We start from the raw sequence: 288,358 nt of genomic DNA, 5'->3' as shown, positions 1-288,358 counted from the left end.
AGTCTGCCATTGTTTGTCTGGTAAACTTTGTTGATGTCAAGATAAGTGTTAAATTGCCAACACTTTTCTTTGACCTGTGTGTATTATCTTGACAAATTACATATCCCGAGCCAATACCCTGGTGTTTCGAACGCCGTTTTGCAAAACAAGCCAAAACACAAACTGTGGTTTTCAACTTAAGGAGGGGAAGGAGGGTTGCCCCCCACAGAGACCGGTTGGCCCCTTATCGAGGCACTGCCACCCCTCCACCTGCTCCAGCGAGCCCTGCAGCTCCCCGCACCGGTGTGAATGGGCCCTGGACACGCACACCCCAGTGTTCTGGCCCTGGGTCCCCTATCCTTGTCTCCCCTCCCTGTCGATCACCACAGTCAGCAACTTGGCCCCCAGCCCCGCCCCTCCCTTTCCCCCTGCCCGCCCCTTTGCCTGACACTCGTGGGCCCCTCTCGCCCCCAGGCACTTCTCCCCAGCCCCCCGTGGCCCCAACGCGGCCTCGTAGGGAGGGGAGAGCGCTGGGACGCTTCCGGGACTTTGTTTGTTCCCTTGAGGATGAGGAACTTTGAAGGGGGGGAGGCAATGTAGCGACCCTGGGACATTTAAATAGTTTGTGTGTTACGTGTTGCATTGTATTTCGTTGTCCGTTATGCCAGTTGTTCTATGTGCATGTATTGTAATGTTCTTCTTGTCAATCAGTGTGGGGGCGAATCATTTGGTCAGCTGGGGGAGGGCCTTGGAAGAACAGGAGGGAGGGGGCTTGCACGTGAGTGAGACCGTGTTGGAGGTTGCCGGGGTAACTGGTGTTTGTTTTGTGCGGGATTTTCGCCGTTGATTGCGCGTTTCAGTGACCTTGTTTTGTTACATTAAAAGGTTCCTTCAAATACCTATGGCTGGACATCGTTATGTCACCGGCGAGGTCATTACAATATGTCAATGGTTGTGATAATATGTCCATGTTGTGATGGTTGTGGGCAAGCCCCAAGCCCCCAGGAACAGTGCATACTTCCGCAATCCACCAGTGCTCAGGCGGCCAAGCCTGGTATTGCAGCTGTTTAAGCGGGCTGTGGACGGGTCCCTCGATTCATAGAGCCCAGAAGTAGATATCTCCGTTCACTCCAATACAAGTGGGGAACAGGAATGTGTCTCCACAAAAAATGTCTGGATATCAATCAAAGGCTCATAATTATCTTTATGCCATGTACTTAAAACATGTACGTTTTTTCTTTTCAAAACGCCACCTCAAGCGTGGCAGCTGGAAGGAGTCGTAGTGAAAAAAATGTTGTTTCAACCTGGCATCCGAGAGGGCCTAGTTCAGTGCTCCGTTAACGTGCCAGATTTTTTGACTGGTTCAGCTGCTGCTATATAACTCTCACGGTCCTCTGCTTGCGATCATTGCGATTCACCATATATTGATCCATTTATTCAAAAGATCTAAAGACAAAGAACAGGTGATATAAAATATAGGAAGTAGATATTTAATATGACACGACTCTTCTCAATGCCGTGGAACGCTCTGTTCACTTGCATAGGCCCTCCGCAACGCCAGCGTCTTCGGTTACTAAGTGACGTCACCGTCTTTGGCTTACTATTTCCACAGCCCAAACCGTAAATGGTGCAGACGCCAATTGCATGACTAGATCCAGATCTCTTCGGACTACGCAGACGACAAAATCCAGACACGCCGGTCACTAGGTGGCGCTATACCAAGGGAAAACGCGTTTGGGGCTATAACTCCCACACCGAACCTCCCACAGTCAAAAACTTGTACCCACATATTCACTGGAGTCTGCTGCATCTTTTGGCCTAGGCCACGCCCATTTGCGTCTATGAATATTTTTCGCTAAATCGCGAAAACATTTCTTGACCAATCGACACCAAACTTTGCACACGACATCTTCAGACGCACTCGCAAAGAAATTATCGGACAGTTTTTTGATTCGATCTTTGACGACGAAACGGTAGCGTTTTGAATATTTGTTTATGAGCTAAATTAGACGTGGAAAATCAAAAATCCAAAGAAATCCAAAATTAGACATCGGAACGAGTCCAAATTGTACACACATGTTGGTGCTAACCTTAATGTCGTTCGATACAAATTTCGGAATATTTCGCCATTAGGGGGCGCCATAAACGAGGAAATTGTATATCTTCTACAAAATTTCGCCGCGAAAACGCTACACTGACTTCTCGCTACTCCTACCACAGTCAAATCCTTTGTATCCACAGGTTCAGGGTAGCGTTTTGAACACATGCTTCGCGTTGTGCCGGCGAAACGCACATTTCTTGTCGCGTTGTGCCGGCGAAATGCACACTTCTTGGACCCCTGCATAACTGCTTGCAGTTCTAGTTGTAATAACAATATTATGTTGCTGTATTTTCAGAAACCCCCACAGTTATTTGAGTTTTCTGCTTTCATGGGAGCCAGACAAGGGCGGAGTGGGGCACTTATAGCCACCGGGAGAATCCTCCCCGGTCCGGCCCTTCCCCCCCCCAACACAAGAAAATAAAAATGGCCACAGTTCGGCTCTGTGCGGAAAAGAATTGGCGCTCAGAGAATTGGTGCACTTCCTTACAAGACCGGTAACCATAACAACGCCGGTAAACAAAAGCACTTTGATTCTGGCCGTAGTGCTCCCCGCACTACAGCCATCCAGAGGCGCACAGAGCTTTTGGCCGTGATATTATCTATAAAATTATATTATACTATCATATATAGAACGTTATAAGACGCTGTCACCGAGTGTGAGAGGAGAGTTGACGGAGAAGATGGCGGTTGACCTAGTTTAATACCGGTGTAACGTGTTGACACGACTACTACTACATCCATTAAAAGAGAAAGATCAGTGAAGTCATTAATTCGTCTGAAATATACCAGCCAGCACATACACATTTGACTAGCAGCTTGTGCTAGCTCCCGCCTAGCAATAACGTCCATGGTGGAGCTCTGGCTAACTGTTTTTCTGTCAAACAACTCGTTAATGCCTGACTTCGGAATAAATCCGTTATTTTTAAGCACTTACATGCATCCCCCTCCAGCATCCGCCTCTTCTTTATTCTGGCCTTTTCAGCCCCTCCTTTCTCTTTTCTCTTCTTGCCTTCCATGAGTGCCAAAACAAGCAAATGCAGGCAACCACGAACTTGCTCGCCTTCTCTGTCTGACGCGTCTTTAGGGTCTTGCCATTAGACGTGGGGCCGCGCATATATTCCCCTACATTTCCAAAAATGGACTTGACCTGCAAGCTGTTTATTGGATAAACGCATTTATTGGATAAACGCATTTCCCAATCCCAGGAGTCTTTGCTCCATTCTACGTCAATTCAAGAACAAACAAATTAAAGTAAACTGTAATTCGTATTATTTATTTATGGCCATGAAAGTTCTGTAACGCCTGAGTAATGAAGAATTAAATGAAGTAAAAAAAAAAATATCAAAAAAAAAAACCATGACTGAGACATGGAGAGTAAGCAAGTGGTATAAATATTGGTTGGATGTTCACAAGATATATATTGTTTATTTCGGGGAATTTCACGGCGTCTTGACGGGAATAAATTATGCTCAGGGCCGGCTTGCAGACGCCTCGCGGCCGGTCCAAATGACTTCGCAGGCCGCTACACAATTATGGGCCGGTCCACCTGACCTCGCTGGCCGGCCGGCCGACCGGGAAATCTCCCGATCGTCCCGACGGCCACTCCGCCTCTGGAGCCAGACCTCTCTCTATGGGAGCTCAGCTCCCACTGGCTCCCACCTAACTCAAACCCTGCTTCCATGGTCGGTAAACAATGCGACTGCGATCGCTCAGACCTCTTGCTTATGATTATTATGGTAGACGATGCTGAACCCAAGAGCAGACAGAGACGATGTTGAAGGGATAAAAAGGGGTTTATTGAACAAGGTGGGAAGCAGGTAGTGGATGAGGGAGCCGGGGGAAGAGCGAGGTGGGCGAGCTGGAGTGAGTGATCCGGGTAACTGCAGGCAGAGGAACAAAAGTTAGATGTGGTCCAAAAACAACAAGCGACTTGAGAAAGAGAGCGAGGTAGCAAGTTACACAAGAGCCAGGCACGTATAGTTTCCACGGTAGTGCGTAGTACGATCTGGCGCCGACAGCAGGGAATCCAAGGGTTTATGAAGGGGGTTGATTGGGGATGAAGACCAGGTGAGCATGATTGTAGATGAGGGCCAGGTGTGAGGTGAGACAGACAGGAGGAGTGGCAGACCAGGAGGAGGAAAACACAGCAGACTGCTGACACCACAACAGTACCCTCCCCTCAAGGAACGCCTCTAGGCGGCCTAGGCCTCTCTGGGTGAGCCAGATGGAAGTCACGGATGAGGGAGGGGTCGAGGATGTGACCCCGCGAAACCCAGCTTCTTTCCTCTGGCCCATAACCCTCCCAATCCACGAGGTATTGATGCCCCCTGCCCCGGCGACGAATGTCCAGTAACCGCCGGACGGTGTAAGCTGGGTGATTGTCAATCAAACGGGGAGGAGGGGGGGGAACGGCCGGGAGGGAGAGGGAGCAGACGGAGACTGGCTTAAGGCGAGAGACATGGAAGGTGGGGTGTACGCGCATGGCTGGAGGCAGCTTGAGTGTGACAGCTGAGGGGTTGATGACCGAAACAATAGGGAAAGGGCCAACAAAACAAGGGGTTAACTTCTTGGACCCAGTCTGTAAGGGGAGATCCTTGGAGGACAACCACACCTGTTGACCCACCCGATAGGCAGGAGCAGGAGCCTGGTGGCGGTCGGCAATGCGCCGGTTCTGCTCAGCGGAGCGCAGCAGAGCGGAGCGTGCGTCCTTCCACATCTTGCGGCAACGGCGGAGATGGTGTTGAACCGAGGGGACGGAGATGTCATCCTCCTGGGCGGGAAACAAGGGTGGCTGGTACCCCAGGGAACATTCGAATGGGGACATGCCGGTGGCCGCACAGGCCATGGAATTGTGGGCATACTTGATCCAGGAGAGATGGTGGCTCCACGCAGAGGGGTTGCGCGCAGCCACACAACGAAGTGCGGTTCCTAGGTCCTGGTTAGCTCTCTCAGCCTGCCCATTAGTCTGTGGTTGGTATCCTGAAGACAGGCTGACAGAGGCTCCAAGCGCTCGGCAGAAGGCCTTCCAAACTTGGGAGATGAATTGGGGACCACGGTCGGAGACGAGGTCAGTGGGAATCCCGTGGAGGCGGACGACATGCTGCACAAGCAGCTGGGCAGTCTCGGTGGCAGTTGGGAGCTTGGGAAGGGCAATGAAGTGAACTGCCTTCGAAAATCTGTCAACAACAGTGAGTATTACAGTGTGGCCCTAAGAAGGAGGAAGACCAGTCACAAAGTCAAGGCCGATGTGAGACCAGGGCCGACCAGGAACAGGAAGGGGGCGTAACAGACCAGCAGGAGTTTGATGGGAAGACTTGGCCCGAGCACAAACCGTGCAGGCAAGCACGAACGCCCGGGTGTCAGCGTCCATCACTGGCCACCAAAAGTTCCTCTTCAGGAGGGACAGGGTGCGGACCACACCAGCATGACAGGCAAAGCGCGATGTGTGGCCCCACACCAGGACTTGGGAGCGAACCGCACTGGGGACGAAGAGACGGTTAGGATGACCGTTACCCGGATCTGGTTCAGTGACTTGGGCCTCCCGGATGAGGGACTCGATCTCCCAGGTGACGGCAGCGATCTTGAGGCAGGAAGGAGAGAGGATAGTGTCAGGGAGGGCCGGTGCGTTCTCAGTGTTGAACTGACGAGAGAGGGCGTCAGGTTTGACGTTACAGGAACCGGGACGGTAGGTGAGGGTGAAATTAAAGCGCCCAAAAAACAGGGACCATCGGGCTTGGCGGGAATTAAGGCGCTTCGCTGTCTGGATGTAGGACAAGTTCTTGTGGTCGGTCCAAACCACGAACGGTTGTTCTGCCCCCTCAAGCCAGTGTCGCCATTCCTCCAACGCCAGTTTCACAGCCAGCAGCTCTCTGTTACCCACATCATAGTTGCGCTCTGCAGGTACAAGCCGGCGAGAGAAAAACGCGCAGGGGTGAATCTTCTCGTCAGAGGCAGAGCGCTGGGACAGGACCGCCCCCACCCCCGTGTCAGACGCATCGACCTCCACGATGAATTGCCTGGAGGGGTCAGGTTGGACGAGAATGGGGGCAGACAAGAAAAGTCTTTTGAGGTCAGAAAAGGCAGTCTCCGCCCCAGGTGTCCAGGCAAATGGGAGGGCAGGAGAGGTGAGACGAGTGAGAGGGGCTGCAACCCTGCTGTAATTACGGATGAACCTCCGGTAGAAATTTGCAAACCCAAGAAACTGCTGCAGTTTCTTGCGAGAATTGGGAATGGTTGCGAGAAAAAATAAGTATGTCGTCTAAATAGACAAAAACTGAGCGGTTGAGAAAGTCCCGGAGGACGTCGTTTACAAGGTTCTGGAACACGGCAGGGGCATTAGTGAGACCGAAGGGCATGACAAGGTATTCAAAGTGGCCGAGGGGGGTGTTAAAAGCAGTCTTCCACTCATCCCCTTCACGGATACGCACCAGGTGGTAGGCATTGCGTAGGTCCAATTTCGAGAAGACTGTAGCGCCCTGCAGTGGCTCGAATGCGGAACTGATGAGGGGTAGGGCATACTTGTTCTTGATTGTGATGTTGTTGAGTCCCCTGAAGTCGATGCATGGACGAAGAGACTTGTCCTTCTTGGAGACAAAAAAGAAACCTGCACCAACAGGAGAAGAGGAGGGTCTTATGAGGCCGGCCGAAAGAGACTCTTTGATGTACTTCTCCATGGCCTCCCTCTCAGGACGGGACAAGTTATACAGGCGACTACTGGGCAAAGGGGCGCCGGGGAGGAGATCAATTGGGCAGTCATAGGGGCGATGAGGAGACAGGGTGAGCGCACGACACTTACTAAACACCTCTCCTAGGTCATGATAGGTTGGGGGAACCAAGGAGAGGTCGGGGAGTACCTGGGGCGAGGAAACATCTCCCTCTGCTGGAGACAGGGCAGATTGAAGGCAGGTGGAATGGTAGAAAGTGCTCCAACTCACCACCTTGCCAGAAGACCAGTCGAAATGGAGGTTGTGCCACTTGAGCCAGGGGTGACCCAGGACCAGGGGAGTAAGGGGAGACAGGATGACATGAAACTGAAGTGTTTCATGGTGATTACCAGAAGCAATTAATTCAAGGGGCTTAGTACGATGAGTAATAAGGGCCACGTGGCGGCCATCTAAGGCGTTAGCATTTAGGGGAGAGGGTAATTGTTCTAAAATGATGCCAACCTGAGATGCGAAACCGGCGTCAATGAAGTTTTCATCCGCTCCCGAGTCCACCAGGGCCGATACCGGGAAGGGACGTCCGAGGGACAGAAGAGTGGCATCCAGCAGAGAGCGTGAACAGAGAGGAACGGGGACGGAGGAGGCATGGCTCAGCAGGGCCCCGAGTCTCACTGCTGGGCCCTGTCTTTTGGCAGTGACGGACAGGTGGTGATGAGATGTCCGGGTAGTGCACAGTACAAACACACTCCGGTCCTAATCCGATGGAGCCGCTCAGCTTGGGGGAGACGAGTGCGCCCCAGCTGCATGGGCTCCTCTTCAGGCACAGCACGTGTCACAGGGGCAAAGCGGGTAGGTCTCGGGAAGTTTGGAGAACAGGGAGTAGAGAGTGCCGGGGGAACGGAACTCACTGTCCTCTCCCTACGCCGCTCGCGTAGGCGATTATCCAGCCGGATGGAAAAGGAGATAATTTCATCAAGAGTGTCAGCCTCCTCCCTAGTAGCCAGCTCGTCCTTGATGGACTCACTGAGACCGGAAAGAAAAAGCCCACGTAGTGCTTTGTCTAGCGACTTGAGAAAGAGAGCGAGGTAGCAAGTTACACAAGAGCCAAGCACGTAGTTACCACGGTAGTGCGTAGTACGATCTGGCGCAGACAGCAGGGAATCCAAGGGTTTATGAAGTGGGTTGATTGGGGATGAAGACCAGGTGAGCACTGAGCATGATTGTAGATGAGGGCCAGGTGTGAGGTGAGACAGACAGAAGGAGTGGCAGACCAGGAGGAGGAAAACTCAGCAGACTGCTGACACCACAACAATGATGCTACAATGCGAACAATGCTATGAACTAGGGCGTGGCTAGGCGCCCATGATGCGGAAGCATATCTCTCATTGATGTTGCCCTGCGCCATTGAGCAGTTTCACGCATCTCCCACCACATATAGGCTGGCCGTCAATAAACCTCGTATTATTGATCGAGCCAGCCCTTCATTACCTTTACAAAGGCAGCCTCGCCCGGCTTACCAGCCCCGCCCGCCTCCATCGCAGGCTGCGGCAAGCGCCCAGCAAAGGCCTCGGGCAGCGGGCTCATGGGGCGATGTCCCGCCCCACAAGCGCCGCCAGTCACAGTGTTATTCCTCCTCGCGTCCCAACGCTCAGGAGAGAGGAAGCTACACTCTTGTCAAAAGCTGAGCAGGCAGGGCATGCCTCTGCTAATGACACACACACCCAACCCTTTCGGGCAGAGCTCCCCATGGGCTGCGAGGAGGACTCCTCCCCTCGCAGCGGCGGCAGGGGCTCAAGCGTGGCTCGTTTCCATGACAGCCGCATCAAAACAAGAGGCTGCACAGCCGCTTTCAGAGCATTACTCAGAATGGCTGAACGCATGCACCCTGGCCAAATGAATGGACAGGATGATCAGCAAGGGTCACACCCTGCAGTTCACCTCCGTTCCACCACGATTCATGGGATCGTGGAAACAACGCTGTCATCCAAGGATCAAAAACAGGGGTCACTTTTGGTGGAGCTCCAGCAGCTTCTAGCGAAAAAAGTGATTTCCACAGCCCCGAAGGGGGAGGAAATGCAGGGATTCTATTCCCGTTCTTTCCTGGTACCCAAGAAAACAGGAGGGCTGAGACCGATTCTCGATCTAGCCCTATTCAACAAATGCATCGCGGAAAGGCCGTTTCACATGTTAACAATCAGACGAGTGTTACAGTGTGTAAAACCGGGCGACTGGTTCACCTCAATAGATTTGAAGGACGCCTACTTCCACGTCACAGTGATCCCACTACCAGCACAACCGTCTCCCGTTTGGCTATAGCCCCACTTACGTTTTCCAAGTGCGTGGAGGCGGCTCTCCGGCCGCTTCACGCAACAGGAATGAGAGTATCTGCTTTTGATGGCTCGCTCCAAGGAGGAAGCAGCTATTCAAACAAAAAAGCTGGTGATTTACCTGTCGAAAGTAGGCTTCGCCATAAATTGGAAGAAAAGCTCCCCCCTCCCCTCACAGAGTTTGATGTATTTGGGGGTAGAGCTGGATTCAGCTGTAATGAGAGCACGGCTCTCACAGCAGAGGATGGAGATGCTGTGGTCTCTCCTCCGCCGCTGTTCCCCGGGCAGCGTCGTGACAGCCCTCTCTGTCATGAGGCCGCTGGAGCTGCTTCACATGAGGAGGCTGCAGAGATGGTTTTCTCGCCTGCGCATCGACCCGGTGCGCCAACGGCTGCGCAAAGTGACCATTCCCCTATCAGTGGGCCCCGATTTGACCCACTGGGGCGATCCCCAAACTCTCGCGAGAGGGGGTGCGTGTGCACCCAGCATAACAGCTATGCTCAGCAGCTGTGCTGAGCGCACGCCCCCTTGGCGATCTATGTATGCTGTTGTCACCTTGTTGTCCGTGCAAATCATTACGTCTGCTCTCGGGGCCGCCGAAGGAACTCCCTTCGCGGCGGGACGCTTTCTCACAGGCAGGGGGAGAAATCATAGATTACCCAAAGATCGGCCAGCGCTTTTTGACCTGGCCGCTGAACGCGAGCGCCTAGAGGGTCTCGGCCTCTCCCAGGAGGTCGTACGGACCATCCAGGGTGCCAGAGCTGACTCCACCAGAGCGTGTTACTCGGCTAAATGGGCGGCTTTCAAGAAATGGTGCACGGAGAGGGGTTGTGATCCCATCTCCTGCCCTTTGCCGCTTGTGCTCTCTTTCCTCCAGACACTGATGGAAAGAGGGCTGGCCTTTAGCACAGTTAAGACGTACGCGGCTGCTGTTTCATCATGCCACGATGGCTTCGGAGAAAAAACTGTTTTTAATCACCCCTTAATGAAGCGCTTCCTAAAAGGTGTGAGGAGAGAGAGACCCGTGACGCGCTCTCTAACTCAACAATGGGACTTAACACTGGTGCTGCGCACACTGGTTAAAGCCCCATTTGAGCCTCTTGACCGGTTGCCCCTCAAGTTTGTGTCAGCCAAGACAGCTTTGCTGCTGGCCCTGACGTCAGCTAAGTGAGCGACCTGACTGCACTGTCTGTAGCCCTTTCTTGTCTTAGAATACAAGGGGATGGCAGTTCGGCCATATTACGCCCAAACCCGGCTTTTACATCTAAGTGCACTAGCTCGTTCAGATCGAGAGTAATAACCGTCAATGGTTTCTCTCTCCTTCCTCATCAATCTGAGGAGGAGGCAACAGCCATCTCTTGTGCCCCAAATATTCATGCTGAGAGCTCTTGTGTCTAATCAGACACATTAGAGCTGCTCGTGATGACGTGCCATTAGACGCATGACGTATGTTATGCTACGTCTGACGCATGATACTAGCGCGCATGTAGCTGTGTTTCTGGTACTGATCGGGACCAATGAGGCAAAGACTATATTGTGCTTCACCCTTTAACCCAATAGCGATAGCCTTAAAAGGCGAAGCCTATACGACATAGAACGATAGTTACGTATTGTAACTCTAGATTCTATGAGTATAGGCGCAGCCTTTTAAGTTTCGGCCTCATTGTCCTTTAAACAGCTGAAGAAAAGCTGTTTATTGGGAGCAGAACGTCCGCCGGCGCCCGCCTATATCTGCGAACTGCGGACGTGATTGTGGCCCGCGGACGTGATTGGTGGGCGGGGATTACACATTTTTCAGTGCTACGGCTCACGCCTAGGGATAACCTAATAGCGATAGCCTTAAAAGGCTGCGCCTATACTCAAAGAATCTAGAGTTACAATTTGTTTGGTTCACGTGACGTCACTGTAGCTTTGTGCCGCCATCTTGACGACCGATCCCACCCACTGTCCCACTGATTTCATTGGTAACTCAGCACCAACAACAACACCTACGACCACAATCAAACAATTAGGATGCGCTCTTATATTCTCTTTAGTGCAGGTAATGAAAGGTTCTGAAAGATGGCATGTCCATGTAGCTTACTAATGAATAAAATGCATACAAAAAACGTTGACATATGACCCACTCTGTTCTGCTCCATATACCCAATGTTGACGTCCTTCACCCATCCAGCCACAGCATATTGGTAGGCATCAGTAGGACCACAGGACTCAATGACTACAGACCCGTCGCCCTGACCTCTGTGGTCATGAAGTCATTTGAGCGCCTTGTGCTGCCCCACCTGAAAGCCATAACCGCCCACTCCTGGACCCCCTGCAGTTCGCCTACAGAGCCAACAGGTCTGTAGACGATGCAGTAAACATGGCTCTGCACTACACCCTCCAGCATCTGGACTCCCCAGGAACATATGCCAGAATCCTGTTTGTGGACTTCAGCTCTGCCTTTAATACGATCCTCCCAGCTCTGCTTCAGGTCAGGCTCTCCCAGCTCCACGTGCCCGATTCCACCTGCAGGTGGATCACAGACTTCCTGTCTGACAGGAAGCAGCGTGTGAAGCTGGGGAAACAATTATCGGAATCCCAGACCATCAGCACCGGATCCCCCCAAGGCTGTGTTCTTTCCCCTCTGCTCTTCTCCCTGTACACAAACAGCTGCACCTCCAGTCACCAGTCTGTCAAGCTCCTGAAGTTCGCGGACGACACCACACTCATTGGGCTCATCTCTGGCGGGGATGAGTCCGCCTACAGGTGGGAGATTGACCATCTGGTGACCTGGTGCAGCCAGAACAACCTGGAGCTTAACCCTTTAAAAACAGTGGAGATTATTGTGGATTACAGGAAGAACCCAGCCCCATCCACCCCCATCATCCTGTGTGGCTCCCCAGTCGACTCTGTGGAGTCCTGCCGCTTCCTGGGCACCATCATCACCCAGGACCTAAAATGGGAGTTCAACATCAGGTCCCTCACCAAAAAAGGCCAACAGAGGATGTTCTTCCTGCGCCAGCTGAAGAAATTCAACCTGCCAAAGACTATGATGGTGCACTTCTACACTGCAATCATTGAGTCCATCCTCACCTCATCCATCACTGTCTGGTACACTGCTGCTACGGCTAAGGACAAGAGCAGACTGCAGCGTATCATACGCTCTGCGGAGAAGGTGATTGGCTGCAACCTTCCAACCCTCCAGGACCTGCACAGCTCCAGGACTCTGAGGCGGGCACGCAAGATTATGGCCGACCCCTCCCATCCTGGTCACAGTTTATTTGGAACTCTCCCCTCTGGCAGGAGGCTGCGGTCCATCAGGACCAAAACCTCCCGCCACTTGAACAGTTTCTTCCCCTCTTCAGTTGGGTTCCTTAACAAGTCCCAGGACCACCACACCCACTGACTGACACTGACTCTGGCACTCATACCCATCACCAATATGTAAATTCTTATACATTGTATCTTAAATTCTTAAATTCTTGTATCTTTACTTTAGTTTTTAATTTATTTATTCTATTTGATCCTTTTTTAATTGATTGCTTAGGTTCCTGCTTGTTTATATGGTTTTATATATATATATATATATATATATATATATATATATATATATATATATATATATATATATATATATATCTCTTCTTCATTGTTCATTGTTATTGTCTTAATGTATGCACCTTGATCACCAAGCCAAATTCCTGGTTGGTGTAAAACCCTTCTTGGCAATTAAATCCTTTCTGATTCTGATTCTGATTCTGATCAGTGCTCTTGAACGCTTTCAAGATATCTCCACTGTATGGAGAGGGGTTGTGGACTAAATACATATATATGTCATGAAGATTGATTTGAGGCAAGCGTGAGGCCGATACTAATGGACTAAAAAAAAATAGGGGTAACATATAAGGATCGGAGCCTATAATCGATCAGATGAGCGGTGTGGGCGGCCATATTTGGCGAGATCGGTCGTGCAAATGGCTGCGTCCCTCACACCGCAGGACTGCAGAACTTTTATTTAACAATGTCACAGAACACACAGCGCACCGCACACCCAACCACCGGAAATGCAACTCTGGGTAACGGTTGCCGGCAACACTACACACAATAAACAACACACCACAACACACAACTACATTCAACCAAACACACAACCCAAACCCGTTAACCCCAACACCAAAAGGCAATAAGACCCGTTTTCCCCACCCGACATCACGAATACCCAGACTCCCTGTGGGTAGGAGTCGCCACAGTATCTAGTCGTTGAATTGTCAACTGTCAGCCACTGTAGAAACATGGCATTGTAAAATGACATCGGAGTCGGTGCATTCCCATGGTGGCGCATTCAGATCGAACATTGTTACCTGAGAGAACGTGAACTTGGAAGGCTAGCTTTCCTAGCCTAGCTTTTATGACTTCTAGTACTAGCGAAGGCTAACGCAATATCATGGAATTAACTTGAGATGTATATTGAACACTAGAAACCATCGCTACTGTACAAAAGGTATTCCACTCCCTGCCCGGTATTCCACACAGAAATTTGTAGTAGCCAAAGCATAGACTGTAGCTAAAGCCGGTATGTCGCTTACTGCAGTGTTATTGCTAGCTAACCGTTAACGTTAGCAATAGATGAGAACTAGCAGTTAACTGAGTTAATATCAAACATCGTAAAACAAGGAGATTTGTAGGTTTCTATGCACTTACAGCGCATTTTTGCCTGTTGAAAAAGGATCTTATATCGGTTCCAGCTTTTCTCTTAGACATTATGGATCCAGTTAAATACCCTTGCAACTTAGGCCTTTTTTTGTTGTTTGTATAATTTGTTAAATTATATTTAATGTCATCGCGAGGGGGAGGAGGGTGAACGTGTGCTGTCTGTACACAGCGTTATAATGGAGAAGTTTCAAGACAGACAGCCAAAATTGTCATTTTTATACAGAAAATAGCCGGTCCATTTGCTTCCTGTAAAAAGCATGTTTGTGACACTGGATAACGATATCGATACATCTTCTAGCCTGCATGGTGAGGGCCACAAAAGGTAAGAAATTGGTTTACGTAAACTTTGCTGCTGGTTTTGTTTGCTCGTGATGACCTGGCCAAAGGTTACCCACGGTCCTAAGCGATTGTGATCTGATTCATGTTGGTGCTCCAGCTAGTATGCATTGTAGGTTATATATAGATTGCAGCTAGTAGCAGCTACACACGGTGCGATTGCTATGCCAATGTGGTTATAGTCTTTTTGTCTGATTGAGATATGTGACGTTAGACTTGGAGCCTGGTAGGCCTATCCTGACATAAATATTGTAGGAGCCGCATTTGAGTTTTGTTTGTTTTCATAATTTACTTAATATTTCTCTCTTTTCGTAGCTACGTAATTGCTACCTCTACAGGTGGAGAGTGTGCAGAGTGTGCCGCTCAGTAAATTGGAGAGCATAGCGCATGAGCGGCAGAAGGCGTGCCGAGCATACAGTCTTTTGACCTCGGCCTGGATCCGCGATAGAGCTTGGCCTGCGAGAACGCTGAACTCTAAAGCAATTTGCAAACTTTATTTTGTACTTTATATTTCCTTTACAATAAATATCGACAAGCATTCAGCAACAACTCTTCTCTTGGACTTTTTTGGATCTGGGTCGCGAGTCTGACCCTGTGCCCGCTTTCTCCAGGTGGTTTGAAACAATTAATAGGAAAGGTTATTGGAAAACCAAAAGGATTGTTTTTGCCACTACATTTCGTCAAAAGACTAGCTGTGAATTCGAAAGGACCTGCTGCGAATTCACGAAGGACTCCCTTTTTTTGGATTTCTATTGAAGTTTTGTGTTGGAACTGCGCGAACCGAAGACAAAGGACGCGGCTTGAACGCGCAGCTGGCCAAACAAAGAAACACGTCGTTGGAGGTATGCGCTTTCAAAGCGAACATTTGTTTATTAAAGCATGGCCAAACAATTGAAAGCGGTGAAATGACGGCCGAACCCGAATGAATGAACTTCGATTTTTGGAAAGAATACGACCGTTTTCGATGTTTTTCTACGTTTTTTGAGAACTTTTGCATTTACTGCAATAAGAGGAATGTGTTTTGTGTTTTTTTGTGTTTTTTGGAACTGTATTGTTTGAGAATAATGGCCAATTCTGACGAAGAAGAAATGACACTGGCGAGTAACATGAGTGACTCTGTTGCGCAATTGCGCTCGTCTAGAGCGGGGAAAATGTCACATGTAACACGAAGAATGAACATTGTAAATGATTTAATGACTAGTCCGGAATATCTTTATGAAATTAAGCAGAACATGATTCAGTTTAATCAATTCCTTGAAGAATTGCATGCTTCCTATAGTGAAATGTTAGACGAGGAAGCAAGCAACGAAGACCACCAACAATGGTATCAGCCTAGATGCATACAGATAACTGCTTTTATTGCTAACGTTGAGAAATGGATTTCAGCGATAGAAAACCCAAGTTCCCATAGCACAGTTGAAGTTTCCTCTTCTGGCACACAAGTAGAAGAATCTCTTCCTCCTGAGTTACTTGAGAATGCAAATGCTGATGTTCAGGATATCGATGCACAATCATTTAGGTCACATACATCGTCTGCGTCATTGCGCATTAGTGCAGAGGCAGAGAAAGTAGCTTTAATAGTTAAAGCTGCAAAGCTGCAGGAAATGCATGCAATTGAGGAGCAGGAGCATATTCTAAGGAGGCAGAGAGAATCTTTAGAGTTGCATTCAGAAATTGAAGCTGCTACTGCTAAAATTAACTATTTGAAAGAAGTCGAAATGAAGAAACCTGTCCAGCCTGATGTTAAAGCTCATATGCCTGTGATAGGTGCAGAAGCAGATGAACTGAAGATGGAAGCATCAGTCACACATGTACCACTGGATGAAAAGCTTGACAGTTCACTTTATTTCCAGGACAGGACATCCCCAGTGGTTAGGACCAGGCCAGGTGTTCAGGTTCAATTTCCCCTTCTTAATTTAGGTCCAGATAGACATCACAGCAGACCTGTTGTCCAGCCCAGGGCCAGCAGTGATATCCAGCCACAACTACAGCGAACCTCAGTTCACAGCATTCCCCCTGTCATTCCCCAGTCACTGGCAAGTTCAATCCCAGTCTCTGAGCCCGCTGTGCCTCGTTGGCAAATTCCTACACCCAGTTCAGCACAGGAAAGTCATATGATAAGAGTTCTGGAGAATCAGAGTGAATTAACAAGAATTCTTGTGAAACAGCAACTTTTGTCTACACTACCACAAGGTAGCATTCCATTCTTTGATGGACAAGTTCTTGAATACAAATCATTCATTCACTCCTTTGAAAACATGATTGAAAGCAAAACTGATAACAATAAAGATAGATTGCAGTTTCTTATTCAATACACTAAAGGCCCAGCACAAAGGTTAGTCAAGAGCTGTGAGTACTTGTCTCTAGATAGAGGCTACCAGAGAGCAAAGGACTTACTAAAGGAAAACTTTGGAAACGAATACAAGATCACTTGTGCTTACTTGGAAAAAACCTTATCCTGGTCCCAAATAAAACCTGAGCATTCTAAACCACTGCAGGAGTATGCTTTGTTCCTTAGGAGCTGCTGCAACACCATGGAGGAAATGGAGTACATGGAGGAGCTGGACACGGTATCCAACATGAGAAGCATTGTGCTGAAGCTACCATACAAACTCCGGGAAAGATGGCGTAACAAGGCGTATGAACTGCAAGAACAGCGTGGTCATAGAGTAAGGATTTTAGATTTAGTCTGCTTTATTGAAAAACAAGCCAGGATAGCAGCTGATCCAGTCTTTGGTGATCTTCAAGATCATCCAGCAAGCAGAGGAAAGGCTAGATCCCCTGTCACACAGATCTCCAAGTCACCTAGCAGTAGTTTTGCCACTATTGCCCAAAGTGAGACAAAATTAAACCTTCCTTGCCCGTTCTGTAGCTCAAGGCACACATTAGACCTGTGTAAAGACTTTGTAAAGATAGCACACAGAGACAAGCTCAGTTTTATAAAGGCCAAAGGCATATGCTTTGGTTGTCTCTCCACAGGCCACATTAGCAGAGACTGCAAAAGGCGTCTCAGCTGTAAGACATGTAAGCAAGCTCACCCAAGTGTCCTTCATATTGAGGCAAAAGATAGTACCACCAAAAGGACAGAAAGACCCGCTGATGTGATAGGTAGTGCATCAGCAGAGTTATGTGGCCATATAGGGGCCGGAGACCAAGAGAGTGTGCTGTCCATTGTCCCAGTTCAGGTTAAGGCAGCAAAGGGCAGCGAAGTGTTACAGGTGTACGCTCTCCTGGACCCTGGATCCTCCGCCACGTTCTGCTCCGAAGACCTTATGTTTCGACTCCATCTGAAAGGTAGAAAAACACACATCCTTCTACGCACAATGAATCAAGAAAAATCTGTTCCAACTAATGTCGTATCCGGAATTGAAGTTTCAGCACTGTACAGCAATAACTTTTTACCTCTTCCTGATCTCTTCACTCAGAAGGAAATGCCAGTTACCACAAACAACATTCCCAAGCAGAAAGACTTAGCTCAATGGGAGTATCTAAGTCAAGTCAAGCTTCCCAGCATTAGGTCAAAAGTGGAGCTGTTGATAGGCACAAATGCTCCAAAATGCATTGAACCATGGGAGGTTGTTAACAGTCAAGGTGGGGGCCCCTATGCAGTTAGAACCTTATTGGGGTGGGATGTAAATGGGCCACTGAGAAGTGCCGATGGCAGTGCAGAGAGCGTGACTGTGAACAGGATATCAGTCGCAAATCTTGAGCAACTTCTGATCTCACAATACAATCAGGATTTCAGTGAGATAGCGTCTGAGGAGAAGACCGAAATGTCAGTTGAGGACAAAAGGTTTTTAGAGATAGCCAATGAGGCGGTCCTACAAGACGGACATTACCACCTCAAGTTGCCCTTTAGGAAAACTGAAGTCAGCATGCCCAACAATCGCCAGGTTGCAGAGCAGCGCCTCCAAGCTCTGAAAAGGAAAATGAAAAGGGATGAGGAATACAAGCAGTCATATGTAGCATTTCTCAATGACATATTTGAGAACAAGTATGCAGAGGAAGTCCCAGAGGAAAAACTCACACAGGCACCGGGAAAGGTATGGTACATACCACACCACGGGGTGTACCACCCCAAAAAGAGGAAGCTTCGAGTGGTGTTTGATTGTGCAGCTACGTACCAAGGCGTATCCCTCAACACAGAGCTGCTACAGGGTCCGGATCTGACCAATTCACTTGTCGGAGTCATTTGGAGATTCCGCAAAGAATCCATTGGCATTATGGCGGACATCAAGTCAATGTTTTATCAGGTTAGAGTAGAACAGTCAGGAAGGGACTACTTGCGCTTCCTGTGGTGGCCTCAAGGTGACACCAGTCAAGCCCCGAAAGAATACCGTATGCTTGTACACATATTCGGTGCTGTGTCCTCCCCCAGTTGTGCAAGTTTTGCATTGGGAAAAACTGCCGATGACCATGCAAGCTGTTTCCCCCCTCAAGTAGCTGAAACAATCCGGCACAACTTTTATGTGGATGATTGTGTGAAATCAATGGCCAAAGAGTCCGAAGCCATCCAGCTCGTAAAGGACCTCACTGCACTATGCAGCAAAGGGGGATTCCAGCTAACTCAATGGGTCAGCAATAGCAGAGCAGTTTTAGCATCTATCCCGAAAGAACATAGGGCCAAGGAAATCAAAACACTGGATCTTGACAAAGACAGCCTACCCACTGAAAGGGCCCTGGGACTGCAGTGGTGCGCGGACTCTGACAAATTCCAGTTTGACATCAATTTAAGCCAGAAGCCACATACCCGCAGAGGAATACTGTCTGTTGTGAGTTCCATTTTTGATCCCCTCGGCTTTCTTGCTCCTCTCATTCTCCCTGCCAAGCAGCTGCTACAGGAGCTCTGCCAGAAAGGCTTGGGATGGGACGAGCCATTGCCCCAAGCCATAGTGGACAGGTGGACAGGATGGACAAACAGTTTAGACAAAATAAAAAGCTTCAGTGTTGCACGTTGTCTGATACCCAAAGGCTATGGTACAACAAAACGTGCAAAACTACACCACTTTTCAGACGCCAGTGAGAGTGGCTATGGCTCAGTGAGCTACATCAGGCAGGCTAATGAGCAGGACACTGTACATGTCACTTTTCTCCAGGGAAAATCCAGAGTCCTTCCTTTGAAGAACATCACCGTTCCACGGCTGGAGCTGGCCGCTGCAGCATCGTTGGTAAAGGTGGACAAAATGCTAAGGGGAGAACTACATGTTGCCTTAAATCCCTCCACTTTTTGGACTGACAGCCAAACTGTACTGAAGTACATTAGAAGTGATACTGCAAGATTTAAGACGTATGTAGCGAACAGGGTATCGCTTATTCGGGACAACTCAGACCCGTCTCAATGGAGATACGTAAAAGGAAAGGACAACCCTGCCGATGATTCCTCAAGAGGATTGAGTGCAGGCAAATTCATGGAGCAGAGGAGGTGGATGCATGCCCCAGAGTTCCTATGGAAGCCTGAGGAAAGCTGGCCAGAGGTGGAGACATTGGGCTCAGTGTTACAGGATGATCCAGAGGTCAGGAGAAGCACTGCTGTGTTTACAGCAGTGGTGGACACTGAAACACCCACAGACCAGCTTATTTCATACTTCTCAAATTGGATGAAGTTGCTTAAGGCGGTGGCATGGTACCTCAAGCTGAAAAAATCCTTGATGTTGAGAGTCAAAGAAAAGGACTTTCCCTCATATCAAGTCACCACACGCTCTCACAGCCAAAAGGTGAGCCCAAAACTTAAGGTTTTCAGCACCAAACCCAGTGGACAGTTACTCACAGTGGAAGATCTCTCACAGGCAGAAAGATCAGTTATCTCTTATGTTCAGAGGCAAGCATTCCCAGCCGAAATTAGAACACTGCAAATGACCCCACCTCAAGTGAAAAGGAGCAGCAAGATCTGTAGGCTCGATCCTGTGCTAGATGAAGGCATCTTAAGAGTAGGTGGCCGGCTGCATAAATCTGCTATGCCTGTTGAAACAAAACACCCCTGCATCTTACCTAAAGACTCACACATTTCAATTCTTCTTTTAAGACACATTCATGAATGCTGCGGTCACAGTGGTAGGAACCACATGCTTTCAGAGCTCCGCAAGAAATATTGGATTAGTAAGGCAAACTCAGTAGCAAGAAAGGTGCTTTCCAGATGCGTTGTGTGTCGACGTGCAAGGGGCAAAGTTGGTGAGCAGAAGATGGCAGATTTGCCAGCAGAACGAATCCTACCTGACCTACCTCCCTTTACCAATGTCGGATTGGACTACTTTGGCCCGATTGAGGTAAGGCGAGGGAGAAGCACCATCAAGAGGTATGGAGTTCTTTTTACATGTATGTCTAGTAGAGCTATACATTTGGAAGTGGCTTTCTCATTAGACACAGACTCATGCATTCATGCTCTGAGAAGATTTGTTTGCAGAAGGGGTCAAGTTAAACACATCAGATCTGACAACGGAACAAACCTGGTGGGTGCTCAGGTGGAGCTCAAGAAGGCTCTGATGACGCTGAACGAGACGAAGATCCAAGATGCCCTGCTTCCTGATGGAATCCAGTGGAGTTTCAACCCCCCAGCTGCATCGCACCATGGTGGAGTCTGGGAAAGGCTTATAAGATCTGTTCGTCACGTGCTGAACTCTACGCTCCATCAACAGTCCATCGATGATGAAGGCCTTCAAACTCTGTTCTGTGAGGTAGAGGCTATCTTAAACAACCGTCCTCTCTCCACAGTGTCCTCAGACCCATACGACCTAGAGCCACTGACACCAAACCACATCCTCCTGTTGAAAACCCAGCCCATTCTGCCCCCTGGAACCTTCCTGAAATCCGACCTTTACGCCAGACGCCGCTGGAAACAGGTCCAGTACATGGCGGACCTCTTCTGGCATAGATGGTCCAAAGAATATCTTCTTCTGCTTCAAGAGAGGCAAAAATGGACTGCGGTAAAGAAGAACCTGAACGTTGGAGACCTTGTCCTGGTGGTTGACCCCAATGCTCCTAGAGGATCGTGGCCGTTGGGACGAGTGCTAGAGACCAAGCCTGATGGAAAGGGGCTGGTCCGGTCCGTGAAGCTCAAGACACAGACTTCAGTCCTTGATAGGCCCATTACCAAGCTGTGCCGAATTCTGGAGTCTGAAGAGTGTCCAGTGCCTCCTAAAGACCACCATTAGGGGACGTAATGTATATATATATACATATTTTTCTGTAATATGAGATATTGATTTTTGGCTCCTTTTTTGTAATTATTTTTCATTGATTCTATAGAGAACAATTAGGGGCCGGTGTGTAGGAGCCGCATTTGAGTTTTGTTTGTTTTCATAATTTACTTAATATTTCTCTCTTTTCGTAGCTACGTAATTGCTCCCTCTACAGGTGGAGAGTGTGCAGAGTGTGCCGCTCAGTAAATTGGAGAGCATAGCGCATGAGCGGCAGAAGGCGTGCCGAGCATAGTCTTTTGACCTCGGCCTGGATCCGCGATAGAGCTTGGCCTGCGAGAACGCTGAACTCTAAAGCAATTTGCAAACTTTATTTTGTACTTTATATTTCCTTTACAATAAATATCGACAAGCATTCAGCAACAACTCTTCTCTTGGACTTTTTTGGATCTGGGTCGCGAGTCTGACCCTGTGCCCGCTTTCTCCAGGTGGTTTGAAACAATTAATAGGAAAGGTTATTGGAAAACCAAAAGGATTGTTTTTGCCACCACAAATATGTTCTCGCATAACCTGTGTGATTGTTCTAAACTGTAGGGGATTTTATTTGTGGGCAATTTGCTTATGATGTTGTAAAGAGTGAAGTCTACATTGGTCCTTCGCGAGTGTTTACTGGTGGTCAGGATTTGGCAGATGCAATTCTCCTCTGGGCGATTTTTTTTTTTCTTCTTTTAATGCAGCATAACATGCTACCAGCAGCCCTTGCTCGTCTTCAAAAGGCTGATGCTCAGTACCATCGTTTTTTATTTGTGCTATCTGGATTTTACACTCTTTGAGAGCAGCGGATTAACTGAATACTAGTTTGGAGATATTAATGGACTTTTGCAGTATTTTTTCTTTCTTTGTTTGCCCTACTTTGCTTGATTTTTTAACTGGACATTTTGTCACCATGTCGGCTGATGAAAGTGAAGCTGCGCTGCAGGCTCCTCCATCACGACAACGGCAAGATGCTACATGGACAGGTGCTGTCAATCTAGCCACACATGCTGTCTCCAGTGCCCTGAAAATTGATCTTCCACCTGCTTTTAAAGGAGATGGGACTGAATCATTTACAAGTTGGTCTCGATGCTTAGAAGTGGCAGTGCAGGCTATGAATTCAACTGTTACGGATCTGCCTACAGTGCTGGCCTACGTCCTCCCTATCAGCCTAGCAGATGCTGCATTTCTGTATTGGGACAGCCTTCCTCCTTCGACCCAGGGGGACTATGATTCAGTAAAGGAGAAACTCCATGCCATTCATCCAGACACATGTAAATGCTCGACCTCGTAAACCAGATGAAAGTTTAGATGGGTATAGTGCAATCACTTGTCTTGTACCGTCTGAAAGCCTTTCCCAACTATGACCACAATGCACTAGAGGGTGAACATTTATGCCGCTTTTTTGCTGGTGGTTCTTGAAGAAAGTGGTTCAATCCGGATTACTTTTAACTCACTTTTTTTGTTCAAGTATTTCGGTATGGTAACTATGAAGCAAAAGGAGGGGAATTGTATTTAACATGCGTGGAGAGACATAGCGCAGAGCTATCTTCTAGCCCCGGGCTACCAATGGGGCTGCCTGTGTCTAACCTGGGCCCCGTTTCCCGAAAGCGTCGTTAGCCTAAGTGGATCGTGAAGTGCGTCGTAAGGGCATCGTAGAGTTTTCACACCGTTTCCCGAAAGCATCGTTGGTAACGAACGACGTGAAAACGCTCGTAACTAACGAGTACTCCAGGGGTACTCGTAGGTACTCGTAGGACGCTAAGGGCATCGTTAGCCTACTATAGCCTCAGTGGCATCACCATCGGACAATCCGTGTATTGGATGCGTTTTATTAAAACGCATTGCGCCTTTATGTTCTTAGTTTGGTGATTAATAAAGATTATTAATTAATTTATTAATAAAGATGTTAAAATGGCCAAAATAAAACGGGACAGTCCAGAAAATGTTTGCGCAGGCAGGGCACTCAAAATGTGTGAGAGAAAGTAGGGGGATTTGTGCAGACTGTGACATAGGCTACTCATAAAACATAGCCTAAAATAACCCAAAAAATTAAAAATTAAACAAAATAATGAATGAAAGAAATGAAAGAAAAATTAAAGTCAAAAGGAGCAGGCAAAAGGCTGGGATATGGTGGGGATTGGTCACGTTGACGGGGATGTTTAGTGACATGGGGAGGGGGGGGGGGGGGGTTAAAAAAAAGCCGGTTCACCCAACACCACCCCAGCCTTGGCTGCAATGTTGTGCAACATTGCTGTCACGCAGATCACAGCGCACGACTTGGCTGGCGCAAACTGGAGCCTTCCGCCGGACTTGTGGAGGCATCGGAAGCGCAACTTCCACATCGGACCTAGTGATGCCAGTGAGCGTAGTCATTCTCTCTGCTATTTCTCCCCACTTCTTAATTTTTTGCTTGTTGGTGTGGGCACCTTTGAAGCGGTCAAATAATAAGCCTTTGTTGGCCTCCACCTCCTCCAGCAGAATGTTAAGCTCTTCTGCCTTAAACAAAGACCTCCTCTTTCTCCCTTTGTCTGCCATTTTCTAGAGGCCTTACCCTTTTTCCGGAGGGTCTTTTATAGCCAATCAAATGATCAATCACGGAAACTTTATGCTGAATCAGATTAAGTCGGCTCTCTTTGCTGCGCAAAGCATGTTTCAGAAATCAGCCCATTAAAGGTCCCATGACATGAAAATCTCAATTTATGAGGTTTTCTAACATAAATATGAGTTCCCCTAGCCTGCCTATGGTCCCCCAGTGGCTAAAACTTGCGTTTGGTGTAAAACGCACTAGCTGTTCTGCTCGCCTTTGAAAAAATGGAGACTCAAGCACGCTGATTTGGAATGTCTGTATTCATGACGTCACCAAGAATCTCAGCTCCTCCCCTTACTCTGCCTGGCCCGCCCAGAGACGTTGGCCCGCCAATGAGGCCCTCCAACGTCTGGAGGCGCACACAGCTTTTGGCCGTGATAATATGTATTAAATGATATAGATTTCTATGTATTATATGATATTATTTAGATATAGCGCTCCAGGACTGTAACGCAAGTGTGTTGTACACTTCCTTATTATTTGGATAACCGTTCTGCTTTTGGTGTTATATGGCGCATAACACGTCAGACTCTCGTCTCTGGTATTTCTACAACGAGACTCGTATTGGGGGTTATCTCAGCCATGGTTGAGAAGGAATTGGGGAAAGGAACTTTTGCTTTGACTCGCTGAAGTACATGAACTGCGACTTGCCGCCGGTTGCCGCGAGGCACCATCGCCCGGCAGCGGGCAGCCGGCAGCAGGCAGCGCGCGGTTCAGTCGACTTCAGGTTGATGTGAAAGTGGAAGAACCAGAGACGTCGCAGAACCCAACAAAGTCGTTTGTGATTAATAATATCGTCTGGAGGCGCACACAGCTTTTGGCCGTGATAATGTGTATTAAATGATACAGATTTCTATGTATTATATGATATTATTTAGATATAGAGCTCCAGGACTGTAACGCAAGTGTTGTACACTTCCTCGTCGGACTCTCGTCTCTGGTATTTCTACAACGAGACTCGTATTGGGGGTTATCTCAGCCAAGGTTGAGAATGAATTGGGGGGAAGGAACTTTGGCTTTGACTCCCTCAAACACATGAACCACGACATGGAGGAGAAAGGGATTGTTGGCGGCGAATGTCTCCCGCTTGAGCCCCGCTGAGGGACCACCGCCGGATAATATATATTATATGATATATCAATGTAGGCTATATGATAATATTTAGATATAGAGCTCCAGGACTCCCGTGTGTTCTAGAATATTTACAGAACACGGCTAAAGGCTGTGTGCGCCTCGCCATTGCGATACATCCACTGTAAACAGAGCGCATGGTACCGTGGCTTAGTGTTGGCTCGTTCGTTCGCGAACCGGTTCGAATGACCGAGTCTTTAAGACGAACGAACTGAACCGGTTCGTCTCCCTCGTTCGTTCGGTCGTCTCGTTCACCATTCGATTCACTGGAAACTCGACTGAACGAACAAACGAGTTTCCGGTAGCACTAACTCCCCTGAGTCTGACTGACTCAGCTGAGAACCGTGCAATGGCGTGCATTCCATGATGCGATTCACTGTTACCGGAAACTAGGCTGAATCGCGAACGACTCCTCCACGTTCAGTCGAGTTTCCGGTGAATCGATTCACCGGAAACTCAACTGAACGTGGAGGAGTCGTTCACGAATCGTATGTTCGTTCAGCATGCTTTCCGGTAGCGGTAAATCGCATCATGGAATGGACCCCATTGCATGGTTCTCAGCTGAGTCAGTCAGACTCAGGGGAGTTAGTGCTACCGGAAACTCGACTGAACGAACGAACGAAGGAACGATTCGCGAAGGACTCCTCGTGGCGAACTGAATCACGCAAACTGGGTCACGGAAACGAATCATTGAATCCACCACTACCGTGGTTGCAAGCTGCTCAGGGCCACACCCCCACCCTCCTCCTTGACCCGCCTCGCTCCTCCTCATTTGCATTATAGCTACAGACACCAAAACAGCGCATTTGGGGGAAGCTCAATGTGCGACTGGCTCGGAGTGGCTGTAACTCTTCACCATGGCTGAATTTCGGGAACGTCTTTGAATACTGTGTTAGTTGCCCACTAATACCAATATTAAAGAATACATAAAATAGCATGTCATGGGACCTTTAAGATAAATGTAGTTGTCACACAAGCTATTTTTAGTTTTTTGTCATATGGAATTATTTCAGGGGGGAAAAATGCCGTGAAACGCACAGTGCATTCAGGATTAGGACTGATATATGTCGGCTTAAGCCTATTCAATTGTGTTTTAATGTCTTCAGTATTCATATAATTGCAGTCTATTTTTTTCGTAGGCTACTCTGCTGTTGTCCTTGATTGGGAGATATTTTAACCCTTTTTAACACAATTTTCCTGCGACATTCCTGCGTCTCCCCCTCCTACGGAGCCCATTTCAGCACCGCGCAGTGAAATAGGCGTTCATGTCAACAGGAGTCTCGAGAAACGAGGCCCTGATCTGACTCCCACTCCGCATTTGTATCAAGTAGGCGTGGCCAATGTGACGTATTGGCTCCGGCTTCTGCGTCTGTCTTAAAGGCCCACTATGCAAGATCGGGCATTTCTTCGCTGTTTTCTTGGTTTGGCACGCACATTACTCTACACAGCGCCCCCTACAGCTTCGTAGTAGATATTTTACAACATAGATAGATATTTTACAACACAACGTCGTAACAATTGGTTGACGTCCAGACGTCATTCCAGACAATGATGGGGCTCCACCATCAGCAACCATTCAACCTGAACAGGCAGATGTATCACCCGTCTCCTATGCAGTACTACCCAGAGGTTCATCAATCCCTCTATCATCATCCTCCTCCTCCTCCTCCTCTACAGGGTTACGCAGCATAACATCCCCTCCCCTGCCAGACCCCGAAGGGATTGTAGGACGGCCATCTCCTCTCCCAATATCCACCACCTTCCTGCTAAACGTCCAGGGAATGGACCCGGGGATCAAAAACCAACGCTGGAAGATCAAGTCTCTTCAGGAGAACGTTGCATCCAGCACGCTGCATACCCCCTTCTTCATCCTCACAGAGACCCATCTGAAGCCCTACCATCTCGAAGCCGAGACCGGAATCCCTGGTTATACCACGTTCCGGGCTGATCGGGACAAACGTGCCCGAGGTGGAGTAGCCATCTATCTTCACAACACCATACCTGCTGATATGGTGAAAGTTTACTCCAACTCCTACTGTGAAGTCGCACTGATCTACAACGCGAACTCCAACTTCTTGCTTGTCGGAGTGTACCGTCCCCCACTAGCACCGTTGGACATGTTCGACGACTGCTTGTGCGTTATACAAGACTTCATCAACGGTATAACAGGTGTACCCGAGCTGTACATCGCTGGAGACTTCAATCTCCCATTCATCGACTGGTCGACCAGGTCTATCAAGCCTACCTCCAGTATCCTAGCCTCTGACAGGAACTCTGGTTTAGTAATACTAGAGTTTATGTCCTCCAACTTCCTTGAGCAGCTAGTAGATGAGCCGACCCGGAAGGACCTGAACATCCTTGACCTCATCTTCTCCAACACTGACATGATTCATGGCATGTCAGTCTCAAAGGCCGAGAAGTCAGATCACGACATAGTGAGCTGTACTCTCCTCCATCCGCAGTTCCTGCTGAAGCAACCAGCCAAACTGCAGTATGCTCCTACTTCAGCTTTTGACGATATCAACTCCAACTCTGCTGACTGGGACTCCATCAACAATGCACTTCTTGCTGTAGACTGGTCTACAGTCGTCAATCCAACGACACCACAAGATGTTGCTTGGGACATGTTTGAAGGTATCATCGTCCAAGTTTGCAAGAAGCATGCTCCTTCACACAACCACAACCGCCAAGCCGCCGCATCCTCATCCTCTTCAAAGATCCCCAAGTCCCGAAGAGCTCTCCTCCGTAAAAAGAAGCGCCTCAACGCTAGGATCAACTCTATCAAGTACAGATTCGCAGGCCCTGCTCCTCCACGAAACGTCACCAAGCTTCAAAAACTTAATGACGAGAGAGCTGCCATTGAGCTGCTTCTGAAAGCAGACATCAAGCAGCAACGCCTGGGAGACGAATTAGCTGCCATCAGCAAAATAAAGACCAACCCCAAGGCCTTTTACTCCTTTGCAAAGAAGTCAAAGTCTCCTGTCTCCTCTGTTGGCCCCCTACTGGACAGTGACGACCAGCTCCAGTCAGATCCCGTTAGAATGGGCAGTATATTGCAGGAGCAATATGCAAAGGCATTTAGCAACCCCGAAAAAGCTAACCTCGCTGAGGTTCGTGTATCCAAGCTTGTCGCCCAGTCAGAGTTGATAACGGATATTGACTTTGACGAGCACGATGTCCTTGATGCTATCAAAGCAATGGGCCGCTACTCAGCTGCTGGCCCGGATAAGTTCCCAGCCCTCATCCTCAAGGAATGTGGAACCGTGCTAGCCCCAGTAGTCACTCAGCTCTGAAGATCATCACTCAACTCTGGAGAAATAGCGACAAAGTTCAAGAGTCAAAGCGTGATTCCTCTGTTCAAAAAGGGAAAAAGATCGGTAGCTGCCAACTATCGACCTGTCTCCCTAACATCTCATCTCATCAAGATGTTCGAACGGGTCTTCCGTGCTAAGTTGGTTGATTTTATTGAATCCAAGGATATCATCAATCAAGATCAGCATGGCTTCCGAGCTGGAAGAAGCTGCCTGACCCAACTCCTTCACCATGTTGAGGACATCATGTGTGATTTGAATGCTGACGAGAACGCTGACATCCTCTATCTGGATTTCAGTAAAGCATTTGACAAAGTCGATCATGCTATTCTGCTAAAAAAACGTAGTCTCTACGGCATCCAGGGAAAAGTACACCAGTGGCTCTCCAGCTTCCTACACGGCAGAACGCAGGACGTTGTTATTGATGGTGTGGAATCCAACATCATCAGGGTTTTGAGTGGGGTCCCACAGGGCACTGTGTTGGGTCCACTACTTTTTATTTTGTACATTAATGACTTGTTCTCAGTTGTTAAACACAGCAAAGTAAAAGTTTTTGCTGACGATTCTAAGCTGCACAAGAATATCAGCTCCCCGTCAGACTGCCAGCTTCTCCAAGAAGATCTGCATGCGGTAGTTCGTTGGGCTAACAGCAACAACATGGAACTATACGAAAAAAAGTTCCAACTTTTACAACACGGTAAAAAACAGGATCTGAAGCACCCCTACCTTTTACCATCTGGGAAACCAATATCCTCAGACAACGTTGTAAAAGACCTTGGTGTGTACATCGACAAGGATCTCCGATGGCGCCAGCACATTTCCAAAAAGTCAACCGAAGCCTCTGGCAAAGCTGGCTGGGTATTGAGGACCTTTTCAGTCAGAGACAGAGTCACTATGATGTTGCTCTACAAAACATACGTTCGCTCCATCATCGAATACTGCTGTGTTCTCTGGTCTCCCCACCTGCTCTGCGATATAATCATGGTTGAGTCTATCCAACGCTCATTCACTGCCAAAATAGCGGGCTACACAAACCTCAGCTACTGGGATCGACTCAAGCAGCTCGACCTCTACTCCCTGCAGCGCTGCCATGAGAGATACATCGTGATTCTCGTCTGGAAGATCTACCACGAAGTGATCCCCAACAATGTTAACATCGTCTTCCAACATTCACAAAGGCGAGGTGTTACATGTTTGCGACCTCTCGGCAGCTCCAAGTACAGCAGCATCAATACAATGAGATTCCATTCCTTCTCATCTACTCTGCACTGTACAATGCTGTACCACCAGACATCAAGTCGATCCCAACCCTTGAGAAGTTTAAGGCAGCACTTGATAGCTTTCTCCATTCTGTTCCCGACACTCCTCCTACCCCTGGCTACACTGGGGCAAACGGAAACTCTCTGTTGGAGTGGGCTGGTAGCAAGAGTCAATAATTGCTATCTAATTGCTATCTACTATTACGGGAACGTTGGCGGTGGAGATACTCGAGATATCTTGGCCTGAGCGATCCAGCTCGAAGCCAACCCAAGGAACCCAAGGAAGGAGTAGGCTACCTGGCAGGCCAAACTCCTCGCCGATCTCTTTCCAAGCCTGGTTGGTTTTGTTTTTATCTCCAGTGTTTCCCCCACGTTCACGCGCCGCTGCTGAATTTTCTCCGCCGCTGCAATAAAAATCCTTCTCCTAATTCTTTTTTTTTTTTAGGTAGCTCCTTTTAGAAAATGTACAGCGCGTAACGTCAATTGCGCAGCACGCGGCACATCGTCACGTAACCAACATCAAAGAAGAAAAATACACAGCGAGTGTGGCAGTTTTTGGCAGTAGGCTACCCTACACGGTTGCAAAGTTACATTGATTCTAGCAGTAGCGAGTGAAGCGGAAGATCGAAGAAAGAAGGAAAGAGAGAGACGGACAGAGAGAGAGAGAGACAGAGAGAGAAAGTAAGTTGCTAAAATGTGTCGCTATATGACCACCAGTGTTAAAAACCCTCTGAGCCCAATCATTTTATTGTATCTATAAACCGCAACCTCCGTGCCGTTTTTCCTCTAGTATTGTGTGTGTGTGTGTAGGCATATGTGTGTGTGTGCGTGTTGTCGCTCTTTTTGGGATCACATAGCCTTTACAGGAGCTTATATCCAGTCAGGAATTTATAGCCTAGGTATTTTCGGGAACTTTGAAAAATGAATCCATACTGTTAGATCCGATGTTGTTCTTTATTGCCATATAAAATCCGTTTTCATCGCGTATTTTAGTTAGGGATTTATGCTAATCGCCTGTAAGCATGTGGTCATTAGCATAAATGCAGGGAAAAAACCTAAGGACATTTAAGTGTCTTATGTAAAAAAACAGTTATGCTTTGGGCATAGCAACCATGATTAGTGTTTAAGCATTAGGCAAAAATCTGTAAATAAATTGTGCAAATTATATTTGCGTTGTGGCATTTTTTGTTTAAATATTAGTATACAAAAATATAAAAATCTGTAAATGATCTACGTGGCAAAAATCTGGACAACGTCCGAATTTGTTCGGCCCATTTCTTGTCAGGTAAGTGACATGTTTTTATGTTGCATTATTGACTTAATATCTGATTAGGATCATATTTAATAGCCTGCTACAGTAGCAACACAGTTCTTAAAATGTAGAGCTACAATGTGCTGTATTTCTCATTGTATTCCAGGTAAAAGGTCTGACCTTTATCAAAAGGATGACCCAGATTGGGTGCCATCTGTCGGAATGACAGGTCAGCAAAGGTCTCCTGAAAAAGCTGGGACATCATCACGCTACAGCCGTCGTGGGAATAGAACCCAGCAGAGACTGAGAGAAGCTGCTGCTGATGCTGCTGCTGGTGCTGGAGTTGCTGCAGAGACTGATGATTCTGAGACTGATGACCCTACTACAAGTGGTTATATCAGCAGCAATTTGTGCAGCACAGAGACTCAAAGTGAATTGACTGGTGATTTAATTGAGGGTTAGGTTGATTAAAGACATTATTGCATTACTTACTTTGGCCTTCGCAACACATCTGTCGTCGATGACTTGGTATTGAATCTCCCTCACCCATCCACACACCATCTGGTTATAGGCCTCCAAACTTTTGTACGCTTTAAGGTCTTCCGCTGTGTATGGGCTTGGCGAGAAAACCAGGTAGTTGACGATGTCAGGATAACAAACAGACGGAAGACTCTCCGGGTCGTCATTGATCCAAGACGAGGGAGCCAACTCGTAGGGATCTGCACCACCAATCAAATCTAACTTCCTCAAATATCGTGCTTTTTCGCCCGGTCCAAGTCCTTCCCTGTATGCCTTTGCATCTATAACGCCTTTTGACAAGCTTTTCTTGGGTTTATGACCTTTATCCATCGCAGCGTTTTCGTTTATCCAACGCAGAGTTTACATGCATTACAGCGCAGTGTTTACATCGAGTGCCTCCAACATGGCCGCGCATCCGGGTTACTGCCCAAGACGTGACGTCGGTGAAAACCCTCTATAGATTGTCTCATTACACGCTAAATGATATAATTATAGCCTAATTATATATATAGCCTATATAGATATATAGGCAATATAGGCAGTAGTTTTGGGACATATTGGGCATATGTCCCGTTTTTCCAGCCTAACGTGATTAAATGTAGCCAAATCGGGCTGAAAATGTGCCCAATCTGGCAACACGGACGGCTTATCTTAACGGCCAAGATGATTCCGAGGGATGTTTTGTTTTTAGAAGAAAACTATCCAATCCCGGAATGGTCTATGTTCAAAATGAAAGATCATTACAGGCTCTTTAATTTAAGCCATAAAAAACCTTTTGCACTTAAATGCAATTATTGGCACTTTATTATTTGTATTAAAAATGGATTGTTTTTGTTTTAAATATCCGGTAGAGCAAAGAAATAAAATGATGAAATTATAATAAAGTTGATGTGAGTTGATGTGAATGTAAGAGGTTGTGTTAAATGGTCATATGATATCGTCTCATATCGATCGCATGCCCCTGAATCAAAATCGTATCGCGGCAGACTTTTGATATCTGCAAATATCGTATCGTTGTCCAATGAATCAATATCATATCGTGTCGTGATGAAACCAGAGATTTACACCCCCAAAAAACACTAAATGAATGTTGTATTTTCCTGCTGCATCAGACGAGCAGTTGTATTACAGCTTCCAGGGAAAACCTTGCTTGGTGGTGTGTAACCAGGAGCAAGTCTGTAATGCCTTAAAGGAGTGCCATGACAATCTTGGCAGTGGGGGTCATCCAGGGAGACGCCGAACAACAGAAAAAGTATTGGCGTCCTACCATTGGAAAACACTGAGGGAGGATGTAAAAAAATGGGTGAGTGTTATTAGTACTGAAGGAAATGTTAATTAATTTGATGGAACGGTTCCAGATTGATGGGTAAGACAAATGTTAAGCTTGCTGGTAGTTCTACCATGAGGACTCAAAATCACGCGCGGCTGGCCGCCAATCACCAATCACCAGCTACCAATCACCTGCCTACACCTGCTCTATAAAGAGTAGTCTAACATGTTTTTGCTGCTCAGGTCTTCGTTCGATGCATGCTGCTGCTTTACTGTGCTTCTGATTATCTTGCATTTCTCGTCGCTTAGTTGCTACGTCGGTTAATACACACCAAGAGGTCATAACTTTGGATTTGTGCTGGTCGGCCTACTACTTCTGGTCCGGGCAAGTGAGCGCAGAAAGCCGTTCATTTCGGTCCCCGGTATCCTCAACAACACCACCAACAAGTTCCCAACACGGACATCCGCCTGGTTCTACAAACCCTCGCCGAGTTGGTGCAAAGCATTGGCGCCAGGATGGACGCCGTCGAACCACCATGCGGAACTCCCGGACGGGTCCAGGCCCCCAACCCGCTGTCGTCAGTCGCCACGGCGCCTTTCTACTTCCAGCAACCATCAGGCTCGGCTTCCTCCGCCTTCACAGGCTACGCACCTGGCACGTGCCCTGCTACCATGGCTACTGCAGTCCCCGCGTTAGCCCCCGCAGCGTATTCTCTCTCACAGCTCTACCAATCCAGCTTCAGGATGCGGCTCCCTCGGTCGGGTTAGGGTGTTTCTTCCAAGGGCAGTGGTTTGCTGAGATGGCCAGTCGAAGCTGGCACGTTTGCCCTCGGGTCAGAGTCGTCTGCGCTGTTCGAGCTTTACCCTATCGTAGCAGCTAGCGTTCTGTGGGGCAAAGCATGGCGGCGTTAACGTATAACCATGTTTTGCGATAACAAAGCAGCGTCAAAACAGCTGGGAAGGTGGTCTTCCACAGCATACGGATTTTACATCCGGTTGAATTCGGTGAGTTCGTTGCACACGTCGGTGTGGTACAACACAGAACTCTACGTTCGCAATCAAAGGTTCATAATTATCTTTATACCGTGTACTAAATAATGTGTACGTTTTCTCTTCATAACGCCACCTCAAGCGTTTTATTAGCCGTTTTCTGTTATTACTTTTTGCTGGAGAAGGAGGGTCGGGCAGCTGAAAGGAGTCGTAGCGAGACATGTTGTTTCGGCCTGGCATTCGAGAGGGCCTAGTGCACTGTTCGGTTAACTTCTTGTGTCTGAGGTTTTTCCCTTCACTTTAACATGAATGAAGTTTATGGGTTTTAGGCACTGTGGTAACTGAATATCACTAAGGTTTTTATTGACGAAGGGACTTTTAGATGGTTCAGCTGCTGCTCACTAACTCTCACGTTCCTCTGCTCGCGATGCGATTCACATATCGATCAATTTATTGATTTATTTATATATAAAAGATCCAAAGACAAAGAACAGGTACATTATGGTATCATTTTATATTATTATTTATAGTCTTATTGTTAATGGCTTCAGTCGCGTTGGTATTTAATTTTTCATTTGCTCGTTTATGTATGACAGTTAACAATGTTGGTGTATTACAATTATTTACGCGTGTAGGCCACTCCAACTCTCGATATTTCAAATAGATTAGTGTGCTCTCTCAGAGCTGGGAGATTTCATCCTTATTTTAACATATTACTCGAGACGGTGTTTCTCACAGCGTTCTCGGGTTCATGCGTTCTCGGGTTCACGCGTTCATGCGTCCATGCATACACGTCTCCTGCTCAGACTTTTCCCCTACACGGGGTATTTCATTTTCCATTTGCTTGTTTAGCTATGTATGACAGTTAACAATTTTGGTGTATTACAATTATTTATGTGTGTTGGCCACTCCAACTCGCACTCGATGTTTTGAATAGATTAGTGTGCTCTCTCAGAGCTGGGAGATTTCATCCTTATTTTAACATATTACTCGAGTCAGTGTTTCTCACAGCGTTCTACGGGTTCATGCGTTCTACGGGTTCATGCGTTCTACGGGTTCATGCGTTCTACGGGTTCATGCGTTCTACGGGTCATGCGTTCTACGGGTTTACGCATTCTACGGGTTTACGCGTTCTACGGGTTTACGCGTTCTTGGGTTTATGCGTTCTTGCGTTCATGCGCAAATGCGTACACGTCTCCTACTCAGACTTTTTCCCCTACACGGGGCCTGACTTTCGCCGATGTTGCCTTCTCTTTCTTGCAAGGCATTTTTCCATCTAAAAGCGATAGCCTAGGAGCAGCTGTTACTATTATCATTTCAAGAATCAACAACTCCCTGTCCTTACGCTTCCATGTTCCTTTATCTCAAGCTTCGGCAACGCACGTCCCCGAATCACCTGTTTATTTGCGGCCTGCCAATGCCTAAAGGGTGGTTCAGAGTCCATCCCGCGACGGTGGTAGAAGGGTGCGGCCTACCATCTCCCCTCTACACTGGCCACACCTCCCGGATTGGAGCGGCAACCACAGCCGCTGAACAAGGGTTGCCGGTCGCGTCTATCAAACGGCTGGGAAGGCGGTCTTCCACAGCTTACGAATCCTACATCCGGTTGAATTCATGGTTCTTCCTTCAAGCGCACACAATGCTCTAACGTCGGTTAAGGCAGGTTCATCACGTTTGCTACTACAGCTGTTTTTGGCGACCTGTTTCCCTTCTAGTTTTAGTCTTAGTGTCAAGGTGTCATTTTTGTTTTTATTAGTTTAGTCACGTTCATACTCTTTCCAGTGATATCGAAATTCCGTTTAGGTATTATCAAAGATACAAGTGCGTAGATTTGTTAAATAAGGTAAACGGTCGAAAATTGACGTAGTTATGTCTCAACAGTTGAAGTTACAGTTGGACAAAATAACGTTATTAGTTTATCGCCTAGTTTAGGTCAACGGAAATGAAGACATTTTAGCAGTCTTATTTTGTAAAACACTTTCAGTCTTGTTTGTATTCGCCAACAACATTGCACTACGTATTTAATTATAGTTATTGTCATATGACCAGCATTGTTCTCACGCGATAAAGGTTCGTTGATGACGACATTTAGGCATAATTTTCGGTGTCAAAAGCAACGCTATTTGCAACTACTGGTGGTGGTGGTTATCAGGTACTAAACTCATAAAGCAAAATTTGGCTATATAACTCAAGGTTAACCTGCAGCAACCCCGGCAAGTTTGACCACGTCGGTGGATCATCTAGAAAACACTCTTGAGTTCGGTGTCACGTTGGTGGCATATCATGGAAAAATAAAACTCAAGGTTCGCAGCGGCGACCCCGGTGAGTGCGTTGGCCAAAGCGCAGCGGTAACAACTCGGGCACTCGTAACTATGACCACGTCGGTGGCACGTTATCTATTACTCATGGTTGACTGCAGTAACCCCGGTGAGTGCGTTGACCATGTCAACGCACAATTGGGGCACAACTCAGGCACTCGTGAGTTTGTTGCACACGTCGGTACGGTACAACACAGTACTCAACGTCCTACATCCGGTCGAGTTCAAGGTTCTTTCTTCAAGCGCACACAATGCTCTCCAACGTCGGTTAAGACAGGTTTTACATGTTTGCAACCATAGCTGTTTTTGGCGGCCTGTTCCTTTCTAGTGTTAGTCTAGTCTTGTGTCAAGCTGTCATTTTAGTTTTTATTAGTTTTAGTTACATTCATACTCTTTCCAGTGTTATCGTAATTCCATTTAGATATTATCGAAGTTACAAGTGCGTAGTTTTGTTAAATAAGGTAAACGGTTGAAAATTGATGTTATGTCTGGAACAGTTGAAGTTCCAGTTGAACAAAATAACGTTATAAGTCTTTATCGCCTAGTTTAGGTCAACGAAAATGAAGACATTTTAGCAGTCTTATTTTCGTAAAACACTTTTTAGTCTTGTTTTATTCGCCAACTATATTGTACTATGCATTTAATCACAGCTATTGTCACACGCCCAGCATCCACGTTGCGTCCAGTCTCGTTTTTCTCACGCGATAAAGGTTTGTTGATGACGACTCTTAGTCATAATTTTCATTGCCAAAAGCAACACTATTCACAACTACCGGCGGTGGTGGTTATCGGTTACTAAATTCATAAAGCAAAATTCGGTTTCATAACTCAGGTTAACCTGCAGCAACCCCGGCGAGTGTGACCACGTCGGTGGATCATCTAGAAAACACTCTTGAGTTCGCTGTCACGTCAGTGGCGTAACAGGAAAATAAAACTCAAGGTTGCAGTGGCAACCCCGGTGAGTGCGTGACCACGTCGGTGGCACATCAAGGGCACTCGTGAGTATGACCACGTCGGTGGCACGTTATCTAGTACTCATGGTTTGACTGCAGTAACCCCGGTGAGTGCGTTGCCCACGTCGGTGGGAACAACTCAAGCACTCGTGAGTTCGTTGCGCACGTCGGTGCGGTACAACACAGAACTCTACGTTCGTTGCAGCAAATCCGGTGAGTGCGTTGCCCACGTCGGTGGGAACAACTCAAGCACTCGTGAGTTCGTTGCGCACGTCGGTGCGGTACAACACAGAACTCCACGTTCGCTGCAGCAACCCTGGTAGTGCGTTGACCACGTCGGTGGGCACTACTCAGGCACATGCAAATTTAATTACCACGTCGGTGGCATAATATCAAAAGCTCAAGTGCAGGGCACTCGGAGTTCATTGACCACGTCGGTGTTTAACACGGAAGTTCACAATATTTGCTGCAGCAACACCGGTGAGTGCGTGACCACGTCGGTGGCACAGCAAGGGCACTCGTGATTTCGTTGACCACGTCGGTGTTCAACACGGAAGTTCACAATATTTGCTGCAGCAACACCGGTGAGTGCGTGACCACGTCGGTGGCACATCAAGGGCACTCGTGAGTTCGTTGACCACATCGGTGGTTCAACGCGAAAGCACTCGTGGCTCGCTGCGTAACAGCTGCAGAGTGCTCTAGATTTCAATTGATCTCGCTGATGGTATTTTTAAGCTCAATTGCTTTTACGTGATTCATCGATCCCGCTGACGGTTTTTAAGCTTATCGTTTTACGGGATTTATGATTGACTCTTAATATGTTGTATATTGGGTATGCCTTTTATTATCTTCCAGAAGCAGTATAGATCCTTGTCCACTTCTTCTACGGCGGGTATGTATGCTCTCATTACCCCCTTTCGCTATTCTATTTTTGGGGTCGGCTCCGCCCCTGCCAGTCCCGGCAGGACATGCCGAGTTATCACCTATTTCCGGCGTAGGCCTTCGTCCTCTCTTTTGGGGAAGGCTCCGCCCCTGCTAGTCCTGGCAGGATACGCCGAGTCCGCACGTCACCCTGGATCAGTGACGGGGCTCATGCCAAAGATTTACCATGCAAAATATTCCCATGTCGTTATTTAAATAAATCCTGTTCATACTTATCGGTGATCGAGTCTTTATGGGAGAAATGTTAAGCTTGCTGGTAGTTCTACCATGAGGACTCAAAATCACGCGCGGCTGGCCACCAATCACCAGCTACCAATCACCTGCCTACACCTGCTCTATAAAGAGTAGTCTAACATGTTTTTGCTGCTCAGGTCTTCGTTCGACGCACCTCCATCCACCCCACCACCACCAGGTCGGCCTCAGTCTACTTGTCCAGGGGAAGGCTCCGCCCCTGCTAGTCCTGGCAGGATACGCCGAGTCCGCACGTCACCCTGGATCAGTGACGGGGCTCATGCCAAAGATTTACCATGCAAAATATTCCCATGTCGTTATTTAAATAAATCCTGTTCATACTTATCGGTGATCGAGTCTTTATGGGAGAACTTTAAATGTAACTTCCTACACAAAATTAGTTATACATTAGTTAAACTTTTTTTTTTCTGTCACTGTCACTCGAACGCCACGGACAGAGGTTTGCATACTGGACAAATGAGGCCACAGCATTGCTCCAAGGATCACTGCAGCCGATCTACAGGATCCCGAAGACCAGAAAAAGGGATCATGAGGTAAGCATGATGTTGATGGCAGAGGACACCCATTGTCATGCTCCTTTTTTGTTATAGACTCATTAATGCAATTCAGGTTTCTTATTCTTGCATGTCTATATTGATGCATAAATAATTTTCCTTCAAAGGTTCAGTTTGAAAAGGCCGACAGGTGCTTCATATTGGAGGTAATCTTTCTTTTTTTTTTTAACTAGAACCTGTACACCTAAACATCAGGGGAATGTGTTAATAAGCTTGATTTTTCCTGACCTATATTTTACAGATGCCAAGATCTGTGCTTGATGAAATCCTCAAAGAGGTGGTGCTCCAGGAAGGAGATACTGTCTACCTGACATTGGCTCTGGTGTGTACCACATTCAGAGACATTGTGTCCACCAATTATTTGAGAAGACGGGCACATTTTCAGTGGCTTGACAGTTAGTTATTTAAGCAGTGGTATGCAATACTTAAAGGGATAGTTCACGGGTGGGAATATGAAGGTTTTATGAATTAAATAATTCAATGTATTATAAATGTGAAAAAAATATTGAAATTGGTTCATCCTAGCCTGAAAAAAGGCAGAAAGAGTGTTTTCATGGTCTCTCTGGCTCAAAGTGAGAAAACCTCCAACTACCACAGTGCATTGCGCTCGCTGCCCCGCCCACCTGTTTCCGTTTAAAAGGGGGAAGGACCCATGCGAGCAAACAAACTTTATTCACAAAGTTATTCACGAACCGTCGTTGACTAGTTTTGACTCGTTTTTCCAAAAGCAATCATGCCCAGTGGTTGTTTGGTACCCGGTTGCACCGAAAAGTCGAGGTTGGGACAGAGTGTACGTTTTCACGGTTTGCCAGTGAAAGACGCTCAGCGTTGCAAACTGGCTGCGGGCGATAAACAACCCCAGAGTTGGAGAAGACACCGGGATGGAAATGCTAAAAGGAAAAACGATATGCAGTCTCCATTTCAAACTGGAGGATTTTGATGGAAGACTTTTCGGCAAGATAAGGTCCGCACTCAAACCAACTGCTGTTCCGTCCGTCTTCGCTGTGGGCCCGTTCCCAGATGACGAACAGGCCGGGGCTTCTAATGCACCTCCCGCAGCGAAACGCAGTCGCCTACAGGTAAGACTGTCGTAATATTCTACTATATTTCTGTGCTGCTACTAGTGAGCACTTCAGTTTACTGCTAGAGCTCACTAGCAGTGAAAAGGGTCCTATGTTCCCCGTGCCGTTTGCGACTCCCGGAGCTCTTAGTATATAATATAATTTGTATAATAATATCACGGCCAAAAGCTCTGCGCATCCGGTTGGCCGTAGCGCGGGGAGCTCTCGTAGGGATTGGGCTTCTCGGGGTTTGTTTACCGGCGTATGAAAAGACTGCGTCAGGTTCTCCGACGTCTCCCTCTTCCACAAAAGGTAAACACATGCAATGGTAGTTTTCTCGGCCCGTATTTGGCAGTAATGGTGGAAAAACGAACATATCGGGGAACATAGGACCCTTTTTGGGAAAAGCGGTCCTTTGTTCCCCAGTCTCATACAAAGAGGGGAACATAGGACCCGGGGAACATAGGACCCGGGATCATAGATGCGCTCCCTCGGCTGCTACCCGGGTCTCTGTGTGCTTAGCTTAGCATACTGTCGATTTCGCTATGGACGCCCGTTGCCTTGCGCTAGGTATGTACTGTTGTGCCCACTGCACAACAAATTGCTGGCATGAGTTACCACTGAAATCAATGGGTCAGTGGGTGAGATCGGTCGTCAAGATGGTGGCGCAAAGCTACAGTGACGTCACGTGACCCAAACGAATAGCAGCTATCGGGGCAAATTGCTAAAATAGTTCAAAAACAAAGTAAAGCAGGAAAAAAGCCTTTTCAGTGAGTGATCTAATCTAAAATTATACTAGAAAGCAAATGCATATTGAGCAGTTTTATTCTTGTCCCTACATTAAATTTTTGTGTGTGTGGTACCAAAAACATGACAAACTAAATGCCTGTCATTACAGAACGCTGCTAGTGGTCATGGCGCATTGACTCTCTCTGCATCCTCCAACCCGCTGAAGACCTTCCCTTTGACATCCACACCAGTGAAAACCTTTCCCTCGGACCAAGGACTATCGGTAAGATTCTGAAAAGGCTACTTAACAAATGATCTAAATCAAATATTTTGCCACTATATTACTCACACAAGATAACACTTTCTAACTTTCAACTAATCATTCTAAAGGAATAATATTTATATAATTGGTCAGCTTTACAAATAAAAATAAACCTCTTCTTTGTTTTGCAGACATCGTGCCCCGACACACCTGGGACCCTTGATTCAAGTTTTAGCACTGTGGGTGAAGCAGACGAAAACTATCAGCCAAACACAACTGTCACCCCCACGTCAACGTCTTCATCAGAAGATGAAGGCATCAATGACTGGCATGGAAAGAAGATCATTGTGAATGAGTCCTGCTTGATGTCACTTTTCAAATTTTGCCAGATGTGCGGCAAGCCTCTGTCATCAAAAACTGTCTTTGACTGTGGGGCGCAAAGGAAGGTGACGTGGACATGTCTTGCTGGACATTCCGGGACATGGACATCATCGCCTGAAGTGAGGGGAATGGCAGAGGTGAACCTCCTCGCAGCGGCAGCTGTTCAGTTCAGGGGTGGCACGTACACTGAACTGTCAGACTGGTGCAAGACCATGAATGTCCAAATGATCGCCAAGACTACATTTTATGAGATGCAGAAGGCTTACTTGCACCCTGCCATTGAAGACCTATATCAACAACAGAGAAAAGAAATCATGGCCAGAGTGTACCTAGAACAGGAGGATGGGAAGAAGCTACACTTGTCAGGGGATGGCCGGTGTGACACCCCAGGTTTCAGTGCCAAGTACTGCCATTACACCCTCATGTTGGACGACACCAAGGAGATTATTCACACAGAACTGCTGCAGGTAAATAAAAGATTAACACTGGAAAAAATAAAAATATGCTATTATTGCTGCTGTGAAAATTATTATTCAATTCAAGTAACTATTCAACTTTATTTTCTAGTCTACAGAAGCCGGCAGCTCTGTTGCCATGGAACCACTCGGTTTCAAAAGGGGCATGAAGGAGATCATGGGTGAAGGCTTAGATATTGAAGTGATGACCACGGACCGCTCAACATCGATACGTAAGATCATGAGGGAAGAATTCCCCAATGTTCAGCATGAGTTTGACATCTGGCATACAGCGAAAGGTATGTATTTTTTGCCTTCTCTGTACACACACAACGAAACATAATCCTCCCCCATTCTCCAGCCCTCCCCATTCACAAATCATGTCCAGAGCTTTGCAGCACAGTGATTTATATATTGCAGATAAAAGGATGGGATTTGGCTGTACTTTACAAAAAAATTCAACAAATGTTGTTGTGAGGGGACCGAACTTATGTTACATTTATTCTTTCAGGTTTGAGGAAGAAGATAGAGGAAAGGAGCAATTAAAGGGAACGAAATTCTTGCTGCATGGAGCAGGTCAGTGTTGGTTTGTAAAGTGCCAAGCTTTTCATTGTTTTGTAAGTTTCTAAATTACTAATTCTCTTTTCTTTCATAGGTCAATCATAAACCACCTGTGGTTTACCTGTGCAACAAGCAAGGGTGATACAGAGGTAAGGAATCAAAGGCTTTGTTCATCTGTTATTTAGAGACCAAAAATAGTATATACCGTATTTTCCGCACTATAAGGCGCACCGGAGTATAAGCCGCAGAATCGCAAAATGGGAAAAAAGGCGCGGCTTATAGTCCGAAAATTACGGGTAATTGTAGTCTTATAATTGTAAATAATACTTGTTTCATACAGATACTGAAATGCAGATGGCAGTCCATTCTACACCACGTGTGTAATGAGCATGAATGGACGGAGGATGATGGACAAACAAACCGGTGTGGACATCATCCTCTAACAGCCCAGGAGCAAAGCAAGCGCCAATGGATGAAGAGGGAGTCTTCAGCGTTTGAAAATCTCGACTCGCTGGTAAATGACAAAAGGCTTTTGAAAGACCTGGAACAGATGGCCCTGTTCAAACACACTGGTGAGTTTATAATAGTTCTCCTTATAAGCTTGAATACTTTACAAAATCACTCCGTAATGATCATGTTTTCATTCTCATATTCTTTTCCCTTTTTTATTTTATTGCATACAGGGCCGCTGGAGATCTTTCACAGTGCAATGCTCAAGTACCTCCCAAAAAGGCAGGGATTCTCTTTCCAGGGAATGAGAGAAAGGGGTCATCTTGCATGTTTGGAGCACAATGAAAACATTGTCAAAAGAAAGCAGGCCACAACCATGACAGGTGTGTAGTAAGAGTGGCTCAATGAAGAATCAAGAATATAATTTTCACAGCTTACACGGTTTGCAGATTTAGCTGAATAATTCAGGTATTTCATTTGAAAAAAGTACAGCATCTCAAATGTTGCCTTTATAGTCTTATCTATAATTATTTTTAATTTATTTTGCAGGACAACCACGCTTCAACCAAGTGTTTTGCAGGAGATCCAAGCAGTGGGTCGTGAAGCAGATTTTTATTCCACACACCACCCAGTTCATTGAGACACTTGTCACAAGTGTCATAACCAGAAGACGAAACCCAACGATTCTATATAAGGTTTCAACATCCTCACTTGCCCTGCCCCAGCCTGCGCTGCCACCTAACATTGCACCAGTGCCAAAACCACCAAAGGAGGCGGCAGTGGCTGAATTAAAAAGGCGCTTCTGAGAGGGACATCTGACCTATTTTATCTATTTAAACGTATCTTTTATAAAACATTTGTTTTCAATCTTATCTTTGTAAATATTGGATCATTTTCCTTTGTGAATAAATTCTTATTGTTTTTACTACCTAACCTTGGACTCCTGTATAAACCCATGTTCACCATAACAAACTTCACTGCAATAATTATTTAAATTTCTGTCATTACATTTTTTTCCATATGGTTAAAACTACAATTTGGTATAAATCACGAAGTTGCAAAGTAGGTAAGAAATATTGTGTTGCAAAAACACTGTCTTACCCTTAGCGTTACTGTGAGGGACCGGCGTGGTCGCCCCACGTATCTGGGATACGCGCAACTGGGTATCGCGAGTGTGGGCAAAAATGAGGGCAATGGACTGACGACTAAGAAAAGTGAAGTTTTAATCTCTCCAAACATTCACAAAAACAGAGCAACGTTCAAAAATGAAAAGGAAATGACTGCATCAGTCAGCAAACCAAACTAAGATAACATAAAATAGCATACCATAACATACGTTTCTCGTACTGGCCTCACTCCAAGCCAGCAACACCTTCAGCCCCAAACACCAAATGAAAAGGCCCTTAAATAGGGAAATGGTAATTGGACCAATCACGGCCATATGGGCCAGACCATTAGCTGGGGGAACATTTACCTAAAGCTAACATTACTATACTGCCCCCTACCGGGACGGAAGACTAACTTCCACCAGCCCAATCTAATATATATACACACACACACACACACACACACACACACACACACACACACACACACACACACACACACACACACACACACACACACACACACACTATAATAATAATAATAAAAACTCTAATGCGAGACAGTGAGAAGGGGGAGGATTTCACCTTCTCACATTTCCCACCACCTCTGGAGTTTCGCCAACAGGATGGCGAGACAAAAAGTCTGCCTCAGTATTCTGCCTTCCCGCTCGGTACTGCACCCTGAAACGCAATGGTTGCAGTGCCAAGAACCAGCGGGTGATGCGAGCATTCGAGTCCTTCATGCTACCCAGCCACTGTGAGGCGCGGTGATCCACAACGAAGGGGTCACGCCCCCTGTCTCCCCCTTAGCAGCCTCTTACACAATCACAGAAAGGCCGCTTTACCAAGGGGATCAGTGGCATGACCCATGTTCATCGCCACATAGATGCTGCGTGCTTTGCCGGCGAGGTAGGGTACTATAAAGACGGCCCAATCCTCTCTTGGCCAGCCAAAGCCATTGCTAACCTCACAAATGTCCTGAGGTACTGCTCAAATGTCGTCATCCTCTTCCAGCCTGGGAATGGCCGCCCTGGGCCAGGTCACAGGCGCTACTGGTGCAGTTGCTGGTCCAGGTGCTGGTGCATGTGCCAATGCCGGAGCTGGTGCTGGATCTGGTGCAGGTGAAGACCTCCGGTCAGCCTCGACATCCTCCTTGAGTTGGTTCAGCTGCATATGGACACTCCTCCAGTGCTGCTCCTGCTTGGACGCCTCCCGCTCCAAGATCCTACGCACCGCGGCAAGGTCAGACCCCTCAAGCGGGTATCCGCCGGATGCCTGGTCCTCTCCATGGCCGTCTTCCTCCTCGATCTGCAGTAGAACTCCTCGGGACAGCGTCTGCTCCATTCGTCGCCAGATTCGGCCTCGTCCTCGCTGTCCACCGAGTCCTCGTCTTCCCCCTCGTCTCTCCAGTTCCTCAGAAGCGTCGAAAAAAAAGATCCCACCACTGCCACCAAATGTGAGGGACCGGCGTGGTCGCCCCACGTATCTGGGATACGCGCAACTGGGTATCGCGAGTGTGGGCAAAAATGAGGGCAATGGACTGACGACTAAGAAAAGTGAAGTTTTAATCTCTCCAAACATTCACAAAAACAGAGCAACGTTCAAAAATGAAAAGGAAATGACTGCATCAGTCAGCAAACCAAACTAAGATAACATAAAATAGCATACCATAACATACGTTTCTCGTACTGGCCTCACTCCAAGCCAGCACCACCTTCAGCCCCAAACACCAAATGAAAAGGTCCTTAAATAGGGAAATGGTAATTGGACCAATCACGGCCATATGGGCCAGACCATTAGCTGGGGGAACATTTACCTAAAGCTAACATTACTATACTGCCCCCTACCGGGACGGAAGACTATCTTCCACCAGCCCAATCTAATATACACACACACACACACACACACACACACACACACACACTATAATAATAATAATAATAATAATAATAAAAACTCTAATGCGAGACAGTGAGAAGGGGGAGGATTTCACCTTCTCACAGTTACCCTAACCTTAACCCCAGTAACATTTCTTCATCATAAACTACAAGTTACGCAAATTGGCATACAAACATCCAGTCCAATGTGAAAGAAAAAAGCTAGCTTCATTAAGGAATCAAACCCCTTATCCCCGCGTTAATGAGCAGTTCTCTGACCACTAACCCATCAGGTCTTAGTACATGCGATTCAAGAGTTAACCACTTGACAATCTTTAAACTTCGGTTGCCTAGAATTTGTAAAGACAGTGATGTGTGTACATTGTGCGAGTATCCGTCACTCGCGATGTGTGTGCAGTCCAAAATGAAAGAAAAAACCTTGCATCACTAGGGAATCGAACCCCCAATAATCAGTTGGTCGTTGGTAACTGTAAACAAAGAGATCGCATTTTGTTTAGCTGCTAACTAACAAACGGGTTTATGCGTTCACTGAACAAAGATTATGGAAATAAAAGACCACTTTTCCATCAGAAAAATCATCAGAACCGTTATTACCAACCCATAGACACTAAAGCCAAAACGTTTCTCACATGCACACCCATCGCGAGTGACGGCTATGCGCACACATGCACACCCATAGCGAGTGACGTAGGACGTAAAGTCCCGCCCAGGTCGAAGTGGCGTCGATTTAGAGAGTCCCTAGACGGAGCATCGAATGCTACCGCCTACTGGCGCTGACGAGACGCGGGGCCGCCATCTTGGAGTGGTAATCCGCTCCACTCAGTATAATCCGTTTGGCTGGAGCAATGAACTGTCAGCGCATTTAATTAGTCATACCTCACTGAATACCACTGATTTTCATGCGTTTTTTTGTCATAAGTGTAGCTATGATAAAGGCCACATGGTTTGGCGTGTTTTATTATTCAATACCAATTATACCAATAGTACGGTAATGTTAAATCTTGCTTGTGAAAAGTAATCCCCCGATTCCTATTGTGGATGGTCCGCCGATTTGAGCAGGAACACGCTGAACAACTGCCCGGCATCCTGTTTCTGCTGCTGTTGCTGCTCCCGGTTGACCACTCCAAGATGGCGCCCGTATTTCTCGCATCCCAGCAGCCAATGCTCCGTCTATGCTATAAGATGTCTATGCCTACACCGTCTTGACCGAGAAAAGGCAGAAAGTGACTTTTTGGCGCTTGTGGATTGAAGACAACTCCCACCATGCGCAGCTTCGCTGGCTACTCCCGCTGATCTAGATCTCCGCCTATCAGACACCTCGCTGTTCCATCTACCAAGCTGATACCGCAAGACTGCTTGAAAATCATTTCACGCAACATTTTTAGTGAAGAGTATTAGTTGGTGAACTCAGTGAATTGTACTTTACTTAGTTTTATCAACAGCCTCTGTCAGGCGCGTCGTTAGACCTGGGCATTCGGGGCTATAGCCCCGGATCTTTTGGGATCAGCCCCGGATCTCTGCCGTAAAAAACAAAACAAAAACGTATGTATATATATATAATAATATATATAATAATAGCTGCTTTCATACACATAAGTCCTGGCTGCTCTTCTGAATATATGCTGCATCGTTGCAGCAACATTGAAGATGATCGCGTTGAGTTCTGCGGTCTGTCCTGCCACTGTGCTGTCCGCGTCAAACCAAAACAAACCTGAGTGACAGCGGCCGCACTTATCCCTCCTGCGAATTTACGTAATATCCCTCCCCTTGCAATGCCGGTGCTGGCACTGGCCGCGGGAGCAAGATGTTATTCAAATAAAAATGCATCAATCATTGTTTTATTCTTTCATTACACAATTTCTTCAATTCTTATAAATAAAAAAATAATATAAATAGGCCTACATAAATAAATCTAGCCAACTTGGTGTCGCTTAACAAATTCTTGTGTTGTGAAGGGAAAAACGGTCTGTCTAGTTACTGGACCAGATGAAATGAGACGGAGAGGTAATAAAGTCTGTCGGCACGAGGACCTTGGATTTATTAAGTAAAGTGGCAACGGTTATACAGAGTCATAAGCGTGAGAAATCGAATATGTCTAAGTCCCTAATCAGCGCTGATGGTTCGTCCGGAGCTTCGCCTCCGTGGAAGGTCTGCTTCAGAAGAAGGTGAAGAGTCTCAGTGTGATACAGTCTTATGCTGTATCTCCTCGTGATGAGGTGTGTGTGTTTGAGATGTGTGTGGTTCTGTGTGTTTTACTTGACCTTGGCTCCCAGGCACTAGTGTATGCATGTATATCTTCTTGTGTTCCTCCTCACGGGGGAGAGCTTCAGAGCATCTCCTGTTGTGGCCCTCCCGTTCTTGAGGATGACTGGTGCATTGTCTGAGTGTCTACCATCTGCCGGGAGGAGAAATGGGGCCCTGGCTCCGGCCCTGACCTGACTATATTCTCATGTATGTGTTATGTGTTAAAAGTTGACTATATTATAAGGTGACTGCCATGTGATGTGCTCATTAAGCTAGGGTAGGAGTTAGCTATATTTATAATGTACATGTGATGTACTCAGCAGGTTATTTTGCCCAACAGTTGCTATGGCAACACCCTGGCGCCCGCCACTTCTCAGAGGTCTTCTCAGGTCAAGTACAGTTATAAATTATCGTTGATAAGAGATGGATATAAGAAAATTCTTTGGGAAGAAAAGGGCAGAGCAAGAACAAGCGGTGGAGAGTGTGGCATCATCTCCCGCAACCCCTGATGAGAACACTTCGATCAGCTCAGGTTTGTGAAAAGCAGCCAGTCGATAGCTTAATTTTGATTGATTAATGCTGGTCTGGTGTTACTACCTAGTAGCTAGCATAGTAGCGGCGCCTGTCTTGTCTCTCTAGTGGTCGTTCATTCTAAAACACTACAATCTTTTGAGAAGCAAATGGTTGCAGCCTCTATAGGCTTACTGTGGCGCTGATGTGAGTACTGTATGCATGCAATACTACTACTCATAGTAATAATCGGAGAGGGTTGAGAAACAGTGGGTTGACAATCCATTCTAGCTTGGTACCTCATTTTGAAAATCCCCAAAAAATAAACTACACATAGTAGTTCTTTCAATTTTTTATAAATTGCTTTGGAGGTTTTCAATCTAACATCCCACTGGTTTGATTTTACCTAAGAGAAAAATGTTTATTTTTTAAAGCATCCACAGCAGCCTTAATAATGAGATTATGAGACAATGAGAATGAAGCGGCAACAGTGTGACTATGCAGAGTGAGAGAGATGGCTTCAATGGATGACCAGGGATTGGTGGTGGCGTTACCCAGGAAGGGCGGCTGTAGTTAACTGCAAGCAACAGAACATGAATAGTGAAGTGGAGGAAGGAGTCGAAATGAGACTTCATTAACAGATTCATGTACAGCTCAGATTTATATGGAGATAAGCTTCTTACACAACTTGCATACAGCATAAGCAAGTAACAGAAACAGTCTGTGAAGATAATTTTTTCCTTATTTAAATTAAGCTTCAGTGATCTAAAGCAACACAACGTATTGTAACATTCACAACCACATTCATTGTATCATTCAACACACGCCTGCTTGAGATCAAGAGGCAGAGTTTTAAGAATCAGAAAGAAGAAAAAGAAAGACCTGCACACATTCTTAAATTTCCCACAAATCCTAACATTTCAATCACTTAGGATCTTCCTTAAAATCACAGAGCAAAGGAGATCCTGATGGAAATGTTGTGAAATTAAGATTTGTGGGAGGTTTTTAGAATGTGTGCAGGTCTTTCTTTTGTTTCCCTCTGATTAGTTTTCTTTACCAGGCAAGCACCTGGGTGTGTGCATCTTGCACTTAACTGTATGGATGAATTAGGCAGAAACACGATGATTGGAAGGCCAAATTGAATTATCCGGCAAAGTGTCCATCTATCTAGAGCACATTACATGTACATTTTCACCTTTGTACGTTTTCACTTACGGGGAGTGTCGTCCTCAAGCGGCCATCAGTGTCATATTGACCTTCATGGTTCAAAGACGAGGCACCTGGTTAGAAAGACAAGAGAACAACATGCACTGATCACTGAGCACTGGTCGTCTAATTTAAAATACTCATTCATTGCACAGACACTTACCATTGACTGTCTTGGTCCAAAAATCCTGTTTGTTGGACCTGTCGTCATTTTTCTTGTTCTCACATGGTCACCTCCGACATCCTCACCAAAATGTGTATTTTGCACAGCTAGTGGTGCATATTTTCTGGGTCAAAAGGTTACCTGACATGGCTCCTCTACCTTTAGAAGTGCTACTTTCACAGCATAGACTGTCCGAGTGTCAGCTTCTAAAACAAGAAAATGAAGGTGATTAGATTAGACATAGAATAAAAAATATTTAAGAAAGTTTAATAGTATATAAATGGAGGAGAGGTGCTTACTTTTGTTGCATCATGGATGAGCCAGAGAGGAGAGATGAGGGAAGGACAGGAGAGGGCACATTAGGAAGTCCAGACACAGGTCCGAAGCAGGTGAAAGACATCAACTTCATGCATCTACCTATTTTGGACTCCAGAAGAGGTCGTTCCAAAAGATCTGGTACGAATCATTCAAATGGCTTGAATATTCTGTAGCCAAAAATGCTGCCTTCTGTTTTTGCTGTCGGGTGTTCAGCAAACCGGAGAAGAGGGCAAATAAAGATGGCCTGGCCAACACTGGCTATTGTAATTGGAAGAGGGCTCTTGATGCTTTTAGGGAACATGAGCAGACGGCTCTGCACAAGGCTTCCATGATGGCCTGGATAGGTTACAAGGCAACCAAGGTTCATGGGGATGTGACCGAGCAAATAGTTGCTGCTAGTGCAGCGGAGATCACAGAAAGAAGAATATATCTCCATCGTGTTGTTTCTGTGATGCTCTTCTTGGCCAAGCAAGGCATTGCATTCAGGGGGCACTGCGAGGGTGAGGGCAGCTCCAACCAAGGAAACTTCCTTTAATGCGTTCAGCTGTTGTCCAAATTTGATCCCTTCCTCCAACAGTATAGTGCTCCTGCTAATGCCACCTACAGTATCTTTCACCTTCCTCCCAAAATTACTTTATTAAGTGTTACTCGTCACTGCTCGCATCAAGGATAAGGGATGAGGTGAGGGAAGCTAAAATGTTCTCCATCATGGCTGATGAGGCCAAGGATGGAAACACTGAGCAGCTTGCTGTTTGTGTCCGTTACGTCTTTCAGGAATGCATAAGGGAGCGATTCCTTTGTTTGAGAAGACTGGGAGGGTATGACGCGGAAAGCATAACAAATGCCCTTGAGGAGGTCCTGGGATCACATGGCAGCGACGGTCTCAAAGTTGTGGCCCAGTCATATGATGGCGCAGCGGTGATGAGCGGGTCAGTGCGAGGCGTGCAAACTCGTTTCCGTGAAAAACATCCTGAGGCCATCTACGTGCACTGCTATGCACATGAACTTGGTGAACTTGGTGCTCTGTCATACTTGCAAGGCTATTCCGGAAGCAAGCTTTTTTTTTGACATGCTGGAAAGCCTGTATTCCTGTTTCAGCACCTCGATCATAAGCCATGATCAGTTGGTGGCTGTGCAGAAAGAGCTGAACATTGAGCGCCCTTTTGAGGAATTTCCCTGCAGTAATTACGAGTCTGCAGATGCTGAATACACCGATAGCAGTGGGGCTTCTCTGTAAATTGTCCAAAAGGACAACGGTATATATACTGGTGGTTTTCCAAAGGCTTTTGGGTATCACGGAGGGTTTCCACAGGTTCCTGCAGGGGACATCCATTGACCTGGCAAGGGCAGTCCAATTCAAGAGTGCCATCCACGACACCTTGGTCAGTCAAAGAACTGAACAGGTGGCTGAGGAACTCTATGAGGTCACAAAGCAGCTCTGCTCTGACCACAACCTTCCCGAGCCCTCTCCTGCTCCAAGGAGAAAGCAGAGGAGAATGGATGATTTTGTTGTGGAGGCGTCTACTGGGTCGGGCTCTGACCTGCTTAACGACTCAGAGTGTCTGAAGCAGGGGCTTTTCTTCCCGTGCATTGATCGGATGATCAATGAACTGGGCCACCGGTTTTCCACTGTTGCGGGAGAGCTAATGGATGGAATCCAGGCATGCCACCCAGCCTCCAAATCCTTCCTCGGTTTGCATTCACTGAAGAAACTGGCTACACACTACCACATACAGCTGGTCCCAGAAGAGGTCTTGGTGGCAAAGAGCTTCCTGAGCAGGAAGGATCCAGATTCCATCCCGGACATCCTCAGTGTCTTCAAGCTCCTGGACTCTATGATGTACCCGTCAATGAGGGCCATCTTGCAGGTGGCACTGACTATCCCTGTCAGCAGTTGCAGCTGTGAGCGGTCCTTTAGTGCTCTACGCCGACTTCATACGTGGCTTAGGTCAACTATGGGCCAGGAGAGGCTCAACGAATTGGCAGTACTGTCAATAGGAAGAGTGTTGGTTGGAGATATCAATGAGGATGAGGTCATTGATGAATTTGCAAGGCTCAAATCAAGACGGCACACACTGATTCTCCCTCCTACAGCTAAATAGTGGTAAAATGAAATGTTATTTGTTTGTTAAGTTGTAGGGGCAATGATAAAGCAGTTTGTTAATGCTACACTTTTGTATACATTATTTTTATATATTATGTTCGCATTTCCTAATGCTCCACTAGCTCGTTCTTTTTTCTTACCCTGCAATGGTTCAATAAACTGTTGTTTATTGTTCAATCTAATGTTTAAATGCAAATTGGAGAACCGTTTCTGCTAAGCACTTTGCCATCAATGTGCAAGTTTTAAATAAATGCATATGGAGTTGGCAATCCCATGGTGCCTGTTTTTACTTTCTGGTGACTATTCCACAGTTACAAGTCTAGTAGCACATGTCTTTACAAAACATTTCAGATTTAAATTGAAGGAATACAGGTCACACAGCTACCAATTTATTTCAATATTCAATCCACACATTTAAATAGATGGAATATGTACATTTAGCCTCTCTTCATTTGGTAGCTCTCCAGACATTTAGCCTAATGCTATCACCATTCTCTGGTTTCACGCAAGTGTTTACCTCCTGGTTACAGGTCGCGCGATAGCGCATATCATTTCATGCAAGCGAGTGTTTACTTCCTGGTTACAGGTCGCGCGATAGCACATCATCTCATGCAAGCGAGTGTTTACTTCCTGGTTACAGGTCGCGCAATAGCACATATCATCTCATGCGATCTTAAAGGTCCCATGACATGCTATTTTATGTATTCTTTAATATAGGTATTAGTGGACAACTAACACAGTATTCAAAGACGTTCCCGAAATTCAGCCGTGGTGCAGAGTTACAGCCACTCCGAGCCAGTCGCACATTGAGCTTCCCCCAAATGCGCTGTTTTGGTGTCTGTAGCTATAATGCAAATGAGGAGGAGCGAGGCGGGTCAAGGAGGAGGGTGGGGGTGTGGCCCTGAGCAGCTTGCAGCCACGGTACCATGCGCTCTGTTTACAGTGGATGTATTGCAATGGCGAGGCGCACGCAGCCTTTAGCCGTGTTCTGTAAATATTCCAGAACACACGGGAGTCCTGGTGCTCTATACCTAAATATTATCATATAGCCTACATAGATATCTATATCATATAATATATATTATCACTGCCAAAAGCTGTGTGAGCCGATATTATGAATCTCAAACGACCGCGTTAGGTTCTCCGACGGTCCTGGCTCTTCCACGTCCATATCAATGTGAAGTAGACTGAACCCAGAAGCGAATTGAGCGACCAAATCGCCGGAAGTCATTCACTTTCTATGGGCAAGAGCGACCAAAGCGACCAACGCTACCAGCGGCCAAAGTTGAGCGACCAGAGCGTCCAAAAAAAGTTGAAAACTGTTGAACTTTATGCAAATTACTATGACGCGTTTCAGCGGCAAAACATTGACAGCCAATCGGAATGTAGACGCTCTTCGCTTGCGTGGATCCCAGGGAACACCGGCAGGCACTTTGGTTCCTACATACCTTTATTCACTCACTGTACAAAATGTCGGCTGAATTATTAATCGCGGCTGTAACTGGGCACCCGGTGTTGTACGACCCAACCCTTTTTCACTTCAGAGATCGCAACGCCAAGGCTCTGGCGTCACGCGTGGTTGGTTGGTCTGGTGAGTGAGTCAATGAAACGTTTGAGATTATTGTAAAATAGGCGCCATACATGCCAGCTAACCGAGATCCTAGCATACTAATCTTCCTTGCTCAGAACGGGTCGATATCGTTTTCAAATATCGAAAATACATACATACATACATACGTTGTGCAAAGGTATAATACGTTGGGCAAAGGAATAATGCACGCGTAATAATGCAAATTAATAATGACCAATAATGACCAAACCAATTTCTAACCAACCAATTGCGTGTAGCATGCTTTAAACAAAACAAAAAAAGTTTTTGAAATCGTCACATAAACAAACTAATCGACAAGACGAGGGATAAATGACAAGGGATATATCTCTTGTCTTTTATCCCTCTATTCCCCACTATTCACGGAGCCTGAGGTGAATAATTGTTAATTAAATAGTCTAGATAGATAGATAGCCTAGTCAAGTCTTTATTGATACCAAACGACACAAATCGTCGGGAATTCATTTAGGTGATTCGGCTCACACAGGACAGTAGCCTACAAGACCACACAGAACAAGTCTGACTGGACATACACAATACCTCATATTAAAACTAGACACGCGTTGATAGATAGATAGCCAGATAGGCCTAGATAGATAGATATGTTCCATTATTTGCCTTGTGGAGCCAGCCAGTCCTGTGCACGTATGCAAATTAGCCATGTGCGCCAATGTCTATTTGTTTTGAGTGCGACGAATGAGTGCAGATCATGATTTGCAGATGCAGATCAGTGAAACATATTTTAACGAGCCTACATGACCACGCAACGTTTTTTTGTTCTCGGTTGCAATTACATTTTAGGAGTTTTTTTATATATATATATTGGAGGGGAATCACTGTCCTACTTGCTGTCGAAGCACTTTATCCAACAAGCAAAACTGTCTCTGCAATATGGCCAAAGTGTTTGGGAGTTCAGTTCACTCTTTGATATGGCCGTCTGTACTAAAAGCATACGGCTCCTTTAAATGCGTCTGCAAAATTGAATTGTACGTCATGAGCGACTTGAGCGACCAAAGCGAACAGAAATATTGGCAGCGAAACTTTACGAGCGACCAAAGCGTGCTTCTGGTGTGGACCTACGGTAACTTCCTATATACTTCCACGCAAAAATCATCATATCGCGTCATCTTAAACAGGAAGTATCGGAGATGGATACGGATCTCCCTAGTCTCTCCAGAAAATAAGGGAATGATGCACGGCCATTCAAAAATATGAGTGGGTTTCTAACGATACAAAGCTTAATGGAAATGGGTGACGTTTCCCTTTAAAGATGCTTCCTTCTGTGGCTGGAGTAGTTATTGCAGCTTGTATGTTGGGTCTTGCTCCCCTTGTGGCTATGTATAGTAGTTACAGCTTATGCATTCGATCCTGCTCCCATGTGGCTATGTGGGAGTAATGCAGCTTATGTGCTTAAAATACGTAACAATCCCTCCTTGGTCATCTCAGATGACCATTCTAAGCAACAATATATTAAATATTAAGCTGAATTATGTCACAGCAACCAAAAACATTTCCAGAAGCCCTGGAATTGTATTATTTCCATATAGTCCACAATCATGCATCAACATTTAATTATTTTTTTTAATATATATTTGCAACATGTGCTTACAAATTATAATTACATGTCTCCAATCTTAAAACACCACTTTCAGAAACTCATTCAAAAACATGCACTGTGAGAAATGTAAAATAACAAGAATATATGAGAATGTTGGAACCATCCACATCAATATCTTTAAGACATGTACAGCTTTGCAAAACCATGTGAAGGCGATGCATACAGGCCACTTGCAACCATATTTTAAATATTTTCTTGTCTATTACTCACGACATAGGTTTAAAAACGATTCATTGATCCCATTTCAGAACACTGCTTTCAGTAACTCATTTAAACATAGCCTATTTGCATTGGGAGGAAATGCCCAAAACAGAATAAAGTGCAAAAGAAATCTGTAGTAGTGACTATGCTGCTGCATTGTGCGTAAAAATGTTAAATTGTCAAGAATATATTTTTTAATATACATAAGTGTGCCACAGATTATGTTGCCACGTGCCTGTGTTGGCACGTGTGCCTAGGGTTGCCGACCCCTGGTCTACATTAAGTGTTTGAACAGCACTTAAGCCCAGTGTATCTGCAGTCCATTAAGACCTAGTGAGCAATAGATTGGTGTTACAGGATGTTAACCTTCAGGTCAATTAAACACATCAGCAGGCTTCAATTGACCCAAATAACCCTTCTAATGAGAAGCCATTATTTAACACAAACCTACAGTTGTACAGTTTATAAAAAAGATGTCCCGACCAGGTCAATTTAGGGAAAGACCCGCGAAGTGGACTATTAGGGAAAGACCGACGAAGTGGACTATTAGGTTGTTTTGCTGGTTCATCAGGTTGAATAATTACGTATATATATATATATATATATATATATATATATATATATATATATATATATATATTTATTTGACAGACACCCGTACAGACAGACACCCATATCCCTCCACACACATTAATCTTAATTCCTTCATTCCAATTAAACATTTGCACATCAATTGACAACACGTCCATCTAGACGCCCCAGCAACCTCCTCATCTTATGTTATGTCCCTCCAGTGGATCACATAGAAGAGACCATTTCCACTTCTCTATTCATTAGATGCTAATGACCGCTGTGTGTGTACGAGTACTGTATGTCCTTGTCACTGCGTGTGTGTGTGTGTATGTGTGTATGTGTGTATGTTTGTGTGTGTGTGTGTGTGTGTGTGTGTGTGTGTGCCCGTGTGTTTGTGCGTGTTTATTTGTGTGCTTATTCATGCATGTGGGTGTCTGTTCCAGTGTGTGTGAGCATCGACCGCCTGTTTTCCAAACACAGCTGAAAGCTAAGCATATGCATCAGGACAACAAAGATTGGGCACACACACACAGACACACACAGACACACACACACACACACACACACACACACACACACACACACACACACACACACACACACACACACACACACACACACACACACACACACACACACACACACACACACACACATAGGGAGCAGGCAGATTGCAGTTGAGTAGAGGGGAGAGATGTTCTCCCAAAACTCTGGAAGCGGTCGCAGTAAGTACTTTACTCTCCACAATGTACGAGTTATCTCCAAGCTAGGAATAATAAAGAGTCAGATATTACTGTAAAGAGGAGTTTTGAATTATATCATTTTGGCAACAGCGAATGTCTATACTTTTTTTTATAGTTTTTTGAAGATAATATTTGCATTGTTATATTATAATAATAATTATTGAACTGTTGCGTGTAATACCATTGTGTTAGATTGTAATAGCAATATAATGTACGTGCATGTGCTTTGAGTGTGTGTGGTTGTGTGTCTTTGTGTGGGTGGTAGTAAACCTAAATTCATCTACTTGAGCTGATTTTATAGGTTGTGAACTGCTTAAGGAGAAAACTGTTCTTTCTGGTTCATTTTGGTAGGTTGAAAGCTTGAATATTACATAATATGCCGTCATTGTGAATATTTTAGATATTAAAATGACATGCTAAAAAGTGTAACTTGAATATAGTGAGGCTCAAGCATTTTGTCCCCATGCCCGGCCATTAGTCATCACCCAAAAATAAATGACGTGTTCCCAGGACCGCACAATTTAATCTGTGGAGAAATGTCTACATGTGGCTAATAGTGTTACCTTTACAACTTTTAACTTTTTTTATCTACTATTACTAATACTACAACTAGCCTACTACTACAACTACTGTTGATATTGCTAATATCCCTCATATTAAGAGTAGTAGTAGTGGTAGTAGCAGTTGTAGTATGCATACCTTTCTGTTATCTTTTCAACTTTTAACTAACAATTACTAATATTACTATTACTAATACTGTCAATAATATCACTAATATTAACAATACAACTACCACAAGGATAACTATAGTTTATGAATTGGCACATGTCTTATATTAAATATATGGAATGTGTATAATGAATTCATACAGCCAGTGTTACCTGTGCTTAACGGTCCACTACCACTTGGTAGCTTGATCTATCTATCCTATCTTTGTGTGCACACTCCCATTGCTGATGTCACTAGAGGGTATATTGTGGAATGGCTTGTTTTGGCTAATCAACATCACACATGGTGTTGAAATAGGGGACCTCTAGGATATATAACCAGGGGACAGGTCTCTGACACAGTCTCTCCTGGATACCCTGCTTGAATTCAGGGTTCATCTGCGCAAACAATGGGTAACTTATGGACAAAGAGCCATGGCTCCTTACATGGCTGTGTTGAGGATCATGAAAGCCTCCATACGATCAGACGCTATCTGGGCCCTCGGCAGCCAGATAACTGATCCCAGTACAAAGCTGGGTCGGCTGAGTCTTTTCATGTCACTTTCATTCATTGAGTGGAGGACAGCTTCAGCGCTACAAAGTGCCCAGCTCCATTGATAGACTTAAGAGGACAATGCTGAGCTGCGATGGCTAGGACACCGCAGACCCCCCAGCCTTAAGAGAAGCCATGGGTAGGGAGAGAGGAGTGATGAAGAGGCAGGGGGTTGAATTTCAGACACTAAGACAAACGAAGATCACAGGTAGTTAAAGCAGGGGTGTGTTCACCTCACAGCACAACACAACCAAAGGTATATCTTTTCTCGATACATGAGAAAGAGATGCACCTTTGTGTTTGCATGTGATAACAACCCGACACTCGAAGCTTTCCGACCAGTAAAGTACCCTCCCTCCCCAGATGCTCCAGGCTGTTCCCATGGATGAGGCCCCCTAGGAGCTCCACTGTAAGATGCATGGCCCGGCCCACGTCCCCCTGTGGGTGCTCAGCGGTCTACTCAACCTCTGGCCCCTGGTCCGCTCTCAGCTAGGTGAGTCCCCCCTGAACTAGGTGGTCCAGGCTGCAGGTCCATGAGGGGGGGACGCAGTCGGTGACAACTTGAGTTGTTGGTCGAAGTTGTCTTCATTAAAATACAACAACGGAATGCATGCTTTTATTTGAAACACTAAAGTGTTTAGGGTCTTGTTGAATGCACCTCTTAACATTTTGTGATTAAAATCAACCCATGTAGCTCCAAAGTGAAAGTTGCCATGCAATATAAAGAAAGATGATTGTAATTTATCTGTATACTTAAACATTAAAAAATGTACTCCTGCTTGCTGAATAGTGTTTGCATGTTGTTGTTTGTAGTTTGTTGTGATGTTGTTGTCACTTGTGTACTACGCATGGCAGATGCTTTATTGACTATGTTGTTTCATCTGTGAATCCTGCGCTGCATGCTAATTTCTACACCTCATGTATAATGGGACCAATAGCTTGATGGTGGTTACCTAGCAACATGAGGCTTCATGTAGAGGTGTGATTGATGTTCGTGCTACCGAATTTTGGGCCACATGATGTTACGTAAAAATAACCATCTGCATTTCAACTGGATGGGCTGTGGTTGGAGTGAATTGTATATACGTATACATTAGTTTAATGCATCAGTATATATTCCACTAATGCATTTCAAAATATTTGTAAAAATATTTATTAACGATTACAATGATTTTTTTGTATTTTTTTGTCTACCCTTTATGCAGTGTTTTCCACCAAACCACAGCATGCTGTGGGTTTACTGGGAGCGCCCCTCACCTTGGACTGTGTAGTGTATGAACTTGGCCAGCAGAGAGCGCTGTTGGTGCTGTGGGAGAAATCCGACGACGGAGCGAAGAGTGCCCTGGTGCCCGCTGCCTCCGACCCCGGAGGAGGAGCAATTCAGCTCCTCAACGGATCCCTGTTCTTCCCCCTGCTGAGAAAGAGTTACCTGGGGAACTATGTGTGCAGTGCCGCTGCCGGAGCCCATCGCATTAATGCCACTGTACGAGTGGAAATGGCCGGTCTGTCATTTTGCCATAAAGGGAGAAAGTCTTATAATCGATTGTTTAAATGTTTTTTCGAGCTAAATTAGATGTCTTATTTCAGGTCTGGGTAGAGTGTTCTACAGCCCCAGGAACCAGACAGTCAGGGAAGGAGAGGCGGTGTTCCTCCAGTGTGTGTCGGGGGAAAGCTCGCCGGCCGCATTCATCTCCTGGTTGAAAGATGGGGAGTTGGTCAAAAGAGGCAAACAGATTCAAGTTAGTTGTCTAGACCCGGTGTTTGTGTGTGTGTGTGTATTTTCGCTCGTTTCCGTTGCACAATCAATTAACTTAAATACAGGTTAAAAACATAATGTTTTTTGCATCATACACAAAATGTATAATATTTTTATTGTTGTTATTGTTAATGGCTAGTAATTTATATTTATTAGCCGACATTAATCACCCGACATGGGGAAATATTTGTTGTTTGCTTTTCAAGGTGACAACAACAGATATTATATAATATCTAATATTTATTATTATTAGTGCTGTCAAGCGCTTAAAATATTTAATCGCGATTAATCGCATTAATGCCATAGCTAACTCACGATTAATTTTTTTCTATGCTAAATATCCCTTGATTTCTTTGTCCCATTGATTTTTCTCATTTTAATGCTCTTATCAACATGGAGAAGTGCATCGGCTTGCCCTGTGCAAACATTGGCATATACTGATCAAAACAAAAGCCTTTAGTGCAATTAAACGATGAACATACAAACATACTGCCTTTAACATAGCAGTCAGGCTATTGCTTCTTTGTTTTGAGCCAAAGAAAAAAATAAATTAAAATAAATTAAATAAATAAATAAGTTATTGCGTTAATCGCGCAATAAAAAATTTAACGCGTTAAAATTGGTTTGCGTTAACGCCGTCAATAACGAGTTTAACTGACAGCACTAATTATTATATTATTATATATTTTCCTCCATGCCTGGGGTTTTGCTTTGGCCACACCCTTTACTTTAGTGGATCAATCAGATGAACATTGAAGGCCTATGGTGACACAGACATGGTGAAGGGTTGGGCAACCCCTGCTTTATTGTTAACACAGAGAACGTTTCATAGCTACTGGAGTAATGTGCAGCGGGTCTATTTATTTTGCCTCACAGTGGCCTTTTTCTTGTAGATAGTTGTATTTGTCTTGCGTACACACACACACACACACACACACACACACACACACACACACACACACACACACACACACACACACACACACACACACACACACACACACACACACACACACACACACCGTTTTAGTGAGATACAATGTCTTCTTTCTATATTGTAAGACAAAATTCATATTTCAACATCCCATAAGCCATGTCCCACCAAAATACTCTTGGACGTTGGACCTTGATAAGCATTGTGCCAGACTATCCTGCACCCACCACGCACACATGATAAGGGGTCCTTGTTTAACTTTTACTTGATTCAGTAAAAGCTGAAGGCCACGTGGCACACTACTATACAGGTCAAGTCTGTCATTGTATTTGTATAGCCTGTGACCTTTAATCTCTAGGACCAAATCCTGAGAAGGAACACAGAAGAGGGATAGTTTGGACAGCAATAGGTAACATAACATAATTATTGCTATAATACACAACAAGCACAGTTTGAGAGAAAGGATGAGGCTGGTAGCGTCATGTCGGATGGCCATGTGTCTAGGCAATCACCTCTCAGCTAGGGGCCCTAAAGGCTGTCCAATGCACTAAGACAAATGCCCAGAGGAGGCCTTCACATGATGATGATGATGATGATTATGACGAGTCAACGATGTCCTCCTGGGTCTGTTCAGGGTCAGTACGGAGGTGGACACCAGAAAAAGACTTCCGGCACCCTTCATCTCCCCAACGTCACTCGAGACGATGGGGGTGTTTATGACTGCGTCACTTCCAACCCTCTCCTCAACGTTACCCGGTGCAGCGTGGCGGCGACTCTCACGGTGCTCGGTGAGTCAGCCGGGGTCGCCTCACTTGTTTATTCTGTAATCTGTTTTTTTATCTTCATTTGCTGGACGTATGCTCGTAGGATGGGTGGCACACAGGGCATGTCAGCTTCACACCAGTGTGTCTGTACTGACTCATCCTGTCCCTGAGGTCGTCACACTAATAAGCAGGTTGAAGGGTTTTGCAGGTTCAAGATTCAGCATGTTTTTATTTTCCTAATGCAACTTAGTACAGTGGAATAATTTTTTTCATGCATGCCAAAAAAACTGAGAATATATGAAATACAAAAAAGAATACAACATCTAAAATGTAACTGGACTAAATATTAATGTGTGCTTTTGTAGCTGTTGCACAAAACTTCTAGTAAATTTGGAAAACTTTGCAAAAAGATGAGAGGTTATGGCAGCTGTACCACCAATATTTGAATGATTCCTATTATTACATTTAATCTGAAGAACATATATGAAAGACTCCCTCTTTTGGCCATCGATCAGTGACAGATCAGTGGACCTGCCCAGATACCCATGGGCAATGTGCGCTCACCTGGGGCCTGTTTACCATTCCCTCCAAGGTGCACCTACAGGACTGCAGATTACCCAGGGTCCCACCTCCATCACCGTCGCCAAGGGAACAGAGGCTGTGATGCGTTGCATTGTGAAAGGGTATCCAGTTCCCATGGTGCAATGGTTCAAAGATGACTGTCTCCTGACCAATCACACAGCCTCGCTGCGCTGGCAGGACAATGGCCAGCTGCTCACATTCAGGTCACACACGTTGTAGACACTAAACTGTTTGTTATGACTGGGCTCTTCTATTCCCATCTTTTGCTGTTTGACATGATGTTTGATGATGTCCATACAACAAACGAATACAGATAACTACGAAGCAAGCAGCAACTATGTCTTCGAGCCAGGTTATCCTGATATCTTTTTTAAATTTATTGTGTTAGCAATGAAACTAAAAACTAAATAGGTTTCCACTTAACTAAATATTACTTTAGACGTCGTGGCCTCTCAAGAAATTTTCCCGCCATTGATCAGCACAGACCAGATTCAATAGGAGGGATCCCTGGGTCGATGGACGGATTGCATTTATTTAAAAGACTAAGTATATAAAATATATTTGAACATTTGATCACAAGGGGAACCGTGCAGCGAAAGGGGTAGTTTCTTAGAATGAGCTTTAAAGAAACTACACTTCAACAGTTGATCTTAATGATACTTATATCAGGTGGATCAGGTAAAGCAGATAAAGGGCCAACATGACAAATACGACAAATACGTTTTTATGGTAGTAGAAGAGTTGAGCTCAGGAAAACTATTTAAAGCTATGTTCAGTAAATTCCATTATGTTAGTTTTAGTTTAAGATGTGGCTTGTGAACTGTCAATAGGCAGGGTCTTTAGAACTGTCTCAGATAGTCAATGAAGATTATGTTTATACAACGTAATGCTTGCATGTTTTAACGGCAGGTTGAGTTATACGGTGTGTTTGTAGGAGCTTTAAGGAGGAGCTGGAGGTGAAACCACATATTCCTTCCTATTGCAAGCTTTACACCATTTTTCATTACTTCTTCACAATCTTATATTCCTTGAAATATATTTATATCGGTCCTCACAGCATCACCCTTCTACTACTACAGAGTTCAAGTTGTTTCATAAGGAAAACTATAACTGGTCTCTCTCATTGGTCTCTCTCTCTCTCTCTCTGTGTTGGAATGTTTGTGTGCATGCGTGTTTGTTTTGGCTCGTTGCAGGAATGTGTCTGAGGAGGACGAGGCCTCCTACCATTGTGAAGCCTCCACCCAGCAGGAAGCCCTCCGCTCCCAGCCTGCCCTGCTCCTCCTGGCCGGTAACACACTCCCCCTAGACCAGAGAGCCTAGCAGAGAAACAAACATACAACAACATGAACCAATTCAGAGGAATACCTGATTAACCTGATCCATCTGATATAAGTGTCATTAAGATCAACTGTTGAAGTTTAGTTTCTTTAAAGCTCATTCTAAGAAACTACACCTTTCGCTGCACACTTCTGCTAATATTTAGTTAAGTTGAACCCAATTTAGTTTTTAGTTACATTGGAAACAAAATAAATGAAAAAATATATCAGGATAACCTGGCTCGATGACATAGTTGCTGCTTGCTTCGTAGTTATCTGTTGTCGTTTGTCAAACATAATGCCAAACAGCCAAAGCTCTGTGGTGCCAACTCTGCCCACCAGAGGCCGATAGTGTGTAGTCTCTCTTTAAGAAGATCTCAGTGAAGAGGAATTGAGACCTTCAAGTTTGTTGCACCACCCAACCCTAAACACTCCCATGATGTGACATACAGTTCAGGGTTTATTGGTTTCTGAGAATGTGTTTTAATCTGAGAGCTGACCAGGGGCGATTCTAGGTTCTGACTTTTGGGGGGGCTCAACCCCAGGAAGCCACAGAGGTATATGAAGTATATAAAGTCCTGTCCAAGATTTTTTTATTCCACAACCTTTATTTTATTAGATACTATGCTGTTGTATGTCTAAGCCAAAAGCTGGCAGTGTCAGCTAAATAATGCAGTTCTGAATCAATAAAGTGATGAAAGGAAAAAAGACTATTTGGATGAAGGAATAATCAATGGATGTGAACTGTAATAACAAATTTGAGGTATATTAAATTTCCTTTATGTAAATTTCACTCAAAAATGACCATATTTCCCCCTTTTTTTTACTGAAACACATTGGTACAACATGTACGAGATTAATAATATGAGAAACATACCACTATTTCGGGAGCAATAAACTACGTTGTCTCACTTTCAGGGACCCATACATTTTTATAAAACTTCTGATGCAAAAAAATCTTGTTCTGATGCAAAAAAAAAAAGGGGTGCTAATTTTCAGTTAAAACAAAACCGCTGGCATTATTTTATTAGCTGTGGGCGTTCTCATTGCCTTAACAATGTGAGCTAATCAACAAGTACAACATGTTCTAGACCAGTGGCTCTCAATTATTTTCTGTCATTCCCACCCTAGGTGAAAGATATTTTTTCGCGCCCTCCCAGTAACCCTAACCCTAACCCTAACCCTAACCCTACTATTGAGAACCTGCTAATATTTATTTAGATTAATAAAATTAGCGGAGATGAAATCTGCAACAACTTAAAACAATTTCCAAATTCAGTTTATTAACTCAATTTGTGATATTTAAACAAGACTGCTAAGTCTGTGTGAATCTCAAAACAGAGAAACAAGAGCCAATTATTGCGTTATTTCTGGAAGAAAGTGGTCCAATCCTTGGTCGCTTTTAATTATTTGTTATTTGTTGTTATTTGTTAAAGTAGGCATGTTTCGGTATGGTAACTATGAAGTTTAAGGGAGGGAATTGTATCTAACGCGTGTGAGGGACAATATGGTGAGCTTCAAGCCCCGGGCTTAAGCCCGGTTCTCTCCGCGGTTACCTATAGTCTCTGTCTTCTCCAACTCAAACACGCGCATTTTCCCGTCAAGTGGGCGTGGCCTATGTGACGTAATGGCTCCGCCCCTGTCTAAAGGTGCTGCTGGAGTAGTTATTGCATCTTAAGTGTTTGATCCTGCTTCCTAGTGGCTATGTGAGGGTAATGCAGCTTGTGTGCTCGATCCTGCTTCCTAATGGCTATGTTGGAGCAGCTTATGTACTTAAAATACGTAACAATCCCTCCTTGGCCATCTCAGATGGCCATAAAATAAGATTTGTAAGTCATAAGCACCATTTACCGAGAACATAGTCAAAGTAGGAAAATCATCAACACCACCGACCGAAGTGGACCCAAGGCTCGTCCCTCCTTGTCAAGGGCTCGGCTCACATAGAGAGGTTACTTTCACATCATGGGAGCCTCCTTCAGGCGTTCAATCGTCGTCGTGTCAGCAACAGGAAACCTGTAAACAACTGTCTCAAAGAAAATCAACAGTCCCATTATCAATGCAGTGATACCGAAATAATGGGTTGCACTCGCAACCAAGCAACACTACACAATAACAAACATAACCTGGTATGGTTGTTTAAAAATGTGTTATTCAAGTAAATCCGGGATATTGATCATCTTATATACAGGCGCTACTACTAGAATAGTATAGGTGTTGACTATTTTACATATTACAGCTGGATAGGGTCGGGCCCCTCAGGTTATGTCTCGTCCACTTTCACCGGATCATATCTGATCCCCATGTAAGCCAGAATGGCACTTGGCGCTTCTGTAGCGCCCACTGCTGTGGTGATCAGCCGATGCAGTAGCCCTCGTGCGCAGGGAATACAACGGCAGCCGGCTACAATTAACACGGTTACTGCCATTATTCCCACGACGGGCACTGACTGGATCATGCCTTTCCACCTCCCAAACATATTCTCCATCCATCCTGTGAAAGGGTCAATAATGCCGGAGTTCTCTGCCAATTCGAATCTGAGGGATTGTAATCATGCCAGCGCCCTGGCCACCAACCCATCCGGAGCTGTGTTATTGGGGATAAAAGTACAACATGTTGTGCCTATCATCGCATACACCCCTCCTTGCTCTGTCAATAACATATCCATATCTTATATATTCCTTTAACCTTATTCGTGGAAAACTGTACGAACTGTTGCTGATTATGATATATGTAATTTATCCAAACAATATTTTTTTCTAATGGTGGACAACCAAAACAGAACCGATTCAAATCCTGCCGTTATTTGATTTCCTCATGTGACTGTTACTCCTTGCTCGGCGGACGTAGTTTGTAGGCTCCGGGTGTGTCTGCATCTGGCTCTGGAACTTTGTGTTTCTATCTACAGCAGTTGGTTGTTCAAAAACATATTTCCTTTAAATCTATTTTTAATTGTTCTAATGGAAGTCCCTTATGGGACCCTTGAAATGTAAGTGAAAGCATGAATCTAACTAAGCATTACGTGCAAAGTTAGCTGTGTCATTCTATTAGCTTGCACAGATTTTGAATTTTTGCTTTGAGTGTCCCATTCCATATTCTGAGCTGATTTCAACCTTGGCATGACAGTTCTATTTTAAATGTTTTATTTACAGTATCCACCTTGATTTATTTAATTTCACACTACATCCCTCCTTGCGCATTGCTTCAGCCATGCGCATTGAATGACAACCAAACCTAACAACGCTGTAGTGCAACCAAGTTGAAGTTCCTTTCCTTAATCATCTGTATATAAACCGATCTATTGTGAAGAGAAATCAAGACCAGTATATACAAAACCAAAGGTCGATATTGGTGGGCCTATGCAGCCGTCTTGAGACCACGCTGTTCTCAAATGCAGTAAACCGTAAATGATACATGAGTCAGTATACCTATGTGCCGCAACTTATCAGAGTTAAAAAATATCATACTATGAAACGCTGACATTGTATCAAAGCGTTACAGTAGTAGCAGTGGCATTTGAAAGGTGAACCCACTACTTCTGAATCTAAATTGAGAACCTAGCATATAGGTTCCCTTCCCAGCAGATGTATGTTAAAATTTGCATGTTCAATATCACTTCTGTGTTAACGTATCTTATAATAACAATTACCTTCATTATACTACCCGATTATCCTACACTAACTATGTATATTGGATGACCTAATCTTCATTTATTCTACCTATTGCTCGCATTTGATGTTGTCCACACTTTGATTCACTCCTGTGTACATCGCATACCACAGCAAACGTGCATACGCCTTATTCTCTGCACAACATCCTATTGCGCTACCTTTTGCATACCACATCAAACTTGCATATGTCTTAGCAAAGTAAGGTAAAGTAAAACCCAGTTTTATCTTTACTTATTTATAGCTCTACATGTCCCGGACACGTCCATTACTATTTCCAAAACAGTTTTTTTAGCTACGCAGGTCCCAGACGGCCAGACCTAACTATACCATTACATGAACAGTATTTATTATTATAATGATCTAGTTTTTTGTTGGTCGACATCAAATCGATACATTAATTCAACCTTGTAATCCTGACTTACTTGATTTCTCCCCGTGTGAGCCCATGATTGCCAACTCTCCCGGAGCCTCCCCATGAGCTCCACCGTCACCACTCCAGAACCCGCAGGAACGATTAGTCAATTGACGTGTGGCTCGGAGGCTCCTAAGGAGTGCCACAATCCTACGTCTGACACCAAGTCTATGGGGGGGATTTTGAGCCAGGTCAATCAAAACTGTCTAAACTAGGTAGAATAAAGAGTCATCCAAACTCACAATAATTATGCACATCTGGGTATTAAATATATGGTGATATTCTATAAACAAAACAAAAACTGAACCTAAAAGAAAAATTCAGAAGTTATTGGTTGAAACTAGGGCCTGACCGATATTGATTTTTGAGTGCCGATGCCGATTATTTTCAGAGAAAAATTGCGATTACGATTTAATCGGCCGATTAAAAACAAAACAAAAAAAAGCATATAAAACATAGTTTTTGATACCTTAAATATACTTTAAACACTTTTGATGAACATGGGAATTGAATGCAGAACCTTTGAGTGTTTTAGAATACATTTACAGACAAAAATGAGTGTAATGTAAAATAAATAAATAACTCCCAATGTGCTGCACTCGTGAGCAGTGACTAACACGTGCGCGCTGAGCAGTATGGTCTCACCGTTAGAGCCTACAGTATAACAAATTAACATGGCCTGGGACCTAAAGAAAAACAGGCACAACATGCTCAAACAACACGTCTTGTGTACATTGGTGAGGTGAGTGCGCAGCTGCCTGAGCGAGCGTGCTTTCATGTTGTACGGTAAAATTCAATCTCCTCTTTTTTACTCCAGCTAAAGTTGTTATTTAGCAAGGCGAGTAGGAGCGCACTCTGCAGGATACTAAGCGCAATAACATTTCTAAAAAAAAAAAAAAGGCAAAAAAGCTATAATCGGCCGATTAAATCGGCAGGCCGATGAATCGGTCGGGCCCTAGTTGAAACAAATGTTATTGTAAGTCAATTATAATAAAGTATTTCCAAATGATCCTATAGTTTCATCTGAAGTATGCTTTCAATATCCCCTCGTGTATGTAACTGTCGAGTAACCAACATTATCTTGGTGGCTCTGACACACACGAGAGGACATTCACACATGGTATATTTATCCTCCATTTGTTTTTATTTTACACTTTTACTAATTTTTATTTTCTTTTATCTTTTATCTTTATACACACATTCATAAGAAAAGTACGAACGAAGATGCATCATAACATGCATCAACAGACAATAAAACAGGCATATTATTCAATAATCTGAGGTCTCAGATGGGATTTCTCCCTGCGGGTCCCTTCATTCTCTAAAAGGTCCGCAGAGAAGTCCGCTGAGTGGCCAGGAGTTCTTACACACTTAGAATGGGTTGTTGAGGGCAGTTGTTGTCTCCCAACAAACCAAAAGCCTTTGTTAACCAGATATTAATCTATTGATTGAAGTTTCTTCAGAGGTTAAGAAGGTGGTTGAGGCTATTCCTTAACACCCTTTGCTTCTCTACGCTCCCCAGGGGGTCAAGTAAAACAGGCCCAAACCAACACAAGATAACCAAGGAACAGATTGACCACTAACCTCAAAGGTTTACATTTTAAACGACCCTGCAGAATAACAGGGTGACAAGACCACATGGGAAGATACAAACATACAAAACCTAAATTCGTAACATTAACAAAATATCATAATATTCGCAAAAAATGTATTGTATATTTTTATTTTCATTGTATCTTTTATCTTTATACACACATTCGTAAGAAAAGTACGAACGAAGATGCATCATAACATCAACAGACAATAAAACAGGCATATTATTCAATAATCTGAGGTACAAACATACAAAACCTAAATTCGTAACATTAACAAAATATCATAATATTCGCAAAACATGTATTGTAATTGAACTACAGCAGTTGATGGTTATTCTATCCTTGTGCACCGGTTAAAACCATGTGCATCATTTATTAATTAAACATATTATTTTAGCAGTTGAACCCCGTGTCTATTTGAACCATCCTGGTTCTCTAATATCAATGTGCATGACACAACCAGTGTCTATTGCACTCCTGTCTTGCTACATAAAACGCATGAAAACAGACAGAAGGGCCCAGCAACCTGGAAAAACATAATGTCTGTGAGTGTTAGGCATTCGTTCCTGCTTATACTGCCATTTCGAGCAGAGAGAGAGAGTATTAAGATCAATGCACAGAAGTAAAATGAGTGTTGGGCAACCTGTAGTGCTTGTGTTGCCAATTCCTGAAGAGAAAAGAGAATATTTGTAGTGATGTAAACAATTAAAATGATGAATGCTGGACATCCATCACTGCTCGGGTTGCAAGGGCCTGAAGAGAAAAGAGAATAAATTTAGTACAAATGCAAACATTTATAGGTCGTTTAAACTATTAATTTTGGTGAATCAAAAAACGGTGATTACAACCTACACAAATACTTGCGTGTTCTGCCGATATCAACTAGGGACTGGCTCCCCGTATTTCAGCACCCAGACACACACAGACCCTCAAATATACTAAATTTACATTCTGGTTCCAACACATGGCCAGCAGCTGGTTGTAGGGCTGGGCGATTTTTTCGGTTTCAACGATTAATTTGCACTTTTACTTTGCTACGGTTTGTGAAATGGCTGAACCGAAAAATCGCGATTTAAAAACAGTGCTAGACTCTTCAGATTTGTTTTGCTTTAAGGGACTCCGTAGTAGCCTCCTCTCTCACTTTCCAGAACGCGCGCAAAACTCAGCCAACTACAATCACATTCACCGCGCCCCCGACAGACGTAGGGGAGAGCCGGGTCGATTGAAACACTTTTCAGTTAAACGTCTTTTTCAAAGATGACTTTACGTATACAAATAATTTGTGATCAACAACTCACATGTGTGTTCTCTTAGTTACAACTGTAAGTTAATATATATGTTGGATGATCGAGCTGTTTTTTTACTTTGACGTAAGTCGACATCTCTTTCAAACACCCCGCCTAGTTGGAACGTTTGAAAGACATGCTGGACGAATGAAACGAATTGTTTTTATGCAACCATAGTCGTATTATTATGGCATGAAACAAAAACACAACTATATATTACAAAAAAACTACCGCAGGAAGGATTTTATTTAGCGCTCTCGAAAACAGGTTTGGGGGATAACATTTGAACCGTGGGACGTCATTACACCATGGACATATTATAGAAAGGACAGCCCATTCATTCCTATGAAAGTGCTCAATGGTGCAGGGGAACATCAAGGAGCGATTTGCTTCCGCATCATGGCAGCCTAGCCACGCCCTAGTTCATGACGTACCGGATGCAGAAATATAGAACGCATGCCCATCCCCCCACTCCGGTCCAACAACAATATAAAATGATACCGTAATGCACCCGTTCTTTGTCTTTGGATCTTTTGAATAAATGGATCAATACATGATGAATCACAATGATCGCAAGCAGGGGACCGTGACAGTTATTGAGCAGCAGATGAACCAGTCCAAAAATCACACATTAACGGAGCACTGAACTAGGCCCTCTCGGATGCCATTTGTTTCACTACGACTCTTTTCAGCTCTACACCCCTCTTCCCCAGCAGATAACGGCTAATAAAACGCTTGAGGGGGCGTTTTGAAAAGAAAAAACGTAAATTTTTTAGAACATGGCATGAAGGTAATTATGAGCCTTTGATTGATATCCACACATTTTTTGCGGTAACACATTCCAACTCCCCACTTGTATTGGAGTGAACGAGGATATCTACTTCCGGACTACACTAACGCAGGGTAAAGATGTAGAGTTTTTAACGCGGTTTGCGCCGGGAACGGATTGTCCGTGACCGTAATCGATCCATTTCTTTATTATGATGATGTTGAATTATATGCGCGATTTCGGTTTTGCCGGGCGGAATATTATATTTATTTATTTATTATAAAATCCGCCATCAAATAGCTTAACCTCACGCCTATACCGTCCAAGCAAATTTTAGAGAATAAATGACTGAAACTGTTTTGTTTGCTAACGCGTCTTCACTCGGATAAGGTGGAAACTTGCCGGTATTTCCTGTTTACATTGTTAGCTGTCAATGATTGGCTTGAAATTATCTAAACGTCATTAAAAGCGACACTGGTACAATGTATGCACTACTAGTAACGTTACAACTTAAGTTATGGTGGTGCAACCAAAATTTAGAACACCTTTAGTTTGACACTAGCTGCGTCGAGCGTAGGGTTAAGGCAGACTTTACACCCGAACTTATGATCGGCTTTACGTTCTGCTGGTGCAACCGACTGCAGGTGTTTAGGGTGGAAGGGAGCAAGGGGAAGAGAGAACAATAGGAAAAAATAACTTCAATTTAATTAACAATAGAAAGGCGTGTGGCCTCCTTCTTTCAACAATATGAATAAGGAAGTGAGGGGAAGAGAGTACAGAAGGTACAGACTAGGTATGTAGGGGTGGTCCTCTGCAAGTTGCGTTGAGATAGAACCGTGAATAGTTCTCTTCTCAACGCGCAGGGAGGTGTTAAGTTTGGGGGGGGGGGGGGGGGGGGGGGTTGCTACATAGACTACCAAGAACTACAAATATGGCGGCGGGCAAAACTACAAACGTATCAATCGATAACAGAAACTTCTCTGAGTTCTATCTGTCCGGCTGAAATCGGTGGTACCTTATGGCATAAGGCTACCACTTAATTGCCTTATGCAATTAACGCAATTTGCGCTCTCAGTAAACTCTGTCTCTGCGCTGTGTGTACATTTATATATACACAGATAGCCCTATGAGATCCTTGGATGAAAAGGGGAACTACAAACAGAAGTTATCGTTCGTAAAAATAGCCACAGAGAGAGAGAGGTGTCGTGGGAGAGGTGGGGGGGGGTTGGATTTACGAGGAGAGGGGGGAGAGGTGGGGTGGGGGGGGGGTTCTCGGGTGTTGGGGGCCTGGAGGGGGGGCGGTGGGGACTTTACGAGCGTTGGGGGTCAGGGGGGACTCGTACCTTAATAATTCATCGTCTTTAATAACAAAATACCAAAAGACTTGAATGTAAAATGTAAGCATGCAGTCTAGGGTGGTATTAGCGGATCGGCGGATAAGATAGTATCCACTCCGAACGTCCGCTATGGAGTTACTGCTTAGGGACACAGACCGTGCCGGCCTCAGGAAAGGTCAGAAGAATGGGAGAAGTGAAAGATAGTAAGGATTGGAACTCTCGTTAATATACTATTTTGGCCCGATCTATACAGAGACCCAGGGGTTGACACTAACGGTTGCCCGCTTGCCCGGGGCAAGTAAAAAATATGTTTGGGCAAGTTGAGATTTTTTCTGGTTGCCCGAACGGGCAAGTGGATTTTGGGTGGATGTTAATATAAAAGCTATTTATTAAAATGTTTTTAAAAACTGCAGAACAACCTTTTGTTCCTCAAAACCACACAAAATAGAAGTATTTGCAATTGATCAGCGCGCTGTCTTCTCTTCTCTCGGAAAGCGAGTTAACAGACACGCATCGCTTCAGTGTGAATATAGCCCCGCCTTCTGTCACTCACTCGCAGTGCGGTCTCTGGCAGTGATTCGCTAAAGGTTAGCCAACACAGCTAGCATCTCAAGTGCAGCAACTCTCCGCGAACGGTTTAGGTAGAAGTTAAATGGATTAGTGATGGAGGAGTGCAGTTTGGAAGTACTTTGGATTGAGGCAAATTATCAAGGAAAGTCAAGAACACGGTTTTGGGTTTCATAACTGTGCACATGCACACAGCAATAGCGATCTTTTTCACGAAATTGGACCCTCACAAACTACTGTATATATTACATGAAAGCTGAGCCTCCACTTATTCCAACAGTCCAAACCATATCATTCTGTGACTAAAACTCGCAAATAACAACTTAAGAAGAAACGTCCCCTTTTCTTTTAACAACCAAAAATGAAGTATTACCTTTGTGATTTTTGTCCACAAAGTTGATTCTGATCGAATAAAACCACCATAAATAGATTATCCAGTATCTGGGCCAAATTTTGCAACTTAACATGGTGTTTTCAATCAATGAATAAGAGAAGGTTTCTTACGAAATAGGTACATTGCCTTCAATCAGAAAACATATTCTTCAGCGCAATCTAGTGGCCATATATTTATTTACGAGTGTTTGGCTTGGTGCATTCGATTGCCCTGAACTTTAAATAGAGGTGTCAAGTGTCAAAATTGTAAGATATCTACCTTTATTTGTGTCTCATAGTAAGACAGCGCTCCCAACTGATAACGACCAACTGATACTGATAATTATTTCAGGTGGAAATGTTATCTTCCACTTATGCTGTGTTCCATGGCTTTATTCACTTTAACCAAGTATTATCCCCATTGAATATTTCACTTGCACAACAATCTTTCTTTTGGCCAAAGATGACATTATCGCCCTTGCAGTTGTGGAGATATAATCTATTTACTTTGGGTATGTTCTTTCCTGGAAAAAACTTTTCCCCTGATATCAAAAATGGTATAGAATATCGATCTTTTTCCAGGAATAGTGTTGAAGTTAGAAAATCCAGTATCGTGACTGACAAACCTACTAGAAACGCGATTGTGTTTATTCAGTTAGAGCTACAAGAAACTTGAAAGTTAAAAAGACATATCTTTGCTACTACCTCTGACATTTAGTTATGTACATTTGCATAAAATCATGCAGGTCTACATATAACTTGGCGATAGCTTCAATAGGTTGGAACGGTGGACTAAAATCACTTCATGGCACGATGTGACTAAATTACCTTGCTCATCTTTTACCTGGGGGATAAGACGAGATGCAGCCTGCCACATTAATTGGTGAGCAAGTAAACAACTACATTTATCCCCATATTAACAGGAAGTCCCACAAGTTTTTAGTAGAAGTTGCGCTGCGTTTTTCGTAATTAGATTGTTCAGTTTTGCTTGCAACTCTATCCGTTTCTTATGTTACTCAGCATTGGGGGATTCTGAATAGAGCTGGTCAAGTTTATGCATAGAGTCAGTTTGAGACTTCCTTAGATTGTTCCCTTTAGGTAAACGCCACATATGAAATAATACGCCCCCTGAGGTAAGCTTTGAGCGGTTCCCAAAATAGTTAAGATGAAGTGTCCTCCATTTTATTTGTGCTGATATATATACCTATGCTGGTTGCCAGACAATGAAAAAAAAGTCTTCATCTGACACTGCTTTATATTCAGAGCAAAATAAATAGCTAGAACCACAGGGGGGTGATCAGAGATAATGATGGTTGAGTACTTAGTCAACAGATTTAATTGAGAGAATAAATGAGCTGTCAACGAAAGGAATTCTATACGCGAAAAAAAAAATAATTTGGTCTGGTAGTGTCCTCCGGTCACTTCGTGATCGTGGCAACATTTGGGTTACAATAAAGAGTGAATACAGTTCTTCTCAGAGTTTATATCTTCTTTTAATTATAACCAACAGGTTTGGTTCGAACCAAACAAGGCAGGTGGGACCTCCCAGAATCAGTTTGTGAGTGTACAAGTTTGGGAGGGAGGAAAGAAGCTTATTTAACAGACTCTGAACAGCCTGTTACATTACTATCAAAAGCCTCTGTATGGCTAGTGGATGACTGCCGACGCAGAGAAGAGGTGGAGTTGATTTGACACACAACAGACAGGGCACATTACACATGGGCAGGGGAAAAGAACGCTGGCATCCCCCTTTTCCAGACTTCCAGCGAGAGAGCCAAAGTAATAGAATACTAGTGAGCGTATAGTGTAGTAATAGTACAAAGTATAATATAAATGAAAATAATAAAATGCATGCATGATTATAAATTAAATACTTGAAAGATTGTTTTTTATATTTTTGAAGCAGACCTCCTCAAAAACTGAAACAAATTGTTTGTGCTCCACAGAACGAAATGTTAACCAATGCATTTTGAATGGGAGCGTTTCTCAGACAATTTTCGTGCTCCACAGAAAAAGAGAGAGAGGGAGGGAGAGGGAGAGAGAGGCTTCAGAATGGGTTTGCGCAGATAGTACAGGCAGCCTGTCCTCCTAGAAAATACGACCGCATAGGTCGTTTGTACCGCCCCAAATTACGACCCACTGGAGCGTATCAAAATGTAGCGCCTCTAGCAGTCATGCAAATAACGACATTCTGAAGTCTCGGGGCCGCTCGTGGACACTCGTGGTTGCTCGGGACGCGCCTAGCTAACCCTCTCCCGGTATCACGCCAAGGCGTAAAATAGATACGTCTGTCCACATCGCAAGGCGTGTTCAGGGTCACGCTTTGCCTGACCAAAGCGTCACCCTGAACACGCGTCCTTCTCCATTCGAAATGAATGGGGGAATAGCACCAACAGCGATACGTTCTCCTAGCATTGTTACATTGTTAGAAATTGTTACGTAGCCATATTAATCGTTATTATCTGAATGGGAAATGCAATATTTTAGGACAGATACACCATTAAACGTGTTTCTAATGACATTTCTAGCGAGAAATGTATATTTTCCTTGCATAATCTTCAGTCAGGGAATGTGTATGATCTTTATTAATCTTTATTATCTGAATGGGAAATGCAATATTTTAGGATCGATTCACCGTTAAACGTGTTTCTAATAACATTTCTAGCGAGAAATATACTTTTTACTTGCATAATCTTCAGTCAGTGATTGTGTCTGATCTTTAGTTTTATAGTTATTAGGAAGATTTAATCGGCTCGCTCGCATGTTTCAACGACGTCAGGTTGCTAGGGACGCTGCTTTCGCTAAACTAGCAGCTCACGTGTTTCCTGCGTTTGTGTTATTGAACCGTTACTTTATGTAACTTTTAATGATATTGTAATAACCACAGGCGAGGTATTGAGCGAAGTAAGCTTGATAGCAGGTTTATTGGATTCCACAATCGGACAGGCAGGCACAGCTCCACCGGAAAACTACAACAACCAAAACTCCCGCCCGGAAGGAAACCCCCGGAACCCCCTCTCTGAAGGCCCGCCCCTTCCTCCCAAACCCTGTGACGCAACAATATCATCTTGTTAGAAACCCGTTTATCTGAGAGCCAACCCAGTCGCCAAAAGCATACGTTGACAGTGTACGTTTTCGTGAACATTGGATTTCAACATAAAATAGCGTGCTAAGCACACACACACACACGCACACACACACACACACACACACACACACACACACAATGCATTTCGCTGCTAAAACAACAACTTGGGCTGCTTCTAGGACATTTTGGGTGGATTTTTAACGGTATGTGGGCAGGACGTTTTTTGCAGGCAGGACCTGGCAACCCTGCGCTGTTGCCCGTGTGAAATGTGCAGAAATGCTCCGGAGCAGATCTGGATCCACCATGGCCAAAATAATTGTCATGAATAGCATGAATAGATTCATGCCAGCATGACATTCTAGCAAATGGTAACATGTATTTTACATGGTACACCTAGGTCTAGGACATGATCTCGGTGTAGCAAGAGGGCGAGCTTGATCTCATTGGACTCAGCTTAACGTGTAGATGCTAAATAACATGTAATTTGTCAAAAATCTCCATCGTGAAGCAAATCTATAGCTGGTCATTATTGATAAAGGCCCCCAAAATCGACAGCTAATTACTACCCCGAAACATATTCAAATATGATCATGTGTGGCACTGTTGCAATCGCCTCGAAACGTAGATGTCAAAGGACACCTTGTTTGCCCCGTTACGCCACCGGGAAGATATTTTCATACTTCTAATGGATTGATTCATGTTTTAACGTTCTCGGAGTGAGACTTTAAACGGCTGCAGCAGAAGTGTTGAGACGAAAGATGATATCAAGACATTTATAGAATATTCCCATTCACATTATGATTCTTCGTCATAACATCCGACCAAACATCCTTTACAGTCACCGAGCGAGGATTATGAAAGTCCAGGCCCCCCCTTCCTGCACTCGGGGTCCGACTGGGCCAAGTTTCGATGCGGGGGTCCCAGTTAGGCCTTAGAATAAGCTATTCAAATTTCAGGGCGGTAGGACGTTCCTATCTCAAAAACTGTTTTTCCACCACATTCTGAACCATTAGGTCTTGCAGGTAACACTTCTAAGGGGCTTTGTCCAAATGACAGTCCATTTGGGAAAACTTTTTTTCTCTAAGGGCTAGAACTCCAAATCTCGGATATGTGGTTCTCGGGGCCCCGGGAAATTAGTGTAAACATTTTAGCCTCCCTAGCTATCTCGAAAAGGCCGGAAAAGGGGTGTGACCTCCAACAGTACAGTAAATGTACATAAGACAGAGGTTAGTTTCTAGTCCCCATTTTTTGTGGGATGGAGGTGTACATTTGTGGCTTAAGGTGTGTAGACACAGCTGGCCTGTGGCCACGTTTTTGAAGTCTGGGGTCAAAAGGTCAAAAGGAGCTGGCACCACGCCGCTTATGAGATAACAAAAAGTTAATGTGTGTTTCTCTCGTAACTTTTTGTCATTATTAAAGAGAAGCCTGATTCTCAAATATGCGTGTTGGATGGCTAGGGTGTAGGTCTGGGAAGAACCTCAGGCCACAATCTTGCAAGCGAGCTGCTGGGTGCAGGTGCAACGAGATGGAGCACTTGCTGAGTCATTTCCTGTAGGGCTAGAGCCACAGGTTGAAGCGTATGCGTCCTTTGAGACCCCCTTTGATATATAAGAGACCTCAAAGTAGGCCTACAGCTTACTCAAATGTTGTCGACCTGCAGTCACCTATTGCATCACTTCCTTTAGGGCTTCGGCCTCCTAATTGATCATTGTAGTATAATTGAATGCCCTCTTTTATATATGATACCTCCACCACTGGGACGTGGCAACAATTCTCCAAATCCATATGGGGAGGGGGGGGTGATGCTTGTGGACAGTAGGGTTGTACACTAGACATAAATAGGAAGCAAACTCAGGAGAAGGAATGACCTCTCACAAATATATATTTAATAAATTGTTTCAAATAACCCTGCCTCGTTAAATCATTGAGCTTGGTGTTTTGCTTTCAAAAATAGGTTACAGAAGAAGTCTAAACTGCAGAAAATAAAAACATCCAAGCTGCCTTTTAAGGATACCTTGGAATATCTGTCTATTTTTTTAACCATCGGACCCTAGTTTACGACAAAAACAACACAATGGACGGCAGCTCCTTTGCCGCGTGGTTTTTAGAGCCATGTAAGGATTAGAGGGGCTGGTCGATAGCAACCACCATAGCAACCATGACTGTCAAGTGACTGGATGCAACCCCGTTGAAAAAAATAGAATACCACCCTACACACTGAGGAGAATAATGATATTTAAATTATTATGACCATGAAGTCTTTATTTGCATGGGTTTACATTTCGTTCTGTGTAGCATGGAAAAATCGGAGAAACACTCCCATTCAGAATGCATTGGTTTACATTTCGTTCTTTGGAGCACAGTTATTTTTATTTATTTATTTATTTTCAGTTTTTGTGGAGGTGCTTCAAAGATGCTAATTTTTCTGCAATAATCCAAAATCCAATGGAAAAACCCGTTGGCTTTTTGTCAAGGGAAACCCAAGTCGACGCTCACTTCCGGGTTTGCCAACATACGTCATCCCTCCACCACCCTATACTGTAAAAACACATGTTCAAGTTGAATGATAATGCATGAATCTATTCATGCTATTCATGACAATTATTTTGGCCATGGTGGATCCAGATCTGCTCCGGAGCATTTCTGCACCTCGGGCAACAGCGCATGGTTGCCAGGTCCTGCCTGCAAAAAACGTCCTGCCCACATACCGTTCAAAATCCACCCAAAATGTCCTAGAAGCAGCCCAAGTTGTTGTTTTAGCAGCGAAATGCATTGTGTGTGTGTGTGTGTGTGTGTGTGTGTGTGTGTGTGTGTGTGTGTGTGTTAGCGTGCGTGCGTGTGTGTGTGTGTGTGTGTGTGTGCGTGCGTATGTGTGCTTAGCACGCTATTTTATGTTGAAATGCAACGTAATCCAGTGTTCACGAAAACGTACACTGTCAACGTATGCTTTTGGCGACTGGGTTGGCTCTCAGATAAACGGGTTTCTAACAAGATGATATTGTTGCGTCACAGGGTTTGGGAGGAAGGGGCGGGCCTTCTGAGAGGGGGTTCCGGGGGTTTCCTTCCGGGCGGGAGTTTTGGTTGTTGTAGGCTTCCGGTGGAGCTGCGCCTGCCTGTCCGATTGTGGAATCCAATAAACCTGCTATCAAGCTTACTTCGCTCAATACCTCGCCTGTGGTTATTACAATATCATTAAAAGTTACATAAAGTAACGGTTTAATAACACAAACGCAGGAAACACGTGAGCTGCTAGTTTAGCGAAAGCAGCGTCCCTAGCAACCTGACGTCGTTGAAACATGCGAGCGAGCCGATTAAATCTTCCTAATAACTATAAAACTAAAGATCAGACACAATCACTGACTGAAGATTATGCAAGTAAAAAGTATATTTCTCGCTAGAAATGTTATTAGAAACACGTTTAACGGTGAATCGATCCTAAAATATTGCATTTCCCATTCAGATAATAAAGATTAATAAAGATCATACACATTCACTGACTGAAGATTATGCAAGGAAAATGTACATTTCTCGCTAGAAATGTCATTAGAAACACGTTTAATGGTGTATCTGTCCTAAAATATTGCATTTCCCATTCAGATAATAACGATTAATATGGCTACGTAACAATTTCACCAAATGCTAGGAGAACGTATCGCTGTTGGTGCTATTCCCCCATTCATTTCGAATGGAGAAGGACGCGTGTTCAGGGTGACGCTTTGGTCAGGCAAAGCGTGACCCTGAACACGCCTTGCGATGTGGACAGACGTATCTATTTTACGCCTTGGCGTGATACCGGGTATGTAATGACAGTATAATAAAGTGTATGGGCGTTGTCCTTATACCGGGTTGTATCCTTATATCCTTATAGCCTACTCATCAAATGAATAGATTTAGCAAAAAATGAGTTATTTTTTCCAACCGTTGATTTGAGTTTTGATCTTAAATCATTTACACCTGAATAAAATGGCTAAAACCCTAAATGCACAGAGCAAAAACATATATGTGGCATACATACCTCCCGCGACCTGTAGAGGCGCTCGTTTTTGATACGCTCCAGTGGGTCGTAATCCGTGGCAGTACAAACGACCTATACGGTCGTAAAATTTTGCGGACTTGTTGAGTACAGGTCACCCTCTAGTTATGTGTCAAAACAACAAATGCATCAAAGGGTTATTGTAGTGTACAGTATTAGGGATACTCAGATTTTTGTGGTTACCGCCGATATATTACTCATAGACCACTGTTTGATTTAAAAAGCAAAGACAGAAGTGAGGCTGCGCTGTCTCCACACAGACAACACAGCGATATCATCATGAGCAGTTTCAACTGGAGAGAAAGTGAAATCCGCGAGCTGCTGATCATGTGAGAGAAGGTGATGCATTCACATTAAAGGTCCGTCACACATCTAGGTAGTCACGCCCGTCTGTGATGTAATAAGGGACAGATTTCCAAAACAGCTTGTAACGGCTAATCAACCCACACCTGGTGGCATGTCATGGGACCTTTAAAGAAAGTCGTTGAAAGATGGTGCGATGTATGAGAGAGACGCAGAGGAACTGTCCTTATGAGGCTTTTGTCTGGATAAAAAAACAAGTGGTCAGAAAAATAAAGAATAGGTTTTGCACTTGTAAATAGTTAATTGCGTTTGCAGCCTACACTCAGACGTGAACTCGTTCTTGCATGAGGGTGTCTTCATTCATAAAAAAATTAAAACATTAGGGAGTATGCAAATTGTTCGAAAGAGATCTAGACTCCGCAGCCCCTTCTTCTCCAGTGAACCAAGAAAGCCTGTGCCATGATGAACGGGGGATTTTACCCCCTCGGTTTTACACAGGAAACTTGAGATTAGACGGCAGCTTGTCGCCGGCCGTGACAAGCTGCGACCAAACCGGCTTGGCAGTGTAAAAAGGCCTATACATCATCCTACCTAACAATAAAGGCAGGATCTCGACCAAGCTCTCATAATCGGGTCAGCATAGCTGTGTGTCAATGCCCAGCCTGCGTTTGAATGATGAATGAATGAAACGCTGCAGTTTTAATGTTTACACAAAATATTCTAGACTAGAGAGTGCGTGCCAATCAATGAAACATTATGCGGAATCAGATAAAGTCAGCACATTAAGATAAATATGGTTGTCACACAAGCTATTTTAGATTTTTGTAATATGAAACTATTTCAGGGGGGAATATGCAGTGAAAATTCATGGGAGGAGGAGTTTCGGGAAACTCAAAATAAATTTACGAAGATTCGCAAGATCCTTCGTGAGAATGACCGTTCGAAAGTGGATCAATCTTTATCGGGAAACGGGGCCCTGGCTTCATATGGTCAATATATATAATAAAAGTACCGTGAGGATAATGGTGTGATCCAGATGCCTCGGACATCAGCCTTCCGAGTTGCACTTAGAAAATTGGAGTACTTATAGCGTTCCCGTTCGTCTTTGGGATTATGTCATAAAATTGGCTAGTCGCTGTTTATGTTAGCTATATTAGCCTCTTTAGCAAACCAGCTCAAAAACATTAACTTATTTGGTAGCTTTTCAGGGTATAAGATAAATTGAAACAAGAGTGAGGCAATTCCACTTAACTCAAATACTTTTAAGCATGATCTCATGGATACCCCCTTTATCTGGAAAACAAATGGAATGAAATATTTAGGAATTAACATTGTCTCTCCTATTACAAAAATCTTCAGCCTTAACGGCCCTGGCATTTTCCAGTCCATTAAAGAGGACATCAGTAGATGGACGGCCATACCCCTTTCTCTATGGGGTAGAGCAGAAACGTTGAAAATGAATGTTCTCCCAAGGCTCTCTCATATCATCTCCTCTATTCCTTTTAAATTCCCACCAAAATGGTTTAAGGATATTAAATCATTTTTTACCCAGTTCTTTTGGAATAATAAAAAACCCAGAATTGGGTACAACAAATTAATTATCCCGAGATCAATGGGAGGCTTGGGAGTTCCGGATATATTTCAGTATTATTTGTCTTTTAATGCAAAGTACCCCTTATCGTGGGCCTATAATAATGACTTTCCGATAGGTAGTTGGCAATGGTTGGAGCAATCTGTCATGCCTGAAAATGGAAACATAACCCTGGCATCAATGTGGTACTGCCCAAAACCACCATCCTTACTGAATAACATTATAATTCAGTTTTCATGCTCTATTGTAAAACAACTGCACAGGAGACTAGGCATTGAGGGGCTCTCTCTACCATCTTGCCCTATTTGGGGTAACCCTATCCTCTCTGCTGGAGGACGTACCCTAAGGAATAATATCTGGCAGAGGGCGGGTATAATGTCAGTTGGACAGATATACAAAGACCATACCCTTCCATTTCAACAACTTAAAAATCAATATGGTCTTTTACATTCATCATTTCTTACCTATGGCCAACTGGCAGCGGTTATTAGTAAGAAATGTAAAGACGGAGCCACACCTGCTTCATGTCCGGAAGTAGACCAGCGTCTAAAACAAGCAAGTCTATCCTCAGGGGTGGTCTCTAGTATTTATGGTTTGTTATCTAAGACTGCCCCTAGTGCCTACTCTCCTGTCCAGCTGGCCTGGGCGCATGATTTGAATATTTCTTTGTCTGCGTCTGAATGGAAATCTGTTTGGAATTCGGCTTTGTACTCCTCGAAATGTGTGAGACTACGAATCATACAATTCAAAATTCTTAATAGGGCATACATCACCCCTGTCACACAAGCCAAGATGGACAAAAAACATCAAGCTCTATGCTGGCATGAGTGTGGCAAGCGAGGCACATTATTACACCTGCTATGGGAATGCCCAGCTGTTAAAACACTCTGGTTGGATGTAATATCATTTTTGTCAGAGTCTTTACATGTAAACATTCCAGTTGGTCCCAACATATGCTTACTGGGCCTTAAGCCAGAAAATGTTGTGGGGAGGGCTGCTGTCCAGAGCTGGACATTGGGCTGTTTGGCCACAAAAAGACTCATCCTTCTAAATTGGAAGGAGCGCAAAACGGATTGCTTTAGTAAGGAAACATGGCTTAGGGGATATAAGGACTTGATGTGCATGGAGCGCGCAGCTTCTATGCTGGAGAATTAATAGTCACTATCATATTTCTGTTCAAAGTAATGTCTATGTATCTTAAGGTGTCCTCCTTGCACCCTTCCCCCATCCCTTGTTGTGTTCTGTCAAATGTCTGTTGTTATTGTTCTCGTACATGTCTGTAGATATTTGTGTCATTGTGTTATTATGTTTAAATAAAGAGAAAAAAAAAAAAAAAACAGCTCAAAAACAAACAACACAACTTTAAATTTTTATTTCACGCACAGCAAGACCGTGCAATGCATAAATTGGTGACCGGATTAAAGTAGCAATGAAATCAAATGTGTAAGAGAAATTAAAAATCGACATTAAAATGAACAACTCGGTACAAATACAAAGAAAAATATAGCTGCGAGCAGCAATGTTGGGATCAAGCAGAATAGGACTCCATAAAGTAATTTTGCTGGACAGACGTAATCGATCAGGTGGCTATATGATGACCGTCTCAGTGGTTTCACCTACAATGAAAGCTATTGGCAAATGGTCATCAAAATGAAAATACATTGAAGTCGCTTTCTTTGGCATCATCAGGATAGGGTCATAAGACTATGAGCCAAGTTTGGTTTGGATACATGAAAGCCTTGAGCTCACTTCCGGTTTGACGTCCCCCTGAGGTCAAAGGTCACCAAAAGGTTTGGGTGTCCCCAGAATGATGTCATGAGTCTGTACAAAGTTTGGCTATGATATGTTAACCTCTTAAGCTTGAGGGTCCCCATATTTGGGGACCCTCAATCACTCTCGCAGCAAAAGGCATACAACACTGCCCTTATTGTGTAGAAATAGTCATACTGCACATCAAATTAAACATGAGAAACTCCGCTACAAGCACATATAATCATTTTTATGCACACCAAACACAACTCAAACGCCAAGCATATTAAAATCAAATATCAAAATCTGAATAGCGTCAGAAAGTCAACCCACTCTCCACATTTCCATTGCTACCGCACCGATCATATGTCATCTCAAATGAAAGCTGAGACCATGACGAGTTCGACAGTACCACTGTCAAGGCCATACAATAAAAACTCAGTGAACCAGCAGCCAAAGAATACAAAGGTATGCAACCACTTATTTACAGCGACTAACATGAATTCTGTCTTACCTTTGCGATTTTTTGATGAAAAGTTGTACTTGAGAGCAATAAACTCCGGTTTTAGTACGTCCAGAGCTACCTCCGGTAGTGGCCTCTTTACGCACGCATTCTGACGAGTTCTGAGAAAAATTAAAAATCAAAAGAAAAATCGAAAACTGTTAAATGTATGTGATGATCACAGATAATGACATAAAAGTGAAATATATAGTTCAGTACATCAAAAACTTCAATTGGCAAAGATGGTGCCAAAATGTGCCAAAATGACCAATTTAGAGAGTCCGCCTAAATAGTCATTACCAAAACCTCTGTAATTTTGCTCTGCTTAACTTTATGATGATCAAACTTTGCAGAGATAATGTTCACACCTTGTGCTATGATTTGATTTCGAGTTTTAGCTGCATCAGTATCATTTCAAAGACATATTCATAGAAGAAGTGTGATTTTTTGTTGGGCGGAAAGGAAGTCATTCATGCTTGTGTGCCAACTTAATTTACTCTGAGCCAGTGACATAAATACAGATACTTACAAATCTGAACACATTTCACAAGTGTTCCCTTTTTTGTTTGGTTTGGCATAGTTATAATGGCGCTCAACGGCGTATTTATGCGTTTTGATGTAAACGACAACTTTTTTGAAAACGATGTGTGCACAATGTTATTTTTGAAAACGGAGGGGGGGGAATACTCTTTTCTATAAATACCCTGCTACGTATAAACGTGGCCTCAAAGTTGTCCTGAGGGCAGAAACGTTTTTGATTGGTTCAACCTGACAACCAATCACAAGACAGGAGAGAATTGTGGAGGCGGGGCTGCCGAATTTCAATCTCAACAACGGAACAAGCCACCATTTAAATCCACCGTCATTAAGTTTGGAGCAAGGTGAGCAATCTTCTGGGAAATGGAGCATAGTATGTAAAGCTATGTGTGATTACATATGTGCTAGCTTAAATGTGTGATTCATGTTAAGATAGCTGAGCACATTTTCTGGGAAATGGAGCATAGTATGTGCAGCTATGTGTGATTACAAATTTTCTGTGAAATGGAGCATAGTATGTGCAGCTATGTGTGATTACATGTGTGCTAGCATAAATGTGTGATACATGTTAAGATAGCTGAGCACATGTGTTCTAGCTTAAATGTGTGATACATGTTAAGATAGAGCTAGACTGCTAGTAAAGCTAATGAAGCTTTACTGTACTTATATTCAAAAACAATGGTTATTTAGCGTATGGGTAACCCTAAGCAAACCCTAAACCTAATCATTATTTGTCTTGGGGCAGTTTAGTCTCTTCTGGTCCTAGGGCTGAGTGGCCTAAATCATTATTTGTCTGGGGGCCGTTTCTCCTGGTCCCAGGGCTGAAGTAACATTCTCCTGCCCTCAGGGCTGAGTGGCCTAAATCGTTCTTTGTCTGGGTGCAGTTTAGTCTCTTCTGGTCCCAGGGCTGAAGGAACATTCTCCTGCCCTCAGGGCTCAGTGGCCTAAATCATTATTTGTCTGGGGGCAGTTGTGTCTCTTCTGGTCCCAGGGCTGAAGTAACATTCTCCTGCCCTCAGGGCTGAGTGGCCTGAATCATTATTTGTCTGGGTGCAGTTTAGTCTCTTCTGGTCCCAGGGCTGAAGTAACATTCTCCTGTCCTCAGGGCTGAGTGGCCTAAATCAGGGGTCCCCAACCTTTTCAGCACCAAGGACCGGTTTGATTCTCCAAAAGATGTCACGGACCGGCGGGGCGGGCCCGCCAGAGGTTGCCAATTTGTTGATATTTTCATATAGTGTTGAGCATGCATTAATTTAAAACAACTAGTTTCAGTTTTTTTTGAACAGTGAAGGTAACAAACTGAAAAAATAATGTGAACTTGAACAAGTGAAAAATGAACAACTATGAACATAAATATATTGAACTAAACTTGAAGTAACATCTATCAAGTGTAAACATGCACAACACAAAATGTCAGTAAGGGAACTTAACACAGAATAGGTTACAATTCATTTTAATCAGTGGGAGCCCTGTGCTTGTTTCCCTGCAACAAGAAGGTTCCATCAGGGGGTGATGGAAGACAGTGACACCCTTAGCGTGTTTGAAATGTCAAATCGATTGCGCAATTTTGTTTTAGTTGCAGTCATTGCCGAAAACCCGGCCTCGCATAGGTACGTGGTGGGAAATGGAAGCAACGTTTTCAGCGCTTTTACGGATATCTCGGGATACTCTGCTTTGGTTTTGATCCAAAAACCCGCCAGAGAGGTTTGCTCAAACACACTTTTAAGACCACCAACATCATTAGCTATTTTGATCTTCCTCCTGTACTGACTGAAGTGATTCGGGACATTGACAAATGGGTTGCGGATCCACTCATTCGTTCGCGTGGATCTTTGGAGGATGGGAAGTAACGTTCAAATTCATTTGAAAGCGCAACAAGGCGCCTCAGCTGCGAGAGAATGGGCCCTGCCTCAGTCTCTCCCAAATTCCCCACTAATGTTTGGAACATATCGAATACTCCCCTGTCCACTAGGGCTGGCCCGAATTATTCGAATATTCGAATACTCGTTCGGAAAATTAGTATTCGAAGCTTAAATCAGTATTCGGAGCTTCGTTTTTTTTTTTTTTCACGTACTTGACGTTACCAGAGCAAGGGAGGCAAACTATAAGCGTCAGCGGCACCAAGCAGAGAAGCGAGAGAGGTGGAGGAAGAATAGATATTTTGTTTCCCTTTACTTTATAACACCACATTAGCGGGATCTCTGGAGGAAAAGTAATACTTAAAACCTTAGCTTAGTTGTTTGTTTACGTTCGCTGTACAGCGCCGCGCCAATCAACTGTGACTGGCTTGCTGCAGAGTGTGAGCGTCTTGGGAATACCCGGTCAATATAATGGATATAATATGGACACATAAGACAATCAATATTCGGTTTTGTTTTGGTATTCGATTTGTTATGGATTTATTGTACATATTCCCTGAAAAGATGCACGTTCCAGGATGAATTGAAAAGCTCCCGTAAGGGCTGAGATGGCAGAGAACAGCTGATTTGGAACGGAGCAACAGCTGTTCGCTTTCACAGGGAAAAACTAAGGAACTTCAACCTACTTAGGCCTACTAATTAACGTTCAAAAGCTATTCAATCTTCAACAAAATATGCAGATAATGTCAAAATCGGTTCCAGGGAGTATATAGGGATTATTAATGTTGTTTTTGATGGTGTTTTTTTCTGGAACGAGTATTCGAATATTCGCTCGGAAAAACCAACGAGTATTCGAAGCCTGAAAAAAGGCATTCGGGCCAGCCCTACTGTCCACTCGTCGTCCCCACAAATCAAGCTATCTGCCAGTTTAAAGACAGTCGTCATTCTCCCCTGGAGTGTCAGGTTGAGCTGAGCTCATAGTGTGACACTACTGTTGAACTGAACAAGTGAAGTGAGCTTAGTTCACGCGCGTAGCCGCTGAAGCCAATACGTGTTAAGGACGGGACAGACAGACAGTTGTGCCTGAGGAAAGAAGTTAAGACCTTGCCAAAAATGCAAACATGTTATATGCAATCTAACAACTGTATGTATACTTATGGCATGTAAAAGAGTGACAGTATTGCATAGTAAATTGAGTTTATTAAGTGTGCATGCATTTTGCATTAATTTAAAAAAAAATAAAAAATATATATATATATATATATATATGTAACGTGCGCGTTTGGCTGAACCCAAGTGCACAGGCTGGCGACGAGCGTGGAACAGAGTCAATAGTTTATTTCGTAGACAGGCGAGTAGTCAGACAAGCAGGGATCAGGAACCAACGGGGTAGTCAGACAGGCGGGGATCAGGAACCGGCAGGGGAGTCAGACAGGCGAGGATCAGGAACCAGAAGGAGAGTCAGACAGGCAGGGATCAGGAACCGGCAGGAGAGTCAGACAGGCAGGGATCAGGAACCAACGGGGTAGTCAGACAGGCAGGGATCAGGAACCGGCGGGGGAGTCAGACAGGCGAGGATCAGGAACCAGAAGGAGAGTCAGACAGGCAGGGATCAGGAACCGGCAGGAGAGTCAGACAGGCAGGGATCAGGAACCAGAAGGAGAGTCAGACAGGCAGGGATCAGGAACCGGGGGAATAGTCAGACAGGCAGGGGTCAGAGAGCAGACAGGAGCGGTGGTAGGTCAGGAGTAGAATCGCGGGAAAGCACTGTGAAACACAAGAGACAATCTGGCAGGGAATGTTTGGGAGGAGAGGACTGAAATAGGGGAAACACAGGTGAAGGTGGTTGGGTTAATTGGGAGTGATCAGGGTGGCAGGCAGGTGAATGAGAAAACCAGGGGCGGATCATGACATATATATATATATATATTAGAGCTGTCAGTTAAACGCGTTATTAACGGCGTTAACGCAAACCAAATTTAACGGCGTTAAAAATTTTATCGCACGATTAACGTAATTTTTTTATTAAAAAAAAAAATATTTTTTTTTTTTTTTTGGCTCAAAACAAAGAAGCAGTAGCCTGACTGCTATGTTCAAATGACATTTGTTCAAAGCAGTCGTTTATTTGCACTATAGGCTCTTTTTTTGTATCGTCCTGTTTTGATCAGTATATGCTAATGTTGTTATCAATAGAAAATCATTTGCACAAGGCAAGCCGATGCACTTCATCATGTTGATAAGAGAATTAAAATGAGAAGAATTATGGGACAAAAAAATCAAGGGATATTTAGCATAGAAAAAGAATTTGCGATTAATCGCGATTAATAATAGTTAACTATGACATTAATGCGATTAATCACGATTAAATATTTTAATCGCTTGACAGCTCTAATATATATATACATGTTTGTTTTTTTCTATTCATGTCGTAGCCTACTAACCTACGGCCCGGTTAGGAATGTCCCGGTGGTTGGGGACCGCTGGCCTAAATCATTATTTGTCTGGGGGCAGTTTAGTCTCTCCTGGTCCCAGGGATGAAGTAACATTCTCCTGCCCTCAGGGCTGAGTGGCCTGAATCATTATTTGTCTGGGTGCAGTTTAGTCTCTTCTGGTCCCAGGGCTGAAGTAACATTCTCCTGCCCTCAGGGCTGAGTGGCCTAAATCATTATTTGTCTGGGGGCAGTTTAGTCTCTCCTGGTCCCAGGGATGAAGTAACATTCTCCTGCCCTCAGGGCTGAGTGGCCTAAATCATTATTTGTCTGGGGGCAGACAAACATTTTAATACTTTAATTTTATAAAGACAGATTTGTCATTGAAATGTATCATTAAGGTTCCTCTCAACATTTTTCCAAATGTAATTATGCTATTGTATTTTTGCAGAGTAATGTGTTACGCTGGCTGATATCGGCTAAATGGCCTGCAAATTCCTTTCAGTCAGCCGAATCACCACGTAATGTTTAGAGGGGGAGAATGGGGAAAAAAATGAAACCATACTTGCTGATAATTGCAGGTATTTGTTATGTACCAGGGCCCAGTTTCCCGAAAGCATCGTTGAGTTGGAGTCCTCCTGGTAGAACTTCATCCACTTCATCCAGTCATCAACTGCAGTATACTGTAGATTAAAAAAAAGATAACATATACAAGATACAAGGGTATTAAATACTAGAACAGAACCATGATACTGAGGTCAAATAACAGGGAAAGACAAAAGATAAAAAAAATAATGATTTAGGCCTGCTTTCAGTTTTGGGCCATGAACAGGCGCACCCTGCCCTCTTTGTTCAAGGTGGAGGTAAGAGTTATGGCAGTCCCTGCATCAAGTGCACCTGTTGAACGTGTGTTCAGCCATGGTGGGGTGATAATGTGACCCCATCATTAAGAACTCAGTGACAAAGTACTGTCAAAAAGGAGGCAGCAAGATTGCTACCAGCTTTCAGGCTTGTGTATTACTATTTCCCCTTCCTACAGTATGTGTATGTGATATTACTTTTGAAATATTCTTTTTTTTCATGTCTGAACTGTTCTCGTATACAGCCACCTAGAGGTTCTATTTGATTCTGTTTATAGGTTGGAGGTAATGATCATAAAAACCTTTTCAAACTATTCACATAATGGTTTTGGAATGTTTTGAATAGTTTGAGTTATTGTTATTGTTAAGACATTGGCATTGTTAATGTTGAAACAAAACTCAACTTATGAACCACTCTCTACCGATTTTTAAATGTGGAAACTGGGTTAAATCATCATATTTTTGTATGACTTGACTTGTGACTGGCTTGATCTGAGCAATGACTTGACTTGTGACTTGCTTGATTCTCACCACAGTGACTTGGGACTTGCTTGAGACTTGAAGGTTATGACTTGAGGCTTGCTTGTGACTTGCACATGAGTGACTTACCCCCACCTCTGCTAAACTGCCCCCAGACAAATAATGATTTATGCCACTCAGCCCTGAGGGCAGGAGAATGTTCCCTCAGCCCTGGGAACAGAGGAGACTAAACTGCCCCCAGACAAATAATGATTCAGGCCACTCAGCCCTGAGGGCAGGAGAATGTTACTTCAGCGCTGGGACCAGAAGGGACTAAACTGCCCCCAGACAAATAATGATTCAGGCCACTCAGCCCTGAGGGCAGGAGAATGTTACTTCAGCCCTGGGACCAGAAGAGACTAAACTGCCCCCAGACAAATAATGATTTGGGTTAGGGTTAGCCTAGGGGTACCCTAACCCCTTAATAAACATTGTTTTTGAATGTATCACACATTTAAGCTAGCACACATGTGCGGAGCTATCTTAACATGGATCATACATTTAAGCTAGGACACACGTATCACACATAGCTGCACATACTATGCTCCATTTCACAGAAAATGGCTCACCTTGCTCCAAACTTAATGACGATGGACTCAAATGGTGGCTCCTTCCGTTGTTCAGTTTGAAATCCGGAAGTCCCGCCTCCACAATTATCTCCTGTCTTGCGATTGGTTGTCATATTGAACCAATCAAAAACCTTCCTACCCTCAGGACAACTTTGAGTTAAAGGGGTAGTTCGGAATTTTGGACATAGGGCCTGATTCCCAAGTTAGCCGTGGTGTTCTTTATCATTGGAGACAGATTTCAATACATTTCATTCAGTCCTACTAGTTGCAGAGTTTGCTCGTGCTAGGCTAGCGCACGGCAACGGGCAATACTAGCCTGCTAATAAAACAGTCTTACCCACTCCACAGTACACCCGAGGCAAATCAACTATAACGCCAGGCGGTCGATGTAAATGTCTGTGTTGATAGAATAATGTTAGAAATAAAACTAACCTTGGATTGCATTGCATTTTGAATGACTTGCTGTGTCTCAGCAGCAGTGTTATATTGGTATATCTGGTAGTAGGCTACGGCAGCGGCGGACTGATACCTAGGTTAAATTCCGCTGCTGCTGAGAAAGTAGTCCCTCAAAATGCAATGATTCATGCGATGCATGGTTAGTTTTATTTCTAACATTATTCTATCAACACAGATATTTACATCTATAGTCTGGCGTTATAATTGATTTACCTCGGGTGTACTGTGGAGTGGGTAAGACTGTTTCATTAGCAGGCTAGCATTGCCCGTTGCTGTGCGCTAGCCTAGCACGAGCGAACTCTGCAACTAGAAGGACTGAATGAAATGTGTTGAAAACTGTCTCCAATGATAAAGAACACCAAGGCTAACTTGGGAATCAGGCCCCATGTCCAAAATTCCGAACTACCCCTTTAAGAAAATTCCCACGAGCGCTGAGAACAGGCTTACTTCCTGTTTGACGACTATGCAGTCAAGTTTGATTGGATGTCACGGCCAAACGGTTTTGAATTTGAAAAAGCTGTTCGACAAATTTGTTCAGCTTTGTCTGAAGATCATGTATGGCAAGTTTGATGAAGGTTGGACATAATTTGTGGCCTGTGGATATGTAATATTGAATTTGACAACTTTCAACCTGGCGGGCAAATTCTGATGTTGCCATAATTTACTAGCTATATGGGGAGGTCTGATAGTATCACGAGACATTGAAAATAAGTTAGACATGTACTCATGTGAAGAGAGAGGAGTTAAAACACATCTTCATTAATTACAGCGCCCCCTAGAGGTCAAAGATCACCAATTTCAATGCGTGTCCCCATGATGATGTCATGGGTCGATGTACCAAGTTTGGTTATTATATGTCAAAGGTTACTTAAGCTTACTTCCTGTTTGGCGTCGTCGCGGTCGAATTTGATTGGCTGTAGCCGCCAAACGGTTTTGATTTCAAAAATCTATTCTGTTTTTCGTCAAGCATGGCCTGTAGATCATCTGTGCCTAGTTGAGAGAAGATTGGACAACATTTGTGGTAGGAGATACATTTTGAAGGTTTTTGACATAAACCAAGATTGCGTAAAATCCATCATGGCGCAAAAAGACGACATAGGCTGTGTCTCAATTAAGGGAGGCCATTTTGAAGGCTCCTTCAAATGCGGCCGACAAATGCAGCCTTCTTTTCCCGGATTTGAAGGATCCACCGGATGGAACATTCACGGCCCAACGTATCCCAAGATTCATTGCGCATTGGATTTTTTCAGAAATGGCGTCAGAGAGAGCGGAAGCGGCAGTTGCAGCAAATTACATATTCATTGACAAAACTATGTTAAAACATTTTTTTATATTAAAATAAAGTTGGGACTATTTTAAATATGTAACTATATTGTCAAAGTTCAATTTCATTAACACGAGCCATATAACGTTAACTAATTAACGTTATATTTTATATAATTATTATAAAACCAAATCAGAATCAGAATCAGAAAACTTTATTGATCCCCGGGGGGAATTTTTTTCCGTACAAATAGAAATTACAAGCATAGAAGATAAGATTATAAAAAATAGAAAATTATAAATAAAATTAAAGTAAGAATAAAGTAAGAAGTGAAAGTGGATATCTCTAAGTGGGTTATATAAGACGGCTCCATATTTCTCCTCCGCCGTCTGGTTTGAACCGCAGCTGTCAGGGTTGCTAGGTTACAGGAGCGGCGCGTCATCACGCAAGGTAAAGGGTGTTAACGGCTTGTTACGCAAACTTGAAATGCTCCGTAGGGCAGACCGTCTCATTTAAAAATGTTCATTCAGCCTTCGGTCCGGCGTTCACGGTCTACGAAGGCAACACCTTAATAGACCGCATCCTTCGAAGGATGCGTCCCCTGAATAGAGACACAGCCATGGGGTGCGTTGACCTCGGCTTGGACCAAGGATTCCATTGATACCATGTTTGTAAATATTGGATGAATGGGTCAAAAGTTATAAACATGAATGCATGTCCAACTTTGACCTGTTGGTGGCACTAGAGCTCATGGGCTAGCGACCACAAATTAGCTGTGAGCTCCCTGGGGACTGTCCTGAATCAATGTGTTAAATTTCACAACTTCTGACCATGGCGTGCTATGGGCTGCCTCAGACTCCCATGGAAAGATATTAATAATAGGAAAACGTACAAAAACAATGCTTGACCCCCAATAAACTCTCGGTCTACTCTCAGAATCCCGAGAGATGAAGACAAAAAGGAGGCGTGCCTCCGTGAAATGCCGCAAGAAAGCTGGGAGATTTCCCCACTTCCAACTCGGAAGGCTGGTGTCCGAGGCATCTGGATCACACCATAATACCACCTGTTGCCTGCCGTGACTTGATGCTAATCAGAGCTATAGCTAAACGACGATAACCTTAACCAGCACCATCCCACGTTACAACCGTTCACTCTAATACAAGCGGGGAACAGAAATGTGTCTCCGCAAACATTTTCTGGATATCAATCAAAGGCTAATAATTATCTTTAGACCATGTACTAATAAAATGAAAAATTTCTGGAGAGGGAGGGGTGGGCAGCTGAAAGGAGTCGTATTGAAACAAGTTTTGTGAGCTCAGTGCACGGCTCTGTTAACTTCTCGTGTCGGAGGTTTTTCCTTTTAATTAAAATGAAGGACGTTGATGGTTTTTAGGCACTGTGGTGACTTTTTATCATTTAAAGTCGCCGAGGGATTTGTAGACTCAGCTGTCGGACACGTGCATTCAATAACTCTCACGTTCCTCTGCTTGCCATCATTGTGATTCAACATTTATTGATACATTTTTTTAAAAGATCCAAAGCCAAAGAACGGGTGCATTAGGGTATCATGGTCAAAAACTGTTTGCTCATCCCCAGCCTCACAATCACTTCCACCTGTGCTGATGAGCTCTACTAACCTCTGGTGGGTGCCATGCCGTTTGCGCTACCCAGGGTGGTAGCGCAAATGGCTGTAACAGGCACGGCGTATTGATCACCTGAATGATTATGGGAGACCTACGTAATATTTATATTATTGTTAATAGTCGAATATAAACATTTCAGTTGTCTTGGTATTTAATTTTAATTTGCTTGTTTAGGTATGTATGACAACAATGTTGGTGTATTACAATTCATTATGTCATTGGCTACTCCAACTTTGTTGCTGGTTGATCTGTAACCATTTGTTTTTACATAAATGATTGATTGCATTTTTCGTTAATAGTAAACAAAAACAAAAGTAAACAAAAGGAATCGGTTTCTTAAGCAATAACATTGAACTCATCATCTCATCTCACCTTCATCCGCTTATCCGGGGTCGGGTCGCGGGGGGAGCAGCTCAAGCAGGGGGCCCCAGATTTCCCTTTCCCGGGCCACATTGACCAGCTCTGACGGGGGGATCCCGAGGCGTTCCCAGGCCAGTGTTGAGATATAATCTCTCCACCTAGTCCTGGGTCTTCCCCGAGGTCTCCTCCCCACTTACCAGATGCCCGAACCACCTCAGCTGACTCCTTTCTAAGTAAAGGAGCAGTAGCTCTAATCCGCGTTCCTCACGGATGGCTGAGCTTCTCACCCTATCCCTAAGGGAACGCCAGCCACCCTTCTGAGAAACCTCATCTCGGCCGCTTGTACCCGCAATCTCGTCCTTTCGGTCATCACCTAACCCTCATGACCATAGGTGAGGATAGGAACGAAGATCGACCGGTAGATCGAGAGCTTTGCCTCGCGGCTCAGCTCTCTTTTCGTAACAACGGTGCGGTAAAGCGAACGCAATACCGCTCCCACTGCTCCGATTCTCCGGCCAATCTCACGCTCCATCGTACCCTCACTCGAGAACAAGACCCCGAGGTACTTGAACTCCTTCACTTGGGCTAAGGACTCATTTCCTACCCGGAGTAAACAATCCACCGGTTTCCTGCTAAGAGTCATGGCCTCAGATTTAGCGGTGCTGATCCTCATCCCAGCCGCTTCACACTCGGCCGCCAGCCGATCCAGTGAGTGCTGAAGGTCACAGGCCGATGATCCAATGAGGACCACATCATCTGCAAAAAGCAGTGACGAGATCCCCAGACCACTGAACTGCAAGCCCTCCCCACCACGACTCTGCCTCGATATCCTGTCCATGTATATCACAATCAGGATTGGTGACAAGGCGCAGCCCTGGCGGAGACCAGCACCCACTGAGAACGAAACTGACTGGCTGCCGAGGAGGCGAACACAGCTCTCGCTTTGGGAGTACAGAGATCGGATGGCCCCGAGGAGAGACCCCCTTACCCCATACTCCCGCAGCACCTCCCACAGTTTCTCCCGGGGGACCCGGTCATACGCCTACAATACACATGTAGACCGGATGGGCATACTCCCAGGTCCCCTCCAGGATCCTTGCGAGAGTGAATAGCTGGTCCGTAGTTCCACGTCCGGGGCGAAAACCGCATTGTTCCTCTTCAATCTGAGGTTTGACGATCGGCCGAACCCTCCTTTCCAGCACCTTGGAGTAGACTTTACCAGGGAGGCTGAGAAGTGTGATACCCCGGAAATTGGCACACACTCTCTGGTCCCCCTTTTTGAACTTTGGAACCACCACCCCGGTTTGCCACTCCTTTGGCACTGTACCCGACTCCCACGCAATGTTGAATAGGCGTGTCAACCAACCCCTCAACACCCAGAGCCATTAGCATTTCTGGCTGGATCTCATCAATCCCTGTGGCTTTGCCACTGCGGAGATGTTTGACTACCTCAGTGACCTCCACCAGGGAAATTGACGACGAAACACCATCAACCTCGAGCTCTGCCTCCAACAAAGAGGGCGTGTTATTCGGATTCAGGAGTTCCTCAAAGCGTTCCTTCCAACGTCCGACGACCTCCTCAGTTGAGGTAAACAGAGTCCCATCCTTACTGTACACAGCTTGGATGGTTCCCTGTTTCCCCCTCCTGAGGTGCCGGATAGTCTTCCAGAAACACTTTGGTGCTGACTGAAAGTCCTTCTCCTCCGAACTTCTCCCACACCCGCTGCTTAGCCTCCGACACGGCAGCAGCTGCAGCCCTTCGAGCCTGTCGGTACGCTGGAACCGAGTCAGGAGTCCTCCAGGATATCATATCCCGGAAGGCCTCCTTCTTCAATCGGACGGCTTCCCTGACCACCGGTGTCCACCACGGTGTCCGAGGGTTACCGCCCCTTGAGGTGCCTAAGACCCTGAGGCCACAGCTAGCCGCCGCAGCTTCAGCAATGGAGGCTTTGAACACCGCCCACTCCGGCTCAATGCCCCCAACCTCCACAGGAATTCAAGAAAAAAATGCCGGAGGTGTGAGTTGAAGATACCTAGGACGGGGGCCTCCTCCAGACGTTCCCAATTCACCCGCACTACTCGTTTGGGCTTACCAGGTCCATCCGGAAATTTCCCCCATTCCCTGATCCAACTAACCACCAGATGGTGGTCGGTTGACAGTTCCGCCCCTCTCTGGTCCCTGTACTGTGGAAGACATCCTGCCTGGTACCTGTACCGAAGAAGGCGCGTCCCAGCATCCTCAACGACTACAGACCGGTGGCACTGACGTCTCACCTGATGAAGTCCCTGGAGAGGCTGGTCCTGTCACTTCTTCGGCCCTTGGCTAGCTCATCATTGGACCCTCTTCAGTTTGCTTACCAGCCGAGACTAGTTGTGGAGGACGCCATCATCTTCCTGCTCCACCGTGCCTGCGCCCACCTGGACAGTCCGGGAAGCACTGTGAGAATCCTGTTCTTGGACTTCTCCAGTGCGTTCAACACCATCCGGCCTGCTCTGCTGGGGAGTAAGCTGACGGCAATGCAGGTGGACCCTCCCCTGGTTTCCTGGATTACGGACTATTTGACAGGTCGACCGCAGTATGTCGGACTGCAGGACGGTGTGTCTGATACTGTGGCCAGCAGCACTGGGGCTCCTCATTGAACTGTTCTTTCCCCCTTTCTGCTCTCCCTGTATACCTCAGACTTTCAGTTCCTCTCTGAGTCCTGCCACCTGCAGAAGTTTGCGGACGACTCTGCAATTGTTGGCTGTGTTAGTGAGGGGAAGGAGGAGGAGTACAGGAGCGTTGTGGACTCCTTTATCGAGTGGTGTGCAACTAACCATCTGCTTATCAACCCCACCAAGACTAAGGAGCTGGTGGTGGATTTCCGCAGGATGAAATCTGCCCCTACACCCATCTATCAACGGTGTGGATGTCATCCAGGATTACAAATACCTTGGAGTATTCCTGGATAACAAACTGGACTGGGCCAAGAACACAAGGCTGTTTTCAAGGAGGGCCAGAGTCGACTCTATTTCTTGACGAAGCTCCGGTCATTCAATGTATGTAACATCATGCTGAGGATGTTCTACCAGTCGATGATAGCCAGTGCCATCTTTTTTGCAGTTGTGTGCTGGGGCAGCAGGCTGAGGGCAGCAGATGCCAGGAAGATCAGTAGGATCATCAGGAAGGCTGGCTCCATCCTGGGGGTCCAGCTGGACTCTTTGGTGGTGGTGTCTGAGAGGAGGATGCTGTGTATACTACACAATATCCTGGTCAACAATGCTCACCCTCTCCACCAGGTGCTGACCTCGAGCAGAAGCACCTTCAGCAACAGACTCATCCTCCCCCGGTGTAACACAGAACACCAGAGGAAGTATTTTCTTCCTGTGGCCATCAGACTGTTTAATGCATCTACCTCCGGCTGCAGAAGGGACCGTGGAGACACTATGCCCTGAGACCAATGTCACTTTATTATTTATGTATTTATTTATTTTTACCCAATTTATTTATTTATATATTTATTTATTTTTACCCAATTTTCAATTAATCACTTTAGTTAATTTATGCTGCCAACAATTGCTGCTATAATATTTATCACTTTACCACTTTTACCACTAATACCACTTTTATCCAATCGCTCCTTTTCACTTATTTAGTTTGTACTTATTTTATTTCCATCTATTTGATCTATTTTGACTCTAACCCTGTGTTACTTTCCCACCTTTGTATTGTAACTGTTGCACAGTAATTTCCCTAGGGATAAATAAAGCATCTTGAATCTTGAATCTTAACCCGAGTGTCCAAAACATGCGGCCTCAGATCAGATGACAGGATCACGAAATCGATCATCGATCTTGGGCCTAGGGTAATCTGGTACCAGGTACACTTATGAGCACCCTTATGTTCGAACATGGTGTTCGTTATGGATAATCCATGACTAGCAGTCCAATAACAATCGACCGCTCGGGTTTAGATCAGGGAGGCCGTTCCTCCCCACCACGCCTCTCCAGGTGTCTCCATCGTTGCCCACGTGGGCGTTGAAGTCTCCCAGCAGAACTACGGAGTCCCCTACTGGAGCCCCATACAGGACTCAATTCAGCGCACCCGACCCCAACGGGTCTTCCCACAGGTGGTGGGCCCATGGGATGAAGAGAGGGGGGGGTGCCACGTAGTTTGTTCGGGCTGTGCCCGAACAAACTACCGGGCTCCGTGGCAAACCCGGCCACCAGGCGCTCGCCATCAAGCCCTCCGTCTGGGCCTGTGTAATTTAAACATCACGTATAGAGAATCATCGGGGGTGTTAGTAAGTTATACTTCCATGGTCGGCAAACAATGCTACGCTCGCTCAGACCTCTCGCTTAAAATGAATATTTCTACATCCGGAACGTCATGGAACGTACACTGCGTCATGCCCTAGGGCGTGGCTAGGCTCCCATTTTGTGGAAGAAAGTCTATACTTGATGTTGCCCTGTACCAATGAGCAGTTTTCGTAGGAATGAATGGGCGCCATGTTTTAATACGCTGACCATTTCTTTATAGGTCAATGGTCTTATCGCATTTACATCAAATGAAACCGTCAATGTGTGTGGGGCTCAAGCTGGCAATTTACCTTGAGCAGTGTAAACGTGCGGACCAGGCAAGGGAAAAGGCGTGCATAAGACGGGCATATTTGACAGCAGGCGCGTGCCGTCCAAATGGCAGGTGGGGCAGCGAATTCCCTGCAAAAGTCACATTAACTATCTATAGTTTCTGTAGGCTTTCCGACTATTTTTGGTCTGTTGATATCAAATTGATGGTGGCGATTCTAGTTGAGTTTAACGTGTCATGCAATCTGGGGCAGCGGAGCTCAACGACCGCGATCCTCCGTATGTTCTAGGTCGTATAGGCTTCGCCTTTAAGGCTATCGCTATTCGGTTCTCCCTAGGCGTGAGCCGTAGCACTGAAAAATGTGTAATCCCCGCCCACCAACAGCGTGGGTCTCAATCACGTCCGCGGGCCTCATTTACGTCCGCAGTTCGCAGATATACGCAGGCGCCGGCGGACGTTCGGCTCCCATTTTCTTCATGTTCCTAGCCTACTGAATGGATACGAACATGGACTCCAGGACGGTCAGCATCTGCAAGTCATGTAACACGGGTTACATCTTGCTTCATGACGGCCATGAAGTGTGCGAGGGCTGCCTGGGGCTTGAGCATGCTCTCTTGGCGCTCTCGCCGCTCTGCCTGTGTCAGCATTGTGAGACGCTGTCGATGGAATGCCGACAGCGCAGGGCCGACACTGCCGCCGCCATCGCTGAAGGTGCCGACGACTTCACCGTCCCGCTCGACGATGCCCTCTCCCTCCTCGCGAACTCGGAGTCGGACGACTCCGACCTCGGCGAGGAGGGGGCGTCTCCCCCGGCTTCCCCTCTCCGGATGGAGGGGTCGGAGCCCGGGCAGCAGCATTGCCCGTCTCTGCCACCACCTCACTTCCAGTGGTTGGAGCTTTGGTGGCAGAGCTTCCGGGCATTATCGCCAGGGCAGCCGCAAACCTCGGCCTTGCGGTGCCCATGCCTCAGGCCCCCCGACGCCCGAACCAGCTGCATGGAATCCGGGGGCTCGAGGCCGCGATACGCCCCGCCCGTCTCGACCCGATCTGGCCGATGTTTCTCGCCATCAGACCATACTTCAGTGGGGCTGCGGCGGAGCCCGGGAAGCTCGGAGCCCCGGTGAAAACGTTCATCCAGGTCACGAAGACGGAGGGTCTGACAGACGTCCGACGACCTCCTCAGTTGAGGTAAACAGAGTCCCATCCTTACTGTACACAGCTTGGATGGTTCCCTGTTTCCCCCTCCTGAGGTGCCGGATAGTCTTCCAGAAACACTTTGGTGCTGACTGAAAGTCCTTCTCCTCCGAACTTCTCCCACACCCGCTGCTTAGCCTCCGACACGGCAGCAGCTGCAGCCCTTCGAGCCTGTCGGTACGCTGGAACCGAGTCAGGAGTCCTCCAGGATATCATATCCCGGAAGGCCTCCGACCCGATCTGGCCGATGGATGCTGTGTATACTACACAACATCCTGGTCAACAATGCTCACCCTCTCCACCAGGTGCTGACCTCGAGCAGAAGCACCTTCAGCAACAGACTCATCCTCCCCCGGTGTAACACAGAACACCAGAGGAAGTATTTTCTTCCTGTGGCCATCAGACTGTTTAATGCATCTACCTCCGGCTGCAGAAGGGACCGTGGAGACACTATGCCCTGAGACCAATGTCACTTTATTATTTATGTATTTATTTATTTTTACCCAATTTATTTATTTATATATTTATTTATTTTTACCCAATTTTCAATTAATCACTTTAGTTAATTTATGCTGCCAACAATTGCTGCTATAATATTTATCACTTTACCACTTTTACCACTAATACCACTTTTATCCAATCGCTCCTTTTCACTTATTTAGTTTGTACTTATTTTATTTCCATCTATTTGATCTATTTTGACTCTAACCCTGTGTTACTTTCCCACCTTTGTATTGTAACTGTTGCACAGTAATTTCCCTAGGGATAAATAAAGCATCTTGAATCTTGAATCTTAACCCGAGTGTCCAAAACATGCGGCCTCAGATCAGATGACAGGATCACGAAATCGATCATCGATCTTGGGCCTAGGGTAATCTGGTACCAGGTACACTTATGAGCACCCTTATGTTCGAACATGGTGTTCGTTATGGATAATCCATGACTAGCAGTCCAATAACAATCGACCGCTCGGGTTTAGATCAGGGAGGCCGTTCCTCCCCACCACGCCTCTCCAGGTGTCTCCATCGTTGCCCACGTGGGCGTTGAAGTCTCCCAGCAGAACTACGGAGTCCCCTACTGGAGCCCCATACAGGACTCAATTCAGCGCACCCGACCCCAACGGGTCTTCCCACAGGTGGTGGGCCCATGGGATGAAGAGAGGGGGGGGTGCCACGTAGTTTGTTCGGGCTGTGCCCGAACAAACTACCGGGCTCCGTGGCAAACCCGGCCACCAGGCGCTCGCCATCAAGCCCTCCGTCTGGGCCTGTGTAATTTAAACATCACGTATAGAGAATCATCGGGGGTGTTAGTAAGTTATACTTCCATGGTCGGCAAACAATGCTACGCTCGCTCAGACCTCTCGCTTAAAATGAATATTTCTACATCCGGAACGTCATGGAACGTACACTGCGTCATGCCCTAGGGCGTGGCTAGGCTCCCATTTTGTGGAAGAAAGTCTATACTTGATGTTGCCCTGTACCAATGAGCAGTTTTCGTAGGAATGAATGGGCGCCATGTTTTAATACGCTGACCATTTCTTTATAGGTCAATGGTCTTATCGCATTTACATCAAATGAAACCGTCAATGTGTGTGGGGCTCAAGCTGGCAATTTACCTTGAGCAGTGTAAACGTGCGGACCAGGCAAGGGAAAAGGCGTGCATAAGACGGGCATATTTGACAGCAGGCGCGTGCCGTCCAAATGGCAGGTGGGGCAGCGAATTCCCTGCAAAAGTCACATTAACTATCTATAGTTTCTGTAGGCTTTCCGACTATTTTTGGTCTGTTGATATCAAATTGATGGTGGCGATTCTAGTTGAGTTTAACGTGTCATGCAATCTGGGGCAGCGGAGCTCAACGACCGCGATCCTCCGTATGTTCTAGGTCGTATAGGCTTCGCCTTTAAGGCTATCGCTATTCGGTTCTCCCTAGGCGTGAGCCGTAGCACTGAAAAATGTGTAATCCCCGCCCACCAACAGCGTGGGTCTCAATCACGTCCGCGGGCCTCATTTACGTCCGCAGTTCGCAGATATACGCAGGCGCCGGCGGACGTTCGGCTCCCATTTTCTTCATGTTCCTAGCCTACTGAATGGATACGAACATGGACTCCAGGACGGTCAGCATCTGCAAGTCATGTAACACGGGTTACATCTTGCTTCATGACGGCCATGAAGTGTGCGAGGGCTGCCTGGGGCTTGAGCATGCTCTCTTGGCGCTCTCGCCGCTCTGCCTGTGTCAGCATTGTGAGACGCTGTCGATGGAATGCCGACAGCGCAGGGCCGACACTGCCGCCGCCATCGCTGAAGGTGCCGACGACTTCACCGTCCCGCTCGACGATGCCCTCTCCCTCCTCGCGAACTCGGAGTCGGACGACTCCGACCTCGGCGAGGAGGGGGCGTCTCCCCCGGCTTCCCCTCTCCGGATGGAGGGGTCGGAGCCCGGGCAGCAGCATTGCCCGTCTCTGCCACCACCTCACTTCCAGTGGTTGGAGCTTTGGTGGCAGAGCTTCCGGGCATTATCGCCAGGGCAGCCGCAAACCTCGGCCTTGCGGTGCCCATGCCTCAGGCCCCCCGACGCCCGAACCAGCTGCATGGAATCCGGGGGCTCGAGGCCGCGATACGCCCCGCCCGTCTCGACCCGATCTGGCCGATGTTTCTCGCCATCAGACCATACTTCAGTGGGGCTGCGGCGGAGCCCGGGAAGCTCGGAGCCCCGGTGAAAACGTTCATCCAGGTCACGAAGACGGAGGGTCTGACAGACCGGGGTTACAGGGCGGTACCGCCGCTGGATCCCGCTCTGTGCGCTGTCTTTGGAGTGAAGCTGGGGCTCGCCGGCTGCCGCCCAACTCCCATAAACCAGCTGACGACCAGGCTCACGGACAGGGCGCATCAGTGCATGATGCAGCAGGAGGCTGTCATGAACATCATCGCCCTGCTGGCACATGACATCTCCACCATGGCGGCCGACCCTCATCGTCTGGCCGAACGGGCAGTCGACGTGGCCAAAACTGCCGGCGTCATCCTCTGCCTCTGCTCCACCGGTGCGGTAACAGCGGCCCGGATGGCGGCATGGCAGAACCTCATCCAGAGGAACCCGTGGTTGCAGCAGACCCCAGGCATCCCTGAGCCGATGAGGCGGCAGTTGTTGGAGTGTCCCATCAGCCCGGATGGGCTGTTCGGGCCCCGCATGTCGTCTATGGTGGACGAGATGCAGGCTGCGTCCGAGGAAGGAGAGAAGTTCTGGAGACACGTCTCCCCCTCCGCCTCAACCCGGGCGCCAGCGCTCCGCCCCGGGGTTGAGACTATCAGAGCTCACTCGACCAGAGGAATGTCGTCCTCTGTCGCTCTGCAAAGAGGGACCTATGGAGGATATCTGCACAGCATCCTCCTGGGCTTCCCCATGCTCTTTTATTAGGTTCTAGTGGGGTCCCTTGACCCCCGGGGGTCCGCCGCGCGTTGCCAGGGGGTCCGTGAAGAGCTTGTTGTTACAACATAAACATACCGGTATTTATGGAAAAAATGCTGGGCCTGTCGTCATTACTCCCGTCGGCGTAACGTTAAACCAATGACCACTCGGCTTTTACATTACGTCAAACTCCCTCAGGCTTTACCTTCACATCTCGCACCTAAATAACTAAATAAAAGCCAATTAAACAGGCGCATTGTGTTCAGCTCTCCCCCTGCTTTAAATTTCGGCTAATAGTAACTCTGTTAACATTGCGTCAACCTGTCAACGCATGCTCGAGTCTGAAAACTTTTAAGTTGCCTACTGAGGAGAATCCACGATGGATAAATATTTAAAAAGGCCTAATACTGATAATCCTAAACAAAGCGGAAAAGTGAGGAGGTACGATGAAAACAACATTGCCTTTGGATTTATTGAGAACAGTTGTGGGAAGCCGATATGCGTTGTGTGAGGAAAAGTGAAGAATATATCCATCAACGATCAAAACTCACTAATTTGGCCACAACGTCTGAGAGGGCACAGAAGGCTTCATTTTTAGTGGCTCAGCAGATAGCAAAATGCAAGAAGCCTCATACCATCGCACAAGAGCTGATCCTCCCAGCAGCAGTGGGTATGTTTGAGATAATGCTCGGGACAGAGGCAGCAAATAAATTAAAAAGCATACCCCTCTCCGATGACACCGTGAAGCGGAGGATCGATGACCTGTCGGGTGATATCTTATCGCAGCTTCTGGAGAGACTTCGTTGCAGTGAGGTGCAATTTTCCATACAGTTGGACGAATCAACTGATGTGGCTAGCGCAGCACAGCTGATCACTCTTGTTCGCTACCTGTGGGATGGAGCCATTCTGGAGGACTTCTTGTTCTGCAAAGAGGTCCCTGGCAGGACAACCGGCGAGGAGGTATTCAAGATCCTGAACAAGTTTTTTGAGTTCCATGAGATGAGTTGGGAAAAATGTGTGGCTGTTTGCACTGATGGAGCTGCAGCAATGACGGGCCGAAAGAGCGGCGTTGTCGCTCGGATAAAGGCAGTAAATCCCAAAGTGAAATCTGTGCACCGTATGCTGCACCGGCAAGCGCTCGCCTCCAAAGGTATGGAACCAGATCTGCACTTTGTGTTGAGTACAGCTGTAACTGCAGTTTATTTTGTTAAGTCGAGGGCATTGCAGTCACGTTTGTTTGGCCAACTTTGTCGGGAGATGGATGCGGGCCATGACACACTGCTTTACCATTCTGAAGTAAGGTGGCTCTCTCGTGGGAAGGTGCTTCAGCGGGTATTCGAGCTACGCAGCGAGATGTCAGAGTTTCTGAGGAATGAAAAGCCCGACCTCGCAGAGTTTTTTTCCGACCCTGAGTATGTTGCCAAATTGGCATATCTTGTCGATGTATTCATCATTCTCAATAGCCTCAACCTCTCCATCCAGGGACGCTATTCATCCATCCTTGACGTTAGCGACAAAATAACTGCTTTTATGAGGAAAACTGAGCTATGGAGAAGAAGACTCCAAGATGGAGTGACCGACATGTTCCCGCAACTCACGGATTATCTTCACGCAAACAACCTGTCAGTTGCTGCAGTGAAAGAGGTAGCCACCTCTCACCTCACTGCACTCAGCAAGCACTTCAAATCGTACTTCGCGGACGTGAATACTGATGCTTGGGACTGGGTGCGAGATCCCTTTGCGCCAGGAGTAACATGTAGCGGCCTCACTAGCAAAGCAGAGGATGAGTTGGTGGACTTATCTTGTGATCGGACTCTGAAGGCCCGATTCCAGCAGGTGAGCCATGTAGACTTTTGGCCCTCCCTCTCACGTGAGTATCCTGAGCTCACAGCACAGGCCATGCAGGTATTGCTACCATTTCCTACTACCTACTTATGCGAGTCATCGTTCTCAACTTTGACTGCAATGAAGACAAAGTACAGAGCTCGTCTCCATGTAGAGAGTGATCTTAGAGTCTGTTTATCGTCCATCACGCCAAGACTGGACAAACTATGTAGTGAGAGACAGGCACACCCATCTCATTAGTGACACATTAATCTTAATATGGGGTGCCTATTGATCTCTCTTGCTGTTTAAGAGTATGCATTATTGTCACCTTATATCAGTGCTTTTGTATTGTCTGTTAACACTTCTTGATTTGATTAATCAAAGAGTTGATGTTGCACTTGTTACATTGTGTTCCACTGTGTTTCTCCAGTTAATTGTATCTCCTCTCTCTCTCTCTCTCTCTCTCTCTCTCTCTCTCTCTCTCTCTCTCTCTCTCTCTCTCTCTCTCTCTCTCTCTCAAAGTTAAAAAGTTTGATTCTCTCTGTACCTGTTACTGCATCAGTACATTTTCATTGTCTTTAATCACTTTACTTATCAAAAAGCCTTTGCACTATTGTTGCAGTTCATTTTTATTTGTTCAATATATATATTGTCTGTTACATCAATGTTTTTTGCACTGACCGTTGTCACTTTCATTCATTGTTATTTGCTGTGATGAATTACCAAATGGCCCAACTATTTGTGTGTATGTGGGCGAAACTTTTATACACACATTTATAAAAAAAATATTATAATTTATGCCAAAATACAATAAAATGCTTATTTAACACTATTGTGGTATTAGCACTGAATGGTTGAAGCATAAAAGAGTTCAAAAGCATCTAACAGAAAAAATAGACCTGAGCCTATATGATTACATTTGTGTTGCGGTTATGAGGGGGTCCTTGAAATAAATTCTGCCCTATGGGGGGGTCCCCGGCCCCATATAGTTTGAGAACCCCTGCTCTATGACACACTCAGTTCTAGGTGCTTTGTCAGAGTGAGTGTGATTGTGCGTGACTATTCCCCTCACATATTAAACAATATGAGGTGAAGTCAAATCTTCATGCTGAGAGCTCTTTTGTCTTATCAGACACATTAAAACTGCTCGTTGATGACGTGCCGTTAGATGCATGACGTATGTTATGCTACGTCTGACGCATGATACTAGCTCGTATGTAGCTGTGTTTCTTCTTGTACTGATCAGGACCAATGAGGCATAGACTATATCGTGCTTCGCCCTTTAACCCAATAGCGATAGCCTTAAAAGGCAAAGCCTATACGACATAGAACGATAGTTACGTATTGTAACTCTAGATTCTATGAGTATAGGCGCAGCCTTTTAAGTGTCGGCCTCATTGTCCTTTAAATAGCTGAAGAAAAGCTGTTTATTGGGAGCTGAACGTTCGCCGGCGCCCGCGTATATCTGTTGTTTCATTTACGAACTGCGGATGTAAATGAGGCACGCGGACGTGATTGAGGCCCACGCTGTTGGCGGGCGGGGATTACACATTTTTCAGTGCTACGGCTCACCCCTAGGGATAACCCAATAGCGATAGCCTTAAAAGGCTGCCCCGATACTCATAGAATGTAGAGTTACAATACGTAAGTTACTTTCGTTTCTCGCATAACCCTGCAGGCTGCAATAAGAATTGCAATCCGCGCTATAAGACGCCCATATGGTCGTAAAGTAGTCTGCCCCATGGTCATATTCTAGGACTGTTGTTATTTAAAATCGAATTACTCCGCCTGTATATTTTGGCATTGAAGACTATTTATTTATTTATTTCAGCAGGTATTAAAATTGTATACCTGATTTCATACCTGATTTAAACAGTTATTGAGAAATATCTGATTTCAAAAGTGTTGTTATTGAGAGATATGCACACATCGTCGGGCCAAGTTCCAAATCGAAGGTTTGCTTGATTGATGACTTTTCATGTAGGCCTATTTGCAATGCACTCGCTAAGCCTGTTGTTAAAATAAAATATTGGAGAAATAACTTCCCTATAAGGGACATCATATGACGAGTGTTGCGGATGGCACTTCAAAAGCGTGCAGTTACATTAGGCTATTAGTTTATTTTTAATTCTTACTCACAATTAGTTCAGTTAACAGGTTTTAATGTAGCTCAAAATATACATGTTAAAAATATATATAAATTGTGGATGAGGTCATACGCCAGTAGTTTCTGCCCCACCGAAATGAAGGGGCATCGCACGCTGCTGTTTGACAGTGTAAAAACGGCAGCAACATCTCTACCAAAGTCCCTCCCCTGGAACCGGGGAGCCGCCTAATAGCATTTACATCACAATGAAATAGCCAATATGTGTAAAGTAGCCAATACGGTATATTACCTTGGTTAGTGTAAACATGCGGACCATGCCTGGAAAAAGGCGTGCATAAGACGGGCATATTTGGCAGTGTCAAAATGTTTTCTGATCCAATCTTCCCCTAAGATCTGTCCACTCCACCTCAACTGTACCAGGGGGTACAGTTGACAATCAAAAAATGTTCTATCTTCCTTCCAGGAATGGACTGGAGGTTTGTCCAGCAGCCCAGAAACAAGACAGTGAAGGAAGGGGATAACGTTACTCTGGTCTGCCGGGCTCCCAGGAGCCGCCCCCCCGCCCGAGTGTCCTGGGTGAAGGAAGGCAGGCCCCTAGGGCCACAGGCCCCCCTCACCACATCCCCTGCTGGAGATCTTCTCCTCCACAGGTTTGGTTGGATCTAGGGGGGGTGCCCACTGAATGGGTGTAGAGTGTGTGTACCCCTGTGTACTACACTCCAGAGTCTATTTAAATTGTTGTTCTTGTTATTTGCTCTCCTAGAGTGCTGAAGGACGATGCCGGGACGTACTTCTGCAGGGCCTCCAATCAGCAGCTCAACCGATCTGTCACATCGAAAAGAGTAACCCTCACAGTTCTGGGTATGCCATCGTCAACATACAAACCACATACAGTACATAGAGGTAATAAGTCATAGCCTGAAGTCATTCGTTCAAATGTAAATGCTTCATAGAGAGAAAGAGAGAGCGAGTGGGTGGGAAAGGGAAGACGGACATAGAGAGAGAGAGATAGAGGGGAGAGGAAGAGGAAGGGAGAGAGAGGGGAATAGAGAGTGAGAGAGGAAGAGAGTATTACAGAACTGCTTTAATGCATTACATTGACTTTTACTTTGAATTGAAGACAATGAGATCACAGTCTAACCTATCTAATGGGTGGATCAACAGTCTGTGTTCCTCTCCGCAGCGCCCCCTACGGTGAGTTTGCGGCCCCAGTGGATGACATTGCCCCCGGGGGGGTCTCTGCGGCTGCAGTGCGATGTGGGGGGTCTCCCTCCTCCCTCCATCAGGTGGTACAAGAGAGGTCCGTCCACGAAGACCGGGGGGAAAGTCACCATGGGGTATGTGTGCAGTTCCTCTCACAGGACAATTTAACGTTCATTTTATGAGTGCCATGGAAATATAACAACAAAATGTTGAATCCAAAACAGCAACTGCCCCACACAGCTGCTGATAAATAAAACTTTATTTTTCAATCTTCATCAATTCAAAATCAAATCTTCAACGTTAAAATCAATATGCACAATTCAGATGCAAAATTCAATGTATACATTTCAACTCAAATATTTTAAACGTCCCCAAATTCAACATGCAAAATTCAGCTACAAAATTCAATGCATGAAATTGAAATCGATCCTAGATACTAGATCACGTCAAGCAAGGAGAGCAAGCGGGAATAAGAGCATCACTTGTGGGATACCCGTCCGACTCTGATGCGGGAAGGCATGTGCAAAGCAGGTTTTAGCCATGTCCAACGGCAGCAGGCCACCGGCAGTGATGATGCGTCTTTCTTTCTTGATACAAACTACAAAGATACAAACTAATGTTCTTCTTTGGTTTTATTCTTTATCCTTTATTATTCTCTACAAACTTTGGGACCTATCTCCTTCCTCAATTAATCCCCTAGATTTTTTAATATTCAGATAAGCTTGGAATCGTGCGCCTCTTTTCCGATTTATTTATATTTTAAACTTTTTAAGATATTCTACTTTTAAATATTGTTTTTTACAATGGAAATGGGGGGATGGCGGAGCCGTCCGCCCATTCTGACAAAACTACTTCAGACTTCGTAACTTAGTCAATTATTCAAACGTTGAACGAATCAACACACTTTCAGTGTGTTCTTTTGAGGTTTGTGTGTGTGTGAGAGATAGTTGAGAGGTTCCTTGTATAGGCCTACCACATAACGTCATAGTTAATAATCAGGTTGCGTTTAGGTGCGTATTCGTGTAATTGCCATTGTCGTGGTTAAAACCCATGGTCTAATACTCAAGATACGACTGGTTGAGAAGGGATAGGGTTTAATGATCAAGACTTTTATTGTAACTGCACAGAGTCACAACAGAACCTGAGTTGGTTTGCAAAGAACTGGCCCATGCGGCTCGGGCTCTGTGAGGTAGCCCCGAAATCGGTGACTTCCTTGACCAATCACAATGCTCTAACCTACGGGCCCTTCCCGTTCTACATTAACATTTATCTTCCCGCCCATGGTGCCCAGAATACATTCTATGCAGTAATTCAAGCATTACGTAGCTACATATTAAACATTATAGTTACATGAAGTAACATATTACACATCACAGTTATATGAAGTGAGGTCTCCTTACTTAAAATCATTTCATCACCATGTTTATTAACCTGATTTTAAATTGGCATGACTTATCATATGTATTAAAGAGATGAGCCCTGTAAAAGCAATATTAATTTAAACCGTAAAACATGCATTTGTAATAGTTAACAATTCAACTTTATTTGTCTGCGGCATATCTGATTTTAACCGAGGTATGGATAAGTTAACTTAACTTCTAAGGCCCTGTCCACACTTGCCCGGGTAAACATAAAAACACACATTTGCAATGAAAACGATCTCCGTCCACACTATCGATTTCATATTGTTTATGGAATGTTTTGCATCGACGTTCCACACTGAAATGATTTTGATAAACAGCTGTCGTCATGGTTACGCGATTCCAGCAAGCCTTTCTGTTTAGATTACAGGTGCGCAATCAGCTGTGATAGTTGCAGTTGATCAGCTGGCTAATCATTTTCACTCACAAGCAAAAATATGGCGTCGGAGGTTCATCAGAATGCAGGTTGACAGGTTGACAGGTTTATCTGTTGACAAAGGAAGGCCAGGTAATATCAATACAGTGTTAAACATTTGGCTCCATTGTAACTATATTTACCTTATATTCTCATAAACTTTATACTTAAAGTCAACCTTACTTATGCTTATTATTCAAGTGAACTGAGAAATAGACTGACGTCATTGACCACAGAGGGATATCTGTCTGAGTGATCACCGGTCAACCCAGTACCCTCTGAGGTGTTATGAATGACAAAGGGACAGGGCCCGGAACAGGCCCCTCCCCCCCTGCTGACGCGCTTCTCTCTCTACCAATATTCCAACAATTTGGCTGAGAAGCCTCCAATATTTTACATTTACATTTACATTTAGGGCATTTAGCAGACGCTTTTATCCAAAGCGACTTACAATAAGTAGGCTACATTTGTCCCAAGCAGTGAAACAATATATCGCTGTCAGTACAGTAAGGATTATCATAGAACCATGTGCAAGTACTAACAATCGCTAGGCTAACCCATTCCCTGTGTACAGCAGTGATATCAGCTACTCTAAATGCTACACAATTAAGTACTATAAATTAGTGCTTACAATAAGTGTGTACATGAAGTGCCAGGACGTACAACATACAATGGTGGCCGGAAGAGGGTGGCTATGCAGAGTAGAGGTGAACTCTGAACAGGTGAGTTTTGAGTCTTTTGCGGAAGCTGGTGAGCGACTCTGCGATCCTGACATCGGCAGGGAGCTCGTTCCACCACTGAGGTCCCAAAACAGAGAAAAGTTGTGACTTTGCTGACCAACCTTTGCTTGCTCTTAGCGATGGCGGGACCCCCGCACCGAAACTTGGCCCGGTCGGACCCCGAGGGCAGGACTGCTAGGGCCTAACTGGGACCCCCGCACCGAAACTTGGCCCGGTTGGACCCCGAGGGCAGGCCCCCCCTTCCCTCGGGGTCCGACCGGGCCAAGTTTCGGTGTGGGGGTCCCAGTTAGGCCCTAGAATAAGGTATTCAAATTTCAGGGCGGTAGGACCTTCCTAACTCAAAAACTGTTTTTCCACCACATTCTGAACAACTAGGTCTTGCAGGCAACACTTCTGAGGGGCTTTGTCCAAATAACAGTCCATTTGGGAAAACCTTTTGTCTCTAAGGGCTAGAACTCCAAATCTCGGATATGTCATTCTCGGGACCCCGGGAAATGTGTGTCAACATTTTAGCATCCCTAGCTAACTCGAAAAGGACAGAAAAGGGTCCTGACCTCCAACAGTAGAGTAAATGTACTTAAGACAGAGGTTAGTTTCTAGTCCCCATTTTTTGTTGGATGGAGGTGTACATTTTTGGCTTAAGGTGTGCAGACGCAGCTGGTCTGTGGCCACGTCTTTGAATTGTAGGGTCAAAAGGTCAAAAGGAGCCGGCACCATGCCGCTTATGAGATAACAAAAAGTTAATGTGTGTTTCTCTCATAACTTTTTGGCATTATTAAAGAGAGGCCTGAATCTCAGATATATGCATGTTGGATGGCTAGGATGTAGGTCTGGGAAGAACTTCAGGCCAAAATTTTCCAAGCGAGCCGCTGGGTGAGGTGCAACGAGATGGAGCACTTGCTGAGTCATTTCCTGTAGGGCTGGAGCCACAGGTTGATGCGTATGCGTCCTTTGAGACCCCCTTTGATATATAAGAGACCCCAGTCACCTATTGCATCACTTCCTTTAGGGCTTTGGCCTTCTAATTGATCATTGTAGTATAATTGAATGCCCTCTTTCATATATATGATACCACCACCACTGGGACGTGGCAACAATTCTCCAAATCCATATGGGGAGGGGGGGGGGGTGCTTGTGGAGAGTAGGGGTGTACACTAGACATGAATAGGAAGCAAACTCAGAAGGAGGACTGACCTCTCACACATATTTAATTCATTGTTTCAAATAACCCTGCCTCTTTCAATCAATGAGCTTGGTGTTTTGCTTTCAAAAATAGGTGATAGAAGAAATCTAAACTGCAGAAAATAAAAACAATCCAAAGTGCCTTTTAAGGATACCTTGGAATATCTGTCTATTTTTTAACCATCGGACCGTAGTTTACGACAAAAACAACACAATTGACGGCAGCTCCTTTGCCGCGTGGTTTTTAGAGCCATGTAAGGATTAGAGGGGGTGGTCGAAAGCAACCACCATAGCAACCATGACAGTCAAGTGACGTGGATGCAGCCTGTCACATGCTGGCTCTAGCATGAACATGAAATGGGGGAGACCACGCCGTTTGTAATAATAAAGAATTTATTAAAGTAAGATAATTTTACAGAGAATGAAATTTATTAAAGATAAAGAAGTGTGGTGTAAATCAGTTAAGTGTAAGTAACCCAAAAGTGTCAAGCAAAGTCAGTCTATGTGTAACCAAACAAAGGACAACGAAAACCAACACGCCGGGAGGAGGGAGCGCCCTTGACTGTCGCGACTGCAGGCTTTTAACCTGCTGCCAAACCCGGCACACCTGAACTGCATCACCTATTAAGAGAGAGGGAAAACAGGCAAACCAAACAGCCAGGGTGGAGTCAAAGCAAAGGGTGGAGTCAAAGCAAAGGGTGGAGTCAAAGACTCACCAGGGTCGTCACATCCCCCCCCTTAAGACAGAAGCCCACCCAAGTGGGATTCTGCACTTATGGTATCAAAAATAACAAACCCCAAAACACATAAGCCCTACCAATCCCCTCAACCAACACCAGTTACATCAACACTCCTACCGGGTCAACCAGAAACCCCCCCTAAACACACACTCACCACTCCTCACGCTCACCAGTCACCCAACCTCCTTACCCACAGCAATTCCGGGCCCTGAAAAAGTAATCTAAGAGGGACAGGGGCATAGAGACAAGAGAGAAGAGAAATTAGTGAAGGTATGCACACAATCACTTATTGCACCCCATCCGGGGCGCGAGACAACGCATCCGCCATTACATTGTCCACGCCTTTAATGTGGCGAATTTGTAGATCGTAGGGTTGTAAAAACAACGCCCAACGCATCAGGCGCTGATTTGGATTCTGTAATTGGTGCAGAAAAGTCAATGGATTGTGATCCGAAAAGACAACCACAGGAACAACCCCTCCACCTACATACACATTGAAGTGCTGCAGAGCCCACACAAGGGCCAGCGCCTCTTTTTCAATCGTTGAGTAATTCAACTGATGTTGATTGAACTTTTTTGAAAAATAAGACACTGGACGATCGACTTCCTGATCATCTGTTTGTAAAAGCACTGCGCCAGCCCCGACCTGGCTGGCATCCACCTGGATTTTAAACGGACGGTCAAGCCGGGGTGCCGCCAGGACCGGTGCAGTGCTAAGCAACAATTTTACATTCTCAAAAGCCCCTTGGCACTCATCAGTCCAGACAAACTGAGCTTTCCCTTTTAACAAATTTGTGAGGGGTGCAACCACTGTTGAAAAATTAAAACAGAAACTTCGATAATATCCCACCATGCCTAAGAAGCGCATCAACTCCTTTTTTGTTACAGGCGGTGGAAAATTGTCTATTGCCATTACCTTGGCCCGCACTGGCCGTACCTCTCCTTGTCCTACCACCTTCCCCAGATAGGTCACTGTAGCCTTCGCAAATTCACATTTCGCTAAATTGACCGTTAGGTTAGCTGCCTGGAGCCTCTCAAACAACGCCGCCAATCGTGACAAATGTAAGGCCCAGGTATCACCCACTGTCACAACATCGTCCAGATAAACTGCACACCCCTCCAGCCCAGACGTTACATAATTCATAAGACGCTGGAAGCTAGAGGGCGCATTTCGCAAACCAAAACTCATCACATTGTATGTGTATAAGCCAGACGGAGTGACAAAAGCAGATACCTCCTGTGCGCGCGCTGTTAGCTAGATCTGATAATACCCTTTAAGAAGATCTAATTTTGTAACGTACTTCGCAGCCCCCACGCGGTCTATACAGTCCTCTAACCGAGGAAGTGGAAAAGAGTCAGGCTTAGTTACCGTATTGACCTTGCGGTAATCGGTGCAGAATCTAAAGGTGTTGTCGGGTTTTGCTACCAGCAAGCACGGTGACGCCCAACTGGAGTACGACGGTTTTGCCAGCCCATTATCGATCAAATACTGGACCTCAGTCTCCAGAACTTTCTGTTTGGCTGGTGGGACGCGGTAGAAACGCTGCCTAATTGGCGCAGCATCCCCGATGTCTATGTCGTGCTCCATCACATTGGTGCACGTTGGAACATCAGAAAATAAAGACGAAAAAGATAAAATCAATGATTTTAGCTCATTCCTCTGCTTCTCAGACATATGACCCAACAGGCCATCAAGATTGTCTAGCATTTCTGAATTTTTTAGACGTGGCAATAACACACAGTCATCAGGGGCACCTTCATCTTCCCCATCAGCTGCCACCATAGGAGAAGACGACACTGCACCCCCGACTGCCAGCGCAGCAGACCCCACGTTATCCCCAGTCATGTCACTCCTGGATGATGGAGAATAATATGGTTTTAACAAATTGACGTGACAAAGCTGAGAAGACTTCCTACGATTTGGTGTTGCTATTACATAGTCTTGTTCCGTGACTTGGCGAACAATATCATACGGGCCAGAAAATTTTGCACGAAACGGTGAGCCCGGGATTGGCAACAACGCCAATACCTGATCCCCCGGACAAAACAGTCTACTCTCTGCTCGTCGATCAAAAATGTCCTTCATGCGAGACTGAGCATTTGCCATGTTCTTCTTTGCGCACCGCCCGGCCAAGAATAACCTGCGGCGGAACCCATGCACGTAATCAATAAGATTAACCGGCGGATCTGACTCCTGCAAGCCATCCTTTAACACGGACAATGGACCGCGAACCTTGTGTGCAAAGACCAACTCATTTGGGCTAAAACCCAAACTGTCCTGTGACACTTCCCGTGCTGCTAACAGCAACCACGGGAGGCCTTCTTCCCAATCTCGCTGTAGCTCTGAACAATATGCACGCAGCAAAGCCTTTAAGGTCGAGTGAAATCGCTCGAGAGCACCTTGGCTTTGAGGATGGTATGCGCTACTCGTTTTATGCTTCACTCGAAGCTGTGTCAAAACCTCCGCAAAAATTTTCGAGGTGAAATTGCTGCCACGATCCGATTGGATTACTTGGGGAATACCAAATACTGAAATAAACTGAGAAAGAGCTTTAACAATGGACTTCGTATTAATACTCCTCATCGGAAAGGCCGCCGGATATCTCGTAGTTTGGCACATTACGGTCAACAAATGCATTGAACCAGACTTCGATGGAGGCAGTGGACCCACACAATCTATCAATAGACGTTCGAATGGCTGACCCACTGCTGGAATTGGATGTAGGGGCGCTGGCTTGATAGACTGATTCGGCTTACCAACGATTTGACAAGTATGACATGTTTTGACAAACGCTGCCACGTCACGCTTCAATCGAGGCCAATAGAAATGCTGTAGTAGCCGATCATACGTCTTACTCACCCCGAAATGTCCAGCCCCCTCACCGTGTGCTGTCTGCAACACTTGTTCCCTGTACTTCATTGGCACAACAATTTGCAATAAAGTTTCAATTAGATCATCCTTAAAAAACACGAACTTACGCACAAGCAACCCTTCATGCTTAAAATATCCGCTGTCTGCGCTTTTCAGCTTTTCCCCTGTCAAAGCCCCATCCCGTAATTCCATTAACCCATCATCCTCTTCCTGAGCCCGAATAAACTCATCACGATCTAAAGCTGATGGCAAATTTGGTATTTGTGGACATACATGTTTTTTTCCACTCGAACCCTCCACGGCCTGTGCACGACTGTTTGCCCGTGTCACCGCGCAAGCAGTGAACACTTCAGGAAATTCTGCAGCGCACTCGTCTTGTTCCACAAACCTGGTCGGATCGGCTGTCACTACCGGTAATGCTGGCCCACTCGGCCAGACACGATCCCTTGCCAATACGTTCCCCAAAATGACATGCACTCCTGGTACAGGCAACGCAGGACGCACGCCTACAATTACTTCACCCTGCACAAGCTCAGAACTAAGTTCGATCTTGTGGAGGGGAACAGACATGGTATGCATTCCCATTCCTCTAATTAGGACAACAGTCCCAGTGCTTGTCTGAGCCGAGAATGGCAAAACGGACTCCAACACAAACGTTTCGGTAGCACCCGTATCTCGCAGAATCTTTACTGGCTTTTTATCAAAGCTACCCACAAATGAAATAAAACCATCCGTAATAAATGGGTCATAGCCTTCACCCACGTCCCCCACAGCAGACTCCGAAAAACACGGGCCTTCTACGGGATGGTCAGGCACCTCACAGCCTTTACCTCCTTCAGAAGCCGTGCCCTCTGGTTGGTCTCCGTTCACCTGAGAAATCTTCCGGTTAAACTGGTGGACAGGTGCTGCGCAGCCCTGCCCCTTCGCGGAGTTCGGTCTGCTGAAGTTGGACTTATTTCTATTTTTACTCAGAAGCGAAGGACAATTTATCTTCCAGTGACCACGTTCAAGGCAATAACTACACTTCTCAGGGTCAGTTTTATTTCGATTTGAGAAATCTTGTTTAGCCGCAGGCCCACTATTGTACCCATTTGTCCGACGGTCATCTCGAGTGTGATTAACATGCCTATTCTGGACATAGTCCTTACTTCTACCCTTATGAGTCAACGCATATTCGTCCGAGAGAATGGCAGCCTCTGCGGCCGTTTTAACCTTGTGCTCATTGATAAACGTAGCAAGAAGTTCTGGGACAATGTTCTTGAACTGCTCCAAGACTACCAAATCACCTAATTGTTCAAATGTTTCTACATTAACAGCTGAACACCAGCGAACAAAATAACTAACCAGATCTCTGGCAACCTCAGAGTATGTTTGTCTGTCAGCCTTCCTCCAGTTTCTAAATCGCTGCCTGTAAAACTCTGGCACCTGTTCATAAACCCTCAACACAGCGTTTTTGACAGACTGGTATGATTTTCGCTCGGTCACTGATAACGCAACGTAGGCGTCCTGAGCGCGCCCCGAAAGAACTGTTTGGAGAAGCAAGGTGCGCTCCAAATCACTCCAATCTCGCTCTTCCGCAATTCCCTCAAATAGAGAGAAAAAAATGTCAGGGTCTCGGTCATTAAATTTGGGTAAAAACTTTAACATACTTGAGATGTTTCCCCCTATGCCAGAACCAGAATCCTCATTAACAGTATCCCGCATCTTTCCCTCTGCCACCAATCTTAACCTTTCTCTCTGCAGCTCACTTTCCCTTTCTTCCTGTCTTTCCTGTCGTTTCATTTTTTCCATTTCTAGCTCTATATCTAAACGCTTCTGTTCTAAAACACTTTCAAGACGTTTTAGTTCCATTTCGCGATCTTTCTCACGTTGATGTTCACGTTCTGCTGCCTCAAACCGCTTTTGCTCCATCTGTAATTTTAAAAGCTGCATCTGTTGCTCAAAACTAACCGCATTTTTATCAGAAATGAACACTTCATCTGAGCCATTTGGATTAGTCCCACTTGGAATCACCTCCATAATGGACCTCTCTACTAACACAGATCTAACCCGATTTTTTAGGACCTCTTTTTTAAGATCTCTCGGCAGATCAGTCAATTGATAATGTTCAGCCACTTTCCTTAACTGTTCCTTTGTGAACTTATCAAACAGTGACTCAGATGGAGACGCATAAAATTTATCCAAATCCATTTTATACTATGAATGTTGTTGACTAGCAAGCGCTCGGATGGATATTGTGACAATTCTTTTATTGGTCTCTAAAATTGGTAATACGATAGACTAGGCTATTACTCGACAGTGTATAGCGCAGCCGGCAAATTAAATACAGGTGTAGCAAACCATTTGCCCCCAGACTAGAGCAGCCCCGCATCTAACTTCAGACCACGGCCCTAGCTCTTTCCTAGCTGGTCTTCAGTGTGCCCTCATGCAATTGAGTTGCAAGCAACCCCAGCGCGTTCGACACACCAAAAATAACAAACACAAAAATAAAAAAACAAAACAACAAACAGTGGTACGCGCTCTATTCCTAGCGAGGGTTCACGTGTGCTCCGGTAGACTCTAATCTACCACCCCCCCACAGTTACCACTACACCTGCACCCAATTCGCCTACCTGCAACGCAACCGTCAGAACCCGCAGGTAGCCTCCCAAATGGCACTCCTCCTCCTCGGCAAATCAACCAAAGCAAACCACTATCAAACCAAATTAACAACGAAATCTCAATGAACACCAAAACACTAAATTATCATTTACCAAATACAAGTTAGCGTGTGTCTCCCCCTTTTCTGATAATTTGACTGCACAGGCAATTTATTCCTGTCAGTACAATCCACAAGCCAATTCAACCCTACAGCCAAGTCAAAGCATACTTACAATTCAGTTGCCTTACCAAATTTTGGAAAATTTATCCCGGAGGAGCCCCCATATGTCACATGCTGGCTCTAGCATGAACATGAAATGGGGGAGACCACGCCGTTTGTAATAATAAAGAATTTATTAAAGTAAGATAATTTTACAGAGAATGAAATTTATTAAAGATAAAGAAGTGTGGTGTAAATCAGTTAAGTGTAAGTAACCCAAAAGTGTCAAGCAAAGTCAGTCTATGTGTAACCAAACAAAGGACAACGAAAACCAACACGCCGGGAGGAGGGAGCGCCCTTGACTGTCGCGACTGCAGGCTTTTAACCTGCTGCCAAACCCGGCACACCTGAACTGCATCACCTATTAAGAGAGAGGGAAAACAGGCAAACCAAACAGCCAGGGTGGAGTCAAAGCAAAGGGTGGAGTCAAAGCAAAGGGTGGAGTCAAAGACTCACCAGGGTCGTCACAAGCCCCATTGGAAAAAAATTGAATACATACCCTACACACTCAGGAGATTAATTATATTTAAATGATTATGACCATGGAGCCTTTATTTGCATGGGTTTACATTTCGTTCTGTGTAGCATGGAAAAATCGGAGAAACACTCCCACTCAGAATGCATTGGTTTACATTTCGTTCTTTGGAGCACGGTTATTTTTATTTATTTATTTATTTTCAGTTTTGAGGAGGTGCTTCAAAAATGCAAAATCTTCGGCAATAATCCAAAATCCAATGGAAAAACTTGTTGGCTTTTTGTCAAGGGAACCTAGGGCGATGCTCACTTCCGGGTTGGCCAACATCCGTCATCCCTCCACCGTTGATACTTTAAAAACACATGTTCAAGTTGAATGATAATGCATGAATTTATTCTTTATTCTGCCATAGTATTTATTGAAAGGGTTTGGGGGGGTGGGGGGGCATACAAGTCTTTTGGCCATGGATCCAGATCGGTTTCGGAGCATTTCAGCCCCTCGGGCAACAGCGCCAGGTCCTGCTAAAAACGTCCTGCCCACATACCGTTGAAAATCCACCCAAAATGTCCTAGAAGCAGCCCAAATAAAATGATATTCCATTTTGGCCAATGTTAAGAAAGTAATAATATTTGAGGGAACTTTTTCTTCTATTATTTTTGTTGTTTGAGCAGCGAAATGCATTGTGTGTGTGTGTGTGTGTGTGTGTGTGTGTGTGTGTGTGTGTGTGTGTGTGTGTGTGTGTGTGTGTGTGTGTGTGTGTGTGTGTGTGTGTGTGTGTGTGTGTGTGTGTGTTTTTCCACGGCCAAACCCCACCCATCCTCTGGTGTCTAATAGTTCTGACTGAGTTTTCATAAAGATTATACAATACATACTGTAGGTATAACGCGCTATTTTATGTTGAAATGCAACGTAATCCAGTGTTCACGAAAACGTACACTGTCAACATATGCTTTTGGCGACTCGGTTGGCTCTCATATATATGTGTTTCTAACAAGATGATATCATTAAAGGTTACATAAAGTAATGGTTCAATAACAGAACCGCAGAAAACACGTGAGTTGCTAGTTTAGCAAAAGCAGCGTCCCTAGTAACCTGACGTCGTTGAAACATGCGAGTGAGCCGATAAAATCGTCCTAATAACTGTAAAACTAAAGATCAAACACAATCACTGACTGAAGTTTATGCAAGTAAAAAGTATATTGCTCGCTAGAAATGTCATTAGAAACACGTTTAATGGTGAATCAGTCCTAAAATATTGCATGCCCCATTCAGATAAAGATTAATCAAGATCATACACATTCACTTACTGAGATTATCAAGGAAAAAGTATAGTTCTCGCTAGAAATGTCATTAGAAACACATTTAATGGTGTATCTGTCCAAAGATATTGCATTTCCCATTCAGATAATAAAGATTAATATAGGCTACGTAACAATTTCACCAAATGCTGGGAGAACGTCTTGCCCCCTGTTGGTGCTATTCCTCCATTCATTTAGATGAGTGGAAGAAAGCGTCTACTCCTCACGCTTTGGTCAGGCAAAGCGTGACACTGAACACGTCTTGCGAGATGGACCAACGTATCTATTTCTCTCTCTCTCTCTCTCTCTCTCTCTCTCTCTCTCTCTCTCTCTCTCTCTCTCTCTCTCTCTCTCTCTCTCTCTCTCTCTCTCACACTCTCACACTCTCTCTCTCTCTTAAACGTCCGTGGTCATTTCACAGATTCCTGTGAGACCAGGTTGCTATTTCCAGTTCACGCCTAACTTTGACCAGGAAGTGACCTCTCCATCCATTTTCTTTTAGACATTTCAATTTTAACAGCAGAACCATGAACTACACTGCATTCAGTTTATCATTAACTTATTTATTATAATATAATAAACATAATAAAATAACAGTTAGAAATCAAATGATAATTGTACTCTTACTTCCGGTGTTGCCATAGTAACACATTGCCGTATTTCGAGCGGTAGCTACACTCCCACCAAATTACCTTCAATAACACAAAAGGAGATGTGAAATACATTTACACTCTTCATTAATGGTAATTTCCAAGCTCTGGTCTGTTATTTCCCATAACATTTGAAAATGAACCATTTGACCATAATCACCATTTTCCACAACAAACAATTCAACAACACAGATAATCAATATAATTCAACTCCCAACACTTAGGAATACTCATTTGAAAATGAACCACAGTATAACGACTACCTTTAACTTAGAAAGAATACATTTAATCAATATCTGACCTTTCTCCCCTTATTCACTACTCTTCACTAGAACTACTAACTTCTGAATAGGTCTTTGAACGATGAAAGAGTGCTTGAGACATTCACCCCTTTGTCCAAACTTCCGTTCTCCAACTTGCACTGTCACTCTCCGTACCAGTCCATCATCGTCCTCATGTGCTTCGACAACCTTGGCAAGTTTCCATTCATTGCGAGGGACGTCCTCCTCCTTGATGATCACAATGTCACCCACATCCACGTTACGCCTTGGCGCATGCCATCGCTGACGCAGAATAATATTTGACAGGTATTCCTTCCTCCATCTGTGCCAAAATTGCTCGGACAGATAATGGACCCTTCTCCACTGTTTTTCAGCATGCAGGTCTTCCTTGAGAAACTTTCCTGGCGGAGGAAGTGGTTTTCGATGATTTACAATGGCCATAGCCTCGTAAAAGAATGTTCTTAAAGATGCAGCGTCCAACCTTCCAGCGCTGTTGACAAGGACTGTGCTCAGTACACTCCTCCTTGAGTGTGGTGTATTCATCTGGAAGTCGCATTGATTATCTGATAGGTATGCAGGCACTCTTTCCTTATTGAGTTCTTTCAGAGCCTTTGCCATTTCATTCTTCGCTCCCACAAAGTTAGTGCCCTGGGCCCAGTTTCCCGATAACGATGGATCTTCGCTCGTACGATCATTCTCACGATGGATCTTTCGAACCATCGTTAATTTCTTTGGAGCGTTTCCCGAAACTCCTCTTAACATGAACACGCATTCGCTGCACTCACGACGTTCGTAGGATTGTACCTGTCCACTGACATGGTGCTGAAACGGGCCATGACGCAGGGGGAGACGCAGGAATGTCGCAGGAAAATGGGATTAAAAAGGGTTAAAATATCTCCCCATCAAGGCCAACCGCAGAGCAGCCTACGAAAAGAATAGAGTGCATAATATGAATACTAAAGATATTAAAACACAATTGGTTAGGCCTAGGCCAACATATATATCAGTCCTAATCCTGAACGCACTGTGCATACATTTATTCACGGCATTTCCTCCCCTGAAATAATTCCATATTACAAAAATCCAAAATAGCCTGTGTGACAACTACATTTATCTTAATGTGCTGATTTCTGAAACATACTTTGCGCAGCAAGAGAGCCGACTTTATCTGATTCCGCATAAGGTTTTATTGATTGGCTCTCTAGCACTATAGAATATTTGTAGACATTAAAAATGTAACGTTCCATTTATTCATTATCATTCAAACACGGCTATTGCTGACCCGATTAGGAGAGCTTGGTCTAGATCCTGCCCATATTGTTGGGCAGGATGAAGTAGGCTATAGGCAGGGTTCAAGTCATGATTCCATCTCTGTGGGGGTCTCTTAAAGTTGTTGACGGCGGGAGGAGACCACCGGCCTTGCACTGAATTTTGACGGGGGGGGGATATAGAACGTAAATAAAGACTATTATGAAAGGCTATGTCTTTGGCTGCTGATCAACACACTACGTATGGTAACAAATAAATTGTATTTTTTCATTTGGCAAGTAGCCGCTCATTATCGAAAATATAAGCCCCTTCAGGTTGAAGCACCTCCGTTTCGCGTCGGTGTCCAGTTTGCCCTGTCTGGGCTTATTTTCCCGATAATGACCGGCGTTCTATTATCCCACTTAAAGTCAATATTACTCTGCATGTGGAAGGGAAAATAGCTTTATTTGTAATTACAATATTATGCTGCTGTATTTTCAGAGACCCCCACAGATATTTGAGGTTGCTGCTTTCATGGGAGCCAGACCTCTCTCAATGGGAGCTCAGCTCCCACTTGCTCCCACCTAACTCGAAACCTGGCTATAGGTCTTTTTACAGTGCCGAGCCGGTTCGGTCGCAGCTTGGCACGTCCGGCGATTTCACCTTCTTATCTCAAGTTTCCTGTGAAAACCGAGGGGGTCAAATCCCCCGTTCGTCACGGCGCTGGGTTTCTTGGTTCACTGGGGAAGGCGGGGCTGTGCAAGGAGTCTCTGACATCTTTAGAATAATTAGCATTATTGCATACTCATATACCACAGCCTCACCGAAGCGCCTGCAGTGCTTAATGCAAACAATCGCAACAAAAACGCCTGCAGAAATTCTCTGACACCCGCTGGTCTCAGCATGATGCATGTCTAGTAGACTCTTCTGTCATTGATCAATGTGAGGGCATTTTAACCACGATGGTTGAATTAAAATCAGAGGGAGACAGCAAGTGCAGCTCGAAAGTGACCTCCCACACAAGAGCAATGGAATCATTGATTTTATATATGCCTTGTGACGTGGTGTTTGATCGCTACATTTCGGCTGCGCATGTATTTTTGGAATTTCTAATTGCTGCAATAAATTATGTTGTTGTTGACTTCTAACATGTCTCTATCTTTGCTGTTTAAATCTAACAGTAGTCTTTGAGTAATATATCGGCGGTAACCACTGTTTTTGGTTGTGGAATGGCTCAAGCTGGGCATTCTGTGGTATTGGATGTGTTTTAATAAAACGCATCCAATACTAGGAATGTCCGCTGGTGACGCCACTGAGGCTATAGTAGGCTAACGATACTCTTAGCGTCCTACGAGGAGTCCTCGTTAGCTACGAGTGTTTTCCACAAAGTTCCAGGGCAGTTCTTTACGACCCTGCTTGGTCGTAAAAAAACATGAAACCTTTGCGCATCATTGTTGATGTAGCCGAGAACCACTTGAGAATCAGTCCAATAATATTCTTCATCGATCCTGAGCTCTAGCTCCTCCCTCAACATGTTGCTCACTGCTGCTGAGGTTACTGCAGCAGTTAGCTCCAACCTCGGTATGGTGACTATTTTGGTTGGCGCTGCTCTCGCTTTGCCCATGACCAAGGAGCAATGCACCTTATCATTGTTCAACAGCCTGATGTAAGAGCACTGGCCATACCCTTGACTGCCCGCATCAGAAAAATGATGCAGTTCAGCTCTGGACCTCACCAAAGCCGTCAGCTGTGAAGCATCTTGGTAACTCGATCCTCTCAAGGTTTTCCAAATCCTTTACCCGTCTCCCACCTTACTTTCAAAGCCTTCGGCAGTGATTCGTCCCATCACGTACCTCTCTGACACATCTCCTGCAGTACTATTTTACCCTCAAGGATGAATGGCGCTAAAAAACCTAAAGGGTCGTATAGAGATGCCACGATTGAAAGAATCCCTCGTCGTGTAGCTGGCTTCTCATCGAGTGTCACCTTAAAGGAGAAGCTGTCGCTTTCAATGTTCCATCTTAAACCAAGCACTCTTTGCACTGGTAATTCATCATGGTTTAGATCGACATTTTTCACCTCTACAGCGCGTTCTTCAATGTTGATGGATCCAGTACCTCTCGGTTATTGGAAAGGAATTTGTGAAGGTGCAACCCTCCCTTGGCACACAGAGCTTGAGCTTCCCTTACTAACTCAATTGCCTCATCAACTGATTTCACGCTTATGAGGCCATCATCAATGTAGAAATGCTTCCTGATGAAGCTAGCTGCAGAGGGGCATTCTTTCTCATTTTGACTGGCAAGGTGTTTCATGCCATAATTGGCGCAGCCAGGGGAAGAAGATGCTCCAAACAGGTGCACCTTCATGCGGTGCTCTGTGGGTTCTGAGTTTGTGTCCCTATTTTCCCACCAGAGAAATCGCAAATAGTCTCTGCCTTCTTTGCTGACATGAAACCTGTGGAACATTTTTTCCACATCGAAAATGACTGCAATGGGATGTTTAAGGAAGCGACACAGTACAGCTGTGAGACCATTTGTAAGGTTGGGTCCTGTTAGCAGATGATCATTTAAGGTTAGGTGAGGACGTACTTTAAAGGGAAGAGGCATCTCCAGGTGGCCAAGCTCGTTTTGCAGGATTCCTCCCTTTAAGATCTGCAGGAAGCAAATACCTTCTTGAGATATGCTTTTGTCGTCTGATTTGGTGTCTGCAAAATCGGACTCAAGAGCATTAATGATAGAAGATGGCGTTAAAGGTGGTAGCTCTCTTACAGATACCCGATGACAAAGTCCAGTCACATCTTTAGCATTCACACACTGTGGCACGCTTCCCACAATGCTCTAACCGAGGTCGGTTTTGATGGCGTAGGGCTCGTAGTCACCACCAGACCTTTCTTGGTATTAGCGCTCTGGAGCAGTCATAGCCAATCAATAATCCCACACCACAGTCCATTAATGGGGGTATCTCCTCGGCCATGTTGACAAGGTGTTTCCATTTTTGGGCTGTTTGACAAGTGGGGATATGTGTGCGTTCAAGAGGAATGAAGTCTCTCGTGTGGGCTGGAGGTAAGCTGCTGGAAATGTTTTAGGAGAGACCTCTGACTTTGAGATCACATACTCTTTGACTCTTCACAACTGAATCTTTCCCCATCATGGTGGAGAGCTTCAGCTTCACAGGTTCCATCGCTGCCTGAAGCTTTTCACACACCTCTTGATCCACAAATGTGTGACTGCTTTGAGTGTCCAGTAGGGCATATGCTAGGGTTTCATTGTTGGGAGCGTTAGGTGCTGAAATCCATACTGGCATGATCATAGATGTGCTCCCACCTTCTCCATTCACGCAGCATGATAATGAGGATGTACTTTCCTGAACTGCATTTCGCCTTGAGTCTGCTGAGAAACGATCTTCATGCAGAGGTGTTGGGTGATTCTTTCTGCATCTGTCATATGGCTCTGTTTCTACAGTCTTTGAGCTGTGACCTTTTCTTAGACATGCAAAACACCGTTTATTTCCGTGCATGCATTTTTTCTCTTCTTCTATAGACATTTGGGTTAGCTTTCTGCATCTATGTATGGATACAAAATAAAATACACTTTGTCATGTTTGAGTTTTGAAGTGGTGTGCTCCATTTCTTTGATTTCTCCGTGTCTCTCAACTGGATTTCACCAAGGTCTGGTTTGGATGTGAAGCTTGATAGAACTGGAGCTTTCATATTTGTGGCAAACGTGTTTGCTTTTGAGCGCTTCACCTCTCTTACTGGTGTCTCTGTGGAGTGCCTTAAAGCATGTGAGGATGACACTGGATTACATGCAATACGTGCCTCTTTAGCGATGTATGAAGCAAACTCATTAAAGCTTGGATAGTCTTGGCCTCGATCCAGCTGCTCCGTGACGTAGCGGTTCCACCTGGACGTCACCCATTCGGGAAGCTTGGCCAGCATTTTCTGGTTCTCCTCGCAGTCATTCAGAACTTGTAGGCCCTTTATATGAGACATGGCATGAGACATGTTTGCAGGAAATCACTGAATTCTCTCAGTTTGACGAACTCTTTTCCACCAATCCTTGGCCACGTATTTAGTTTCTCTCTGAAAGCTTGTTGCACTACAAAGGAATGACCATATCTTGCTTTCAACCTATCCTATGCTTGTTGATAGGCTTCCTCATCTTTCCTGTAGAAGCTGCCTTCTAGAAAGGATTTAGCCTCCCCTGCTATGTACCTTTGCAGGCAGACAGAACAGCCTGTCTGCAGGGTTGGAGCATCGTCTCTCTATAAGAGCCTCAAAGCTTGTGCTCCATTCTATGAACTTCGGAGGATCACCTGAGAATACGGTAGGTTCTGGGGTTGGAAGGCGAGTGAGAGCTAATGATTCCTGTAATGCCTGGTCTAAGGATGACTCATTTTTTACAGCTTGCCGTTCTTGACTTGAGAGGCAGTGAGTGAATGACTTTGCATCATCAACTTTGCTGCATACAGGACTGCATGATCCATCCTTTCCTTTAGTTTATTCTTCAGTGTAAACATTCAGCTTTGCTTGAATAACATCAATGTCTCTCTGATTTTCAAGTTTTTTCAACTGCCGACGTTGAGCTTCAATAGCAGCTTCCATGTCAATTTCAGCTCTCTTTGCAGCCAGCTGAGCTGCTGTTTCAGCCCTCTTAGCCGAAATGCTAGGTGATTCTGAGTGATGCTCTGAATGGTGGCAGCTGCGTGCAGTAACTCGGGAGGCTTCGGATCCATATATGGACCTAGCATATTCATTATCAAGTAGCATGTGTAAGCTTGATCTCTCTACCTAAGCATCAAACTCACCTCCTCCTTTAGTGATTTACACTCTCATCAATTGCAGTAAGTCTGTGGTCACAGCTGCGCATGCATCAACTTTTCTCAGAATTTCTTGCCTTGGTGCGACTCCGATGGCATCATACAGCTCCTTTAAAGGCCCACTATGCAACTTCGGGCATTTCTTCACTGTTTTCTTGGTTTTGGCACGCACATTTCTCTACACAGCGCCCCCTACAGCTTCGTAGTAGATATTTTACAACACTGTCGTAACAACTCGTTGACGACCCTTCCCCATGCACTTCTACGCAAGCCATGTGCATTTGTTTTCAAAGAAGCCGGCGAATGCGTGGAGCCATGTCCGAAGTAGATGTTCATAAAGTGTAGGCAAGGTTATACATTTTTTAAATGGTGTATTTGTATTGCAATAAACATATATCCATCCTTTTTTATAGTTGACGGGGAGAATTTATATCCTAGATTATAATTGTTTTATCTTAGGTTGAACAGAACAATCAGTGTAAGAGTGTTGGCCAACATAATAATCTAAATAAACAAGAACCTGGATTCGGGGATTCAGTCTGCATCTGCGGGACGAGACAGACGAACAGCAAAACACCCATGGAAACAAAGGTGTTTATATGGTTGCAACCAAGCAAGCTAGAAACATACAGGGCTCACAACATAACGGTCGAGAAAACAATTTTTACAGGGCTCACAACAAAATGGTTGAGCAAACACATTTGTACAGAGACTATCAATATCAAGAATACCACGAAGACAAAGTTCACCCAAGGGTACTTTCAATTTCAAAAGCAACACGGCCAAGTCGGCGTCTTATTTGCAGTCTTCTTTTTCTTTCAGTTCACGCTATTCCTGAAAAGCTTGCCCAACGTTTACTCGTGTCTGGCCTCTCTGTCGGTCAGTCTCCCTTTTCTCTTCTTCTGTTCCTCCGACATTGGGTTTCTCTGTCTCTTTTTAGTCGGCTGATCTATGATGAATGTAACAATCCCTTAGTTACTTGTGTTTATATCGAGCCGGTTCCGTGTTTGGGGGTCTGTGCCGTAAAGCAATTCGTTACTTCGCGAGACCCGAGACTCCCGCGAGAGTGGGCGGCGGGTCGCCGGCAGAAACATATTCCTATTCTCCGCCAAGATGCGCAATGGGGAGTCGAAACAACCAACAATCGAACAAAAATGTATAATAGAACCATCGCAATGACTCTTAGCCTGTTATATTAAGGTAAATCAAGCCAAAAAAGTTGCATAGTTCCCCTTTCACTCGTGTCTGATCTCTTTTCTGGTCCATTCTTCTTTTGTTCCACCAACAGTCGCCTCTTGGGTCCCTTATCAGTCGATTGATCCATGATGAATGCAACAATTGCCTCGCAACTGGCTGTTTATATCTAGCCGGTGCCATGTTTGGGTGTGTGTCTGTGCCGTAAAGGATTTTCGAAACTACAATCTGACTACATTTTCGAGGCGCGATTGGATACTTCCGCTACGTCACATCCGGATTGTGTCGGTCCGAACAGAGCAAGTTGCATATGCGCTTTTTCCTTGGAGAGGTGACATGGGGCAATGACGCCCACCAAACGACCCAGAAATGGTTGCAGAACCATCAGAATAACTCTCAACCAGCATAATTAATGTAATTTTGGCTAAAAAAAGTTGCATAGTGGCCTTTAACTCTGAGCCAGCTTCTCAGCTTCATCCATCATGTCATACATGTCGCTTTCAGAGCAGTCTTGCTTCAACCTTGTGCGAATGTCACTTACATTATTTCTCCAATTCTCATACGTTGCTTTAAATTTCTTCTCCCTTTTGAATTAACTCTTGTTCTTTCAGTTCTTACATTTTAGGTGTTAATCGTCTTTCACAATAGGATTTCCTAATTTTTCCTTCATCTAGCTCCCCTGCATCTTGCCCTTGTGACATGACAGACTGATTATCACCATTTTTAGACATTTGAACCTTCTAGAATTAGCATATGGAGAAAGCAAGGTAAGTATGGTAAGTTATGATGACCGTAATTAGCATTGATTAACCAAATAACACATAATACATAATGACAGCCTTAATACCTAATCAGCACTTGAGATTAACTTTCTCAATTTATGCAATTTAGCAAAACAACAAAAAATTGCAGTTTTCAGAGCATTCAATATACATATATTATAATTCCTTCTTCTTTTTTTTTTATGTTCAGAATCCCCTTTAATGTCTTATTTGTTATGATTAAAACCGTAACATTCTATCTATCAACTTCCTGAGGCATATCAATTGCACTTTCTGACCTGTGGACCACGTTGGAGCCTGAAGCTGCTCCACGGAGTGTCCACATAGACCAGTAGATTGCTGGAGGACGTAAAGCAAGCTTGTTGCAGGATGAAAGCAACGCCGCTCTTTGTATCTCCTAGCCGGTAGCTTGTTGCAGGATGAAAGCACCGCTGCTCGTTGTAGCTTTTTAGTCTAAAGTTGAGCAGAAAATTGCCAACAGAACAGCTCAGCATTTCTTTATTTTATCTCAAATGTATTGAAACTTGATCACATTAGCTAATTGTTTAACTCACTTTATTTGTTTCCAAACATTTTAAAATTTTTAAATAGTGTGCATGTTTACATTGTTGCGCTCTCGTTACCACTGCCCCGCGGCGGTGGTGCCACGCGGAGGTGGTGCCCCGCGGCCATTGTGCCTTGCGGTGGTGGTGCCTCAGCAGCAGGGAGTGGGCAGTGGGCAGCGGGGCTCCGGCTGGAGACAATCGCGGGCAACAATCCCTTTCTCCTCCATGTTGCAGTTCATGTACTTCAGGGAGTCAAAGCGAAAGTTCCTTGCCCCCAATTCCTTCTCAACAATGGCTGAGATAACCCCCACTACGAGTCTCGTTGTGGAAATACCAGAGACGTCAGAGAACCCAACGTGTTATGCGGCATAACACCAACAGCAGAACGGTTATCCAAATAACACAGAAGTGTAGGCCTACAACACTTGTGTTACAGTGTGAGTATTCACACACACACACACACACACACACACACACATACATGTGGCGCTCGCACAGTCGTAGCTCATTGCTAATTTGAGAGAGAGAGAATTTGGCGGGCCAAATTCTCTCTCTCTCAAATTCAAAATCGGAGCGTCTGAGCTTTCATTTTTCAAAGGCGGAGCAGGATACCTAGTGCTCGTTTTACACCTAGCGCCCATTTCTAGCTACTGAGGGACCATAGGCAGTCTAGGGGAAGTCATATTAATGTTAGAAAACCTCATAAAGCGAATATTTCATGCCATGGGACCTTTAAACGATTTATCGATTAAATAGCATATTGAAAAGGAACTAGAAAATGCATTTCCTGCAGAAAATGCATTGTGTTGTAGAGCAAGGCAAGATTGAAAATATGTTTGAATAAAGCCACATATATTAAGGCGTAAAGAAATGTTAAATGGCTTAAAGCTATACTGTACGATGTGAGAGAGCTAGCATGATTTGAAATTAGCTTCTCTTCGGAGTTCCGTTTAACTCCTCCCCTCGTGCACAATGTAAACATGTGTGGTACTCTCAAAACTGTTTATTTTATTTATATTAGCAAAAGGTAATTTTCTTTAAATGCAAGGGCTTGAAACGATTTTTATAAATGTATGAGACCAGTACATTAATTTATTCCTCATAATTTATGTTGAGAGGAACTTAAAATGTAAGCAGCACCCAGGTGGAACTGTTGACACTTAAAGGTGCCATGACATGCTATTTTATGGATGCTTTAATATAGGTATTAGTGGGCCACTAACACAGTATTCAAAGACGTTCCCTAAATTCAGCCGTGGTGCAGTTACAGCTACTCCGAGCCAGTCACACATTGAATTTCCCCCAAATGCGCAGTTTTGGTGTCTGTAGCTATAATGCAAATGAGGAGGAGCGAGGCGGGTCAAGGAGGAGGGTGGGGGTGTGGCCCTGGGCAGCTTGCTGCCACGGTACCATGCGCTTTGTTTACAGTGGAGGTATCGCAATGGCGAGGCCCACACAGCCTTAAGACGTGTTCTTTAAATATTCTAGAACACAGGAGTCCTGGAGCTCTATATCAAAATAATATCATATACATAGATATCTATATCATATAATATATATTATCACAGCCAAAAGCTGTCTGAGCCGATATTATGAATCTCAATCGACCGTGTTGGGTTCTCCGACGTTCCTGGTTCTTCCGCGTCCACATCAATCTGAAGTAGACTGAACCGCGACATGGAGGAGAAAGGGATTGTTGCCGGGCAGCGCTTAGGCACCTCCACCTCCTGCAGCGCCGAGGCGGCGGTCCCTCGGCAGCGGGAAGCGGGGCTCAAGCAGGAGACATTCGCGGCCAACAATCCCTTCTCCTCCATGTCGTGGTTCATGTTCTTGAGGGAGTCAAAGCCAAAGTTCCTTTCCCCCAATTCATTCTCAACCATGGCTGAGATAACCCCCACTATACGAGTCTCGTTGTAGAAATACCAGGCACGAGAGTCCGACGTGTTATGCGCCATAACACCAAAAGCAGAACGGTTATCCAAATAACAAGGAAGTGTACAACACCTGCGTAACAGTCCCGGAGATCTATATCTAAATAATATCATATAATACATAGATATCTATATCATATAATACATATAAAGCTGTGTGCGCCTCCAGACGATATTATGAATCACAAACGACTTGGTCGGGTTCTCCGACGTCTCTGGTTCTTCCACTTTCACATCAATCTGAAGTAGACTAAACCGCGCGCTGCCTGCTGCAGGCTGCCCGCTGCCGGGCGGTGGTGCTTCGCGGCGGTGGTGCCTCGCGGCAACCGCGGCATGTCGCAGTTCATGTACTTCAGGGAGTCAAAGCCAAAGTTCCCTCTGGGCGGGCCAGGCAGAGTAAGGGGAGGAGCTTAGATGCTTAGTTAGGCCCTAGAATAAGGTATTCAAATTTCGGGGCGGGAGGACCTTCCTGTCTCAAAAACTGTTTTTCCACCACATTCTGAACCATGGTCTTGCAGGAAACACTTCTGAGGGGCTTTGTCCAAATGACAGTCCATTTGGGAAAACTTTTTTTCTCTAAGGGCTAGAACTCCAAATCTCGGATATGTTGTTCTCGGGGCCCCGAGATCCCTTGCTATCTCGAAAAGGCCGGAAAAGGGGCGTGACCTCCAACAGTACATTAAATGTACATAAGACAGAGGTTAGTTTCTAGTCCCCATTTTTTGTGGGATGGAGGTGTACATTTGTGGCTTAAGGTGTGTAGACACAGCTGGCCTGTGGCCACGTTTTTGAAGTCTGGGTTCAAAAGGTCAAAAGGAGCCGGCACCACGCCGCTTATGTGATAACAAAAAGTTAATGTGTGTTTCTCTCATAACTTTTTGTCATTATTAAAGAGAGGCCTGATTCTCAGATATGCATGTTGGATGGCTAGGGTGTAGGTCTGGGAAGAACTTCAGGCCAAAATCTTGCAAGCAAGCCGCTGGATGAGGTGCAACGAGATGGAGCACTTGTTGAGTCATTTCCTGTAGGGCTGGAGCCACAGGTTGAAGCGTATGCGTCCTTTGAGACCCCTTTTGATATATAAGAGACCCCAAGGTACAGCTTACTTAAAGGTTCTCGACTCAGTCACCTATTGCATCACTTCCTTTAGGGCTTCGGCCTCCTAATTGATCATTGTAGTATAATTGAATGCCCTCTTTCATATATATGATACCTCCACCAGTTGGACGTAGCAACAATTCTCCAAATCCATATGGAGGGGGATGCTTGTGGACAGTAGGGGTGTACCCTTGACATAAATAGGAAGCAAACTCAGGAGAAGGAATGACCTCCTACAAATATTTAATAAATTGTTTCAAATAACCCTGCCCCGTTGAATCAATGAGCTTGGTGTTTTGCTTTCAAAAATAGGTTATAGAAGAAGTCTAAACTGCAGAAAATAAAAAACATCCAAGCTGCCTTTTAAGGATACCTTGGAATATCTGTCTATTTTTTAACCATCGGATCCTAGTTTACGACAAAAACAACACAATTGACGGCAGCTCCTTTGCCGCGTAGTTTTTAGAGCCATGAAAGGATTAGAGGGGGCGGTCGAAAGCAACCACCATAGCAACCATGACGGTCAAGTGGCTGGATGCAGCCCCGTTGAAAAAAATAGAATACCACCCTAAACAATCAGGAGATTAATGATATTTAAATTATTATGACCATGAAGTCTTTATTTGAATGGGTTTACATTTTGTTCTGTGTAGCATGGAAAAATCAGAAAAACACTCCCATTCAGAATGTATTGGTTTACATTTCGTTCTTTGGAGCATGGTTATTTTTATTTATTTATTTATTTTCAGTTTTTGGGGAGGTGCTTCAAAGATGCTAATTTTTCTGCAATAATCCAAAATCCAATGGAAAAACCTGTTGGCTTTTTGTCAAGGGAACCCAGGGCGACGCTCACTTCAGGGTTGGTCATCCCTCCACCACTCTATACTGTAAAAACACATGTTCAAGTTGAATGATAATGCATGAATTTATTCTTCATTCTGCCATAGTATTTATTTAAGGGGGGGGGGGGCATACTAGTCTTTTGGCCATGGTGGATCCAGATTTGGAGCATTTCACCACCTGTTGTTGTTTTAGCAGCCAAATGCAGTGTGTGTGTGTGTGTGTGTGTGTGTGTGTGTGTGTGTGTGTGTGTGTGTGTGTGTGTGTGTGTGTGTGTGTGTGTGTGTGTATAACACGCTATTTTATGTTGTGGCAACCCGGTACTCGATTGGGCCGGGTTCCACGGATAAATGACACATTTGTGTGCGGGACAAGCCATCCAAGGCATTTATTACATACAACTTAAATCAAACACGAAGTAAACGCGGTCTCTAGGGCCTCCGTGGGCCTCTAGGCTCTCTCGGACCAGAGCGCTACCTTCTTCCTTGCTCCCGTGCCGTGCTGTCAGTCCACCTGCTCCTTTTAAAGAGTCTCCCTGGCTGTCCAGCCAGGTGTCTCTCATACCGCTGATTGGGGTTCGGCAGGTGCTCTCCATCGCCGGCTGGTGGGTGACGGTGGTATCGGCCATCCCGGACCAACCCTCGGGCTGGTCCGGGCCGAGGTTTACGTGGCTGGATGCCACAATGTCGAAATGCGACGTAATCCAGTGTTTACGAAAACGTACACTGTCAACGTTTGCTTTTGGCGACTGGGTTGGCTCTCAGATAAACGTGTTTCTAACAAGATGATATCATCAAAAGTTACATAAAGTAACGGTTTAATAACACAAACGCAGGAAACACGTGAGCTGCTAGTTTAGCAAAAGCAGCGTCCCTAGCAACCTGACGTCGAGCGAGCCGATAAAATCTTCCTAATAATACAGGCTATAAGTAATAATAACATCACTAAACCTAGCCAGTATAAAGAAAACATAAGAAAACAATCCCGTACAAAAAGAAAACCCTGTTGCAGGCCTGTTGATGTATAGTAGTCTTCTTCGCTCCTCCGAGCCAGAGAGAACACGGTAGGCTACTCACACGTCCAGGTGAACGGCAACGGGCATCCTTGAATGTCCGTGGAAAGACCAGTATGGGGAAAGTCCGCGGAAGTCTGTCGAAAGGACAAAGGCGCTCCTCACTGCCTTATCGCTTGATTCCTCTTCGCCAGAGGAAGGTGAGCCAACCCTCGTGGTCACACCCACTATCTGGTGCGGCGGTCCACGGGAAAATCCCTTGTAGTAGCGTCGCTAGCTGCGCTGGTTAGCAGGCCACTACTGTTCAGCTACTTGTGTTAATTAACTGACCGGGTCGTTAATATGGACTATTCCGGTGGAGCTTTCAGTAAAGTTCGTGTTGAACTTTATCTTGAATCTTCAGAGCTGCTGATATGTCATCAACAGACTGTACTCCATCGAAAAACATGTGCTCCATCCAACGAACGTCTTTCCTTTTTCTTCCCAACTCCAGCACGTCTTCCCTCTCCTCTAATTTCCCGCCTTCTCCACATTCACCCACAAACACAATCACGCCCCCTCCTGGCTGGATGACCATATCACAGTTCAATTAAGCAAAGGATATATACAACATTTACAATACATAAAATAACATTTACAAAGTTTGCAACCATTACACAAACGTCAAAAAACATTATGAAAAATAATAAACTTATATAATGTTGTTTATTCTTCTGAATAATTAGAACCCGAATCCCAACTTGGTTACACAAGGCTTGCCTATTTCTCCAAGCCACAGTGCTTGTGGCTTTCAGTTGTTCGCCTAAGGCAGATAAAGCATCATCCGTGTAGTTAATAAACCTTTGTTGATTGTAATAAATGGAATTGATCCATTCCGTATTTTTAGCGATTACGATTACTGGCCCAAATCCTGCTGCTATTTCACTTCGTGCTTTGAATTTTTCGGGTATGCCTCTGGGTTGTCCTATTTTGTCAATTTTTATGTTCTCGTATGGTTCGTATGCTCTTTTCCGCCTATTTAGGTTAGAACTTTTTAAGTTACCGACAGCGCCTTCTAGTGATAGTAATATTGCAATTTCCGTAACCACTTGCACTCTTGCGCTTCTACCTCTCCACACTTTAGGAAGTGTGGTACGAAGGATTTTATTGCCGCAGATCCAAAAATGATCCGCCACCACTCTGTCCTGACTTAAAGGGGTAGTTCGGAATTTTGGACATAGGGCCTGATTCCCAAGTGAGCTTTGGTATTCTTTATCACTGGAGACAGTTTTCAACACATTTCATTCAGTCCTTCTAGTTGCAGAGTTCGCTCGTGCTAGGCTAGCGCACGTCAACGGGCAATGCTAGCCTGCTATTAAAAACAGTGTTACCCACTCCACAGTACACCCGAGGTAAATCAATTATAACGAGAGACTATACATTTAAATGTCTGTTTATAGAATAATGTTAGAAATAAAACCAACCTTGCATTGCATTGCATTTTGATGGAATTGCTGGGTCTCAGCAGCAGTGTTATATTCCTGGTAGTAGGCTACGGCAGCGGCGGACTGATACCTAGGTTACCGGCTCTAGTTTTTTTACCTGCCGCTGTCATTGCTACAAACGCAGAGTACAGTGAACGAAGGAATTATATTAGCGTATTCAATTAACAAGATATGGCCACGTTTGGAGGACTTAGCGATGCATCTGCTTTTGAAGACGATTATGGGGAATTTGTTGTATCCAACGAACCGTACATGTACGAGCTAGTGTTTTGATGTCCTAGCCAGCAGCAACAAGCCACAGTTGAGTCCTTTCTGGATCTCGCACTGGAAATTGGTGGAAACTTTGTGGTGCCCATCTGTAGCGCTTATTTAGACAATTTCTAAAAGCACACTGAACCACGATGTTGCCTAGTCGTTCAATTGCGCTTCTGTCCCACGCTTCTCTGTTTACCTTCTTCGGTCGTGATTCGGTTACAAACCTAACCGGCGCATGGTAAAATTCCGCTTCTGCTGAGAAAGTAGTCCCTCGATGATTCATGCGATGCAAGGTTAGATTTATTTCTAACATTATTCTATCAACACAGACATTTAAATCTATAGTCTGGTGTTATAATTGATTTACCCCGGGTGTACTGTGGAGTGGGTAAGACTGTTTTTAATAGCAGGCTAGCATTGCCCGTTGCCGTGCGCTAGCCTAGCAGGAGCGAACTCTGCAACTAGAAGGACTGAATGAAATGTGTCGAAAACTGTCTCCAGTGATAAAGAATACCAATGCTCACTTGGGAATCAGGCCCTATGTCCAAAGTTCCGAACTACCCCTTTAAGAATACACATTCATGCCACGTGGTTAACATATATGCTTTTTTAGCTATTTGCTCTGGGTCTTGTGGATGCTGATCACCTTTAATGACAGGTGGTCGTTCTCGTAGTAGTTTCCGGTTGATATCGTGTCTTGTGATATTCCATATTATACCACATAGTTCCTCTGGGAGATGGCCTACATTTCTGACACCCTTGCTTTCTTCATCGTTTTGGTAACATTCTAATCCCTCCTCTATATTGAAATCTGTTCCTTTTGGCACCGTCACTATTTTTTCTGATAGAGTTTTGTCCATGTCTAGACATCTTCTCATAATTTTGTTCAGAGGACTTCCGTCCCGACTTTTTTCATAATAAATGTTGAAGACACTTGATCCTAAGTAAAATAAACATTGCATTGAACACACACCGTACTACAATTTTCTTGCTCAGTGAACTGTTGTCTCCACTCTTCTCTACATAATTCCCAACTAAATTTAGTATTTATTACGTACAATGCTTTCTGACGATTGCTACTACATAAATAACAATTGTCTACCTCTATCTGTTTTCAATTGAACTCAATGTGACGATGACGATCTTAAGATTTCAGCTGTAATGGTTTCGGATCTGGGAGTTGGTATTGCGATCCCATTTATCATAATTTCATAATTGACCATTGATATTGCAGTTGCCAGTGTTTCTATATTATTCTCTTTTGATATCGTTGTTGGGGTCACCTCTACTTTGGTTAGCATTGTTGTCTGTATTATTTTATTTTGAGCAGTAGCCGCTGTACCATTTGTTGCTAGTGTGTTTATTTGTTCACTTATGATTGTTGCTTCTTCTCTAGTGGGAGTTACATTAGTGATTGCTGGTATTGCTGTTTCTTCTTTTATATAGGTTACATTAGTGATTGCTGGTATTGTTGTTTCTTTCTAATAGAAGCAACGTTAGTGATTGAAGGTTGTGCTAAATCCCTGACGTCAGAAGTTCCATTAATCTCGCCTGCATCTAGAGTTGAATTTAGTTTATTAGCGGTTGCAAGTGAATCTTTCCCATTGTCTCTAACTGGAGCCTGATCTACTTTACCGGTGGCTGCAGTTGTATTCACTTTGTTATTATCCGAAGATTTTCCTGAATTACTTTGTTTGAATTCAACAACCTTACCCGGTTGATTTTTGTTTGCACAAGGAGCTTCTGCTTCTAGCGTTAAGTTAAATGTTCTTTCTGACACTACTGTATGAAGCAAATATTCCTTCATACGTAATTTATACTCGCTGTTGTAGTCCCATGTCTTTTGTGACTTTGCTGTCGGACACCATTTCATTGGTTTTGGCTGAATATGCAAATCACACTGACTTTTCCTCTGAGGTAGTTGATACATCCGGTGGAAAATTAATGCACATGATGATTGTTTACCTGACATGACAGTAATCACAAATTCATTAAATTGGTTTTGCGATGGTATCTGAGCATATAAGACTATTCTATCTTCCTTGTTAACTATTCCTGAATGTGTCAGGGCTGGATTGTTCTGTGTCTCTCTTACGCTTCCTTCAGTACCAGCCCCTGATTCCTGGCCGTTCCAGGTCTGCATTGTCTCCATAGTTTCATCATTCCTCGGGATCTGTCCTTGAGCCAGCGGAATCTGGCCCAACCTGTAGAGGATCAGGAGCAGGCTCGCCATTTTCAGCATCATCGTGTGGCTGTTACTCCTGGCTCGACTGGATCTGGTCCCGGGGTAGTTGGTCAGCCCCAGGCGTGTCTGCATCTGGCTCCTCCTCAGGCTCCTCCTCATGCTCATCCCTGGTTTTGGGTTGAGCGGCTTTTGTGCAGTGGTTGAGGTGATACCACGTGGTACTTCCTTCCACCTGGACGGCTGTTGGTGTTGCGTAAACTAAAACCAATCTATTGGGAAGGGAAATCGAAGACAGTATATCCAAAACCAAAGGTTGATACAGGTGGGTTTAACATCAGCCGCCTTGAACCCACGCTGTTCCCAAAGTCATGCACTAAACCGAAAACATTTCATGCGTTAGTAGGCCTTTATACCACAAAGTTTAAACAGAATAAAACGCGACATGCCCCGTTCCAAGACCACCACCTCTGCTGCCAGAGCTGACATATCTGACTCCTGTTCCCCCTCCACCTTTCAACAGCCGGCTCTTCCTGTGATGGTTGCAGTTCGTCACTTCATGATCAAGTGCTCACAGTGACCCTGCCAAGTAATCGTGACTGTGCCTGTTTTGGGTTGTCCCGGGCTTCAAGGTGGGATCTTAAGTTAAACCCCAATCCATTCGGAATAAGTGTATACATGTCGATTAAAATGGACTACACCACCTCTTCTATTCGGCATAGAATTATATGCCGAACAGATAATTGTATTCCGAATGAGGCGTATATCTGGGGCCGTATTCACAAAGGATCTTAGGGCTAAAAGTAGGCCCTAACTGGCGAATTTAGGAGTAACTCCTAAAAAGAATGGGCGTGTCACTCTTAAATTTAGGACTCCTAACTTTTTTCACTTAGAGCAATTCACAAAGTATTTTAGGCCTAAAAGTAGCACCTAAGTCTCGGAGAGCTTAAAAGTCCTCAAGAGGACTCCTAACTCAGTAAGACCCATTCACAAAGAATCGTAAAATGCTTGCGAGACGAAATATTAGGGTATTAAACTTGTTGTGGAGTAGTGCGCGATGCATTAACATCCCCGACTAACATGAATAATCCGATTAGTCCCGAAATAAAATGTTTGGCCACACTACGTTATTTAGCAACAGGGGAAATGCAACTTTGCAATGCCGACGATTTAAAAATATCGCAACCATCAGTCAGCCGTGCCATAAACTTTCCTTTGGACATTCAACAATTACACAGGATCAAAGCCAACTTCATGGCATAGGACTAAGCGTAATCTGCGTAATAACTTACATGTTATACTTTAATGTTGTGGAGAGAGGAATTGGGCAGATGAAACGTCGGTTTCATGTCCTCCACGGCGAAATACGCCTTACCCCAGAGAGGGCAAGCACAGTAATCACTGTATGTGCTATTCTACACAACCTCTGCAAGCGGAGGAACATTCCACAGCCAGACGATGATGATGATGATGATGGCGATCAACATGACAAGGAATTTGGCCGTGTGGTACCGAGTGGACAGGCATTTAGGGATCACTTTGAAAACACATTTTAGGTAAACACCTTGGCACAAATCAGTCAACACTTAGGTAGTTCATAACATTTATTTTCTTTTAAATTGTACGTATTTTTATTGTTTGCTTTCTCTCTCTCTTGAACGTGCAGGCTACAACGTCATTATCGTGGTCTGCACAAAATTGTCATCATGCGTGTATTCTGCTAACTGCACTATAACTACTTAATAGGAATTCATTTCTAGCCTAGGCTATTTCCTTGATTTTCGGTGATTCAGTGGGCTCGTCTGAACAACCAATCACCGAACTGACCGCTTCTAAACTCGTGCACGAGAATTGACGTAATCCATAGCAACGGCGCGTCACTCTTAGTTCACTCTTTGTGATTTATCCTTAGTAAGAGTAGGTCTCAGCGGCTTTGTGAATAACTTTTAAGAAAAAACTCCTACGTAAAATGTTTTAGCGCGAGTTAGGAGCACTCCTAGCGGTAAGATAAATTGCTTTGTGAATACGGCCCCTGATCATTTTCTATTCCGCATAGAAATCTATGCGGATCAGATGTGTCCAGGTAAACGCGGTTAATCAATCCCCACCCATAAGGTAGTATAGATTGCAAAGTGGAGGGATGGAGACAGAGTCTTCAGTCCCATTTGCCCATGCAGCCAAGTGCATGCGTAATGGGTACAGGGCAACTACAACAACAACAACTACTTCAACCTGTTTGTGTGAGGGGGCGTATGATGGGGTGAATCTAAAGGTAATTTATTTGGGTTAAAAATATCATATTATCAATTGTTAACATTTTATAACAGTGTTGCAGCAGGAGTAATGGCATTGGAAAGTTAAACCCACTACTTCTGAAAGTAAATCGAGAACCTAGCATGTAGGATCCCTTCCCAGCAGATGTAGCGTCAATCCACCTATTGTCCTTAACTAGGGAGATGTAAAATAAAATAAAAATTACAATATAAAAATTTGCATTTTGAATATTAGGTGACTCACTTCTATGTTAAACGTTACTCATTATCACAATACCCTTCATAATTCTACCAGATTGTCCTACACTAACTATTTAAATTGGAAGATCTATTCTTCTTTTATTCTACCTGATAATTGCATTTGATGTGTTCCACGATATGATTCACTACTATGTACCCAACATGTCTCTCTGTGTTGTCCTTATCTAGTTTTCCGTTGGTCAACATCGAATCGATACATTATTTCCATTTTCTAATTAACCTCATTGTTTTATCTGAAGTACGCTTTTAGTACCCCCTCGTTTATTCCATCACTCTAAGTAGGAGAGGATTCTCCCCTACCTCGGTGGTCCTGACACACACACGAGAACAGGCTCACACACACACCCTTTTTTTTTAACTTATTTATTTTAAATGACATTTGTCATTGTGGATAACATGAATTAGAAATTTGGACAACATTTTACACGAGAACAGGCTTGTGTAACACACACACGAGAACAGGCCCACACACACACCCTTTTTTTTTTCTTTTTACTTATTTATTTTAAATGACATTTGTAATTGTGGATAACATGAATTAGAAATTTGGACAACATTTTATTGTACTTATTTGGTCTAATTTTAAGTATTGCTGAGTTTTTTTTCTAGATTATAAGATCACTTTTTAATAAAATGTCTGTTATTATCGTAACACCTAAGGAAATATTTTATTTGTGTTGTCATTTTGGTACTTGGACCTCGTCTGGTCTGTTGTACTGTGCCTATCCACGTGCTCCCGCAGAGTCCTCTGGGTTGGGTCACTCTCCTCTTTTGATGAGTGCAACTGTATACCCTAGCGCCATTAAACCCCTCGACTTCTGTGGATGTGTGATGTGCAGACAACTTTTAATGCTAATTGTTCATGTTACGGAGTCTAGATAATTATTCCTAAGTCCTCTGATCACCATGTACCTCTACTCCTCCCATACAGAGCTCTCCGCTGATTTACTACCTCTGGGTCGGTCCGCATCCGTCCTTTTTCGTTCTTTACATTCCTCTCCCTTCTCCAAACACTTTCTCCCTCTGGACCAACCCGTGTTTCACCAGTACTCTGTGTACCAAGATCTACTGATCCATACCACATGGCGCTACGACGCGTTGGAGAGTCTCCAAGGTTGCCGCGAAATACAGAACCAAAGAGTCACCGATCCCAGTGTCCCAGTGTGCAAAACAGGGGTCATTAATGGGCCACAGGTTATATTCATACACCCAAGCACACAAATAATCTATTCAGTACAGTGCAAATTCATCCTCTCTCTCTCTCTCTCTCTCTCTCTCTCTCTCTCTCTCTCTCTCTCTCTCTCTCTCGCATACACCTTGAAAATAAGAATTCTCAGAATTCTTTTGGTGAATTTTCCTGCCATGGGGAGGTGAGAAGCATATTTTGAACCAAGTGTAAGTTTCTCCAGTGTCGGCCACCATTGGCGTGCCTCTGTCATTTATCAGAACCTGCAGTATTGGATCCTCATCAGCCTGTTTTGTGATTGCTACAAGCTGACCCTCCCCCTGTAAATTCTCTGGGCACCCCTAGTATCCCTGTCCCATAAAGGGACCCGTCTGTCCCTGGTGGCTGTTGCCCTGTCCTTGCTGTGGTGGAAAAGGGTTAATTAAACAATTTCTCTTAGTACGTCCTTCCTGGTTGCACCCATAACATATTGAAGGACCTCTGCGTTATCCTTGGGATCCCTGTTTTTGATTATTTTTTATACTGTCCTTGGGGTCCCTTATACTGATTCTGCCTATTTCCATTTGTGGGGTTCCCATAATTATGGATGAGTACATGTGTGACAGGTGGAGTAGGTGACCATTGGCTCTGAGGCTGTTGTACTGGGGGAGAGAATGCCTGTTGTCCATCAACTGGAATAGGATAACTTCCTGATGACGTGTCGGGTGCTCTTCTCTCCTCATGCGTTCTATGCTTCTCATGTAACTCAAGTGCTAGGAGGCTTTGTAATTCTTTACTGCAGACAGGCCCCTCTGTCCCTGGATCCACACTCAAACTCTCTCCCTCATTTGTATTACTCTTTTTTTTTCTGCCTCCTCTGACTCCTTGTTCTCTTCTGTGTGTTTCTTCCTCTCCTTTTCTTTCCTGGAGAAGGCCCTTTGCAAATTTGATCATTAGCATTTTTCCCATTTCGTCCCTGTGCTCATTATTATTAGAACTAGTTTCAGAATTGTTACACTCTTCCCTTACTTTCCCAATCTCTTCATAACAGTCCAAGTGTATGAGTGTGCCCCTCCTTCCCTGTATGTTACAATTCTTCTCTTCTTCAGTAGTGCTCGCCCTCTCTCTCCCTCCTCTTGGAACAAAGCTAGTACTAAATTTTCCCTGTCCCTCTTCTCTAAGGCCTTTTTTCCACTTCTGTTAGCTTTGTAGTTCCTTGTTACTACTTTCCATGTCCCTACACATTATTGGATCAAAAGTCCCTCCCATGGGCCATATTGTACCTGTTTTAGCTGTCCTTTTTTCCCTTTTCTCAGAGATCCTTGTTATCTCATCTGAGCAATGGATTGATTCTGCTCAAAATCTCTACTGCTGTTGGTGTCATATTCAATTTTTGGTGAAACTTTAACTATATATTAATCCAATTTATTTGAGTTTATTCTACTCGTTAGTTTGAATGTTCTATTATATCTCTAAGGCTTCAGATGCGCACTCCTCCCGTGCGCGGCTATCTCTCTCTCTGCCTCCCTGCCGATTGGAATGTGGGTCCCGGCTATATTTAGCCCTACACTGCTCGTGCCCTTTTCCTGCTTCTCTTGCTTTCTGCTCGTCCCTATTTCTGCTCGTCCCCCTCCGGTTGCAGTTAGAGTCAGCGCGGTAGTCTTTAATCAATTGTTGATTAAGCAATATAATATTGTTGATTAATCACATTGCTGAATCGAAGAAGGTTCAAACATTTATTCATCACTTCACTACAAACAAATTGACTATTCTCTGTCCGTCTAATTTATTTATGACAGAATAAACTAAAAGAAAACGGGCCGTACTAGTCTCCGAGGTAACTTAATCCTATCACGGCTTGAATACAGAAAGAAACCGATTTATGCAAATCTTTATAGCGTATCGAAAATTGCCGAATTTTTGGTACAAGATGCTGAGTGGAACTAGTCATTAACTCGTCTTTAATTACAAATAAAAGGTTGACAGAGCGTTGACACTGGCCTTTTGCTTAAAAACATGAACGGTCGGATATATATCAATCAAACAGAATTTCAAACAAGAAACCTATTATTTCGCAGTGCCAAGATCAGAATTACAAACTAACTATCTCAGTTTATCCAAGAGCTACATCTCAATCGGTCCATGATCAGCACATTAAACTCATTCAAACGGCACATTAAACAACAAGCCTATCCCTTCAAAATAATGGTTGAACACATACAGTAACTACTCGACCAGATCAAGAACAAAGTCAAGTCAAGCGGTACCCCAAACAAGAAACTTATCTATTCAAAAGTGCGAGAAGCCTGCTTTCCCAAAATGCCAAGATCGGAATTAGAAATTCACCATCAATTGATGCAGGATCTGCAGTTCAACCGCTCCAAGACTAGAATTGAAAATTCACTAGTCGGCATCCCAAGGAAGTCCCTCTCAAATAAAAACTTCTGAATTCATCCACAACACTGAATTCCAACTGACAACTCAACTCCAATTAGGATACTGTCAGAAAATTCCTACAGGTCTGTTTCCTTCGACCTGCGGGCCCGCTCGCCCCGTCCTTAGTAGAACTTCCACTAATTTGTTCTTCCACAAGACAGTCACAGGACTTACAGTAGGTCTACTTAACCAAAATACCAATAACAACAACTCGTATCAATTCAGAGCCACAAAGCGTCTTAGTTATTTAAAGCCACAGAGCGCTCATGGCTTATGTGCACGCGCACGTCAATCTCTCCCGGAGGTCCCCTATTTCTCTCTCTCTCTTTATCTATAATTTTGGTTTGTTTAATTGAAGAGACACTTTACCTGCTGCCAAGCGTTCAGACGGGACAGGAACAGATCAAACAACCATATTAATTAATGGTAAGCCAACTTACCGGGAATTTGATGAGCTCTGGGGTTGTGTGATCCGCTCGTGCCCCGTCCTGCAGCCCTGCAGCTGGCGAGTCCCTATTTTTCTATCCTGTTTGTGACGCTAATTATGTGGTAGAAACTATGCCCGAGTTCTCTAACACTTCGACTTACTGAGAGATAGCAAAAGAAATCGAGGAGTCCGGAGCAAGTATTGACCGAGACTTTACTGTTCCCTCCTGCATAGTTTTACTTGTCCACATCCCCTGCCATCCAGTGGTCAAACGACTCTTTTTGTTTTTAAGATTTGATAAGTAGATTGGCGAACACAGAGCTTGCGTGTTGTTCACGGATGTCACAAGCTCTGTGTTCGACAATCTACCTATCGAGTCTTAAAAAACAAGATGGCGTCGACGGGTTAACTACTGATGGTATTGTGTGCATAAAATGTCCTTTTTAATAAACAATCTGTACACTTACAAAGTTATCATGCCTTGCTTTATATGTTAAGACCCTTATTATACTGTCAAAGAAGAGTGGGGCTACTTCTAGCCTTTTAAGTGGTTGAAAATAACGATTTAGTTTTTACCATAACACATGCCCCCATCGTTCCAAGTTTATAGCGTTTTGGTAGAATCGGCTAAAAACAGCCAACTTAAGAATGCGTCTATACTCGCTTTTTTCCTCCCAAAAGAACATTCCAACTCGTTATCATACTAAACATATCCCAGATCCATTTTACACTGGATTTGTCCTTTAAAATGACACCAATATATGGTAGAAAAGCTACTCATAGACTTTTGAATAATTCTCTAATTAAAGCTTCACCTCTGATTTGTCCCATTCAAGTTTTCCACTAGACCATTTGTCTGTGGATGATATGGAGCAAAGAGACTCCTCTCAACGTTTAAAGATGTGCATATGTTGGAGTACAGCTGTTTCAAAAACATAAGGGGCCCTATCTTGCATCCGGCGCAAGTGACTTAGTCACTGGCGCATGTGTCGTTGCTAGTTTACAACTGGCGCAGAGCGTTCTTTTCCCACCACCGCCACTCGCCGGTAAATTAGGGATTGATCATGCGCCCCAAGGGGCGGTTCGGCAGAAGGAGGAGGCGTGTTCTGGCGCAAACGGTATTTTGCCGTTTCTGAATACCATTGCGCTACTGACCTGGTTTAAAGTCAGTGGCGGGTTGTTCAGATGCTATTTTAGGGCGCATGCATACATGCGCATGCGATGCATACGGATTGCTTGTGCACCTCGCGCATACACTTTGCTTCTCCCATCTACCTAGCCGCACATTCTTGGTAAATTATTTGGGAAAGAACAGCTGATGCATCGGTAATAAGTTGTACTTTTAAATCAATGCATCTGCAAACACCGTACAGCAAACACATATTTTCTTGACATCGTGTAGGCCTACATGCCCATAACTTTTAGGATTGATGAGTATTTGATCGTGAAAAACATTGTTTTACCGCGAGTGAGTGTTAAAAAGAATGAATGAATGCGGGCGCGCGTGTGTGCTCTGTTTAAACACACGCAAACTAAACGCGTAACGCATAATACAATCAATGGCAATGTCTATTACCGCGGGGACACATGCATATTAGGATAGCATACAATACTGATAAGAAACAATGTTTATAATGTATTGCGTATATCATTAAATAGAACCACAGTCACCGCATATCATATGTTATATCATATACGTTTTCTTTGCCGACATTTATTTGAGGACTCAGTATTTCTGAAGTTGTGGAAGAAAACCCCTTATTCCATGTGTGAATTAGGCCATATTATTTGGCAATAAACTGAGCCATTTGCAGTTTGAAATTCATGTGCATCTGTCTCATCGGAGACTGCAGACGCGCTGTCAAAATATCAACTCGTCCGATTCAAATGCGCTCATGGCTCTTAAAGGGGATGGGAGCTGGCACTCTCATTGGTTTGTTGGACGTTACGCCCAAACCACACCTACGGGTAACTAGGCTGCTTCAGACCAACCCTTTTGACACTTGCGCCGCGACGCAAGTGTCATTTATCCGCCTGTAAAATAGCGACAGCGCCGTAGAACCGCCCACAAAGCTACTTGCGCTTTGCGCTTCCCACTTGCGTTTCAGAACGTTAAAATAGGGCCCAAGGAGTACATTTAGCAACAGATCTGTTTTGCATTGCACAGAATCCAGTAGCGCGCGGTTATCGAAAATTTCAGTGGGGCCGAAACTACTATCTACTACCACACCCACAATTAGTTTTTGTAACGTGTATATATTGTATATACATATATATATATTAGTGCTGTGAGTTAAACGCGTTATTAACGACGTTAACGCAAACCAATTTTAACAAAGTTTATTTTTTGCGATTATATTGTGCGATTAACGCTCTTTTGGCTTAGCAAACGTTATAGTTTTTCACCTGCTCTCTAGCATCAACTTGTCACGTTAGAAACACTACAACACCATACCGGATCTAGCAACACCGGAAACAAAACAACAAGCACGCCTCACAAACTCGTTGGGGCAAGCAAGGTCACGGAGTGGGTGAAAAACTCCTTAAAAGTGTGTGTGTGTTTGTGTGTCACTCTGTTTGAGCCTGCACGAGAGTTCAATGTTGTCATTAGCTGTTACGTCTTTCTGACCACTCGCAGTTCAAGGCCCACCTGGGCTGTACCACTTTGGGAGGGGCCGCTCAGTTACTCCCCTCTTGACTAAATCGACTTGGTTGCGACATTGACAGTTTGTTAGTGTTGCGGCTGTGTTGAGTGAGTGAGAGGTTGCGGGACATTGCTGCAAATAACTTTTATAAAAGCAATATTGCTATCCCGCAGTAATCAGCCCGAGAGCCCCGAAACATTAACGGCACACCGGAAATTCTCCTGACCTTCCCGATTACCACTCCGCCCCTGTGTATGCGTGTGCGTGTGTGTGTGTGTGTGTGTGTGTGTGGGCGATATTCGATAGCCTGGTAATGTGTATAGGCCTACGTATGGTAGAAATATTCATGCTGGTTTAAATAATAAATGTTAGTATTTCCCATCTTTGCTGAGCAAGAGTTTTGCTCGAAAGTTCAGTGATTGAAACAAATAAAAGCCTGGGCTATTGACGTTTTACGGTACGCCTACCACCGTCATACACCTACCCGATGTCAAGTGGACCGGGTTGAATTCACTGCGGGTCTCTCTTCTTATATCCATCTTACCAAATATATTTTATTACTGTTCTTCTCAAAACTCTGATCTCACTAAAAGACTAGCAACACGAAATCAAGGGATGTTTTATTGACATTAATCGAGATTAAATATTTGAATCGCTTGACAGCACTAATATATATATATATATATATTAGAGCTGTCAAGCGATTCAAATATTCAATCGTGATTAAATGCATTAATGTCATAGTTAACTCGCGATTAATCGCGATTAATCGCAAATTAGTTTTCTATGCTAAATATCCCTTGATTTCTTTGTCCCATTAATTCTTCTCATTTTAATTCTCTTATCAACATGGTGAAGTGCATCGGCTTGCCTTGTGCAAATGATTTTTTATTGATAACAACATTGGCATATGCTGATCACAACAGAACGATACAAAAAAAGAGCCTATAGTGCAATTAAACGACTGCTTTGAACAAATGTCATTTGAACATAGCAGTCAGGCTACTGCTTCTTTGTTTTGAGCCAAAGAAAATAAATAAAAACATAAATAAAATAAAATACATTTAATAAAAGATTTGCGTTAATCGCGCGATTAAAAAATTGACGCCGTTAATAACGCGTTTAACTGACAGCTCTAATATATATGCTTCACATCAATCACACCCTTGGTCCATATATCCACTTGTCCTGTGCACACACTTGCTCGAAAAAGTAGACACGGGAAACAAAACACAGCGCTTTTCTGCGCACTTCCATGTCGTTTATATAAGATAGATAATACATTGTATCACCTATTGAAACAAGGTTGTTGTCCCTATCCTGCAAGAAACATGTACTTTATTCTGATTAGCTATCAAGTTAGAGCTGGCGATCAGGGAATTATTTTTGAGGTAGGCCTAGTGTTACCATGGCTGACCATCCAGTAAGAAACGGGCGGAGCACCTCCAAATAACATACTTTTGCTCCTGGGATATACCTGGGACAGTATCCATCTTTTTTGTAATTGAATAGCTCAGTATACATGTGATGGTCCATTTTCCTCAGGATGAACATACATTCATGTGACAAACGTCGCTTCCCAAAACATTCATGCATCCTTGCAACCTGAATTTATCCACTTTGTGCCCTTGGGAATGTGTTAGGTTACGCCCTCGCTCCAATTATATTGCCTCAATCAGACAAATAGACAAGAGCAGAGTAATTTCTTTATTAGTTCCAAAGAATCGCACATGATTTATATGATTTTAAAAGAACTAAGCAGCACAGAATGCCTTTTCATTCGTGAATTCACCCAAATCAATAATCCATTCACCAAACAATTAACAAGATATTGTTTCCTGAAAGCTGAGGTAGGCCTACCCATTATCTATTATCTGTTGGAAGACATGCCCGTAAAATAAGCTATAAGCCTACGTGATTGTGATTGTGATGATCGGCAAGTTAAACTGTTAGCTTAACTGCATAGACACAATAACAATTCAACAACAAAGCATGGTATTTATTTATTCAAAATTATAAACAAATCAACAGATTCAGGCGTGACCTCAGATCTGATCAATTACAAATAACTATTTTACATAAAAAACAATGACTAACAACACCGAATTAAATAACAGAAGATCAAAACAATAGGGAAATCTTGTTTTCGGGTGCAATCTCACGCAGCTCGTCAATCATTTTGTACCACTTCGCTTTCCGTAGAACCAGTTGTTCTGGGTTGGTCCTTTGGGCGGTGTCAGTTAACATGGCGTTTCAAGGGGGAACAGGAATTCCAATTGGGAACCAATCTGAACATTTAAAAATTGGAATGGAGTCTCTAGGTGCAAAATTGAGGGAAATTTGAGATAGGTCCCAATTTTTGTAGAGAATAATAAAGAAAGAAAGAAAGAATAAAACCTAAGAACAACAATAGTTGAGCGTGCATACAGCACTCACCTAACTAAAAATAATGCAAATATTTCTAGATATTATGATGTGAAGGTGATTCCTGAGCTAAATATGCTAGTGTATTTCCATGGACATTTCCCTACATCAGACCAGGTTATACAGGTACATACTGTATGTGTGCACAGTATGAACTGTTTCACACACGTAGGAGCCCTCAACTGTGTGACTCTGATAAACTGACCATGTGTCACCTCCCAAAGGTGTTCTTCTGACAGTAGCTTGTGTACAAAAGGCCCACGGTTTCACCACATGGGATGTTGTGGTTCTGATTTGTGTCACTGAGTTGAAATTAATATCCTTCAACCCCGTCTCTTCAGAGAGGAAGGTAGTGGATATATTGACACACGGCCTTGGGTGTGTGATCGCTGCCCGCTTTTTTGTACCAACATAGACAGAGAAACAGCAGCCTGTACATCCTGTCTGTGAGGAACTACGACGAGGGAGTGTACACGTGTGAAGCCACCAACATCCTGGGTCAAGACCGCCAAACTGCCACAATAAGGGTCACCGGTAACTATCCTGTTGCACTTACACACAGTGTGCTGGAACAATATCTATTGCAACACGGCAGTTTTGATTTTGTGTCATTTATACCTGGGGCCTTCAGACTCTTAGACTTTAGGACTGTGAGTGACGCTGAGCTCCTGCTGGCTCCATGCTTCTCCCGCTTCCTCCACCAGTGATGCCCGTCATCGTGGGCTTTTCTGGGCAGGTGAGCAGCCGGCTGGGGGCCCCTGTGGAGCTGCCCTGCAGAGCGGTGGGGGTCCTGCCCATCACGTACACTTGGACCAGAGACAACACAACGGACCCCCACACATCAACCACCACCACCACCATCACAGACGGTGAGGAGGGGCCCAACACAAACTGGTTTTCAAATAGTCCATTCCTAACGTGATAGAGCTTATAAAACCTCCATATAGAATTGGTCTATAGAAGTTAAGATTAATGCTTACTGTAAACCCCGAGCAAATCTGAGCAAAAAATTTAACAAGAAGTCATGATATTTTGTAGATGATAATAAAATTCCAGAAAGTGACTAAATGAGGCGTAAATCCTGAGTGACAGATGGAGCTCTGAGGATGTCTGCTGTGCGGTGGACCGACGCAGGTGACTACTACTGTAGGGCAGAGAACCAGGCCGGGAGCGACCGGATACACACTGTCCTCCTTATCACAGGTATCTAAGATAGCACCACAGACACATGCACACACGCACACACACACACACACACACACACACACACACACACACACACACACACACACACACACACACACACACACACACATATACGCACACACGCACACACTTACTCACTCACCATTGGCTTTCATTGTCATCCTTATTGTTTGTGTATATTCAGAAATGTGTTGGTTCACTTATGCCGCTTTTCCACTGCATGGTACCAGCTCGACACGGCTCGACTCGACTCGACTCAGCTCGCATTTTTTGCGTTTCCACCGCGAAAACATGGTATCTGGTACCTGAAGTGGCTGCTTTTTCTAGTACCGCCTCGCTCTAGGTTCCAAGCGGCTGAGCCGATGCTAAAAGGTGACGTCGGCAGACGGCCGGCCACTGATTGGCCAGAGAGTGTGACGAAGTCACGAGAGCGACATGGCAACCATGCTGGTAACAGCCATAGCAGCGCCACAGCCAACATATTCCACTTCTTCAACTTCTTCAACATGCCAGCTAATAATAGTAATGTTATCGAAGTCCTCCATTGTTGTTATGTGGGTTCTGTCCATGTGTGGGTTGCGTAGGTGTTGTTTGCGTCGCGTACAAAAATACGTCACGGCCCTTTCGCGCAGCCGATCCCGCCCACGTCCAGGAGGTACTATTTGCGGTGGAAAACGACCCGTGCTGCTATCGTGTCGAGTCGTGTCGAGTCGAGTCGAGCTACATGTGCGGTGGAAAAGCGTCATTGTACTGCCTTACCACAAACCCGTTTGCAATCCTTAGCCAGCCGTCTCTTGTCAGCACTTGCACATTGAATACCTTGTTCTTTCTCTCACCTGTTTGTAAGATGAGAACCGCGGGGGTGACACCCGAGAGCAGAGGAGAATGAGTTGGTCTGCTGTAAGTAGGAAGGATCTTTTGAGAAGGTTCATGTGTTCCTTTGCTTTTCCAGTAAAATTATTGATTATTCATTTATTCATCTTGAAGAAGACCCCTTTCTTTGTTTCTTTAGAGGACAAATACTAACAAGGAACTCCCAGCTGTCCAAATCAAAGGTTCAATTCTTAAAAATCACTCTAGGATCAACCATGGCTCACATTCAGGTATGTTCACTTGTAAAACCGCACCTGTAGATTGTCCTTTGTTTGACAATATATACGCTGACTTTTCTCTCTCTTTGACTCAGTGATGTACACGGAACCCATCACCCACAGGACAGACTTAACTTTTACATCACTAAAAGAGGCTCTATTCAGAGAACTACACCCGCCAGGGTCACCTGACTACCTGCACCTGCTGGCCCTGCCTGAGGACCAGGCAACCCAGCCTGAGACCCAGCCAACCCAGCCTGACATCCTGCCAGCAAAGCCTGACACCCATCCAGCCCAGACTGACACCCAGCCAGCCCAGCTTGACCGCCTGCCAGCCCAGCTTTCACCCAACAGTCAGATACTGCAACCTCCCCCTTCAACCGTAGACCCCCATACCCTTGACCAAATGGGTCCCCCGCCACATGTTTCATCTCCGTATTCTGAGTCCTACATTCTCAATAGCCCAGCACCAGGACACAAGGACACTGGGACACCAGCGCACCGGGACACCGGCACTCCAGGACACCAGGACACCGGGCTCCTAGTGACCACCAGCCAAACCCTTCCTCACCACTCCTTCGCTCATTATCATTTAACCAAGATATCCACCGCTAGGCAACTCCAGAACGTTGCTGGCGAGACGTCGGCGAAGCAGAGTGGCGAAGATGAGGAAGTATCCCTCTATCACATGGATCCACCGGCACCGCCAGAGAGGATGGGAGCCAGCCTCATATCCTTCCCTAAGTCGGTGTTTCCTCTCACTAGGTCTTCAGACTCGACAGAGCCCACTACAGCGTTTGTCACCAATAGAGATAATCTGCCGCCCCCAGTGAACCGCCTCGGTCAAGATGCAGTTGCTTTGTCCTCTGCATTGCATGTGACACTCCAAACCTCTGGCCAGTCATTGACTCCAAGGACCCACTCAGGAGCCCAGCTTAATCATCCTCCTACCAAGGGGTCCCTCGTGGTGTCACACCTCGCTCAAGACCCACATGGGAGTCCTGGAGATTTGGCACAGGCCGCCCTCGCTAACCATGGCTTGAAAGCAACGCAAAATCCTTCTAGAGGACAGTCCACCCTATGCTCCTTCACGCAGTCAGCCCCTGAGCTGCCCCCTACATCAGTCCATGACAAACCCCAAACCACTCCCTTGCCTCCAGCTCCTCCACCCATCCGAGGATCCTCTTGGACCCCCTACAACGGTCTGTCTCCCACAGGTCCAGTGCCTTCAGCACAACAGCAGACTCCACTTCCCTCAATCCGACCGCATGGCCCTTTTCATGCCCCTCATTCTGTGTCCTCCATCGCCACCACCACCTGCACCACCACCACCACTACCACCACCACCACCACCACCCCAACCAACATTAACATCAACAGCACACCAAACAGAACCACCATCACAAACGCCACCAACCCAACCACCATCACCATCACCACCACTAGAGCCTCCATCACCAGCAACACCCCCCAAACCATCATAACCAGCCCTCCCTCCAGATCCACCATAACCAGCCCTCCCTCCAGAACCACTAGCACAATCACCACAACCAGCACCTCATCCAAGACCGCCTCCACCAGCACAAGCACCCGCACCAGCACCCCCACCAGCACCACCACCACCCCAATCACCCCCAGCCCCACCACCCCCATTACCCCCAGCAGAACCAACAGCACCACCGCCACCGCCATCACCCCCAGTACCACCAGCCCCACCACCCCCAGCACCACCCCCAACAGCATCACCACCCACATTAACCCCAGCACCAGTACCGACCCCCACACCACCAGCACTCCCAGCCCCACCATCCCAAGCGCCACCCCCACCAGCACCCTTATTACCCCCAGATCCACCACCAGCACCACCAGCCCCATTACCCCCAGCACCACCCCCAGGACCACCAGGGATGATCATTTAACCAGCCCTTCCAGAAGGTCAGTCCCTGAGGGTCTGACTCCCAGTCCACAAACCGTGCCTGATGGCAAACGTTTAAACACGAGTCAGGCTGTTGAGCCAGCTCTGACCTCTGGGGCCACCAGTAAGCCCCGTCCTACTGTTGGACTGAAGACCAACACCTCCCAGTCACCCATGACCAGCGATGACCCCCGGTAAGAGCAAAACCAGCGAACCTTCTGATAAAATACTACTGATTATATTTTAATTGGGCTTTTCCCTCAATTAACTCTGGCAGGGTTAATTGGTCTAACCCTGCCAGACCAATTTGCAAACGCACATTAGTCTGAAACCTTTCGGTACATTTTCAATTTACAAGGTGTGTTTTCAACACGCTCAGACCAAAGTGTTTTTTTCAAATATATATATATGTGTGTGTGTGTGTGTGTGTGTGTGTGTGTGTGTGTGTGTGTGTGTGTGTGTGTGTGTGTGTGTGTGTGTGTGTGTGTGTGTTTTTATCACAGAGGGACACAGAAGTCTTCTTCATGGCTGCCAGGGCTGGAAAAACATGACGTCCCCATCGTGGTTGGAGTGGGCGTGTCTCTAGCCTTCATCTTCATCACAATGGCTTTCTATTCGCTGTTTCAGAGCAGTGATCCTCTGCCAATCATTCGAGCAGGTCTGGATACGCTAAGCCCTGCACCCAGCATCCCTATGTCCCAATTGGCCTTTTCCTCTAGTGACAATCTCATAAAGCTAGCCTTACAAAAGGCTCGCTGGGAGGGGAACTGAATGTGGAATTTGCAATCTCACGAAGAAGAATGTCTGGAATTTGATACTTACAGGTTGTGTTGTACTTGTCTCAGATATTGCTTTGTCAAATTCGTCAAAAAAACTGTATTTCTTCTGCTTGTCGTTGTTGTTCTTGTCCTTCTTCTTCTTCTTCTACTCTTCTCCTTGTCCTAGGGACCGTGGCGCTAACTGATGCACAACAAAGAGGTAATAGTGAGTCAAACATTGTGAGGAACCAATGGGGTCAGGAATCTTACATTTGTCAACTTTGAGCCAACAATATATTTCACAATGTCTGAGAGATCAGCTTAAGCCACAAAAGATACCACTTTTTCGGCGCATGCGCTGTCACTTCCTATGCAAGGTCAGGATGGTATGGTAGTTACTAGAAATTAAGCTGAAATACTTAGGAGGAGGGGACAAATTAGGCTCCCCCCTGGGAATTACCTGACGTAAACAGTTCACAAGAAATCTGAAATAAGTAGGAGGGACCAGAGCTGACCGGATGCTGTCTGATAATACAACCACCGAGTGAGCATTTCAAACCAAGATGGCCACACGGTGAATAAGAACCATGATCAGGAGGTTCTTGATAGACATGGCCAGCGTGTCTCTAACGGGATGCTGTCCTCCACAGCTCAGAGGAACGTGGGCGTCCCCATCAGACATGCGGAACAACAGGCCGCTGGTAAAACATACGACAACAGGTGATTATCAAATTATAAGTGTGCTGAGTGTATTCTTTTTAATAATATTATAATTTCAGGGTGTAATAATTGTTCAGCACAAATCAAAATTAAACGGGCATTTGTAATACATAGATATTACTGCTTAAATAATAATAATTAGAATCATAATGTGGTACCTATCAAGCTCCACAGGTAGAATAAGGCCTGAACACTACCAGGGTTAGGGGTTTCATTCCCACCCATGCTCAGAAGTGTATTCTTCATGGTATTGTATGATGCTCTGGGTGAGAGTGTAAATGTCATGTATATTCATATAACTAAACAAACTATTCAAATTCTAAAGGGTGCTCATATTAAAAGGAGCACTGTGTGTTTGCCCATGTGTGTGTGTGTGTGGGTGTGTGGGTGTGGGTGTGTGTGTGTTCAGAGCATTTGCGGATGACGAGTGTGTAGCAGTGATTGATCAGAGCCCTAATACGTCGGACACCCGCGCCCGGCCGCTGGGGCCCGGTCTGGTCATGGTTCAGATGGAGCCCCCACCTGAAGACCTGAGAGAGGAAGACCTGAGAGAGAACCACCAGCGTTCCCTAATGGAGGACAATGCTGTCCCCATGGAGACGTTTCCTCTTTGTGCTCTCCTGGACTCACAGGTCAGAGAGATCACTACGATATGCAGACCATCAAGACCAGGACAACATCTAGCCCCATGTATATTTTATGCACATTTTCTGTGTGTGTGCTTTTCTCTTTTTCACATTCTATATTAAAATATATATTCTATAAAATTATCATATATTATAGATATTTTTAGGCGTCAAAATAAATGACCAAAAACATGGGATTACCCCCTCCCTCCCTCCCAGGTGGAGGAGGACAAGGCCTTCAGCCTGCCTCCACCCAGCGCACGGCTCCGGTGTGTGGAAGACTGGGTCAGCAGCTGCCTCCACCCGGTCTGCCAGGAGCCTCCGACCCGACCCCCTTCTCTGACTCCACCCTCCTCTCTGCTTCCACCCTCCTCCCTGCCTCCTCCTCTGTCCTCCCTCGCCTCCCACTCAACCTCCCCCACCCTCTCTCTCTGCCCCTCCTCCCCCTCCTCCCTGGCCACTGTACGGGAGGAGAGGCTCCACTCCTCGCTGACCCTCCAGACGCCGGCCGAGCCCACCTCCACCTCCTCCCATGCCTCCACCACCTCCACCCTTCCTGTCCACCACAGCCTCAGCGTCTCCCACACAGTGAGCTCCCCGCTCCTCGTCTCCCATCATGTCTCGCTGGGCTCAACCACCACCGTCACTGTGGATGTCACCTTCCATCCTAGCGCCGCCACTGCCATGGCGATTTCAACCAGCACTCACATCAATTCGCGCGTCACCAACACCCCCACAGCAGCGGGTCCTCTGTTTAACTTCCCATTGGCAAACAGTCAAGAGAGCGACCAATCAGCTTCGAGAATGCCGCACTGCAAGTAGCGAGATCTTACTAGTAATGGATTCAATGATAATTTTCCTTGATTCAGTTTGCGTCGGTCAGTTCGCCAAGAAGAGTTGTTCAGAATCGTTCGTTCGTTCAGTCGAGTTTCCGGTAGCGGTGAATCGAAACATGGAATTTACGGTTCTCAGCTGAGTCAGTCAGATTCAGCTCCTCCCTCGTTCTCATTCTCAAACGATCGTGGAAGTCGGTCATCAATCAATATCACAACTTTAACCAAACGCAGCCGGATGGGGGGGTGTAGTTGATTATTAGATGTTTAACATATCAGCAAGATAATAGATTTGATTTAGCAATGATGTTGGGCGTCCCGGTGGAGAACGAACCATGAAAGATCAAGACAGATTGACGAGACATTCAAATATTTGATTAATCTGGCATGACACAGAAAGTACAAAGACAGCATGCATTTATCATTTCACTGACATTGAATCGTATTATCGTACGCTCGCTCACTAAGCCTCTTCCCTCTTCACCACTCACAGTCAGTGAATGAACAGTGAGTCAGCGTGTCAGCGACTAGTAGGTCTGGGAGGAGTCGAGTCTGAGAACAAACAAGACGAACGAAAGAGAGGAATCAGTTCAGTTCGAACTGATTCTTCTCAGCGTTTTTCAACTCTTTCAACGTTTTAAACTATGACGCTTTTTCTGCTTTTTTTTTTACAATGTAAGTAACTGCTCAGTTACGATTAAGACATCCGTCTGCCCAGTAACGATTGAGACATCGTAACTAAATACATTTTCATCCGTTCACCTTCATTCAAACCATTTAACCTACACAATTGTATCTTTCTATAATATTAAAACAGAATTTCGATAAAATGTGTACTTTATTCAGAATCACAGTTTAAGTTTCATATCGGCTTTCAGTTGGTCTCATTGGTTTACGCTGAGGTTAGAGCGCGGAGGACGTGCAGGCATTGTTGCTAGATTGGGCGGTTTACCATCTGCGGCATTTTAGCAAGCACACTCTCGCAGTTGTTAGGATGAAACGCATTCTAGTTGTACATATTATCCGATCAATTCATATTCACTGTACAAAAACTAATGTTGATATTTTAGGCCGATAAGAAAACATATTGGAAGATCATTACGTCAATGTATCAGTCAACTTGTAAAAGTATATTTCATAGACAGTGTACTTTAAATAGCCTCTCTTTATTCTCAGCACACTGAGACAATGTTTAACATTGACATATATGTGTTTGAGTATCTTTATTATTTTAATAGTGACCATAATCAAAGGGATATCAATGTTGGTATAACTTGTAGGTCTATTACAAATGTCACTGTTGACAAAAATGTATATTTACAATATTGTGTGAAAAGTGAATAACATTTGGCCAGTAATGTGTATAGTATTGTATTAAAGATGCCAAGAATAGATACTATTGCTCTTGTTTCAAAAATTCTTGCAACAAGCTAGTGACTGTTAACTAATTCCTCAAACCAAATGAAGTTCAATTGGCTATAACATGAAGTTATACATTATCTGTTTTCAGCATGTGCATTTAACATTAGTAACTTAAACCATGCCCGCCTCTCTCAAAAGTGTTAATCACACTAATAAAATAAAATGATTGATCACAAATGTTTTCTATATGTTTTCAAGCGGAGATTGGGAAAGGAGAACTGAAGACCAAAAAACCAAAAGCATTTAAGAAGATTACATTACTGTTATTTAAACTACATTTAAATAAGACGGTTGGTTAACAATATGAATATGTTTAAGTCGCAATGTAAAAAATACTACTCAGAAACAGACTGTCTGCTCTAACTGGCAGGGTGGTGTGAACTAGTCAACCCGGTATCACACGATTTCGTGCTCATGCGCACAAACGTTAATCTGTGCGCATCGTGTCCCAGATCACGATTTTCCAAATTTTTTAGTACTGCACAGAACGAAATGTAAACCAATGCATTCTGAATGGGAGCGTTCTCCAACAATTAACGTCGTTTTTGAGGAGGTCTGCTTAAAAATCAGAAATGTTGACATATATATAACTAGATAATAATATATACAGATATATAACTAGAGGGTGCACTGTACTATCTGCGCTCACCCCTTCTGAAGCTTCTCTCTCTCTCGCTCTCTCTCTCTGTCCCTCCCTTTCTCTCTTTCTCTCTCTCGTTTCGTTTTGTGGAGCACGTCAATTGTCGGTGAACGCTCCCATTCAGAATGCATTGGTTAACATTTCGTTCTGTGGAGCACTAAAAAAGTCGGACAATCGTAATCTGGGACACGATTCAATAGATTAATAACGTTTGTGCGCATGAGCACGAAATCGCGTGATACCGGGTTTGCAACCCAACCAGCGTAGCTCTGCTGGGTGGGTGGTCTGAACTAGCGTCGTTCTTTAGGCTGGATGGTGTGAACTAGCGTAGCTCAGCTGGCTGGGTGGTGTAAACAAGCGTATCTCTACTGTCTGGGTGGTGTGAACTAGTGTAGCTCTGCTGGGGTGGTGTGAACTAGCGTAGCTCTGCTGAATGGGTGGCGTGTGAACTAGCGTAGCTCTGCTGTCTGGGTCCGTGGGAGTGTTTCTGGGAATGGGAGTATGATTCTTGAAAACAATAAGAGTGGAAAGGGCTGGCCGGCATTTTTTATTGATAGAATATATCAGTTAAAGGATGATATTTTTATTGATAAAATTAATGGAAAAAAAAATCGATCAGCATTGACTATGTTGCTAGCAGGGTTATTTTACGTTACCAGCCAGTTGTAATGTTAGAAATGTGACTTCAAAGAAAATGTTCCAAATCATAACTAAATTAAACTAAATTAACTAAACATAATTAAAGCTACAAGCAGCATTTAACGCGGGGCCAAGGCTAACACAGACCATTAAGACTGACTCAGACCATTAAGACCCTGACGCAGATCATAAAGCCCCTGACGCAGACCATTAAGATCATTCTTTTTTAATACTAATGCTGGAATAGTCTCAGCTTTGATCAGGTGATGCGCAAACAAACTTTCATGATCATACGTCAAAAGGATGAGGAGTTAAGTGTCTTTGAAGTATTAAAATGATTGCTGTAGCACCTCCTATAGTCCTGTATGGATGAAGTGATAGCCTGCTTAACCTTGACCTATGTTTCTTCAAGTACTTCAAGTAAATGCATAAATTCTTTTTTATTAAATTTGATTGGGGCAAGTATCGAAGGCAGGTATGATAAATCCAAATGAAACAAATACATGTATTTCGTTTTCAGTACAAGACAATCCTCCCCACCCATACATTATAAAAAAACTTAAAAGTTCCAAATAATTTAGCATCTCAGTTAAATAAATCCTCTCACAAATAATAAAACAAACTACAAAAATAACTACAAAAACCCAACCAATCAAAGCTCTGTGCTGGGGTCCCGGGGTCTGTGGTCCTCCTCGCTGCGAGGGACGTGGAAGGACACGTAGGGACACCAGCGGCTGTTTAGACACACAAGCCTCTCCAACGTGGCAGAGTTAACGATGTCGAAGCCCGCCGCGCCCCCGAACGTGCTCGGCTTCCAGTACACCGGCGAGCAGATGGGGTTCCCCAGGAGACCCTTGAGGGAGAACGGGGCCCCCATCTCCACCATGCTCTCGCCGAAGATGGCGCTGTCGCGCGTCCGCTCCAGCAGCAGGCCCGGGTAGAACTCCAGCGCGTCGATGTCCCCGTACAGCTCCTCCAGCTGCCTCGCCATCTCCTTGTCATCTGTGGGGTCAGTTTGGTTTATCAAGAAGCCCTTCGTCACAGTGGCAGCCTCTAACAGCAGCAACAAGGAGCTCACACTTTCTTTGGATCTTCCGTTCTTCGTATCAACATCGATGAATCAAATTTCCACCTACGTTATTTCTAAATACAACAGCAATGTTCCGGCAATACTGCAGAATAGAATAAGTATGTCTATGTAGAATGAAGGAACATTTCTGCACCCCCAGTCTTGGCCAGAAAGGTGTTTTTGTATGTATTTTTGCACATAGTGCATACTTCTGAAAAAAAAGGAACATCAATAATGCTTACCGGTGAATTCATAGAAAGAAGCGTATGGCTTGAGTTCAAACTTTTTGCGGTACTCGTTAAACGGTTGCACACGCAGCGCTCTGGACTCCTTGATGACCAGCTCCACTACCTCTTGGAGCCGAGCATGGACATTCCAACCGCCCCCTATCTGAAACACAGAAACTCATGGTTACACAGGAATACACATCATATGAAACACATGGGGATTCAACTCAGCATTTATCACATTGATATCACAATCGAGAAGCATTGACTCAAAATAAAATAATGAATAACGTACTCTCAAAAATAATAAACACAATATTGAATATAATACTGAATAATATACTGAAAAGTCTGCTGAATATAATTCTGACTAAGATACTGAATAAAATAATTCATAATATACTGATTAATATACGGAATATAATAATTAATAATATACAGAATTTATACTGAATATAATTCAGAATGATGTACTGATTATTATACTGGTACCTGTCCGGCCTGCTGTCTTGCGAAGGAATCCACCAGCTTCTCAACCCCAAAGTGTAGAAGAACGGATGTGTTGAACAGGAAGTCGGGGTAGGTGATGTCCTGTCCATCCACCAGGAAGCTGTCAGGCATGAGAGGGTGCCAGTGGTACAGGTGGTTGAATTCCAGCGAGATGCGGTTGCTGTACTGGAACTGGTCGTTGAAGATGAGGGTCGGGTCAAACTTGAGCTTCAGCAGGTAGCCGCTGAGCTGCTGAACGTACTCCTCGATCACGATGCGAATCGTCTCGCCTGGGGCGCACACACACACACACACACACACACACACACACACACACACACACACACACACACACACACACACACACACACAAACCACATTTCACAAATGTCATGAAGTTACATTTCACAACGTGTGACAGTCAATAAAGCTTTTTTCAGCTTGGACAGAGCCCAATACAAAAGCAGTAAACGCAGAACCCAATGTTACACTGTGAGGTTGCAATAACGGAGACTGACCTAATGTCAGAGAGTACTCCATTTATCAACGACGATGAAAATAGCACATTGCCGACAATCACATGACTCATTGACGGAGCAGTGCCAGATGTAACATTTCTCTTCCCTCACAGAACTTATGGTGCGTTCACATTGCTTGGGGAATTATGGGGAAAACATTTTTGCGACGTCGGAAAGTTCTCGTGAACGACATCAGGAAGTGTGTATTTAGTCCTGCAGCCCTGCAGGACTGCCATTTCCAGGTGATCCATCGGCCAGGACGAGCTCAAGCCAATGCAGACGCACAATCCCGGAGGAACGCTTGCCTGGGACAAACCAGAGGAACCCCCGGCTTACTGCTGAGGGTGGGGGTGTGTGGCAACCCCTAGCCGTCGGGCTTGGACGAACCGCGCCAGCACCCTGAACAACAGCGCCCAATCCGCGGACAGGTAGTCCAAGGGAGATACATACGGTTCAACGTGGCTGCGCTAGATCGCTCGTCAAGCAGACCCGGGCACTCATGGGCATTTGGATCACCTGGGGGAGGGAGATGGGATAGAAGTCCTAAGGACCGGGCATGTGGCAGACTGGGAGGATGCCGAATTTGAGACAGTCGCGGTAAGGGATGAACGCACCATATCGTGTTAACGCCGGAACGCTTCCCCACAGGACTGAGCGGGAGAAGCCGGGAGCGATATCCACGCCGACCTCAACGGCGGAACGGGTCCAGAGATGCCTCACCCTTTTCCCCCAGTGTGGAAGAAACCTAAGTTACTTTATGATTACCCTTTTTTTTGTGAGCTGCACGTAAGAAAACCATTGAACTGCAACCCTGCCGCCGACGACCGGGGTTGCCACAATATATATGTGTATATGCGTATATATATATATATATATATATATATATATATATATATATATATATATATGTGTGTCTGTGTGTCTATATATTCAACCCTCACTGTCTCTGTGTTATCGTTATATATTCACCCCTCACTGTCTCTGTGTTATCTTTATATATTCACCCCTCACTGTCTCTGTGTTATCGTTCTATATTCACCCCTCACTGTCTCTGTGTTAACTTTATTTATTACACGGGTCTTTTCAACGTTCCGTTCACTTGCATGGGCACTTCCGGCGGTCAATTATTTTTGGATAATTCATTGGCAACGGATGAATAATGACCGCTGTCAAGGTAAACAAAAGGACTTTTTGCCTTTGGTATCACTCCGCAGGTAGTCCGGTAACTTGTCAATGTAATAAGCGGGAAATGTATCAACCCAAGCGCTGTCGGTTGCTAAGCGACGACGTCAACGCCTTGGGCGGACTATTTCTCTGCTGATCAACACTATGAATGCTGGTAACAAATACATTGTAAATAAATTGTTTCGTTTTGGGAAGTAGCCGTGTAATAAGCGGGATAATGTATAGAACTTCGCCGGTCATTGTCGAAAAATAAGCCCCTTCATGGGGGCTTATTTTTTCGATAATGACCGGCGTTCTATACATTATCCCTTACATATTCACCCCTCACGGTCTCTGTGTTATCGTTATATATTCCCCCTCACCGTCTGTGTGATATCATTATATATTCACCCCCTCACTGTCTCTTTGATATCGTTAAGCACCCCTCACTTTCTCTGTGTTATCGTTAGATGTTCACCCCTCACTTTCTCTGTGTTATCGTTAGATGTTCACCCCTCACTGTCTCTGTGATATCGTTATATATTCACCCCCCATTGTCTCTTTGTTATCGTTATAATGCCTTGACTTGCACTGGTTACATTTTCTGCCGTACCACACAGGTGAATTTAGGGTTAACTTATTTTATGTGGGCAGAATGAAGAAGGTGCGTACCGATGATGATGAGTCTGGTGGTCTGGAAGAGCTGCTCGTCTCCCCAGGTGGGGTGCACCTCCTTCAGCACGTCACACACCCGGTTGTGCTCCCGCAGCCACAGAGTGGAGTACAGGGTGAGGCCGGGCAGCAGGCCGAACACTTCCTGGCCCAGGGCCAGGCGCTGGCTGGGGGGCACGCTACTGGGGTAGCTCATGGCCACCGGGACCTCCTGGGTGGTCGGGGGAAACATCTCCCCATAGATCAACTGAACGGGAAGTTTTTTTGAGTTAAAATTAGCCTAGGCAATATGTAGAAACCATCAAGAGTGAGAAAAAATATCCCACCCCTGGCTTCAGGCCTCCCTCTAAAGCCATTCCCCCAAAACACGTGACTAGCTCGCTAGCTTTAGCGATAGGTCTGCACGATGCACACATTAGTGCATGTATTTTATCTATTTTAACGTGTTTTAACTGATTTTACTGATTTGTACTTTCTACCGAGACACAATTATTTCCTATATCCTATTGTTATTGTTTTTGTTTTTTAACTGTGAAGCGCTTTGTGACCCTGGTCTGTGAAAGGCGCTGTACAAATAAAGCTTACTTACTTACTTACTTACTTACTATTTGGGATTTAAAAACATTTATTTTTATAACATTTATATAACTTGTTGGATTAATAAAATAGAAAATTCCTTGGATGAATCAGCACTCGCACTCACATCGCTTTGTTTCCCCTGATTGATAATCTGATGAAACAAGTTTTGCTGTTCCTGACCACCATTCCACATTGTTTTTATTACCTTGAATCTATCTATCCGCACACATTCAGGGCTTGAACATTTAGAGTAAATGTTCTAGCCCTGTTTATTCGGTTATAAGCCAACATGTATAATGTTCCTAATGAAGTTCTCCATGAACATACATACTCATCTCTGTTCTGGCATGTTTTAACCTGATTCAGCATGTTGACTAACTCACATTCGGAGCCACACACTTGACCAGCTATGTTCTACTGGTCTGAATGACATCTCTGTAACTGGTTCAGTCTCTGGTGTCTTTGATCATAAATTAATTGAAAGCACTTGCCATACCATACCATCCTCCCCCCCCCCCCCCCCCTCCTCCTCTGAGAAAATATCTATAACCTACCGGGACCTTAGGTCCATTGACCACACCCTCTTCACTGCCTCCATACAGGCATTACCTCTGTCTGACCTACAGGATGAGCTCTCCTCACCTGATAACTTGGTCACCAAATATAATGCCACTCTCTCCAGACTCCTTGAGGATATAGCCCCGATCAAGAATGGGCTTGCACCTGCCACCTGCTCATGCCCCTTTACACCCCAAGAAGGCGACAGGCCGCTGTCTTGAGCGCCTGTATAAGAATACTAGCCTTACCATTCACTCATTGCTATACACAAAACACATCCTTGAGTACAGGGATGCCCTAAATGCTGCCCGTGCTAGGTACTTTTCCTCACTTATCAACTGCCTTAAGTCTAGGTCCAAGTCACTTTTCAGAACAGTTAATAAACTCCTCAAACCTCCTGTCGCTGCCTGCCCAAAAACACTTGAGCATTGCCAGGCTTTCCTCGATTTCTTCGAAGACAAACTTGATGTAATCTACAATTCTTTTCATCCTTCAGCTGAAACTCTCTCTTTATATTCACCTCCTCTGGGCTCTAAATTTGCCCATTTCACACTGGGTGATTCTTTCACTATCATAAATATCCTCACTAAATCGAACCCCTCCTGTCAGCTCGACCCTGCCCCCACCTCCTTACTCAAGGCATGCACCAAGGCAATCTGTGAACAATTGAAAATACTGGTTTACTCTAGCCTCAGCTCTGGTGTTGTACCCCTGCTCTTAGAATGGCTGCAGTTACCCCCATTTTAAAGAAGCTCAACTCAGATCCCACTTCCTTGTCCAACTACCATCCTATTTCAAACCTCCCCTTTCTGGCCAAATTACTGGAAAAAGTGGCTGCTTTACAACTTCAGTCCTTTCTCACAGACAATACATTTTATGAGAACTTCCAATCTGGTTTCCGTAAACATCACAGCACAGAGACTGCACTCCTTCGTGTTGTAAACGACCTGCTCCGGTCTGTTGATAATGGTTCCCCAAACGTTCTAATCCTTCTGGATTGACGCGCTGCATTTGAGACAGTCAACCATAATGTGCTCATCAACCGTCTGTCAAATCTTGGTATCTCAGCCCTCCACTGGTTCCGGTCCTACCTCTCCACCAGACAACAGTTTGTAACTCTGGGCCCTCACAAGTCTTCCACATCCCCTGTCACTCGTGGTGTCCCTCAGGGTTCTGTTCTTGGGCCTCTCCTCTTCCTCATATAGATCCTTCCCCTTGGCCAAATCATCCAATGACATGGCCTTCAATTCCATTGCTACGCTGATGACATCCAACTATACCTCATTACAGTCTCCTTCACTGATCCTCTTCCCAGCTCACCTACTGACTGCCTACCTAACATTAAGCTCTGGATGCACGATAACTTTCTCAAACTCAACACAAATAAAACAGAAATCCTCCTCATCAATCCCAAATCTCAACGGTCCAAATCAAATAGTGTTTGGACATTGATGGAACAGTAGTACAATCTGATTCCGTTGTCAGAAACCTTGGCATACTTATTGACCCCTCACTCAGTTTCAATCCCAATTAAATCCCTCACTAAGACTGCATTCTTCCACCTCTGTACCAGGGGCGGATGGTGTATAGGGGCGATTTGGGCGACACACTACCAGTGCAGGGAGAAAGAAGATTTTTTTTCTAACAAATTCTATCACATCAAAAGTAGTTTTCAGTGTTCTAGACATATTATCTGTCATTGTCCAATCAGAATCGTCAGATTCAAGTCGTGTTTGAAATGGTCCTGCCTCTCTGGGCGAATTCATTGACGTGGAAAATCGCCCAAAGATGCTCCCATTGACTGTCATGTTAAAACTTTTTTTTTCGGAAAATGAGCCTTCAATGCATTTTCAATGGGGATTTGGGACTCTCCCTAACGTGCTTGCATTATACATAACTGAGCAAAGAGCGCGAAGGGATATCTTTGATCAAGTCACTTGCTAATTTCAACATGGCTGCTAATGTGTGCAATTCCGTTGCGTCTCTGAAAGAAGTTCCTTTTAGTCGACGATCCAATTCAGGTAAATTGGCATTAAAACAATCAGGACCTCCAAGGCCAAAATTAATAAAAAAGCGGTCACACGTCGACATTCTGTACCAGAAGCTCCAGAAGAAGGACATTGATGAAGTCTTCATCAAAGGGCCCTCGAGAGCTTCACAAGCAGTGTGCAGACCATTAGGTAAGATAAAATTAATATTATTTGATCCTTCTCAAAGCAAAACTTTGTTATGAGAACATATGCATGAAAGGAGACTGTATTTGTTTTCTTTTTTTATAATATATGGTATTTTTTATAAAATATTGCCAGTGGTGTAATCTAGCTTGCTGTACTCTGTGCTGGACATCCTGGTTAGGCGAGGCACAATGGATAGCTTAAAAAACAGTGTTTAACACTAACACTATGCATCCTTGCCCATTTTAAGTGGGTATACTCATCATGCCTTCAGTGTGTCTTGAACAACCACACATAAAAGGTTGCCCATATTATATTGATATTTTATCGTATTTGTCTAAATGCATACTTGACTGTAGATAGATTTATGAGTGAAGTTACCAACATAATAGATATAAAACAGTGTTTAACACTAACATTATGCATTCCTGCCCATTTTAAGTGGGTATGCTGACATCTTTTTACTGGATAAAGTGTGAACATGTGCATCACGTATACTACAGTACTGTACACAGCCTAACAAACACATTATTTGTTTGTTTGCATTCAGAGACTCTGACCAGCTGCAAGAGCCATCAGGAACCAACAGACCAAGGACGGCTTTGACAGAAGAGGCGAAGCAGAGGCTGTCTGAAGAGGTCTGCGACGTCATCCTGGCTCACATCAAAGCGATGTGGTTCTCTTTCACTGGCCACCTTGTGAGTGCTACCTTAGCACAAGGAAATATGTTTGAAAGGTACTGCCATTAATTTTCTGCTGATGCTCTGAATGCCACTGTGAAGGCATATCCCACGCTGAACAAGGCAAAGCTCAAGACGGGACTGTCTCTAATCTATGAGAATCCTGAATTCAAGGCCTGCTGTGGTGCACTGGCACTCATGAGCTACAACCTCCAGGAGACATTCTCTGGAGGTTAACTACACCTATGACAACAGCTGAAGCTGAGAGATGTTTCTCAACTGCGAAATTCAATGGGCCAGGAACGTCTGAATGCACTGGCCATGCTCTCCATGGAGAGGGAACTAGTCCTCAACATGCGTGATTTCAATGAGAAAGTCATTAACCGCTTTGCTGCACTGAAATAGAGACTAGCAAAGTTTCAGTACAAGTAATGTAGTCTCTCTCTCTGTTTCTCTCTGTCTCTCTTTGTCGCCCCCTTCCCCTGGGTTACAGCGGCCATCACAACCCCCCCACCCCCCCTTCCCGTGAGGATGGACACTGGGTTACAGCGGCCCTCAAAACCCCACACCACCCACTCCTTTCAAGTGTATATTGTATATAGTTCTCTGCAAACCTATGGTGGCATCATGCCTTCAGTGTGTATATTGTATATAGTTCTCTGCAAACCTATGGTGGCATCATGCCTTCAGTGTGCATATTGTATGTAGTTCTCTGCAAACCTATGGTGGCATCATGCCTTCAGTGTGTATATTGTATATAGTTCTCTGCAAACCTATGGTGGCATCATGCCTTCAGTGTGCATATTGTATGTCATTCTCTGCAAACCTAGGGTGGCATCATGCCTTCAGTGTGTTTATTGTATATAGTTCTCTGCAAACCTATGGTGGCATCAAGCCTTCAGTGTGTCTTGAACAACCACACATAAAAGGTTGCACATATTATATTGATATTTTATCGTATTTGTCTAAATGCATACTTGACTAGATCGATTTTTAAGTGGAGTTACCAACACAATAGATTGGCCGTAACACACTCACCCCTTTTAGAATCTCACTCACTCACTCACTCTCTCACAAACACACATACAGATAGAGACAGAGAGAGAATGTTAACTTGTGTATAATTCCCAATTATTATTGATGTATTTGCACTTTTAATCTTGCTGAATTCTACAAGGCAAATAAATTAAGTTAAAACTTAGTTAAATTAAGTTAAAAAGATAGTTTGGTTTACAAACGTTCAACCCCCCCTAAAATAAAAATCACCAGCCGCCACCGTCTGTAACATAGCCTGCATTTGGCCCTTCCCTCTCTACCTATGATGCACCAACGCTGGTTTACTCCATAGGTACCTCAAGTTTAGACTACTGCAACTGCCTCTTCATCGGCCTACCAACTAAATCACTTCAAAGATTGCAATATATTCAAAATTCAGCAGCCAGCGATCTGCTCACATCACCCCTATTCTAGCTCAGCTAAACTGTTTACCGGTTCTTTCCCGAATCAAATTCAAAATTCTTCTCACCTTCAAAGCCCTCCATAACTGTTCTCCTCCTTACCTCTCTGACCTTCTGACCCCTTATACTCCATCTCGCTCACTCAGATCATCTGACCACAATCTCCTCTCCGTCCTCCGCAGACTTTCTACCCTGGGTGGCAGGTCTTTCAGCGCCATGGCCCCCAAACTCTGGAACTCCCTTCCTCAATCCCTCTGTGACTGTCCCTCCTTCCCTCTCTTTAAAGCTGATCTCAAGACCTTTCTGTTCCAAGAACACTTCAGCTCTTCTACCAACCCTGCATACACCCTCTGTATATATTATTTATTTTTATTTTATCTTTATTTGTGGTGCTGTCTTGTTCTGTCTGTGCTCATGACTCTGTAAAGCGACCTTGAGTATGACAAAGGCTCTATATAAAATCAACTTTTTATTATTATTATTATACCATGAAAGTGCATGTATATCTTGCTTTTCAAGACACCCAAAGCACTCTGTGTAAGTGTGTGTGTTTGTGTGTGGCTGTATGTGTGTGGGTGTGGTGAGGGTGGGGAGGGCTGACATTTAAAATAAGGTCTTGTGAGAATACACAAGACATCAATCTCATTAGAACACAGAAAACATTGGAACATGTTGGGCCCCGTCTCCAACAACCCTTGTGAATAGTTCTAAAGATGTTTCTCAACGTATCCTGTAGCCTTCAGGTCTAGCCAGGCAGAGCACCTGATATCTCAGCTTCCCGTCCTGGTGCAGGCGGAGCTGCAGCTGTCGCTCCAGGTTGTCTCCGTAGATGTGGCCCGCGTCCACCTGGTCCCCAAGATAGAGATAGCATGAGGACCTCTGTATAAATATACATCCATCCTATCTTGGATTTGAAACAGAACTAAGGCCATTCAAGTGAAAGACTATTATTGTACATCCGATGAAGTTACACAAACACCGTATTCTGTGTGATTCTATTGAAATTAGCCTACTGTAAAGATTATTATGTACTTGTACAAATGTCCAAATGTTATCCTTTTTACTCTAGATTGGTCTTTTCATATCTGAGGAATGCTGACACCTGCAATAAGATTCCTTTAACTTAAAATAAATAATTCTGATTCTAAACCTTTTCCAACTCAAATGAAAACTTGCTGAGGTCAAGATCCTCCTAAAGACAGAGTGAGAGGCACCGCGTGGGAGAAGCCCCGGGGGAATGCAGGGCCCCGTGGGAGAGGGCCCTACCCCATGGGAGAGGGCCCTTGTGAAGGCTGGGCCCATCCGGTGGTGGGTCTTGAAGAACTGGTGGGTGAAGTGTTGGGCGAAGAAGGCGAACATCAGATTGGCTCCCTGAGGGTCCGGTCTGAACTTCTTTCTTATCAGGAAGCGCGTCACCAGGTCTCTGGGGTCCGGGAGCACGGCTTTACCTGATAGAGAAAAACACAACGGTTGTAAAACAAGAACCAAAGTTTGGTGCAGATTGTTGTTAAAGACAAGGGCAAGCAGTGAATTTACCCTTGGTGCCCATGGGCATGGGGCAGTCCTCGGGCACAGGGGGTAGTATGCGGGTGTAGTAACTGAGGTTGTAGTATGACTCCCAGCTCAGGTATCCATACTTGGAGTTGAAGGTTGGCGGACTGGGAATGAAGTTGGATCTGACTTTTGGAGGATAGATGAAAATGTTGATAATTTCTGATGATGACTTATCTGTGATCTAATGTATTCTTTAATATCCGATATCCGTGTCTTCACGTCTCTTTCCCTTAATGACACCATAAGAGTGAGGGAGGGATTCCAGGAGATTGGACAGACTACCACACTTTGAGCCCTACTTTCCATAATGCTGTCATGTCTATATATATATATATATATATCAGTGGAGGCTTCTCCATTGAGGAGAGGGAGGAAGATCCTCCCTAACATTGTTGAGAATAAAAAATGTAGATTGCCCAGACTATTGTAATGAATTAATGTGACTACTTTATTGCCTTTGAATATATAATGTTCGTTTCCCTGGGTAAAGGGACATTAGCACCCCCTATCGCCTATCGTCAATTATTTCAGGGAGGAACGTCCTCCCTTTGCCTCCGTTCACTCCCATTCATTTCCCCGAAAGTACTGGCGGCCGGTGGATAACATGGGTTTCAATGGGAGAGAGGAGGAAAATCCTCCTCTGAGTGGGTGGGACCTTAAGGGGTCTGATTCGCGCAAAAATCTATCCGTCTGCGCTATGAACCAATAAGCAGGATCCCTGGATGTTGAGCAGTGTTGCCAGATTGGTCAGATTTCCCACCCAATTGTGCTACTTTTAACCATGTTAGGCTGGAAAAATGATCATTGGGCGGGAAATCTGTCCAATCTGGCAACGCTGTCGATAACAAACCCGTTCTGCATTGCCGCGGTGCTCACTGCAGACGCAGAGCAAGTGAAATCTGCGATAGCGAGATCCGAAATGCACAATGGAAACATTGGAAACGGAGGACATTGTTAATGTCTTGTTACAAAAATCATTCCATTCATTCACTTACAGTGCTAAGTTAGCGACCAAAGAAAGAGGTAGACCACTTCCCAAAATCAAGGTCACAAGAAGTAATGGCAACGTCAGTGTTGTGAGTGGCACATGGTTTGCTAGGTACGCATGGCTTACTGGTAGCATTACCGTTCTTGTTGTTCTTTTACTAGTTTGTTACTCTGACCGCTCTGTTTGATATTGTGGAAAGGGTGTTAGTGAATGATTCAGAGCATGATGTATTTTAAATGGCATCACTTTGGTTCTTGAGTCTTTTCTTAAAACAATTGTTACTGAAAATAAACATAGCTAATAACTACAGTCAGTGAGGGCAAAAATAGGCCCAATGATAGGCCCAGATTTTTTTATTTACTTTTACAAATCAATAGTAGGCCTGATTTGACTAATATGCTTTGCATCCTTTCCTTCTCAAATTACAGTGATGCCACTGGTGGCTTTGTATACATTTTATTCACATAACTCCCTCCCTGCTATTTTGTAGTTCACCAAAACACCCTGAAACAACTTGAGTCTCACATTCTTATGCCACCATACACCAACAGTGCAAGCAGGCCAATGGCAACCAAGCGCGCAGTCCTTCCTCCCTCACTTTAAAAACCACCAGCCGCCACTGATATATATATCTAGAGATATAGAGAGAGAGAGAGAGAGAGAGAGAGAGAGAGAGAGAGAGAGAGAGAGAGAGAGAGAGAGAGAGAGAGAGAGAGAGAGAGAGAGATATATAGAGAGATATATATTCGTGTTACTGGGATAATGTTTCCGTTGTAACCCTACTAGTATGCATTCATATTAATTTTATTAATTTACTCATGCTTTGGGTTTGTATAAAGGTTTCTTCTGTTTTCTTACCAAACAGGAATCAGAAATGGGCCTTTAGTCCTATAGTGGTTGGTCTTTTATAAATCTATCATTCTTATCTTAATTTTGCATCTGAAACCAGAGAGAGAGGGAGGTTTCTCAGCATCAGGTTACATCCTCTGCACTGGTGGAATGCGTTTTGCCCCCAGGTTTGGGAAGGGTCATTACAGGACATGCAATACACTGTCAAATACTTGATACATTTCACAGGCAACTTGGAAGATATGAGTGCAGAATAACCCACCGGTATAGTGTGCCTGTTTGAAGAATTATAGGTGCATCGTGTGAAAACCGGCTGTAGTTGTGGGGGATAGTACATATGGTACCACTAACTACTTCCTATTCTGAGGACTATCTCCTATTAGCAATGAAGCAATGACCTATTTATCGTGCCAATTGAGAATGGACCCAAGAGGGGTATTTTGCGTAGATGTTGAGGTTGGCTGTGGACCAGGGCCCTCGTCTGAGCTATGACCCCTGATAACTGCAACCGGCAAAGGAAAGGAGATGCATAAGAACATGTTTGGGTAGGTGCTCCCAGAGGATACGCAGGCTGAGATAGTACAATGACCCACTACTGAACAGTGGAAGGATGAGCTCATTTCGGAGAATAAGGGGTGTCCATGCCAAGTTATGGCGAGCTATACAGACGTTGCCAACATGGAAGTCCCGCCCCCCTATTGGGAGGACAAAATGTACCCTCTTTGACTTCTTGTCAGGTTATATGAAACTACATTTAAGGCCTTCACCTTTAACAACTGACTATAAGAAAGACAGGAGTATATGTTTCTTCATTCTGTGCATTGTTTAGTTGAATTTTCTCTTTTTGTATAGATTTTTTTTGCAATAGCAGATTATGTGACTTCTCCCTCAGCGAATTTAAGAGTTAGCAATTCTCGTACCGTAATGTTGGCTCATAAATAAAGGTCTTCTTATCAATTTCGTGCTGGTTGCTCTGAGCTACGACATCACCACAACAGTGTTTACTTGGATCAAGCACATATGTAAGGATTTATAATATACATAAATATATTTTCAAACTTGTATTATAAACATGGGTTAGCATGACCTTGATAACAAGAAAGATGTACATTTGTATATTCTTACATTGGATATGGACGTGTTATGACAGTGTTAATGACAGATAACTGTCTTTAGGATATGAGTGTAGGCAGGTGCACAGTACCTTGTGTGAGAACCTATGACCAACACCCAGCCCCTGATTGGTCTCTTCCTCCCCATGATGAAAATGGTCTGCACGTCTTACACAATGCTAGCATGACCTCCCCGAAACCCTGCACTGCAGAGGCAACCCGCAACTATCTGTCCTGCTCCCACGTCTGCGCAAATTTAGACCAAGATCGGCTTAGCCTTCTGTAAATATGGCCACTCTAAATATTTACTGGCTTGAGCATAACAGACTGAATGGTAGGGGACTCGAGCTACAAGCATGTCATCTTGATTTATCTCGTCCAACAAAGCTCCACCGTTTGTGGTTAAAAAGAAGAGCAATGTTTAAAAGGACATTCACAGTTATTAAAGACTCTTAAAGACTAATAAAGATCTGAAACACATGAGCATGGTAAACATCAAAGTCGGACACAGTGTTTCTGAACTTCCTAACGTGTCACTTCCTATCTGTATTATGTGCATAATGTATGATTATTGTGAAACATAAAACAATGTTTACAACATACCAGTGAGGACCACCCTCATGAGGATGTTGCGCAGGAAGCTGCTGTTGATCACATCCCACAGCCAGTGGAAGTGTGTGAGGAGGTAGTGGACGGTGTCTGGACTGGGCTTGAGCAGATGGTGAATTCTTGTCCAGAACTCAGCTACACAACCCAACAAGAGAAGGATAAAACACACACAGTTTTAAAAAGCTTAGTTAAAAAGTTAAAAAGCTATCTCGAAGACTGGTGGGCGACAAGAAATATATACATATTTTCTTTTCCCGATGATCATGCATTATAACTTCAGTTGGTTCTCATCCGAATTCGGCCACAGGATCCAGGCAAGCAAGGTTATTACAAGGTTATTTTTACCTTGATTTAACGTTTTTCATCTCTGTTTGTCATATGAAAATACAAACAACTGTACTGGTACCTAGTGAGAGAATTTGCCATCTTTTCTATCATACTAATTTGATGGTTGAACATTGTCGATAGGGGAAATCTTATCCATACTTCTTCCTTCTGCTCTTTTGTGAGCCAACTGTGGTCTGGAAAGCACTCGGGTTCTGTTGGTTGTTGTTGGCATCCGTCGTGACATTATGAGAAGATATTCCATTCCAGTTTTCACCATTCCCTCTATGGGACATCCCTGTAGAAACTGTCTCCCACTCTGTGTTCTACTGGACTTCAGTTACATAAATTACATTATTTCCAACTGTCAATTTTACTGGTTGGTTTGATCCAAACGAAATGATCCGAATAGCTGCGCAAACGCATGCAACACACTACAGGGCTGAAAAAGGAAGTAGCTAAGACATGTTTGGACATGTTTCAACATTCGACCCCCACTGTCACAAACAAAAGAGTCGTGGTTATCTCGACCATGCAGAATGCTTGACATTAGAACAAATGAGAAGGAAATCTGGGTGGTATCAGTAGAAAACACACCAAAATAAACTGCCCATCCTCCCTCCTACGTACAATACATGCAGGTTTCCATAGTAGGCCTACTTCGGGTGAAGCGTGAATCTGCACTGTTGATAAGCAAGCCTTTCTATGTATCAGCAGCTGCTCATACATTCTCTGCCTGCGGCTTCATCCAGCCTGGTTATGTGCCCTAGAGCAGAGACAGGAAATGGAAGCATAGTTTGGACACACTCACGAACAGTGCAGTTGTCCCCATGGAAGCCGGTGCGAGTGCAGTCACACTCAAAGCGCTCTGTGCCAAATCGCACACATGTTCCAGAGTTTTCACAGGGATAATTACAACATGGATTCACTGCGGAAAATAGGGAAAGACATCATTATGGGACGCAATTAATGATTTTGAATGATTATCACGAATGAATGAATGAATGTGATCATTAATAGTCGAAGCAGGACAACATGAACACTACCGATTACATAGTAAATATGTGAAGCACAAATGAAGTATGGCTACACAAATACTACATGTAACTGACAAGATTCTATAAATGAAACACAATGCAAGTACATTAATAGAATAATATCTGTAAATACACTTTAGAAGTTGCTGAAAATGTTAAAGCAAGAAAACTTGGAATGCCTAGAATATGATTTAGGTCAAAAGCGATCAAAGCTGTAGCTTAGTAAATGCATACATGAAAAAATAATTATATGGCATAAGAATATAGTTTTCCCAAAGCACAAAAAGCTACTTCACATACAATGTTAATAAATGTCTGTATCTATACAGTGCTTTTATGCAAATAATGTGGAAACTCAATCGCCACAATCCCTGTCATATCATAATTTATGGACAGAAATATGATGCAAGTTCATGACGGTACGGACTTTAATGTAAAGCTTGACCACATCTCATTCCCTTCCACTATGGCCTTTGGATTCCCTGTGATTGGACAAGAATGAGAGCTGAGGGGCGGGCGGAGGTGTTACCGTGCAGCTGGAGGGGATATGAATTATTGGTTTTATGAATGAGTGGTTTCAAACAGACACTATAATCACCTCTAATTGGAGGGTGACGCACATACTAACCCTTAAAATCATGTTCGAACATTGATCTTGAGTGAGTGAGTGAGTGAGTGAGTGAGTGAGTGAGTGAGTGAGTGAGTGAGTGAGTGAGTGAGTGAGTGAGTGAGTGAGTGAGTGAGTGTGTGTGTGTGTGTGTGTGTGTGTGTGTGTGGGGGGGGGGGGGGGGGGGGGGGAATAGCCTTGGCCACACGGTTGGGCTAAAATCACCCTTTGCCATGCGCATGCGCGCGCATTCCCGGCCATCCGTGTACTTCAGGCATTGCCGGGCATTAGTGTTCTTTGAATTCAATTGAAAGGGATTATTGTATTTTATATATTCTATATAGCCTATTTGTTTTGTTATATGTCATGAAGTCCAATAAGATACATTATGTACAAAGTTCTTAGTTGTGGCGTCATATAGTTAGAGATGAGTTAAATGGAGAAAACAGTGTGGCAACAGTGGCCGAAGAGGTAGCAAAGCTATCAATGAAATCAAGAGGTTAGTTCGATTCCCTCTATTGTCAGACTTACGCTTTTGTCAGATTGTAACGCTTTTATGATCGCAATGTTTTTAGTCAGCCAGCAAGACCTCCTGTATCATAATGTTTCAAATTAAGTGCGTTTTTAGTCAGCCAGCCAGGCCTCCCGTATCATAGAGTTTCAAATTCAGTGCCTCCCTGATATTCTGAGGACAAATATTTTTGGATTAATAGAACAATTTTCTGTGTGCATGTACTGATAATTGTAGCCGGGTGCAAATATCATTCACTTCTAAATTGCACCAGGGTTCAAATTGCACCATATCTATAGGCCTATGAGGGGAAAAACGGTCTGTCTAGTTACTGGACCAGATAAAATGAGACGGAGAGGTAATAAAGTCTGTCGGCACGAGGACCTTGGATTTATGAAGATTTCAGAAGAAGATCAAGAGTCCCTGTGTGATACAGTTTTATGCTGTATCCTCCTCTCGATGAGGTGTGTGCGTTTGAGGTGTGTGTGGTTCTGTGTGTTTTTGCTTGACCTTGGCTCCCAGGCCCTGGGAGAGCTTCGAAATGTCTCCTGTGTGATAAATTAAAACGGGGGAGCGCCCCCCCGAAGTGTCTCCTGTGTGATAATTGAATGTGGCTCTCACGTTCTTGAGGATGACTGGTGCATTGTCTGAGTGTCTACCATTTGCCTGCTTGGGAAATGGGGCCTTGGCTCTGGCCTTGACCTGACTATATTATCATGTTTGTGTTATGTGTTAAAAGTTGACTATATTGTAATGTGACTGCCATGTGATGTGCTCATCAGGCTAGGGTAGGAGTTAGCTTTATTTGTAATGTACATGTGATGTACTCAGCAGGTTATTTTTCCCAACACCTACTAGGAATAAAATCGTTTATTCCTAGATATGTCTACCAATAGACATCATTTACCCTTTTAATCTAATTAGGATATGGCCTTTAATCGTTTACTGGCATTGTTAGGGAGTAACGGAATACATACCTACCGGCGTGACGTATTCAGAATTCAAATTATAGCTGTATTATAACTGTATTCCGTTACAGTTACAGTTAAAATTGTTGGTATGCCTATTTAGAATACAGTTACATTGTGGAAATCAATGGATTACATGACGATACTTCTGTTTCAGCAGTTTATTCGTGCTTTCACACCAACAGCATTTAGTGCGCACTAAACGAGTTTGGTCCCTTGGTACGTTTGAGTTGGTGTGAATGCAACCACCTCACTTCGATGCGAACCATTTCAGAAGACCGAGACTTCCCTGAACAGCTGGTCTCGGTTCGCCTCCAAACGAACCCTGGTCTCGGTTCGCTTCCAAACGAACCCTGGTACGGTTCGCTTGAGATGTGAAAGCGAACGCACCTCGGTCCGATCCAGTTATACAAAGCATATGCCTCTTTGGACGTAACAGGCACCCGCTCAGCCGCGCACATTATGGGAATTATTGTTTGATTAGCGGTAACTCCAAGACTACAGCAAATTGTTGGACCGTCGGGGAATTTGGACAGACACCCACATAAAGCGTATGCTGGAAAACACACATAAAAATGCCGATGCATTTAACACATTCAGCACCAGGATGAGGCCCTTTCGTCCTCTCTCTCTCTCTCTCTCTCTCTCTCTCTCTCTCTCTCTCTCTCTCTCTCTCTCTCTCTCTCTCTCTCTCTCTCTCTCTCTCTCTCTCTCTCTCTCTCTCTCTCTCTCTCTCTCTCTCTCTCTCTCTCTCTCTCTCTCTCTCTCTCTCTCTCTCTCTCTCTCTCTCTCTCTCTCTCTCTCTCTCTCTCTCTCTCTCTTTGATGCAATAGCAAATATCTTTCGCATGAACATACCCTTATAGGCTTTGTTCCACTACAGCAAATTATATGAAATAGTGCACTTCCAGGTAAACTTGGGCCTAACACATTCAGCCAGTTTAAACAGAAGAACACACCATAATAGCCCTGTTTAGTAAGCAGGATTTGACTCCTACACTTATAAAATGCAATTCAATATGGAAGTAATCCAAGTATTCAGAATACAATACTCGGATTGAGTGATGGCACGGAATACAATACATATTACATTTTTGGAAATTTATTCTGTATTCTTTAACTGGATACATTTTAAAAGTATCATTCCCAACACTGTTCATTAGTAAATGCATAGATGAAAAAAACGCTTACCCATAGTTGCTCCGGTGAATAAAGACATGTCCAGCAGCAGCAGGAGAAGAAAAAAAGCAAACGTAGACTTGACACCAGCTGCAAGGCAGGGAGAGGGAGGGGTTGAGGACGGAGGTAATCAATAATATAATTAAAACGATTCAGATGAACAAACTCACTTGTCTTAGCTCCAAGCGAAGCATCTGCTGCCCTGGCGCTCATCATGTCAGGAGTAAAAATCCTTCAATGAGCTAAAACATGGATGCAGGCCTGAGGTGGATCGGAGAGACAACTGAGAACATGCACAGTGTGTGTGCGGTGACGTCCCTCCCCTCTTTAAGTGGGATGTGTTTCTGAGCGTTTTCTCAGAGATATTGGTCAGCGTTTGCCGAGCTAAAGCCGATTTTAATAAATTCAGCACAATTGAATGCCACGGATCAATTGCCAAGAAAGCGAAATAAGCGAAAATAAATAAAGGAAAAAAATAAGACATTTGTATTATATCGATATATGCCACAATTCGCATTGCAATTCGCAAAAGCAATTTCAAGTCCTCTAGCTCTACCTGGTGGTTGAAGATGGAAAGACATGTGCTGTGTGCCTATGTGACCCAAGGAGTAACCCCTGACTGCAGCTCGCAGATCAAGGAGGAGCTAAATGTGGGCGGGCTTAAACGTTTAACTCCGCCCACATTTAAGGAAAATTCCGCGCAGTATCATACGTTCTCCCGCTTTCGAGCGGAGGAGCTAAATGTGGGCGGGCTTAAACGTTTAAGCCAGCCCACATTTAAGGAAAATTCCGCGCAGTATCATGGACCAGACGGAAATACGTTCTCCCGTTTCTGTCTTTGGTTTATTTGACTTAGCTAATATAATTGTGTACGAGTGTACAAAATAATATGTGTCTAAACTAAAAAAGACATTTGAAATGACAAGTTAAAAGTAGGAATGTCTAAGTCTATCAAATGCATGAACCCTTTTCCATATTACCGGTAAGTCATTGTGCTGTGCTGTGCTGTATTGATGTTTGAGAATGTGCTGCCGGATCTCCGCCACCAGATGGCGCCTGAGAGGATAAAACCATGGGTTAAACGTTTAGACCCGCCTACATTTAGCTCCTCCGCTCGAAAGCGGGAGAACGTATGATACTGCGCGGAATTTTCCTTAAATGTGGGCGGAGTTAAACGTTTAAGCCCGCCCACATTTAGCTCCTTCTCAATCTGCGGGCTGCAGTCAGGGGCACTTGGAGTAAAGCCCAAACCCCCAGGTACTACATACTTCTGCAATCCACCGGTGCTCAGAGGCCAAGCCCGGTATTGCAGTTGTTTAAGCGGGCTGTGGACGGGTCTCTCGATTCAAGGGGCCCAGAAGTAGATATCTCCGTTCACTCCAATACAAGTGGGGAACAGGAATGGGTCCCAGCAAAAAAATACTGGATATCAATCAAAGGCTCATAATTATCATTATGCCATGTAGGCTAATAAAAAAATGTAAGTTTTCTCTTTTCAAAACGCCACCACAAGCGTATTATTAGCCGTTTTATGTTATTATTTTTGCTGGAGAAGGAGGGATGGGCAGCTGAAAGGAGTCGTAGTGAAACAAAATTCGTTTCGGCCCGGTGTGGGTGTCGATTAGTCTCGCAAAGCCCGACCAAACTACAGCAAGTAGAATGTCAGAATAGTAGTGAGCAGAATAATAGTAGTGTCGGATTGACTCGGCTGTCCGATCGACTCGGGGTCCTAGATGCGCAATAATGACTGACGCACTTCCTGTAAACGCTGTCTTTTAAATGCGCATGTGCGTTTCATTCATTCCCATGTTATTCCCAAGTATTAACAATCTCCTTTTGATTATTCTAATCTATGAATAATAATCGAATGTACAAATTATTGTTGCCTATACTTCTAATCTATGAATAATAATCTAATGTACAAATTATTGTTGCCTATACTTGGGTTATACATAAAAAAAGAATCGGTTAACTACATTCACTGAACGGGGCGATCCACTATATTTCCAGCGCTCCCAACACAGTCAAAACAGCGATCCACAGGCAGACACTTCCGTTCTCCTCCTTCAGAATAACGCCTCGTGCCCACTACCTCCGTCCGTTGACTGATCCCCATTGACTTTGAATGGGGACGTCCGTTCCGTTGGAGCCTTCGGCTCCGTCAAAAAGTTGAAAAATGTTCAACTTTTTCGGCAGCGACGGATCCGTCATCCAATCAGATCGCGTATGCAAATTTAAGCACTGTGACGCGACTCGGGCTCTGACGATACTTGAAAGCGGGAAAGCGGGTCTTCTTGCATCGCAACAAGCAGGAAGAAGCGGGAAGAACCCGGCGAAGCGATTTGATTGGCTGACGGATGCCTCTGCAAAGACTACTCCCCCATCCGTCAGCCACGCCATCCCACGTCCGTTGACTGACGGTGCAGTGGGCATGTAGGGTAACGCCCCGTGCCCACTACCTCCTTCAAAGAAAGTGGACATTTAAGATGTCAATTGGTGGATTATTTTTTAACATAAACAGCTCGTATAGAAGAGTCGTGGCTTCAAACAGTAACGTATATTTGAGAAAGGCATGCTTTATCACGTTTTTATTAAGTTTGTTTGCATTCTATACAAAGTGAATGGAGCGCTGTGCAAAGTGAGTGGAGCGCTGTGGCACTTTTTATTTTTTTCCCCTATGATGGCCACCATAGAATGAGGCGTGTTTCGCCGGTGGGTGTGTTTGACATATGGCATATGGCTCCGGCTGCAGATGGGACTCTCTAAATCGACGCCACTTCGACCTGGGCGGGACTTTACGTCCTACGTCACTCGCTATGGGTGTGCATGTGTGCGCGTAGCCGTCACTCGCGATGGGTGTGCATGTGAGAAAGGTTTGGCTTTTAGTGTCTATGGGTTGGTAATAACGGTTCTGATGATTTTTCTGATGGAAAAGTGGTCTTTTATTTCCATAATCTTTGTTCAGTGAACGCATAAACCCGTTTGTTAGTTAGCAGTTAAACAAAATGCGATCTCTTTGTTTACAGTTATCAACGACCAACTGATGATTGGAGCATTGGGGGTTCGATTCCCTAGTGATGCAAGGTTTTTTCTTTCATTTTGGACTGCACACACATCGCGAGTGACGGATAGTCGCACAATGTACACACATCACTGTCTTTACAATTTCTAGGCAACCGAAGTTTAAAGATTGTCAAGTGGTTAACTTTTGAATCGCATGTACTAAGACCTGATGGGTTAGTGGTCAGAGAACAACTCTTTAACGCGGGGATAAGGGGTTCGATTCCTTAATGAAGCCAGCTTTATTCTTTCATATTGGACTGGATGTTTGTATGCCATTTTGCGTAACTTGTAGTTTATGATGAAGAAATGTTACTGGGGTTAAGGTTAGGGTAACGGTAAGACACAAAGTGTTTTTGCAACACAATATTTCTTACAATAACAAAGTCCAAAGTTTTGATGACTCCAGTAGGAAACTTAAAGCCCATGGTGCAGGTTAACCGGAAGTTTTGATTAATGGGTACATAAAGCACTCAAAGTATGTATATAAAGTTAGAAATGTCTCTAAAATGGTGTTAAAGTCCAGTTTTTGTAGTTTTTGGTAAGCAACGGTTATTTTTTATGCTATTTGGCGATGACGTCACGTAAGGTAGACGCATACTAGAACTAGCATTATGGCGGACGGGGATGAGGTGGCAAGACCCACTGTCAACATTTATGATGGCCCACAGCCATATAATTTCGAACCGGTTAGGCGTATGAGGGGAAATGAGGAAATACCGAGAGCCGATGGCCGTCAAAGACAAATAAATGCAAGGTCAGAGGAGAATGAGTGGAGAGTTGGTGAAGTGTCCTGGTGAGTTGCTACCATTTAGAAACGCAGCAAGGAGCGCTGGAGCTAGTAGTCTATGAACAGCAGTGCATACAATAACTTATTTTTTTTTACTGTCAGTGAATAGCATCGAATGAAAGTCAACGTTTTCTTTATATCTAGTGGTGACAGTGATTATGTCATTGGCTCAGATAAGTACCCTAAACTTAGTCAGAAGATCCAGAAATAGAAGGCATATTATGCCTTCTATTTCTTCTAAATATGGGCTAGCTTGACAGTCCCACCTGTGAACCCCTAGTGTTTATTCTAAGTTTATTCTTTTACCTTTCTCCGGTGAAAATGTTGTTTGCAAACGTAGCCGACGCCGAGTAGGCTGGTTATGTCTTCAGTGTGATTATTTTTGATAGTGCTAACTCGTTTTCCTCGTGATTGATTGTCATTGAAACTGTCAGGGTACCGCTTACCGGGAGAGAGCAGTAAGCGTGTCTGTGTCGCTGTGTTTGGCAGGTGTCTGTGTGGGCGGTGTCGTCCCATGGAAACTGTGGTGGAGAGCTTGTGTTGTAGGGAGGTGAGCGCGTTTTGGTCGCTGGTCGAGGAGCTCACCCCGCGGCCAGAAGATGTAATGTGCCTAACGCAGCATCCTGGATTTGAGGCATGCTGCCTGAATCCGTTTGTGCTAAAAATAGCATACACACACTTCAGGCAGGATCATGGTCACCTTCAAGCCAGCACGCACGAGTATGTTCATGGTTTACGTTAACTTTACAAATCTTTTTACACTGAGTCATTTGAACCAACAGTTATAGGTGACAGGAGGTGTGTTGCATACACAATAAACATGCATAAGAAACAGGCTTAAAATTACGTTTCCAACCTACTTACAGAGTTTTAAACTTAAGAATCTTTCCTACTTATCCCTAGGCAATACCGGTACACTGCGTACAGGCAAGCTATACGCTGGGCTTATGGCGTTTTAGGGAGGAGTATAAGGAAGCCTCTACCCTCTTGTGTGGTTTCAACCATCAGACAGCAATTCCAGAATGGTGACCAGACCTATCAGGGCTTTCAATGGCCTTGTTTGGATGAAAATGAATAAAAATAGTTATGCTTATTCTGTTGTGATCATTCAATTGCCCTTAAAATGTTATAAAGTACACAGAACACATGCATTTTGGATAAAAAAAAGTTGATTGGCATTGCTTGTAATGGTTACTGAACAAAGACACAGGTTGGAATTAAATAAAAAAAATGGTTAGGCACAAAACATACAAGGAACACTGATGAAGGGCTAGACCCGCAATGTTTAATTCTAATTCTAATTAATTCTGCAATAGTGTAGTCATACCCGAGGGTCAGTTGATGGTTCTCTTTCTCTCACACACACACACACTATTTCATGCATGCATACATGCAGTGATACATGCAAAAGCACATCAAGCAGACACACAGTGAGCCCAGACAACACCGCACACAGAGGTTGACAAGGCACAGGTAAAATGATTACCAAATTATTTTGAATTACATACAAAGAAATTTCATGCAAATAATAACAACTAAATCATTGGACTTGTCCGTGGAAAAAAATAATAATGTGAAATTAGGTTTTCTTGAAGCATGACTGCCGGGCTAGGTAGAGGCTGATGGCCTCCTCCTTAGGAATCTGTTCGAAGGATTTGGCGATGGGGGCGGGTGCATCGGAGGACAAATTGGCGCCAACCTCTCGAAGAACAGTGGTGAATTGGCGGGTGAATTGGCGTAGCTCTCCCGAAGGGCCTTCATTAATGATGTTGCATAACCTGCAGACATAATAATAATAATATTAATAATAATAATATTACTTTATAAAGATCATTGTCACTGTTCACTCGTGCGCCATCTCAAAATATGATAGAACTGCCTGACACTGCTTACCGTAGGCTGCCTCTTTGATGGGACGCACCACATGGGCACCTTTTCTGAAGCGCGGATACCGCACGCAGTACTTCTCCGTCCCGTCACTTCTCCGTGCTGTCTCGCGATTGGCATTGTGATTATAATGCAGCGCCGCTGAGAGAAGCCTACAAAATAACACATTTGAGAAAACCTTTGAAACTTGGTGTATGACAAAATACTACAATAGGCACGTTAATAGGTACTATTATTCCTAAAAAGGCATAATAATTGGCAGTGTTATTCCATTGGATAGCACTGACCTGCTATACATCCCAAGGTATGAAAACCCTGTGTGCTTGGGCGCGAAGTGCAAGATGAGGGAGTGGTAAGCCTCAAGGGAGAAAGTCTGGTGCTGTGGAGACAGCTGACGAACATCTTTCAGTAAGGCAGCCCTCATCATTATGTTCTCCAACTTGACTGCTGCCAATGAGCCTGAAAAGACCAATACAGGTAGGCAGGGAGGCAGACAGACACACAGACGGAAAACGTACAAATAGACAGGAAGATGGATACAGATAGAATTCCTTTTTGAAATGGAAACACATGAAATTGTCCTGCATAGGAATTATAGCAAACATAAACAGTAAACAGAATGTTATGAGATTGCCAGGGAATGAAAAAATAATTTCATCACAAAGGTCACATGTCAAAGCATCCAGACAATTACTCAAAGACAGCAACTAAAACAAAACTATGTAGAGCGTGCATAATACCAGTACTGTACCTGGGTCCAGCCACTCTTTGTTGCGCTGATCTTCGTCTAGAGGGCCATGGGCACAACTGGAGAAGGCAGGGGTGTCATGGTCATGGATGTCCTGGATGTGGTTCACTAAACTTCTCCATTTGGCCTCCATGACCGCTGGGTTGCCATCTGGGGTTGAGGCTGCAGTCCAATAGAGGTGATTCACTATAGCTGGCCTCCACAACTGTAGTTGGTCACACTCTTTGGATGCTGCATCCAATGCCTTCCCCAGACCTGTTTTAGAACAAATGGTATTAATTGATATGCACTAACAAAAACTGCTTCAAGGTTCCAACAATGGATACATACTTTTGGCAATGTGCCACACGTCAAAATAATGCTGTGTCCCTTCAGGGATCAGCTCCTGTCTCACCCATTTGGCAACCTAAGGAGAAAAAAACCACAAACATCCAGCTTCAGTGCAATTCAGATATTTACATTTTATACTGCATTTTTATTGTAAATACCTGGCGATGTCGGTCCGTGATCAGCGTTGCCAAATGCAGGTCGTTTCCCCTCAGCAGGCCAACACTGCGCTTGAGCCCTTCAAGCTCACACCATGAGCTGTTGGGGACCTCTGAGCTCTGCAACATGACATAACAGTGTAAGTGTAGAATGCTGGTGGTGTTGAAGGAGGCGTTAATGAACCGAAGCGTTGCTGGTCCAGGCATTATGATACACTACTCTAGTTAGGCAATACACAATAAAGCTCTATGCATGGTTGTACTAGTGGAAAGATGTTAAGATACAATCCTTTTACCAAATTGCAGAGTTCATTTCTTTGTCTAATAACATCAGGTTTACCTGAACAAGCTGAACATCCACCACCTTGTTCACTCTGTCCTCTATCAGAGAGTATGACCCATACTTTGCGCAGTGCCCAGGAGAATCTGACCTGGAATTAATTACAATTTATGTTTCAAGTTTTTAAAACCATGGTCTGTAAAGACAATCCACCATGTCAACTGCAAATGCCAACTAAAGCCACCCTACATGATAACAAATAACAATCAAAACGTGGAACTGGTCTAGCTCTCACACTGGTTTACCTGCAGTCACCAGCAAGAACTAGCCCGCCATCCATTGCCCGTAGGTCACTAAAATTCTTGGCTTGATCATTCTGCCAGGCCTGAACGATTATAGGGATGGTGTAGCGGCGCTGATGGCGAAAGAAACTGCTCGCACTGATGCACTGCAGGCCAAACAGGGTCAACATTCTTAGTGTCTGTGTGGCCAAACATCCAGTAAAATGAATGGCCCCACTTAACAGGAGGTTGCAGGTTGGCATGTTCCTGTGGAGCATTGGCTGGTTTTGCCAGAAACGGTGGTAGCCACATGATGCACAGACCTAGATATGTAAGAAAATAAAATAAAACATTGTAATCAACAGTATATCAGGATTCAATATAGAGTAAGTACTGTACATTACTGGTCAAAGGTTTCATATTTTCAATGAAACACACATGAACCAATACAGTATAACACTCAAATATGATGGCATCACAAACCAGCAGACTTAAGCCAGCCTGGTACATACATTGTAAATTAACTGGCAAGACAGTCAGAGCTATCAGATTGTAATTAGATATTCAGATTTTCTAATCAGATGGCCACGTAAACAAATCTGCATAAACAAAACTGTACCTGCTTGATCTTAACAAAAGTTCCTTCCTGCTGCACGATGCTACTATCCGACCTCTCACAACAGGCCGGACAGATGGCAAAAAGGCCCATCAGCTCCTCTTGGCAAACAATGAATTTGTCAATGCAACTACAACAACAAAAAATGAGGGGGAGGGGGGCGGTGTCATTCAAACTAACAAAGCATTGAGCATTCAATATGGTCTATGTTGGTTTTAGATTATCTCACTTGTGGTGGGGGTCACACGTGTAAGGTGGCTCCTCATCAAACAATTCCTCCTCATCCATCGGCTCTTCGGGCACCCACGACAAGTCACTGATGACAGTGGCATTATCATCATCATCGTCATCAACTGTCTGTTCAGGACTAGCGAGGGGAGTGGAGGTTTGTGGGCTGATTGAAGTCTGTGTGCCCACGCTAACCATCTTGGGCTTCAGGTTAACCTGCACAGCTGTGGCAGAGGCAGTAAACATACCCAAACATATGACAATCATGGCAAATCTAAGCGGCTATGTTTTGGTGTAGGCTATGTATTCATTTCATCAATGTGTATGGAAATGTCCTATTTGCAATGTTTTAGACATAATATGTAACCCTTAAAATACCAAAGATTTACCGTGAGACCATCGGGGGGGCTTCAAATAACATTGTGTCCCAGCGTCAGAAGTGGAGGAGGGCAAGGGCTGATCCCCAGTATCGACACCCTCCACAGTGTCTACACTGTGCACGGTCTCCTGCTGTGAGGCGTCTGTCAACATCTTACGAAAACAAATATAAAAAAGTATATTAGTATAAAGTATAGTATATATAAGTATATAAAAAAGAAATGCAAGGGTGTAGTGGTGAAATAAGAGGTGGGTAAACTATGAATACTTCATTCAGTGATTCGCAACCAATGGTAGTACATTTACTGTATTGGGAGGTAGCTAAACTCTGAAGTGAGAAGTGGATAAACTCTGTTTCTCAAATTTCAGAGGTGGGTAAACTGCGTTTACTTGCGTTTAGAGTCCACTACAGCCCTGACGACACGGTCACGGTCAAATACAGTATATGTGAAAGAGAACCGTAGCAGTCTAGCACTAACACAAAACGCAAACACACTTTTGTGAAAGCCGCTTGATGATGACGATCACTGATCCAAACACTAGCCATGAAGCTTTCATGACGATATGGACATTTACTTCAGGGCAATTTTGTTTTGGCTCATATTCGTGAATCACGAAATATGCTCTTCTAATGTCAGACTGATCATGCTTGTAGAGGAGGCTGTGTCAAAGGGAACACGGTATGCAAAATACACAGAGCTAGCTAACGCGCAGCTTGTAATTAGCAGCTATAGCATGATGCTTACCGTGGCAATCTCTCGCTTGCGGCAGACGGTGTCTCTCGACCTCGGGACAGGGCAGGCAGAGTGGTTTGCATGCACAGACGGCACGGCGGTAGGAATTAACTTCGCCGTCCTCTTACTCTTTAAACCAAGTGAGACCATCTTGGCATCCCCTGAGTGGTAATCCTCCTCCTTGAAATGCGCGCTGCATATTCTGGAGTACGCGGTAACAGAGCTAGCTGAAAAATCTGCCCGCCTAAACTTGACAAATTGCACCCAGCTTCGGAGAATCCCTTTGTCCTTGGGGAAGCAATGGACCCTATGTCCACTTTTGCTGGAGTTGTTGCACCCGCCACAAATACAGTAGAAAACCATGTTATCTACTTATATATCTACTCTCTCTCTCTCTATCTATATATATGTTATGCTATGCTATGCTATCCCTCACTATCTATCTATGCTATGTTATGCTATGCTATCCCTCACTATCTATCGATGTTATGCTATTCTATCTATCTATCTATCTATCTATCTATCGATGTTATGCTATTCTATCTATCTATCTATCTATCTAGGCTATCTCTATTTATGTATTTACTTATATAATCTGACACTGTCACTCTCACTAGCGGCTTCGGCTGTCGTCCAAAAGCGGAGTACCTTACGTGACGTCATGCAATGCATTGTGGGAGAAATAAGAATCATCGCTAACCTGTGGCTAATAACCACTAATATATCACATACTTTTCCTAATATTTATATTTTGTGATACCCTACAACATCAAATACAATGGATAATTGTTTAAATGTTTATTACCAACTAGAAAATTGCCAGAAAAGAAGAAAATAGAAACCTGCACCATGCCCTTTAAGTTACCTAGAGAAATGCGTGTGTGCTCACAAAACATCAACAAGTCAGCAGTGTGGTACAGGGTGATCATTTCTGATATACAGTACAAAAGCTGAAACTATTAGCCAGGAGTGGGAAAGATGCAGACGCAGACGTGAGAAGCAATAAGACACACCAACACACAGTTGTCTGTTGCAAAATGGTTCAGAGTTTAATATAAATAGTTAGGGTTAGCTGGTATGGCGTTATCTGGTATGGCTATAGTCTAATGTTAGCTTAGTTGGTGTTGTTTCGTCATGTTAATCGCTAGAAATAGTAAGTCATTTGTAGAAATATAGCCTATCATCACAGACTGTAGGAATGTCACCCACCCTCCATCGCGTACGACACTGACGCTCGTAATCCTGTAGTGCAAAGGGGGTTCGTGCACAGATCCCTGAGACAAACGGCTACGCCCACACATGCACACCCATAGCGAGTGACGTAGGACGTAAAGTCCCGCCCAGGTCGAAGTGGGGTCGATTTAGAGAGTCCCGGCTGCAGATAGACCGGCATTCGAGAGGATCTAGTGCACAGCTCCGTTAAAGGTTGGGTAGGTGATTTGCGAAACGCCAGCAGATTTTGAAAATACACAACTCAAATGGTCCTACCCCCTCTCCTTCAACGCTGACTCTGACTCCACCCATTCCAAGTACCTGGACGCGCAATCATGCACGAGCGCGAACAGAGATGCGCGAGAGCGAGCCAGGTTAGCTTAGGTTTTCGTTTAACAACATGGCACTACATTCAGCTGTAAGTTGCACCCAGTACCGCGGGAAGTAGGAGTGCTGGGGGTGCTGCAACACCCCCTGTCCGAGGCCCTGTCTTATCACAGAAAACGATCATTTCTAAAAACTCCGGCCAAAGTGGAGATTTCTGAAAACGCCGGTTATGTGTTGTCGTGTCAACGGGGAGAAACGGGATTTTAGGTTCTGAAGCGTCACATTATGCACCAGGAAATGCTTAACGTCATGTGAGCGCCCGCTGTACCGTATTGGTCCGAATATAAACACAAACCCCATTGTAAGACGACCTATATTTGGAAAAAAGATTTGAAGACCAGATCCGTTTTTTATGAATAAATAAATTGTATTCATTGAAATAATATACGAAAATAAAAATGCATCGAATAAAACACTGCATTGCCACTAAACAGTAGTGCAAATAGGCCGCACTGATGTGTACACCAAAGACTATTCCTGACTCTCCTCTGCCCCGCTGTGTTCGCTCTGGCTGTGGTCGCTCCGAACTGTTTCGGCCCGTGGCAAAGCGAGTCATCCTCGCTGCTGTCCAAGGCATTTTGAGACGCAGCATTTATTTAATGCTCATATGACCTAGTGCTGAAAAAAGGTTATATGAAAAAGTGTGAGGGTAGCGGTGGTGCGCTAAACTTGTTCTGTGAGCAGCTGGATGTGAACGATCGATTTTCAACTGTCCGCGCATGCACTGGTGTAATTGAGCTGCGCTGCTATACATCTTTTTTTTATCAATGTAACGAGTTGCGAGTCTAGTGCAGGCTGAGTTTTTTTTTTTCCCAGCACCCCCTGCTGAGAATACGTTCTCGCTGCAATGGTTGGACCAGATGTTATAAACATTAAACGGTCACATAAATCATTACTATTTTTAGAAAATGTATGTTTGTTTCATATAATTGTATTGGAAGTCCTGGTTTTCACTAGGGTTGCCGCGGTGTGGACATTTTCACACCGAGTAATACACTCGTCTCCACACCGGTATTACCGAGTATAAACGGTATAAACTTTGAAACTAGGTCAACCGCCACACAAGCATCGGTTTTTAGACCCTTCTCGTCCTTCAGTTGCCGCCAACGTTCGAAAGCAGCGCCTAGGATTATTCTTGATTACAGTTTTTCTCTTTCAGCGTTTTTATTATCAATTACTCTCTGAAAAAGAGTATTCCTTCTCTTTGCTGGTGGTGGTGGTGGTGGTGGTGGGGATGGTGGCGTCTTGTCTGCCATGGAAATTGTCTTCTACTGCTAGGTCCAAATGTGGATTAACTAGTTCCAGTAGCTACCGCAGGATAACAACAAACAGGAGCTTGCTCTGGGTCACGAGCTCTGGGTCACGAGTACTGCACGAAGGGGTCGCGCGCGGGGCGCGGGGGAGGGGGAGTGCAGTACGACCGTTTGATTGACGTACTTACTGTCCAATGCAACTCGGTGGCAATGGAAATGATTGGCTGGAGTTTTTCGAGCCCTGCCCGTTCCACAGATGATTGACTTGTTTAATTTTCATGTCAGTACTTCTAACTCAGTGGCTGTAAGCGGGTTATGATAAGGATTTCAAGTAATTTTGCAAAAATGGCCAAAAAAGCAAATCACCTATACAACCTTTAACTACTCGTGTCCGAGGTTTTTCCTTTTACTTAACATGAATGACGTTGATGGTTTTTAGGCACTGTGGTGACTTTTTATCACTAAAAGTGTTTTAGTGATAAAGGGATTTTTGCACTGGTTCAGCTGCTACTCAATGACTCTCACGTTCCTCTGCTTGCGATCATTGCGATTCACCATTTATTGATCCATTTATTCAAAACATCCAAAGACAAAGAACGGGTGCATTACGGTATCAATTTATAATATTGTTAATAGCCTAATAAACATTTCAGTTGTGTTAGTATTTCATTTGCTTGTTTAGCTATGTATGACAGTTAAAGGTTGTATAGGTGATTTGCTTTTTTGGCCATTTTTGCAAAATTACTTGAAATCCTTATCATAACCCGCTTACAGCCACTGAGTTAGAAGTACTGACATGAAAATTAAACAAGTCAATCATCTGTGGAACGGGCAGGGCTCGAAAAACTCCAGCCAATCATTTCCATTGCCACCGAGTTGCATTGGACAGTAAGTACGTCAATCAAACGGTCGTACTGCACTCCCCCTCCCCCGCGCCCCGCGCGCGACCCCTTCGTGCAGTACTCGTGACCTAGAGCTCGTGACCCAGAGCAAGCTCCTGTTTGTTGTTATCCTGCGGTAGCTACTGGAACTATAGTTAATCCACATTTGGACGTAGCAGTAGAAGACAATTTCCATGGCAGACAAGACGCCACCATCCCCACCACCACCACCACCACCAGCAAAGAGAAGGAAAACTCTTTTTCAGAGAGTAATTGATAATAAAAACGCTGAAAGAGAAAAACTGAAATCAAGAATAATCCTAGGCGCTGCTTTCGAACGTTGGCGGCAACTGAAGGACGAGAAGGGTCTAAAAACCGATGCTTGTGTGGCGGTTGACCTAGTTTCAAAGTGTATACCGTTTATACTCGGTAATACCGGTGTGGAGACGAGTGTATTACTCGGTGTGAAAATGTCCACACCGCGGCAACCCTAGTGAAAACCAGGACTTCCAATACAATAGGCCTATGTCACACTTCCTGCTTCCGGAACGCGTAGTAGGGTAATCCAACTTCCGGTCGCGTCCAGCAGCAACAACAATGGCAGCTCCCTTTCGCAGTTGTTCTTGTAGTGTACCGTGTTGCTCTACATCAGGACGTATACAGCCATACCTCAGCTTCCACGCTTTCCCGAAGGACAAAATAAATCTTGGTTGAGATATTTTTTTGCCCAGTACTGTCCTAACGTGCGAGTGATTCTAGACGGCACAGAAATCAGGTGTGAGGCACCCTCATCACTCACCCTCCAGTCTGAAACATTCTCCCACTACAAGAATACCAACACCTTCAAAGGTCTGATTGGCATTGCTTCATGTGGAGTTATCACCTTAATTTCTAAGCTAATTTCTAAGCTGTACACTGGTTCCATATCAGATAGAGAAATCACACAGCAGTCAGGAATCCTTAGTCTACTTCAGCCAGGAGATGCATGCATGGCTGACAAAGGCTTTGTTATCGACAAGATGCTTTCTGAAGTTGGGGCCACCCTCATAATGCCGCCATTTAAAAGAGGCGCCAGGTTAACCAGTGAGTATCGCCCAACTTAGAATCTTGGAGAGGGCCATCAGAAGGGTCAAAGAATATCATATCTGGGACACAACCATTCCTCTGACTCTTTCAGGCTCTGTCAATCAGCTGTGGGTAAATTCTTGCTTGATGTCTAACTATCAAGGTCCTTTAGATGTTAAGGGTGATGTCCCAGTGTTACACATTAAAACACACATGACGTCACATGACTATTTTTAAACGTTTATTAATGTTCTTTGTTTACATTTAGCAGAAAGAAATTAAAATGGTGTGTGTGTGTTTGTGTCCGTCCGTCCTTTTCAAATGTTTATTTAATGTTTGTTTCCAGTTCTTTTTTTTAAATTTACATATATACATATTTACATTTAACAGAAAGAAATGAAATGTTCTGTGTGTGTTAGGCAAGGCAACTTTATTTAGCACTTTTCATACACAAGGGAAGACTCAAAGTGCTTCACATATAAACATTGTCATACAATAAAATAGATAAGTAAAAGAAAACATATGCAGAGAAATGAGTAAAATAGAAAGTTAAAGGCATTTTAGTATTAAAATAGAAAATAAAGGCAAAGTTAAAAAAGCTTTTTAGAAAGTGCAATGTATTTAAGATGTAGCAGAAAGCTAATGCAAACATAAAAGTCTTCAGGCTTGTTTTAAAGGTGCTCAGTTACCTTAAAAAAAATGTTCAGGAATGTTCGTTTCCAATTCTTTGATTAAAATATTTACATATATACATTTAACAGAAATAAATAAATGGAATGGGGTGTGTGTATCCCTCGGCCATATTTACTTGGCATTCAGGAGATATGTGTCCATGTATGTGCTCAAATAAAACACCTAACCCAAACCTTGGGTTTCCTGACCACAAGTTGGTCAATGGGTTCCGGGCGATTCCCCTGGAGCGAATCCCCTGGAGCAAAAAGAAAAAATATGTCAGCACATAAATCATAATGTCAGTGTAGCAACACTTAAGTCAGTGTTAGTCGCGTCTGTCTATATACAAGAACTTCGAATACTATTATTGAGTAGACTATACAGGATGTTTGGCTAGGCCTGAGGTATACACATAAACCTGTGTCCTTGGTCCACGTCTGCAGAACACTGGTGCACGACAGAGGTGTTGGCACGCTTTTCTCCCCTGTGAAGTGGTTGTCATGTGTCTGGAAGAGCAGATATAAAACAAAACATGACAATCTGCAACAGCAGACATGAAACAAAACATTATCATCTGCAACAGCAGATCTGGAGAAAGAGAGAGCATTTTGGAACAGCAACAAGAAACCATAATAATAAAAAACACACAGACTGAACATGCAACTGAATCTGTGAAGGTCTGAAACCATGCTCTAGGCTATCCATTATGCTACATATTACGAGGTGGGCCTGTTTGAATCACAAAATGTAAATCTAATTAAAGTGGTCAGAAAGGTAGGCCTAAGTAACAGTCCCATTGATTCACAAAATACTATGAAAAGCGTTTTTCTTCTGGGAACAGTAGCAGTTCGCCCGAACTGCTACTTCCAAATTAACTAAATCTGACACTGCAGTAAGAGGGAAAGATTAACACACCATACAGCAAAATGTATGGGCATTGGTAGTTTATGACAGCCACCCAGCCACTATGTTCTGACAGTAGCCTGGAGCTAATCTGACATACTATCGACACTTACATGTACGGTAGGCAGTGGCTACCTACCTATACCAAACCTCTTGGGGTTCGTCAGGCAAAGTTTCAGAGACACTCAAACTAAATATGTATTCCTACCAGTGTAAAAAAATATTTTGCGATTAATTAAAAAGGATACGTTTTAACTGACATGTATTACACTTAGTGCTATCTGGCACAGTCAAGCTACACAGTGTCAACAGATTTGAAACACTTACCTATGTAATTAAAAATGTACTTCTCCCAGAATAACTTATATCCTTTGCGTAGTTTAGATGTTTCGACACGTAAGTGCTGATTTACTATCCTTAGGACGTCGTCGTAGGACAATTTAGGTAGGTTGGAGAGACTTGGTCCAAAGGTATTGATCTGCCTCCGCCATGGTAAACAGTTTAGCTAAGCTAAGCGGAAGAGCAGTTACCCTACTCCGCGAGCTTCTTCCGGTCTTCAATTGTTCCGTGACATAGGCCTATTATATGAAACAAACATACATTTTCTAAAAATAGTAATGATTTATGTGACCGTTTAATGTTTATAACATCTGGTCCAACCATTGCAGCGAGAACGTATTCTCAGCAGGGGGTGCTGGGAAAAAAAAAACTCAGCCTGCACTAGACTCGCAACTCGTTACATTGATAAAAAAAAGATGTATAGCAGCGCAGCTCAATTACACCAGTGCATGCGCGGACAGTTGAAAATCGATCGTTCACATCCAGCTGCTCACAGAACAAGTTTAGCGCACCACCGCTACCCTCACACTTTTTCATATAACCTTTTTTCAGCACTAGGTCATATGAGCATTAAATAAATGCTGCGTCTCAAAATGCATTGGACAGCAGCGAGGATGACTCGCTTTGCCACGGGCCGAAACAGTTCGGAGCGACCACAGCCAGAGCGAACACAGCGGGGCAGAGGAGTGTCAGGAATAGTCTTTGGTGTACACATCAGTACGGCCTATTTGCACTACTGTTTAGTGGCAATGCAGTGTTTTATTCGATGCCTTTTTATTTTCGTATATTATTTCAATGAATACAATTTATTTATTCATAAAAAACGGATCTGGTCTTCAAACCTTTTTTCCAAATATAGGTCGTCTTACAATGGGGTTTGTGTTTATATTCGGACCAATACGGTACAGCGGGCGCTCACATGACGTTAAGCATTTCCTGGTGCATAATGTGACGCTTCAGAACCTAAAATCCCGTTTCTCCCCGTTGACACGACAACACATAACCGGCGTTTTCAGAAATCTCCACTTTGGCCGGAGTTTTTAGAAATGATCGTTTTCTGTGATAAGACAGGGCCTCGGACAGGGGGTGTTGCAGCACCCCCAGCACTCCTACTTCCCGCGGTACTGGGTGCAACTTACAGCTGAATGTAGTGCCATGTTGTTAAACGAAAACCTACTCTAGCCTGGCTCGCTCTCGCGCATCTCTGTTCGCGCTCGTGCATGATTGCGCGTCCAGGTACTTGGAATGGGTGGAGTCAGAGTCAGCGTTGAAGGAGAGGGGGTAGGACCATTTGAGTTGTGTATTTTCAAAATCTGCTGGCGTTTCGCAAATCACCTACCCAACCTTTAACAATGTTGGTGTAGGTCTATTACAAATATTTATGTCGGTAGGCTACTAACCTCGTTGCTGATCATTATGTAACCATTTATTTGTCTATAAATTATTGTTAGCATTTTTCGTAAATAGTTGGATGGAATCTGTTTCTTAAGCAATAACATTGAACTGTTTTGTTTTCTAGGTCATCATACATTTACTATGTTGTTGGTATTATATGTTATATGGAGCAATCTTTTATATTGATGAAGTTAACTTATGCTTCATGGTCGGTAAACAATGCGACTGCGATCGCTCAGACCTCTCGCTTATGATGCTACAATGCTAAAAAAACAAGAATAGGTAACGCTTTATATTAAGGTCCTTGTAATAAGCCTTTGTTAATAGGTAATAATACCTTATTATATGCTTATTAACTCTAGGGTTAGGGATTTCTGCCGTTGGTTACGGGTTTAAGTGACATGGTTTTTGTACATTAAAGGTTCCTTCAAATACTAATGACTCGACATCGTTATGTCACCGACGAGGTCATTACAATATGATATAGATATGTATTCTATTATTTAGATATAGAGTTCCAGGACTGTAACGCAAGTGTTGTACACGCTTTTGGTGTCATGGCGCATAACACGTCGGACTCTCGTCTCTGGTATTTCTACAACGAGACTCATAGTGGGGGTTATCTCAGCCATGGTTGAGAATGAATTGGGGGAGAGGAACTTTGGCTTTGACTCCCTCAAGAACATTGATGAAGAGAAAGTTCTCTCACGGACACGTCGGACAGCGAAATATTTGATTTAATCTTAAGGCATGATCATGGGAAAAGTACTGGCAGCAAAGTTTACCAAGAATACATTCAGCGAGACAATAGGTGAACAAGATTCTTATAGGCAAACGTTTTCATTGTGGGTAGGGAGTGGGAGTGACCTTAGGCCAAGTAAATTTGTAATACAATGGGTGGATATTGGACATGTCTGCAGGTCTGTAAGACATGGCTGTAAACAGTTTACACAACAAAGAAGTCAGTCGATTGACCTGGTCACAAAACCAGACTTACTGGCTCCAGTGGGAACTCATATACAAATTAACTTAACCTCTCTCAGTTAAAAGAGAGGAAGGGATTTGTTTTAAGTTATAGGGAGAATGTATACAGATTCTTCTAATGTGCATAATAATTATATAAACAAGGTTAATATAATTTGTATATGATTGTATATTTATAGTTATGATTGATATTTCCCCGACAGTTCCTCCCTTTTTGATCATAAGATCAACACTTATTACAGGTGCAATGTTATGGCACAGGATTACAAATGATGGTAAAACAAGTTAAAACACAGAATAATAGGAACAAAATTCAAAGAAATTAGTAAAAATCAATCATTAATAAAGTAATCAATATGTACATTAGTAAAATTGTAAATTCAAAGAAATTAGTAAAAGTAAAAGTGATCATTAATAAAGTAATAAAAATTAAATTCAAAGAAATTAGTAAAAGTAATCATTAATAAAATAAAAACGAAATTCAAAGAAATTAGTAAAATTCAAAGAAATTAGTAAAGCTAAAGAAATTAGTAAAGCTATGTGTCAATCATTAATAAGGCCATAAAAATGTACAATAGTAAAAATTATGTCTAGCATGTTAGGTCACTCATTTTCCATTTGGTAACTCTTCATTGGAGTAAGGGGCCCATTCTGAGAAGGAAATGCGAGTAGTCAAGCGGATGTTGGTGGAGAGGTCTGGTGTGATGCTATTCATCATATTTGTAGTAGTTTTAAAGCAGGTTGAAATTAATGCTTTAATACATGCGATTATTATTAACAAAATGATTACTGCAACGGCGGCGTTGCAAATAGTGTATCCAAATGACCCTAATGACAGTGCTAAAGGGTCCCAAGAGTGATTATTATTGTTAGGACTATGTATTTCAGCGATGGTTGTTTTCATGTCATTTAGCATTTGTGTGAGGTTAGCTAAAACATCTGTGATGTCGGTGCAACATTCAGGACCAACTACTTTACATGTTCCTCCAACAGCAGCTAACAAATAATCCAATGCAGCACGGTTTTGTAGCACCATGAGTCTTGTAGATGACAGTTGTGTGTTTATTAAAGTTATAGAGTTAGTGGTGGGATTCGCTAGGGATTCCACGGATACAGATAAATCGCGGACTTGGTCTAGGGCTGCCATGACTCCATAATTGGGGATTAATGCTTCTAGGATGCGGGACCATGATGTTTGTGTGTGTGTGTGAAGTGGGTCAGATCGTTTTGTCCTAATGACAAGTTTTCCAAGAGGGGCTGGGCGTAGGGCTGGGACTACAGAGGCTAGAGCGCATTTCCCGGTCCATTTTGGAGGCAGAAAATCATATGCTGAGTTGTTGCAAACCCAATACAGTCCCTGAGGTGCAGGCAGTGTACAGTTTTGTGTAAATAGGAACACCAGGGCAACTTGGGAAAGTCTTGGGGATCCTCTTATTTCTAATGCGTTGTGTTTGTGTTGAATGGGTATGGTATAATTAAACATGTTATACAACTCTGAGCAGTAGGGTTGGTCCAGATCTCCCATTGAAGAGTATCTGGTATTATTGTTTTATTTTTCTGTTGTTTGGACACACCATGGGAAGGGGCCCATTATTGCATCTATTTTTACAGATAGGGGTTTCTTGCAGTTTGTGCACTGGATCAGGGAGCCGGGCTTTGAAATGACCGTTTCACATGGGTATGTTCTTAGGGGATACTGTGTGATGTTAGGGCATTCTGTTTTCAACTCCAATCGTTTGTCCGAGTGTTCAATGGAATCAAACCTGATTTGTAGTAGGAGTAGAAAGCGGCTGCCATAGCACATGGGGATAGCGCTACGGCCATCAAGGGTAATCCTGAGGATACAGAGTGGGGTCTGATTCCACAGACCTTGGTGGTGTTGAAGTGGGTTTGAGCTGCAGCAAGTAGGCTTGCAAACTGGTTGTGTGATGATGTGGTTAGCTGGGGTTCCGCTATGGTCGGGAGTCGGTCGTTGTTGCTGGTGGTTGCGTTGCATTGGTCTGCTGGGCTCATCAGGAGTATTATGCAGATCACGGTAGAGGTGGTCCATCTGAGGCGTTGGTGCTTTCCTCTTCTGGAGGTGCTGGGCGGCATCGGCTTGCATGGATCCATTCTGGTTTTCCTTGGAGTTTGACTGCAGTCCTCGTGGTCAGTAACACCTGGATTGGTCCTTGCCATCTGGGGAGGAGAACATTTGGGTTAAGTGACTTTAACATGATCATATCACCAGGCTGAAAGCCATGGGTAGGGCTGTCAGATGGTATTGGGAGGCTTATACTGACTTTCAAATGATGTTGTCTTATCACTTTAGCTAGAGCTATGGTGTAGTCAGTGATAGTTTCATCTGTCCATACTAGAGCTGCTCTGCTAGTTGTTGGAGGTGGGCTAACTCCTGTGGACATAACTCTGCCCATGAGTACCTCATGAGGTGACAGTCCTGTTGTTCTGCATGGGGTACTTCTTATGGTATATAATACTGTAGTGGTATGAGGCAACACGGCTACTTAGACACAGGCTTCTGTTTCACCACGCCCTCTCCGGCCCGTTCGCCAATCATTGCTTGTCGAGGGGATAAAAGTAGGCCGTGCCCTTCCTCCTGAACTCTCGCTTCCTGCCTCTTCGGCCCGTCCTCTTCCGGGTCGTTGCCCTCGCCGCTCACCTCAGAGCACAGGTAGGCGCACCCACCTCTGCATGCTGTGTTGCGTACATTCGTCGGCGTTTTACTAAAACTCAAACCATTACTATAATAGATCTGCCGAGATCCTCATCGCAATCGGGGCAATGTATTGGGGTCGTTTACCGCCGCTGACCAGAGCATAGGTGAGTCATGGTGAGCTTTTGGTTGTTAATTGCCTGTTGGTCTGGTGCTAAGCTCACTTTGCGCTCCTCTCCCTTTAACAGTCTGCTTATTGCATGGTGCGTGGTGGCTGTCTCCCCCGCTACGCCGATACTCTTAACCCCTCTCCCTCTTTAGAAGGGACGCAAAATAACTGGACTGAGAACCGGGATTATGAACGCATAACCGAGAGCTGAGCCTTCCTTGTTATCTACTAAATCATTGCTGTATTGTCATTGATGGTGCTTCGCTGCCACTTCCGCCGACTTGGTTCGGGGCTCTCTGCTGCCCCTGGTCGGCTTGCCTCCAGCTGTTAGCCCTGAGTCCCGCTGCTGCTGTGCGTTGTGCGGTGTGTGCATGTTTGGCTGCCGCTCGGGTGTGCCGCTGCGAGCTCCGCCTGGACTTACCCCTGGTTTGGACTGTGTGGGCGTGTGTGCGTTTTGAATTCATGTCATAAGTTTTGTGTCGTTGTTCATTTAATTTTCATTTGGAAGGGGAACTTCTCAATCTGAGCCCTTGTTTATTTTTGTCTAAAACAAATGTTATGATTACTTGTTGAGTTGATATCTCTGGTCAGAGACTTTTTCTTGTTTACTTTCATTTTGAGTGATTTTTGGTTACTGCAAATTAATACTCTTTGGTTTATTGATTTGATTTGTCATGTGATATTGTCTGTCAGTTGTGAGCACTCCTAACTGTGCCCCTTTCTCGTAGAGCTGAGGGCCGACGGTGGTGGCGGTGGTCCTCCTGGGTGGTGGTGGTGATCCCTTGTGTGCGTGTGCTTTGTTTTAGATTTTATTCGTTTGGACTTCACGTTTTTGCTGTGTGTGTGAGGTGCCCTTGTTTCTTTTGTTGGATTTAATTTCCCCCTGACGACCACTCTCCCAGCCGGTAAGCCTCAGCTTGTAACCACTTCCTTGCCCAGTTGGGCTTACTTCTCTTTTTCATCTTTTTGTGCCAAACCGTGTTCATAATAATAAAATGCTTTGTTATTTTTGAACTGTCTCCCGCCCTCCCTGATTGAACGAACCTGAGTGTCTTATCGTCAGAGGTTACAATCATAATCAATTCAATTCAATTCAATTTTATTTGTATAGCCCTTAATCACCATTACAGTCTCAAAGGGCTTAACAGGCCAAATATTTGTTACACCCCCTGCAATGTTCTTCATGGAAAGAGGGGTTGAATCCAAAGGAATAGCTTTAAAGAGACTTTATTTGTATAAAGTATTTTCGGTATGGTAAACTGATGCTCTGAAGTAAAGAGAGATTGAAGATGTGTTCTAAGCACGTGCGAGAGTGTTCTCCTAGCTGATCCTAGCCACAAACCCACGTATGTCTAATCGCTGCCGGGAGAGTTCTATCGTTTTCATGGCCAGGTGAGCTTCTTATGGACTCAGCGAGGACCGGAAGACTTGTAGAGGAACCGGTGTGACGTAATCCTCTGTTTTCCTCGCCTGGTCTGTGATGCTGCCCTCTGTGGCTAAAGTATCTATTTCAGCCTTCAGTAATGTCCTGCTTTCCCTTGTGGTTATGTGTAGTATTTACGGCTTATATGTTTGGTCCTACCCCCTATTGGTTAAGTGAGGGAAATACAGCTTGTGTTCCTAAAATACGTAACAGTCCCTCCTTGGTCATCTTAGATGACCATACAATAATATTTTAAATCATATACACCATTTACCACACCGAAAACATAGTCAAAGTAGGATCAATCATCAACACCATCAACCGTCGTGGAAAGACCTCTTGAAGAGAGGGAAAAACCACTACGCGTCCCCATAATACTGAGACGGCATTCACCTTGTGGGTCTCATTGGAAATACAGGTCATTATTTAACAATACAACAATGAACATAAATCTTGTTATCATACAATCACATGGCCAAACAGCACACAAACAAAACTATCCATAGAAATCCTGAGCTAATACTTTTTGGTTATGTGCAACAAGGTCATAAAATATTCAACAGGTGCAAAAGTAGCGTAAAAATTGGTGGTCATAATACAATTTTAAAATTTCAAAATGATTGATAAGCTAACATGGATTTGGGGGGTTCAGGTGATCTTCGTGTATTGGTGCGCCGGTTCATGTGGGTGGTTTGGGCATGGATTTGGGGGGTTCAGGTGATCTTCGTGTATTGGTGCGCCGGTTCATGTGGGTGGTTTTGGGCGATGTTATTATTGTAGTCATTGTTTTTTCTGTCGCCGTCGGGTCTGTAATTCATGAACCCAAGACTCGTCCCTCCTTGTCAAGGGCTCATCTCAGAGAGGTTACTCCTATACCATGGGAGCCTCCAAACAGGTTCTCCGTCGTCGTCGTGTCAGCAACAGTTGGCCTGTAAAACAATCGTCTCAAGGAAGATCAACAGTACCATTATCAATGCAGCGATTCAGAAATAACGAGTTGTACTCGCAACCAAACAATACTATATTATAACAAACACAACTCGTCTTGGTGGTTCAATAATTAATTATTCAAGTAAATCCAGGATATTGATTATCTTAGACACAGGTGCTACAAATGGTGGCATTTTATTCTATATATTGTAACTGGATAGGTTCGGGTTCCTCAGGTGGTATCTCATTCAAGTTCAACTGATTATATCTGATTCCTACGTAAGCATGAATGTCGCCTGGCACTTCTGTAGCGCCCACTGCTGTGGTGATCAGCCGATTCAGTAGCCCTCGTGCGCAGGGAATACAACAGCAGCTGACAACAATTAACACGGCTACTGCCATTATTCCCGCGATGAGTACTGACTGGATCATACCTCTCCACCTATCAAACAGGTTCTCCATCCATCCAGCTATTGGGTCACCAATACCGGAGTTCTCGGCCAACTCCAACTTGAGGGATTGCAGTCCAGCCAATGCCCTGGCCACGGACCCATCTGGTGCTGTGTTATTGGGGATAAATGTACAACATGTTGTCCCTATCATCCCGCACACCCCTCCTCGTTCTGCTAATAACATATCTAAAGCTAGCCTATTTTGATAGGTCATCCGGGAGGTGGCATCCAATTGTTCAGACAGTCCTTTGACTGCCTCTTCTGTAAAATTAACAAACCTTTGTTGATTATTAGGGGTCCAAGCCAACAGGTTGGATCCCTATTGTTTTTGTAAGGATTTTTTTTATTAGGGGTCCAAGCCAACAGGTTGGATCCCTATTGTTTTTGTAAGGATTTTTCTTATTATACTTCCTACCAAGAAAGTGGTACTACAGCCCAAACCGTAAATGGTGCACACACACCAATTACATGACTAGATCCAGGTACGTGAAGACTATGCAGACGACAAAATCCAGACCTGCCGGCCACTAGGTGGCGCTATACCAAGGAATACGCGTTTGGGGCTATAACTCCCACACCGAACCTCCCACATTCAAAAACATGTACCCACATATTCACTGGAGTCTGCTGCATCTTTTGGCCTAGGCCACGCCCATTTGCGTCTAGAATTTTTTTTCGCAAAATCGCGAAAACCGCAAAACTGTTTTTTCGCTACTCCTCCCACATTTCTTGACCAATCGACACCAAACTTTGCACACGGCATCTTCAGACGCACACGCATAGAAATGATAGACACTTTTTTGATCGGACCTTCGACGACGAAACGGTAGCGTTTTGAATATTGGTTTATGAGCTAAATTAGACGTGGAAAATCAAAAATCCAAAGAAATCCAAAATTAGACATCGGATCGAGTCCAAACTTTACACACATGTTGGTGCTAACCTTATCGGCGTTCGATAAAAAAATCGGAAAGTTACGCCCTCAGGGGGCGCAATAAACGAGGAAATTGTATATCTTCTAATTGGCCAAAGAAATGTTCTTCAAACTCAAGGGAAACCGTCAAGGGGCAAACCCGAGTCTAGATAGAAAATATGGCCAAGAATTATTAATGTGGGCGGGAGTTATTTGGCAAAGGAAAATTGTCTTTGGAAAATTTCGCCACAGGGCGGCGCCAAAAAACGACGACATTGTCTATCTCCTATTTGGCCATGGAATGTTCTGAAAACGCGTTTTAGGCTATAACTCCCACACCGAAGCTCCCACAGTCAAAACCTTTATATCCACATGTTGTTCACGGTAGCGTTTTGAATACTTGCTCCGCGTTGTGCCGGCGAAATGCACATTTCTTGTCGCGTTGTGCCGGCGAAATGCACACTTCTTGGACCCCTGCATAACTGCTTGCAGTTCTAGTTATTTTTATACTTCCCGCCATAGAAGTGGTACCACAGCCCAAACCGTAAATGGTGCACACGCGCCAATTGCATCACTAGATCCAGGTACGGCACCGCTACTCAGATAACCAAATCCAGACATGCCGGCCACTAGGTGGCGCTATACCAAGGAATACGCGTTTGGGGCTATAACTCCCACAACGAACCTTCCACAGTCAAAAACTTGTACCCACATATACACTGGAGTCTGCTGCATCTTTTGACATAGGCCACGCCCATTTGCGTCCATAATTTTTTTTCGCAAAATCGCGAAAACCGCAAAACTGTTTTTTCCCTACTCCTCCCACATTTCTTGACCAATCGACACCAAACTTTGCACACGACATCGTCAGACGAACACGAAAAGAAAAACTCAAACACTTTTTGATCCGACCTTCGACTACGAAACGGTAGCGTTTTGAATATTTGTTTATTAGCTACGTTTTACGTCGATACGCAAAAATTCAGAAAATACCAAAATTAGACATCGGATCAAGTCCAAATTTTAGACACATGTCGGTGCTACCCGTAATGGCGTTCAGTAAAGAATTCGGAATATTTCGCCATTAGGGGGCGCAATAAACGAGGAAATTGTATATCTTCTAATTGGCCAAAGGAATGTTCTTCAAACTCAAGGGAAACCATCAAGGGGCAAACCCGAATCTATATAGAAAATATGGCCAAGAATTATTAATGTGGGCGGGAGTTTTTGGCAAAGGAAAATTGTCTTGGGAAAATTTCGCCAACAGGGCGGCGCCAAAAAACGACGACATTGTCTATCTCCTATTTGGCCAATGGAATGTTCTGAAAACGCGTTTTAGGCTATAACTCCCACACCGAAGCTCCCACAGTCAAAACCTTTATATCCACATGTTGTTCACGGTAACGTTTTGAATACTTGCTTCGCGTTGTGCCGGCGAAATGCACATTTCTTGTCGCGTTGTGCCGGCGAAAGGCACACTTCTTGGACCCCTGCATAACTGCTTGCAGTTCTAGTAGTATATGTAATTTATCCAGTCAACATTTTTATTAATTGTAGACCACCAAAATAGAACTGATTCAAATCCTGCCGCTATCTGATTCCGGGCTTTATGTTCGTTGGGGACCCCTCGGGGTACTCCTATGTATATGTTTTTTATCAAAACTACCCGGGACTGGTGCATACTCTCGTTTCCGACGGGTCAAATCCGGGAGACCACCGCTGCTGGATAATGTGAGATCCATCACAGTCTTGCTATCGGGTAAAATGTAGATGGGCATTATTAACTGTATGATTGCACATGTTCCTGAGAATTCAAAGGGGAGAACTCCCCTGAGGATCTGACCTCCACAGAACCACCATATATCACTACGGGCATGGGTCATATTGGACAACAATTTTATCTCTCTAGTGGTGTTACAAGAGTCAAGAGGAAATGATCCCACCTTTCTCCCTGTTCCCCTTCCTGTGATACAATGATAGTCTGGAGTTAAATTAACTTCAAATCTTGGGGATATAGATCTAATTGGGGTCTGAGGATACATGTTATTTAGTCTGGATTTTATTGCAATTGAGCATCCTGGGATGTGGCCGTCCACGAACAATTCTAATAGACAAACAAAACCTTGCGGTGAATTATGCGGGGTGATTCTAGCGGGGGCTGTGGTCAAGGAGGGGCGGCCGGCGGCACAGATAATGCAGTTGGTCTTGCCCTGGGCCCGGGCCGTGTAGTTCATCCATTTTAACCACATGTTCTGATCAAGCTCACCCGTCTTTACCTCCCAATATTCTTCGTGCGTCCCTCCATTTGGGTGCACTACCGGGGGTGGTGAGAGATGTGGCGCTCCTAAGGAATCATACGTCCCTCTAGATGGAAATTTATTGGGCCCGCATGCAACTCCTGATAGATGGATAACTACTTTTAGGTCCTCCCTATAAGTATCCGCCCTTAACATTAGAAAAACCAGGCCTTTGTCTGTCTTATGAGATCTGTTTTCGGGAATGAGTAAATCTGCCTTTAACTTTATGAATATTGACTCTCCCTTGACTGCTAGACCATTATTGCTCCAGACTTCCTTATAGCCGTATAATCTTCTGGTAAGGGAGATTCCCTTTTGGATTTCCTTGTAGCTGGACCACAGGGGATAATAGCCCTCTTTGTACCCAGGATGGGTAAGCCACGATGCCTGTGACCACTCCTCGCAGGAATAACCTCTCATGTAGCTACCGTCTCGTCTGGTACTTACGCACATGTACTTTTCTGCCTGGTAGACCCGGTCCATCCTGGTCCCACAGGGCAGCATGTCACAAAAATTCAGCTCAAAGATACTTTCTATCCCTCGACAGTACCTTAACCAGACCTGACCTGTTGTTGTTGGTTTAGACGGTGGGTACCTGGCGATGTTGTCTCCCGCTCCTTCTTGGAACAGGACTGCCAGAAGGAATCCTACCAGGTACTTTCCCAAGGGCACGCTGTGGCCCATCGTCTTGGGATGAGGAGTGTTTGTCCTTGGCTTGGAGTGCAGCTAGGTCGGTCAGGGTCTCAGTCCACGATCTGCCAGGAGTATCTGCTTTGCGGCACCGGCTCAGGTGGTGCCACTGGGCCCCGCGTCGGTCCTCTACAGAAACAGAAAAGGGTGTGGCCAAGAGTACCTTGTATGGCCCCTCCCACCGGTCTTCTAGGGTCTTTCGATGGTGTTTTTTCACCCAGATCCACTCGCCAGGTGTCACCGACGTTGGTGAAGGATCCTCTGGATCGAACGGCTTCTGGTCTGTGATCTGGGAATACAACTTTAAAGAAGCTTGAGTTAGTGCTTGCAGGTATTCCTGCATTACTTCATCAAACCTGTCTGATGGGGGTCCTTAGGATGGTGGGCTGTATGGTCCTTGCATGGGACGTCCTGTGACTAATTCATGGGGGCTGAGAAGGGTGGTGTTAGAAGGAGAAGATCTTATGGCCATTAATGCCAATGGCAGAGCTGTTACCCAGGTCATCTTCTTCCCTGCTGTCTTTTCTTTAACTTCCCTGTCAGCTGATTCACCTGCATGCGTCCTAAGGTTCGAGTTTCTGCCTCCTCCCTAGATTTCTCCAGTCTGTTGCTTCTGAGTATTTTTGTTAATTGATTTTTGATTGTCTGGTTTACTCGTTCCACCAGGCCTTGCGATTGGGGGTGATATACTGAGCCGAATCTATGTTTGAGTCCTATGTATGTTTCCACCTCTTGAAGGTGGGCGTTGGCGAAGTGGGACCATTATCTGAGCAGATAAGCTTTGGGTATCCCCAGCGGGGAATGAGTTCCTGTGTTAACCATTAGATGACTGTTTTCCCGTCCTCTTTTTTAACCGGAATTGCTTCTACCCATCTAGTGAACCTGTCGACGGCTACTAACATAAACCGTTTTCCGTCAACTCTGTTCTCTTGTCCCATATCTGTGAAATCAATGTAAATTTCTTGAAATGGGAGCTGGGGCACGGGGAATTGTCCTTTGGTTATCTTGAATCCCCGCCTTTGGTTACAGGCTTGGCACGTTTGACAGTCCTGGACATACTGGTCGCACACAGCTTTGAGAGCTGGATGCCACCAGTATCTTTCAATCCTTTCCCGGGTCTTGGTCTTTCCTTCGTGTGCCAATCCATGTTCTTTCCTTAGGAGGAACAGCAGGGCCTTGGAGGAGACAACCAGCTTTCCAGTGGTGGAGTAGTATATTCCATCCAGGCTCTGTCTGGCCCCTTTTCCTCTCCACGCCGATTTCTCATAAGGTCCTGCTCCTCCTTGCATTTCTTTGACCATCTGTTCATCTGGGTCCAGGGCTGTTTCTTCGTTGACCATCATCTGGTGTACCACCGGGGTGTATCCTCCTTCTTTTAGATGTTCTACTGGGACGTATCCGCCTGCTTTCTTAGCTGCTTCATCCGCTGCGTGGTTTCCTCTTGCCTCCATTGTTTTTGTTTTCTGATGTCCTCGGCAGTGCATGATGGCTACTTCTCGAGGTAGTTGGGCTGTTTTGGCTAACAGCAGGATTAGGTCTGTGTGTTTTGCTTTCGTATTTGCACTGGTGATCATCTGTCTGTTGATCATTTGTTGTCCGTTTAGGTGGGCTAGTTCGTATGCGTAATTGGAATCGGTGTAGAGATTTAGCGTTCGCCCCTTGGCTATCCGTAGAGCTTCACACATAGCATATAGTTCGGCTCTTTGTGCTGAAGCGGGCTGTTCTAATATGCCACTAGCCAGAGTGCTGCATATTCCTTGTTTGGTCTGTTCCACTACAGCCCATGAGGCCAGGTTTTCTCCATTGGCGGCTCTGTAGCAGCATCCATCGGTGTACAAGGTCATGTCCACTGGCTGTAAGGGTTCCGCTCTCAGTCCTGGTCGAATCTTCACTGCCTTCTTTATTTCTTCTGAGCATGTGTGAGGTTCTCCATCGTTGGGTCCGGGCATAGTGTCCGTCATGTTGGCTCCTTGGGTGGTGAAGGTGACCATGGGATTCCCCAATATTCTCTGGAGTTTTGCGTTCCTGGTTGCTGTGGTGATTGTGTAGTCTGAACTATCCAGGTATGCTTTTACCCCGTGGATAGTGTGGACCACAACTGGGTGTGTCATTACTATGTAGGCCGTCTTGTCCAGGCTTTTGGCGATGGCGCATATAGCTTTTCCACACTCGGGGAGTCCTTTTTCTGGTGGTTCCAGGGCAGAGCTGTGGTAGGCTAGGACATTCCGTTGTCCTCGTTGTTTCTGCCATAGGATTCCGTTGACCACACAGTCTTTTACTGACACATCCAGGTGAAAGGGTTCTTTGTAGTCCGGGGCGGCCAGGGCCGCGGCACTATACATGCTTTGTTTTAGCCTGTTGAATGCTTCTTCTGCTTCAGGGGTCCATTCCAAGGGGGCTTTTAGATTTCTGTGTCCTGCTTTGGTGATGAGTTGTCGCAGTATAGTTGTTTCGCCGGTGTAATCAGGGATGTAGGTCCGGCTATATCCTGTCAGTCCTAGGAATGCTAGCATTTGTCGGACTGTGATTGGCTTTGGATAGGTTTTGATCGCGCTTCTGTGACTTTTGCCGATCTCTCTTCTATTCCCTCCTATTACTTTCCCCAAGAAAGTAATCTCTTGTTTCACCAGTTGTAGTTTTGTTTTCTTGAGTTTGTATCCTTTTTGTGCTATTGTTTGCAGCAAGTTTTCAGTTGCCTGTAGGCAAGCTTCTTTTGTTTCAGCTGCCACGAGGAGGTCGTCCACGTATTGTATCAGGACCGTGCCTGAAGGGAGATCCAGGCCTGCAAGGTCCTCCTTGAGGCAGGTGTTGAAGATGGTGGGGGTGCTTCGGAAACCTTGTGGCATCCTTCTGTACGTGTATTGTTGATTTCTATATGTGAAAGCGAAGAATTGTCTTGACTCAGTGGCCAAAGGGATGCAGAAGAATGCATTGGCGAGATCCACCACCGTGAACCATTGATGTTCAGAGCTTATTGGATTTAGGGCCACATATGGGTTAGGGACCTTCTCCGGGGGGGCTATGGTCCGAATGTTGATGGCCCTCAGGTCATGCACCATCCTCCAGGTCAGCCCATCGGCTTTTCTCACTGGCAGGATCGGTGTGTTCCATTCTGAGGTCTTCTCCAGCACACCTGCTTCCAGCAGGCCCGTTATGGTGTCGTTGATTCCCTCCTCCGCCTCTGGCTTTATCCTGTATTGATGTCGCCATTCCGGGCGATGAGGATTCTTCACGTTCACCACAATGTTGTGTTGTGGGGTGTGCCCCACATCATACGGTCCATTTGCCCACACCGTCTCCTTAATGCGTGTAAGCATGGTGGTCACTTCTGGGTCTTCTGGCTCGTCGCTCTTGGTGGTGTTGTCGATCACCATCCGATGTCCGTCCACTCTTCGGCCGATTGCCTTGTTCGTGGTACGTGAGGATATTCTCCAGAATTCTGCATTTGGGCTTCTGTGTAGATATTGGTTGTCTGTGGGTTGCCATTCACGGACCTCTTGTGCTCTTTTTACCATTGGTCCGAGTTGTTTGGGTTGGTGGTCTGCGCTGACCAAGAGGGAGACATGAGGGACACTCTCTGGTTCCAGCTGGAACCAGGATAGTTGTTCTTCTGTGAGGTCGACTCCTGCCGCCACTCCTTCGGGTCCCAGGTATATATCTCCACATCGTAGGTCCTCCAGCTTTCCATCTTTCTGGTTGTACCATGGTTCATCGTAGGTCAGGTCCTGCTCGTGTGTGATGTTGAGCGTGCAGTGTAATGGGTCCAACAGTTCATTGTATTCTCCGATTTCTTGGATCCACATTTCCCACTCTCGATATGTGCTTTCCAGTCCTGGAGTTGTCTGTGCTGTTCCCGTCAGTTCCTGCCAGTAGATGGTGGTATCTTCGTGAGCTTCTGGCTTCGGGTCGTCTATTAACATGAACATGTGTGCTTCATCTGGTGCGGGTTTGGCGGGGTGGTACAGGGTGATGCCTCCCAAGTTGCAGGCAAGAGTGATTTGTAGGGAACCCATTAGGTCCCTTCCTAATAGATTGATGGGGCATTTTGGGGCGTATAGGAATGAATGACTTCCTTTCTGTTCTAGTATGTCGAAGTCGAGTGGGGTTGTGAACGGTTGTTCCATGGATTTCCCAGAGAATCCCATGGTTTTTAGAGAGCGGCGAGAGAGTGGGGGTGTTTTTCCCGCGAGACTTCCGATAGTTGATACGGATGCTCCCGAGTCCACTAGAAACGTGCATCTGTGTCCACCTATGTATGCTTCCACAGTAGGTTGTCCGAGACCCAGTTCCTTTCTCGCCTGCTCGTCCTCTGGGCAGCCCTATTGTATGGCTAACATGGAGTTGCCCGCTCTGGGCCGAGCCGTGGGTTCAGTATTCTGATATTGCTGTTGTGACGGGAACTTAGATTGGGCCCTGTCGGAGTGGTACTTGGGGCAGTTTCTAATCCAGTGTCCCATTTGGTTGCAATGCATGCATGGAAATTGACGCATTGGCCTGTCTCTTCCTCTTCCGGCTCCTCCTCCTCTGTGCGGCTGGTTCTGTCTTTGTTGACCTGATTGTTGCATGGCGTCGGCCACGTATGCAGCGTATGCGGTGGGTTCGTTGCCCTGTCGTAGCCACTCTGGAAGTGGGGTCACCTGAGGGACTGCTTCGGACATTAAGGACATCATGTTCTCGTAATCCTGGTCTTCTTCGGCTTTCTTGAGCTGCCGGGTCATCTCCACGTCTTTTTCTATGTTCACCCTGCACATCTGTTTGAATATTTCCCTAAGACCTCCGTCGTGGTCTTTCTTTGCTTGCTTCTTTTTGCTTAGATTGAGGTGGTGAATGAGGTGTTCCATCCACTCTGCCTTTGGTTTGACGCACAGTCCAACCACCGTCTCCAGTCCAGTCTGGGCCTCGGGCGGTAGCCCACTCAAGACCGCCTTTCGGTGGTGTTGTTTGCCAGGTTGCTTTCGTACGGGCTGCAGTCATTTTTGTCTTCCCATAGGATTTCGGCTCTTCTTACGTAATCATGGATGGTTTCTTCTGGTTTGATGGCCAGGCCTTGGATTCCCACTGCACTGAGGTCTGGTGGGTATTGTCGTTTGAGGTTATCCCAGAAGGCATTTCGGTATATGTCGAAGGGTGCTTTGTCTGGCACATGAGTAGTATGGTTCATTCTTTCCAGTTCTATTGTTTTGTCGGAACCATGGGCTTTTCCGAGGATGGCCCTTACACCTCCTATGGCCAGGACATCACCTGACGTCTCCTCCTCGAACGTCCTGATCCAGGCCGGAGCTCCCGCCGTGATCGAAGGCAAACGGCGGGCCAGGACGTGCCTTTCTCGGTGTCCCCAACAGGAAAATATTTTCCTGTCCCATGCGTCCGTCATCAGGGGTGCCATCAGGTCGGTGTCCTCTTCGTCTGAGCATTCGTCGTCCGACCGGTTCGGACTGGTACTCTTTGTCTTGGTCTTCCTAGTGCGGCGATCCGTCTTGGTTGCGCGGTTTCTGCCTCGGGTTGCGGGTTGGGAGGCTGATGTTTGTTGATCTTACTTAGATCCTGAGGTGGCTCCCGCGGGAGTGCCGTTCGTCTTCTGTATGGCCCCCGTACTTGGATCATTGTTTACGGGGTTCTCTTGAACGTATTGTGGGTTTTCACAGTTGTCTTGTCCTTGTCCTTGAATGTTAAGGGAGTTCGAGTTCCCCATGTATCCTTGGTTGGGACAGTTTGGATCTCCTAGTAGATGCTGAGTGGGTTGTAGTATTTCCTGCTGTTGCGGTAGTTGTGGATTGTATTGTAGCTGATTTTGGGGAGCGTAGAGTTGGGTTGAGTCGGGTTGGGGTTTGTGTTGTAGCTGCTGCGGCTGGGTTGAGTTGGGCTGGGGGTTGGGTTGTAGCTGCTGCTGTTGGGTGCTGGGTTGTAGCTGCTGCTGCTGCTGCTGCTGGGTGCTGAGTTGAAACTGCTGTTGCTGCTGCTGCTGCTGCTGGATGCTGGGTTGAAACTGCTGCTGCGGCCAGTAGGGTTGGGGGTTGAGTTGTGGCTGCTGCTGCTGCTGCGGCCGCTGCTGCTGTTGCTGCTGCTGCTCTTGGGTGCTGGGTTGAAACTGCTGCTGCGGCCAGTAGGGTTGGGGTTTGAGTTGTGGCTGCTGCTGCTGCTGCTGCTGCTGGATTGAAACTGCTGCTGCTGTTGCTGCTGCTGTGTGCTGGGTTGAAACTGCTGCTGCTGCTGCTGTTGCTGCTGCTGCGGGATGCTGGGTTGAAACTGCTGCTGCTGTTGCTGCTGCTGTGTGCTGGGTTGAAACTGCTGCTGCTGCTGCTGCTGCTGCTGCTGCTGGGTGCTGGGTTGAAACTGCTGTTATTGCTGCTGCTGCTGCTGCTGGGTGCCGGGTTGAAACTGCTGCTGCTGCTGCTGGGTGCCGGGTTGAAACTGCTGCTGCTGCTGCTGTTGCTGCTGCTGCTGCTGCTGGGTGCCGGGTTGAAACTGCTGCTGTTGCTGCTGCTGCTGCTGGGTGCCGGGTTGAAACTGCTGTTGCGGCCAGTAGGGTTGGGGGTTGAGTTGTAGCTGCTGCTGCTCGGTTGGGCAGGGTTGGGGCATGCCGACGTTCGTTGCGCCCGGAGGGTGGTCCGCTTCGCGACCAATTATTGCACCCGGGCCGCTCCTCCCTTTTATCACGCGGTCGGTCCCGTCCTTTGGCCCCTTCTTCGAGTCGTACTCAACGCCACCGTAATCCTGACATTCTCCTGTGAACGACGGTGGGGGTTGATCGTTGTACGAGATTTCCACAGGCCCCTTCTCTATGTGGAGCATTGGGAATTGGAGGGCAGGTAAATCTCGAGGCGCCGGGTGGTCATAGCAGCCGTATGGTGGTGGGGCCTTTGTATTGTTTGGGAAAGGCGGGTTTTCTTCGAGGCTGGGGTAGGTGTTGTTGCGGAGACTGGTGTCCTCTCCACATGGCGTCGCTTTGTCCCCAACGTCCATTCCGTCTAGGGTGAGTGGGGTCGCACGCTCCTCGACGTGAGGTGCTGCAGGCAGCCCTTTCAACACTGTTTTCTCTTGGTGGGAAAGGTTGGTTGGTCGCCCTTCCCTCTTCCGGACTTCCATGTTTATTGCCGCATTGCAGGCGTTGAGTAGGGCGTAGGTGTAGCTTTCCCTCTTTTTCCTGTAGTCGACTGAATCCGCTTCTCGTACCTTCTTCGTGTTTGCGCGTCTCGTCGCAGCCCTTTCGCTCTCCTTCAGGGTGAATTCCCAGGCCGCTGTTGTAAGGCCGGTGGTGATCTTTACGCCAACAGCCCAAACTCCAACTCGTTCCCACTCCTTTCTGTACTTTTCTTCTCGCATAGCCCATGTTTTCTGTTGTTCAGTGGACAACGCTTTGTCCTTCAGGGCGTTTGCCGCCAAATACCTGGCTACTGCCGCCCTCATCTGGGCCGGGGTATCTGGGTCAGGTCTCGCTTCCGTTAGGCGAGGTAGCACATTGAGCGAGGCCATGATGTCTGGAAAGGCGCGTCTGCTGGGGCTAGGCGTGGGTGAGCAGTTGGGGGCCGTTGTCTGGTGTTGCGGCAGGAGTGCTGCAGGCGTTGTTTCGGCCAGCAGGGGGAGGCGTTGAGGGTACTGGATAGGCGCTGCTGCAAACCAGCAGGGGTAGGCGTAGAGGTAGATGCCGGTGTTGGTTAGCAGGGGGAGCGTTGAGGCAGGTACCGGGGTTGGCCTGCAGGGGGAGGTTAGGTGGGGGTGGGGGTCGCGGCACAGGGGCTGCGAAGTACTAAGAGTGTTTGGGTTTTTTGGGATTCACAACTTATTTATCGATAAAGAAACTTTTCTTGATTTCTATCTGAACGACAAAAGGCTGTGATAACCTATTACCTATAGCCAACACTTAAATGACCAAGCACACACTATTCGCACGTCGTGCTGTGAGTGTACCCGTCAATAAACAAGTATTCAATGGGATGGGGATAGGGATCTGCAACAGGACCTGCGGAGAGGGTGGCGTTAAGGTGGAGAAGTGAAAAAAAAAATTAAAAAAGGGGTGGGGGGGTTTACTCCAGGGCCTGCGGAGAGATAAAAAGGGTGGGAAGGGGGTTTACTCCAGGGCCTGCGGAGAGATGAATAGAGTGGGAAGGGAGTTTACGATAGGGTGTGGTTAGGGACAGAAGGGTGGGGAGGGGGGTGAGTTTACGATAGGATTTGGGATACTGGGACAAAAGGATGGGGACAGGGGGGGGTCTGACGAACGGATCTATAGAGACAGGGACAAAAGGGTTGGGGTTATCAAAAGGAGTTTATGACCCGATCTGTAGAGACAGAGACAAAAGGGTTGGGGTTATCAAAGGAGTTTACGACCGGATCTGTAGAGACAGAGACAAAAGGGTTGGGGTTATCAAAGGAGTTTACGACTGGATCAGTAGAGACAGAGACAGAAGGGTTGGGGTTATCAAAGGGGTTTTCTAGGGTATGGGTGAAAAAGTACAACAACTATTCGAGTTGTTCCAGTCCTACCGGACTGTGCAACCAGGCCACAAGATGGCACCGGCGCCGAGAGAGAGAGATCTGCTTTTGCTTAGGTCAGAGGTTATGCAGTCTTAACAAAAGACTGACCATTTATCCCCTACCGACTTGCAGGAGAGAGAGAGAGATGAGAGAGTGAGTGAGTGAGTGAGTGAGTGAGTGAGTGAGAGGGGGGAGAGAGAGAGAGAGAGAGAGAGAGAGAGAGAGAGAGAGAGAGAGAGAGAGAGAGAGAGAGAGAGAGAGAGAGAGAGAGAGAGAGAGAGAGAGAGAGAGAGAGAGAGGGAGGGAGGGAGGGAGGGAGGGAGAGAGAGAGATCTGCTTTTGCTTAGGTCAGAGGTTATGCAGTCTTAACAAAAGACTGACCATTCATCCCCTACTGACTTGCTGGAGAGAGAGAGATGAGAGAGAGTGAGTGAGAGAGAGAGAGATGGGGGGAGAGGGAGAGGGAGAGAGAGAGAGAGAGAGAGAGAGAGATCTGCTTTTGCCTAGGTCAGAGGTTATGCAAACTTAACAAAAGACTGACCATTCATTCCCTACCGACTTGCAGGAGAGAGAGAGAGAGACAAGGTGAGTGAGAGAGAGAGAGAGAGAGAGAGAGAGAGAGAGAGAGAGAGAGAGAGAGAGAGAGAGAGAGAGAGAGAGAGAAAGAGAGAGAGAGAGAGACAAGGTGAGAGAGAGAGAGGGAGAGAGGGAGAGAGGGAGAGAGGGAGGGAGGGAGGGAGGGGGAGAGGGGGAGAGGGAGGGAGGGGGAGAGGGAGAGGGAGAGGGGGAGAGAGAGAGGGGGAGGGAGAGAGAGAGGGGGGGGAGGGAGAGAGGGAAAGAGAGAGAGAGAGAGAGGATGTAACACTTAAGTTGAGGCCCCCTGTTGCTCTTGAGCAATGGCGTTTGTTTCAGAAAGGGCTTTGACTACAAAGACTGTGGAGGTACGAACAAAGGAAACGCACGTTTCCAAGACGCGTTGTCCCTTTAAATCGTACACCACGTGGTACATCCAAAATGCTGCAGAAACAAACTAGTTTTGGATCTCTATAAGAAGTATGAGATTCCTGCAAGTTTGTCCCCACGGCGGGTTAGCGAGGCACTTGATAGCAGATGGGTTATACTGCGTAAGTCTACCTCTACGGCTGCGTTCTATACTAACCAAAATTTCACATTAGATGTTACATGAACCGGGCTGTGAGGAATCAATTCGATTTTAACTCCTTGGCTAACGACGGCCAAGCCTCCGGTTTAATATGCAACTAAGCTAGATTAACCTTAAAAACCTGACCTTTCCTCGCTCCACCGTAAGAGTTTAGAAGTTTGTGGTCGGTTATTTTGTACTGGCTTAACATCCGTACATTCTTCACACAACACAAAAACCACAGGTATTATTTCTCCCACGCGGTACAAACTAGGGATGGGACGAAATATCGTTTGGCGAAATATCGCGATACAAAACGTGACGATACGCATCGAGTTTGAAAAAAATGGATCGCGAAATGATGGCACTGCCACGTGATTTGTATAGTATATAAATATTTAGTTTGTGCGTTTGTGGGGCAGGCATGCAGTACCATCGGTTGGTCAAGCAGGGGAAAACTAAATGGAAAAAAAAATTCGGGAACGGTGCAGTGCGTCACGTCACAGTCAGGTCACAGCGCATGCGTTAGCAGCAACTACCTTGCCCTCAAACCGCCGGACAATGGAGTCGAATGAGGTCGAAATGAGGACGCTCCGCCTGGATACAGGTCATTTGTCTGGCAGTATTTCGGCTTTCTCATTAAAAAAGACAAAGACGGCAATAGAGTAACTGACAAGACTAAGACTGTGTGTAAGCTATGCAATGCCGTCACTCCGTACACCACCTCCAACACGACAAACATGGGCCACCACCTTCAACGTCACCATAAAGATGTGAAGAAGGCCCCAGAGAAAACAAACCTACCGAAGGGACAACTGACCATGAAACAAGCACTGACACCAACTCTACCCCTGTCAAGTCCGCGTGCAAAACAGATAACCAGGCTCATTGGCGAGTTCATAGCGGACTATATGGCTCCATTTAACATTGTAGAGAACAGAAAATTCATCCAAATGTTCAAGGTGCTGGAGCCCAAGTTTAAGGTGCCATGCCGAGGACATTTTTCAGAGAAGGTTATTCCGGAAATTTACAATGAAACCAAACAAAGCGTGAAAGAGTGTCTCAAAAATGCCGACTGCATCGCCCTGACCACCGACGGCTGGACGTCGCGTGCAACACAGAGTTATATCACCATCACGGCACAAGTCATCGACGAGAAATGGGAGAGTAAAAGCTTTGTGTTGCAAACTCGTGAGTTAAGTGAAAGTCATACTGGTGTTAACATAGCTCACGTGTTGAGAAATGCACTGAGAGAGTGGGAGCTAACGAGGCCACAAACAACCATCGCTTGTGTCACAGACAACGCAAGCAACATGGACATTGCAGTGAGAGAGAGCGGTCTCCATCCTCACATCAAGTGCTTGGCGCACGTTGTGAATCTGGCCAGTAAGCGAGGCTTGGCTGTATCCCGCGTCGCGCGCCTTCTTGGCCGTGTGCGAAGAGTAACTACATTCTTTCACAAGAGCACCACGGCCACCGCCGTCCTGGCCAACAAGCAAACCCAGTTGGAGCTGCCTCGGCATAAGCTCATCACCGATGTCCAGACCAGGTGGAATAGCACGTACGAAATGCTTGCGCGCTACCTGGAACAACAAGCAGCTGTTTCAGCAGCGCTCAGCAGCCCAGAAATCCGAAGGAATGCCAGAGAAATCGACACCCTGGATAACACTGATATATCAGATGTAGAAGACATAGTGAAACTGCTTAAGCCACTGAAGACAGCCACAACAGTTGTCTGTGATGAAAAAGAGCCCACTGTTTCACTTATAATGCCACTGAAGTACATGATCGAGCAAAGCATGTCACCAGACGAAAATGACACACAGACCATCGCCAACATGAAAAGCGCAATCCTACGCGACATCTCGGACCGGTATTCTGGGGACTGTAATGATATGCTGCAGGAGTGCACAGCGCTTGACCCACGATTCCGAAGCCTGTCCCATCTGAATAATGAACAACGCGAGTCCGTCTATGCCCGGATACGTGAAAAAGCTGCAGGACCTCATTTGCCACGCAACCAGGTAGACTAACTTTCATTAAAAAAAAGAGGTGTGCTGAGCGTGTGTGTAACTGTGTATGTGTAGGCTACAGCCTGAAAACGTATTTCTCATATCGATTGTTTTTTTTAAATTAGTCGATCCGAGGGAGGGAGAGAGAGAGAGAGTGTGTGTGACAGAGAGAGAGTGTGTGTGTGTGTGTGTGTGTGTGTGTGTGTGTGTGTGTGTGTGTGTGTGTGTGTGTGTGTGTGTGTGTGTGTGTGTGTGTGTGTGTGTGTGTGTGTGTGTGTGTGTGTGTGGGATTGAAAGACAAATGTTTGAGCTAGTTTTTCTATTTTATTTTTTTAGACCAGTGACACTGATGAAAGAACAACGAGGGCCAGTGCTTCAACACCAGGAGCAGCAGAGCAGGCCATGGTCGAGGTTGAGACGGCACAGGGAGCAGAGCCAGTAGAAGGAGAAAGGCAGATGCAGGATGTGACACAGCCTCCCCCACCAAAGAAGACAGCGCTAGAAGATCTCCTTGGGAGCTCCTACACTACTCTTGAGCCAGTGCAGTCCAGCAGAGGGATTGAAATGGAGATAGTCGCCTACAGAAATGGGATTCCTATCCCACTCAACAGTAGTCCACTTGGGTGGTGGAAAGTTAATGCATATGCTTACCCCATACTTGCCCCCCTTGCCAAAGCCTACCTTTGCATTCCTGCTACGTCAGTGCCCAGTGAACGGGTCTTTTCGACGGCAGGAGACATTGTGTGTGCTCAAAGATCACTAATTACACCAGAACATGTCGATATGTTAGTTTTTCTGAAGAAGAACCAGTCCTAGGCCAGGGCCATGACTTAAAAGAGGCTGAGCTAACGTAATGTAGGGTTAAGTGTTCTTGTTTGTGTTTGAAAGGTTGGGCCGTGTGTTTCCTAGTGTGCAACTAAAACAAAAATAAATACGTTGTAATTACGCAGTAATAGTTTGTCTTTTTTGATATCGTATCGTGACATATCGTTTCGTGACCCTGGCATATCGAGGTGCATCGTATCGTGAGTTTAAGTGTATCGTCCCATCCCTAGTACAAACATTTAGATCTAATCAGGATTGGATACAGTCTATCGACAAACCCATGTAAAACACACTCCTAGCCCTTAACTTCGTGAGCTCGTTATTCAATTTCAATCTGTTAGCGTATCCTAGGCCGTTCGTCTAACCGGCTGTATGAATTTAAACCAGTCCGAGATTACATGTCCCCGCAGCCTGACGGAGGCAGTACAAGCTATTCACCTAATGTTACTAATCTAACTATACAGAGTTTAGTCATGGACAACAGGTTCTGTTTACCTTTCTTGTGGCGCCTGTAAGTAGCTTGTACTGCTTTCCGAACGGCCCCGCGGTCGCCAGTCTCGGTCCGGAACTTCCCAAGAACGTCAGGGCGTCACCAAATTGCAATGTTCTTCATGGAAAGAGGGGTCGAATCCAAAGGAATAGCTTTAAAGAGACTTTATTTGTATAAAGTATTTTCGGTATGGTAAACTGATGCTCTGAAGTAAAGAGAGATTGAAGATGTGTTCTAAGCACGTGCGAGAGTGTTCTCCTAGCTGATCCTAGCTACAAACCCACGTATGTCTAATCGCTGCCGGGAGAGTTCTATCGTTTTCATGGCCAGGTGAGCTTCTTATGGACTCAGCGAGGACCGGAAGACTTGTAGAGGAACCGGTGTGACGTAATCCTCGGTTTTCCTCGCCTGGTCTGTGATGCTGCCCTCTGTGGCTAAAGTATCTATTTCAGCCTTCAGTAATGTCCTGCTTTCCCTTGTGGTTATGTGTAGTATTTACGGCTTATATGTTTGGTCCTACCCCCTATTGGTTAAGTGAGGGAAACACAGCTTGTGTTCCTAAAATATGTAACACCCCCTTTACCCATGCCCCCACACGGGCAAGAAAAAACTCCCTTGAATCAGCAAGGAAGAAATCTTGAGAAGAAACGCAGTGTAGGGGAGCCCTTCTTCCAGGGATGGTCAGGAGTGCAATGGGTGCCACAATTGACATACAGGTACTATTCACATTAAAAGGAATTGTATACATTCTCCCTGTACCTTTAGATACCTCCCTTCCTCTCTGGATGGGAGCTTCGTTGGTATTTGAATTGCCATTGTAGCCACGAAATCTGATACTCAGGCCATGTCTATCGAATGACTTCTTTGTTATGTAGATTCCGTTAACTGTCTTGCAGTCTCAACGATGGTCACTCCAACCCACATTGCGAACGTTTCCCTATAAAAATCTCGTTCACCCATTGTCTCACTGAATGTATCCTTGGTAGCTTTGCAGCATGTGCTCTCTCCCTAGCCTTTCATCGTTTTCAATGGAAAAACTCACGCCACAACACGCACAAGTTCATGCTAATCTACTAAAGAAACACACAGCTAATTATTTGTATACTTACATGTACCTCGTCTGCAGGTATTCCACGCAAAATTGAAAGGGACCCCTCGTAGAGATAAAGTTTCACAGCTAATCCTTCCGTGTACTGACCGAAGTTGGAGAAACAGTCAGTCGTAAATAGCGTGGTTATAGCGCAGACCAAAAGGTTTTTGCCAACTGTAGCCGGGCTTCGCCTTCAAGAATGAAATCAATCCATGTCGCTCTTTCGTCCTCTGGGACACGATGGAGGGATTTGTGGACGTCCATACAGCCAACAACAGAACAGCTCTTGTGAATCCTCGACATGATGAATTCCAAACATGCAACACAATAGGCCGTATCTTTTTTATACTCTGATTGAAGGGGGGTGGAGGTCACATTCAAATGAGCGCCCCTTCGTAGGAACGGGCGCTGAAACTGACTCGCTCGTTTGGTAGCTTGAGGCGGGCTGCTTCCAGAAATTCGTATCTTACTCAAAAAATCATGTACAGACATTTTTCAAAGTTTGTATGCGTGTGGGAGCACCATATACCCACAACAACACCCCAAATCCCAGGAAAAGCGCTGTTTTCATAATATGTCCCCTTTAATATGAATTCATAATCATATCCAATTACTAGTCTATGGTATTTGACTGGATGGGCAACACTTGCCAGGTTAGGCAAATCATGAAATTGTGTAAAAAATGTCCACTTTTACAATTTAGCCCTTAGTTCAGTCGCTACATAATTAATGTGAGTTTGAGGAAATTTACTTGGTAACCCTTCCTTTTACAGTCCCCTAATTACTAGGTATTTACCCGGTAAAAACCTGGTAAATCATAGTGTATTACTGGGTAATTACCACTGGTAATAAGAAGGTAAATACAGAGGTAGTTACCCAGTAAATACATGGTAAATCATAGTGTATTACTGGGTAATTACCACTGGTAATAAGAAGGTAAATACAGAGGTAGTTACCCAGTAAATACATGTTAAATCATAGTGTATTACTGGGTATTTACCACTGGTAATAAGAAGGTAAATACAGAGGAATTATCCGGTAAATTATAGTGTGTTACTGTGTAATTACCACTAGTAATAAGAAGGTATAGACAGAAGAATTACAGTTGAAGTACTAAGTTAAACCTCCACTATTACCCATCAACTCAACTAAGTACTGTGTAAATTACTTTTTCTTAGTTATTATTCATAGCTACACCCATTTAGAAAGGGTTTATTCGATTTACCTTAGAAACTATGGAATTACTTACCTGGTAACAAGCTCAGCAGGAACAGTTTTCCTCTAGTTTCATGGTACATCTTCTTAAATACTGGGTACAAAGCCGTTTGTTTCCATGGTGTTACCACGTTATTACCATATAATTTATAATGGATACATTCCATTGTCCATGCAGTCAACACAAACTTGTACCATGTACGTTCTGCGACGTTACCAAGTAAAACGCGACAATTTACCCGGTAAGTAAGCTGAAACTGTACTGTAAAAGGAAGCCTCGTTTGTTTCCATGGTATTACCAGGTTCTTAGCATATAATTTGTAACACGTTATTCCCTTTTCCATGCAGTCAACACAAACTTGTACCATGTACGTTCTGCGACGTTACCAAGTAAAACCCGACAATTTACCCAGTAAGTAACCTGAAACTGTACTGTAAAAGGAAGCCTCGTTTGTTTCCATGGTATTACCAGGTTCTTACCATATAATTTGTAATACGTTATTCTCTTTTCCATGCAGTCAACACAAACTTGTACCATGTACGTTCTGCGACGTTACCAAGTAAAACACGACAATTTACCCGGTAAGTAACCTGAAACTGTACTGTAAAAGGAAGCCTCGTTTGTTTTCATGGTATTACCAGGTTCTTACCATATCATTTGTAACACGTTATTCCCTTTTCCATGCAGTCAAAACAAACTTGTACCATGTACGTTCTGTGACGTTACCAAGTAAAACACGACAATTTACCCAGTAATTAAGCTGAAACTGTACTGTAAAATGAAGCCTCGTTTGTTTCCATGGTATTACCAGGTTCTTACCATATAATTTGTAATACATTATTCCCTTTTCCATGCAGTCAACACAAACTTGTACCATGTACGTTCTGCGACGTTACCAAGTAAAACACGACAATTTACCCAGTAAGTAAGCTGAAACTGTACTGCAAAAGGAAGCCTCGTTTGTTTCCATGGTATTACCAGGCTCTTACCATTCAAGTTGTAACTGGTTATTCCCTTCTCCATGCAATGGAGATGTTGCAATGTTCTGCAACATCGTTCACCAGTAGTTAAGCACTTTAATTGTTGTTATAAAATCCCAAACCACTGTTGATGAAAGGCATATTAAAATTAAACAAAATCAAAGGCTTATCTTTCAAACAATGCATATCTCACAAACAGGCACTGAACACTGAAGAAATCTGACAAAAAAAGAGCCGTCCACATCAACTCAATTTAAATGTTACTGATGGTGTTTTCATAATACACATGACAGTGTTATGGCAAGTGACCACAAAGAAGACTGCTTCAAACTCTACAATTTGAATAAGTGGTGAATGCCATGCAGCAATCTGCCTAATGGAGCATCTTTGTGGTCATTCGCAAACCAATGAGTCCACTCGATGAATGAGAGATGACTCTTTAGTGTCTTCTCTGTGAGGTATCCCTGCAGTCTCCACATCTGGGATTTGAAGGCTGACCAAGACCTGACCAGGTACCTCCAAATCTCCCCTTCCATACTGTAATAAAGAATCAGAAGACAAGAAAATAAACATTAGGACAGTCAATTAATTAACATTTCTAGAACATGTAGAACTCAAAGATTATTTCGTTTATCAGTTAAGAAAGGATGCTGGTCCTCTGGCCATTGTGTTTGGTCATATTGAAAAGAGAAAAAGGCATAGCCATAAATACAGTTAATATGACGGGAGGGGACAGGCTGTTACCTCCGGTTAGCCCTTTAGCATCGAGCTAGCGGAGCTTCTGTCATTCAAATAACTCGGACATGTTGTTTAAAACCTATAACACCGAATTTATTAAAATATCCGGATTTAATCGGGCTCTCTCCCATAAGTACAGTTAATAGGACGGGAAGAGACAGGCTCTGTTAGCCCCGGTTAGCGCGATGCTAAAGAGCAGCTCTACCGGAGCATGCCACCTCAACAGGTGCAAGTTAGCCTCCGGTTTGATATTCGGTTTACCACCCAATCGGATTCATGAACATAAGTGCAATACATTATGGGCTTAGTATGTTGAGGACGGTTTAGGACACCGTATCGCGAAAATTACAAACACATGTTGGCGCCATCAATGTCTGTGCAACAACGTCATTTACGTTCTGGCTGCTACCTGTTTTAGGGACCGTCAACAAATTACACTCACCGACTGGTGGCAGAGACGTTACCATGGAATTGTTTCCGGAAATTAATCACACAAATATATTGCAATATAGTTAATCATAATGAAGTTAATAGTTTAATATTCGACAAAAATCGACTAAACTATATTTGAAATTATTAATTGCATCCCGTTTAACAATAATATAATATATTAGCAAAGTTACCTGCAGTAAGTAGCAGCCCACCATTGGCAACTACTACTACTACAATCAGGTGACAAAATGTATTTTTTAGTGATTTCTATATTATTTTATATGATTTATTTCCAGAAACAATTCCATGGTAACGTCTCTGCCACCAGTCGGTGCGTGTAACTTGTTGACGGTCCCTAAAACAGGTAGCAGCCAGAACGTAAATGACGTTGTTGCACAGACATCAATGGCAACATGTGTTTGTGATTTTCGCGATGCACCGTCCTCAACATACTAAGCCCGTAATGTATTGCACCTATGTTGATGAATCCGATTGGGTGGTAAACCGAATATCTGGCGAATATCAAACCGGAGGCTAACTTGCACCTGTTGAGGTGGCATGCTCCGGTAGAGCTGCTCTTTAGCATCGCGCTAACCGGGGCTAACAGAGCCTGTCTCTTCCCGTCCTATTAACTGTACTTATGGGAGAGAGCCCGATTAAATCCGGATATTTTAATAAATTCGGTGTTATAGGTTTTAAACAACATGTCCGAGTTAGTTGAATGACAGAAGCTCCGCTAGCTCGATGCTAAAGTGCTAACCGGAGGTAACAGCCTGTCCCCTCCCGTCCTATTAACTGTATTTATGGCTATGCCTTTTTCTCTTTTCAATATGACCAAACACAATGGCCAGAGGACCAGCATCCTTTTTTAACTAATAAACAAAATAATCTTTGAGTTCTACATGTTCTAGAAATGTTAATTAATTGACAGTCCTAATGTTTATTTTCTTGTCTTCTGATTCTTTATTACAGTATGGAAGGGGAGATTTGGAGGTACCTGGTCAGGTCTTGGTCAGCCTTCAAATCCCAGATGTGGAGACTGCAGGGATACCTCACAGAGAAGACACTTAAGAGTCATCTCTCATTCATCGAGTGGACTCATTGGTTTGCGAATGACCACAAAGATGCTCCATTAGGCAGATTGCTGCATGGCATTCACCGCTTATTCAAATTGAAGAGGTTGATGCAGTCTTCCTTGTGGTCACTTGCCATAACAATGTCATGTGTTTTATGAAAACACCATCAGTAACATTTAAATTGAGTTGATGTGGACGGCTCATTTTTTTGTCCGATTTCTTCAGTGTTCAGTGCCTGTTTGTGAGATATGTATTGTTTGAAAGATAAGCCTTTGATTTTGTTTAATTTTAATATGCCTTTCATCAACAGTGGTTTGGGGTTTTATAACAACAATTAAAGTGCTTAACTACTGGTAAACGATGTTGCAGAACATATATGGTTTGTGTTGATTGCATGGAAAAGGGAATAACCAGTTACAACTTATATGGTAAGAGCCTGGTAATACCATGGAAACAAACTAGGCTTCCTTTTACAGTACAGTTTCAGCTTACTTACTGGGTAAATTGTCGTGCTTTACTTGGTAACGTCGCAGAATGTACATGGTACAAGTTTGTGTTGACTGCATGGAAAAGGGAATAATGTATTAAAAATTATATGGTAAGAACCTGGTAATACCATGGAAATAAACGAGGCTTCCTTTTACACTACAGTTTCAGCTTAATTACTGGGTAAATTGTCGTGTTTTACTTGGTAACGTTGCAGAACGTACATGGTACAAGTTTGTGTTGACTGCATGGAAAAGGGAATAATGTGTTACAAATTATATGGTAAGAACCTGGTAATACCATGGAAACAAACGAGGCTTCCTTTTACAGTACAGTTTCAGCTTAATTACTGGGTAAATTGACGTGTTTTACTTGGTAACGTCGCAGAACGTACATGGTACACGTTTGTGTTGACTGCATGGAAAAGGGAATAATGTATTACAAATTATATGGTAAGAACCTGGTAATACCATGGAAACAAACGAGGCTTCCTTTTACAGTACAGTTTCAGCTTAATTACTGGGTAAATTTACGTGTTTTACTTGGTAACGTCGCAGAACGTACATGGTACAAGTTTGTGTTGACTGCATGGAAAAGGAAATAATGTATTACAAATTATATGGTAAGAACCTGGTAATACCATGGAAACAAACGAGGCTTCCTTTTACAGTACAGTTTCCGCTTAATTACTGGGTAAATTGTCGTGTTTTACTTGGTAACGTCGCAGAACGTACATGGTACAAGTTTGTGTTGACTGCATGGAAAAGGGAATAACGTATTACAAATTATATGGTAAGAACCTGGTAATACCATGGAAATAAACGAGGCTTCCTTTTACAGTACAGTTTCAGCTTAATTACTGGGTAAATTGGTGTGTTTTACTTGGTAATGTCGCAGAACGTACATGGTAAGTTTGTATTGACTGCATGGATAATGGAATGTATCTATTATAAATTATATGGTAAGAACCTGGTAATACCATGGAAACAAACGGCTTTGTACCCAGTATTTAAGAAGATGTACCATAACACTAGAGGAAAACTGTTCCTGCAGAGGTTGTTACCAGGTAAGTAATTCCATAGTGGTAAATCGAATAAACCCTTTCTAAATGGGTGCAGCTACGAATAATAACTAAGAAAAAGTATTTTATTGGAAAGCACTATGCCAATTTCTAGATAGTACATCATTAAACTTGGGCTGTTAACAACATAAACCTTGGATAATAGGTGTTTATAAGAATTGGTTGCCTAATTTCCTAGGAAGTACACAATATCGGAGTTATTACCAACCTAAAACGGTTACAACTACATGCTACTTTGTTGAGTTGATGGGTAATAGTGGAGGTTTTACTTGGTACATCAGCTGTAATTCCTCTGTATTTACCTTCTTATTACCAGTGGTAATTACACAGTAATACACTATAATTTACCGGATAATTCCTCTGTATTTACCTTCTTATTACCAGTGGTAATTACCCAGTAATACACTATGATTTATCATGTATTTTCTGGGTAACTACCTCTGTATTTACCTTCTTATTACCAGTGGTAATTACCCAGTAATACACTATGATTTACCATGCATGTACCGGGTAAATACCTAGTAATTAGGGGACTGTAAAAGGAAGGGTTACCATTTACGTTGCTCAAACTTCACAATATGAAATCACACAACAAGCACATCACCATACTTGTTGTTGTAATATATTAACTATGGTATTTGCAAACATACACTCACCCAAACTGCTATATTTGTATGTAAAAAAACTTTCAACCTTTAGACTTTCCATGGTATCACCATGGAAAGTCTCACCAATATGCGTACAGATCGCACGGTTTGACACTTTCAAAATGCGTGCAGTACATACGCCAAACCATTTCGCGTGCATATGATACGCAAAACCTAGCTTTAACTACTGTGGAGGGCAGATGCGTCCATTTCGCGTGCATATGATACGCAAAACCCAGCATTAACTGAATGGGAAATGCAATGTTTTAGGACAGATTCACCATTAAACGTGTTTCTAATGACATTTCTAGCGAGAAATGTACTTTTTCCTTGAATAATCTTCAGTCAATGAATGTGTATGACCTTTATTAATCTTTATTATTTGAATGGGAACTGCAATATTTTTGGACCGATTCACCGTTAAACGTGTTTCTAATAACATTTCTAGCAAGAAATATACTTTTTACTTGCATAATCTTCAGTCAGTGATTGTGTCTGATCTTTAGTTTTATAGTTAATAGGAAGATTTTATCGGCTCGCTCGCATGTTTCAACAACGTCAGGTTGTTAGGGACGCTGCTTTCGCTAAACTAGCAGCTCACGTGTTTTCTGCGTTTGTGTTATTAAACCGTTACTTTATATAACTTTTAATGATATCATCTTGTTAGAAACACGTATATCTGAGAGCCAACCCAGTCGCCAAAAGCATACGTTGACAGTGTACGTTTTCGTGAACACTGGATTACGTCGCATTTCAACATAAAATAGCGTGTTATACACACACACACACACACACACACACACACACACACACACACACACAATGTATTTCGCTGCTAAATAAATAAATAAATACTAAGGCAGAATAAAGAATAAATTCATTCATTATCATTCAACTTCAACATGTGTTATTACAGCATAGAGTGGTGGAGGGATGACGTATGTTGGCCAACCCGGAAGTGACGTCGCCCTGGGTTCCCTTGACAAAAAGCCAACGGGTTTTTCCATTGGATTTTGGATTATTGCAGAAAAATTAGCATCTTTGAAGCACCTCCTCAAAAACTGAAAATAAATAAAAATAACCGTGCTCCAAAGAACGAAATGTAAACCGATGCATTCCGAATGGGAGTGTTTCTCAGATTTTTCCATGCTACACAGAACGAAATGTAAACCCATGCAAATAAAGACTTCATGGTCATAATAATTTAAATATCATTATTCTCCTCAGTGTGTAGGGTGCTATTCTATTTTTTTCAACGGGGCTGCATCCAGTCACTTGACCGTCATGGTTGCTATGGTGGTTGCTATCGACCAGCCCCTCTAATCCTTACATGGCTCTAAAAAACACGCGGCAAAGGAGCTGCCGTCAATTGTGTTGTTTTTGTTGTAAACTAGGGTCCGATGGTTAAAAAATAGACAGATATTCCAAGGTATCCTTAAAAGGCAGCTTGGATGTTTTTATTTTCTGCAGTTTAGACCTCTTCTATAACCTATTTTTGAAAGCAGAACACCAAGCTCATTGATTTAACGAGGCAGGGTTATTTGAAACAATTTATCAAAGAAATATTTGTGAGAGGTGATTCCTTCTCCTGAGTTTGCTTCCTATTTATGTCTAGTGTACAACCCTACTGTCCACAAGCATCACCCCCCCCTCCCCACATGGATTTGGAGAATTTTTGCCACGTCCCAGTGGTGAAGGTATCATACATATGAAAGAGGGCATACTACAATGATCAATTAGGAGGCCGAAGCCCTAAAGGAAGTGATGCAATAGGTGACTGGGTCAACAACATTTAAGTAAGCTGTACTTTGAGCTCTCTTATATATCAAAGGGGGTCTCAAAGGACGCATACGCTTCAACCTGTGGCTCCAGCCCTACAGGAAATGACTCAGCAAGTGCTCCATCTTGTTGCACCTGCACCCAGCGGCTCGCTTGCAAGATTTTGGCCTGAAATTCTTTCCAGACCTACACCGTAGCCATCCAACCTGCATATCTGAGAATCAGGCCTCTCTTTAATAATGACAAACAGTTATGAGAGAAATACACGTTAACTTTTGTCTCATAAGCGGCGTGGTGCCGGCTCCTTTTGACCTTTTGACCCCAGACTTCTGGGGGAATAGCTGAATCAATTCATTAGTCAATCAGAAGCATGTAAATAACTTCCCGGTGGCGTAAGAGGGCGAACAAGGTGTCCTTCAACATCTACGCTTCCAGGCGATTGCAACGGTGCCACACATGAAGATATTCGAACATGTTTAGTGGTAGTAATTAGCTGTCGAAATTGGAGGCCTTAATCAATAATGAGCAGCTTTTGATTTGCTTCCCGATAGAAATTTGTGACAAATGACATGTTGTTTAGCATCTACACGTTGAGCTGAGTCCAATGACACCAAGCATGACACTCTAGCAAATGGTAACATGTATTTTACATGGTACACCTAGGTCTAGGACATGATCTTGGTGTAGCAAGAGGGCGAGCGTGATCTCATTGGACTCAGCTTAACGTGTAGATGCTAAATAATGTAATTTGTCAAAAATCTCCATCGGGAAGCAAATCTATAGCTGGTCATTATTGATAAAGTCCTCCAAAATCGACAGCTAATTACTACCCCGAAACATATTCAAATATGATCATGTAATATATCATGTGTGGCACTGTTGCAATCGCCTCGAAACGTAGATGTCAAAGGACACCTTGTTTGCCCCGTTACGCCCCCGGGAAGATATTTTCATGCTTCTAATGGATTGATTCATATTTTAAGGTTCTCGGAGTGAGACTTTAAGCGGCTGCAGCAGAAGTGTTGAGACGAAAGATGATATCAAGACATTTATAGAATATTCCCATTCACATTATGATTCTTCGTCATAACATCCGACCAAACATCCTTTACAGTCACCGAGCGAGGATTATGAAAGTCCAGGCCCCCCCTTCCTGCACTCGGGGTCCGACCGGGCCAAGTTTCGGTGCGGGGGTCCCAGTTAGGCCCTAGAATAAGGTATTCAAATTCCAGGGCGGTAGGACCTTCCTATCTCAAAAACTGTTTTTCCACCACATTCTGAACCATTAGGTCTTGCAGGTAACACTTCTGAGGGGTTTTGTCCAAATGACAGTCCATTTGGGAAAACTTTTTTTCTCTAAGGGCTAGAACTCCAAATCTCGAATATGTCGTTCTCGGGGCCCCGGGAAATTAGGCCTGCAGCGGATTCGAATTGTATCCGAATCCGTTCGGTTCGTTTACCACAGTTCGGAGCATTCTGGAGATCCGCGGATTTCGGTTTCATGAAGGCATTTATGTAGCGTATTTTGCCTACTGTAGCATACGTCCGATACAAAGGGGGTTTTAGGACCCAGCGGAATGCATTCTCTCCAGTGCTGCCCGAGACAATGAGACTTTTCCCGCCCCTCCCTTCAGCCTGTCAGCGTTCAAAACAAACTGGGCTTTAAACTTTAAGCGGTCCATGACAATTTATGAATGGAAAAGATGAATGGAAATGACAATAAGAGGAAATTTGAGGAAGCACCATGAAGCACCATGAAGCAGCATGAAGCCAGTAGAGGCAACTCTGGCTTCATGCTGCGCTCATCGCCAGAGTTCTAAGCCTCGTCGGCCGTTATCCCTTTCATGTTACACTCAGTGCACCATGTCTTCAAATGCATTTAGGGGAACATTTATTGCACAAAAAAGCCTTGCAAGTTGTCTGATTGCAGTCAATTAACACATTGCAAATAGCCTGTGGGTCTCATTCATTTTTGTGTTTCTCCCCCAAACCCTCCGTCAAAAAAAAGTCTGCCTTTTTACTATCACGGACATGATCCTAATCCGAACCGTATCCGAAACCGAGGCCCAAAACGGTTATCTGAACCGAACCGTGGACACACTGATCCGTTTCACCACTACGGGAAATGTGTGTAAACATTTTAGCATTCCTAGCTATCTCGAAAAGGCCGGAAAAGGGGCGTGACCTCCAACAGTACAGTAAATGTACATAAGACAGAGGTTAGTTTCTAGTCCCCATTTTTTGTGGGATGGAGGTGTACATTTGTGGCTTAAGGTGTGTAGACACAGCTGGCCTGTGGCCACGTTTTTGAAGTCTGGGGTCAAAAGGTCAAAAGGAGCCGGCACCACGCCGCTTATGAGATAACAAAAAGTTAATGTGTATTTCTCTCGTAACTTTTTGTCATTATTAAATAGAGGCCTGATTCTCAGATATGCAGGTTGGATGGCTACGGTGTAGGTCTGGGAAGAACTTCAGGCCAAAATCTTGCAAGCGAGCCGCTGGGTGCAGGTGCAACGAGATGGAGCACTTGCTGAGTCATTTCCTGTAGGGCTGGAGCCACAGGTTGAAGCGTATGCGTCCTTTGAGACCCCCTTTGATATATAAGAGACCTCAAAGTACAGCTTACTTAAATGTTGTCGACCTGCAGTCACCTATTGCATCACTTCCTTTAGGGCTTCGGCCTCCTAATTGATCATTATAGTATAATTGAATGCCCTCTTTTATATATATGATACCTCCACCACTGGGACGTGGCAACAATTCTCCAAATCCATATGGGGAGGGGGGGGGGTGATGCTTGTGGACAGTAGGGTTGTACACTAGGCATAAATAGGAAGCAAACTCAGGAGAAGGATGACCTCTCACAAATATTTATTTAATAAATTGTTTCAAATAACCCTGCCTCGTTAAATCAATGAGCTTGGTGTTTTGCTTTAAAAAATAGGTTATAGAAGAAGTCTAAACTGCAGAAAATAAAAACATCCAAGCTGCCTTTTAAGGATACCTTGGAATATCTGTCTATTTTTTAACCATCGGACCCTAGTTTACGACAAAAACAACACAATTGACGGCAGCTCCTTTGCCGCGTGTTTTTTAGAGCCATGTAAGGATTAGAGGGGCTGGTCGATAGCAACCACCATAGCAACCATGACGGTCAAGTGACTGGATGCAGCCCCGTTGAAAAAAATAGAATACCACCCTACACAATGAGGAGAATAATGATATTTAAATTATTATGACCATGAAGTCTTTATTTGCATGGGTTTACATTTCGTTCTGTGTAGCATGGAAAAATCGGAGAAACACTCCTATTCGGAATGCATTGGTTTACATTTCGTTCTTTGGAGCACGGTTATTTTTATTTATTTTCAGTTTTTGAGGAGGTGCTTCAAAGATGCTAATTTTTCTGCAATAATCCAAAATCCAATGGAGAAACCCGTTGGCTTTTTATCAAGGGAACCCAGGGCGACGCTCACTTCCGGGTTGGCCAACATACGTCATCCCTCCACCACTCTACACTGTAATAACACATGCTGAAGTTGAATAATAATGAATGAATTTATTCTCTATTCTGCCTTAGTATTTATTTATTTATTAAATGCATTGTGTGTGTGTGTGTGTGTGTGTGTGTGTGTGTGTGTGTGTGTGTGTGTGTGTGTGTGTGTGTGTGTGTGTGTGTGTGTGTGTGTGTGTGTGTGTATAACACGCTATTTTATGTTGAAATGCGACGTAATCCAGTGTTCACGAAAACGTACACTGTCAACTTATGCTTTTGGCGACTGGGTTGGCTCTCAGATATACGTGTTTCTAACAAGATGATATCATTAAAAGTTACATAAAGTAACGGTTTAATAACACAAACGCAGGAAACACGTGAGCTGCTAGTTTAGCGAAAGCAGCGTCCCTAACAACCTGACGTCGTTGAAACATGCGAACGAGCCGATAAAATCTTCTTAATAACTATAAAACTAAAGATCAGACACAATCACTGACTGAAGATTATGCAAGTAAAAAGTATATTTCTCGCTAGAAATTTTATTAGAAACACGTTTAACGGCGAATCGGTCCAAAAATATTGCATTTCCCATTCAGTTAATGTTGGGTTTTGCGTATCATATGCACGCGAAATGGACGCATCCGCCCTCCACAGTAGTTAATGCTGGGTTTTGTGTATCATATGCACGCAAAATGGTCATTTGGCGTATGTACTGGAGCAAGGTACGTTTTATTACTCTGTTTTCTGGGAATAATTGACGCCAGCCGAAACCAGAAAACAAGCCGTTTTTTTCTTTTTTTCGTTTTGACAAGAAAACGAAAATCAAGATTTCAGTTCGTTTATTCGTTTCTACGTTTTGTCAAAAAAACGAAAATCAATATTTCAGTTCGTTTATTCGTTTTTTGGTTCTTACTGAGCGAAACAAATTTACCACTCAATATCTGGTTTCCGCCGGTGGGCGGGTCCTCTTATTGGCTAGCGTGCTTCATTGACCTGTGCTCTTCATAATAAAAGTTCTTCCGTTTGATAATGTCGACAAAAATATTACTTTATCATAGACACTAGCAGACACAGAGGACCACACCACCCACAGTCAAGACTGACACGGCTTCAAATAACAATAATAGTGTTCATAATCATTTGACAATGAGAACTTATGAAGTTATGATGACTTCAGTGCAGTTGATGTTTATCCACAGTTAATACCAGTGGCGGAGCCAGAATAATTTTATAGGGGTGGCCAGACTGGGACCAAAATTCTCATAGTGGTGGCCACATAAATCAGAAACATGATTGTTTTCATTAAGCATCTAAAGTCGGCTTTACCTGATAGTATTAGGCCTTTTCATACCGCTGACATACCAGGCAGCGGAAAAAACGACTAGTTTATTCTAACTATTCTAGTAGTCCCAGTCCCCAATCCTGGAGTTAACTTAAACATACCCATCTAGAGGGTACATCTCGAGAAAATAAGTCCATTATTTTAGTGTCTCATTTTTTTTTTGCGATTTTCACTGGCTACAATATTGTATCTGTCAGTTGTCAAATTTGCTGAAGAAAATGTTAAACTTCAATAATTGTTCATAGTCAACTTATATAATGCATTTATTTAAGCTCTCAACAGCATAACCATACAGCTTCGCCACATCGCCGGGAAAACACGGCACACACAAAGTACATCCATGGAATCAGCCGTTCAAAACCAGTCTGCATGAATCGTATGACAACTGTATGGCAGGGGATGCGGACAAGGAATACACCGCAGGGGGGAACATGAGAGCCCCAGCTCGCCGCATAGTAGCCTGGGTGCTTTAAGCATGGAACAAGCTGGATACGGAGTGGGTGAAAAACTGTGTGTGTGTGTGTGTGTTTGTGTGTCACTCTGTTCGAGCCTGCATGAGAGTTCAATGTTGTCATTAGCTGTTACGTCTATCTGACCAATCGCAGCTCAAGGCAGACCTGGGGCCTCATGTACTAAGGTTGCGTACGCACAAAAACGTGGCGTACGTCCTTTTCCACGCTCACGTTCAGATGTACAAAACGTGAAATGACCGTAAAAATGTGCGGTCCCCACGCCAGCTCCAGAGCTGTCGTACGCACGTTTCTACAGCTATTGTTCCTTTGGCGACGCTGGGAAACTGGGAAAAAAGGTGAAAACAATGACTCAGAGTGATTTGCACATCAGAGACACACTAATGAACAATTAACACACCTTGCAATTATATGGGTGGCTATAAAAGCATGCGCAATGGATGAAGAAAATTGTTTTAAAAATCGGCTGCGTTAGCGTTGTTAGAGGACATCGCAAATGGTCAAATCCGAATCCGTGCCCTCTCCTTGCTTGTCTATTCAAAAATAAAAAATTTAAGTTAATAAACACGAGTCAAACTCTTTAATATCCTGGCATCTTAACGCGCGACTTATGTGTATTGCAAGCAGCCAATTGTATGACCAGTATAATTACAGCATTTATGACTTCAGCATATTTACCTTGGGGATGATCGGCGTCCCCTTCATGGGCTCCCACCACTCCGGTGAGAGCTGTGTCACCGATCAAAGCGGCCACTCTCAAATCGAAGGGGGAGAGTTCCCCCACTCCCGTCCCCCCACCTGTTGCGGTCACGCTTCGGCGGTGGGCAGAAACCCTCCGCTTCACCTCCACCTTGAGGTCTGACCACTTTTTTTTAATTTCAGAGTGTGTGCGCTGCTGAGACCCCACTGCATTGACGGCCTCGCAAACACACTCCCACTCACTTCTCTTTTGTTTTGCATTTATCCCTGTTGACAGGGTTCCAATAGCATATACTTGCGCATTTCTACCTCGTGGAGCAAAATCTCGAGCTCAGACTCCGTGAAGTTTCGTTTTTTGCCTCTGTTCATGGTGCCAGGTGATCGGATTAAGAGGTGAATCTCAGGTCCAGAGGCCAATTTAAATGAAATTGCATATTTAAATGAGGGCGTGGACAGGGAGGAGTTTGGCACCTCGGCATGTGCGCTCAATTCCACGTTGATCGAGATGTACAAAAGAAACGTGCTTGGATCCATGCGTTCGCACACTTTGATACATCTGAATTTATTTGTGCGTAAGACAGTTTCTGGGTTTTGGCGTACGCCAAGTTTCCGTATGAAATCCACGCAAGTCTTAGTACATGAGGCCCCTGGGCTGTATATTCGGGAGGGGGCGCTCAGTTACTCCCCTCTAGACAAAATCGAATTGGTGGCGACGTTGACCCGGCGCCCCCCGAAAAGTTAACGTGCCACAGTGAATTCTCCCAACTCTCCCGATTACCACACAGGCACGCACTGTGTGTGCGTGCGTGCCTGTGTTTGTGTGCAGGGCAGGCGTTATTCAATTGCCTGGTAAACATGTAGGCCTACGGTAATATTCATACTGGTTTAAATAATGCATTTGATAGGCTATTTCCCATCGTTGCTGAGCAACAGTTTTTTTTTGTTCGAAAGTTCAGTGATAGAAAACAAATAGCCCGGGCTATTTACGTTTTAAGTTAGGCCTACCTGTCATGCACCTACCCGATGTCAAGTGGACCGGGTTGAATTCACTGCGGGTCTCTCTTATATCCATCTTACCAAAGATATTTTGGTACTGTCCTTCTCAACACTCTCTGATCTCACTAAAAGGCTGGCAGCACGAAACAGCATAATCGACGAGATGCGCTAGAAAGAATACCGACGTTGAATTTGCAACATTTTGCAACTAATTATTCTAAATCTGCCCATACATGGACACGGCAGAATTTTGCGGTTTTCACACGCTACAATGTTGCATCTGTGGCTGCTGGTAATTCAATCACAAAGAAGTAAACTCTACTCACATTGGAAGCTCCCGTTTTTGTGTTGCAGTAAAATGCGTCCTTAAGGGAACGACAGCTATGCGAAAATAGCGTTTCGATTTATTTATTTTTTGGCCCGGTCGTAGGGGTGGCCAGCGGGGTGGCCGAAGTTTGACCAATGGTGGCCACGGCCACCCCTGGCCACCACGTGGCTCCGCCACTGCTCTAATCAATGAGACCATTTCCACCGGGCGCGGCTGCGGAACGTCTCAGCAGCGTCCAAGGAGCAGCTTGCCGTGCCGCAGCGCTATCATTCCGTAGCATTTCTATTTTTGCCGCAAGCCGTTGCTAAACCACGTCAATTTCAACAGAGCAGATCGAGCAGGGCAGGAAGTGAAAAAGTAAAAGCCATAGAGCATCCGGTCAATTTTCAGAATAAAACACAATACTCAGCTCATGTAGCCTCAACGTCATTTATGTACCAAATCCTCATTTTTATAAGGGCAATGGCCGGAAGGACAAAGCGTGGCATTTCATTGCAGTCGTTTTGGGAATGGAAGTTGAGCACATTAGGTTTAGGATTATCGCGTGATCTTGTGATCTCGCGTGAACACGGCTGGCTCGCAAGGCACGTTGCGCTGCCGTAACGCGTCCGGTTGAATCCCCGGGTAAGCGTGAGCATCATCACTGACGAGGCGTCTCATTATTAACAGGACCATGAACGCGCCTTAAATCAAGCTGGATATGCATCAGTATATATATATATATATATATATATATATATATATATATATATATATATATATATATATATATATATATATATATATATATATTTCAGTTCTTGATGCCTATCTAATTATATAACAGTTGTCATTGTAACCTATTCCTGGCCATTTTGTATACTTTTACGTTATAGTTTTCTGTAAAAATATATTGACAAATAGACAAATAAATCCCCTCTCTGATTGAAAAAATTATTGGTATTATTTGATTATTGCTCTCATCGTCATTATGATGTATTATTTATTAAGACTATTGCAGGTTCATGTATTGCTATCTTGTTATTCATCTTTTTTTGCGTTACTGTAGTAACCAGCGACACTGCAATTGAAATGATCATCTCCAGTTTCTAAATTGTCAGTAAGTTTTATTCATTCTTATTTAATGTAAAAGTTTGGCTTGGTTTGTGTGCTCTCAAACAACTCTTGCCTACTCTTACGTCACCATTCTGGATGACATGTCAGCAAAGGTTCTCTTGTCTTTGAGATCTCCATGGCTGAAAGGTTTATGTGGCCCATTCCCCCTTTATGTGGGACTTAAATAAAGGCATGATGGTATTGTTCCAAAGATGGTATTAGCAAGATAGAAAACCCTTTTGTTCTCAGGCTAGTTCTATGAAACGAGTCTCAAAGAGGGAAAGCGCGAGAAAGAGAGAGAGAGTGGGAGTGAGGGAGTGGGAGAGAGTGGGAGAGAGTGGGAGAGTGAGTTAGAGGGAGTGGGAGAGAGTGGGAGAGTGAGTTAGAGGGAGTGACGGAGAGGGAGAGGGAGAGAGGGAGGGAGAGAGAGGGAGAGGGAGAGAGGGAGAGGGAGGGAGAGAGAGAGAGAGAGGGAGGGAGAGAGAGAGAGGGAGTGTTGGAGTTGGAGAGAATGAGTGAGAGAGTGGGAGAGAGCGAGGGAGTGGAATAGAGAGAGAGAGAGAGAGAGAGAGAGAGAGAGAGAGAGAGAGAGAGAGAGAGAGAGAGAGAGAGAGAGGGGGGGAGAGGGAGAGAGGGAGGGAGAGAGAGAGAGGGAGTGTTGGAGTTGGAGAGAATGAGTGAGAGAGTGGGAGAGAGCGAGGGAGTGGAATAGAGAGAGAGAGAGAGAGAGAGAGAGAGAGAGAGAGGGGGAGGGGGAGAGTGAGAGAGTGAGAGAGTGAGAGAGCGAGAGAGCGAGAGAGAGAGGGAGTGATGGAGTTGGAGAGAGGAGAGTCATAGAGGAAGTGGAAGAGAGGAAGTGGGAGGGAGAGCGAGGGAGTGGGAGAGTGGAGAGAGGGAGTGGGAGAGAGGGAGTGGGAGGGAGAGAGTTGGAGAGTGGGAGAGTTGTAGGGAGTGTTTGAGGGAGGGAGGGAGTGAGAGAGAGTGGGAGAGAGGAGGAGGGAGTGGGGGAGTGGGAGAGAGTGAGATAGAGGGAAAGGGGGTGGGAGAGAGTGGGAGAGAGGGAGAGAGAGATAGTGAGAGAGAGGGAGGTAGAGAGAGAGAGAGAGAGGGAGGGAGAGAGAGAGAGGGAGTGATGGAGTTGGAGAGACACACACGTGTGTGTGTGTGTGTGTGTGTGTGTGTGTGTGTGTGTGTGTGTGTGGGCGTGCACGCATACGTGTGTGTTTGTGTGTGTGAGTCCTGTCCTTTGGCGTTCTAGTTTGTCCCAATCTGAACGCTGTGTATTTTGCCACGTAAGAATGAAGGGCCTCAGGAATTAATAATCTAATAATAAATCCCCACCTTGCAAGAGCCTGAAAAGAGGGCGACTCAAAGTCAGTCTTCGGGTTGCCATGGCGTTGTTGTTTGTGCACGCGAGGAAAAGAAGAGTGAGGTGGGCGCATGCTTCCTACACCGTACCCGGTAATTGAGATCAGATGCCCCCCCATGCGAGGAGCAGCCTAGGACTGGGGGGTTGGGGGGGTAACCTGGAAGCATTTATTATATGGGGAAAAGAATGTTTAGTTTAGCCCTGCTCCAACTCTTAATGAGCCCCTGAGCCGCGTCCCTATGATGAATACGGTCGGTGAGAGCACTGAAGGCTGATTCCTGGCCTCTTCCTCCACTCCGCTTGGGTTTCAGATTAGTAGACTTCCTGTCCAGTTGGGGAAAACACCCGTCCAACTGATGGGTGGGAGAGCGGGGAGGGAGGGGTGAGGGGAGAGGGAGAGTGGGGGGGGTTAAGGGTCACTTACAGACGGTAGTGGGTCCACGCAGAGGAATGATGTTGGGGGGCGTCTGCGTATCATTGGTTAAAGGATGAGGAGAAGCAGCTGATTTGACGTGAGGTTCCTTTTGCATTCATCTCCCGGCCCGTCCTGGGGAGTGCAGTCTTGGATTACTCAAGTAGGGGTTCGGGGGTTCATAATACCCACCCTGGATAACAACGCAGTGCATTCACTCTTCCGTGGTCAAACTAGAGTATTATATCAGGGAGAAAAGGTTAAGATCTGTTATCTTTTTAGAGCTGTACTGGGTGGGGCCACGTGACACGGGTCGATGCTCACGTCTGCTGCCCAGCCGTTATTGATAAGTGGTTGTTATGAAGATAGGTGGTGGTTGTGAAGATACGTAGTGTTTATGATTGTAGGTAGTGGTTATGAATATAAGTGGTGGTTATGATTATAGATGGTGGTTATGAAGATAGGTGGTGGTTATGATTATAGGTGGTGGTTATGAATATAAGGGGTGGTAATGATTATAGGTTGTGGTTATGAAGATTGGTGGTGTTTGTGATTATAGGTGGTGGATATGAATGTAGGCGGTGGTGATGAATATTGGTGGTGTTTATGATTATAGGTGGTGGTTATGAATAAAGGTGGTGGTTATGATTATAGGCGTTGGTTATGAAGATAGGCGGTGTTTATGATTATAGGTGGTGGTTATGAATATAGGCGGTGGTAATGAATATTAGTGGTGGTTATGATTATAGGTTGTGGTTATGAAGATTGGTGGTGTTTGTGATTATAGGTGGTGGATATGAATGTAGGCGGTGGTGATGATTATAGGTGGTGGTTATGAATATAGGCGGTGGCAATGAATATTAGTGGTGGTTATGATGATAGGAGGTGGTTATGAATATTGGAGGTGGTTATGAATATAGGTGGTGGTTATGAATATAGGCAGTGGTTATGAAGGTAGGTGAGGTTTTTGATTTTATAGGTGGTGATTATGAAGGTGGTGGTTATGATTATAAGTGGTGGTTATGAATATAGGTGGTTGTAATGAATATTGGTGGTTGATATAAGGACAGGTGAGCTACCCCCCCCCCCCCCACAGTCACTCACGATAATAATAATAATAATAATAATAATAATAATAATAATAATAATAATAATAAATATAGCTGCGAGCAGCAATGTGGGTGTCAAGCATAATGGGACTCGGTAAGCTAATTTTGCCGGGCGGACGTAATCGGCCAGGGGGCTACATGACGACCGTCTCGGAAATCGGCAATACCGACAGCCGGTGGGATGAGGAAATGGGAAAAGGACCCCACCTAGAGGTAAGGGCGCAATACAGTCTGCCTGACAGAACAAATGTCACAAATACATAGGGGTATTCGGAACAATATTCCTAAAAGAGACACAATGTAAACAAGCACCCGTTCTGGAGGTGGTTCGTGAAGCATCTAATCCATCGGGAATTGAAGTTTATATTGTAAATCGGCGTAATGGTAAATATAGTCATTGTTGTAGTATACATTAAGTACCGCTTGTCGCCACACGAGTGCAGTGTCTACCCATTAATGAGCGTCGTCAAGTTTGATTGGCTGTCACGGCCAAACGGTTTTGAATTTGAGAAAGCGGTTTGATACATTTGTTCAGCTTGGTCGGAAGATCATTTTTGCCAAGTTCTATGAAGATTGGACATTGTAGTGTTCTCGTGCAGTGTGTTGTAACCCTGACTTAACACAGAGTTAAACCGTAGCCAATGAAGACAGAGTCGTAGTAAGGTTGACCATTTACTGTCACAATTCCTCATGAACAGACGGTGAAAACTGCAAATAAAAGAATACAAAAATACTGAATGTACATTTGACTAAACAGCATGTTGTACATAGTTGTAAATAATAATATGAACTGTCTAACACTGCATGAAGACATTCTGATGCCAATTGCATTGATTTTAGTTTGTACACAATTGCTAACCAAAACGTTTTTAACAACACATCAAACATTATTTTTAAATAAATCCACTCTAATATATTATCTTAAACATGTCTTGCATTGATTAAACAAACTTACGGCATTGCCTCTTAGATGCTTTCATGTGGATGCTAGCGGATTACAATCAGAAGATGCACATGTCTGCCATTCCTTCTACAGAGGTAAGATTTTTAACAGGAAATTACGTCACAGGAAGTGACTAAACCGGAAGTGAAATAATAACAAACCTAAAACGGCAAAATAATATGAATTTATACATTGGCTTATTTTAACTGTAAAGTAATTATTCACATCCGTTTTTACATATACATATTTAAGAAATCAATGTAAGAATATTAAATGAGTGCCAGGAGAGACAACACAGACATAATTTGTGGCCTGTGGAAATTTTCAACTGATTTTGACAACTTGCAACATGGCGGCCAAGTTCTGATGCAATGAGAAATAATTCATAAGCTACATAAGGAGGTCTGGCAGTATCCTCAGACATTAAAAATAAGTTTGAAATGTACTCATGTGAAGAGAGAGGAGTTAAAACACGTCTTCATTAATTATAGCTTCCCCTATAGGTCAATGGTCACCAAATTCATTGAGTGTCCCCCTGATGATGTTATGGGTCTATGTATCAAGTTTGGTTATGATATGTCAAAGGGATGCTGAGATATTGGCGTGTTTCCGGTTTGGCGGGTTCGCGGTCGAATATCATTGGCTGTCGCGGATATTTCTGCAAGAAATAATATACTAGCTATACGGGGAGGTCTAATAGTATCACTAGACATTGAAAATAAGTTTTAAATGGACTCATGTGAAGAGAAAGGAGTCAAAACACATCGACATTAATAACAGCGCCACCTAGAGGTCAAAGGTCACCAAATTCATCCAGTGTAACCTTTATGGGGTCATGGGTCTATGTACCAAGGTTGGTTATGATATGTCAAAGAACTGCTGAGATATGGGCTTACTTCCGGTTTGGCCGCTGCGCTGCAAAATTTGATTGGCTTTAGCGGGCAAACGGTTTTGAATTTGACAAATCTATTCGATGTTTTTCATCAAGGATGGCCAGAAGATCATGTGTGCCAAGTTTCGAGATGATTGGACAAGATTTGTGATAGGAGTAGCATTTTGAAGGTTTTTGACATAAACCAAGATGGCGGACATATACGTCATGGCGCAATGACGTCATAGGATGTGTTGAACTGGGCTTGGTTCAAGGAATCCAATGATACCTGGTTTGTGAAAATTGGTCGAATAGGTCAAAAGTTATGAACATGAATGCATGCCCAACTTTGACCTGTTGGTGGCGCTAGAGCTGTTGGGCTAGCGACCTTAGATTGGCTTAATGGGGCAGTCCTGAACAAGTGTGCCAAATTTCACAACTTTTCGCCAAGCGGTTCTATGGGCTGCCATTGACTCCAATGGCAGCATAATAATAATAATAATAAATATAGCTGCGAGCAGCAATGTGGGTGTCAAGCATAATGGGACTCGGTAAGCTAATTTTGCCGGGCGGACGTAATCGGCCAGGGGGCTACATGACGACCGTCTCGGAAATCGGCAATACCGACAGCCGGTGGGATGAGGAAATGGGAAAAGGACCCCACCTAGAGGTAAGGGCGCAATACAGTCTGCCTGACAGAACAAATGTCACAAATACATAGGGGTATTCGGAACAATATTCCTAAAAGAGACACAATGTAAACAAGCACCCGTTCTGGAGGTGGTTCGTGAAGCATCTAATCCATCGGGAATTGAAGTTTATATTGTAAATCGGCGTAATGGTAAATATAGTCATTGTTGTAGTATACATTAAGTACCGCTTGTCGCCACACGAGTGCAGTGTCTACCCATTAATGAGCGTCGTCAAGTTTGATTGGCTGTCACGGCCAAACGGTTTTGAATTTGAGAAAGCGGTTTGATACATTTGTTCAGCTTGGTCGGAAGATCATTTTTGCCAAGTTCTATGAAGATTGGACATTGTAGTGTTCTCGTGCAGTGTGTTGTAACCCTGACTTAACACAGAGTTAAACCGTAGCCAATGAAGACAGAGTCGTAGTAAGGTTGACCATTTACTGTCACAATTCCTCATGAACAGACGGTGAAAACTGCAAATAAAAGAATACAAAAATACTGAATGTACATTTGACTAAACAGCATGTTGTACATAGTTGTAAATAATAATATGAACTGTCTAACACTGCATGAAGACATTCTGATGCCAATTGCATTGATTTTAGTTTGTACACAATTGCTAACCAAAACGTTTTTAACAACACATCAAACATTATTTTTAAATAAATCCACTCTAATATATTATCTTAAACATGTCTTGCATTGATTAAACAAACTTACGGCATTGCCTCTTAGATGCTTTCATGTGGATGCTAGCGGATTACAATCAGAAGATGCACATGTCTGCCATTCCTTCTACAGAGGTAAGATTTTTAACAGGAAATTACGTCACAGGAAGTGACTAAACCGGAAGTGAAATAATAACAAACCTAAAACGGCAAAATAATATGAATTTATACATTGGCTTATTTTAACTGTAAAGTAATTATTCACATCCGTTTTTACATATACATATTTAAGAAATCAATGTAAGAATATTAAATGAGTGCCAGGAGAGACAACACAGACATAATTTGTGGCCTGTGGAAATTTTCAACTGATTTTGACAACTTGCAACATGGCGGCCAAGTTCTGATGCAATGAGAAATAATTCATAAGCTACATAAGGAGGTCTGGCAGTATCCTCAGACATTAAAAATAAGTTTGAAATGTACTCATGTGAAGAGAGAGGAGTTAAAACACGTCTTCATTAATTATAGCTTCCCCTATAGGTCAATGGTCACCAAATTCATTGAGTGTCCCCCTGATGATGTTATGGGTCTATGTATCAAGTTTGGTTATGATATGTCAAAGGGATGCTGAGATATTGGCGTGTTTCCGGTTTGGCGGGTTCGCGGTCGAATATCATTGGCTGTCGCGGATATTTCTGCAAGAAATAATATACTAGCTATACGGGGAGGTCTAATAGTATCACTAGACATTGAAAATAAGTTTTAAATGGACTCATGTGAAGAGAAAGGAGTCAAAACACATCGACATTAATAACAGCGCCACCTAGAGGTCAAAGGTCACCAAATTCATCCAGTGTAACCTTTATGGGGTCATGGGTCTATGTACCAAGGTTGGTTATGATATGTCAAAGAACTGCTGAGATATGGGCTTACTTCCGGTTTGGCCGCTGCGCTGCAAAATTTGATTGGCTTTAGCGGGCAAACGGTTTTGAATTTGACAAATCTATTCGATGTTTTTCATCAAGGATGGCCAGAAGATCATGTGTGCCAAGTTTCGAGATGATTGGACAAGATTTGTGATAGGAGTAGCATTTTGAAGGTTTTTGACATAAACCAAGATGGCGGACATATACGTCATGGCGCAATGACGTCATAGGATGTGTTGAACTGGGCTTGGTTCAAGGAATCCAATGATACCTGGTTTGTGAAAATTGGTCGAATAGGTCAAAAGTTATGAACATGAATGCATGCCCAACTTTGACCTGTTGGTGGCGCTAGAGCTGTTGGGCTAGCGACCTTAGATTGGCTTAATGGGCTAATGGGGCAGTCCTGAACAAGTGTGCCAAATTTCACAACTTTTCGCCAAGCGGTTCTATGGGCTGCCATTGACTCCAATGGCAGCATAATAATAATAAATATAGCTGCGAGCAGCAATGTGGGTGTCAAGCATAATCGGACTCGGTAGGCTAATTCTGCCGGATGGACGCAATCGGCCAGGGGGCTACATGACGACCGCCTCGGAAATCGGCAATACCGACAGCCGGTGGGATGAGTAAATGGGAAAAGGACCCCACCTAGAGGTAAGGGCGCAATACAGTCTGCCTGACAGAACAAATGTCACAAATACATAGGGGTATTCGGAACAATATCTCTAAAAGAGACACAATGTAAACAAGCATCCGTTCTGGAGGTGGTTCGTGAAGCATCTAATCCAGAGGGAATTGCAGTTTATATAGTAGGTGGGCGGAATGGTAAATTTAGTCATTGTTGCATTATACATTAAGTACCGCTTGACGCCACACGAGTGCAGTGTCTGCCCATTAATGAGCGCCACACGAGTGCAGTGTCTACCCATTAATGAGCAACGTCAACTTTGATTGGCTGTCACGGCCAAACGGTTTTGAATTTGAGAAAGCTGTTTCATACATTTGTTCAGCTTGGTCGGAAGATCATATATGCAAAGTTTCATGAAGATCGGACATAATTTGTGGCCTGTGGGAATTTACAACTAATTTTGACAACTTTCAACATGGCGGCCAAGTTCTGATGTTACAATGAGAAATAATTTATAAGCTATATAAGGAGGTCTGGCAGTATCCTCAGACATTAGAAATAAGTTTGAAATGTACTCATGTGAAGAGAGAGGAGTTAAAACACGTCTTCATTAATTATAGCGCCCCCTAGAGGTCAATGGTCACCAAATTCATTAAGCGTCCCCATGATGATGTTATGGGTCTATGTTTCAAGTTTGGTTATGATTTGTCAAAGGGATGCTGAGAAATTGCCGTGTTTCCGGTTTGGCGGCTTCGCGGTCGAATATCATTGGCTGTTGCGGATATTTCTGCGAGAAATAATATACTAGCTATACGGGGAGGTCTGATAGTATCACTAGACATTGAAAATAAGTTTTAAATGTACTCATGTGAAGAGAGAGGAGTCAAAACACATCGACATTAATAACAGCGCCCCCTAGAGGTCAAAGGTCACCAAATTCATTCAGTGTAACCTTTATGGGGTCATGGGTCTATGTACCAAGGTTGGTTATGATATGTCAAAGGGCTGCTGAGATATGGGCTTACATCCGGTTTGGCGGCTACGCCGCCAAATTTGATTTGCTGTAGCGGGCAAACGGTTTTGAATTTGACAAATCTATTCGATGTTTTTTATCAAGCATGGCCAGAAGATCATGTGTGCCAAGTTTCGAGATGATGGGACAAGATTTGTGATAGAAGTAGCATTTTGAGGGTTTTTGACATAAACCAAGATGGCGGACATATATGTCATGGCGCATGACGTCATAGGGTTTGTTGAACTGGGCTTGGTTCAAGAAATCCAATGATACCTGGTTTGTGAATATTGGTCAAATAGGTCGAAAGTTATGAACATTAATGCATGTCCAACTTTGACCTGTTGGTGGCGCTAGAGCTGTTGGGCTAGCAACCTGAGATTGGCTCAATAAGCTAATGGGGCTGTCCTGAACCAGTGTGCCAAATTTCACAACTTTTCACCAAGCGGTTCTATGGGCTGCCATTGACTCCAATGGCAGCATAATAATAATAATAATAAGAATTCGTACGAAAACAATAGGTTGTCTCGCAACATAGTTGCTTGACACCCAATAAATATAGCTGCGAGCAGCAATGTGGGTGTCAAGCATAATGGGACTCGGTAAGCTAATTTTGCCGGGCGGACGTAATCGGCCAGGGGGCTACATGACGACCGTCTCGGAAATCGGCAATACCGACAGCCGGTGGGATGAGGAAATGGGAAAAGGACCCCACCTAGAGGTAAGGGCGCAATACAGTCTGCCTGACAGAACAAATGTCACAAATACATAGGGGTATTCGGAACAATATTCCTAAAAGAGACACAATGTAAACAAGCACCCGTTCTGGAGGTGGTTCGTGAAGCATCTAATCCATCGGGAATTGAAGTTTATATTGTAAATCGGCGTAATGGTAAATATAGTCATTGTTGTAGTATACATTAAGTACCGCTTGTCGCCACACGAGTGCAGTGTCTACCCATTAATGAGCGTCGTCAAGTTTGATTGGCTGTCACGGCCAAACGGTTTTGAATTTGAGAAAGCGGTTTGATACATTTGTTCAGCTTGGTCGGAAGATCATTTTTGCCAAGTTCTATGAAGATTGGACATTGTAGTGTTCTCGTGCAGTGTGTTGTAACCCTGACTTAACACAGAGTTAAACCGTAGCCAATGAAGACAGAGTCGTAGTAAGGTTGACCATTTACTGTCACAATTCCTCATGAACAGACGGTGAAAACTGCAAATAAAAGAATACAAAAATACTGAATGTACATTTGACTAAACAGCATGTTGTACATAGTTGTAAATAATAATATGAACTGTCTAACACTGCATGAAGACATTCTGATGCCAATTGCATTGATTTTAGTTTGTACACAATTGCTAACCAAAACGTTTTTAACAACACATCAAACATTATTTTTAAATAAATCCACTCTAATATATTATCTTAAACATGTCTTGCATTGATTAAACAAACTTACGGCATTGCCTCTTAGATGCTTTCATGTGGATGCTAGCGGATTACAATCAGAAGATGCACATGTCTGCCATTCCTTCTACAGAGGTAAGATTTTTAACAGGAAATTACGTCACAGGAAGTGACTAAACCGGAAGTGAAATAATAACAAACCTAAAACGGCAAAATAATATGAATTTATACATTGGCTTATTTTAACTGTAAAGTAATTATTCACATCCGTTTTTACATATACATATTTAAGAAATCAATGTAAGAATATTAAATGAGTGCCAGGAGAGACAACACAGACATAATTTGTGGCCTGTGGAAATTTTCAACTGATTTTGACAACTTGCAACATGGCGGCCAAGTTCTGATGCAATGAGAAATAATTCATAAGCTACATAAGGAGGTCTGGCAGTATCCTCAGACATTAAAAATAAGTTTGAAATGTACTCATGTGAAGAGAGAGGAGTTAAAACACGTCTTCATTAATTATAGCTTCCCCTATAGGTCAATGGTCACCAAATTCATTGAGTGTCCCCCTGATGATGTTATGGGTCTATGTATCAAGTTTGGTTATGATATGTCAAAGGGATGCTGAGATATTGGCGTGTTTCCGGTTTGGCGGGTTCGCGGTCGAATATCATTGGCTGTCGCGGATATTTCTGCAAGAAATAATATACTAGCTATACGGGGAGGTCTAATAGTATCACTAGACATTGAAAATAAGTTTTAAATGGACTCATGTGAAGAGAAAGGAGTCAAAACACATCGACATTAATAACAGCGCCACCTAGAGGTCAAAGGTCACCAAATTCATCCAGTGTAACCTTTATGGGGTCATGGGTCTATGTACCAAGGTTGGTTATGATATGTCAAAGAACTGCTGAGATATGGGCTTACTTCCGGTTTGGCCGCTGCGCTGCAAAATTTGATTGGCTTTAGCGGGCAAACGGTTTTGAATTTGACAAATCTATTCGATGTTTTTCATCAAGGATGGCCAGAAGATCATGTGTGCCAAGTTTCGAGATGATTGGACAAGATTTGTGATAGGAGTAGCATTTTGAAGGTTTTTGACATAAACCAAGATGGCGGACATATACGTCATGGCGCAATGACGTCATAGGATGTGTTGAACTGGGCTTGGTTCAAGGAATCCAATGATACCTGGTTTGTGAAAATTGGTCGAATAGGTCAAAAGTTATGAACATGAATGCATGCCCAACTTTGACCTGTTGGTGGCGCTAGAGCTGTTGGGCTAGCGACCTTAGATTGGCTTAATGGGCTAATGGGGCAGTCCTGAACAAGTGTGCCAAATTTCACAACTTTTCGCCAAGCGGTTCTATGGGCTGCCATTGACTCCAATGGCAGCATAATAATAATAATAATAAATATAGCTGCGAGCAGCAATGTGGGTGTCAAGCATAATGGGACTCGGTAAGCTAATTTTGCCGGGCGGACGTAATCGGCCAGGGGGCTACATGACGACCGTCTCGGAAATCGGCAATACCGACAGCCGGTGGGATGAGGAAATGGGAAAAGGACCCCACCTAGAGGTAAGGGCGCAATACAGTCTGCCTGACAGAACAAATGTCACAAATACATAGGGGTATTCGGAACAATATTCCTAAAAGAGACACAATGTAAACAAGCACCCGTTCTGGAGGTGGTTCGTGAAGCATCTAATCCATCGGGAATTGAAGTTTATATTGTAAATCGGCGTAATGGTAAATATAGTCATTGTTGTAGTATACATTAAGTACCGCTTGTCGCCACACGAGTGCAGTGTCTACCCATTAATGAGCGTCGTCAAGTTTGATTGGCTGTCACGGCCAAACGGTTTTGAATTTGAGAAAGCGGTTTGATACATTTGTTCAGCTTGGTCGGAAGATCATTTTTGCCAAGTTCTATGAAGATTGGACATTGTAGTGTTCTCGTGCAGTGTGTTGTAACCCTGACTTAACACAGAGTTAAACCGTAGCCAATGAAGACAGAGTCGTAGTAAGGTTGACCATTTACTGTCACAATTCCTCATGAACAGACGGTGAAAACTGCAAATAAAAGAATACAAAAATACTGAATGTACATTTGACTAAACAGCATGTTGTACATAGTTGTAAATAATAATATGAACTGTCTAACACTGCATGAAGACATTCTGATGCCAATTGCATTGATTTTAGTTTGTACACAATTGCTAACCAAAACGTTTTTAACAACACATCAAACATTATTTTTAAATAAATCCACTCTAATATATTATCTTAAACATGTCTTGCATTGATTAAACAAACTTACGGCATTGCCTCTTAGATGCTTTCATGTGGATGCTAGCGGATTACAATCAGAAGATGCACATGTCTGCCATTCCTTCTACAGAGGTAAGATTTTTAACAGGAAATTACGTCACAGGAAGTGACTAAACCGGAAGTGAAATAATAACAAACCTAAAACGGCAAAATAATATGAATTTATACATTGGCTTATTTTAACTGTAAAGTAATTATTCACATCCGTTTTTACATATACATATTTAAGAAATCAATGTAAGAATATTAAATGAGTGCCAGGAGAGACAACACAGACATAATTTGTGGCCTGTGGAAATTTTCAACTGATTTTGACAACTTGCAACATGGCGGCCAAGTTCTGATGCAATGAGAAATAATTCATAAGCTACATAAGGAGGTCTGGCAGTATCCTCAGACATTAAAAATAAGTTTGAAATGTACTCATGTGAAGAGAGAGGAGTTAAAACACGTCTTCATTAATTATAGCTTCCCCTATAGGTCAATGGTCACCAAATTCATTGAGTGTCCCCCTGATGATGTTATGGGTCTATGTATCAAGTTTGGTTATGATATGTCAAAGGGATGCTGAGATATTGGCGTGTTTCCGGTTTGGCGGGTTCGCGGTCGAATATCATTGGCTGTCGCGGATATTTCTGCAAGAAATAATATACTAGCTATACGGGGAGGTCTAATAGTATCACTAGACATTGAAAATAAGTTTTAAATGGACTCATGTGAAGAGAAAGGAGTCAAAACACATCGACATTAATAACAGCGCCACCTAGAGGTCAAAGGTCACCAAATTCATCCAGTGTAACCTTTATGGGGTCATGGGTCTATGTACCAAGGTTGGTTATGATATGTCAAAGAACTGCTGAGATATGGGCTTACTTCCGGTTTGGCCGCTGCGCTGCAAAATTTGATTGGCTTTAGCGGGCAAAATGTTTTTCATCAAGGATGGCCAGAAGATCATGTGTGCCAAGTTTCGAGATGATTGGACAAGATTTGTGATAGGAGTAGCATTTTGAAGGTTTTTGACATAAACCAAGATGGCGGACATATACGTCATGGCGCAATGACGTCATAGGATGTGTTGAACTGGGCTTGGTTCAAGGAATCCAATGATACCTGGTTTGTGAAAATTGGTCGAATAGGTCAAAAGTTATGAACATGAATGCATGCCCAACTTTGACCTGTTGGTGGCGCTAGAGCTGTTGGGCTAGCGACCTTAGATTGGCTTAATGGGCTAATGGGGCAGTCCTGAACAAGTGTGCCAAATTTCACAACTTTTCGCCAAGCGGTTCTATGGGCTGCCATTGACTCCAATGGCAGCATAATAATAATAATAAATATAGCTGCGAGCAGCAATGTGGGTGTCAAGCATAATCGGACTCGGTAGGCTAATTCTGCCGGATGGACGCAATCGGCCAGGGGGCTACATGACGACCGCCTCGGAAATCGGCAATACCGACAGCCGGTGGGATGAGTAAATGGGAAAAGGACCCCACCTAGAGGTAAGGGCGCAATACAGTCTGCCTGACAGAACAAATGTCACAAATACATAGGGGTATTCGGAACAATATCTCTAAAAGAGACACAATGTAAACAAGCATCCGTTCTGGAGGTGGTTCGTGAAGCATCTAATCCAGAGGGAATTGCAGTTTATATAGTAGGTGGGCGGAATGGTAAATTTAGTCATTGTTGCATTATACATTAAGTACCGCTTGACGCCACACGAGTGCAGTGTCTGCCCATTAATGAGCGCCACACGAGTGCAGTGTCTACCCATTAATGAGCAACGTCAAGTTTGATTGGCTGTCACGGCCAAACGGTTTTGAATTTGAGAAAGCTGTTTAATACATTTGTTCAGCTTGGTCGGAAGATCATATATGCAAAGTTTCATGAAGATTGGACATAATTTGTGGCCTGTGGGAATTTACAACTAATTTTGACAACTTTCAACATGGCGGCCAAGTTCTGATGTTACAATGAGAAATAATTTATAAGCTATATAAGGAGGTCTGGCAGTATCCTCAGACATTAGAAATAAGTTTGAAATGTACTCATGTGAAGAGAGAGGAGTTAAAACACGTCTTCATTAATTATAGCGCCCCCTAGAGGTCAATGGTCACCAAATTCATTAAGCGTCCCCATGATGATGTTATGGGTCTATGTTTCAAGTTTGGTTATGATTTGTCAAAGGGATGCTGAGAAATTGCCGTGTTTCCGGTTTGGCGGCTTCGCGGTCGAATATCATTGGCTCTCGCGGATATTTCTGCGAGAAATAATATACTAGCTATACGGGGAGGTCTGATAGTATCACTAGACATTGAAAATAAGTTTTAAATGTACTCATGTGAAGAGAGAGGAGTCAAAACACATCGACATTAATAACAGCGCCCCCTAGAGGTCAAATCTCACCAAATTTATTCAGTGTCACCTTTCTGGGGTCATGGGTCTATGTACCAAGGTTGGTTATGATATGTCAAAGGGCTGCTGAGATATGGGCTTACATCCGGTTTGGCGGCTACGCCGCCAAATTTGATTTGCTGTAGCGGGCAAACGGTTTTGAATCAATCGATCAATTCGATGTTTTGTATCAAGCATGGCCAGAAGATCATGTGTGCCAAGTTTCGAGATGATTGGACAAGATTTGTGATAGAAGTAGTATTTTGAGGGTTTTTGACATAAACCAAGATGGCGGACATATACGTCATGGCGCAATGACGTCATAGGGTGTGTTGAACTGGGCTTGGTTCAAGGAATCCAATGATACCTGGTTTGTGAATATTGGTCGAATAAGTCGAAAGTTATGAACATGAATGCATGTCCAACTTTGACCTGTTGGTGGCGCTAGAGCTGTTGGGCTAGCGACCTGAGATTGGCTTAATGGGCTAATGGGGCTGTCCTGAACCATTGTGCCAAATTTCACAACTTTTCGCCAAGCGGTTCTATGGGCTGCCATTGACTCCAATGGCAGCATAATAATAATAATAATAATAAGAATTCGTACGAAAACAATAGGTTGTCTCGCAACATAGTTGCTTGACACCCAATAATAAGAATTCGTACAATAACAATAGGTTGTCTCGCAACATAGTTGCTTGACACCCAATAAGAATTCGTACAATAACAATAGGTTGTCTCGCAACATAGTTGCTTGACACCCAATAATAATAATAAATATAGCTGCGAGCAGCAATGTGGGTGTCAAGCGTAATCGGACTCGGTAGGCTAATTCTGCCGGATGGACGCAATCGGCCAGGGGGCTACATGACGACCGGAAATCGGCAATACCGACAGCCGGTGGGATGAGTAAATGGGAAAAGGACCCCACCTAGAGGTAAGGGCGCAATACAGTCTGCCTGACAGAACAAATGTCACAAATACATAGGGGTATTCGGAACAATATCTCTAAAAGAGACACAATGTAAACAAGCATCCGTTCTGGAGGTGGTTCGTGAAGCATCTAATCCAGAGGGAATTGCAGTTTATAAAGTAGGTGGGCGGAATGGTAAATTTAGTCATTGTTGCATTATACATTAAGTACCGCTTGACGCCACACGAGTGCAGTGTCTGCCCATTAATGAGCGCCACACGAGTGCAGTGTCTACCCATTAATGAGCAACGTCAAGTTTGATTGGCTGTCACGGCCAAATGGTTTTGAATTTGAGAAAGCTGTTTAATACACTTGTTCAGCTTGGTTGGAAGATCATACATGCCAAGTTTCATGAAGATTGGACATAATTTGTGGCCTGTGGGAATTTACAACTAATTTTGACAACTTTCAACATGGCGGCCAAGTTCTGATGTTGCAATGAGAAATAATTTATAAGCTATATAAGGAGGTCTGGCAGTATCCTCAGATATTAGAAATAAGTTTGAAATGTACTCATGTGAAGAGAGAGGAGTTAAAACACGTCTTCATTCATTATAGCGCCCCCTAGAGGTCAATGGTCACCAAATTCATTAAGCGTCCCCATGATGATGTTATGGGTCTATGTTTCAAGTTTGGTTATGATTTGTCAAAGGGATGCTGAGATATTGCCGTGTTTCCGGTTTGGCGGCTTCGCGGTCGAATATCATTGGCTGTCGCGGATATTTCTGCGAGAAATAATATACTAGCTACACGGGGAGGTCAAATTGTATCACTAGACATTGAAAATAAGTTTTAAATGTACTCATGAGAAGAGACAGGAGTCAAAACACATCGACCATAATAACAGCGCCCCCTAGAGGTCAAATATCACCAAATTCATTCAGTGTAACCTTTATGGGGTCATGGGTCTATGTACCAAGGTTGGTTATGATATGTCAAAGGGCTGCTGAGATATGGGCTTACATCCGGTTTGGCGGCTTCGCCGCCAAATTTGATTGGCTCTAGCGGGCAAACGGTTTTGAATTTGAAAGGTCCATCAGATGTTTTGCATCAAGCATCGCCGGATGATCATGTGTGCCAAGTTTCGAGATGATTGGACAAGATTTGTGATATAGGTAGCACTTTTAAGGTTTTTGACATAAACCAAGATGGCGGAAATATACGTCATGGCGCAATGACGTCATAGGGTTTGTTGAACTGGGCTTGGTTCAAGGAATCCAATGATACCTGGTTTGTGAATATTGGTCGAATAGGTCGAAAGTTATGAACATGAATGCATGTCCAACTTTGACCTGTTGGTGGCGCTAGAGCTGTTGGGCTAGCGACCTGAGATTGGCTTAATGGGCTAATGGGGCTGTCCTGAACCAGTGTGCCAAATTTCACAACTTTTCGCCAAGCGGTTCTATGGGCTGCCATTGACTCCCATGTCAGGTAAATAATAATAATAATAAGAAATATAGCTGCGAGCAGCAATGTGGGTGTCAAGCATAATGGGACTCGGTAAGCTAATTTTGCCGGGCGGACGTAATCGGCCAGGGGGCTACATGACGACCGTCTCGGAAATCGGCAATACCGACAGCCGGTGGGATGAGGAAATGGGAAAAGGACCCCACCTAGAGGTAAGGGCGCAATACAGTCTGCCTGACAGAACAAATATCACAAATACATAGGGGTATTCGGAACAATATTCCTAAAAGAGACACAATGTAAACAAGCACCCGTTCTGGAGGTGGTTCGTGAAGCATCTAATCCATCGGGAATTGAAGTTTATATTGTAAATCGGCGTAATGGTAAATATAGTCATTGTTGTAGTATACATTAAGTACCGCTTGTCGCCACACGAGTGCAGTGTCTACCCATTAATGAGCGTCGTCAAGTTTGATTGGCTGTCACGGCCAAACGGTTTTGAATTTGAGAAAGCGGTTTGATACATTTGTTCAGCTTGGTCGGAAGATCATTTTTGCCAAGTTCTATGAAGATTGGACATTGTAGTGTTCTCGTGCAGTGTGTTGTAACCCTGACTTAACACAGAGTTAAACCGTAGCCAATGAAGACAGAGTCGTAGTAAGGTTGACCATTTACTGTCACAATTCCTCATGAACAGACGGTGAAAACTGCAAATAAAAGAATACAAAAATACTGAATGTACATTTGACTAAACAGCATGTTGTACATAGTTGTAAATAATAATATGAACTGTCTAACACTGCATGAAGACATTCTGATGCCAATTGCATTGATTTTAGTTTGTACACAATTGCTAACCAAAACGTTTTTAACAACACATCAAACATTATTTTTAAATAAATCCACTCTAATATATTATCTTAAACATGTCTTGCATTGATTAAACAAACTTACGGCATTGCCTCTTAGATGCTTTCATGTGGATGCTAGCGGATTACAATCAGAAGATGCACATGTCTGCCATTCCTTCTACAGAGGTAAGATTTTTAACAGGAAATTACGTCACAGGAAGTGACTAAACCGGAAGTGAAATAATAACAAACCTAAAACGGCAAAATAATATGAATTTATACATTGGCTTATTTTAACTGTAAAGTAATTATTCACATCCGTTTTTACATATACATATTTAAGAAATCAATGTAAGAATATTAAATGAGTGCCAGGAGAGACAACACAGACATAATTTGTGGCCTGTGGAAATTTTCAACTGATTTTGACAACTTGCAACATGGCGGCCAAGTTCTGATGCAATGAGAAATAATTCATAAGCTACATAAGGAGGTCTGGCAGTATCCTCAGACATTAAAAATAAGTTTGAAATGTACTCATGTGAAGAGAGAGGAGTTAAAACACGTCTTCATTAATTATAGCTTCCCCTATAGGTCAATGGTCACCAAATTCATTGAGTGTCCCCCTGATGATGTTATGGGTCTATGTATCAAGTTTGGTTATGATATGTCAAAGGGATGCTGAGATATTGGCGTGTTTCCGGTTTGGCGGGTTCGCGGTCGAATATCATTGGCTGTCGCGGATATTTCTGCAAGAAATAATATACTAGCTATACGGGGAGGTCTAATAGTATCACTAGACATTGAAAATAAGTTTTAAATGGACTCATGTGAAGAGAAAGGAGTCAAAACACATCGACATTAATAACAGCGCCACCTAGAGGTCAAAGGTCACCAAATTCATCCAGTGTAACCTTTATGGGGTCATGGGTCTATGTACCAAGGTTGGTTATGATATGTCAAAGAACTGCTGAGATATGGGCTTACTTCCGGTTTGGCCGCTGCGCTGCAAAATTTGATTGGCTTTAGCGGGCAAACGGTTTTGAATTTGACAAATCTATTCGATGTTTTTCATCAAGGATGGCCAGAAGATCATGTGTGCCAAGTTTCGAGATGATTGGACAAGATTTGTGATAGGAGTAGCATTTTGAAGGTTTTTGACATAAACCAAGATGGCGGACATATACGTCATGGCGCAATGACGTCATAGGATGTGTTGAACTGGGCTTGGTTCAAGGAATCCAATGATACCTGGTTTGTGAAAATTGGTCGAATAGGTCAAAAGTTATGAACATGAATGCATGCCCAACTTTGACCTGTTGGTGGCGCTAGAGCTGTTGGGCTAGCGACCTTAGATTGGCTTAATGGGCTAATGGGGCAGTCCTGAACAAGTGTGCCAAATTTCACAACTTTTCGCCAAGCGGTTCTATGGGCTGCCATTGACTCCAATGGCAGCATAATAATAATAATAAATATAGCTGCGAGCAGCAATGTGGGTGTCAAGCATAATGGGACTCGGTAAGCTAATTTTGCCGGGCGGACGTAATCGGCCAGGGGGCTACATGACGACCGTCTCGGAAATCGGCAATACCGACAGCCGGTGGGATGAGGAAATGGGAAAAGGACCCCACCTAGAGGTAAGGGCGCAATACAGTCTGCCTGACAGAACAAATGTCACAAATACATAGGGGTATTCGGAACAATATTCCTAAAAGAGACACAATGTAAACAAGCACCCGTTCTGGAGGTGGTTCGTGAAGCATCTAATCCATCGGGAATTGAAGTTTATATTGTAAATCGGCGTAATGGTAAATATAGTCATTGTTGTAGTATACATTAAGTACCGCTTGTCGCCACACGAGTGCAGTGTCTACCCATTAATGAGCGTCGTCAAGTTTGATTGGCTGTCACGGCCAAACGGTTTTGAATTTGAGAAAGCGGTTTGATACATTTGTTCAGCTTGGTCGGAAGATCATTTTTGCCAAGTTCTATGAAGATTGGACATTGTAGTGTTCTCGTGCAGTGTGTTGTAACCCTGACTTAACACAGAGTTAAACCGTAGCCAATGAAGACAGAGTCGTAGTAAGGTTGACCATTTACTGTCACAATTCCTCATGAACAGACGGTGAAAACTGCAAATAAAAGAATACAAAAATACTGAATGTACATTTGACTAAACAGCATGTTGTACATAGTTGTAAATAATAATATGAACTGTCTAACACTGCATGAAGACATTCTGATGCCAATTGCATTGATTTTAGTTTGTACACAATTGCTAACCAAAACGTTTTTAACAACACATCAAACATTATTTTTAAATAAATCCACTCTAATATATTATCTTAAACATGTCTTGCATTGATTAAACAAACTTACGGCATTGCCTCTTAGATGCTTTCATGTGGATGCTAGCGGATTACAATCAGAAGATGCACATGTCTGCCATTCCTTCTACAGAGGTAAGATTTTTAACAGGAAATTACGTCACAGGAAGTGACTAAACCGGAAGTGAAATAATAACAAACCTAAAACGGCAAAATAATATGAATTTATACATTGGCTTATTTTAACTGTAAAGTAATTATTCACATCCGTTTTTACATATACATATTTAAGAAATCAATGTAAGAATATTAAATGAGTGCCAGGAGAGACAACACAGACATAATTTGTGGCCTGTGGAAATTTTCAACTGATTTTGACAACTTGCAACATGGCGGCCAAGTTCTGATGCAATGAGAAATAATTCATAAGCTACATAAGGAGGTCTGGCAGTATCCTCAGACATTAAAAATAAGTTTGAAATGTACTCATGTGAAGAGAGAGGAGTTAAAACACGTCTTCATTAATTATAGCTTCCCCTATAGGTCAATGGTCACCAAATTCATTGAGTGTCCCCCTGATGATGTTATGGGTCTATGTATCAAGTTTGGTTATGATATGTCAAAGGGATGCTGAGATATTGGCGTGTTTCCGGTTTGGCGGGTTCGCGGTCGAATATCATTGGCTGTCGCGGATATTTCTGCAAGAAATAATATACTAGCTATACGGGGAGGTCTAATAGTATCACTAGACATTGAAAATAAGTTTTAAATGGACTCATGTGAAGAGAAAGGAGTCAAAACACATCGACATTAATAACAGCGCCACCTAGAGGTCAAAGGTCACCAAATTCATCCAGTGTAACCTTTATGGGGTCATGGGTCTATGTACCAAGGTTGGTTATGATATGTCAAAGAACTGCTGAGATATGGGCTTACTTCCGGTTTGGCCGCTGCGCTGCAAAATTTGATTGGCTTTAGCGGGCAAAATGTTTTTTCATCAAGGATGGCCAGAAGATCATGTGTGCCAAGTTTCGAGATGATTGGACAAGATTTGTGATAGGAGTAGCATTTTGAAGGTTTTTGACATAAACCAAGATGGCGGACATATACGTCATGGCGCAATGACGTCATAGGATGTGTTGAACTGGGCTTGGTTCAAGGAATCCAATGATACCTGGTTTGTGAAAATTGGTCGAATAGGTCAAAAGTTATGAACATGAATGCATGCCCAACTTTGACCTGTTGGTGGCGCTAGAGCTGTTGGGCTAGCGACCTTAGATTGGCTTAATGGGCTAATGGGGCAGTCCTGAACAAGTGTGCCAAATTTCACAACTTTTCGCCAAGCGGTTCTATGGGCTGCCATTGACTCCAATGGCAGCATAATAATAATAATAAATCAATAATAATATAGCTGCGAGCAGCAATGTGGGTGTCAAGCATAATCGGACTCGGTAGGCTAATTACTGCCGGGATGGACGTAATCGGCCTAGGGGGCTACATGACGACCGTCCTCGGTAATCGGCAATACTGACAGCCGGTGGGATGAGCATTAATGTGGGAAAATGACCCCACCTAGAGGTAAGGGCGCAATACAGTCTGCCTGACAGAACAAATGTCACTAATACATAGGGGTATTCGGAACAATATCCCTAAAAGAGACACAATGTAAACAAGCATCCGTTCTGGAGGCTGGTTCGTGAAGCATCTAATCCAGAGGGAATTGCAGTTTATATAGTAGGTGGGCGGAAATGGTAAATATAGTCATTGTTGCATTATACATGAAGTACCGCTTGTACGCCACACGAGTGCAGTGTCTACCCATTAATGAGCGCCACACGAGTGCAGTGTCTACCCATTAATGAGCAACGTCAAGTTTGATTGGCTGTCACGGCCAAACGGTTTTAGAATTTGAGAAAGCTGTTTAATACATTTGTTCAGCTTGGTCGGAAGATCATATATGCCAAGTTTCATGAAGATTGGACATAATTTGTGGCCTGTGGGAATTTACAACTAATTTTGACAACTTTCAACATGGCGGCCAAGTTCTGATGTTACAATGAGAAATAATTTATAAGCTATATAAGGAGGTCTGGCAGTATCCTCAGACATTAGAAATAAGTTTGAAATGTACTCATGTGAAGAGAGAGGAGTTAAAACACGTCTTCATTAATTATAGCGCCCCCTAGAGGTCAATGGTCACCAAATTCATTAAGCGTCCCCATGATGATGTTATGGGTCTATAGTTTCAAGTTTGGTTATGATATGTCAAAGGGATGCTGAGAAATTGGCCGTGTTTCCGGTTTGGCGGCTTCAGCGGTCGAATATCATTGGCTCTCGCGGATATTTCTGCGAGAAATAATATACTAGCTATACGGGGAGGTCTGATAGTATCACTAGACATTGAAAATAAGTTTTAAATGGACTCATGTGAAGAGAGAGGAGTCAAAACACATCGACCATAATAACAGCGCCCCCTAGAGGTCAAATGTCACCAAATTCATTCAGATGTAACCTTTATGGGGTCATGGGTCTAGGTACCAAGGTTGGTTATGATATGTCAAAGGGCTGCTGAGATATGGGCTTACATCCGCTTTGGCGGCTTCGCCGCCAAATTTGATTGGCTCTAGCGGGCAAACGGTTTTGAATTGAAATCGATCAATTCAGATGTTTTGTCATCAAGCATCGCCAGGAATGATCATGTGTGCCAAGTTTCGAGATGATTGGACAAGATTTGTGATAGAAGTAGCACTTTTGAAGGGTTTTTGACATAAACCAAGATGGCGGACATATACGTCATGGCGCAATGACGTCATAGGGTGTGTTGAACTGGGCTTGGTTCAAGGAATCCAATGATACCTGGTATGTGAATATTGGTCGAATAAGTCGAAAGTTATGAACATGAATGCATGTCCAACTTTGACCTGTTGGTGGCGCTAGAGCTGTTGGGCTAGCGACCTTAGATTGGCTTAATGGGCTAATGGGGCAGTCCTGAACAGTGTGCCAAATTTCACAACTTTTCGCCAAGCGGTTCTATGGGCTGCCATTGACTCCAATGGCAGCATAATAATAATAATAATAAGAATTCGTACAATAACAATAGGTTGTCTCGCAACATAGTTGCTTGACACCCAAATATAGCTGCGAGCAGCAATGTGGGTGTCAAGCATAATCGGACTCGGTAGGCTAATTCTGCCGGATGGACGCAATCGGCCAGGGGGCTACATGACGACCGCCTCGGAAATCGGCAATACCGACAGCCGGTGGGATGAGTAAATGGGAAAAGGACCCCACCTAGAGGTAAGGGCGCAATACAGTCTGCCTGACAGAACAAATGTCACAAATACATAGGGGTATTCGGAACAATATCTCTAAAAGAGACACAATGTAAACAAGCATCCGTTCTGGAGGTGGTTCGTGAAGCATCTAATCCAGAGGGAATTGCAGTTTATATAGTAGGTGGGCGGAATGGTAAATTTAGTCATTGTTGCATTATACATTAAGTACCGCTTGACGCCACACGAGTGCAGTGTCTGCCCATTAATGAGCGCCACACGAGTGCAGTGTCTACCCATTAATGAGCAACGTCAAGTTTGATTGGCTGTCACGGCCAAACGGTTTTGAATTTGAGAAAGCTGTTTAATACATTTGTTCAGCTTGGTCGGAAGATCATATATGCAAAGTTTCATGAAGATTGGACATAATTTGTGGCCTGTGGGAATTTACAACTAATTTTGACAACTTTCAACATGGCGGCCAAGTTCTGATGTTACAATGAGAAATAATTTATAAGCTATATAAGGAGGTCTGGCAGTATCCTCAGACATTAGAAATAAGTTTGAAATGTACTCATGTGAAGAGAGAGGAGTTAAAACACGTCTTCATTAATTATAGCGCCCCCTAGAGGTCAATGGTCACCAAATTCATTAAGCGTCCCCATGATGATGTTATGGGTCTATGTTTCAAGTTTGGTTATGATATGTCAAAGGGCTGCCGAGATATTGGCGTGTTTCCGGTTTGGGGGCTTCGTGGTCGAATATCATTGGCTGTCCGCGGATTATTTCCGCGAAGAAGTAATATACTAGCTATACGGGGAGGTCTGATAGTATCACTAGACATTGAAAATAAGTTTTAAATGTACTCATGTGAAGAGAGAGGAGTCAAAACACATCGACATTAATAACAGCGCCCCCTAGAGGTCAAATCTCACCAAATTTATTCAGTGTCACCTTTCTGGGGTCATGGGTCTATGTACCAAGGTTGGTTATGATATGTCAAAGGGCTGCTGAGATATGGGCTTACATCCGGTTTGGCGGCTACGCCGCCAAATTTGATTTGCTGTAGCGGGCAAACGGTTTTGAATTCAATCGATCAATTCGATGTTTTGTATCAAGCATGGCCAGAAGATCATGTGTGCCAAGTTTCGAGATGATTGGACAAGATTTGTGATAGAAGTAGTATTTTGAGGGTTTTTGACATAAACCAAGATGGCGGACATATACGTCATGGCGCAATGACGTCATAGGGTGTGTTGAACTGGGCTTGGTTCAAGGAATCCAATGATACCTGGTTTGTGAATATTGGTCGAATAAGTCGAAAGTTATGAACATGAATGCATGTCCAACTTTGACCTGTTGGTGGCGCTAGAGCTGTTGGGCTAGCGACCTGAGATTGGCTTAATGGGCTAATGGGGCTGTCCTGAACCATTGTGCCAAATTTCACAACTTTTCGCCAAGCGGTTCTATGGGCTGCCATTGACTCCAATGGCAGCATAATAATAATAATAAATATAGCTGCGAGCAGCAATGTGGGTGTCAAGCATAATGGGACTCGGTAAGCTAATTTTGCCGGGCGGACGTAATCGGCCAGGGGGCTACATGACGACCGTCTCGGAAATCGGCAATACCGACAGCCGGTGGGATGAGGAAATGGGAAAAGGACCCCACCTAGAGGTAAGGGCGCAATACAGTCTGCCTGACAGAACAAATGTCACAAATACATAGGGGTATTCGGAACAATATTCCTAAAAGAGACACAATGTAAACAAGCACCCGTTCTGGAGGTGGTTCGTGAAGCATCTAATCCATCGGGAATTGAAGTTTATATTGTAAATCGGCGTAATGGTAAATATAGTCATTGTTGTAGTATACATTAAGTACCGCTTGTCGCCACACGAGTGCAGTGTCTACCCATTAATGAGCGTCGTCAAGTTTGATTGGCTGTCACGGCCAAACGGTTTTGAATTTGAGAAAGCGGTTTGATACATTTGTTCAGCTTGGTCGGAAGATCATTTTTGCCAAGTTCTATGAAGATTGGACATTGTAGTGTTCTCGTGCAGTGTGTTGTAACCCTGACTTAACACAGAGTTAAACCGTAGCCAATGAAGACAGAGTCGTAGTAAGGTTGACCATTTACTGTCACAATTCCTCATGAACAGACGGTGAAAACTGCAAATAAAAGAATACAAAAATACTGAATGTACATTTGACTAAACAGCATGTTGTACATAGTTGTAAATAATAATATGAACTGTCTAACACTGCATGAAGACATTCTGATGCCAATTGCATTGATTTTAGTTTGTACACAATTGCTAACCAAAACGTTTTTAACAACACATCAAACATTATTTTTAAATAAATCCACTCTAATATATTATCTTAAACATGTCTTGCATTGATTAAACAAACTTACGGCATTGCCTCTTAGATGCTTTCATGTGGATGCTAGCGGATTACAATCAGAAGATGCACATGTCTGCCATTCCTTCTACAGAGGTAAGATTTTTAACAGGAAATTACGTCACAGGAAGTGACTAAACCGGAAGTGAAATAATAACAAACCTAAAACGGCAAAATAATATGAATTTATACATTGGCTTATTTTAACTGTAAAGTAATTATTCACATCCGTTTTTACATATACATATTTAAGAAATCAATGTAAGAATATTAAATGAGTGCCAGGAGAGACAACACAGACATAATTTGTGGCCTGTGGAAATTTTCAACTGATTTTGACAACTTGCAACATGGCGGCCAAGTTCTGATGCAATGAGAAATAATTCATAAGCTACATAAGGAGGTCTGGCAGTATCCTCAGACATTAAAAATAAGTTTGAAATGTACTCATGTGAAGAGAGAGGAGTTAAAACACGTCTTCATTAATTATAGCTTCCCCTATAGGTCAATGGTCACCAAATTCATTGAGTGTCCCCCTGATGATGTTATGGGTCTATGTATCAAGTTTGGTTATGATATGTCAAAGGGATGCTGAGATATTGGCGTGTTTCCGGTTTGGCGGGTTCGCGGTCGAATATCATTGGCTGTCGCGGATATTTCTGCAAGAAATAATATACTAGCTATACGGGGAGGTCTAATAGTATCACTAGACATTGAAAATAAGTTTTAAATGGACTCATGTGAAGAGAAAGGAGTCAAAACACATCGACATTAATAACAGCGCCACCTAGAGGTCAAAGGTCACCAAATTCATCCAGTGTAACCTTTATGGGGTCATGGGTCTATGTACCAAGGTTGGTTATGATATGTCAAAGAACTGCTGAGATATGGGCTTACTTCCGGTTTGGCCGCTGCGCTGCAAAATTTGATTGGCTTTAGCGGGCAAACGGTTTTGAATTTGACAAATCTATTCGATGTTTTTCATCAAGGATGGCCAGAAGATCATGTGTGCCAAGTTTCGAGATGATTGGACAAGATTTGTGATAGGAGTAGCATTTTGAAGGTTTTTGACATAAACCAAGATGGCGGACATATACGTCATGGCGCAATGACGTCATAGGATGTGTTGAACTGGGCTTGGTTCAAGGAATCCAATGATACCTGGTTTGTGAAAATTGGTCGAATAGGTCAAAAGTTATGAACATGAATGCATGCCCAACTTTGACCTGTTGGTGGCGCTAGAGCTGTTGGGCTAGCGACCTTAGATTGGCTTAATGGGCTAATGGGGCAGTCCTGAACAAGTGTGCCAAATTTCACAACTTTTCGCCAAGCGGTTCTATGGGCTGCCATTGACTCCAATGGCAGCATAATAATAATAATAATAATAAGAATTCGTACAATAACAATAGGTTGTCTCGCAACATAGTTGCTTGACACCCAATAATAAGAATTCGTACGAAAACAATAGGTTGTCTCGCAACATAGTTGCTTGACACCCAATAAGAATTCGTACAATAACAATAGGTTGTCTCGCAACATAGTTGCTTGACACCCAATAATAAGAATTCGTACAATAACAATAGGTTGTCTCGCAACATAGTTGCTTGACACCCAATAATAAGAATTCGTACGAAAACAATAGGTTGTCTCGCAACATAGTTGCTTGACACCCAATAATAAGAATTCGTACGAAAACAATAGGTTGTCTCGCAACATAGTTGCTTGACACCCAATAATAGGAATTCGTACAATAACAATAGGTTGTCTCGCAACATAGTTGCTTGACACCCAATAATAATAATAAGGGCTGTCAAGCGATCGAAAAAAAACACTTACAATCACTTACACTTACTTACATTTTTCTGAGAAAGTATTTCAAAAAATTTAACTGTCATCACAGCTAATTAAAATTCGTAACCAAACCGGAAGTCGACCATCTTCGTAGGAAAGCAATCACAACATTGCGCCCCGCTACACGTGTTTCAGTCACATTAGAGTGGAGGTCATTCAATCGCAAAGCACGTATCTAACCTCAATTGTTTCACTATTATATTCTTTTGTTTGGCTAATAATGCCTACCAGTTGTGCTGTGCACGGTTGTGCGAGGAGCGACGCCGCACTTGGATTTCGAACATCTACCGGGGCGACATGGCACAAATAAATCTCACCAACACTCGTATTTGTGGTAATCACTTCATAACTGGTAAGTTTTGGGGCTCAATCAATTTGTGAGCGGTTCTTTACGAGAGTTTTTGCGCCTGCAGTTCTTGTTTGTTTTGTTTGTTTTTTCCAGGAAACCCTTTACCCGTAATCTACGCTCGGTAAAGGGGCCTGATCCTCGCTAAAATCCGACTTTTTGAGTTGGTAGGGATCGAAACCTAACATGTTAACTTTCTGCTGGTATCTTCCCCTGGCGGGACCGCTTAAATTTGAGAAATATTGGGACATTTGTATCGCAATATTGTATTCGCTGCTAGAAGACGCCATTTTGATCGCTTGTGTTTTCCTACCAAGATGGCCGCAGTCGTGACGTAAGCACTTTTTACGTTATTTTGATCACGTGGTTGCAAACGAAGAATTGACATAATAGACTTTAAAGTTCAATGTCTCTTCTATTTAAAACATGTCTTTCATTAACATACGGTGCATTTTAAGATCAAATTAATAACGTTTCCATCTCACTCAAGATTCAATGCATCTCAATTCCTTACTACAGAGATTGCAGATAACGGTGTTCCTATCTACAGTTCCATCTGGTAGTTGTTTAAACTTGAATTTTCCGTTCACTGGGGCCGAGCACCTTCTTCTTCTCTGCCTCCATTTTCTTTCAATGCAAATGAGCACCGGGTCAAAGGGCACTATAGAAACGCAATTAATCTGCGTTAATTTTTTTGACGCATTCTTTTTTCTGTGATTATTTAAACGAAATTAACACATTCATTTGACAGCCCTAATAATAATAATAACAATAATATTAAAAAATAATGATAATATTTTTTGAAGCCCCATATTTTAACCGTAGCATTATCAGTAACAACAGATTATGATTGGTTTGTTTATTTAAAGATCCCATGCCATGCTATTTATGGATGCTTTAATATAGGTATTAGTGGGCTACAAACACAGTATTCAAAGACGTCCCCGAAATTCAGCCGTGGTGCAGAGTTACAGCCACTCCAAACCAGTCGCACATTGAGCTTCCCCCAAACGCGCTGTTTCGGTGGGCGTGTCAAGGCAGGTCAAGGAGGGGGGTGGGGGTGTGGCCCTGAGCAGCTTGTAGCCACAGTACAATGCGCTCTGGTTACGGTGGGCGTGTCAAGGCAGGTCAAGGAGGGGGGTGGGGGTGTGGCCCTGAGCAGCTTGTAGCCACAGTACCATGCGCTCGCCGCTCTGTTGACGGTGGATGTATCGCAATGGCTCGTAGAAACCCATATTATGCATAGATATCTATATAATATAATATAATATATGATGTATATTATCACCTGGCCCTGCATGCGCTCTGTTTACGGTGGATGTATCGCAATGGCTCTTATAAACCCATATTATACATAGATATCTATATCATATAATCTATAATATATATTATCACCTGGCCCTGAGCAGCTTGTAGCCACGGTACCATGCGCTCTGTTTACGGTGGATGTATCGCAATGGCTCTTAGAAACCCATTTTATACATAGATATCTATATCATAATATATATTATCACGGCCAAAAGCTGTGTGAGCCTCCAGACGATCAAACGACCGCGTCTTCTTCAGATTGATGTGGAAGTGGAAGAACCAGAGACGTCGGAGAACCCGACGAAGTCCTTTGCGATTCATTATATCGTCTGCACACAGGTTTTGGCCGTGATAATATGTATTATTTGATATAGATATCTATGTATTATATGATATTATTTAGATGTAGAGCCCCAGGACTGTAACGCTGCTGGAGTTGTTATTAGGATCTAAACAACACGTCGGACTCTCGTCTCTGGTATTTCTACAACGAGACTCGTAGTGGGGGTTATCTCAGCCATGGTTGAGAATGAATTGGGGGAAAGGAACTTTGGCTTTGACTCCCTGAAGTGCATGAACCACGACATGGAGGAGAAGGGGATTGTTGGCCGCGAATGTATCCCGCTTGAGCCCTGCTTCCCGCCGCCTCGGCAGCGGTCAGCGCTAATCACCGCCTCCTGAAGCGGTGGTCCATCGGCAGCGAGGCTCCGGCGGGAGACGACCGCGGTCAACAATCCCTTTCTCCTCCATGTTGTGGTTCATGCCTACTTCAGGGAGTCAAAGCCAATGTTCCTTTCCCCCAATTCATTCTCAACCATGGCTGAGATAACCCCCACTACGAGTCTCGTTGTAGAAATACCAGAGACGAGAGTCCGACGTGTTATGCGCCATCACACCAACAGCAGAACGGTTATCCAAATAACAAGGAAGTGTACAACACTTGCGTTACAGTCCTGGAGCTCTATATCTAAATAATATCATATAATACATAGATATCTATATCAAATAATACATATTATCACGGCCAAAAGCTGTGTGCACGTCCAGACGATATAATGAATCACAAAGGACTTTGTCGGGTTCTCCGACGTCTCTGGTTCTTCCACTTCCACATCAATCTGTAGTAGACAGAACCGCGCGCTGCCTGCTGCCTGCTGCCGGCGCAAGGCACCACCGCCCGGCTGCCCGCTGCCGGGCGGTGGTGCTTCGCGGCGGTGGTGCCTCGCGCCGCGGCAACCGGCGGCAGGCAGTATGTCGCAGTTCATGTACTTCGATGTCGTTCTGCCATTGCATTCAAAATTCTGTAACTAGCCTGTTACTACGAACTAAGCAACTACCATACACGTATTAGCATTTAGCACTAGCTCAATCACGACTCCTTCAGAATTCTTGTGGCTGGTTACGAACCAACCAAGTGGGCAGGGCCATGAATAATAGTTTGACAACGCTACGTCACAGTGTCACCTTATCCAGATTGGCTCATTTCTTCTGCCTTTTTCCTTTCATTGCCTATTGCATTCAGCAGACAAACTGCATAGATTTCAAACTTACCACAGCTCACAAACTTATTCAGACCTATGTTATTCAACAAACAACAGGAGAAATGTGATTTTAATGGCATGGGCTCTTTAATCATTTATTTGGCTACTCAAACACAAATTGTTCTGAAACTGGACCGGGAATGGGCCCCGTTTCCCGAAAGCATGATTAGCCTTAATGGATCCAGAAGTGCGTTGTACGAGCATAGTTCAGTTTTCTCACCGTTCCCCCAAAACATCATTGGTAACGAACGTTGTGAAAACGCTCGTAGCTAACGAGGACTGCAGGGCCCAGTTTCCCGAAAGCATCGTTAGCCTAAGTGGATCGTGAAGTGCGTCGTACGAGCATCGTACAGTTTTCACACCGTTTCCTGAAAGCATCGTTGGTAACGAACGTCGTGAAAACGCTCGTAGCTAACGAGGACTCCAGGGTACTCGTAGGATGCTAAGAGCATCGTTAGCCTACTATAACCTCAGTGGCGTCACCAGCGGACTTTCCTAGTATTGGATGCGTATGGTGCATTGGTAATGGTGTGTCACGTCTGAGCCTATTGTGGGCCATTATGTTCTTAGTTTGGTGATTGATAAAGAGAAAGTCCAGAAAATGTTTGAGCAGGCAGGGCACTCAAAATGTGTGAGAGAAAGTGGGGGAGATTTGTGCAGACTGTGCCATAGGCTACTCATAAAACATAGCCTAAAATAACGTAGAAAAAAATAATAACAATAAAAGTAATTTGTGGGGACCATTGTGGTTCATATCAGGCTGCATTTGACAGAAACATAGTAATTGCATGATTTTCACACATCGTTTGAATTATTATTTTTTTATTTAAAAAAACGGTTCAAAAGGTGCCCACACCAACAAGCAACATTTTAAGAAGTGGAGGGGGGAAATAGCTGATAATGAATGCGGTCACTAGGTCCGATTTGGAGCAAAAAAGAAAGCGTCTGAAGTTCGACATCAAACCAATTAGACCGATTAATCCAAGTCACTGGGAGGCTGAGGTTGGCGGTTTGATTGTATCGTGGTGGTTATGAATATAGGTGCAGGGGTGAACACGGCGCAGTCCCTCAACCATAAGGAAGAACAAACCATGGCCATCGTAGACTTCTCAGCCTGGCTTCCCCGGGGGAGTGATAGCCATGCGGGTATCACGGAAGAGGGATATCCTTCAAGTGAGCAATGGCAGGAGGATGAGGAACCCAGGATCCCCCACCAGTCCAACTCGGCTGCCCCCACCCGTCATGACCCGTCGCCATCTAAAAAGAGAACAAAAATGCCTTATGAAAACGTGTTCACAGCTAATTCAATTTTCCCAACCTCCATATCAAATATCTTTATTAGGGCTACTGAAAATATGCATTACCTTGTTGCTCCGGGATAATTATTGAAAGGTAGAGCTGTCAAGCGATTAAAATATTTAATCGTGATTAATCGCATTAATGTAATAGTTAACTCACGATTAATCGCAAATTATTTTTCTATGCTAAATATCCCTTGATTTTTTTGTCCCATAATTCTTTTCATTTTAATTATCTTATCAACATGGTGAAGTGCATCGGCTTGCCTTGTGCAAATGATTTTTTATTGATAACAACATTGGCTTATACTGATCAAAACAGGACGATACAAAAAAAGAGCCTATAGTGCAATTAAACGACTGCTTTGAACAAATGTCATTTGAACATAGCAGTCAGGCTACTGCTTCTATGTTTTGAGCCAAAGAAAAAAAATAAAATATTTTTTATTTTTTTTAAATAAAACAATTGCGTTAATCGCGCGATACATTTTTTAACGCTGTTAAAATTGGTTTGCGTTAACGCCGTTAATAACGCATTTAACTGACAGCTCTATTGAAAGGCTTTGCTGGCTAAACCTCTCCTCCTCGAAGGCAAGCTGACGTGCCATAAGGTCCAACTTGGCCCTCTTCAGCACAATTTCCTCTTTCTGGAATTGAGCGTCACGCTCTGAGGATTCCAAGAGAAGACCAAACACGTCCTTTAGCAGAGCCACCTTCTCCCTCTCCAACTCCACTAGGTCTTGGCTGCATTGGCAGCCACGACCGATGATGGAGGCGGTGACAGTTGAGATGGTGGAAGGGGTAGAGGTGGCAGCCGAGGTGGACGGTGTGGTCAGCAGGGGCGCCATGACGGGTATGGAGGTGGGGGCAGCCGAGGTGGACTGGTGGTGGATCCTTGGTTCCTCATCCTCCTGCTATTGCTCACTTGAAGGATCTCCCTCTTCCGTGATACCCGCATGGATATCCACTCCCCCGGGGATGCCTTGGGAGGCTTAGTAGCCTATGATGGCCATGGCTCGCTCTTCCTCGTTGTTGAGGGCCAGCGCCGTGTGCACCCCCGCACCAGTCATATTGGATTGATGTCGAAATTCCGACGCTTTCTTTTTGGCAAGACTGACGAAGTCTTGCCATTTTTTCTGGACGTCCACATCGGACCAAGTGATGCCAGTGAAAGCAGTCATTCTCTCAGCTATTTCTCCCCACTTCTTAACTTTTTGCTTGTTGGTGTGGGCACCGTTGAAGCGGTCAAATAAGAGGCCTTTGTTTACCTCCACCACCTCAAGAAGAACGTTAAGTTCCTCAGGTTTGAACAACGCTTTTCTCTTTCGCGCCTTGTCCGCCATTTTGCAGAAGCCCTACCCTTTTTCCGGAGGGTGTTTTATAGGTGTGTCATTTCACATGACTAAACAATGAAACCTTATGCGGAATCAGATAAAGTCGCCTCTCTTTGCTGCGCAATATGTTTCAGAAATCAGCACATTAAGATAAATGTAGTTGTCACACAAGCTATTTTGGATTTGTGTAATATGGAATTATTTCAGGGGGGGGGGGGAATGCCGTGAAAAAATGTATGCACAATGCGTTCAGGATTAGGACTGATATAGCATATGTCGGCCTAGGCCTAATCAATTGTGTTTTAATATCTTTAGCATTCATATTATTGTAGTCTATTATTTTCGTAGGCTACTCTGCTGTTGGCATTGATGGGGGGATATTTTAACCCTTTTTAACTCCATTTTCCTGCGACATTCCTGTATCTCCCCCTTCTACATAGCCCGTTTCAGCACCCTGTCAGTGGACAGTTACAATCCTACGAACATCGTGAGTGCAGTGAGCGGGTTCATGTTAAGAGGAGTTTCGGGAAACGCTCCAAAGAAATTTACGATGGTTCGCAAGATCCATCGTGAGAATGATCGTACGAGCGAAGATCCATTGTTATTGGGAACTGGACCCAGGGGTACTCGTAGGATGCTAAGAGCATTGTTAGCCTACTATAGCCTCAGTGACATTCCATGCATTGGATGTGTTTTATTAAAACACATCCAATACAACGGAATGTCAAGCTGGCGCAATTTCACAATACCCCCAAAACAGTGGTTACCGACCGATATATTACTCAAAGACTGCTGTTAGATTTAAACAGCAAAAACAGAGATATGTTGGAAGTCAACAAAAACATAATTCATTCCAGCAATTTAAAATTCCAAAAATACATGCGCAGACAAAATGTACGATCAAACGCCCCGTCACAAGGCAACCCTCTCACAAGGCATATAATAAAATCAAATGATTCCGTTATTTTAATTCAACCATCGTGGTTAAAATGTCCTCATATTGATCAATGACAGAAGACATACTGTACACGAATCATGCTGAGACCAGCGGGTTTCGAAGAATTTCTGCAGGCGTTTTTTACCCTTTGCCCCCATTTACCCTCCCGGACCCTACTAGTGGTGAAACGGATCAGTGTGTCCACGGTTCGGTTCAGATAACCGTTTTGGGCCTCGGTTTCGGATACGGTTCGGATTAGGATCATGTCCGTGATAGTAAAAAGGCTGACTTTTTTTTGACGGAGGGTTTGGGGGAGAAACACAAAAATGAATGAGACCCACAGGCTATTTGCAATGTGTTAATTGACTGCAATCAGACAACTTGCAAGGCTTTTTTGTGCAATAAATGTTCCCCTAAATGCATTTGAAAACATGGTGCACTGAGTGTAACATGTAAGGGATAACGGCCGACGAGGCTTAGAACTCTGGCGACGAGCGCAGCATGAAGCCAGAGTTGCCTCTACCTGTCCATTATTTCCATCGAACCGGTCGACCTCGAAGGCCGTTATCCCGCTTATCACCCATTTGTAATTATCTCCCGTATATTTAGAATATAATTGTATCAATTACTTTCTTTAAATTTAGGAATCGTGCGCTTGAACTTCAGAAAACAACCTATTACAGCTATCGCACTGTAGAGTTACTGAAGGGAGGGGCGGGAAAAGTCTCATTGGCTCGGGCAGCACTGGAGAGAATGCATTCCGCTGGGTCCTAAACACCCTTTTGTATCGGACGTATGCTACAGTAGGCAAAATACGCTACATAAGGCAATGCCTTCATGAAACCGAAATCCGCGGATCTCCAGAATGCTCCGAACTGTGGTAAACGAACCGAACGGATTCGGATACAATTCGAATCCGCTGCAGGCCTAGACCCTACACACATTTGCGGTTTATTGGGTTTCATTTTTAATCTGATGTAAATGCAACGGCTCTGCGTTTCCAGGGAGGTGATGGGATAGAGGTGTTGCTGTGCTGTCTCTACAGAGACAAAGCAGCGATATCATCATGAGCAGTTCAAACTGGAGAGCAGGGGTGGAGTGGGGCACTTTTCCATACCGTGAGCGTCCCGTACCGCGGGAAGTGGCCCACATAAGTGGACCGGCCCACCTGGAAACCTCCCGATCGTCCCAATTGCCACTCCGCCTCCGCTGGAGAGAAAGTGAAATCCGCGAGCTGCTGATCATGCGAGAGAAAGTTATGCAGTCGCATTAAAAAAGACCTTGAAAGATGGTGCGATCTACGAGAGAGACACAGAGGAACTTTCCTTACGAGGCTTTTTTCGGGATAAAAAACAAGTGCTCAGCAAAACCTCAATTGCCCCCTGGGGACAAATAAAGTTTTTTGAATTTGAATTTAAAATAAAGAATATGTTGGCGTTTTTGCACTTGTAAATAGTTAATCGCGTTTGTAGCCTACACTCAGACATGAACTCATTCTTGCATGTGGGTGTCTTCATTCATCAAAAAATAAAACCATTCGGGAGTATGCACATTATTCTAAAGAGGTCTAGACTCCGTGCGCAGCCCCGCCTTCTCCAGTGAACCAAGAAAACTGGGGATTTGACCCCCTCGATTTTACATAGGAAACTTGAGATAAGACGGTGAAATCGCCGGGCGTGCCAAGCTGCGACCGAACCGACTTGGCAGTGTAAAAAGGCCTCTACATCATCCGGCCCAACAATATGGGCAGAATCTAGACCATGCTCCCCTAATCGGGTCAGCAATAGCCGTGCGTCAATGCTCAGCCTCTGCGCTTCAATGATACTGAATTAATGGAAGGTTGCATTTTTATACACCAAAAATTGTGTATACAAATAAACAATCTGTGCGCCAATCAATGAAACCTTATGAGGAATCAGATAAAGTCGGCTCTCTTTGCTGCGGAAACCATGTTCCAGGAATCAGGATAAATGTAGTTGACACTCAAGCTATTTTTGATTTTTGTAATTATTTCAGGGGGGAAAATGCCGTGAAAAAATTGACGCACAGTGCGTTCAGGATTAGGACTGATATAGCATAGGTCGGCCTAGGCCTAATCAATTGTGTTTAAATATCTTTAGCATTCATATTATTGCAGTCTATTCTTTTCGTAGGCCACTCTGCTGTTGGCCTTGATGGGGAGATATTTTAACGCTTTATAACCCCATTTTCTTGCGACATTCCTGGAACTCCCCTTCCTACGGAGCCCATTTCAGCACCGGGTCAGTAGACAGTTTTAATCCTACAGACGTCGTGAGGGCAGTGAACGCGCGTTCATGTTAAGAGGAAACGGGGCCCAGGGTGCTGTTTCCCGATAACGATGGATCCACGCTTGTACGATCATTCTCACGATGGATCTTGCGATCTATCGTAAATTTCTTTGGAGCGTTTCCCGAAACTCTTGTGGCCACGTCCCAGTGGTGGTGTTATCATATATATGAAAGAGGGCATTCAATTATACTATAATGATCAATTAGGAGGCCGCAGCCCTAAAGAAAGTGATGCAATAGTTGTCTGAGTTGAGGACATTTACAAGTAAGCTATAGACCTAGGGTGCTCATAGGGGGTCTCAAAGGACGAATACGCATGTGGCTCCAGCCCTACAGTAAATCACTCAGCAAGTGCTCCATCTCGTTGCACCTCACCCAGCGGCTCGCTTGCAAGATTTGGGCCTGAAGTTCTTCGCAGACCTTCACCCTAGCCATCCAACATGCATATCTGAGAATCAGGCCTCTCTTTAATAATGACAAAAATTTATGAGAGAAATGCACATTAACTTTTTGTTATCTCATAAGGGGCGTGGTGCAGGCTCTTTTTGACCTTTTGACCTTTTTGAAACTAACCTCTGTCTAATGTACATTTACTCTACTGTTGGAGGTCACGCCCCTTTTCCCGCCTTTTCAAGATAGCTAGAGTTGCCAAAATGTTGTAACATTTGTGACTTTAGGGCTACAGACAGACATCCATACCAGGTGGTACTGCAGTACTGAAGAACACTTATAATGACAGAAGTGAAAAACAAAAGAAGTATCCTTCTACTGGCACCAAAAGATCTTAAACGGCGAAGGAAATAGATTCTTTGCTTTGTTTTCTTACACACTGATACAATCTAGGGATGGGCACGAGTAGTAAATTCCAAACTCGAGTGATCGAAGGAATTCCTCGAGGATCAATCGAGTACTCGTTAAATCAAATCTATTTTTAGAATGCAACGCATCTGCAGCAGGAATAGGCCTGATGATGAACGGCAATATTACCAACCAAACATGTAAATCTTATTCTCCATCAAAACAGAGTTATCAGAGTATTCATTATTTATTTTTGCAAACGTTCAAAACACATTTTCCTTACAAAAATAAATATGCGTCTCACAATTTAAATCACGTCGAACCAAGGCCTGTAACAGTTAAAAAAAAACTAAACAAATAGCCTAACCATTGCAAATAATTTAAAGCTGCAAATAAAACGGCAGCAAATGGACTATGGAAATACTCAGCGTTGTGATCTTCTCTACACGCCCGGGATTACAGCTGCGTCTTGCGGCGGTGAAAATAGCCGACACACTTTCACTTTCACCGTTGCTGCGGGTCTGCTTTCCCGAACTCACCGTTGTGTTTCAGGAGCATATGTTGCCGCATAGTACTTTCTGGTAGCTTGATTTCGCTTGGCATATTTTACATTTCACCTTATGATCTCCTATTTCTTTAAAGTATTTCAATTCTTCGCTGCGCTTGGGTTTAACCGCCATCTCTTAACTTTTTGAATTCTGGCGTGCCTGCACACGGCACGGAACACGCCATGGAAATGGATGCATTTAATTTTCTTTGTGCCCACGTCATGCGTTAGTGGCGCCGACAGAAAATGGATACATTTGCTTCAGAAAACTTTGTTTGTGTGTGTATATGCAAACTCGAATTTGCCTGTCCACCAACCGAGTTCATTTGTAGCGAGGAGTACTCGAGTAATCGATTCCTCACGCCCATCCCTTCAATCTGATCTTTCCAGGAAAGAAGATGGTCTATTACTACTCCTAGGTATGTGTATGAACATACCTGATCGATCTGTTCACTATGAATAGTAATAGGAGATTTGCATATCTCCAGTGGTGCACCAAAAACAATCTGTCTTTTTTGTGTTTATGATGACAGCGTTGTTATCACTCCATTCAACCACCTTATTTACTCTCTGCTGGTGCAGTCCAGGGTCACTGAAACTATTTAAAAGAGAAATTAAAACTGTGTCGTCAGAGTACTTTAGAATGTACTGATCTGGTCCTTTGCTCCTACCCTCAGACAGACATTCTTCAGTACGACAACTGTCAGTATAAAGAGTGAAGAGTAGGCCTACAGCTGAGCTTACACAACCTGTGGAGCGCCAACATTTGTAGTTAATGCTGAGGAAAGGGTTCTGTTCACCTTTTCTTTTTTCTTTTTTTTGATATGGAAAAAAAAAAGGATAGGATGGGATGGTCCTACAGCCCTGACTGGGCCTAACTGGGACCCCCACACAGAAACTGGGCCCGGTAGGACCCAGAGGGCAGGGAGGGGGGGGTCTGAGGTTTCGGGTTAGGGTTAGGGTGGCGGCTTTTTCCCAGAGACCCACAATTTTCACTGAGTAATCCCAAGATGCACCCTGGTTGAAGGTCTAATGGACAAGTTTCTATCACTTGCCAACTCATTGAGATTAATTTCTAGCAACGGCTTGTTGCCAATGCGTTTCAATGGAGCATTTGATGATGCTGTGTGAGCCTTTCCTGTAGGGCTGTAGCCCACAAGTTGATAGTGGTATTCAATTCAATTCAAAAAAACTTTATTTGTCCCCAGGGGGCAACTGAGGGCACATAGCAGCAGCATTACAAAGGACAGGGCCATGTCCAAACAAAACAAAAAACAAACAAAAACAAAAACACAGCATTGCTACCGGGCAGACAACACACACAAGCACAGGTGTCCACAAACACACACATCCATATAAACATGCATAAAATATGCAAAGTGCACGCTTACAAATGGAGAACTGACTCCCAAAAGTGCAAAATGTGTCAAATAATATATATTACATAAATATAAAGCGCAATCAGCTAACAAATACCATGCTGGTTACAATACACCTGAGATGAACCGAGGCGGGGTACCTATGTTTTAACAGTCAATGGGAGTGAGAGGGCAAAACAGAGTTCACGGCTTCACCAGTCCATGTGGGGAGGGCACAAGCCCGGGTGGGGGGTTTAGGAGGAGTTGAGGAGGTGAACAGCCTTGGGAACAAAGGTTGCTTTTCTCCTCTGTGTCCTACAGCCGAGGCAGCGTAGTCGGCGCCCTGAGGGGAGCCACTCAAAGGCGGGGTATAGAGCGTGTGAGGGGTCCTGCATAATTCTGTTGGCTAACCGGAGTGTTTGCTGATCGTGGATGGAGGAGAGAGTTCTTGTTGAAAGTCCAATTATTTTAGAGCAAACTCTGGCCGTACTCTCCAGGCGGTTTCTGTTTTGGAGGGTGATGGAGTGGAACCAGCAAGTTATAGAAAATGTACAGATGCTTTCAATGAAGGAGTAATATAAAGTAAGTATTTGTCCTTTGAGACCCCCTTTGATATAAAAGAGACCCCAGGTCTATAGCTTACTTCTTAATGTCCTCGTCACCTCTTGCATCACTTCCTTTAGGGCTTCACCCTCCCAATTGATCATTGTAGTATAATTTAACGCCCTCTTTCATATATATGATACCACCACCACTGGGACGTGGCAACAATTCTCCAAATCCATATGGGGAGGAGGGGGGTGCTTGTGGACAGAAGGGGCACTAGACATAAATAGGAAGCAAACTCAAGAGGAGGAATGACCTCTCACACATTCAATTCATTGTTTCAAATAACCCAGCCTCATTAAATCAATGAGCATGGTGTTTTGCTTTCAAGAATAGGTTATAGGCTGTGTCACTATAAAATCTGTCCATGCGCGTCTCTCAGAGGAGAGAAGACGACAGCCTTCACGTGGCCTCTCCTGCGAGTAATGTGAGTAATGAGAAATGGTGCAAGACTAACTCATGAAACGAATGTCACCGAAGAACTCTCGAGCTGGCAGACCAAGGTACAAGCCAAGGTCAAGACCAAGGCAGAGAACGTCCTCCGCAGGACAGGCGGAGCCGGACACCCCTACCATCAAAAACCAAGGCCCGTTAGTGCTCCAACTCAACGTCGAGGGCCTTACCATCGCCAAACTCGAAGTCATCAGGCATCTCGCCGATTCCAATAAAGTGGCAGTAGTCCTCCTGCAAGAGACACACTGGTTTCTGGCAACAACCTCAAGCTGCCTGGGTTCCTCCTCGCTGGGTCTATCTGTCGACGCACGGAATGGCAACCCTTGTCCGTGAAGGATTAAGCTGGACATGTTACGGTTGCGGGTGCAGGCAGGCAGGTAGGACCCAGACGCAGACGGTTTAGGGAGAACAGCGCTTTATTTTCGCCTAAAGGCTAAGGCAAGGAACCAGGGAACTCAGGTGACAGCAGGGAACAGAGAACACGCAGGACGAACAACCACAATGATAGCACAAGGAACAAAGGAAAGACAAGGGCTTAAGTAACAAACACAACGAGGAACAGCTGAGACACATTAGGGGAGGGAACAGTAATCAACACAGGAGGGAAACACAGGGAAACACACCAAAACACGACAGACCATGACAGGACAGCCACCAGCCAATCTCAACCTGGCTGCAACACGGAATGGCTGGTCACCAAAATCCAAGAAACATCTGTCGTGAATGTATACTGTGGTGGCATTAATAATAACAACTTATCTAATTCACTTCAACTAGCTATAAGCAAAGAGGAAACGGAGAGTCCAGGTCAAGTATAGTTGGAGAGTTTATTGCCACCCGCAAACGAGAGACAACAAAGCCGAATGGTATTCGCGAATACACACTACCGAATGAATCCCGTACAGCTCCTTATATCCCCAATTCTTACACAATACAAAGTTGGACTTTCATCAAATATTGATGTGCATAGAATTTCCCATCAGGGTCATACTGTGTGGATGTCAGCATACTCTCATGTCTTCTGAATCCCAATGTGACCTTAGAACATATATTATCCTTATACAAACAGAGATGATGCACACGTGTGAATGTAAGCATTGTCTCCAGAGAGTACATCAAATGGGAGTAGACTGGACTCTCTCACTGGCAACCTGTGCCCTATACCACGAAGCTCGCTGAACATACCCAGGCTTTCTTGGGAAAACCTGGCTCGACAGAGCCGCAACTCGCAATCAGAGTTAAATGGTACCACAAAGCTCACTATAGATTCAATTAGTTGAACCAGGTTTTCCGCTTTAGGTTCAGTGCGCGTTCACGTGAAAGGGGCGTTTTTTGCGTAATTTTCTCACCTTTACGATACATCAGGCAGTCTATATGAGTATAAGTGAAAAGATTCTGCATATTGTCTGTAAAATAACTATGCCAAATGCAGAATTGTTCGCCATTAATCCAAATAGAATGATGATGATTTAAAAATGCATAAGCAACGTCCATCCTGCCTTATTCTATCATTTAGGGAATTCACTTTAAATGCACCCTATTTAAGAAATGTATCGCATGTTTTCGACCGCTGAGTGGTAGCGGCTGTAGCGTAGTGGATTAGTATAAGACCTGAACGCCAGCGACCGGGGTTCAAATTCGCCGGTCTATCATCATGCATTTTACCCCCATAGATGTGGTGCCAGCACGGCCTTGAAAATATGGGTTCAAGTTCGAAATAATCACAAAAAAATAATTCCATAAGCTTTAGTGAATAAGTATTCCATATGCATGAGAATTAGGACTTTTTAAGCTTCACATAAATTCGCGTCACTTAGGAGTCGAACCCCCCGCGCAGAAATTCAAGACTGACGCGCTACCACCACTCTAGCACTCTGTCACTGAGACACAATGCGCAACAGTAATCATTGTCTACATAATGTCCAAAAGGACGATCAAATAACGAACACCCTCTGATGAGAATCTGTATCTCTCATGAAGAACCCCAATTTCGTTGTTTGCACAATGACAATAAAGTCTGAAATCTGAATATCGTCAGACAATGCCAAGGGATCGGTTCTGTCCCGTAAAACCCTCTGTCTCCGGAGAGACGCCTGTACGAGAAGTGCGCCGGGGTCCACGGGAACACCCACCAATGGTGACGCCATTGTCAGAGGAGGGGCTAGGAAGCTGCGCACGCCGATTTAAGTAGCCGATCTCCGGCTAGACTAAGCCGAAAAACTGCTCCCGACCAGGTTTGGTTGCGAGCATAAGTCACCATGGTGATACAGCGACGCTAAAAGAAATCGACTTTCGTGGTACAACTAACCCAGGCTTGGAGCTCAACATACCTCGCTAACCCTCTAAGTGAGCTTCGTGGTACAGGGCCCTGGTCTCACAGGAATCTGTGTAATGACTACGGACGCTTAACTCGAAATCCGTGGCCACATCACGGAAACACGCCGATTTCCGTGATGTGGCCACGGAATTAGCTCCAATGCAAGTTAATGACACTGATGTTCCGTGGCTCACACACGGATCCCCGTTTCAACGAGCGAGTTGACCACGGGGATTAATTCAAAACCCGTGGTGGTCTCACTGAAACACTTAAATTGTCCTTGATGTGTCCACGGAAGTTGCTCCAATGCAAGTAAATGACACTGATATTCCGTGGCACACACACACAGATTCCCGTTTCAATCTGTGTGTGTGCCAAAGTTGACCACGGCGGGGGCTTGACTCAAAATCCGTGCTGGTCTGACGGAATCACTTAAACACATTCTCACTCCGAACGCGTCGATTTTGGTCAGTGACTTTGGCTTCAGTTTCTGACGCAAAAGGGTACCCTTGTGCTTCTTTTTTCGACGCATGGGGTTTTCAACTCGTTACAATGTAACCCCTTCACGGGGGACCCGACGGCTGCGCATAGAGACGCTATGAGCATTCATCCCATCGGCTAACGGTGGACCTTGCGCTTCTTATTTCGACGCAGGGGGTTTTCCACTCATTGCAATGTAATCCCTCCACGGCAATATATGAAGCTATGAGCATTCATCCCATTGGCTAACGGAAGAGCCGATGGCTGCACATAGAGACGCTATGAGCATTCATCCCATTGGCTAACGGAGGACCATGTGCTTCTTTTTTCGACGCAGGGGGTTTTCCACTCATTGCAATGTAATCCCTCCACGGCAATATATGAAGCTATATATTGTGGAATGTCACAGTGAAATCTGTGACATTCCTCAACACAACTACACCAACGTGTCCTTGTTAATTACAAAACATGTATGGGTTATGTTTATGGGCATCAGTTGTCCTGTTTTGTGTTTTGATTGAGAGAAACAATTCTTTTTTTTGATCAGTGTTGGGTAGCTGAGGTCGTTGCTATAGAGGCCACGTCCGTGCGCTTTTTTTGACAACTGACAGAGCAACCCTTTCTCATCAAAATTACGTTCCCAGAGAACTATTCGGCATTCTCAATTACGTTTGTCTAAAAAACGTATTTTGTCCGTGATTACGTTTTATTGAACATATTGTAATGACCTCGCCGGTGACTGTGGGGGGACGTGCGACGTCTGGCCTGCAGGGGGAGTATGGGCAGGTTGGGAGAGCACCGGATTGGCTGGGGGGATTGGACCTGAGTGCGGGCAGGTGTCGGCACTCAGGCCAATCAGGGAGTGTTTGTACTTATGTGCCTGCTTTTGTCTTGTAGTGGGGTGGGGAATCCAGGAAGGATTGGGAGGAGAAAGGAGCCGATCGCCAACAGAGATCGCGTTAAGCAGAATATGATTTACGTTCTGTCCAATTGTCTTTGATTTACACGTGTGTGGAAGACAATAAAAGAACTTCCTTGTGGAAAAAGCAAAACCTGTGTCCAGCGCTCCATTGAACCCGTTACAGTGACATAACGATGTCGAGTCATTAGTAATTGAAGGAACTTCAACTCGATTCCTATCCCTACTCATGTCAGCAACAAGGAGTTCCCGAGCTATTCCTCCTTCAGGCTTTGGCCAACCCCACAGGACAGCAGTTCAAATTCCCCAGTGATCTCCTCTCCTAGCAGGACTCTTCGTCTACCTGCTTTTCTTCACTGCGGTCCACCACGAAGCTCCTCGAACAATGTTTTTCGAAATGTGGGTCCCCTCCACTCGGCTAGAGGAATATCCCACCACTGCCCCCAAATGTGAAAAAGACTTTTCTTGCCGCACATGGTCGTTGTTAGAAAGCATATCTTTACTTTAAACACAGCACAACCGTCGAGTCATTTTCACAACTCCAGCCCCTCCAGTCTAAAACTCTGGCCCTCTTAGGCCCCGTTTACACGAAGGGAAAACGCATATATTTCCACGCGGTTTGGCCTCTCATTTACACGAAAACGCAGTTTTTGTCAGAGAAAACGATCATTTCTAAAAACTCCGGCCAAAGTGGAGATTTCGGAAAACGCCGGTTATGTGTTGTCGTTTCAACGGGGGGAAACAGGGTTTTAGGTTCTGAAGCGTCACATTATGCGCCAGGAAATGCTTAAGGCGAGACACGGCAGGCAAAATCATCGATTTTTCAGTCACTGGTCAATTTTGATATTTTGGGCTATTTTGCACCATTAACATGTAATGTTTCGCACAAAAGAAAAAAAAATGTCAAAACGAAACATTTAGGTGTTTGTTTTATTATAGTTTGTCAACTTGCGCCTCTGAATTTTACAGAAGATTCACCAAACGTTTGCCTTAATTACGCACCGTTTCAAATACAGCCGGTCTCTGTCATATGTGTTCCGTGGTATCATTGGAAAGCACTCGATCTGCTGCACAACATAAAACTGATATCTGATTGGCTGGACTCGATTTCCGACCGGACGATTTGTTCGAATGTATCACGTGGTATGCTCTCAAGCTTGGTTGGCTTTTGCCATAAGAATCTTTAAAAGCCGTTTTCTCAAAATGAGTTTTTCCTCACACGCCAAGCAAGGAATCTCCACTTCTGTAGCACCTACATGCACCAAACTTTAGAATCTTATTCTCAGCTATTATATGAAGATTTTTACAGTGGGATTTGTTGATATATCATTCTTGGCCTGATTTACATGACATTTTATGCATAAAAATAGGGCGGCAATACATTTTTTTAAGGCATTGGCAGTATTTTCTGATTAACTGGATAACGAAAGGAGATATCCATAATCCCCTTTGTAAATATTTTTCCATCTAATATAGCAACAACATGAAAAAATAATTTTGAGCCTGGCTTTTTCCAATGGTCCGATTCTTCGTTTCAAAATGTATGCATATTTGCGCATATTTTATTAGATATAGCCTAATTAGCATATCTTAACATACAATTACAGAACTTTCAATGCATTTTCTTCTTCTAATCATGTGGCTAATCAACCGGTAAAGTTTGGATAAAGATATCTGTAAGTTAAAAAAAAAATCGTATTCACCTGCCGTGTCTCGCCTTAACGTCATATAAGCGCCCTATGTTTACAGTTTGTTTGTTACAGGAAGATGCTCGTGTTATTCGTTGTTGTTGATTCTGCGGATTCTGATTGGCTTGCATGGCTTTAATTGCACTCGACGGCGTATTTATGCGTTTTGATGTAAACGACAACTTTTTTGAAAACTATATTGTGTGCACAATGTTATTTTTGAAAACGGAGGGGGGGAAATGTTTGTTTCTATAAATACCCTGCTACGTATAAACGTGGCCTTAAAGAGCACCAGAATGGGTGTGGCTCAATTAGCCTATGAGCCACAGCTGCGGACTGGAGCATGTGAATCTTTTAAAACATGTTTAAAAACAGTGAAGATGCCATTCACATCTTCAAACCCTTGTAAAGGCTGTTGGATTACATATATGAATGCAAAATATTCCACACAAAAAATATAAGACATAATGAGCTTTCATATGTTATTACACAGACAGTAGTGTCATTCTTTTTTTCATAATATAAGCTTCTTTCCATCCCTTCCCCAACTTGGCTGCAATTCGGCCATGTGTGGGGAAACTCATTGACCTACAGGCTATTCAAGGTCTTGTCTGATTATTTTCACTCTCCTGCAGGTGGTTGATGCTGGTGCTGGTGGTGGCGGCTGCTGCTGATGGTGGATGCTGCTGATGGTGGATGCTGCTGATGGTGGATGCTGCTGATGGTGGATGCTGTTGATGGTGGATGCTGTTGATGGTGTATGCTACTGATGGTGGATGCTGCTAGAGGCGATGGCTGCTTGAGCTGGCTGGTGGTGGAGAAGGATGGTGGCGTCAACTTCTGCAGCTAGTGGTGGCTGCTTGTGCTGGCAACGGCTGTTGGTGGTGGCGACTGCTGGTGGTGGTGGTGGCGGCGGCGACGGCTGCTGGCTGCGATTGTTGTTCTTCCTTTGGACCTGATGCACTTTGCTATCCTTAACCTCAGCCTGATGTATGTGGAGTATTTTGTTTGCTTATTAATAAATACAAATTTTCCTCCCTGTTCCTTCACTTTGTTCTTGTTATTCAAATTAGATATACGCGCACACCTGTTCACACATTTGTTGTTCTTGTTCCACACATGACTAACTTTGTTTTATTTATTGATACCCCCTGGCTCTATTTTGCTGTTCTTGTTCACACTTACTGTATGTTCGCTTGGTTGTTCTTAGTCATACTTGTTCCCACTTGTTTTAGGTTCAAAAAACCTAAGCCTGATATATGTGGAGAGGATTTTTTTCTAAACACTTAGCATCTCAAACACTTGACTCCTGGCTCCAGCTTTACATGCTGCATCCTCCTTTGCAGCGTGCAGATGTTAGGCATTGGAATCTGCATTTGCTGGAGGGTTTTATAACCAGTGGTCCATTTTATTTGTATTGCTTTTTTAATTGGCTCCTTTCCTCACCGTATTCCTCTCTTGTATATACACACAATATTCATTACTGTTCCTTGACTTTGTTCTTGTTTTTCAAGTTGGACACACACACACACATTCTTGTTGTCTAATTCATTGTTTAATAAAAAAAATACTATTTCATTCACCCAAGCGTAATGATTTGTTATTCTTTAAGATACTTGATACATTGTGTATGGCTTAGTCTTAAAAGTATCATGGTTGTGCGGTCAGCTCCTATCTCATCAGAAGAAGTTGCCTGGAAACTAAATGCTAAATGGACTGTTGCTACTCTGCTTTCTCAATCGCTCTCTGATGACGGGGGACGTCGGAGAGTGAATCAGAATTACAAGCAAAATCAAGGAAATCCAATAGTCCAGTTGCGCAAAAATGTACATCTTGAATCAACTTTGATTTCAGAACAGATGTAGTAAGGTAAAAGGTAAGGTTAAGACACTGAAGTCAGTTGCCTAGTGCAACCAATGCTAACAAGAACGTAAAGCTTTCTCTCAAACCTAAATCTTATCTAAGTAGCTTTTAGTTGTCAGTTGTCACCCTACCACTCCAAATGTAAAACTGACATTTACAAATATGCAACAATATTCAGGAAAGTACTAGGGTATGTGTTTTTTTTAATTTATATTTACCATTCAATATTGCAATCGCTGCTGTCAGTCCCATATAAGAACCTGGCAGCGCGGCGTCTTTGGAACTATACAGACTTACATGAACCACGTGACCACGCTGCCGGCGAGATCACAGTGTGTCACAACTCTGCTCTCTCTGTGGCTCTGGGTTCCCCTAAAGGTGAAATCCTGTAATCACTCCTGCAAGTCATGAAACTCCAACACATCCGAGGCCTGGCTCTAAGTTCTTCAGACGTCAGGTTGTGGTGGTGCAGGTTGTATCATGACATTTGTATGATCCCCTGCCAGGTGTTCCCGGTGCCACGGTGTTGTTGTGTTAAGTATTATTCATATCAACACGTCTAGTGGAACCAGACCACGTTTCTCCTTGTGGCGACTGACCAGAGGTGCTCTTATTAAAACAAACACTGGAGTGGAGGGGGGTTGAGGGGTGAGTGAGGGGTGGGTTAGGTGTAGGTGGGCTTGGTTGGGGTCTTTCTGTCAGTGCTCTTAAAACACCCCAACGCTTCCTGGCCTCTGAAACCCCATCGTCTCCTCCACGCGTCCCAGTAGTGGAGGGGATCAACTTGCGA

At 44.3% G+C, this 288,358-nt stretch overlaps 6 protein-coding genes and 1 long non-coding RNA gene across 12 annotated transcripts; 4 read left to right on the top strand and 3 right to left on the bottom strand.

Annotated features, from left to right (window-relative positions):
- The first annotated feature begins 40,520 nt into the window (after window positions 1–40,520).
- On the top strand, window positions 40,521–41,836 carry LOC115548969 (uncharacterized). Its single transcript, XM_030363928.1, has 3 exons — window positions 40,521–40,678; window positions 40,849–41,505; window positions 41,606–41,836. Exons 2-3 carry the CDS (start codon window positions 41,023–41,025, stop codon window positions 41,834–41,836), a joined length of 714 nt encoding a protein of 237 aa, XP_030219788.1. The 5' UTR covers window positions 40,521–40,678; window positions 40,849–41,022.
- An 8,789-nt stretch (window positions 41,837–50,625) lies between these two features.
- LOC115548968 (roundabout homolog 1-like) lies at window positions 50,626–62,338 on the top strand. Its single transcript, XM_030363927.1, has 7 exons — window positions 50,626–50,630; window positions 51,262–51,835; window positions 58,457–58,550; window positions 59,263–59,559; window positions 59,645–59,796; window positions 61,382–61,535; window positions 62,104–62,338. Exons 1-7 carry the CDS (start codon window positions 50,626–50,628, stop codon window positions 62,310–62,312), a joined length of 1,485 nt encoding a protein of 494 aa, XP_030219787.1. The 3' UTR covers window positions 62,313–62,338.
- Window positions 62,339–63,255: 917 nt separating this feature from the next.
- LOC115548967 (mucin-5AC-like) lies at window positions 63,256–160,170 on the top strand. Its single transcript, XM_030363926.1, has 18 exons — window positions 63,256–63,381; window positions 108,739–108,925; window positions 109,039–109,136; window positions 109,459–109,612; window positions 151,848–151,966; window positions 152,137–152,301; window positions 152,525–152,635; window positions 153,486–153,538; window positions 153,651–153,741; window positions 153,825–155,381; window positions 155,455–155,468; window positions 155,521–155,528; window positions 155,560–155,838; window positions 156,148–156,302; window positions 156,590–156,622; window positions 157,053–157,122; window positions 157,532–157,754; window positions 157,968–160,170. Exons 2-18 carry the CDS (start codon window positions 108,741–108,743, stop codon window positions 158,568–158,570), a joined length of 3,918 nt encoding a protein of 1,305 aa, XP_030219786.1. The 5' UTR covers window positions 63,256–63,381; window positions 108,739–108,740; the 3' UTR covers window positions 158,571–160,170.
- A 1,001-nt stretch (window positions 160,171–161,171) lies between these two features.
- On the bottom strand, window positions 161,172–180,936 carry ptgs1 (prostaglandin-endoperoxide synthase 1). 6 transcript variants are annotated; one of them, XM_030363141.1, is made up of 11 exons: window positions 180,777–180,936; window positions 180,619–180,696; window positions 177,117–177,233; window positions 175,976–176,116; window positions 172,406–172,549; window positions 172,136–172,317; window positions 171,632–171,715; window positions 165,422–165,668; window positions 163,071–163,357; window positions 162,594–162,741; window positions 161,172–162,284 (listed from the first exon to the last, which is right to left on the bottom strand). In XM_030363141.1, the coding sequence occupies exons 1-11, from the start codon at window positions 180,820–180,822 to the stop codon at window positions 161,935–161,937; spliced, it is 1,824 nt and encodes a 607-aa protein (XP_030219001.1). In that variant the 5' UTR covers window positions 180,823–180,936; the 3' UTR covers window positions 161,172–161,934. The 6 variants fall into 6 exon arrangements, with proteins under 6 accessions (XP_030219001.1, XP_030219004.1, XP_030219002.1 ...); XM_030363144.1 differs by lacking the exon at window positions 172,406–172,549; XM_030363142.1 differs by lacking the exon at window positions 177,117–177,233.
- A 5,099-nt stretch (window positions 180,937–186,035) lies between these two features.
- Window positions 186,036–190,522, bottom strand: LOC115548966 (uncharacterized). Its single transcript, XM_030363925.1, has 12 exons — window positions 190,106–190,522; window positions 189,371–189,512; window positions 188,983–189,205; window positions 188,757–188,883; window positions 188,162–188,460; window positions 187,917–188,007; window positions 187,580–187,696; window positions 187,422–187,497; window positions 187,095–187,346; window positions 186,631–186,802; window positions 186,350–186,495; window positions 186,036–186,157 (listed from the first exon to the last, which is right to left on the bottom strand). The coding sequence occupies exons 1-12, from the start codon at window positions 190,454–190,456 to the stop codon at window positions 186,036–186,038; spliced, it is 2,118 nt and encodes a 705-aa protein (XP_030219785.1). The 5' UTR covers window positions 190,457–190,522.
- A 4,595-nt stretch (window positions 190,523–195,117) lies between these two features.
- LOC115548492 (uncharacterized) lies at window positions 195,118–197,047 on the bottom strand. Its single transcript, XR_003977593.1, has 2 exons — window positions 196,794–197,047; window positions 195,118–196,069 (listed from the first exon to the last, which is right to left on the bottom strand). It is a non-coding gene; the product is annotated as an uncharacterized LOC115548492 (long non-coding RNA).
- Window positions 197,048–218,919: 21,872 nt separating this feature from the next.
- Window positions 218,920–221,248, top strand: LOC115548965 (zinc finger BED domain-containing protein 1-like). The gene is made up of 3 exons (XM_030363924.1): window positions 218,920–220,351; window positions 220,676–220,972; window positions 221,228–221,248. The coding sequence occupies exons 1-3, from the start codon at window positions 219,068–219,070 to the stop codon at window positions 221,246–221,248; spliced, it is 1,602 nt and encodes a 533-aa protein (XP_030219784.1). The 5' UTR covers window positions 218,920–219,067.
- Window positions 221,249–288,358: the final 67,110 nt, after the last annotated feature.

The sequence above is a fragment of the Gadus morhua genome, chromosome 8 (genome assembly GCF_902167405.1).
Source record: "Gadus morhua chromosome 8, gadMor3.0, whole genome shotgun sequence".
Classification (NCBI taxonomy): Eukaryota; Metazoa; Chordata; class Actinopteri; order Gadiformes; family Gadidae; genus Gadus; species Gadus morhua.
This window is presented reverse-complemented; position numbering and strand designations above follow the sequence as displayed.

What these genes read in the sequence shown, in the direction of transcription:
- LOC115548969 (XM_030363928.1), top strand. Translation starts at nt 41,023, where the DNA reads ATGTCACTTTTCAAATTTTGCCAGATGTGCGGCAAGCCTCTGTCATCA. An exon ending in TTCACACAGAACTGCTGCAG is followed by an intron (nt 41,506 to 41,605) that starts GTAAATAAAAGA and finishes TTTATTTTCTAG; the next exon opens with TCTACAGAAGCCGGCAGCTC.
- LOC115548968 (XM_030363927.1), top strand. An exon ending in TGTACGAGTGGAAATGGCCG is followed by an intron (nt 59,560 to 59,644) that starts GTCTGTCATTTT and finishes GTCTTATTTCAG; the next exon opens with GTCTGGGTAGAGTGTTCTAC. An exon ending in GGCGACTCTCACGGTGCTCG is followed by an intron (nt 61,536 to 62,103) that starts GTGAGTCAGCCG and finishes ATTCCCTCCAAG; the next exon opens with GTGCACCTACAGGACTGCAG.
- LOC115548967 (XM_030363926.1), top strand. Translation starts at nt 108,741, where the DNA reads ATGGACTGGAGGTTTGTCCAGCAGCCCAGAAACAAGACAGTGAAGGAA. An exon ending in GGAGAATGAGTTGGTCTGCT is followed by an intron (nt 153,539 to 153,650) that starts GTAAGTAGGAAG and finishes TTGTTTCTTTAG; the next exon opens with AGGACAAATACTAACAAGGA. An exon ending in CAACCATGGCTCACATTCAG is followed by an intron (nt 153,742 to 153,824) that starts GTATGTTCACTT and finishes TCTTTGACTCAG; the next exon opens with TGATGTACACGGAACCCATC.
- ptgs1 (XM_030363141.1), bottom strand. Translation starts at nt 180,822, where the DNA reads ATGATGAGCGCCAGGGCAGCAGATGCTTCGCTTGGAGCTAAGACAA. An exon ending in TTCGCTTGGAGCTAAGACAA is followed by an intron (nt 180,697 to 180,776) that starts GTGAGTTTGTTC and finishes CCTGCCTTGCAG; the next exon opens with CTGGTGTCAAGTCTACGTTT. An exon ending in ATTCACCGGAGCAACTATGG is followed by an intron (nt 177,234 to 180,618) that starts GTAAGCGTTTTT and finishes TATTTTCCGCAG; the next exon opens with TGAATCCATGTTGTAATTAT.
- LOC115548966 (XM_030363925.1), bottom strand. Translation starts at nt 190,456, where the DNA reads ATGGTTTTCTACTGTATTTGTGGCGGGTGCAACAACTCCAGCAAAAGT. An exon ending in GCCCCCCCGATGGTCTCACG is followed by an intron (nt 189,206 to 189,370) that starts GTAAATCTTTGG and finishes CCTCTGCCACAG; the next exon opens with CTGTGCAGGTTAACCTGAAG. An exon ending in CAAAGAGTGGCTGGACCCAG is followed by an intron (nt 186,803 to 187,094) that starts GTACAGTACTGG and finishes TGGTCTTTTCAG; the next exon opens with GCTCATTGGCAGCAGTCAAG.
- LOC115548965 (XM_030363924.1), top strand. Translation starts at nt 219,068, where the DNA reads ATGGGCCACCACCTTCAACGTCACCATAAAGATGTGAAGAAGGCCCCA. An exon ending in CTCATTTGCCACGCAACCAG is followed by an intron (nt 220,352 to 220,675) that starts GTAGACTAACTT and finishes TTATTTTTTTAG; the next exon opens with ACCAGTGACACTGATGAAAG. An exon ending in GTCCACTTGGGTGGTGGAAA is followed by an intron (nt 220,973 to 221,227) that starts GTTAATGCATAT and finishes TGTGTTTGAAAG; the next exon opens with GTTGGGCCGTGTGTTTCCTA.